Below are 288358 nucleotides of genomic sequence, written 5' to 3' on the forward strand. Positions count from 1 at the left end.
AAAGAATGCATGCATCATTAAGGACCCCCACCACCTGAGGAACCTGCCTTCTTCACATTACTACCATCAGGGAGGAGGTAGGGAGTCTGAAGACACACACTCAACGATTCAGGAACAGCTTCTTCCCCTCTGCCGTCAGATTTCTGAATGGACATTGAACCCATGGACACTACCTCAGTACTTTTGCAATATATTATGTTTTGTAACTGCAGAAATTAATCAAAAAAAAACATGGAAGACCAGAACTAAGTACTCCTGTACTTAGTTTGTTTTTAGTGAAGTGCTCACACATGATGCAGTGGCATCATGATGCATGCCATTCACATACTTTTACATATAACCTGCAATGTGGGCACGTGGCCAAGTGGTTAAGGCATCGGTCTAGTGATCTGAAGGTCGTGAGTTCGAGCCCCAGCAAAGGCAGCGTGTTGTGTCCTTAACCACACATTGCTCTGCGATGACACCGGTGCCAGGCTGTATCGGCCCTAGTGCCCTTCCCTTGGACATCGTTGGTGTCGTGGAGAGGGGAGACTTGCAGCATGGGCAACTGCTGGTCTTCCATACAACCTTGCCCCGGCCTACGCCCTGGAGAGTGAAGACTTTCCAGGTGCAGATCCATCATCTCGCAATGAATTACATAAATAAAGAATGCTTATTCAAACAATATACTTACAACATTTCTCAAATATTACTAAAATATTAAATACATTACATATACAGTACTGTGCATAAGACTATCATTAAGGACCCTCAACACACAGGTCATGCCTTGTTCTCATTGCTACCATCAGGAAGGAGGTACAGGAGCCCGAAGGCACACAATCAACAATTCAGGAACAGCTTCTTCCCCTCTGCCATCAGATTTCTGAATGGACACTGAACCTCACCATTATTTTTATTTCTATTTGTGTACTTCTTATTTAATTCAACTATTTAACTGTTTTTCTCTGTAGATTGCCTTGCACTGCTGCCACAAAGACAACAAATTTCCCAACGTATGCCAGTGATATTAAACTTGATTCTAATTCTGAGGTGTATATATGTAGCTAGGTTGTCTAAGACTTTCACACAGTACTATAGTAATTTTATGTATTGCACTGTACTGCTGCCACAAAAGAAACAAAATTCATGATATATGTCAGTGATAGTAAACCTGACTCTGATTTGGGGTGTTGTAAACGGTCCACACTGCAGCCACAGGACGGTGGTGGGGGTAGGGAATTAGTGTATTGGGTGTTGGATCCAGAGTTATCAAATAGGCTGCTTTGTCCTGGATGGTGCTGGCTCCTTTGTCAAAGCAAATTTACTATCAAAGTACGTAGATTTTACCACAGACTACTTTGAGATTCATTTTCTAACAGGTGTTTACAAGAAAATAAAGAAATACAATAGAATTTATGAAAACAAGACTTAAACTAAGATTGCCAAACAACCAACATGCAAAAGAAGAGAAATGGTACAAATATATATATTAAAAAATACTGAGAACATGAATTGTAAAGAGTCCTTGAAAGTAAGCCTGTAGGTTGTGGAATCAGTTCAGAGTTGAGGTGAGTGAAGTTATCCACACCAGTTCAGGATTGTAGGGTAATAATTGTTCCTGAACCTGGTGACGTGGAACTTAAGGCTCCTTCCTGATGGTAGTAGCAAGAAGCGAGCACAGCATGGACAGCGGGGGCCCTGGATAATGGAGCAACACACACAAAATGCAGGAGGAAAACAGCAGGCCGGGCACCGTCAATGAAGATGAATAAACAGTTGACGTTTCGGGCCGAGACCCTTCTTTAGGACTGGAAAGAAGTGATGGGTGGTGCTTTCCTGTGGTAGTGCTCCTTATAAATGTGCTCAAATTGGCTGTTGGAGTCACGTTCACCCTGGCAAGCCCGGAGTGTTCCATCACTCTTCCAGCAGGTGGACCTCGAGGTGTTCCTCTGGAGCACAGGAAGTCGAGACGTGACTAGATAGAGGAGTACGAGATGCCAAGAGGTATGGATCATGGACAGATGGTGCCTTGCTCCCAGAGCAGAAATGTCTGGTAGAAGAAGGCATAATTTGAACTTGATTGGAGGAAAGTACAGGGGAGAATATGGAAGGTAAGCTTTTTCACACAGAGAGCAGTGGGTGCATGGAATGCACCGTCAATGGTGGTGGTATGTGCAGATACATTAGGGGCATTGAACAGACTCTCAGATAGGTGTGTGGATGAAAGAAAATTGGAGGGCTATGTGGGAGGGAAGGGTTCGATTGATCATGGAGTAGGTTTAAAAAGTTGCCACAACATCGTGGGCCGCGTACAGTAGCAGGCAGGGCCCTTCCCACAACTGGCGTATCTACAGCTGGTGTCTACCACCAAGGACCCCCACCATCCGAGTCACCCCGCCCCCTTGCCCCTCAGCGATCAGTGATAGGTGTGCAATTCCCACCACCATCGGTAACAAGTTCAGAACACAAGTAACCACCTCTGGTACTACCATGAACTTCTCTCCCATCACTTAAAACAAGACATTATTGCAAAAAAAAGTCTCCTTTTTCTGAAGCCCTGTACGTTCTGTGTGTTGTCTGTATCTAGGCACCTGGGATGTCCTCCAAGCCTTATACTGTGCCTGACCTCACTGTCCTTTTGCACGTGACAACAGACCCGACCATCGTCAGGAACCCCACCCTTGGTGAGCACAAATTCAAAAGAAACGAGCAGAGTCTAACCCCTCACCAACCATCTATGCGACCTGTGTGTGTGTTGGGACGGGATGTTGCACTCCAGTGCCTTCACTGGGAAAATTGCCCGTCTGCTCAGAAGAGAAGCTAGGCTGGAGGCTCGATCTGTCCCTGGGGGAGGGGGCTGGGAGAGATCTGCCCCTGGGGGGGGGGGCTGGGAGAGATCTGCCCCTGGGGGGGGGGGCTGGGAGAGATCTGCCCCGGGGGGGGGGGCTGGGAGAGATCTGCCCCGGGGTGAGGGGGCTGGGAGAGATCTGCCCCTGCGGGGGGTGCTGGGAGAGGTCTGCCCCTGGGGGAGGGGGGTGAGTTGGGGGCTGGGAGGAGGCATCTGCCCCTGGGGACGGAACTGGAAGGATGGATCTGCCCCTGGGAGAGGGGGCTGGGAGAGATCTGCCCCTGGGGGGGGGGTGCTGGGAGAGATCTGCCCCCGGGGGAGGGGGCTGGGAGAGATCTGCTCCGGGGAGGGGGGTGAGTTGGGGTCTGGGAGGAGGCATCTGCCCCTGGGGACGGAACTGGAAGGATGGATCTGCCCCTGGGAGAGGAGGAGGAGGCATCTGCCCCTGTGGTGGGGTCCAGACGGGGGCATCTGCTCCTATGGAAGGGGCCGAGCGAGGGATCTAACCCGGGGGAGGGGGCCGGGCGAGGGATCTGCTCTTGGGGGTGTTGTGTGGATGTCTGAGGCAGCGTCCCTGCAGCTAAGGAGCTTTGCGGCTCCCAGCCCGACCTCCCCCGACACCCTGGGATGCTCTGTCCCACCACACTCGACCCTGGTGTACCCCTGGGACAAACACCACCCCCCTCCTCCGGACGTGGTTGCGACATACCGACCACTGCCCCCGCACCCTGGGGTGCCCACCTACTCACATCGTCGAAGAGGGAGCCCACGTTGGCGGTGAGCAACAGCGCGTCCATCGGCCCGCTGGACGCCGACGCCGGTTCCGCTCCGAAACGCCGTGGCCCCTCGGCCGCCACCGACTCAGTTCGAGCTCAGCCTCGCCCCCTACCCATCGGAAGCCCGGCAGCTCTCCGCGGCCTCGGCCGCTCCCCCTCCGGCACGGACTGTTGGCGCGTTGTTTTCCGCCTTCTGCTGACTCCACCCCGGGGACCTGTTCAAACTCTCACACACTTCCTGCTACAAACCGCTCACTCCCCCCACCCCACGCACACTCCCTAAACACACCTCCGAAAACAACACACTCTCCCTTCCCTACCCTGCACATCGCCCATACCAGCTCACCGATCCCAGTAAAATCCTGCCAACAGCTCACTCCCCTCTCCTCCCTCATACCCCTCCCCTCCTCCTCACCCTCTCCGCCTCCTCCGTCCTGCCCCACCCTCCCCTCCTCCCCCTCCCCTCCCCTCCTCCCCTCCGCCTCCTCCCTCCTCCCCACCCTCCCCTCCCCTCCTCCCCTCCCCTCCCCTCCTCCTCCCTCCCCTCCTCTCCTCCCCTCCTCCCCTCCTCCCCTCCCCTCCTTCCCCTCCCCTCCTCCCCCTCCTTCCCCTCCCCTCCCCTCCTCCTTCCCCTCCCCTCCCCTCCTCCTTCCCCTCCCCTCCTCCCCCCTTCCCTCCGCCTCCTCCCCACCCCTCCTCACCCTCCCCTCCTCTTCTCCTCCCTCATACTCCCCCCTCCCCACTCCGCCTCCTCCGTCCTCCCCCACCCCTCCCCTCCCCTCCCCTCCTTCCCCTCTGCCTCCTCCCTCCTCCCCACCCCTCCCCTCCGCCTCCTCCCCACCCGTCCTTGCCCTCCCCTCCTCTTCTCCTCCCTCATACTCCCCCTCCCCACCCCTCCTCCTCACCCCTTCTCCTCCCCCTCCCCTCCCCGAACGCCTCCTCCCCTCCCCTCACTCTTCCCCTCCCCATCTTCTTCTCACTCTCCCCTTCTCCTTCTCACCCCTTTCCCCATCTTCCCCTCTCCTTCCTCTACCCTTCCCCTCCCTCCTCTGTCTCTTTTCTCCTTTCCCCTCTTCTCTCTCCCTTCCCCTCCCCTCCTCCCCTCCCCCTCCTCCTCCTCCCCTCCCCCTCCTCCTCCTCCTCCTCCTCACCCCTTCTCCTCGCCCTCCCCCTCTGCTCCCACCTCTCCCCTCCCTCTCACTGTCCCCTCACTCTTCCCCTCCCCTCCCCTCCCCTCCCCTCCTTCTCATTGTCCCCTTCTCCTTCTCACCCCTCTTTCCCCATCTTCCCCCTCTCCCCCTCTCCTTCCTCTATCCCCTCTCTCTCCCCTCCCTCCCCTTTCTCTCTCCTCCTCTCCCTCCCTCCCCGTCTCTCTCTCACTCTCTTCTCTCTCTCCCTTCCCTCTCCTCTCTCCCTCCTCATCTCCTCCCTCTCCCCTCTCCTCTCTCTCCCTCACCCTCTCTCCCCTCCCTCTCCTTTCTGTCCCTCCCTCCACCCCCTCTCCTTTCTCTCTCCTTCTCTCTCCCTTTCCCTCTTCCCTTCCTCTGTCTCTTTCCCTCTCCCCTCCCTCTCCTCTCTCTCCTCCCCTCTTCTCTTTCTCCTTCCCCCTCTCCCTCTCTCCCCCGCTCTCTATCCCTCTTCCCCCTCTCTCTGTCTCTATCTCTCTTGTCTCTCTCTCTCGACTCAATTTCAGGGAACATCACAGGTTTTTTTCCTTTTGCATATGGGTTGTTTGTCAGTCTTTGTGTCTCGTTTTTCATTGATTCGATTGTATTTCTCTACTGTGAATGCCTGCAAGAAACGAACCTCAAGGTAGTTTATGGTGACGTATATGTATTTCGATAATATATTTACTTTGGATTTAGATTGTGTTTTCCCACCAGCCTTGCTGCCAACCCCACCACCCAACGTTTTTGCAATCCAGAGTTAGATTACTTTCTACACCACTTAAAGAGCTATGGATTGTTGCAAATGTGACATCTCTCCAATCATCCGGCATCACGCATCGATTTTCCATACTATTGGACGTTATTCCCAGGAATATCCCAACACAAACTTCTTAGACGTTACAGAACATGGTGTCTTAGCGGTCAGCGTAACGCTTCGCAGCCCCAGCGATCAGGGTTCAACCCCGCCGTGGTCTGAAGGGCCTTCTCCCCACGACCGCACGGTGCTCCCATTTCCACCCACCTTCCAAACGCGTACCGTGGGCGCGACGACGCTTGCAGGCTGCCGCTACCCCACGTTCTCAGAATGCAAAATGATGCATTTCTCTCACTCCATGTTGCAATGTACGTGTGACAAATAAAGTTAATCTTTATCTTTTTAACCTTCCTCTTTATTCACAGATGCAATGACTTACTTTCAGCAGCATCTTGGGCATCGAGCATCACATGAGCACCACTCACAAGAAAAACAAGTTGGACAGAAGTTATACACAGTTTTTTATATAAGAAAACACATAATTAGAATAAAGACAGTTCATTTCAGCGCAGAGGGATGAAAGTGATCATGGTATGGCTATACTGGGAACACCACCACTTGGAAATCCTCCTCCAAGTCACTCACCATCCTGACTTGGAAACATTTCGCCGTTCTTTCACTGTCGCTGGGTCAAAATCATGGAATTCCCTCCCTAACAGCACCTACACCTCAGGGACTGCAGCAGTTCAAGAAGACAGCTCATCGCCACCTTCTCAAGGGCAACTGGGGATGGACAATAAATTAGCTGGCGATGTCAGCATCCCGTAAATGAATATAAAAAAATTAGGGCTGTGCTGGTCGGTTCAAGAACCAAACAGATGCAGGGAAGTAGCCGTTCTTGAACCTGGTGGTGTGGGACTTCAGGCTTCTGTACCTCCTGCCCAATGGTAGTTGCAAGGTGGCATGGGCCAGACGGTGGAGATCTTCGATAGTCATAGTCATAGTCATACTTTATTGATCCTGAGGGAAACTGGTTTTCGTTACAGTTGCACCTTAAATAATTAGTGATAAAACCACAAATAGTAAAATATTAGTATGTAAATTATGCCAGGAAATAAGTCCAGGTCCAGCCTATTGGCTCAGGGTGTCTGACCCTCCAAGGGAGGAGTTGTAAAGTTTGATGGCCACAGGCAGGAATGACTTCCTATGAGGCTCTGTGTTGCATCTCGGTGGAATGAGTCTCTGGCTGAATGTACTCCTGTGTCCACCCAGTACATTATGTAGTGGATGGGAGACATTGTCCAAGATGGCATGCAACTTAGACAGCATCCTCTTTTCAGACACCATCGTGAGAGAGTCCAGTTCCATCCTCACAACATCACTGGCCTTACGAATGAGTTTGTTGATTCTGTTGGTGTCTGCTACCCTCAGCCTGCTGCCCCAGCACACAACAGCAAACATGATCGCACTGGCCACCACAGACTCGTAGAATATCCTCAGCATCGTCCGGCAGATGTTAAAGGACCTCAGTCTCCTCAGGAAATAGAGACGGCTCTGACCCTTCTTGTAGACAGCCTCAGTGTTCTTTGACCAGTCCAGTTTATTGTTAATTCATATCCCCAGGTATTTGTAATCCTCCACCATGTCCACACTGACCCCCTGGATGGAAACAGGGGTCACCAGTACCTTAGCTCTCCTCAGGTCTACCACCAGCTCCTTAGTCTTTTTCACATTAAGCTGCAGATAATTCTGCTCACACCATGTGACAAAGTTTCCTACCGTAGCCCTGCAGATGTTGCCTTCTTTGGGCGGAGCTTCCCGGTGGCAGGAAGGGATGTGCCTGTGGTGCACGTTCAGATCACCTACCGGACCGTGATGCTGCCAGCCAGGAAGTGCCCGGCTCCCCGGTTCTGTCACCCAGCTGGTCTTCCTGAGTTGGTGCCCATCCCTCTGATGGGCAGCCTCCTTCACGTTGCCCTCCCGTGACAGAGGGCAAGTATGTGGCAACAAGCAATTAGTGGATCGGGCAGCATCTGTGCGAGAGGAGGGGGAGAAACTATCGACGTGCTGGCCCAAGAAGCTTCATCAGGACTGAGAGGGGAGGGGGAGGGGAGGAGGTCGATGTGAGGAGGAGAGCGGAAGGAATGAGACAGGAGCCAGTGGATGACAAATGAACAGGTTACCCCCTGCACGGGAATAGGCCAGTGGTGGTGGTCAGTCTGTGACATGCGGGTTAGTCTAGATCCAACCTTTTTTTTAAGCCATTAAACAATACCATTAAGCAAGGGGGCCGTGGACCCCAGTTTGGGAAGCCCTGGTGTAGATGGACAAGCCAAATTTGTTATCATGCATTTACAAACAACCGTTAACAAATAGGGTTCTCCAAGAAGTCTGTCTCCCTCCCCTGTGTACATACATCTATTGATGCTCCGGACACATCTTCAGTGATGTTCCTGGAATCATCGGGTGTTTCGAGGCTTTCAACATCATACAACCTCCTCCAGGTGACCCAGCCGGGGCTGATCAGACCCCAGCTTGTGTCCAGATGGCTAGCTACTTATGACTCCATGGCTCCCCTCTTTTGAGCCACAGCCATCTTGAGGTCCTCTCTGCCGCATTGGTGGTACTGCAGATGGCTCGCCTCTTCCTCTCTCCCTCGATGCCCAAAATGCTGAAGGCTCTAACTAAAGAATGGGCTAGGAATCCCCTACAACCAACCTCCACTAGGAGACACCTCGCTCTCCATCCAGCCTGCTGACAGTTGCTGACCAGTCCTGCATACTTGGAGAGCTTCCTTTCAAAGGCCTCTTCCAAGCTATCTCCCCATGGGACTGTCAGCTCCAGCAGCACCACTTGCTTAGTTGACTCAGACACTAGGACAATGTCTGGTCGCAGGGTGGTGGCTGCGATATGGCTGGGGAACTTCAGCTGCCGTTCCAGGTCCATGAACAGCTGCCAGTCCCTTGCAGGGGTCAGAATGCCTGCAGATGTTCTTTTGGCGGGTATTGGCTGCTCCCCAGCTCTGACAAAGGCAATGGTCTGCTTGGAGGGTCGGGACCGCTTCGCCCACTCAACTCCTGCGCTGACGGCTTCGGCGATGGTCTCCAAGACCTGTACCGTCCCTCACCAAGTGCCCTTTGCGCAGCCGCTGAGGATGTGCTCCAGGGTTCCCTCAAAAAGAGATTCTGCAGATGCTGGTAGTCTTGTGCAAAACACATAGAATGCCGGAGGAACTCGGCAGGTCAGGCAGCATCTGTGGAGGGGAATAAAGAGTCGGTGTTTCGGGCCGAGAGCCTTTATCAGTCGTGGCCTGTTGGATCCCAGACGATCTGGGTTTGGGATCACTATCGCAGTCTGCGCGCCATCCCGTGCCGGGACGGAACCTCCCGAAGCCAAACCGTTTTGGTGCCTTCTGGTCTGGAGTTAGCACGGGGAAAAGTTAATTTAAATGGGAAATTATAGAATATTTAGCAGTGTCCTGGGGATAATATTTGGGGACGGACAGTGCTCCATTTTGTAATTATCGGCAATGCATTATACTGAAAAGACATAAACTAGGAAACGATCGATTCCCATTAGTACAGCTGATTTTCAACATATCATACAAATGCACAATTAGACCAGGTGAAAAGAATGATTAGTTTTTAAAAGTTCTGCTCTCCAGCACTGACTTTAAAAATAAAATTAGCCATTTTCACCATGGGTACAGCTCTCCTACCTGCCAGGGCATCTACGCCAGGCGATGTCACAGAGGGAAGACATCTATCATCAGGGATACCCACAGTACGGCCATGCCCTCTTCTCAATGCGGCCATTAGGAGCCTGAAACCCCCCCCCCCCCAACTCAACGTCCAGCAACAGCCTCTCCCCCGCTGCTTCGAATCGAACTGAAGGAGCGAGCACGCGTTGGGTGCGGATTTACTGTCAACGTTTCAGAGAAGTTTGGAGAAGTACGTGGATGGAAGGGATATGGAGAGCTACGATCAGCGTGGAGGTCAATGGGACCGACTATACAGACTAACGGCCTGGCATGGACTCGATGGGCTGAAGGGCCTGTTCCTGTGCTGTGCTCTACAAACAGCAACACTACATCGGAATGGGTTCCAAGGTGGCGCTGCCGATACAGGTCGACGTTTTGCTGAGGCTCACGAAGCTTCATCGGTGAGACCTCTCATAAATTGGGGGACCGCCTCGTCAGGCACCTCCGCTCCATCCACCAAGAGCGGAACTTCCCAGCTCCGGCCAAACATTTTAATTCTGCATTCCCATTCCCGTTCCAACGTGTCGGTCCATGGCCTCCTCTTGTGCCAAGATGAGGCCGCCCGCAGGGTGAAGGAGCAACACCTGATACTCCGTCTGGGTCACCAACAACATGTCGGCATGAATATGGATTTCTCCTTCAGCTAAAAAGATGTTTTTCTCTCCCCCTCCCCTCTTCTATTCCCCACTCTGGCCTCTTACCTTTTCTCACCTGCCTGTCACCTCCCCCTGGTGACCCTCTTGCTTCCCATTCTCCTACGATCCGCTCTCCTCTCCCATCAGACTCTTTCTTCTCCAGCCCCTTACCTTTCCCACCCACCCGGCTTCACCCAACACCTTCCAGCCATCCTCCTTCTCCTCCCCCCCCCCACCTTTTTATTCTGGCGTCCTCCCCCTTCCTTTCCAGTCCTGAAGAAGGGTCTCCGGCCCGAAACATCGACTGTTTATCCATTTCCACAGAGGCTGCCTGACCTGCTGAGCGCCTCCAGCATCTTGTGTGCGTCTTCCTAGATAAAGGTCTGCGTAGGATTTCACTGATTCTATTGTATTTCTTTGTTCTACCGTGAATGCCCGCAAGAAGATGAATCTCAGGGTGGTATATAGTGACATATGCACTTTGATAATAAATTTATTTTGAACTTTGACTGTATTTCTTGCATTTGATTTATTTTGTTGTGTAATGTATGTTGGTTTCTATTTACGTTAACTTATGCTGTTGCTTCAAAAAGCTACAAACATTTCCTCACTATTTATACATTGTTTATTCATTGTTGATATATTCTTATTGTAATTTATAGACATTTTATCACCAAAAACACTGGAAAATTTCTACAGATGTACTGCGGAGAGCATTCTAACTGGCTGCATCACCGTCTGGTGTGGGGGTGGGGGGCTACTGCACAGGATCGAAGTAAGCTGCATTAGCTGGCCTCCGTACTATCCAGTACATCTTCAGGGAGCAATGCCTCACAAAGGTGGTGTCCATCATTAAGGACCCCATCACCCAGGACATGCCCTCTTCTCATCGCTACACCGGGGAGGAGGTACAGGAGCCTGAAGGCACACGCTCAACGATTCAGGAACAGCTTCTTCCCTCCGCCATGAGATTTCCGAATGGACATTGAACCCATGAACACTACCTCACTACTTTTTATTTCCATTTTTGCATTACTATTTAACTATTTAGTGTATATATATATATAAACAGTGAATATATATAATCTGTATATATACTGTAATTCACAGATTTTATTATTATGTATTGTAATGTACTGCTGCCACATGACAACACATTTCACTACATATGCCAGTGATATTAAACCTGATTCTGATTCTCATTCATGTTTTCGATACCCTGGGTATCTGACAATAAACTTGAACTTGCATCAGTGGTATCCCAGATTCCCTTTGACCCGTGTTAGCCACAACAGTGAGGCCATTTTTCTAAATTCCATTACCTTCTCACCTCCCCTCCCTCTTTTTCTCCTTTTCCGAGAATGTCATTCCTCAAAGCCTCACAAGGACTGATAAGCTGACCACTATCAACACCCCATGCTACGTCTGAGGAGCCTCCAAACTGATGGCATGAACATTAATTTCTCTAACTTCCAATTATTCCTTTCCCCTCGCCCTTCTCTCTTTGTCCATTCCCCACACATTCCTTCTCTTCTCCTCATCTGCCCGTCACTTCCCTCTGGTTCCGCTACGACTTCCCATTCTCCCATGGTCCACTCTGCTCCCCTGTCAGATTCCTTCTTCAGCCTTTTATCTTTTACACCTATCCCCTCCCAACGTCTCACTTCATCCTCCCTCCCCCACCCACCCACCTTCCTCCTCACCTGCTCTCACTTGCCCTTCGTTTTTCTATCATCCCATGTGCCTATCTAAGAGTTTCTTAAACATCCCTAATGTATCTTCCTGTACCACCAGCCGGGCATTCCACATTGCCACCATTCTCTGTGTAAAAAATGTGCCTCTGACATCCCCCTTAAACTTGACCCCAATCACCATGACATTAAACTCCCCCGTATTAGCCACTTCCAGCCTGGGAAAGGAAAGTCTTTGACTGTCCACTTGATCTATGCCTCTTATCATCTTGTACACCTCTGTCAAGTCAGCTCTCCTCCTCTTCCTCTCCAAAGGGATAAGCCCTAGCTCGCTGAACCTACCCTCATAAGACATGCTGTCTAATGCAGCCAGCCTCCTGATGTATCTGCAACCTTCTGGAGTTGTTTTTTTCCATTACTCAGTCTGAGAGAGTAATTCTGAATTTAAAGCAACAACCAATCTGCAGGAGGAACCGAACAGGCTGACCTGTATCTGTGGGGGGAAAGAAACTGTCAACGTTTTGGGCTGATACTCTGAATCAGCTTGTGTTCCCGTGACATTGTGGGCATGCTATGTTGGCGTCTGAATGGTGGCGCCACTTGTAGTCTGTCCCCAGCTTCGTCCTCGGGTGTGTTGGCTGCTAACACAAAGGATTTCACTGTATGTTTCAATAATTCGATGTACATGTAGCAAGTGCTCAAACGCCATCTATAAATTTGCCGTGACACAACCGCTGTCAGCAGAATCTCTGATGGTGATGAGGAGGCACACAGGAGTGAGACAGATCAGCTGGATGAGTGGTGGCACGCAACATCAGGAAGACCAAAGAATTGATTGTGGACTTCAGGAAGGGGAGGTCGAGGGAGCACACGCCAATCCACATTGAGGGATCAACAGTGGAAAGGATCAGCAGTTACAAGTTCTTGGGTGTCAAGCTCTCTGAAGGTCTATCCTGGGCCAAATATATCCATGCAGTTACGATGAAGGCACTCCAGCAGCTATATTTCATTTGGAGTTTTGGGAGATTTGGTATGTCACCAAAGACTAGCAAATTTCTACAGATTACTGTGCAGAGCATTCTAACTGGTTGCATTACTGTCTGGTATTGAGGGGTTAATGCCCAGGGTTAGAAAAACTGGAGAGGATTGTAAACTCAGTCAGCTCCATCATGGGCAACACGTCTCTCCACCATCTTCAAATGGTAATGCCTCAACAAGATGGCATCCATCATTAAGGACCCTCACAATTCAGGACATGCCTTCAGAGGGGAGCTACAGGAGCCTGAAGACACCCATTCAGTGCTTTAAGAACAGCTTCTTCCCTTCCACCATCAGATTTCTGAACAGTCCATGAGCCCATGAACACTGCCTCGGTGCTTTGCTCTTTTTGTAACATTATTTTTAATATATGTATTTGTAGAGCTGTCTCTATTTCCTGAGGAGACTGAAGTCCTTTAACATCTGTCGGACAATGCTGAGGTTCTACGAGTCTGTGGTGGCCAGTGCGATCATGTTTGCTGTTGTGTGCTGGGGCAGCAGGCTGAGGGTAGCAGACACCAACAGAATCAACAAACTCATTCGTAAGGCCAGTGATGTTGTGGGGATGGAACTGGACTCTCTGACGGTGGTGTCTGAAAAGAGGATGCTGTCCAAGTTGAATGCCATCTTGGACAATGTCTCCCATCCACTACATAATGTACTGGGTGGGCACAGGAGTACATTCAGCCAGAGACTCATTCCACCGAGATGCAACACAGAGTGTCATAGGAAGTCATTCCTGCCTGTGGCCATCAAACTTTACAACTCCTCCCTTGGAGGGTCAGACACCCTGAGCCGATAGGCCAGTCGTGAACTTATTTCCTGGCATAATTTACATATTACTATTTAATTATTTGTGGTTTTATTACTATTTAATTATTTATGGTCCAACTGCAACGAAAATCAATTTCCCCCAGGATCAATAAAGTATGACTATGACTATGACTATTATAATTTACAGTATATTTTATGTATACTATCATGCAAAAGCCCTCCCGACCATTGAGTGCATCTACGTGAAACACTGTCATGGGACTTGGCCTCAACAGCCATCTATGGCAATGAATTCCACAAATTCCTCACCACCTAGCTGAAGAAATTCCTTCTCATCTCTGTTCTAAGTGGACGTCTTTTTACTCTGACGCTGTGCACATCTAGAAAAAACGCTGTCACAGGAAAGCAACATCCATCATCAGGGACCTCCACCACGCAGGACGTGCTGTCTTCTCACTGCTGCCATCAGGTAGAGGGCACAGGAGCCTCAGGACACACATCACCAGGTTCAAGAACAGTTATTGCCCCACAACCATCAGGCTTTTGAACATAATGGGATAACTACACCCACTTACCCTATCCATTGAGATGTTCCCAAAGCCAATGATCTCACTTTAAGAACTCTTTATCTTGTTATTTCATGACCACATTATTTATTGCTATTTATTTATATTTGCATTTGCACAGTTTGTTGTCTTCTGCGCTCTGGTTGATCCTGTTATTGTTACTATTCTATAGATCGCTGAGTGTGCCCGCAGGAAGATGAACCTCGGGGTTGTATATTGTGACATATATGTACATTGATAATAACATCTTTGAACTTTGAACTGCTGCTGCAGAAACAAATTTCCTGGGATATGTCAGTGATTAAGCAGTGGGGTACCAGAGCAGCAGAGCTATTACAGCTCAGTGTATCACAGTTCAGAGTTCAATTCCAGTGCTGTCTGTAAGGAGTTTGAAAGTTCTCACTGTGACTGTGTGGGTCTTTTTCCCTAGTCGAAAGACGTACTGGTTAGTAGGTTAATTGGTCATTGTGAATGGACCTGTCACTAGGCGAGGGTTAGTCGGTGGGTTGCTGGTGAGCAGAAATGGCGCATGGCTCGTTGGGAATGGAAGGGGCTGTTCCACACCGTATGTCTAAATAAATATACAAGGAAACAAACAATTCTGGTTCAAATAAATTAACCTGACTCTGAATCTGAATTCATCCATTTGACACTTCCTCTTCCCAGACAGTTGGTTTTTATTATTGTCACATGTACCGAGGTAGAGTGAAAAACTTGGTTTTGCATGCCATCCACGCATAAATACATTGAGGTAGTACAAAATAACAGAAGGCAGAATCAAGAGTAGAGACATACAGTAGAATTTAGCTTTAAAAGAGCAGAATGATTATAATAGAATTAGAATTAGCCGAGGGCAGCTTGCAACAAGTTACAACATTCCATCACCATCTTACTCAGATGGGGCAGAGCCCACTGAATTCCTCCAGAAGATTCTGTGTTGTTCTAGATTCCATTATCTGTAGTTTCTCGTGTCTCCTTTCTGAACTTAAATCCTGTCTAATCTTCAGACAACGTCCCATTCCTAGGTTCCCCAACCAGCTGAAATGATTCCCCCTCACCACCATAATAGTTCTCTGTTAATATCTTAAAACTGCAATCAAGTAAGCCTTTAGCCTTCTGCTTAACTTATAACTGTTTCAATGACTTTCTGGGTTTTATGTTTTCTGCATGTTTTTTGCAGTTTGTTCCTTTTTTTCCATGTTAAGTGTTAGATGTTTTTCTTTGAACGGGTTCCATGCTATTTCTTTGTTTCGTGGCTGTCTATGAGGAAGGTGAATCTCAGGGCTGAATACTGCATACTTTTTTTTTTAGCCCTTAACTCCGAGTGGAGTCATCAGGACGCCGTCATGACGGCATTTTTTTAATTAGGCTTTCTTATTTTTACGAGGCCGAGTTGCTAGCTCGACGTTCAACCCAGCACGGGTGGGAAGCGTGCAAGGGAGCCGGCTGGATTCGAACTCGGGAGCCTTCGCTCCGAAGTCCGGCGCTGATGCCATTACGCCACCATACGCCGCCATACTGCATACATACTCTGATAATAAACATACTTTGAATCTTTAAATTCTTGATACTGAAATAAACCCCTCTTTCACAACTGGACGTGTGTGTGTGTGTGTGTATGAGTGTGAGTGCATGTGTATATGACTGAGAGTGCGTGTGTGTGTGCACAAGTCTAAAAGTACATCTTGGACAGCGGAGTAACCTAGACCCTCAGCTAAAACCAATCTCTCCCCCAGGTTAAGTCGGGTAGTTTGTCAACACACAAACTGCTGGAGGAACTCAGCAGATCAGGAAGCATCTGTGGAGGGAAACGGACAGTTGACGTTTTGGGCCGAGTCCATTCATCCGGACCCGGATGAGTGCACTGACCCACAGGGTTCTTCCAGCGCCTGGTGTGTTGCTCCTGCAGTCTCCTGTGCCTCCAAGACTGGGTTGCCAGCGTGGTGAGATTTGAGAGTTCAGAAACATGGGACTCTTTAACAATGCTGTCTGCACAAGGCCAACCAGTGACAACATAGCAGTGTAAACAGAGTCTGTTTAACCCCCTTTAAACAAGATTAAAATAAAATGCAAATAAAATTACAGAAATGGAAACTATGACCTGAAAGTTATCTTTAAATCCTTTCTTTTTCCAGCTGGAAGCTTCTCAGTGTGGCACAAAACAGCAGATAATTAATCAGCCATTAAATCTGACGGAAATGAACCTTATGTAGGGCTGGAAGTTATTTCAATGCTTAAGAATTTCCAGTAGTTTCCATTTGGACGAGCTTCCGGTGAGTTATAGTTTATCATGATGGCTCCGTCTCTCACTACGCCTTTCCCATAAGGCAGAGATAGGACAGTGAGATACATTTCTCGTCGAGCATAAATCCTCTTAATTCCATCTCATTCCTTTGAAAAGTTTTGAATCTGTCAGATTCAGGATCTCAGAGGGAATAGCATTATTTCCATTGGAAAAATATCTTCTTACCATAGAGGAGCAGAACCTTGCTCAGTCAGACTTGTTGAGAAAAGAATCGAGGTGCAAAGAAATAATTATTCCTTATTGTTAATCGAACTTCTTTTTTAAAAAAAAGTTTTGTAGAGGAACTAGCGTCCTCAGTGACCTGGATTACAAAGATGTGAAACTATATATAAGGTTCCTGTGTGTGTGTGTGGTGCCTCAGTTCAACACAGGGTTCAGATGCTTTTAAATAATGTTTTCAAAGAGTTGCATTGAGTGCATAATGTTTTCATCCTGAAAGAGAAACAAGAATAAAAATGTCAACAATGAGTGAAACTCACGAGACCAGTGAGTACAGAACTGGCAAAAGTCAAGAAGGTGGTCATGGAGGGCTATTTTTGAACCAGGAGGGGAAACGTGTGGGGTGTCCCTGGGGCTCGGTACTTCCACTTTCGGAGTATGTTATTGACCTGAATTTGGGCCCAAAGAGTTTTTCAGACATGGAAGTCACAGAGAACACCCCAGGGTAGCGATTTCTCCTTAGGTAAATATATTTCTTTCCCCCCCCTCCCCCACCTACCTCTATCCCCACTGACCTTTTACCTCTTCTCACCTGCCTATCATCTCCCCCCGGGTCCCCTCCTCCTTCCCTTTGTCCTATGGTCCACTCTCCGCTCCTATCAGATTCCTCCCTCTCTGGCCCTTGATCTTTCCCACCCACCTGGCTTCACCTGTCACCTTCCAGCCAGCCTCTTCCCTCCCACCCCCACCCCCAACTTTTTTATTCTGGCATCTCCCCCCTTCCCATGCTGAATAACTCTGCACAACTCACAAGACTGATGTGCCACTGACCTTCTGGCAGGTTTCCAGGAATTCTTCAATCGTTACCACTCCATCTTGGTTTCTGTCCATCTTCTGAGGGAGGAGTGAAACATCCTGAGTGCACGGAGTTAGAATCCTAATATCTCACACCACGCTCCTGAGACTCACGAGCCCTCCGTGACAGATAGGCTCCTCATATACTCCTGTTTCTCATCTCCATTCCACAACACCCCCCACCGCCCGCAACCGATTCCCATCTACTTTCCCTGTGCACCATCAGCCCTTTCATTGTTAATCCGGACGTCGGAGGCCCAGTGTCCGGGGCCAGACTGAAGGCCCGGTGTCCGAGACCAGACTGAAGGCCCGGTGTCCGGGGCCAGACTGAAGGCCCGGTGTCCGGGGCCAGACTGAAGGCCCGGTGTCCGGGGCCAGACTGAAGGCCCGGTGTCCGAGGCCAGACTGAAGGCCCGGTGTCCGAGGCCAGACTGAAGGCCCAGTGTCTGAGGCCAGACTGAAGGCCCGGAAGTGGCCTGTCCTGGGGTTGTCAGTGTGTGAGTGAACAGGTGGGTAGGGCATGGACGAGGAGAGTGACTTGTTTTGTTGCTTGTGTTGTGGGGCGGCACGGTAGCATAGTGGTTAGCACAACACTTTACAGTACAGGTGACCAGGGTTCAACTCCCACCGCTGTCTGTAAGGAGTTTGTACGTTCTCCGCGTGACCTCGTGGGTTTCCTCCGGGTGCTCCGGTTTCCTCCCACAGTCCAAAGGTGCACCAGTTAGTAGGTTAATTGATCTTTGTAGATTATCCTGTGATTTTGGCTGGCTGGTGGCGCAATGGCATTAGTGCCGGACTCCGGAGCGAAGGCTCCCGAGTTCGAATTCAAGTTGGGCCACCCCCATCCCCCGAGCACTTTTTCCATCCGTGCCGGGTTGAGCGTCGAGCTAGCCACTCGGCCTCGTAAAAAACAAGGGTCGAGTCAGGAACGTTCATATCGTGACCCGGTTAATCCGAAAGGAGACCAAGCCTGACACCACGCGCCAGACAAGAATGGCTGACTGTCTGGTGTGACACGCTAGGAAGAATCCTGTGATTAGGCTAGGGTTAAATTAGGAGATTGCTGGGCAGCACGACTCAAAGGGCCGAAAGGCCTACTCTGTGCTGTGTCTGAATGAACAAATAAAACAAATTCTCCTGAACATTCTGTATGCTGGTGCTGGAATGCGCAGTGGCACTTGTGTCCTTGGGTGGGGTGGTTGTTAACGCAGGCGGCACATTTCACTGTATGTTTCAATGTAGATGTGAGAAATTAATCTGTGTGAATTGCATTCCAGAGTGTGTGTTCCCCCTCCTCCTCCGCCAATCGTTGCTTCAGTGTGTGTCTCTCACTCCCAGAGAAGAGCCAGTCGAAATGGTTAACACCGCGTTTCTCACACACAGACATTACACCCCCTCTATGACTCCCACCACCCCGTGACCTGCTTGTGTTTCAGATCTCCACAGTACCTGAAAGAACTTTTCCACGTGCTCATATGGGGTGTCTCGGTGTATGACGGGGTATGTGTATCTGCCCATCATGCTGTAGATCGACTGAACAATAACCAGCATCTCCTGAGAGGACAACAAGGGGAGAATGACATGGTAACTTCACTGGCATAAAACATCTTGATGATTCATAGAACAGTACAGCACAGGAACAAGCCACTCAGCCCACAATGCTGTGCTGACCCAGCTAAAAAGCAAACCAAAAACATCCAAACACTAATCCTTCTTACCTGCACCATTGTCCATATCCTCCATCTTCCTCACATCCATGTGCCTATCCAAACAACCCTTAAAAGCCTTTAATATATTTACGCCTACCACCACACCAGGCAACACATTCCAGGCATCCGCTACTCTCCGAGTGAAATACTTACCCCTCACATCCCCTTTGAACTTACCCCCTCTCACCTACAATGCGTACCCTCAGTCCGAGATACTTTACAAAGAGTGACTATTGGGTACTTTAAGGCATGCATTACAATCACTTTCCAGGCATCAGACCTGGCTGTAAACTATTGCAAAATAACTGAAATGACAGCAAAAACATGGTGTCAATTTTTATCAATGTCCCACAGGAAGTATCCTTTCCAGTTGCAGACAGTTTGGGACGGCAACAGCTCTGCCGATGACAAGAAACCGCAGAGAGTTGTGGACAGCTTAGCACATCATGGAAACCAGCCTCCCCTCCGTGGACTCCCGTCTCCACTTCTCACGGCCCCAGTAAAGCAGGCCAGCACAGTCAAAGAGCCCACCCACCCCGGACATTCGCTCTTCTCCCCTCTCCCATTGGGTGGTGTGGTTAGCACAGTACAGGCGATCCAGGTTCAATTCTCACCGCTGCCCGTAGACCGCATGGGTTTCCTCCGGGTGCTCTGGTTTCCTCCCACAGTCCAAAGACGTACCAATTGGTAGATTAATTGCTCATTGTAAATTGTCCCGTGATTAAGCTAGGGTTAAATCGGGGGATTGCTGGCTCAAAGGGCTGGAAATACCTATTCTGTGCTGTATGTCAATAAATAAACAAAGAAACGAACAAAATCCTGGAAGCACATACCAGCAGGCTCAAGGACAGCTTCTACCCCACTTGCAGCAGCCACGTACCTGTTCTCTATCTGAATTGCACTGTGTGTTGTGCGTTTATTACGGTAACTGGTCACGTGAGTGGGGGGGGGCGCGTGCTAAAAGCAAAAGAAATAAGTTACGTTTTCTAGCTTCCTTCACGGCAGCTTGTATCTTGGGACCGGCGGAGGTTGTGTCTTTGCTGACCGCTTCATATTGCTGAATAATGTTTAGTTGTAAGTTTGTTGGTTGCTAATAAAGGATCGAAGTAAAGGATTCGACTCTTTGGAGCAAACATTTCATTGGAGCTGAGGGTGTATCATGCAAGTTTGACAGCCCCGTGGCAGCCGCAGGCGAGTGGCGATTGTCTAGTTTTCATTTTGAATTAGATTTGCCGCAACACCATTGTATCAGACTTTTGAGTGGACAGACCTCTTGTACGACAACGTGGACTCCTGATCTCACAATCTACCTCGATGTGATCTTACACTTCATCATTTGCCTGAATTGCATTTTTTTCTGTAGCTTTATTCTGCATTCTTATTGTTTTACCTTGTTCTACCTCAATACCTCTGGTGTTTAGGGCAGCAATGAAGATCCTCTATCTCTGTCTGTCCATACCATCACACTCAGATGTAGAAGGATTCTTCATTGCTGTTTCCATAACATTTTTTTACTGGTCAGGGTTGTTAGCCCCAATCCGAACCCCCTAAACCCGGAGGACCGGTGGACCACTCTTAGTCTGGCCTCTGCCCTTTGACCTGTTTTGGTATGGGTGACCCTACCAAGAACCAAAGTATAAAGCCCTGACTCCAGCCAACATAGATCTCTGGGTCATCGAGGCACGCAAGCCTCCAAACCCTACGGCAAGGTTGTGGTCCTCTTGGTACATGTGACAATAATAACCCAATTCCAATACCAATACCATTATAGGTGTTATTATTAGTAATTCCAATATCACCTTTACAACAGGGGTTCCCAACTTGGGGTCAATAGACAATAGACAATAGACAATAGGTGCAGGAGTAGGCCATTTGGCCCTTCGAGCCAGCATCGCCATTCACTGTGATCATGGCTGATCAACCACAATCAGTATCCAGTTCCTGCCTTATCCCCATAACCTTTGATTCCACTATCTTTAAGAGCTCTATCCATCTCTTTCTTGAAAGCATCCAGAGACTTGGCCTCCACAGCCTTCTGGGGCAGAGCATTCCACATATCCACCACTCTCTGGGTGAAAAAGTTTTTCCTCAACTCCTTTCTAAATGGCCTATCCCTTATTCTTAAACTGTGGCCTCTGGTTCTGGACTCACCCATCAGCGGGAACATGCTTCCTGTCTCCAGCGTGTCCAATCCCTTAATAATCTTATATGTTTCAATAAGATCCCCTCTCAGCCTTCTAAATTCCAATGTATACAAGCCCAGTCGCTCCAATCTTTCGACATACGACAGTCCCGCCATCCTGGGAATTAACCTTGTGAACCTACGCTGCACTTCCTCATTAGCAAGAATGTTCTTCCTCAAATCTGGAGACCAAACTGCACACAATACTCCAGCTGTGGTCTCACCAGGGCCCTGTACAGTTGCAGAAGGACCTCTTTGCTCTTATACTCAATTCCCCTTGTTATGAAGGCCAGCATGCCATTAGCTTTCTTCACTGCCTGCTGTACTTGCATGCTTGCTTTCAGTGACTGATGTACAAGAACACCTAGATCTCGTTGTACTTCCCCTTTTCCTAACTTGACTCCATTTAGATAATAATCTGCCTTCCCATTCTTACCACCAAAGTGGATAACCTCACATTTATCCACATTAAACTGCATCTGCCCACTCACCCAACCTGTCCAAGTCACCCTGCATTCTCATAACATCCTCCTCACATTTCACACTGCCACCCAGCTTTGTGTCATCGGCAAATTTGCTAATGTTACTTCTAATTCCCTCATCTAAATCATTAATATATATTGTAAACAATATATTGTAAACACGGACCCCTTACTTAATGGTCCACTGCATAAACAAGGTTGGGAACTCCTGCTTTACATCTTCACATACAACATTTAAAATGTACGGTCAATTTTGTGTATACGTTTTGCTCCAGGTAGTGATTTCCTATTGAACGGAAGTATGGACACAATCTTTGTGTGCTGATTGTTTGTTGGGTGCTATGCAGGGGCCTGGGTAGGAGGCAGATACTGGTATTGGCGTATTATTATCACATTGCAACAGGAACCATTTTCCCAGGGCTCATTCCCTCATCATATCCCATGTCGTATGACATGGGCGATCATGGTATTTCCATGACCATGGTTGTTCTTGGTTGATTCTTCTACAGAAGTGGTTTGCCATTGCCTTCTTCTGGGCAGTGCCTTTACAAAACGGGTGACCCCAGCCATTATCAATACTCTTCAGAGATTGTCTGCCTGGTGTCAGTAGTCGCATAACCAGGACTTGTGATATGCACCAGCTGCTCATACCACCATCCACCACCTGCTCCCGTGGCTTCCCGTGACCCTGATCGGGGGCTAAGCAGGTGCTACACCTCGCCCAAGGGTGACCTGCAGGCTAGCGGAGGGAATCAGCATCTTAGACCTCCTTTGGTAGAGATGTAACTCCACACTGCCACCCAGTCTCCCAGGGCAGCAATGGCTAATACAAGAGGGAAACATTTTAAGGGATTGGAGGAGAAAGTACAGGGTGGATGTCAGAGCTAGGTTTTTTTCACACAGGATGGTGAGTGCGCGGAACGCAACTGCCGGGGGTTGTAGTCACTGTTCCCTCTAAGATGTGCAGGTGCACAGCCACGCAGTAACCGAAACGCTCCCACGCACATAGCCTTTGTTGCCGCGCAGGTGGAATCTTTTATATAATGTTAATATTAAACTGCCATGCCATTTTTAGGCCATATAAAAATTTCCTGCTCAGAGCAATAGTTGATTCGTGATGCTGTAAAAAATAAATAGAGGGAATGTTGGTTGTGGTAAAGAAACATGAGGGATATTGAAGAGACTCTTAGATAGGCACATGGGTGATAGAGAAGTGGAGGCTATATGTAAGGGAAGGACTAGATAGATTCTGGAGAGGTTAGAAGGTTGGCACAACATTGTGGGTCAAAGCAGCTGTACTTTGCTATGTTCTTCGTTCTACACAAGATACAGTGAAACGCTTGTCTTTCATATAGATCAAACGTGCATTCAGCTAGAATAACGTAAAGCAAAAACAACGCAGGATGACGTGTAAAAGCTACCGAAACTGTGCAATGTGGGTAAACGATAAAGTGCAATTTCACAACGAGGTCTGTTCAAGAGTCTTGATAGCAGTGGGATATACGCTGTCCTTAAGCCTTGAAATAGAACATAGAAGTCTATAGCACAGTACAGGGCTTACAGCCCAACGATATTGTGCTGACCTTTTAATCTACTCTAAGATCAACATGACCCTTCCCGCTAACATAACCCTCCATTTCTCTATCATCCGTGTGCCTATTTAAGAGGTTCTTAACTGCCCCTCACGTATCTGCCTCTGCCACCACCCATGGCAGGGCGTTCCATGCACCCCCACTCTCCGTGTGAAAAAAACTACCTCTGACATCCCCCCGCCACACTTTCCTCCAATCACCTTAAAATTATCCCCCTAGTATTACCTATTTCTGTCCTGGGAAATTGTCTTTGCCCGTCCACTCTATCTATGCCTCTTATCAATTTGTAAACCTCTGTCAAATCACCTCTTACCCTCCAACACTCCAAAGAGAAAACCCATAGCTTGCTCAACCAATCCTCATAAAATATGCTCTTTCATCCAGGCAGCATCCTGGTAAATCTCCTCTGCACCCTCTCTAAAGCTTCCATATCCTTCCCTTGAGGTGACCGGAACTGAGCACGATACCCAAGAGAGGAAATCTGCAGATGCTGGAAATCTGAGCAACACACACAAAATGCTGGAGGAACTCAGTAGGCCAGGCAGCATCCATGGAAAAGAGTAAACAGTCGGCGTTTCAGGCCAAGACCCTTCATCAGGACCGGAAGATAAGTGTGCCAACCTTCTAACTTACTCTCAGATCAACACGATTCTTCCCGCCCACGTAGCTCACAATACTCCCGAGCTTTATAGATCTGCAACATTACCTCAAGGCTCTTGAACTCAATCCGCTGACTAATGAGGACCAACACATTACGATAGTCATGGGAGATTTCAATATGCAGGTAGATTGGGAAAATCAGGTTGGTGCTGAATCCAAAGAGAGGGAATTTATAGAATGCCTACGAGATGGCTTTTTAAGCAGCTCATGGTTGTGCCTACTTGAGGAAAGACAATTCTGGATTGGGTGTTGTGTAATGAACCAGATTTGATTTTGGAACTTAAGCTAAAGGAATCCTTGATAGAATTCACCCTGCAACTTGAGATGGAGAGGCTAAAATCAGACATATCAGTATTACAGTGGAGCAAAGAGAATTACAAAGGGATGAGAGAAGAGTTGGCCAAAGTTAATTGGAAGGGATCACTAACAAGGATGACAGAAGAACAGTAATGGCTGAAGTTGCAGGAAGCAATTTGGAAGTTGCAGGAGAGATGCAGCCTAAAAGAAGAAGAAGTATTCTAAAGAGAGGATAGGGCAACTGTGGCTGTCAAGGGAAGTCAAAAACAGCATAAAAGCAATAGAGGGGGCCATGTCTTATGGTCTTAACACACCATACGCAGACATGCAGTTGGTCATTCCAGCAATCTGCTTGAGTCCAGGAAAGCAACCTCCATCATCAGAGACCACCCCCCCAACCCAACCAAAAAGGGCAAGCTCTTTTCTCGCTGCTGCCATCAGGAAGAAGATACAAGAGCCTCAGGACCTGCACCACTAGTACTTCAACTCAACCATCAGGTTATCAGGTTCTTGAACCAAAGGGGATAATTTCACTCAAACACGAGGAATTCTGTAGGTGCTGGAAATTCAAGCAACACACATCAAAGTTGCTGGTGAACGCAGCAGGCCAGGCAGCATCTCTAGGAAGAGGTACAGTCAACGTTTCAGGCCGAGACCCTTCATCAGGACTAACTGAAGGAAGAGTGAGTAAGAGATTTGAAAGTTGGAGGTGGAGGGGGAGATCCAAAATGATAGGAGAAGACAGGAGGAGGAGGGATGGAGCCAAGAGCTGGACAGGTGATTGGCAAAAGGGATATGAGAGGATCATGGGACAGGAGGCCCAGGGAGAAAGACAAGGGGGCGGGGGAACCCAGAGGATGGGCAAGGGGTATAGTCAGAGGGACAGAGGGAGAAAAAGGAGAGAGAGAGAAAGAATGTGTGTATGTAAATAAATAATGGATGGGGTACAAGGGGGAGGTGGGGCATTAGCGGAAGTTAGAGAAGTCGATGTTCATGCCATCAGGTTGGAGGCTACCCAGACGGAATATAAGGTGTTGTTCCTCCAACCTGAGTGTGGCTTCATCTTTACAGTGGAGGAGGCCGTGGATGGACATGTCAGAATGGGAATGGGATGTGGAATTAAAGTGTGTGGCCACTGGGAGATTTCACTCAATTTCACCTGCCCCATCACTGAAATGTTCCCACAACCTATGGGTTCACTTTCAGGGGCTCTTCGTCTCAGGTTCTCAATATTTATTGCTCATTTATTTATTTATTTTGTTTTGTTTTTCTCTTTGCGCAGTTTGTGGTCTTTCATTGATTCTGTTATGGTTATTATTCTATAGATTTGTTGAGTATGCCAATAAGAAAGTGAATCTCAGGGTTGTATATGTACTTTGATAATGAATTTACTCTGAACTTTGTTAGGTAGGAGCACAGGACAGGGCAACTGTGACTGACGGCCACTAGAACCGTAATAAAAGCTCTTCACTGATGTTCCCAAAGGACACGCTTCCTTCCCTGGTTCTTCAGTGATGTTACGGATATGGTGATAAATATTCCCTACACAGTTTGTTGCGGACATGGCCCCCCTACCTCCTTCGTGATGTAGCCGTCATTGTTGATATCGTACAGTTTAAAGGCCCAGATCAGCTTCTCGTTCACGGTTCCCCGCAGTAACACCGACAAACCAATGACAAAATCCTGAGAAGTGGAAGAAAGATGATGAGGTTAGAGAGAGAAATCAAGAATCTGTGAAAAAAAGGTATATTTAACTGTCTTACTTACTAAAACACAAATGGAAACCATTTTCACCATTGGGTCCATACTAGCCCTCAAAAGAATAGTCCTATCCATTCCCACTGTCCCCCACTACCATTCCCTCTCTAGTTATTTCTCTGTCTTGCTGCAACTTACACTGAGAGGTCACTTTATTAGGTGCACCTGTACATCTGTTCGTCAACGCTGATATCTAACCAGCCAATTATGTGGCAGCAACTCAATGCATAAAACCATGCAGACGGTCGTTGTTCAGACCAAGCAGCAGAATGGGGAAGAAATGTGATCTAAGTGAGTTTGACCGTGGAATGATTGTTGGTGCCAGACGGGGTGGTTTGAGTATCTCAGAAACTGCTGATCTCCTGGGGTTTCCATGCACAACAGTCTCTAGAGTTTACAGAGAATAGTATGGGCACAGTCTAATAATAGAAGGACGTCCATTTAGAACAGAAATGAGTAGGAATCTCTTTAACCAAAGATCGGTGCATCTAAGGAATCCATTGCTACAGATGTCTGTGGAGGCCAAATCACTGGGTATATTTAAAGTGGAGGTTGATAGGTTCTTGATTAGTAAGAGCATTGATGGTTATGGGGAGAAGGCAGGAAAATGGAATTGAGAGAGCTAATAAATCAGCCACGATTGAATGGCAGAGAAAACTTGATGGGCTGAATGGTCTACTTCTGCTCTTATGTCTTATGGCCTTAAGATTTAAAAGAAAAGAAAATTGTAAGAGTAACGTACATTGAATTGTGGATGTATACTCCAGGTATGGGTCTCCCACACGAATTTATCTTTATGGACATGAGAGTTAGTTACAAAAACCTGAGCAGTCCACCGTTCTCGCTATGCTTTGCAGGTGCACAGCCACACAGAAACCAAAATGATCCTGTGCACATAGTCTTTGTTGCTGTACAGCTAGAATTTTCTTTTATATAATGCTAATTTAATTTTGAAATCTGTGTTAATACAATTGTGAAGTACCCTGTAATTAATTGTGTGTCAATGAATGTGCGTAACAAATTTTCTAAATAATAAATATAACACAACCTTTACTTTGAAACATTTTGGAGTTTCAACATATTTACATTATCAGGGTTCAAAATTACAACACTGTTACCAATCGTAACACTAAACACAGAATGGAAGTCAGTAACTCATTGGTAATAAACCGCTGGCCCACTAAACGCTGGTGCCATCTAATTTTAAAAGTTTATAAAATGTGAAAGATTTTCTTTGTTGTAGTGTATTTCATTATAGCCTTCAATTAGTAAATAAAATTAAAAGTATGTAATTTTCCAATTTTCATTCTGAATATTCAAAGTATGCATATTACCAAAAAACAATTAAAGTGCTGCACAGTTTTCAGGCCGTGTAAAAGTTTCCTGCTCAGAGCAATGGTTAGTCTGTGCAGCTGTAAAAAAATTAGAGGGAGCATTGCTCCTGTCTTGCCTCCCTCAGTATCCTGGCATGGATCCCATCCGATCCTGAGGATTTATCCATTATAATGTTCTTCAAAAGATCCAGCACCTCCTTCTTAATATCAACATCCCCTAGAACATCAACACCTCAAAGAGATGCAGTTGCGTAAGATGTTGGTGAGGCTACATTGAGAATATTGTGTTCAGTTTTGGTTATCCTGTCACAGGAAAGATGCTATTAAGCTGAAAAGAGTAACACACACAAATGCTGGAGGAACTCAGCAGACCAGGCAGCATCTATGGAAAAGAGTGCAGTTGACGTTTCGGGCCGAGACCCTTTGGCAGGATCTTGGTCCGAAATGTCGACTGTACTTTTTTCCATAGATGCTGCCTGGCCTGCTGATTTCCTCCAGCATTTTGTGTGTGTTGCTTGCATTTCCAGCATCTGCGCATTTTCTCTTGTTTGTAAGCTGAAGAGAGTGCAGAGGAGATTTATGAGGATGTTGCTGGGACTTGAGGGTGTCAATATAAATTATAGAGAGAGGCTAAGCAAATTGGAACTTTATTTACTGGCATGTAGGAAAATGACAGGTGATCTCTGTGTATGTAATATTTCAGTGCTATTTGAGTAATCTTGTAAATATATTGCTTGATTAATCATTCTTGTTTGCTTCAATAATTAATTACATGATATATGTAAAAATACATGAATTGCATTTGTCGTTACACTACAAGATGATACGTTTGCGCACCTTGCTTAAGGTAAACACAAAGTTAGACCTGCATTCCCAGACTTCCGCGTCTTCCTTTGAATTAGTTTAATGTTTTGAAGTTACAAAACATAAACATCTTATGGAGGTGCATAAAATTATAAGATGCATAGACAAGGCGAATGTGCACGGTCTTTTACCCAGTGTTGGGGGAAATGAAGGTAAAGATTTAATAAGAACCTGGGGGGGGGGTAACATACACCGTGGGGCAGCACGGTAGTGTAGTGGTTAGCACAACAACGCTTTACAGGACAGGAGATCTGGGTTCAATTCCCACCGCTGCCTGTGAAGAGTTTGTATGTTCTCCCTATGACCGTGTGGGTTTCCTCCAGGTGCCCCGGTTTCCTCTCACAGTCCAAAGATGCACCGGTTAATTGGTCATTGTAAATTGTCCTGTGATTAGGCTAGGATTAAATTGGAGAATTGCTAGGTGGTGCACTTCGGAGGGCAGGAGGGGTCTATTCAGCGCTGTATCTTTAAATAAAATTAATGGGGCTATCTTAGGTAGGAATCTCGGCCGGCATGGACCAATTCAATGCTGGTCATGTGGAGTTTGCACGTTCTCCTTGGGATATGCAGGTTTCCCTCAGGTATTACAGCTTCTCCCACATCCCAAAGACGAGCAGGTTTAGGTTACTGGCCGCTGGAAATTGCCCCTGGTGTTTTGGTGAAGGATAGATTCTGGGGATGGGAAGCTAATGGAAAAATGGGGGGAATAAAATGGGATGAATGCCAGATTAGTGTAAATTACTGGTTGTTGGGAGGTTATACACACGGTGGACACTTTATTAGATACCTCCTGCACCTAATAAAGTGGCCATTGGGTGTGTGTTCATGGTCTGCTGCTGCCGTAGCCCAACCACTTCAATGTCTGACTTGTAGTGCATTCAGAGATGCTCTTCTGCACACCACTGTTGTAACACAACACAACACAACATGACACACAAAATGTTGGTGGAACTCAGCAGGTCAGGGAGCATCTGTGGAATTGAATAGTTAGTCGATGTTTCTTCAAAATGAAGGAAGGGGGAAGATGCCAAAAGCTGTTGTAACATAGAAACAACATGTGGTGATTTGAGTTACAGTCGCCTTCCTGTCAGCTTGAACCAGTCTGGCCGTTCTCCTCTGACCTCTCTCATTATTAACTTACAAAACTGCCACTCACCGGATGTTTTATTTTCTTTTTTACACCATTCTCTGTAAACTCTCCAGATTGTTGTGTGTGAAAATCCCAGGAGATCAGCAGTTTCTAAGTCACTCCACCCACCCCTTCTGACACCAACAATCATTCCAGCGTCAAATTCACTTAGGCCACATTTCTTCCCCATTCTGATATTTGGTCTGTACAACAACTGAACCTCTTGACCATGTCTGCATGCTTTTATGCGTTGAGTTGCTGCCACATGATTAGTTGATTAGATATTTACATTAACAAGTAGGTGTACCTAATAAAGTGGCCACTGAGTATGTCTCACGATGATTCAACATGTAATATTGCCTGTATTCCCCCTGCAGGTCCTGTCTGATATAAACGATCCAATCTCATCGAGAGGGCAGGAACTATTAACCCTCTGATGACTGTCGGGTGCTTCCTACGCACACAAAACCCTATATCCAACGTCCACAAGATTTGGTTGCAAACATCTCCAGTGGTGCAGTGAACTTCTTTACAAACGTGTTTTAACTTGACTTGTTCCCAACCCTCCATTGCATCAGTCGTTCCCACACCGTTCTTCACCTCAAATCGAATCGCTCCGCTCTTGTCTGTGTCGAACGCATTAAACAGAAAATGCGCATATGTTGTAACATCTGGAAGAAGAATGGGAAACATTTCAATGAAGTTTCTGCTCCAGGGACATTAAATTAACTCGGCACTTGTGGGATTTGTGAGTGATGCATGGAAACTGTACTGGGCAGTTCTATAATTCAAAGTTTGGAAGAGAGCGGGTGGTAAGGAATGAGAGGACCCGGCGGAAGGAGAAAGGGTGAGCGGTGGGGGTGCTGAGAGGGATCAGGATTTTGGAAATCGTTGGCAAGTATCTCAGGTTGGAGAGGGTGTGAACGATGTTTTCAGTATCACCCATGACTCAGAATTCATGGGAACAGTCCATGCTTTTGGCTGGTATTCATAGATTGATATACATTTCCTGATTAGAGCACAGACACCAAAATTCAGATTCACTTATTTATCACACGTACATCAAAGGATGCAGTGGACGGTATCGTTTGCATACACAAGCCGCACAACCTAAGGACGCGCTGGGTACGGGTCGCAATCGTTGCCCGCTCATTCAGGCACCAACAAAACAGCAACAGCAGAACTACATTAACAAAACAACAAGAAAACGAGCTTCCCCCTCCCCCCACCACCCCCCTACCCACCCACTCACACACACAAGAAAGCTCCCTAACCCCAGGACAGGCCGTCTCCAGCCCAGGGGACGTGTGTTGTAAACTCAGCCAACACTGTTTTATCTGGTATTTATGCAAATGAAATTCTCACGAATCAGCAAAAAACTTCTAAGAATTTCAAGGGATTCATGTCCTGACGAAGGGTCTCGGCCTGAAACGTGGACTGCGCCTCTTCCTACAGATGCTGCCTGGCCTGCTGCGTTCACCAGCAACTTTGATGTGTGTTGCTTGAATTTCCAGCATCTGCAGAATTCCTGTTGTTTGCAGAAAGATATTCCTAGTTTACACCTACACAAAAAGGCAGTGCAGACGTACGGTATGTAAGATCCTCTTTGACGAGTTGCCACTCTAAACATTAAAGATTAAGTTTATTTTGTCACATGTACATCGAAACTTACAGGGAGATGCGTCGTTTGTGTGCGGATGTGCTGGGGGCAGCCCGCAAATGCCATCATGCTTCCAGCACCAAAATAGCATAACTCACCAACTCACTAACTCATGTGTCATAACTCACTAACTCATGTGTCATAACTCACTAACTCATGTGTCTTTGGAATATGGGAGAAAACCCGAGAACTGGGGATAAACCCATGGGGAGAACATAAAATCTCCTTACAGAGGAACATTCTGTAATGATCAATAAACAAACTGTTTGCAATCAAATGACCCTGCCTGGTGTCTCAGGGCTGGGGTGTGTCTTCACTCATGCCACCCCAAGCCCCTGGCACTCCTCCTCTGCCACCTGTGCCACACCCCTCCCATGGCACTCCACCCTTGCCATTCCCAACGTCCTTTGCTCCCACCAGATATACAAACTTGCTCTCTGTTCTGCATTGACAAATACAGCACTGTGCAATAGTCTTAGACAACCTAGCTATATGTGTGTACCTAAGAGTTTTGTATATGAATATAAAATCAGGAACATAGACAGGTTTGGAGGAGGATTTGGGTATTAGAAAAAACTGAAACTATCATTGCTGCTGTTATATCTGTGGAAGTATTAACCCCAGCATATCATTACAGCCTTCGTCTTTGCCAGTTAGGGCAGAACGATGATGTAGGGGTTAGCATGATGCTATTAAAGTACAGAGATCCGTGTTCCATTCCCGCCAGTCTGTAAGAAGTTTGTACGTTCTCCCTGTGAACGTGTGAGTTGCACCCAGGTGCTCCAGTTTCCAAAGGTATGCCGGTTAAGATTTATAAGTTGTGGGCAGGAGCTTGGTGGCTCCTGCGGGCTGCCCCCCGGCACATCCCCGCACTGTGTTGGTTATCGGCGCAAAGAACACATTTCACCGTTTCAGTGTTTTGATGCACGTGTGACAAATAGAGCTAATCTGAAGCAACACACACACAGAATGCCGGAGGAACTCAGCAGGTCAGGCAGCATCTACGGAAAAGAGTGAAGAGTCAACGTTTCAGGCTGAGACCCTTCATTAGAAAGCTAATGTTAAAATCTTTAATCTTTGCGAGTGGCCTCAGTGGGGTCTGTGTGTCTCCGTCCCTCATGAATAACTTTGATTAATCAATTCCATTCACCATCCATCCACTGCTGGCATTATCACAGTGACCAAACACCCTGCCAAACATCTGAGAAGCATTGTTAGTTTAAGAAATCACAATCCTTCTTATTATATATTAAGGAATTAGTAAAGTCACTTACCTCCCTGTGGGAAGAACTGGCAATAAATTGCTTTAAAAGTTTGTTCATCAACCATGCCACTGGGGCACTCCTGCAAACAGAAAAGCCAATGGTCACAGCTTATCGTTCAACGCTAACGTAGGACTGCAATGGTGTCACAGCAGGTTTCTTATCCTTCCTGTGCCTTGTGGCAGACCAGCCGGCACCCATTCTGTTCTCTAGCATTTGCCTGGTTTTTACGAGGCTGAGCTGCCCGCTCGACTCTCAACCCAGCACGGATGGAAAGCGAGCAAGAAGCTGGTCGGATTGGAACCCGGACCCACTCGCCCCGAATTCCGCTGTGGATGCCACCGCACCACTGCCCAGCTGGCACAGCAGAGGTCGGCGTTCAAAACCGGCACCGCCTGTAAGGACTGTGTACGTTCTCCCTGTGACCGCGTGGGTTTCCTCCGGGTGCTCTGGTTTCCTCCCACAGTCCAAAGACGTACCGGTGGGTAGGTTAATTGGTCATTGTGAATTGTCCTGTGATTAGGCCAGGGTTGAACTGGAGGATTGCTGGGCGATGTGTGGCTGGTTGGGCTGGAAGGGCTGGTTCTGCCTGTATCCCTAAATTAATAATTAAGGTAAAAGTGAGGGTGTGGTGATTGTAGAATGCAAATGATACAATCCTGTCTGAGGTTCTAACTCAGGGAAGAACAACGTAAAGAGAATGCGGCTGACAGCATAATCACAAGAGATTCTGCAGATGCTGGAAATTTTGATGAACACACACAGAATTCTGGAGGAACTCAGGATAACAGGCAGCATCTGCGGAGGGGAATAAACAGTCAACGTTTCGGGCTGGACCCCTTCATCACGACTGGAAAGGAAAGAGGAAGCAGCCAGAATGAGAAGGTGGTGGGGGAAGGAGAGTAGTACAAGGTGGCAGGTGATGGGTGGGACCAGGAGAGGGGGAAGGTGGGTGGGTGAGGTAAGAGGCTGGGAGGTGATGGGTGGGACCAGGAGAGGGGGAAGGTGGGTGGGTGAGGTAAGAGGCTGGGAGGTGATGGGTGGGTGAGGTAAGAGGCTGGGAGGTGATGGGTGGGACCAGGAGAGGGGGAAGGTGGGTGGGTGAGGTAAGAGGCTGGGAGGTGGTAGGTGAGGCCAGGAGAGGGGGAAGGTGGGTGGGTGAGGTAAGAGGCCGGGAGGTGATGGGTGGGACCAGGAGAGGGGGAAGGTGGGTGGGTGAGGTAAGAGGCTGGGCGGTGATGGGTGGGACCAGGAGAGGGGGAAGGTGGGTGGGTGAGGTAAGAGGCTGGGAGGTGATGGGTGGGACCAGGAGAGGGGGAAGGTGGGTGGGTGAGGTAAGAGGCCGGGAGGTGATGGGTGGGACCAGGAGAGGGGGAAGGTGGGTGGGTGAGGTAAGAGGCCAGGAGGTGATGGGTGGGACCAGGAGAGGGGGAAGTTGGGTGGGTGAGGTAAGAGGCCGGGAGGTGATGGGTGGGACCAGGAGAGGGGGAAGGTGGGTGGGTGAGGTAAGAGGCCGGGAGGTGATGGGTGGGACCAGGAGAGGGGGAAGGTGGGTGGGTGAGGTAAGAGGCCAGGAGGTGATGGGTGGGACCAGGAGAGTTAAAGGGCTGAATGAGGCGGATTCTGATAGGAAAGGAGAGTGGACCAGGGAGGGAAAGGAATACGAAGACCTCTCACAACCCCAGCGTGATTCAAACCCAATTAAATGTCTCACCCAAAAGAAACAAGCAGTCAAACTGTGCACGGCAAGATCCCACAAAGACAACTATGATCCTGGCCAGCTTAGAGTCACAAAATAACACAACATGCAAGCAGGTCCTTTGGCCCAACTTGTTCTGTGCTGACCAAGATGCCGAACGAAGCTAGTTCCTCTTGCCCACATTTGGCCTGTTACTTCCTGTATATTCACTCATCCGATGTCTTCTAAATGTTCAAAGTTCAAAGTAAATTTATTATCAAAGTACATATATGTCACCATATACAACTCTGAGATTCGTTTTCCTGTGGGCGTAAACAGTAAATCTATAGATAATGATCAGTGGAAGACCACACCTACCAGGGTGTTTATAGAAGACATCAAACTGTACAAATACAGAAAGAAATATACAGTAATAATGAATAAATATTAAGCTCAACGGCAGATGCCATCTCTCTGGCCCTACATTGCTCCTTAGAACACCTGGAGAATAAAGACGCATACATAAGGCTCCTTTTCATTGACTACAGCTCTGCCTTTAATACCATCATTCCAAATAAACTGATTCCTAAGCTCCGGAACCCGGGCCTTAGCACTCAGATCTGCAGCTGGTTCTTCAACTTCCTCACATACAGGACCCAGGCTGTAAAAATAGGGGACAAGCTCTCCTCTACAATCACTCTGAGCACTGGTGCCCCACAAGGCTGTGTACTCAGCCCCCTGCTGTACTCACTGTACACCCATGATTGTGTAGCCAAGTTTCCATCAAACTCAATATATAAGTTTGCTAATGACACAACAATTGTAGGCCGTATCTCGGGTAATGATGAGTTTGAGTACAGAGAGGAAATTAAGAGCCTGGTGGCATGATGCGAAGACAATAACCTATCCCTCAACGTCAGCAAGACAAAGGAATTGGTTGTTGACTTCAGAAGGAGTAGCGGACCGCACGACCCAATTTATATTGGTGGTGCACAAGTGGAACAGGTCAAAAGCTTTAAGTTCCTCGGAGTCAATATCACAAATGACCTGACTTGGTCCAACCAAGCAGAGTCCACTGCCAAGAAGGCCCACCAGCACCTTTACTTCCTGAGAAAGCTAAAGAAATTTGGCCTGTCCCCTAAAACCCTCACTAATTTTTATAGATGCACCGTGGAAAGCATTCTTCTAGGGTGCATCACAGCCCGGTATGGAAGTTGTCCTGTCCAAGACCGGAAGAAGCTGCAGAAGATTGTGAACACAGCGCAGCACATCACACAAACCAATCTTCTGTCCTTGGACTCACTTTACACCGCACGCTGTCGGAGCAGTGCTGCCAAGATAATCAAGGACACGACCCACCCAGCCAACACACTTTTCGTCTCTCTTTCCTCCGGAAGAAGGCTCAGGAGCTTGAAGACTTGTACGGCCCGATTTGGGAACAGCTTCTTTCCAACTGTGATAAGACTGCTGAACGGATCCTGACCCGGATCTGGGCCGTACTTCCCAAATATCCGGACCTGCCTCTCGGTTTTTTTTGCACTACCTTACTTTCCATTTTTCTATTTTCTATTTATGATTTCTAATTTAAATTTTTAATATTTACTATCGATTTGTAATCCAGGGAGCGGGAAGTGCAGAATCAAATATCGCTATGATGATTGTACGTTCTAGTATGAATTGTTTGGTGACAATAAAGTATAAAGTATGAATAAGCAAGAAGTATCGAGAACATGAAATGAAGAACCTTGAAAGTGGGTCTATTGGTGGTGGGAACAGTTCAATGATGGGGTAAGTGAAATTCAAGAACCTGATAGCTGAGGGGCGGTAATTGTTCCTGAACCTGGCGGTGTGGGTCCTGAGGCTCCTGTACCTTCTTCCTGATGGCAGTAGTGAGTGTCCCTGAAGATGGATGCTGCTTTCCTATAATAGCTTTTTCTGTAGATGTGGTCAATGGCTTTACCAAGGGACTGGGCCAAAATCACTACTTTTTGTAGGATTTTCCATTCAAGGTCATTGGTTTTTCCATACCAGGCTATGATGCAGTCAATCAATATATTCTCCAGTACACAGTTTGTCAAAGTTTGAGATGTCATGCTGTATCTCTGCAAACGATGTATGCGAAGAGCAAGAGAATAAGACGTGAGAGAATAGGACCAATCAAGTGTGACAGTGGAAAAGTGTGTATGGAACCGGAGGAGATAGCAGAGATACTTAATGAATACTTTGCTTCAGTATTCACTACAGAAAAGGACCTTGGTGATTGTAGGGATGACTTACAGCGGACTGAAAAGCTTGTGCATACAGACATTAAGAAAGAGGATGTGCTGGAGCTTTTGGAAAGCATCAAGTTGGATAAGTCTCTGGGATTGGATGAGATGTACCCCAGGCTACTGTGGGAGGTGAGGAAAGAGATTGCTGAGCCTCTGGCAATGATCCTTGCATCATCACTGGGGATGGGAGAGGTTCCGGAGGATTGGAGGGTTGCCAATGTTGTTCCCGTATTCAAGAAAGGGAGTAGAAATAGCTCAGGAAATTATAGACCAGCGAGTCTTACTTCAGTGGTTGGTAAGTTGATGGAAAAGATCCTGAGAGGCAAGATTTATGAACATTTGGAGAGGCGTAATATGATTAGGAATAGATAGCATGACTTTGTCAAAGGCAGGTTGTGCCTTATGATCCTGATTGAATTTTTTGAGGATGTGACTAAACACATTGATGAAGGTAGAGAAGTAGATGTAGTGTATATGGATTTCAGCAAAGCTTTTGATAAGGTACTCCATGTAAGGCTTATTGAGAAAGTAAGGAGGCATGGGATCCAAGGGGACATTGCTTTGTGGATCCAGAATTCGCTTGCCCACAGAAGGCAAAGAGTGGGTGTAGACAGGTCATATTCTGCATGGAGGCCGGTAACCAGTGGTCTGCCTCAGCGATCTGTTCTGGGACCTCTACTCTTTGTGATTTTTATAAATAACCTGGACGAGGAAGTGAAGGAACACACATAAAAAGTTGCTGGTGAACGCAGCAGGCCAGGCAGCATCTATTGGAAGAGGTACAGTCGACGAAGGGTCTCGGCCCGAAACGTCGACTGTACCTCTTCCAATAGATGCTGCCTGGCCTGCTGCGTTCATCAGCAACTTCTATGTGTGTTGCTTGAAATTCCAGCATCTGCAGATTTCCTCGTGTTTGAGTAAGTGGAGGGAGGGGTTAGTAAGTTTGTTGATGAGTATTGTGCTCATTTCTGGTCGCCTCACTACAGGAAGGATGTGGAAACCATAGAAAGGGTGCAAAGGAGACTTACAAGGATGTTGCCTGGATTGGGGAGCATGTCTTATGCGAAAAGGTTGAGTGAATTCGGCCTTTTCTCCTTGGAGCAGCGGAGGATCAGAGGTGACCTGATAGAGGTGTACAAGATAATGAGAGGCATTGACCGTGTGGATAGTCAGAGGCTTTTTCCCAGGGCTGAAATGGCTAACACGAGAGGGCACAGTTTTAAGGTGCTTGGAAGTAGGTACACAGGAGATGTCAGGGGTAAGTTTTTTTACCAAGAGAGTGGTGAGTGTGTGGAATGGGCTGCCGGTGACGGTGGTGGAGGCGGATATGATAGGAACTTTTAAGAGACTCCTGGATAGGTACATGGAGGTTAGAAAAATAGAGGGCTATGGGTAACCCTGGGTAATTTCTAGAGAAAGTACATGTTCGGCACAACATTGTGGGTCGAAGGGCCTGTATTGTGCTGTAGGTTTTCTATGTTTCTATGTTTTCTATGTAAACTCCTAAGGAAGTAGAGGTGCTGCCATGCTTTCTTTGTAATTGCACTTCCGTGCTGGGAGGAGGGCAGGTCCTCGGAAGTGATAAATGCGGCGACTGTCCCGGAATTATCCACTTCCTTCGGCAACTCATTCTCTGTATACACCAGCCTCTGCATGAAGAAGTTGCCCCTTTTAAATCTTTCACCTTTCACCTGAAACCCATGCTTTTGTTCCCCCTTCCTGTGTGTGTTCACCTTTGCTACGCCCCCATGATTTTATAAACTTAAAGAGATTTGCTTTAGCTGTCAAAAGCGCTTCGAAATGTCAAAACATCGAGGGGCTGAGGGGCCTGATTCTACTTCTGTGTCTGATGGTGTGTTGTGCTTGTCTCGTGGTAACGTTCAGGCAGGTGGGAGAGGTGCAGAGCACCAAAAGGACGAGACGTACAGTGAAATGCATAGTCTTGCATCAACGACCAACACGGTCCGTGGATTGTATCTCCATAGTACCAGCGCCAACATAGCGTGCCCGTAATTAACTAACCCTAAACTGTATGTCTTTGGACTGTGGGAGGAAACTGGAGAGCAGGAGGTAATCCATGTGGCCACAGGGAGAAGGTACAAACTGCTTACAGAATCGAACCCCGGTCAGTGATAACTGTAAAGCATTTGCACTAACCGCTATACTACAGGACAGAACAGACCTCACTCCTTTGTAACATTACTCCTCTGCATCCTGCATTCAAAGGAATAAAGTCCCAGCCTGCCCACCTCTCCCTACAACTCAGGCCCTCACTCCCTGGTCAATCTTCTCTGCCCTTTTCCAGCTCAATGAGCCCATCTGTATTTTTGTGACACAGATTGTGGGATAAGTATTCTGTTGCTTTGTGAATAACGTCCAAGTGTTATTCCAGACACACCTGCCTACAGGAAAGATCGCAATAAGATTAAAATAATACAGGGGAAATTTACAAGGATGTTGCAGGGACTTGGTTATGCAACCACTGACGCCAGGCACAGAATCTCTGAAGAGTATTGATAATGGCTGGGGTCACCCATCTTTTAAAGACACTGCCCAGAAGAAGGCAATGTCAAACCACTTCTGTAGAAATATTTGCCAAGAGCAATCATGGCCACGGAAAGACCACGATCGCCTGCATCACACAACAGGGCACATAACGAGCGAATGATACAAAATTATGAGGGGTACAGATAGGGTAAATGCAAGCAGACTTTTTCCACTGAGTTTGGATGAGTCTAGAACTGGAGATCACAGGTTAAGGGTGAAAGGTGAAATACTTAAGGGGAACCTGAGGGGGAACTTCTTCACTCAGAGAGGGTGGTGCGAATGTGGAACGAGCTGCCAGTGGAACTGGGAGATGCGGTTTGGATTTCAGTGTTTAGGAGAAGCCTGGATAAGTACATGGATTGGGGGGGGGGCGTGGGGGGAGGAGGGTGCAGGTTGATGGGAGAAGGCAGAATAAAATTTCAGCCCAGACTAGAGCTGAACAGACTGTTTATACGCTGTTGTGCTCGATGAGTCTGTCACGAGCCCGGAATCCCAGAGTGCTCTCCCATCTGCGTTACCTGAGTTATCTAAATCAGATGTGGGGGATATTTATAGAAGGAGAAATGATACCTGCATCATCTGGATGGGTTATTGAAACCACAGTTAACAGACGTGCCAGAAACGTCATTCAAAGATCCCTTCTCAAAGCCAGCTTAATGAATTATATCTTTAGCTACTTTACCATTGCCCATAAAGTCTTTACAGATGTGTTTATTTGTTTTAAATAATGCAGAAACATCAACATTGCATGCAGGTGAATTTTAGAGTGGTTTTAAGAGCAGAATTCTTCTTTTAATGCTGCCTTGCTTGGCAATGCAGAGTTGGGGAATGGAAGAGGTGAACCGTTCCCCATAATTCAACTCCAATCTGTTCCCTCACTTTACCCCTTTTTAAACACTCAGAGGCCACTTTATGAGCTGACTCCTGTACCTAATAAAGTGGTCACTAAGTGTACGTTTCAGTCTTCTGCTGCTGTAGCCCATCCACTTCAAGGCTCAACGTGTTGTGCATTAAGAGATGCTCTTCTGCACATCACTGTTGTAATGTGTGGTTATTAGAGTTACTCGGGTGGTGGGGTAGAGATGCGTCTCTACCAAAGGAGGTGTAAGATGCTCCTTCCCTCCGCTAGCCTGCAGGTCACCCTTGGGCAAGGTGTAGCACTTGCTTAACCCCCGATCAGGGTCACACAAAGCCATGGGAGCAGGTGGTGGATGGATGTATGAGCAGCTGGTGCAGATCACAAGTCCTGGTTATGAGACCACTGACGCCAGGCAGACAATCTCTGAAGAGTATTGATAATGGCTGGGGTCACCCATCCTGTAAAGACACTGCCCAGAAGAAGGCAATGGCAAACCACCTCTATAGAAAAATTTGCCAAGAGCAATGATAGTTACAAGAGCACGATCGCCTGTGTCATACGACACGCACATAATGATGATGATGTTTCTTTGAGTTACTGTCACCTTTCTGTCAGCTTGAACGAGTCTGGCCATTCTCCTCCAACCTCTCTCATTAATAAGTCGTTTTCACCCACAGAACTGCTGCTCACTGGATATTTATTCTGTTCTTCGCAACATTCTCTGTAAAGTGTAGACACTGTTGAGTGTGAAGATTCCAGGAAATCAGCAGTTTCTGAGTTACTCAAACCACCCCATCTGGCACCAACGATCGTTCTACAGTCAATGTCACTTAGGTCACATTTCTTCCCCATTCTGATGTTCGGTTTGAACAACTGAACCTCTTGACCATGTCTGCGTGCTTTTATGCATTCAGTTGCTGTCAAATGATTGGCTGATTAGATAGCAACCATAACAGAATCAATGAAAGACCACCCAACTTGGGCGTTCAACCAGACTGCAGAAGACAAAAAACTGTGCAAATACAAAAAGAAAGAAATAATAATAATAAATAAATAAGCAATAAATATTGAGAAGATGTGCGGAAGAGTCCATTGGTTATGGGAACAGTTCAATGATGGGGCAAGTGAAGTTGAGTAGTTATCCCCTTTGGTTCAAGAGCCTGATGTTTGAGGGGTAGCAACTGTTCCTGAACCTGGTGATGTGTGTCCTGAGGTACCTGTACCTTCTACCTGATGGCAGCAGTGAGAAGAGAGCATGTCCTGGGTGGTGGAGGTCCCTGATGATGGATGCTGCTTTGCTGCAACAGCGTTTCTTGTAGATGTGCACAGCGTCAGAATAAAAAGACACCCATTTAAAACAGAGATGGGGATATTCCTTTACCTAGATGGTGATGGATTTGTGGAATTCATTGCCATAGATGGCTGTCGAGGCCAAGTCATTGAGTACATTTAAAGTAGAGGTTGAGGGTAAGGATGTCAGCGGTTACAGCATATTCGGTGATAACAAACCCGACTCAGGCTCTGATTCTGGAAACGTTAAAGTAACGAGCTGGGTAGGTAACACAGACTGGACGCTTGTGCAGTGTGCCGTATCCACAGCAGATCCTTCCAACTCTCACTTCTTGGCAGCAGCTACTTACAGCCAGGACTGGGGAAATGGAGAAGGGTTTTAACATATCCTAATCGTGACCTTTTCCTGGCAATTTTTTAAAATAGAAAACCAGGGAACTGAATACAATGAGGAACAGACACAGAGGAGAAGTCGAAACCAGGGGCAGTTCAGCTATGAACTTATCGAATGGTGGCGCCGTCTTGATGGGCCAAGTGTTCTGCTTATTATCTTACACTGGTGTGTTTTGAGAAATGCATCTGGCGCAGCTCTTAATGATGCGTTCAAGATTTAAACTTTAAGATTCAAGAATATTTAATGTTACTTCCAGTAATGGAGGACAAAATAATTGTTACTTTGGATCTGATGCACCACAAAAAAGAAACACAATAAGATTAAAAACACAATAAATATAAATACTTAAAGTAGCTTATATCTTCATCATCATGTGCTGTGTTGTATGACATAGACGATCATATAGTCTTCTGATCATGATTGTCCTTGGCAAATTTTCCTACAGAAGTGGTTTGCCATTGCCTACTTCTGGCCAGTGTCTTTACAAGACGGGTGACCCAGCCATTATCAATATTCTTCAGAGATTGTCTGCCTGGTGTCAGTGGTCACATAACCAGGACTTGTGATATGCACCAGCTGCTCGTACGACCATCCACCTCCTGCTCCCATGGCTTCATCCTGATTGGGGAGGCTAAGCAGGTGCTACACCTTGCCCAAGGGTGACCTGCAGGCTAGTGGAGGGAAGGAGCACCTTACACCTCCTTTGGTAGAGACGTATCTCCAGCCTGCCACCCTATAGTGTATACACATACTGTCATCATCATCATCAGGCGCCATGCCCAATTTGAGCTTTGGCTGCCATGGCCCACACACTCAAGTTTTGGGTCAAGTGGATCAATTCATTGGTATTCATTTCCAGTTCTCTGGCTGCTGTCTCCATCATCATTTGTGTTTGACTTCCTCTTGCTTTCTTCCCTTCAATCTTTTCCATAATTACCGTGCATTCTAACTCCCCTTTCCTAATCACATGTCCAATGAAGTTACGTTGCCTTTTCATGATCTCATACATTATTTCTCTTTTTGTGTTTGCTCTGTTCATGACATCCTCGTTAGATATTCGTTTCGTCCATGATATTCTTTGCATCCTCCTCAAAACCACATCTCTGCTGCTTCAATTCGTTTCCTCATGTTACTAGATATAGTCCAACATTCTGAGCCATATAACATAACTGGATAAACGCAACATTTCAGTACTCTGAGGCAGGTTGTCATGCCTAGTTTAGTATTGGTCATTATACTCTTCATTCTCATAAAGGTGTCTTTTGCCATCCTTATTCTTCTTTTGATGTCCAAGTCGCACCTGCCATCTGATGTCACCCAGCTCCTAAGTAGCAAAAGTTCTGTACTTGTTTTATGTCTTCCCCATTTATTCTCAGCCTGCAGATAGGATTCTCCTTCTTTTTGGATATGATGATATATTCTGTCTTTTTGCAATTGATAGACCCATTTTTACACTTTCTTCAACAATGATCAATTAAGGTTTGTAGTTCTTCCTCCGTACTTGCAATTAACACAGTGTCATCTGCATATCTGAAATTATTGATGTTTTCACCGCCAACTTTGATTCTCAAGATGTCTCTTATTTTTTGTAATATTGTTTCACTGTACACATTAAATAAATCACGGGAGAAAACACGCCCTTGTCTAATGCCTCTCTTGATTTTTGTAAACTGACTCAATTCTCCATCTATTCTTACAGCGACTGTTTGTTCCCGGTACAGATTTCCGATTAGGCAGAGGTCTTTTGAATCTAGATCGAGTTTTCTGTAATATTTCAAATAACTTATTGTGCTTCACTTTATCAAATGCTTTTGTGTAGTTGATAAAACAAACAAATCTTTTTGCACTTGAATAGCTCGTTCTGATAGTATCCTTAACATCAATATTACATTTCTTGTACCTTTGTCTTTCACAAAGCCATATTGTTCTTTACCTAAGCAACACACATCAAAGTTGCTGGTGAACGCAGCAGGCCAGGCAGCGTCTCTAGGAAGAGGTACAGTTGACGTTTCGGGCTGAGACCCTTCGAAGGGTCTCGGCCTGAAACGTCGACTATACCTCTTCCTAGAGATGCTGCCTGACCTGCTGCGTTCACCAGCAACTTTGATGTATGTTGCTTGAATTTCCAGCATCTGCAGAATTCCTCGTGTTTTGTTCTTTACCTATTTCAGCTTTTATCTTACTTTTAACTCTTGTCATCAAAATTCTTAGAAGTATCTTGGTGATATGACTCATTAAACTTATGGTCCTATGTAATTCACATTCTATTGCTCCAGGTTTCTTAGGAAGAGTGATAAATACTGATTTTTTCATCTCTTCTGGTATTAATCCAGTCTCATAAATGTCATTGATTAAATCGGTAAGTTTTTCAATTCCATAATCTTCAAGGGCGATAATTTGTTCTATTACTAATTCATCAGGACCTGCTGCCTTTCCTTTCTTCATCTTATTTATTGCATTACGAACTTCAGATTTTAAATACTGTAGACTGATTATATGTCCATATACTGTCGTGATTCACAGCAGTGTCTGTACATATGGTGACTGACGGGAAATGATAAAGTAGTGGTGTTTGGGATGGAGCAATAGCCCTTCTAGGTCACTTTGAAATAATTGCAGGTTAAATATTTAGTGTACTGTACATGTTCCAGTGAGGTACATGTACAATGATGAACTTGCTTGGAGAGGAATCACAGGTAGCTAGATACAGACAATACACAATATAACAGGCAAGAAATACAAAAGTATGGAGGAACATAATATAAATTATACTTAAATAATAAAAAAAGAGAAAAAATAATAAAAAGTGTGAAACAAGACCTTTGAACATAGAACATTACAGAACAGTACAGACCCTTTGGCCCACAGTGATGTGCCAACCTTTTGACCTACTCTAAGTTCAATCTAACCCTTCCCTCCTGCATAGCCCTCCATTTTTCTATCAGCCCAGGTGTCTATCTAAGAGATTCTTCAATGTTCCTAATGCATCTGCCTCTACCACAACCCCTGACAGCACGTTCTACATACCCACCACACTCTGTGTAAAAAACGTATCTCTGACATGCCCCCCAATCACCTTAAAATTATGTCCCCCTAGCATTTCTGTCCTGGGAAAGTCTCTGGTTGTCCACTTGATCTCTGTCTCTTTTCATCTCAAACACCTTTGTCAAGCCACCTCTCATCTTCCTCTACTCCTCAGAAAAAAGCCCTAGCTCATTCAACCGAATCTCATAAGACACGCTCTCTGGTAAATGCAAAGTTCTGGTAAATCTCCTCTGCACCCTCTTGAAAATTTCCACATCCTTCCTATAATGAGGCGACCAGAACTGAACAGAGTATTCCCAATGTGGTCTAATCACAGTTTTATAGAGCTGCAACATTACTCCTGACTTTTGAACTCGATCTTCTGACCAAAGGCGGCCAACACAACCCCACTATTGTCATTATTTGCTGTGTCATATGACGTGGGTGATCATGGTCTTCCATCTGTTTTTATTGCCTATGGGGAAGACTTCTTACATGCTGTTGTTTTTATTCTTTTCTATTTCTATGATCATGATTATCCTTGGCAGTTTTTTCTACAGAAGTGGTTTGCCATTGACTTCTTCTGGGCAGTGCTTTTACAAGATGGGTGGCCCCAGCCATCTTGTTTGTCAGGTCACTCGTCTGAGTGCTACTGGTACCATGTAACCCAGTCCTACCTGTTGCATGGTCGGGTGGTCGGCGACTAAACCGGCTCCCCTCACCAGGCTTGCCTGGTGAGGAGGGTGGCTAGACACCCTGCAGGACGATAAACAAGACCTGTCAAAGGGCGGATGATCCCTCTCGTAGGGTCAACAGCCATCTAGCAAACACGCGCCGTGAAGTGCGGAAAGGGTATCCCTTGCATCGAAGCTCGGTCTGTCCATTCACTGCAACAGAACCTCCCCCAGCCGTCTTGGACCCCACCATGCCACTGGATCCGGGAGGGGATGTCGAGAGGGTGGGTCTGGACCTGTGCAACCCCCCGCTCACCTAAAATCCACTCACGTACATGCTGTTCCTTTCTGCTGAAAGGAACCATCATCATCCTATGGGACGGATAGCCAGAAAGAGAGAGAGAGAGACAGAGACCCCAGCCATTATCAATACTCTTCAGAGATTGTCTGCCTGTCAGTGGTCACATAACCAGGACTTGTGATATACACCAGCTGCTCGTACAACCATCCACCACCTGCTCCCATGGCTTCACTATACCCTGACTGGGGGACTAACCAGGTGCTACACCTCGCCCAAGGGTGACCTGCAGACTAGCAGAGGGAAGGAGCACCTTACACCTCCTTTGGCAGAGACGTATCTCCACCCTGCCACCCAACAGCACACTACATCATTTCTTAACAAACCGATGAACTTAAGTGAACTTTGAGGGGTCTATGGACATGGATCCCAAGATCCCACTGTTGCTCCTTGTTGCTAAAAATGTTACCATTATCTGCCTTCTCAAGGCAGTGCCTCCTGTAGACAGTCAGTAGCTGGAGGACTATGCCCCGGTAATGTCCACCACTCTTCACAGCTTCTTGTGTTCCTTGTATTTGGTGTTAGAATTACCAGGCCACGGTGCAACCAGTCAGGATAGTTTCAACTGTTGAAGTTTGCTAGAATACTTGGCGATGTACCAAATCTCCTTCACGCTTCTAAGAAAGTAAGAAAGCTGACACACCCTCACGAGGATTGCTTCGACGTGCTGGCCCCAGGACATCCAAGACATTAACACCCAGAAATCTGATGCTGCTTCTACTGGTATCGTCTCCTGCAATTCATGTGTAGCCTTGGCATGTTTAACTTGCAACAGAGCAGGCAACAACCCAGTCTAAAGAGCAGCACTACAAATGAGTTAGCTACAGAGCGTCCTCTGGACTTCTGTGCTCAGGAGCTGGACTTGAACCCACAAGATCCTCAAAGCAACAGAGAACTCACCCCAGCCTCACAAAGACCGACAAGCTGACCACTATCAACGCCCCATATTCTGACTGGGGAGCCTCCAACCTGATGGCACGAACATCGATTTCTCGAACTTCCAATAATTTCTACCCCCTCCCCCTTCTCTCTTGCTCAGGATAGCTTCAAGTCCAACATGGGAGAGCCGGTCTCGGGCTCGTCCCAAAAGCTCCTCAATGGCACAAGGCAACATCAGTGCAGAGGAGACGGCTCGTGGTGGAGGAGGTGAGAAGACAGGAGGAGGCAGAGCGACACGCCAGGGCCGTCTCAATGGCCAAGCAGGGCCAATGAATGAATTGGGAGAGCCTGGAAAAGAGGAAACTTAGCTGGCGTGACATCTGGGAGATGGAAGGATCTTACTTTTAGCTCTTGTCATCAAAATTCTTAGAAGTATCTTGGTGATATGACTTATTAAACTTATGGTCCTATGTAATTCACATTCTATTGCTCCAGGTTTCTTAGGAAGAGTGATAAATACCGATTTTTTTCCATCTCTTCTGGTATTATTCCAGTCTCATAAATGTCATTGATTAAATCAGTAAGGTTTTCAATTCCATAATCTTCAAGGGCGATATTTTGTTCTATGAACTTAAGTGAACTTTGAGGTGTCTATGGACATGGATCCCAAGATCCCACTGTTCTTCCTCATTGCTAAAAACGTTACTATTATCTGCCTTCTCAAGGCAGTGCCTCCTGTAGACAGTCAGTAGCGGGAGGACTATGCCCTTGATGGACCCGGTAATGTTCACCACTCTTCACAGCTTCTTGTCTCCCTTGTTCCATTTCCCTCTCAGCCCTTTTCTTCTCCTCCCCTGCCCATCACCTCCCCCTGGGTCCACTCCTCCTTCCCTTTCTCCCATGGTCCACTCTCCTCTCCAATCAGATTCCTTCTTCTTCAGCCCTTTACCTCTTCCACCTATCACGTCCCAGCTTCTCACCTCATCCACTTTTCCCCTCTCCTGGTCTCACCTATCACCTGCCACCTTATACTTCTTCCCCTTCTCCCCCTTCTCATTCTGGCTTCTGCCCTCTTCCTTTCCTGTCCTGAAGCCAGAAACCCCCAGCTTATAGTTCAAGGTCCAAAGAGGCAAAGTTTCGGCAAAAACAAACAGGAAAAACTTCTTAAACGGTACAGATTCTGCAAATGCTGGAAATCCAGAGCAACGCACACAAAACGCTGGAGGAACTTAGCAGGCCAGGCAGCATCTATGGAGAGGAATAATCCTGCCACCTTGTACTCCTTCCTTTCCCCCCACACCCCTCTCTACCTTCTTCCCCCTTCCTCTCCAAGTCCTGGTGAAAGGTTCGCAGTCTGAAACATCGACTGTTTATTCTGCTCATTGACGTTTTCCCTGACTTGCTGGGTTCCTCCAGCACTTCCTGTGTGTCCCTCCATTATCACATCGCTATGTGTGGGATCTTGCTGTGTACAGATTGGCAGCCTGTCTTCAAACACTTTTCATTGGCTTTGGGACTCACTAAGATCTGAGGGGTCCATTGGAACATAACTCTTGATTTACCAAGTTTGATATTCAGATCCACCTCAGAACAAGCAGTGACCTGACAAATAATCTGACCACAATTCATCAGATATTTTCCCAGGCTGAGAGGTGGGGAGGAACTGAAGGCACGGAGTTGAGGCATACTGATAACGATTACCTGTGACCACTACATAGCTTAACCCCCTTTGCAACAGGCACGGATCAGCTTCTGGGTGGAAACGTAGCAATATTTTGAGGGATCCCACCCATCCTGCTCCTGGACGGTTCGGCCCACTCTCATCAGGGAAGAGGCCACGCAGTGTCTACACCAGGACCACCAGACTCGAAGATTCAAGGTACATTTATTATCAAAGCATGTTTGTAGTATGCAACCTGAGATTTGTCTTCCCCACTGACAGCCACAAAACAACGAAAAGAAAACCATGTTCAGACCATGTTCAAAGAAAAACGTCAACCCCCACCCCTCAAGCGTGAGAAAAAAAAACAAATTGTGCAAATGGCAACCAAAAAATGAGTGAAAGACACAGAATATTAAACACAAAAATCGAAAGTGTCCAGGCATATTCAGTTCTGCTCGGAGTTTGAAATCACCCAAAGTAGCAATTAAAAAAAAGGAGGGAGAGGGAGAAGGAGAGGGGGAGAGAGGGGGAGGCAGAGAGCGAGAGAGGGAGAGGGAGGGGGGAGAGATGGGGAGAGAGAGAGGGAGAGAAAGAGGTGAAGAGCTGAAGAAGGTGGAGTCTGTTAGGAGAGGAGAGTGGGCTGTGGGGGAAAGGGATTTTTTTGCGAGTGACAAGGCGTGAAGAGTTATGTTTCAAAAGGACTGAATTAAGAGATGAGGGGAGGCCTGAAGTATTGACTGTTTATTCTCCTCCATAGATTTCATAAATTATTTATTCCTCTCCATAGTTTGTCAGTCCTTGTTGTATATAGTTTTTCATAAATTCTGTTGTATTTCTGAATGTACTTCGATAATAAATTTACTTTGACTTTGACTTAGAAGCTCCCTGAGTTGCTGAGTTCCTCCAGTATATTCTGTGTTGTTCTGGAAAAGCTTCCTTATTTTTACTGGGATACAGTGTGGATTAGGCCCTTCTGACCCCCAGTTTAACCCTAGCCTAATCACAGGATAATTTACAATGACCAATTAACCCACCAACTGGCAGGTCTTTGGACTGAGGGAGGAAACTGAAGCACCAGAAACAAACCCACACATTCATGGGGAGAACATACAAACTCCTTGCACACTGTGTGGGAATTGAACCCGGGTCACTGGTAGTGTAAAACACTGTGCTGACCACTCCACTACCGTGCCTGTAGAGAGAAGTTTGGATATGTTGAAGTAATGGCACCAGAATTAATCAGGACTGTCTAAAGGAACACACATAAAAGTTGCTGGTGAACGCAGCAGTCCAGGCAGCATCTCTAGGAAGAGGTACAGTCGACATTTTGGGCCAAGACCCTTCGTCAGGACTAACTGAAAGAAGAGCTAGTAAGATACCCCCTGCCCATCCTCTGGGTTTCCCCCCTCCCCCCTTTCCTTCTCCCTGGGCCTCCTGTCCCATGATCCTCTCATATCCCTTTTGCCAATCACCTGTCCAGCTCTCGGCTCCATCCCTCCCCCTCCTGTCTTCTCCTATCATTTTGGATCTCCCCCTCCCCCTCCCACTTTCAAATCTCTTACTAGCTCTTCCTTCAGTTAGTCCTGACGAAGGGTCTCAGCCTGAAACGTCGACTGTACCTCTTCCTATAGATGCTGCCTGGCCTGCTGCGTTCACCAGCAAATTTTATGTGTGTTGCTTGAAATTCCAGCATCTGCAGATTTCCTCGTGTGTGCTGTCTAAAGGAACCTGGAAAGGTGTTTGAGGGAGAATAATGTGCAGAGTTACAGAAAGAGAGAATGGGGTTGTTGGGACTGGCACAGATTCAATGGGCTGGGAACAATTACGTACCATAGGAATTCTCCCAACCTCCCCAGACAGCAAGGTCAGGAAATTTACTCAATATACCAGTCACCTTCAGTCATGAGCCACACAACTCAGATTTAAAATGCTGCTATCATGTTGCAGCAGGCATTTCAGACCATCTCAGTGTGTTCAAACATTGATTATGTCGATTTACATATAGTGTGTGTGTGAGTGTCTTTATCTACTCTGTGTGTGTGTGTGTGTGTGTAGAAGTATGTGTGTGGGTGTGTAGATGTGTGTATAAGGTGTGTGTGTAGAGAGAGAGAGTGTGTGTGTAAATGTGTGTGTCTGTATGTACTGTCAGTGTAGGTGTATGGTACCGTCACAGCCTAGTGTAAAAACACCAATGCTCTTGAACAGAAAAGTCTACAAAAAGTAGTGGATACGGTCCAGTCCATCTCAGGTAAAGCCCTCCCCACATTGAGCACATCTACATGGAGCACTATCGCAAGAAAGCAGCATCCATCATCAAGGACCTCACCATCCTGCTCATGCTCTCTTCTTATTGCTGCCATCAGGAAGAAAGTACAGGAGCCATAGGTCCCACACCACCAGGTTCAGGAACAGTTATTACCCCTACAACCACCAGTTCCCACACCACCAGGTTCAGGAACAGTTATTACCCTACAACCATCAGGTCCCACACCACCAGGTTCAGGAACAGTTATTACCCCTACAACCACCAGTTCCCACACCACCAGGTTCAGGAACAGTTATTACCCTACAACCATCAGGTCCCACACCACCAGGTTCAGGAACAGTTATTACCCCTCAACCATCAGGTCCCACAACACCAGGTTCAGGAACAGTTATCACCCCTCAACCATCAGGTCCCACACCACCAGGTTCAGGAACAGTTATGACCCCTCAACCATCAGGTCCCACACCACCAGGTTCAGGAACAGTTATTACCCCTCAACCATCAGGTCCCACACCACCAGGTTCAGGAACAGTTATTACCCCTCAACCATCAGGTCCCACACCACCAGGTTCAGGAACAGTTATTACCCCTCAACCATCACATCTCACACCATCAGGTTCAGGAACAGTTATTACTCCTCAACCATCAGGTACCACACCACCAGGTTCACGAACAGTTATTACCCCTCAACCATCAGGTCCCACACCACCAGGTTCAGGAACAGTTATTACCCCTCAACCATCAGGTCCCACACCACTAGGTTCAGGAACAGTTATTACCCCTCAACCATCAGGTCCCACACCACCAGGTTCAGGAACAGTTATTACCCGTCAACCATCAGGTCCCACACCACCAGGTTCAGGAACAGTTATTACCCCTCAACCATCAGGTCCCACACCACCAGGTTCAGGAACAGTTATTACCCCTCAACCATCAGGTCCCACACCACCAGGTTCAGGAACAGTTATTACCCGTCAACCATCAGGTCCCACACCACCAGGTTCAGGAACAGTTATGACCCCTCAACCATCAGGTCCCACACCACTAGGTTCAGGGACAGTTATTACCCCTCAACCATCAGGTCCCACACCACCAGGTTCAGGAACAGTTATTACCCTCAACCATCAGGACCTACACCACCAGGTTCAGGAACAGTTATTACCCCTCAACCATCAGGCTCCTGAACCAGAGTGGATAACTTCACTCAGCTCAGCATTGAACTGATTCCACAACCTACAGGCTCACTTTCAAGGGTTCTACAACTCATGTGCTCAGTATTATTTATTTGTTGTTTTTGGCGTTTGCACACTTTGTCTTCGTTTTGCACATTGGTTGCTTTTTTGCGTGCAGTTTTTTAATGATTCCGTTGGATTTCTCTGTTCCACTGTGAATGCCTGCAAGAAAGTGAATCTCAGGGTAGAAAGAGGAAGAGGGTGAAAAGAGACAGAGATAAGTTTCTCAAACAAGATGAAGTGAAGTCTTCAATGGAAATGGATTAGTTAACAGAACCTGACTGAAACAAAACTGCACAATTGTTCACTATTCCTTTTTAAATGGATTGATTCTGGCAGTTTAATATTTCCATTTTAGCTTCCTCCATCTATACATGTAATGGAAACTGCCTGTGTGTGAGCCACACTGTAATTACAAACTCGGACCGGTGTGTTACTGCAGCCGCGTTGCCATGGGAGGGTCCAATCTAACCATGGTGGTTGACTTTGGGAATTCCCTCTGAAAGGCTGCTGATAGAGGGGGAGACAGCGAGAAATGCAGAGGGAGTTGTAATACAATGGGACAATGCAGTGTACTGAAGCACAACCGATACTTGGCATGTTAACAAACCTGGCAGGTTCTGTAAGTGAACAGTAGACCAGAGATCTTACAGGAAATAATGTTCCAAGTCAATTTATTATCAAAATAATGTGCAAAAGTCTTAGGCACATATGCGGCAGCATGTAGTGTAGTGGTTAGCGCAACCCTTTCCCCAGTAACCCCGGATCAATTCCAGCAGCTGTCTGTAAGAAATTTGTTCATTCTCCCCGTGACCACGTGGGTTTCCTCTGGGTGCTCCAGTTTCCTCCCGCAGTCCCAAGACCTACCAGTGGGTAGGTTAATTGGTCATTGTAAATTGTCCTGTGATTAGGCTAGGCTTAAATCGGGGTTTGCTGGGCAGCACGGCTCGAAGGGCCAGAACGGCCTGTTCCACGCTGTATCTCAATAAGTAATGTAAATATAGCTCGTACACCTTGGAGTCTTGCACAGCACTGTATTTGTCAATGTGGAGCGGAGAACGAGTTTGTACATCTGGCAAGAGAAAAGGATGTTGGGAATGGCGAGAATGGAGCGCTATGCGAGGGGTGTGGGACGGGTGGCAGAGAAGGAATGCCAGGAGCTGGGGGTGGGGGTGGGGGTCATCTGATTCCAAACAATTGGTTTATTGATCATTACAGAATGTCTCTCTGGTGCTTCCCGCTCCCTCTCCCTCCCTTCCCCTTTTCCCAACCATGATTCCCCTCTTCCTGCCCCTTCCCACTCTCAGTCCACAATAGAGACCCAGATCAGAATCAGATTTATCATCACTCACATATGTCATGAAATTTGTTTTTTTTGCAGCAGCAGTACAGGGCAATATATAAAATTACTACAGTACTGAGCAAAATTCTTAGGCACCCTAGCTATGTATACAGTATGTGCCTAAGATTTTTACACAAAACTCTATGTTACAATATGCTACCCTGAGGTTCATTTCCTTGCAGGAATTCACAGTAAGTACAGAGAAACACAATAGTATCAGTGAAAAACTGTACACAACAAGAACGACAAACTATCAATTTGCAAAGGTTGACAAAATGAACAAGTACAGATGTAAAGTAATAAATATCGAGAACTTGAGATGAAGAGTCCTTGAAAGTGAGTCCACAGGTTGTGGGAGCAGATCAGTGCGGAGCAATATTCAAAGTTCAATGTACGTTTGTTGCCAGAGTACACACATGTCACCGCATACTATCCCGAGGCTCATTTTCTTGCGGGCATTTACAGCAAAGACAAGAAACACAATAGATCAAACGAAAAACTGCGGGCAAGCAAAGACAAACAATCAATGTTCAAAGGGCACCAAATTATGCGAATCCAAAAAAAGAATAAAACACAATAACACATAAGTATTGAGATAGCAATAGAGTTGACGTGGATAGGCTTTTTCCATTGAGAGTGGGGAAGATTCAAACAAGAGGACATGAGGTGAGAGTTAAAGGAAAGAAGTTTAAGGGTAACATGAGGGGGAACTCCTTTACTCAGAGAGTGGTAGCTGTGTGGAACGAGCTTCCAGCAGAAGTGGTCGAGACAGGTTCGATGTTGTCGTTTTAAGTTAAATTGGATAGATATATGGACAGGAAAGGAATGGAGGGTTATGGGCTGAGTGCAGGTGGGTGGGACTAGGCGAGAGTAAGAGTTTGGCACGGACTAGAAGGGCCAAGGTGGCCTGTTTCCATGCTGTAATTGTTATATGGTTATATGGTTATACGGCAGATGTTCCAGACAAAAATATAGGGAAACAGATCTTATTAAGTTCAATGTAAACTGTTCACATTGAACATCAAATCTGCAGCACAGTACAAGTCCTTCAGCCCAAGATGTGCCCACTGAGGATCAATCTAACCCTCCCCTCCCACATAGCCCCCCGTTTCTCTATCATCCAGGTGCCTATCTAAGAGTCTCTTAAATGTCCCTAATATATCTGCCTCTACCACCACCCCGGCAGCGCGTTCCATGTACCCCCCACTCTCCGTGTAAAATAAACCTACCTCTCATTACACCTCCCCCATACTTTCCTCAAAATAACTCCCCTCAGAGTAGCCATTTTTCCCTGTGAGAAAAAGTCTCTGGCAGTCCGCTCTATCTCTGCCTCATCATCTGGCACACCTCTATCAAGTCAGCTCTCCCATCCACCCACCTTGCCCCTCACCTGGTCTCACCTTTCACCTGCCAGCTTGCACTCCTCCTCGCTCCCCCCACCTTCCTATTCTGGCTTCCTCCCCCCTCCTCTCCAGCCCTGATGAAGGGTCTCAGTCCAAAACTGATTTGGAACGGAGGAAGGTCTTTCAAAAAGGGACAACACAATTAGATCCTTCACACAGATAATCCATTCAGAGCTTACGCACGTTCTTGAAGCCCCTGTACAGAGACTGGAGTTCTTTCCTGGAGAACTTGGTTCGTGCCTGTAGTTCGTCAAGACCCTCCGGCTGATGACGCACCGTTGACAGTTCGTCCTCGATGTCACTGTCGTCTGCAAAGAAAGACTAGAATTGAGTCTGGTGTGACCCCTCACTGCTCCAAGTCTCACAAACAGCCTCGTAGCCCGACAGAGCAGCACTTTCCTCTCAGCCGAGAAGCCGCTCCAGTAAATATCGCTACATGCGTTAAAGAGGTGCCAATTGATTGGACAGAGAGGCCAAGCGTCCAGTCAATCGGTACGTAGGTAAATTGGATTACTTTAAAGAAAGATAAGCTTTATTCGTCATGTGTACGTCGCAATGTACAGCGAAATGCGTCGTTTGCATTAACGACCAACCAAGGACAGGCCGCAAGGGTTGCCACCGCTTCTGATGCCAACATCGCATGCTCACATCTTCAAAGTTGCTGGTGAACGCAGCAGGCCAGGCAGCATCTCTAGGAAGAGGTACAGTCGACGTTTCGGGCCGAGACCCTTCGTCAGGACAGAGATGCTGCCTGGCCTGCTGCGTCCACCAGCAACAATTTCCAGCATCTGCAGAATTCCTCGTACTCACATCTTACTACCCGTTCCTCTTTCAAATCTGGAGCACCCAGGGGAAACCCACCCAGTGACAGGGTTCAACGTTCAAAGTACATTTTTTGTCAAAGTTCGGATACTATTTACAACCTTGAAATTCATCTCTTTACCGGCAGCCAGAAAACAAAGAAACACAATAGAACCCATTTAAAAAAAAGACCATCAAACACTTAATGCACAGAAAATAAAACAAACCGTGCTACCATTAAGAGTAAGCAAATAACATTCAGGGGCCAGTCTTCGCTGCAGCCGATCCAGTAGCCTGTTAGGTTGCAGGCCATAGCTTCAGTTCAGCGGCGATACAGGTAAACCTCGCGGAAAGGGCAAACTCTGATTGCCGGAGCTGGGAAGTGTTACACTAACCACTACACCACACTGCCGCCCGGATTACTGTCACATGTACCCAGGTACAGTGGTTTTGCATCCCATCCATAGAAATCACTTCACTGCATCAGTACACTGAGGTTGTACAGATGTAAACAGTAACAGAATACAGAACGTAGTGTTACAGTTACAGATGAAGTGCACTGCAGGTAGACAATAAAGTGCAAGGCCATAGTGAGGTAAAATGTGAGGTCTAGGGTCCGACTCAGAGTCGGACTGTGGTTGGGCATGGCAGGGAGAGTTTCCTTCCTTCTCCCTTCTGCGTGAGATGTGGGACTTTCGAGAGACTTTGAACTTTTGTTACTGTGCCCGTGGCCTGTTCTACATCAAGTTATGGTATTGTTGCACTCTTGTAACTATATGTTATAATTATGTGGTTTTTGTTAGTTTTTCAGTCTTGGTCTGTCCTGTGTTTCTGTGATATCACACCGGAGGAATATTGTATCATTTCTTAATGCATGCATTACTAAATGACAATAAAAGAGGACTGCATGTCCTCATAATCTAATCTAATCTAATGTAACCTTATTGTAGTAGGGGAAGTAGGGGATTATTGAATAGTCTAATTGAAATTCAAAGTTCAAAGTACATTTATTATCTGATTTGAGTGTATTTCTGTTACATTGACTGTTCTATTTATTATAACTTACTATGATTGCACATTGCACATTTAGATGGAGACGTAACGTAAAGATTTTTACTCCTCATGTATGTGAAGGATGTAAGAAATAAAGTCAATTCAATTCAATTATCAAAGTTTGTATAATATATGCAAACTTGAGATTTGTCTCGTTACAGGCGGACACAAAACAAAGAAACCCAATAGAACCCATTAGAAAAGGCAGGCCACAAATAAAAGTTGCTGGTGAACGCAGCAGGCCAGGCAGCATCTCTAGGAAGAGGTACAGTTGACATTTCAGGCTGAGACCCTTCGTCGGGACTAACTGAAAGAATGTCCTGACGAAGGGTCTCGGCCCGAAACGTCGACTGTACCTCTTCCTAGAGATCCTGCCTGGCCTGCTGCGTTCACCAGCAACTTTGATGTGTGTTGCTTGAAATTCCAGCATCTGCAGATTTCCTCGTGTTTGCGATAAAAAGAAAGCCCATCGATCATCCAATGTGCAGAGAAAGAGAGAGAAAAAAACAAATCATGCAAACAATAAAAGTAAGCAAATAACATTTAGAATGAAAGTGGGTCCATAAACATGAAGCCCAGAGCAGATGGAGCAGGCCACAGCCACAGACGCAGAGTGGAGAGCAGAAATCTTGCCTCCGGTCCCGGCACCTTGCCTTTTCAATCTATCTCATAAGCTATCAGATCACCTGCACGATCGGAATCCGATTTATTATTACCCTGATGTGAAACCTGTTGCTCGACGGCACCCGTACAGTGCAAAGACATAAAATTATTATAAACTACAAAAATAAATAAAGGAAACAATGAGGTGGTGTTCACAGGTTCACAGATGATTCAGAAATCTGATGGTGGAAGGATGGAGGCTGTTCCTGAATCGTTGAGTATCATTTAGTTACATATTTAGATTCAGAATTAGGTTAATTTATTGTCATGGATACACCAAGGTGCAACAAAATTCCATGCTCGTGTGAAGTTCCCAGAGTAGTTGGTTTGTTAGGGCATATTCTGGAGTTATAGTATATAACAAATATTAATTTCAACAGCAACCAGTCTTCTGATCTGAACGTGGATTGTAGATTGAACTTAAAATGCAGCTCAGTACAATGGTCTTCCTGGAGCTGCAGACTGGGGTCGACTGCAAAACAGGAAACGCCCCATTGACCTGAGATGTCTGCATATGCATGAATGCAGCTCAGAGGCAGTGGTGGTTAACAGTCATTTTGGAAGTCTGGAGTGTTGATGTGAAGATCTAGGTGTTTGAAAATTATATGTAACTCAAAGGAAGCATTACGAATGCATTGTAACTATAGAAATTGCCCTGCTGTTACCTTTGATCTTTAGCATATAAAAATGTGATGTAATGTTGGGTCAGGAAGCCTCTCTCCAGAGTGACTCAAAATACTGTCAGCTCATGTGTGTGTCGAATAAAGACTTTTACCAGCTGTGTGTCTCTCCTGTGGCTCTCACTGATCGTCACAACAGGTGTACATGTTAATTGTTAATATGATAGTAACTATATCACTGAGCACAAAATGGAAAGGTGCTGCTGGATAAAGATGTAGGAGTGTTATTTCCTTGTGGTTTAACACCACTATGCTTGCTTGTTTGGGTGGTGGGGTAACATTTGTGGGGTGATCCTCACTGATTTGTTGTGAATGACACTTTTCTCTGTATATTTTTATTTATTGTTCAGATACAGCACGGAATAGGCCTCTTTGGCCCTACGAGTCGCGCCTCCCAGCAACCCCTCGATTTCCTGCTCGCCTAATCACGGAACAATTTACAGTGAGCAATTAACCTACCAACCTTTACGTTTTCGGACTGTGGGAGGAAACTGGAGCACCCGGAGGAAACCCACGTGGTCACGGGGAGAACGTACAAACTCCTTACAAACAGTGGCAGTGACCATACCCTACCCTGATCTTACAGATGGCATGTTGTAAAGCGTCACGATAACCCCTACACTTCCGTGCTGGCCACCGACAAATGTTGTGAAATGTGTGCTTTTGCCTGTATCCGACCTCTGGCTCACTCACTGGTCTGGACTGTGGGTGGGTATGGCCAGTGTCTTGGTGTCCGGTGTGAGAGTCACAAACAGAAGGCTGAAGGCCTTTAATCCTGGTGAGAGTTCAACTTTGATTCCTTCTAAGGTCCCAACAAGACAGTCAGTTTGATTCAACTCACATGACATCAAGAAATATCTGATAGCACTAGTTACAAGACAGGGTGTGGGATGAGACAGTGTCCTGGCTGATTCTGTGGGGCCACACAGTGTCCTGACTGAGGGACCAGACAGCATCCTGGCTGAGGGACCAGACAGTGTCCTGCTGACTCCTGAGGACCTGCACTCCAGCCAAGGAGCTTCAGTTTAGTTACCACACTGGCATCTAACCAGGAATGAGCTGTCAGCAGAATGGGGACGATTTTCTTAAATCATCGAACTATAAAGCACAGTGCAGGCCATTCAGTCTGAGATGTTGTGCCAACCTTTTAACCTACTCTAAGATCAATCCAACCTGTCCTTCCTATATAGCCCTCCATTTTTCTATCATCCATGTGCCTATCTAAGAGTTTTTTAAATGCCCCCAATGTATCCACCTCAACTACTCCTGGCAGGACATTCCACACACCCACCACTCGCTGGGTAAAGAACATATCTCTAACACTCCCCCAGTACATTCCTCCAGTCACCTCACATTTATAATTATGCCTCTGTGTATTAGCCACTTCTGCCCTGGGGAAATAAAATCTCTGGCTCTCCACTCCATCCATGTCTTTTATCATCTTATACACCTCTGTCAGGTCACCACTGTTACTTCTTTGCACCAAAGAGTAAGGAGCATAAGACCATAAGACATAGGAGTAGAACTAGGCCATTCAGTCCATCGAGTCCTCTCTGTCATTCCAACAAGGTTGATATGTTTGCTGACATCTTCAACTGCTCCTTGGTTCAGTCTAAGATCCCCTCGTGTTTTAAGAAGGCAACGATAATCCCAGTGCCGAAGAAGAGCAAGGTGGCATGCCTGTGGCTCTGACATCAATTGCTATGAAGTGCTTTGAGCAATTGGTTATGGCACACATCAACCACAGCCTACCGGTCAACCTCAACGCTTTGCAATTCGCCTACCGGAGCGAAAGGTCAATGGCAGATGCCATCGCTCTGGCCCTACATTCCTCCTTAGAACACATGGAGAATAAAGACGCATATGTAAGGCTCCTTTTCATTGACTACAGCTCTGCCTTTAATACCATCATTCCAAATAAACTGATTCCTAAGCTCCGGAACCTGGGCCTTAGCACTCAGATCTGCAGCTGGATTTTCAACTTCCTCACAGACAGGATCCAGGCTGTAAAAATAGGGGACAAGCTCTCCTCTACAATCACTCTGAGCACCGGTGCCCCACAAGGCTGTGTACCCAGCCCCCTGCTGTACTCACTGTACACCCATGATTGTGCAGCCAAGTTTCCATCGAACTCAATATATAAGTTTGCTGATGACACAACAATTGTGGGCCGTATCTCGGGTGATGATGAGTTTGAGTACAGAGAGGAAATTAAGAACCTGGTGGCATGGTGCGAAGGCAATAACCTATCCCTCAATGTCAGCAAGATGAAGGAATTGGTTGTTGACTTCACAAGGAGTAGCGGACCGCACGACCCAATTTACATCGGTGGTGCGCAAGTGGAACAGGTCAAAAGCTTTAAGTTCCTCGGGGTCAATATCACAAATGACCTGACTTGGTCCAACCAAGCAGAGTTCACTGCCAAGAAGGCCCACCAGCACCTTTACTTCCTGAGAAAGCTAAAGAAATTTGGCCTGTCCCCTAAAACCCTCACTAATTTTTATAGATGCACCGTGGAAAGCATTCTTTTAGGGTGCATCACGACCTGGTATGGAAGTTGTCCTGTCCAAGACCGGAAGAAGCTGCAGAAGATTGTGAACACAGCCCAGCACATCACACAAACCAATCTTCCGTCCTTGGACTCACTTTACACCGCACGCTGTCGGAGCAGTGCTGCCAGGATAATCAAGGACACGACCCACCCAGCCAACACACTTTTCATCCCTCTTCCCTCCAGGAGAAGGCTCAGGAGCTTGAAGACTCGTACAGCCCGATTTGGGAACAGCTTCTTTCCAACTGTGATAAGACTGCTGAACGGATCCTGACCCGGATCTGGGCCGTACCCTCCAAATATCCGGACCTGCCTCTCGGTTTTTTTGCACTACGTTACTTTCCATTTTTATATTTTCTATTTATGATTTATAATTTAAATTTTTAATATTTACTATCGATTTGTACTCCAGGGAGTGCAAAGCGCAGAATAAAATATCGCTGTGATGATTGTACGTTCTAGTATCAATTGTTTGGTGACAACAAAGTAAAGTAAGTATATTATCTGTCCCAATCCCATCCTCTTGCCTTCTTCCCTTAGCCTTTGACATCCTGGCTAATCAAGGGCCAAAGGTCCTGTTTCTGTGCTCTGTGACTCTATAAGCTGTCGCTAATGTATATGGGAATGTAGGGGACAAAAGAAGTCAGATTAGTGTCGGTGGCTGAAGGCTGGAATGGACTCAATGGGCTGGAGGGCATGTTTCTATGCTAAATGGTTCTGTGATACTGTCCATTGGGTGGTGAGGTGGGGATTCATCTCTACCAAAGGAGGTGTAAGGTGCTCCTTCCCTCTGCTAGCCTGCAGGTCACCCTTGGGCAAGGTGTAGCACCTGCTTAGCCCCCGATCAGGGTCATGTGAAGCCATGGGAGCAGGTTGTGGATGGTCGTATGAGCAGCTGGTGCAGATCACAAATCCTGGTTATGTGACCACTGACGCCAGGCAGATAATCTCTGAAGAGTATTGATAATGGCTGGGGTCACCCGTCTTGTAAAGACACTGCCCAGAAGAAGGCAATAGTAAACAGCTTCTGTAGAAAAATATGCCAAGAGCAATCATGGCCATGATCGCTCACGTCATACAACACGGCACATAATGAACGAACCAACAAAAGATACTGTCAGCATTGAGACTTTTCAGGGCATGCAGAGACTTCTTAAAGTTACAGTGAAGATGAAATACCACGTGAAGTGCTGGGAGCGGGTGGTGGATGGTCGTATGAGCAGCTGGTGCAGGGGCTCGTCCCTCGTAACATTAAGGGTAAACCGTTTCCAGTCAGTAAGGATAATAATCTCCGGATTGTCACCTGAGCCACGTGTAAATTGGTTCAGGGTTAATACAACCAGAGAGTTAAATGCATGGATCAAGGATTAGTGTGGGAGAAAATGGTTTTCTATTCATGGGACATGCAGTATTGAGGAAAGTGGGAGCTGTTCCAATGGGATGGGCCCCACTTGAGCTATGGGAGGACTAGGGTCCTGGTGAATCACATAACTAGGGCTGTGCATAGGGTTTTAAACCAAATGTTGGGGAGGGAGGGTCAGCAAATTGGAAAAGCACGATAAGCAACGTAAACAAAATACTGGAGAAACTCAGCAAGTCAGGCAGCATCAATGGAAATTAATAAACAGCCGACGTTTTGGGCCGAGACGCTTCTTCAGGACTGGAAAGGAATGGGGAAGAGGCCGGGATAAAAGAGGTGGGGGAGGAGAACGAGGATAGCTGGAGGATGATAGGTGAAGCCAAGTGGGTGGGAAAGGTAAAGGGCTGGAGAGAATGGAATCGGATAGGAGAGGAGAGTGGACCATGGGAGAAAGGGAAGGGGGAGGGGACCCAGGGGGAGGTGATAGGCAGCTGAGAAGAGGTCAGAGGCCAGAGTGGGGAATGGAAGATAAGGGAAAGGAGGGGAAAATATTTCACAGAAGGGGAGCAATATGAGAGGGTCTGAATGGATAAAGTAAAAGGGCAGGAGGGGTTACAGAAATTTGAGATTAGAAAGAGATAAGAATTTAACTTCAGGCAACATGGAGACAAAATTGAAAAGAAGGTGGTGAATTCAGAACTGAAGGTGTTATATTTGAATACACACAGCATACTATAAAGTAGATGATCTTGTAGCACAGTTAGAGATTACAGGTATGACATTGTGGGCATCTCTGAGTCATGGTTGAAAGAAGATCACAACTGGGAGCTAAATCTCCAAGGATACACCTTGTATCGAAAGGGCAGTCAGGTAGGCAGAGGGGCTGGTTTTATAACATCATAAGACCACAAGATATAGGGACAGAATTAGGCCATTTGGCCCATCAAGTCTGCTCCATCATTTCATCACAGCTGTCTTTCTGTCTGCCTTTAATTTCTCCCTTTCCCAACTTAAACTTTGAAATTTTAACTTTATTCGGGCCGATCTTTCAAAGTGATAATTATAGTTATGGCTACCTTGAGAAGCACTAAAAGGAATCCCGATACAGGTAATGGTAAATCTAAAAAAACTGTCCCAGAGCCATCAAGTGCTCCTCATATAATAAGCCTCTTGTTGGCTTTGTTGGTAAAAAATAAAAATCAGATCATTAGAAAGTAGTGACATAGAATTAGAAGGTGTAAAACCCCTGGGCTGGAGTTAAGAAAATGCAAGGGTAAAAAGACTCCAACGGGATTTATATACAGACCTCTGAACAGAAGCCAGGATCTGAGAGATAGAAGAAAGAATGTAAAAATGGAACATTATGATGGTTGTGTGGGATTTCATTATCAAGTTCATTGTCATCTTGATATTTCATCTTTGTTTATTTTTATCGATGATTTGAAGTTGCATTGTACACATATACAACCAATATGCAGGTAGGTTGGGGAAATTAGGTTGGTGCTGGATCCCAAGAGATGGAATTTGTAAAATGCCCACAAAATGGCTTTTTAAAGCAGCTTGCCATTGAGCCCACTAGGGAAAAGGCAATTCAGAATTGGGTGTTGAGTATGTGAAACTGATTTGATTAGGAAGCTTAAGGTAAAGGAACCCTTAGGAGAAAATGATCATACGATGATATAATTCGCATTTCAGTTTTATAGGGAGAAGCTAAAATTGGATATATCAGTATTACAGTGGAGTAGTACAGAGGCATGACAGGAAATGACGCTGCCAACATTTATTGGAAGGGGACACTAGCAAGGATGACGACAGAACAGCAGTTGCTGTCATTTCTGGGAATAATTCAGAAGATGCAGATTAGTTCATCCCAAAGAAGAAGGATAAGGCAACCATAGCTGACAAGGGAAGTCAAAGACAGCATAAAAGCGAAAAAAAAGGGATGCATTATAGCAAAAATTAGTGGGAAGCTGGAGAATTGGGAGGGTTTTGAAAACTAATAATGTAACTAAAAACACAATAAGGAGAGAAAAAGATTAAATGTGAAAGTTATCTAGCCAAAAATGTAAACGAGGACACCAAAAGTTTCTTCAGTTATATAAACAGAAGCAAGGGTGGCTATTGGGCTGCTGGACAATGATGTTGGGGAGGTAGTGAGTCTGCATAAGGACTTAGACAGATTAGGGAACGGGCAAAGAAGTGGCAGATCGAATACAATGCCAGGAAGTGGATGGTCATACATTTTGGTTGAAGGAATAAAGGCATAGTTTATTTTCTAAATGGGGAGCAAATCAGGAAATCAGAACTGCAAAGGGACATGGAAGTCCCAGTGCATGATTCCCTAAAGGTTAACTTGCCAGTTGACACAATAGTGAGGAAGGCAAATGAAATGTTAGCATGTCATTTCCAAAAAATAAAATGACAGAATCTACTCCTGAACTTACAAAGTTGACTCTCAAATTTCTGTTGATCCCATAAGACCATAAGACATAGGAGCAGAATTAGGCCATACAGCCCATCGAGTCTGCCCCACCATTCCATCATTGCTGATTTACCATCCCTCCCAATCCCATTTTGTTGCCTTCTCCCCATGACCTTTGATGCCCTGAGTAATCAATAATCTGTCAAACTCCACTTTAAATATATCCAATGACTTGGCTTCCACAGCCCCCTGTGATAATGAATTTCACAGATTCAACACCCTCTAGCTAAAGAAAGTCCCCCACATCTCTGTTCCAAAGAGACATCTTTGTATTCTGGGGCTGTGCCCTCTAGTCCTAGACTCCCCCACTGTAAGAAACATCTGCTCCACATCCATTCTATCTAGGCTTTTCAATCCCCCCCCATTCTTCTAACCTCCAGTGAGAGCAGGCCCAGAGCAGTCAAACGCATCTCGTATGTTAACTCTTTTGCTCCTGGGATCAGTCTCATAAACCTCCTCTGGACCTGTGTTTAACTAGCTTGAAATACGAAATAATTTAGCTTGACAACAGAAGGTCAAAGAACAATTATGGCTTCAGGAGTGGAGTCTCCCTGAAGTCAAGGCTCTTCCCTCCATTATATTAGCCTGCATGTTATCCAGAAAAGTGATAATGATGATGTTTCTCAAACATGTTTTTCTTCTTCTGCCATGATGAGGCCACTCTCAGGTTTGAGGAGCAACACCTCATATTCCGTCCATGTCGCCTTCAACCTGAAGGCATGAATGTCAATTTCTCTGACTTCAGGTAATTTCTCCCCCCTCCTCCTTCTCTCTTTTTCCATTCCCCATTCTGGTTCCCCCACCCCTTGCCCCTTCCTTTCCTCATCTACCCACCACCTCCTTCTGGCGCCCCTCCTCCTTCCCTTTCTCCCATGGTCCACTCTCCACTCCAATCAGATTTCTTCTTCTTCTGCCCTTAATCTCTTCCACCTATCACCCCCCAGCTTCTTACTTCATCACTCCCTACCCCACCCACCCACCCACCTCCTCCCTCATTTGGTTTCACCTGACACCTTCCAGCTTGTACTCCTTCATCTCCCAACACCTTCTTATCCTGGTTTCTTCCCCCTTTCTTCCCTGTCCTGATGAAAGGTCTCAGCATGAAATGTTGATTGTTTATTCATCTCTATAGATGCTGCCTGAACTACTCAGTTCCTCCAACAGTCTGTGTGTGTGTTGCTCTGGATTTCCAGCATCTGCAGAGTCTCATGTTTATATTTTTTTCCTCCTCCCTGCTCCTGCTGCGTTAGTGCTGGTAATCTAATCCCTGCCTTGTTTTGACCTTGTGAGATATGGACTTGTAATGCTTCCTAACTCCAAAACATAAAACTAATTGAAAGAAAAAGAAGGGAGCCTGGAAGAACGTGCACCTTTTGTTTTTAATCTTAGTGAGACATGCTCATATGATGTGGTGGCATGCTGACGTGTGCCATTCACATACTTTTACACACAACCCATAATGAATTATGTACACAACAAAGAATGCTTAATTAAACAATATATTTACAGTACTATGCAAAAGTCTTAGGCACATATATATATATATATATATATATATATATATATACAGTAGCTAGGGTACCCAAGACTTTTGCACAGAACTGAATTTGTCAGCATGGAGCAGAGAACGCATTTGTCAATCTGGCAGGAACAAAGGATGTTGGGAATGGTGGGGTTGGAGTGCTGTGGGAGGGGCATGGGACAGGTGGCAGAGAAGGTGTGCTGGGGTACAGGGTGGTGTGGGTGCAGACATACCCAGCCCTGAGTCACCAGACAAGGTCATTTGATTCCAAACAATCGGTTTATTGATCATTACGGAATGTCTCTCTGGTGCTTCCTGCTCCCTCCCCTCTCCCTTCCCCTTTCCCAACCAAGATTCCTCTCTCCCTGTTCCCCTTCCCACTCTCAGTCCACAATGGAGACTTGTATCAGAATCAGGTTTATCACCACTCACATATGTCATGAAATTTGTTTTTCTTTGCGGCAGCAGTACAGTGCAAGACATAAAATTACTGTGGTGCCGTGCAAAATTCTTAGGTATCCTAGCTATATATATGTGCCTATGATTTTTACACAGTACTGAACAATACCACTCAGATATTATATAGGCATCCGTTAGTCTCGTGAGACCATGGATTTGCACCTTGGAAGGTTTCCAGGGCGCAGGCCTGGGCAAGGTTGTATGGAAGACCGGCAGTTGCCCATGCTGCAAGTCTCCCCTCTCCACGACACCAACGTTATCCAAGGGAAGGGCACTACGGCCGATTCAGCTTGGCACCGATGTCGTCGCAGAGCAATGTATGGTTAAGTGCCTTGCTCAAAGACACAACACGCTGCCTCAGCTGAGGCTCGAACTAGCGATCTTCAGATCGCTAGACGAACACCTTAACCACTTGGCCACGCGCCAACTCAAATATTACTGTAACATTAAATACACAACAAGACTCACTACGTGGCTTCTCTTGCGGACGAAGTGAAGAAGGGCTGAGCACCTGCTGGGGCAGATCATTCACAATTCGAAGTCACCGTGTCAGCCTCTGAACCACAACACCATGGAACCGGCCTAGTACTGATCGGGTCACAGAGTGATACAGCGGGTTAAAGGGGTGGGTGAAAACAGATTGCATTTTGGTGTGCTGTTGGGCCAGGCAGGAGGAGGAAGATGGGACTCAGTGGACAGTGCACAGACAGCACGGTAGTGTAACTGCTTGTGTGCCATTTTCATAGTAAGCAGGGTTCGATTCCTATCGGTGTCTTCAAGTGTGCATAAAACCATAAGACACAGGATCAGAATTAGGCCATTCAGCCCATTGAGTCTGCTCTGCCATTCTGTCATGGCTGATTTATTATTCCTCTCAACCCCATTCTCCCGCCATCTCCCTGTAAACTTCTGTCACCCGACTAAGCAAGAACCCATCAGCCTCCATGTTTAATATTCCCAATGATGCAGCCTCCGCAGATTCAGCACCCTCTGGCCAAACGAAGCTTTTCCTCATCTAGAAATGGGTCCTCAGACTTGAAAGCATTGTTTAAATATCCACTGCACCACTGACACAAAAATGATTTCAGTTGAGCTCTGCACAAGAATCCACCAACACTTAGAACATAGAACACAGGAACAGGCCATTCAGCCCATAATGTTGTGCTGAAACAGTGAAAAACCAGACCAAAAACACCCCAACACTAATGCCTCCTACCTGCACCATGTCCGTATCCCTCCATCTTCCTCACACCCATGTGCTTATCCGAAGGTCTCTGTTCATTCTATCTGTGCCTTTCACAATTTTGTAACCCTGTATCAGATTTCCCCTCCACTCCAGAGAAAACAACCCAAGTTTATCCAGCCTCTTGTGACAGCACATACACTTATACCATCTGATAACTTTCAATGGACAAAGGGTCTGGGCTATATACATGTATATTTTGTGTGGTTGTATTTTTGACTGATATTCTATATGGGCTTGTTATCTTATATATGTGAGGACTGGGCCTCAAGCTGTGGTATCGCTGTTGGGGGGGGGGACATCGGGGCTGTTGCACTCCACTGGGGGGGGTATTGTGGTTGACAGAATATTTCGATAGGTATTTAGAGTGGTTGTATCTTTCTCTCTGATATTCTGCATGGGCTCTCAGACATGTGTGTGTGGACTGGGCCTCAAGCCGCAGTGCCTTTAGGGAGTGGTGAAGTGCAGCGGGGAGCAGTGTTCGGGCTGGAGGAGTCGGGCTCTATCATAGTCAACTGCGAATCGATGGTGCGAGCTTTTTTGCCACTCTTTTATTGTGTGATTGTGATACTATTCTTTTGTGTGTATCTAACGCGTGCTTTTGCTGTATGTGACTGTGCTGTGGTTTGTAACTTGACCCTGTAGTAACAGTGTCTCTTTTGGCTGTATTCATGAGTATTCATGTAGTCTTAAAATGACAATTAGACTTGAATTGAAAAGGCATCTTCTAACATACAGTAGCTTTCTAATGTGCAGTGAAATGCCTCAAATCTGTCTTAAGCAACTAATGGAGATAGCTAAAAAAAAGGACATATACATTTGGTTGAGTGCAGGCCCCTGCACTAAATTGCATTATTTATATTAATTTAATGCCTGAAAAGATGGCATAATGAATAACACTTTTTGAGGGTGGGTAGGAGGGAGGGAAAGGATTTATTGTGCTTTTATTTTGTTGCTGTTCTTATTACTTGTGTCATTTTGCCAAACACGGTGTTAAACCATTCGACCATAAGATATAGGAGCAGAATTAGGCCACTTGCCCCATCAATCTGCTCCACCATTTCATCATGGCTGTTCCAATTTTTCTCTCAGCACCAATCTCTTGTCTTCTTCCCGTATCCCTTCATGCCCTGACCAATCAAGAATCTATCGACCTCTGCTTTAAATATACCCAGTGACTTGGCCTCCACAGCTGCCCGTGGCAACGAATTCCACAGATTCACCACTCTCTGGCTAAAGAAATTCCTCTCACCTCTGTTCTAAAAGGACACCCCTGTATTCTGAGGCAGTGTCCTCTGGTCATAGACTCCCCACCATTGGAAACATCCTCTCCACATCCACTCTATAAAGGCCTTTCCACATTCGATAGGTTTCAATGAGGTCACCCTTCATTCTTCTGAATTCCGGTGAATACAGGCCGAGGGCCGTCAAACACTCCTCATATGACAAGCCTTTCAATCCTGGAATAATTTTTGTGACCTCCTCTGAACCATCTCCAACATCAGCACAACCTTTCTTAGATAAGGGGCCCAAAACTGTTCACAATACTCCAAGCGAGGCCTCACTGTTACTTTATAAATCCTCAACATTACATCCTTGCTTTTATATTCTATTCTTAACACCCGGACATGAGGAGGCACTTGCGGGCTGCCCCCAGTACATCCTTGGGCATGTTGGTTGTTAATGCAAATGACACATTTCACTGCATGTTTCGATACACATGTGATCAATAAGTGAATCTGAACTTGAATTTGTGTTTGTATGTTCTCCCCATGCCCCAGGTGGGTTGATATAAGGTCTCAGCCTGAAACGTCAACTATTTATTCATCCCCACAGATGCTGAGTTCCTCCAGCATTTTGCCTTCTTCCGGGTGCTCTGGTTTCCTCCCACACTTGAAAGATGTACAGGTTAGGGTTAATAAGTTGTGGGCATGTTATGTTGGGGACACTTGTGGGCAGCCCCCAGCACATCCTCGGACTGTGTCTGCCATTAACGCAAACAATGCATTTTCACTGTGTGTTTCGATGTACATGTGACTAATCTTCTTGAGTCCTGAAGAAGGGTCTTGGCCTGAAACGTTGACTGTTTACTCTTTTCCGTAGATGCTGCCTGCCCTGCTGAGTTTTGTGTGAGAATCCTCTTTATTGCTTGGCTCCCTGCAGGACAGCTCTGCGTTCGGGCAGAAACTCCCTTGTGATGGGAGTCAGCGGTGGGCTCTGGGACGGGAGTGGGGTGACCGTCCAAGTCCCAGCAGGGCTTTGGTGGGTGGAACTGGACCATTGGCAGGTGCCAACCTGCCTCTGGACCTGAGCTGCCTGGTGCAGGGGTGGGGGTGACGAAAGGTGACTGGGAAACATCCCTTGAGGCAGGAGCAAGAGACAGAGCCTGTGTAATTTCGGCCTCTGCCTTCTGTTTGAAGGTGGATCTCACACCACGCCAAATGAGATAGATGTGAGGAGCAGAGGACTGCATCAAATTGATTTCTTCTTTGGAGTCACAGAGCCACACAGCACCAAGCTAGGCCATTCAGCCCCACATTCCCATGCCCATTTGCTCACATTAGAGTCATAGAGAAGCACGGCAAAGATGCGGGCCCTTTTAGCTCATCTAATCTGTTATTCTGCACCACTTCACTGACCCATAGCCCACAATACCCCTTCCATCCATGTACCTGTCCAAATTTCTTTCAAACGTTGCAACCAAACCCCCATCCACCACTTCCACTGGCAGATCGTTCCACACTCTCACCACCCTCTGAGTGAAGAAGTTCCTCCTCATCTTTCTTTTAATTATTTCACCTTTCACCCTTAACCCATGACCTTACCCAACCTTAGTGGAAAAAGCCTGCCTGCATTTACCCTATCTATATCCCTCATAATTTTGTATACCCCTATCAAATCTCCCCTCATTCTCCCACGCTCCAGGGAATGAAATCCTAACCTATTCAACCTTTCCTTATAACTCAGGTCCTCCAAGTCCTGGCAACATCCTTGTAAATTTTCTCTGCACGCTTTCAAATTTATTGATATCTTTCCTGTAGGCAGGTGACCAAAATCGCACACAATACTCCAAATTTGGCATCACCAACTTCTTATACAACTTCATCATAACATTCCAACTGCTGTACTCAATACATTGATTTCTGAAGGCCATAACCTTCATAAATCAGAGTGTTGAGTACGGGAGTTAGGGACATTGTTAGATCCATGACCTTCCATGCCTTGCCTATTGAAGTGTCTGACTAAATGTCTCTTACAAGCAGCGTCTGCTTCTGGTTCCACCGCATTCTCTGGCAGCAAGCCCCAGATATTAACCATTCTCTGTGAAAAAAACCTCATCCCTTGTACCCCCTTCCTCTCAACGTAAAACCTATGCTATACCTTTTTGTTTTTTAAGCCCTTACCACAGGAAAATTATCACCTATCTACTCCGAGCCATACAGACATTGAGCAGTGCTGCACAGAAACAGGCCCTTCGGCCCATCAAGTCTGTGCCTAACCATTATTCTGCCTAGTGCCATTGACCCACACCTGGACCATACCCCTCCCATCCATGTGCTTATCCAAACTTCTCATAAATGTTTAATTTAAACCCACTTCTACCACTTCCACTGGCCACCTGTTCTACACTCACACTACTCTCTGGGTGAAGAAGATCTCCCTCAGGTTAAATGTTTCACCTTTCACCTCTGACCTCTCATTGTAGTCTACCCCAACCACAGTGGAAAAAATCTCCTTGCATTTATCCTATTACGATTTAATTTACCTCATAACAAGTACATCCCTTCAGCATTTTATTCGTCCCTCAGAAAACAAACCCAGTCTACCCAAGTTTTTCTTATGATTAAAGTCCTTCAATCCAGGCAACAATCCAGTGAAACTCCTCTTAACTCTGCCCAGTGCAGTCACATCCTCCTTACAGTGTGAGGACCAGAATTGTGCACAATACTCCGGGTGTAGTGTAAGCAGTGTGTTGGATTTCACTGTAAAATTGTTATTTTATTTGCAGTTTAACTTTCTTATGCCCGCTCAGATTTTCTACAATTACCCATGTGTAGACAATTGTTCAGCGTGCCCCCTAGTGGCTACAGTTCTTTGTATTATTCTGGAAGCTTCTTGGGTAGTACATTATTTGAACGGGGGCTATTTGATGAGTTAACTCTTATCTACAAATTTGATTGGAATGTCTGCCATTCTATGGTATAAGGAAAGCAGAAGACGTTGGCTTGAGAGATTTTCTTCTCCCTGCTTTGTGCTTTTTTTTCTCCTCTCCACTAAAGTTCTATTTGCGCATAATAAAATGATTGGGAAGCAGCAAGATTTATGATCCTGACTTCTGAGCAAACCTTGGATTAAAAACATCATAACCCAACAAGTGCTTTGTAATGCTGTAACATTACATTACGTCCCAATCTTGACAATCTCTACATTCTGTGCCCTGACCTTTGAAGACAAAGATGCCATGTGGCTTCATCACCACCCTCTGTCCCTGTGGTCTGACTTTCATGATATTATCTACTTAAACCCCGAGGTCTGTCTGTTCATTAACATTCCTACGTGCTCTCAGTGACTCCTTTATTATGTACACCAGTACTCCTGCTCAATGATGCATAAATCTAATCAACTGTTGGAAACCACTTTTTAAAATAATACTTTATATAAGATTTGTACTTTTTAACAAACTCATGTATTTTTCACAGTCACCGGCAGAAAGTGGTATAGCAGCTAAACTAACGGTTTATTATCTTTCTTATTTTTCATTGGCGCATTACTCACGTGGTGTAATTGTTTTAATTATGTAGCCTACTAATTCATTCACTCCATTCTAAGGAATTTTATCTTATCTATAAAAGTGTTCGTTTTTTAGAAGTGCCATTTTGGCATTCTTTTATTCTTTTGTCTTACAAATCTTAGCATCACTTCTCAGCTGTTTATTTAGTTTGCTTAGTATTTGTATGTTTGCTTGTACTCCAAAAATAAACCGAAATCTTGGAATTAAGATTACTTGTCATTCCTGACTCCCCGAAGAACCCTAAGGATCAGAAATTAATCAGAGATCAAAACACAGCCAATCACATGGCAGCAGCTCAATGCAGAAAAGCATGCAGACATGGTCAAGAGGTTCAGTTTTTGTTCAGGGCAAACATCAGAATGGGGAAGTGACTTTGACCAGGGAATGATTGTTGGTGCTAGATGGAGTGGTTTGAGTATCTCAGAAACTGTTGATCTCCTGGGATTTTCACACACAACAGTCTCTGAAGCAGGGGTTCCCAACCTTTTTAATGCCATGGACCCCTACCATTAACCGAGGAGGTCCACGTACCACAGGTTGGAAACTCCTGTTCTAGAGTTCATAGAGAATGGTGCAAGAAACAAAAAGCATCCAGTGGGTGTCAGTTCTGTGGGTGAAAACACCTTGTTAATGAGAGAGGTCAGAGGAGAACAGTCAGACTGGTTCAAGCTGACAGGAAGGTGATGGTAACTCAAATAACCACACGTTACAACAGTGATGTGCAGAAGAGCATCTCTGAAAGCACAACACATCAAACTCTGAAGTGAATGGGCTTCAGCAGTAGAAGACCATGAACATACACTCAGTGGCCATTTTATTAAGTACAAGAGGAGCATAACAGTGGCCACTGAGCATATTCCAACCCCTTTCTGACTTCCCAAAATCTCACATTTGTCAGAGTGAAGTCCCATCTTCTAATACTCTGCTCAGCCTTCCTCCTGATCTATAACCTCCTGTATCCTCAGAGAATCCTGCACTCTGCCCACACCATCACCGATTTTTATATCATCTGCAGACTTGTTAATCGTCCCTCCAGCTCACTAATGTACATCATAAGCGATTAGCCCATCGCTGTACAGCACCCAGCTGTAAGATGGAGGTTCAAATCCCGCCACCGTCTATAAGGAGTTTGTATGTCTTCCCCATGACCGCGTGTGTTTGCTCCTATGTTCCAAAGACGTACGGGTTAGGGTTAGTGAGTTGTGGATGTGCTATGTTGAGGCACAGTTACACTTATGGCTCCCCTCAGCACAGCCTCAGACCGTGTTGGTTGTTGATGTAAACGGCACTTTTCACTGTGTGCTTCCAAGTCTCAATGTTTACGTGACAGATAAAGCTAATCTACATTAATGCTTAGTCACAAATAACAAGGATCCCAGAACTGATCCCTGTGGGACACCACTGGTCATAGACTTCCAATCAGACAAGCATCCTTCCATCACGAGCCAACTTCGGATCCAATTAGCTGGCTCCCCTTGGATTCTGGACAACTTCACCTTCTGGACCATCGTGCCATGTGGACCTTTGTCAAATACCTTACCAATGTACATAAGGGTGAGGTCTACCACCCTGCCCTCGTCAACCTTCTTAATCACCTTCTCAAGAATCTTCATCCCTATGAAAGCTTCTCCAAAAAATCCTGACCACAGAGCTGTTGTTACTATCAAATACCAACCCAAGAATATCAGTAGCAGCAGGCCATTCAGTCCTTCTATATCATTGTGGTTGATTGTCCAAATTCAATGCCCTGTTCTACCTCCTTCCCCATGTCCCTTGACCGATCTAGTGCTAGATGCAGTGGGAGGAAAGACTATGCGCACTGTATGATGGGGCCTTGTTGTACGCAATGTTCAGTGCCACAGGAGTCTGAGATTTCAAAGCCCCGCGTGCTCCAGTTTCCACCCACGTTCCAAATATGGGGTGCTAGGTAAACTGGGCACTACAAGTGATGTCCAGCAGAGGTGCGGTGGTGGAATCTGGTGTGTGTTGGTGGAAATAAGGGAGAAGGTAATGGGCCAAGATTCAACATTCAAGTTTATCCATCCAAACCTACAGCACGAGGCCACGCATTCCGGCACCCACAAAACTTCTCAGAACAACACAGAACACAACAAGCAACGAAACAACAACAGCAAAACAAGCCTCACTCCATCCTGTGCACATGTACAGTCCTCTAAACCTAGGACAGACTCTCTTCTTCAACAACAACAGAACAACAGCATCTCTGGCCTTTTGTCCCATTCACCTGTCACCTCCCAGCCTCCGTCACCATCCCTATTCTCCCCTCCTCCATCTGCCTATCACCCTTCTTCAACTGGATCCACCTATCACCTTCCAGCCTCTGTTACTACACCCTCTCTCCCCTCCTCCAACTACCTATCACTCCTCCCTCACCTGGATCCACCTATCATCTGCGGGCTCTTGCCCCTCCCCTTCCCCCTCCCCTTCCCCCCCCCTTGTTCCTGCTCTCTCTCCTCCAAGTGCAAATCAAGGACCTCGATTGGAGACGTCAACTATCCATTTCCCTCCACAGATGCTGCCTGACCCATCGAGCTCCTCCAGTAGTTTGAGTCTTTTGCTCCCTCTGTCTTTATTTGCTTCCCCTAGCGATGAGTAATATTGTCAGCACTTCTCAGGATTGTATATGGTGACAACCAGTACATGACCTTTAATAATAAATTCACTTTGAACTTTTCAATTACTTGCATATGAATTTTTATGAATTATACACTCGTACACACAGTTCCTTCTTCATGTCCGTTCTGACAATAACCTTCATTTTTTTATATGTTCTAATTGTGTTCTTTCTTGCACAATTTTGTAAAATTTATCCTTAATTCGTGTTCAACATGCTTAATACATCACCGTGTGGCATGGGAGGCCGGGGGGCGGGGGGGGATACTGCACAGAGTCGAAGTAAGCCACAGAGAGTTGCAGGTTCAGTCAGTTGTAAGTTGAGAGTTGTAAGTTCAGTCAGTTCCATCAAGGGCACTAGTACCCTGGACATCAAGGAGCAATGTCTCAAAAGGGTGACGTCCATCATTAAAGACCCACATCACTCAGGACAGGCCCTCTTCTCATTGCCACCATCGGGGAGGAGGTACAGGAGCCTGAAGACACACACTCAACGATTCAGGAACAGCTTCTTCCCCTCTGCCATCGGATTTCTGAATGGACATCGAATCCATGAACACTCCCTCATTACTTTTTAATTTCAATTTTTGCACTACTTATTTAACTATTTAATATCTATATACTGCCACAGTTTTTTCTGTTATTATGTACCGCAAAGTTAACAAATTTGATGGCATATACCAATGATATTAAACATGATTGATTCTGATCCTGATGTTTTCCTTGTGAAAGTTGTGTCTCTTGGTGCTCTGTTCAGCCCAGTCCATCACAGGTAAAGTCTTCCTCTCCAATGACGACATCATAAAACTGTCATAGTCTGGTCCGTGAGGTCCGTGTTCCGGTTCACGGTCCGGTCCATGGTTCCTTGTTCCGGGGTTTCTGGTTTTCCCCAGTTTCTGTTATGGGCATGTTTCTTGTTTTGGGTCTGAGACATAAATATCTCTGCAAACCAGGGTTTCGCTGCTGGACTGTCCTGTTCCCCTCCCTGTCTTTCCCCCTCTCGCCTGACTCTCTGCCTGCTCACCTAGCCTGGATACCCCGCCTGTATCACTGAAGTCTTACCGCTGGAGCAAGACAGGAGCCTGGTTAGGTCTAGATAAGGAACTGTCTTTTCTTGTGTGGAATTGTATCTCTGTGTCCACGCCTCTGCTAGGTGGGTCTGGCTGTTTGCCGCCACCTTGTGTTGAGATCCGTCTCTTCACATTTAGTGTCTGCGTCTTGCATTTGGGTCCATTCCCAACGCCCCCATTGTGACAAAAACTCTGTCACAGGAAAGCAGCGTCCATCATCAGGGATGCCCGCCACCCTGCACATGCTCTTTTCTCACTGCTGCCAACAGGAAGAAGGTACGGGAGCCTCAAGTCTCATGCCACCAGGTCAGGAAGTTATCACCCCTCACCATCAGGCTCTTGAACCAGTGGAGATAACTTCACTCAACTTCACTGGCCCCATCACTGAACTGTACCCACAACCCATGGATTCACTTTCAAGGACTCTTCATCTCATGTTCTCGATATTTAAGCTTATTTATTTATTTATTTATTTATGTATTTATTATTTTTGTACTTTCTTTTTGTATTTGCACTGTTAGTTGTCTTTTGCACTCCGGTTGAACACCCAAGTTGGGTGGTCTTTCATTGATTCTGTTATGGTTATTATTCTATAGATTTATTGAGAATGTCCACAAGAAAATGAATCTCATGGTTGTATCCAGTGACATATATGTACTTTGATAATAATTTTACTTTGAAGTTTTATAACCTTATACACCTCTAACAAATCCCTCCTCATCCTCCTCCTCTCCAGAGAGAAAAGCCTGGGCTTGCTCAACCTATCATCATGAGGCATGCTCTTGAATCCAGGCAGCACCCTGGTGAATCCCCTCTGCACCATCTCTACAGCTTCCACATCCATCCTATAATGAATTGACCCTAGAATAGAACACAATACTACAAGTGTAGTCTAACCAGAGGCTTATAGAGCTGTAATTTTCAACTTGACATTCAACATTTCTGCAATTTCTCAATGTCTGTATGATATTGTAAGTTTGCTTTTCTTGATAAAAAAAAAGGACAATTTCACATCTTGCCATCTACAGATCTTTACCCACTTACTTACTCTATGTACACTGAGTGGCTACTTTATTAGGTAGACCTATAGACTTGCTCATTAATGCAGATATCTAATCAGCCAATCATGTGGCAGTAACTCAATGCATAAAAGCATGCAGACATGATCAAGAGGTTCAGTTGTTGTTCAGACCAAACATTAGAATGGGGGAATAAATGTGATCTGAGTGAGTTTGACTGTGGAATGATTGTTGGTGCCAGATGGGGTGGTTTGAGTATTTCAGAAACTGCTGATCTCCTGGGGTTTTCACACACAACAGTCTCTCGAGCAGGGGTTCCCAACCTTTTCTGATGCTATGGGCCAATACCATTAAGCAAGGGGTCCGTGGATCCCAGGGTGGGAAAACTTGCTCTAGAGCTTACAGAGAATAGTGCGAGACAGAAAGAAAATCCAGTGCAACACGCACAACATGCTGGAGGAACTGAGACCCTTCAGTTGACTGTTCGTTTCCACGGATGCTGCCTGACCTGCTGAATTCCTCCAGCATGTTGTGTGTGTTGCTTTGATCCCAGCATCTGTAGAGTATTTTGTGTTTAACAAAATCCAGTGAGCAGCAGTTCTGTGGGCAAAATTGCTTGGTTAATGAGAGAAGTCAGAGGAGAAAGGCCAGACTGATTCAAGCTGACAGGAAGGCGACAGGAATTCAAATAACCATGCGATACAACAGCGATGTGCAGAAGAGCATCTCTGAATGGACAACACATGAAACCTTGAAGTGGATGGGCTACAGCAGCAGGAGACCACAAGCATACACTCAGTGACTACTTTATTAGGTCCAGTAGGTCCCTAATCTCGTGGCCATTGAATATATATCCCTTTGGCAGCTCAGCTCTTCTCCATAACTTACTTCCCTACCTCCCATCAGCGATGGATGTTTCATTATTGGGAACGAAATGCTCTGTTGTTTCCCCTTCGCTCTGCTCAAGCTATGGGGCTTCGGCCCACCTTGGGCTCAGGACAAAGGCACGAAATCAGTCACTACCCGAGCTACTACAGAGCTGAGGCAGCCAATGAGATCAGTTCTGTGCTCCGATGGCTAAAACGCTCAGAAAACACACAGTTTAATTGATTTTTGATATGATTTCCATCTCGATGCATTCTCATCCTCTCGAATTTCACTTACAATTCAGACATGCTATTTTTAATCCAGTCTTTACTGTAAATAGAACAAACCTGCATCAAATACGCTCTTCTGTGAGCTCATCAATAGTCGTGCTGTAAGTAACGGAGGAACACGATCCCTGCTTTACGTGGGTTCAGATGTTCCGCAAGAGAACAGTAACCTTGCACCCAGTGAGAATGCCGATGGCGGTGGAGCGGGGAGCGGGAACCCGTGTGGGGGGAGGGAGCCTCTGCGGGAACGTGTCTGGAAGCTCCTGTGCTAGGGACGGGGTGGGAGGAGGGTGCCTCGGAACAGGAAGGTGAAGTGAAAGTGTGTGCGCCTGTGTGAGTGTGTATGTGCATGAGTGTGTTTTGTGTGTGTGTGTGTGTGTGTGTGTGTGTGTGTCTGTATGTGTGTCTGTGTGTGTTGGAGAGATCGCAGGAGGAGAGGGTGTTAGGGACACTTCAGAAGAGCCTACCGGCCAGTTTGCAAGCAACAGAGTCTTCTCCCTCCCTGTAACTCTCAGCCCAATTGACCCTGCGGTGTGTAAAGCGGATACGTACAGCTCTGGAAATACTCGGTAGGTCAGGAAGCAGCTGTGGGAAGAGAATCCGAGTCAGCCGGGCCTCTCCCCACAGACACTGTCTGACCTGCTGAGTACTTCCAGCACCTGCAGGTTTCGTTTTTGGATTCCTGTAACGGACAGAAAGCTGCTGGAACTCCCTGGGTCAGGCAGCATCCGCGGAGGGACGTCTCCTTCATCTGGATAATTCCCAGGTCCGGAGGAAGAGTCTGGACCTGAAATGTCGTCTGTCCATTTCCCTCCACAGATGCTGCCTGGCCCACTGAGTTCCTCCTGTTTTAAGTGTGTTACACCAGATTCCAGAATCTGCAGACTCTTGTCTCCAACTGGTAATGGGTTTATTAGACCAGACGATCATAAGACATGGGAGCAGAATTGGGCCATTTGGCCCATCAAGTCTAACCAATTTAACCAATTTCCCCCAGGATCAATAAAGTATGACTATGACTATCACTGCTACTAAGTCTGCTCTGCTATTTCATCATGGCTGTTCCATTATCCATCTCAGGCTCATTCACCTGCCTTCTCCCTATAACCTCTGACGCCCTTTCTAACCAAGAACCTATCACCCTGCACCTCAAATTTACACAACTACTTGGCCTCCACGGCAATGAGTTCCACAAGAGACCTAATTCTGCTCCTACGTCTTATGATCTTATAGACAAATGTGGTGCAAGGGTCGATGATGAGATAGATTGCGAAAGATTATCACTATAGAGCCATGACATAATACAGAACGGAAACAGGCCTTCTGGCCCAACTGGTCTATGCTGGCCACAGCATCTTCGCTGCTAGTCCCAGCTATGCACATTCGGCCCATAACCCTGAAAGCCCTTCCCCTCCATGTACCAATCCAAATGCCCCCGAAATGTTGCTATTGTACCCACATTGACCACTCTCTCTGGCAGCCCATTCTAGGCACTCACTACCCTCTGGGTAAAGAAGTTACCACTCAGGTGTCTTTCAAATCTCTCCCCCCCCACCAGTTACTTTGCATCTGTACACTTTAGTTTCTGACTCCACAACCCTGCGGGAAAAGACTCTGACTATCCACTTTGTCCATACCCCTCAGGATTTTATAGACTTCCATGAGGTCACCTCTTATTCTCCCGCACTCCAAGGAGTAAAGATCTGTGTAGCCAACCTCTCCCTATAACCCAGGCTCTCCATTCCGGGCACCATCCTCGTAAATCTCTTCTGCACCCACTCTAGCTAGACAATGTCTTTCCTGTAACAGCTGAGCAAAACTCTAAACAATATTGTGTTGGTTGAGTCACAGGGTGTAGTACTAGACAAGTTGTGACAGGTTCTTGTTAGCAATACTTCAAATTGTTTTCAGGAAAAGAAAATAAAATCCTTATAAGATATTTTTTGAGTCTGTCTTGCTGGACAGTTTCCTGACTCTTGCGTTAAAATTCCAACTACTTTTTCCTGCTCCAAAACAGCAGTTCAAAGGTTCAAAGTAACTTTTATTATCAAAGTACATATTTGTCACCACATACAACCCTGAGATTCTTTTTCCTGTGGGCATACTCAGCAAATCTGTAGAATAGTAACTATAACAGGATCAACGAAAGATCAACCAGAGTGCAGGAGACAACAAACTGTGCAAATACAGGTATAAATAAATAGCAATAAATAACGAGAACATGAGATAATGAGATAGAGAGTCCTTAAAGTGAGATCATTGGTTGTGGGAACATCTCAATAGATGGGCAAGTGAGTGTAGTTATCCCCTTTTGTTCAAGAGCCTGATGGTTGAGGGGTAGTAACTGTTCTTGAACCTGGTGGTGCGAGTCCTGAAGCTCTTGTACCTTCTACCTGACGGCAGCAGCGAGAAACGAGCATGGCCTGGGTGGTGAGGATCTCTGGTGACGGATGATGCTTTCCTACGACAGCATTGTATGTAGGGAAGGGGAACGTTGACTCAGACCATGAGAGGCCTGCGTCGGGCATTTTCATGCCTTACAAGGTGCAGATTGGAAGGCTGTGTGGGGCGCCACTCCTCGCACAGACTAGAGCAATGTGTGATTAAGTGCCTTGCTCAAGGACACAAACACGCTGCCACAGCTGAGGTTCGAACCAGCGACCTTGAGATCACTAGACAAACGCTTTAACCACTTGGCCACGTGCCCAACATGTAGATGTGCTCAATGGTTGGGGAGCTTTACCTGTGATGTACCAAGATGTCAGGAGTGCAAAATCCATAAAAGTGGTAAAATTCTTGTCCCTTTCCAACATACAAGAGGTACGTTCAGGAATTTTACAAAACCTTGCCTTCAACACCTTTCACAAATCTGTAATCTTGAATTAGTACATGGTGCTGCCTAAATTCTGACAACCCAGGATTGCCTGTGGAGGCCAAGTCATTGGGTATATTTAATGCAGAGGTTGATAGGTTCTTGATTAGTAAGATTGGCAAAGGTTAAGGAGAGAAGGCAGGAGAATAGAGTTGAGAGGGAAAATAAATCAGCCATGATAGAATGGTGGAGCAGACTCGATAGGCCTAATGGCCTAATACTGCTCCCATGGCTCATGGCCTTGTGGACTGCAGGCTTGGTATATGTGTCCTTCAGCACGATGCTGATCTATTCTTATCTGCACAGACAGCAGAGCCAGGAAGCTGAGCCTGTATGAAGCGAGTTGTATAATTAATGAGCAGTCCTCAACGGTGCAACGTTCAGCTGGGAGAAGGCACAACCTTGCTGACCTGATGCAGAGGGACTGCTCCTGCTTTCAATACTGGTGAACGGCTCTTGGGCCACGAGGAGCGTTCAAACAACCAGACCTGTCTCACCAATACTCTAAAGGAGGAGATCCCAGCCGGGGTCCACGGACCCCTCGGTCAACGGTAGGGGCCCATGCTGTTTCAAAGGTTAGGAACCCCTGCTCTAGAGTAACACACATACATGTGGTGCTTCCAGCACCTGCAGAGTCTCCTGTGTGTTAACAAATACTCGTGCTGCAAGAAGCTGGTCCCCACAGTCTAGGAAGCTTTGGAGAGGGTGCAAAGAAGATTGACCAGGATGCTGCCTGGATGTCTTCTGAGGAAAGGCTGAGCGAGTTAGGGCTTTTCTCTTTGGAGAGATGGGGGATGAGATGTGGCTTGATAGAAATGTACAAGATGACAGGAGGCATAGATGGAGTAGACGTTATCCCAGGGAGGAAATGGCTTATATGAGGGGGCAAAACTTTAAGCTGATTGGAAGAAAGATTAGAGGAGATGTCAGAGATAGGTTATCTTACACAGAGAGTGGTGGGTGTGTAGAACACACGGCTGGGGTGGTGGTAGAGGCAGATACGTTAGGGACATTTAAGAGACTCTTAAGCCTATGAATGAAAGAAAAATGGAGGGCTATGTGGGAGGGAAAGGGATAGATTGATCTTGGAATAGGTTAAAAGGTTGCCACAACATCGTGGGCCAAAGGCCCTGTACTGTACTGTTCTATGTTCTATGCTTTAAGAACAGGTCAGAGGCTGGGGATCATTCAGCAACAACTTCCAAGGCTTCTCCCTGGTCTGCAAGGTTCAGGTCAGGAGTGTGATGTAATTTTCTCCAGAAGCCTGGGTAAGTGAAGCCCTGTCTACTATTCTCACTGCCTCAGTAAAGCAGCCAGCAAAATCAAAGACCCCACCCTGCCCGGACATTCTCCCTTTCCCCCCTCCAGGGGTTACAAAAGCCTGAAAGCACGTACGACCAGGCTCAAGGACAGCGTCTACCCCACTGCTACCAGACTCTAGAATGGACACACCTCTTGTACAATAAGATGGACTCTTGGCCTCACAATGTACCTCACTATGATCTTGCACTTTATCATTTACCTGCACTGTATACTTTTGGGAGCATTTACACTTTGTTCTGATTGTTACTGTTTTACGTTTTTCTAGCTCAGTGCACTGTGTAATGATTTGATCTGTACCAGCAGTCTGCACATGTTTCTTGGTACATGTGACGATGACAAATCAATTTCAATACCAACAACACTTGGGAAGTTCAGCACCATGCAGGACAAGGCATCAGGCTTGATTGGCATCTCTCCGCCTTCCTTCGTGTTCACTCCCTCTACCCCAGGTGCACACAACACCATCTACAAAACACACTGTAATTACTCATCCGCCAACGTCTCCCAAACCCGCCACCTATACCAGCAAGAGGCACAGGGCCAGCAGTTGTGGAGACAACGCCCCCTAAAGGTCCCTCTGCAAGCTGCATGCCATTAGAGTCAGAGTCATGGCACATGTCACCATAGAAACACCCTTCAGCCCATCGAGTCCATGCTAAACTATTATTCTGCCTGGCCCCATCGAACTGCACCAGGACCGGGACCAGACCCTTCCCCACCCTTCCCATCCATGTACTTATCCAATCTTGTCTTAAATCCTGCAATCAAACCCACATCCACTGGCATCTCGTTCCACACTGACCGAACCTCCCACTCAGGTTCCCCTTAAACATTTCACCTTTCACCCTTAACCCATGACCTCTAATCAGATACTTAACGAAAATACCTCTATACTCAGCAGAAGAAATTCACCAGGATGTTACCTGGATGGACGTGAGCTGTGGGGAGAGATCAGCCTATGTATATAACTGTTATACTTTCACCTTTAACCTATGACCTTTAGTTCTACCCAACCTCAGTGGAAAAAGCCTGCTTGCATTTACCCTATCCCTACTCCTCATAATTTTGAATACCTCCGTCAAACCTCCTGTCAATCTCCTACACTCCTGTGAATAAGCCCTAACCTGTTCAACCTTTCCCTATGCCTCAGGTTCTCAAGACCTAGCAACATCCTAGTAAATCTTCTCTCTATTCTTTCAATCTTATTGATATTTCCTGCAAGTAGCACGCACGCCAGAACTGCACACAACACTCCCAATTTGGCCTCACCAACATCTTCCACAGCTTCCACATTACATCTTAACCCCTGTATTCAATGTTCTGAATTACGTCCTGACGAAGGTTCTTGGCCCAAAATGTCGACTGTGCTTTCTCCTAGAGATGCTGCCTGGCCTGCTGCGTTCCACCAGCATTTTGTGTGTGTTGCTTGAATTTCCAGCATCTGCAGATTTCCTCGTGTTTGCGCTCTGAGTTATGAAGGCCATTCTGACTGGGAATCATAATCTTTTGTCAACACTGGATCCAAGCACAGCTGCTCTCTGAGAGGAGTCTGTATGTTCTCCCGATGACCACACGGGCTTCCTCTGGATGCTCTGGTTTCCTCCCACAGGCCAAAGGGTAGCGGTTGGTAGGCTAACTGGTCGATGTAAGCTATCCCGAGATTAGGCTAAGGTTTATTAGGGGTTGTTGACTGGCACGGTTTGAAGGGCCAGAAGGGCCTGTTCCACACTGTATTTCACTAAATAAAAATAAATAAACAAACCACTCCAAATGCTTGTTAGGGGCACTGTCACCAGTAGGACTGTGTGGTTCTAGATACCTGCTCAACACCAACTTGGTCGCTAGGTACAGCTAATGAATGCTGGCTTAACCAATGGCAATTCAAGACTATTGAACGATTCTCTACTGTGTCAAGATGGACTCTTGATTTCACTGCCTACCTCAATGTGACCTTTCCTGCAGTACACTTTCTCTATACTAGAACCTTGAACACAGAACAGTACAGCACAGTATGGTCCCTTAGGTCCATGATATTGTGCTGACCTTTTAACCTTCTCCAAAACCAATCCAACCCTTCCATAGCTGACAACCTTTCATTTCTCATTCATTCATCTGCTTATCTAAGAGTCTGTCAGATGTTCTGAAAGTTTCCGCATCAAAATGAGTAACAGGTTCACCTTGTTCTAGCTCAGTGCACTGTGTAATGGTTGATTTGTATAGACAGAATGCAAGACAAGCTTTTCACTATTTCTTGACAATAATAAACTAATATACCAGTCTAAATATCCAACCCCCAGATGAATAGACAAGTCCATTGGATGCCAAGTCAATGTCTCCATCAGCTTAATGACATTTCTGTCTTCAACATGCACAGTCTGTAGAATTGGCCTGTAGCTTCTATCCACCATTAGCATCTCCAGAGACTACAGGCACTACACACAGCTCCCATGTGTTTCCGGCAAAGCCCATAGATTCGCCCACTTTGTGGAATGCTGAGTCTTCCTGATGGTTCATCTTCAGATCACTGCTCTTTTTCCGTGCATCTCCACAGGAGATGCTGCAGGGCACAAGGCCGTCCTCCAACAGAAGGACCCACGACATTAGTGGATGGCCATGGGAAGACTCTCATGAAAGCTCTCCAAATGGGGGAATTCTCATTTACAGTATTCCCTAGGCACTTTCCAAACATCTCCATCTGTCAGCACCCTTCTACTATTTTGTAGTTTGGGCAGGGACGGGGGGAATGCAGTAACGATTCATCAAAACAGACTCCTGAAGGGATGCGACATACACTCAGTGGCCTCTTTATTAGGTAAAGGAGTGGGGCCAGGTGAGGTCTTCTGCTGCTGTAGCCCATCCACTTCAAGGTTTGATGTGTTGTGCATTCAAAGACGCTCTTCTGCACACCACTGTTGTAATGTGTGGTTATTTGAGTTATTGTCACCTTCCTGTCAGCTTGAACTATTCTCCTCTGACCTCTCTCATTAACGAGGTGTTCTCACCCATGAGACTGCCACTCACTGGATATTTTGTTTGGTTTTCACACCATTGTCTGTAAACTCCAGAGATTATGTGTGAAAATACTGGGAGATCAGCAGTTTCTGAGATACTCAAACTACCCTATCTGGCACCAACAATCATTCCATAGTCAAAGTCTCTTAGATCACATTTCTTCCCTATTCTGATGCTTGGTCTGAACAACAACTGAACCTCTTGCCCATGTCAGCATGCTTTTATGCATTGAGTTTCTGCCACATGATTGGCTGATTAGATATCTGCATTAATGAGAAGGTGTACAGGTGTACCCAATAAAGTATCCACAGAGCAATTTACTCTACAAGGCTGGCAAAGTGTAGCTTTCTCTTCCAGAATGGGAAAATGTCACAAAGAATCATGCAAAGCTTTGCACAAAGAGAGAGGGAAATATGTTTGTGGTATCTGAACAACACCAAAGACCAAAGGAACACACACAAAATACTGGAGGAACTCAGCAGGTCAACAAGGGGAGTAAACAGTTGACTTCCATTTATTCCTCTCCATAGATGCTGCCTGGCTTGCTGAGTTTCTCCAGCATTTCATGTGTGTTGCTCTGAATTTCCAGCACCTGCAGAATTTGTGTTTACAAAGGATTAAAGCCTCATGAATATAAATCTTAATGAAAGGAAAGACAGGGGAGGGTCGGGTGCTGTTAGCTATTGTCTTTAGTCAATGGACTAGTGAGGACAATTAAATACAGAAAAAAACACAAATGAAAATGAAGGAATACAGACACAGAGCATCAACTAGTACCCAGTTTCAATGGAGGAACAGTGGTGCTAAGGATGTGACTGTAACCCTTTAGTCCTTTTGTCTTCCCAATATTCTGTCCCCTTTGATTTCTGAAATTTAAGGAGCCCACAGTTTTCTGTCTGGGCTCAAACTGTGGAATTCCCTCTCAGAACCTATCTCCTGAAAGATGTAGCTTGAAAATAACTTGTCTCCTGGTCTTGCCTGAAGTTTGCAGGGTGCGAGAACTAACTTCCACCATGAGCTCTGATAGATCACCTGAGCCTCAGGGGTGATCCGTCCAATACAAGGATGGTACCTCCATTAAACACCTTCTGAAGTTCCCTCACCGCTATAGGAAGTACAGTAATCTAATATATACACAACAAAATCACAAAGCTGCAACCAAACCGGCAATGGGATTTAGTGATGGTGGCGAGGGTTAGACACAGTCTGGGTATCAGGGAAACCTGCCCTGCTCTTCCTCGAGTGGGGTTGAGGGACTTCAGATATCTGGCCAGTGGGGAGCCTGGTCAAGTATGGTGAGGGTCAGGTTACTTTGGGATTCCTCTTTGAATCTGCACCATTTCTAACAGGAGAACCATTCCTGGCAGTAGTCTAGAAGGCCCACTCCTCCTATCTCCTACTTCCATCTCCTCCTCCCTCTGACCTATCTCCTACCTCCATCTCCTCCCCTCCCACCTACCACACACCGTCTTCACCTCCATTCCTTACGCTCTCCCACCTACCTCCATCTCCACCTCCATCCCCTCAATCTTCTCACCTACCTCACACCTCCATCTTCACTTCCATCCCCTCAACCCTCCATCTTACCTCCTTCCTCCATCCTTCCACCTTCCCACTTATCTCCTACCTCCATCTTCACATACATCCCCTCAACTCTCCCATCACCTTCTTCCATCTCCATCTCCTCCACCTTCCCACCTATCTCCTATCTCCATCTTCATGCCCATCCCCTCAACCCACTTACCTCCTATCTCCATCTTAACTTCCATCCACGCAACCATCCCACCTACCTCCTACCTCCATTCCTCCATCTTCCCACCTACCTCCATCTCCAGCTCCTTTCCTCCACCTTCCCACCTCTCCTACCTCTGTCCCTCCACCTTCCTATTTACCTCCTACATCCATCTCCACAAACACCTTTCCACCCTCTCACCCTACCTCCATCCCTCCATCTTCTACCTTTATCTTCACCCCAACCCCTCAACCCTTCTATCTACCACCTATCTCTATCCCTCCACCTTCCCACCTACCACCAACCTCTACCCCTCCACCTTCCCACTTACCTCCTGCCTCCATCTCCACATCCAACCATCCGCCCTCCCACCTACCTCCATCCCTCCAATCTACCTCCCACTTCCAACTCCATCTGCATCCTCAACCTCCCAATACCACCTACACCGAATAGCACCGATATAGGAGTAGAATTCGGCCATTTGGCCCACTGAGTCTGCTTCTCCCATTTCACCATGGCTGATCCATTTTCCCCCTCAGCCCCAATCTCCTGCCTTCTCCCCGTATCCCTTCGTGCCCTGACCAATCAAGAACCTATCAACCTCTGATTTACATATACATAAAGATTTGGCCTCCCCAACTGTTTGTGGCAATGAATTCCACAGATTCACCAGTCTCTGGCTAAAGAAACTCCTCATCTCCATTCTAAGAGGACACCCTTCTATTCTGAGGCTGTGTCCTCTGGTCTTAGACACCCCCATCATAGGAAATATACTCTCCACTTCCACTCTATCGAGGCCTTTCAACATTCGATAGGGTTCAACGACATCCCCCTCTTTCTTCTGAATTCCATTGAATACAGGCACAGAGCCATCAAACGCTTCCCATATGATAAGCCTTTCAATCTTGGAATCATTTTTGTGAACCTCCTCTGAACTCTCTCCACTGCCAGCTCATCCTTCCTTAGATCCTAGAGTCCTCCCAGACAAAGGGCGAGGTAGGGCCAGGATGCAGGAGGGCAGGGTACAATGAAATGGGGCGGGTTAGGTTTGGGTTGTTGCAGAGCCAGTGGGGTGGGTACCGTTGGGGGAAGGGTTGGGCTAGGGTCAGTTATAGTTCCAGTGTACGGCATGGCCGATAGTGAAAACTGAAGCCCAACGGTTGATCGGAAGTCCAGAGTTCATAGCCCGGTGCAAAAGCCTGGAGGACCAGAGGTGCGGAGACTCAGAGACCTGGAGTCCTGTCCTGTCCTGGAATTGGAGTACTGTCCGTGTGTGGGGAGGGGGCGGGGTTGGAAGAAGGAACGGTGCCTGTTTTGCTATTGTTGTCTTTTTGCTCGTCCCGCTCTGTGTTGTTCTGCCGAGCGCTGTGGGCATGCTAGGTTGTGGCCGGAATGCGTGCCGACACTCGTGGGCTGCCCCCAGCACATCCTTACATTAACGCAAACCACACATTTCACCGTATGTTTTGATGTACAGTACAGTGGAAAAGTCCTTGGCACGTCTATTTAGCTAGGACGTCTAAGACTTTTGCACAGAACTGTATATTATAGATACGATAGAGGCAGGAAAGTTGTTTCCACTGGTAGGTGAGACTCGAACTAGGGGACATAGCCTCAAGATTCAATGGAGTAGATTTAGGACGGAGATGAGAAGGAACTGCTTCTCCCAAAGAGTGGTGAATCTGTGGAATTCACTGCCCAATGAAGCAGTAAATATATTTAAGACAAGGTTGGTTAGATTTTTGCATAGTAGGGGAATTAAGGTTTTATGGGGAAAAGGCAGGTAGGTGGAGATGAGTCCATGGCCAGACCCGCCATGATCTTATTGAATGGCGGAGGAGGCTCGACAGGCCAGATGGCCAACTCCTGCTCCTGTTTCTAATGTTCTTATGTCTTTCTAGTTACCACATACTGGAAATACGTCTGAGATACTACAAAGCGAAATTCTCTTATTTCTGTTTCCCACCCACCTTCCTATCTTAACCAATATTTACTTATTTATTGAGCTACAGTGCGGAATAGTCCCTCCAGCCCTTTGAGCCTCGCCGTCCAGCAAAATTTCCGATTTAATCCCAGGCTAATCACTGGACAATTTACAATGACCAATTAACCCACCCAGTGGTACATCTTTGGACTGTGGGAGGAAACCAGAGCACCCAGAGGAAAACCCACTTGGTCACGGAGAGAACGTACAAACTCCTTACAGACAGCAGCGGATACAATAGTTTAGCTATATATACGTGCCTAAGACTTTTAGACAGTGTGGTACGTGTAATAACGAAATGTAAAATCCCAATCAGATTCATGTCTGACTGGTTATGGATTCGATGGGGGTAAGAGGATGGGGTAGTGTGAGGGTAGAACAGTTTTAAGGCAGGGTTAAGTTACACGCTCTGTAGGTTAAGGACACTACAGCCAAGAACAAGACAGGATTAGGGGCTGTAATGAAGGGGTAGAGAACTTTTGAATTGGGGTAAGGATTAGGACGGGTTATGGGTATGGAGGGTAAGGTACCAGAATAATAGAATGATGGAATTATAGAAAACAGCAGCTCAGAAACGGGCCCTTCAGCCCATCTAGACTGTGCGTAACAGTTTATTCTGCATAGTCCCGTTGATCGGTACCCGGACCATAGCCCTTCATAACCCTCCGATCCATGAATTTATCCAAACTTCTGTTGTAATCCAACCCGCATCCGCCACTTCCACTGGCAACTTGTTCCACACTCTCGCCACCCTCTGAGTGGCTGCCCCCGCCTCTCGCCAGCTCCAGACCCAGACGTCCCCCCTGGCCGTACGGGAAAGGGGATGTCCCGCTGTGGGTCGCCGACCGACCGCCCGCACCACATCCCATTCCTTCCGACCTCTTGCACACGGTTACATCTCATCCCTGTGCCGGGAAGAGATTCCTCCCCGCGGGTCTCTGGAGAGAAGCAGTGGGCAGCCGTAGAGATCCATTCAGCTTTGGCGCAGGACGGCCGCGCCTTGGCTTGGTGCGCGCACACACACACACACACACATATCTGGATGCCCTGGGTTTCCAGTTCACCCCCTCAGGCAGGGGGAAGTTCCCCGGAGCAAACTCCGGCGGCAGCGTCGGGGAATGGGTGAGGCTGCGGCAGAACCCTTCAATGTCCCGTCTCCCGGTGCGCCAGGAACCCAATTCAAGGCGATCTCCGCCGGTCCCATCGTCTCCCGTCCCGCCGGCTTCCCCAAACTTGCTCCCTCCCTCGCCCCCCTACACCCGTCCCGGGAGCTGTGGATACCCACCGGCTGCTCTCCAGATCCACAATCTACAGAAGGGCCCAAAGTGAAAGTGAAAGTAGGCGGACCGCTGGCTGGTAAGTTATTGTGACCTATCGGCCCCTCACGCCTATACTAGCCCATCGCAGATTTCACGTAATCCTATTGTTTTCGGGGCGCATATTCGGCAGATCCGAATTGGGGGAATCGAGGTGATGACGGCTGAACGTGGGAAGGGTTTCTGCCCCAATAGATGAGACCCTCCAAGCCACCCCCTCCCACCACCGCCACCGCCCCTCGTCCTACCTCACCTCCTACGATATGGACCAGCCTCAGCTGGCCTGTTCCTGGCGGCCTGGATGGAGAGCCCCAGAGCTCCGAGTTTTACTGTTGGGGTGCTGTCAATAATAAATCCCAAGCGGGGGTTTCCCCCCTGCGTCTCACACGCCCCCAGCTCCAATTCTTATCAAAGTACCTTCCATAGACATAGGCTCCAGAATCCCAAACTGCTTGAGAACTCCGATGAAGAGGACGATCACCACCGCCACCGCGATTAACTCCATGGTGTGGCGAGCGGAGGGAGTCTCGAACTCGCCACTCGCTGCGGCCCGGCTGATGTGGGGTGTGTGGGTGGGGTGTGTGTGTCTGCGGGAGGTCCCAGGGACCAGGCTCCTGCGGGATGCGGTCAGCGGAGAGCAGCGAGAGAGGGGCCGAGAGGTTGCCACATCGTGCTCTCTCTGCCGTCGGCTGGAGGGAGAGCCTCTGGCATCAGTCCGCAGGGGAGGGAGCACTGGAAAGTGGGTGTAGGTCCCAGCCCCTGCGCGCCATGGCGAGCCTCCGCATTGATTTTGGTAATGGAATTGCCATGGCGACCTGAAGGGTGTCCAGAGGGTTACCTCAGCTCCTCTGCTGGGACCGAGGTCGCTCCTCTCTCAATCTTCCTCTCGGAGTTTCACTTTAACCGCCGAGAAGCAGCGATGAAAAACGCCGGTGGGGCTTTACTGGAGAATCGCTACAGCGACACCGCGGCACAGACACACTGGCGGGATGATTCAATATAAATAAACACACAAACACACAGATCAACACAGAACTAAACAGAAACACACACTCACACTCACACACTCACACTCGCACATAAACACGCAGATTAACAGAGAACTAAACAGAAACCCACACTCACACTCACACTTGCACACAAACACACACACCGACACAGAACTAAACAGAAACACACACATGCATACAGACACAGGTAGACACACAAACACACAGAAACACACACACACTAACGCACACTCACAAAGACAGAGGACACAGCTTGGTACACACACATGCACCTACACACCTGTATACATACATACAGGCACACACACACACACACACACGCAGACACCTCCCTCCACACACACATACAAAACACTCTCACACACACATGTACACATGTGCACGTACACACACATACACATTCACACACATATAAACTCACACACATACACTCACACATATAGACACACACACATACACACACACACACACACACACACACACACACACACACACACACACACACACACACACACGCCTGTCAGAGACACTTTAACGATTCCCCACATTTACAAACTATTTGTGACTCTGAAGTAGTTGCTACTTTAAGGATATAGGGATGTGGATCTGGTGTTGGCCATTCAGCCCCTCAGTGCTGTCCCATGATGCAAGGCCACAGCTGGTCCAATGTGACTCCCCTTCACTAAGTTTACTAACTGATTGCTCAACTCCACTTTTAACGAGATTTTCTCAACAATCTCCAAAAACAAAATCCCGAGAAATGTGAGGTGATGTGCCTTGCAAGCAAGACAAGTGAGACAAGCAAAGAAGGCTGGCACAGACACAGTGAATGGTGGGACCCTGGGCAATACGAGGAACAGAGAGACCTCAGTCTACGTACATGCCAAGGGTCCCCAGTGGCAGGAACATGGAGACCATGTACACACATGCAGAGTATACCATGTTTGTGCAGGAATGTATGGTGTCCCCTGCACATCCTCAGCTTGTGTTGCTTGTTAATGCAAACAATGGTTTCACTGTATGCTTCAATTTACTTGTGATAAATAAATCTGAATCTGAATATGAATCAGATGTCAGCATCTTGTGAAATCCAGATGTGCAAAGTTCGAAGTTTAAAGTGCAAAGTAAATTTAATATCAAAGTACATATATGTCTCCATATACAACCCTGAGATTCCTTTCATTGCAGGTGTTCACAGTAAATACAAGGAAATCCAGATGTTTGCTCCTGCCCTCTGCTCATTGGGTCTCTGACCAGTGGAACTATTTCATCCTTACTAACTTTCGTCTTTTGTTAAAGATTGCTTAATATCATTTCCAACACACAGATGGAAAGGAGAATGAAATAATTGTTACTCTGGGTCCGATGCAGCACAAAAAAGCCTGGATAAAACAAAGAACACAATAATAAAAATCACAATAAATATAAATTCATAAGGTAGATCGATTGTATATCTATAAAGTGACACTAGATACTGGAGTGTCGGTAAAGAAGATGACTCAGAGAGGAAATGATAAAGTAGTGGTGATTGCAATGCAGAGGGGTGGGTTAGTGGGTGGAACTTTAAACTCTTGGGTGTTCCTATTTCAGAGGATCTGTCCTGGACCCAGTATGTAAGTATAATTGTGAAGAAAGCACAGCAGAACCTTGACTTCCTTACGAATCCGCCGAGATTCGTCATGACATCTAAAACTTGGAAAAACTTCTGTAGAGGTGTAGTGGAGAGTGTATTGACTGGCTGCATCTTGGAATGGTATGAAAACACTAATGTCTTTGAACGGAAAATCCTACAAAATATAGTGGATTTGGCCCTGTACATCACAGGTAAAGCCCTCCCAACCACTGAGCACATCTACATGAAACGCTGTCGTAGGAAAGCAGCGTCCATCATCAGAGATCCTCACCACCCAGGTCAAGCTCTCGTCTCTCTGCTGCCATCAGAGAGAAGGTACAAGAGCCTCAGGACTCACACCACCAGGTTCAATAACAGTTACCACCCCTCAACCATCTGGGTCTTGAATAAAAGGAAATAACTACACTCATTTGTCCATGCATTGAGATGTTTTCCACAATCAATTATCTCACTCTAAGGACTCTTTATCTCATTATTATCTTGTTACTTTGAACTTTGAATTTTGAGGTGTTGAACAGCCTTGCTGCTTGGGAAAAGTAACGGTTTTTTGAGTCTGGTGGTCCTGACATGATGCTACGTAGCCCCCTCCCTGATGGGAGTGGGACGAACAATCCATGAGCAGGGTGTTACTGGCCCTTCATGATGTTACTGGCACTTTTCCAGCCCCTTTTTGTATATACAGTGCCTATAATAGTATTACTCCCCCCCCCCCGGAAGTTTTCATGTTTTATTGTTTTACAGCATTGAATCACAGTGGATTTAATTTGGCTTTTTTGACATTGATCAACAGAAAAAGACTCAACACCTTCAAGTCACTTCTAGAGATGTACCGTAGAGAGCATTCTGACAGGCTGCATCACTGTCTGGTATGGAGGGCTACTGCACAGGACCAAAAGAAGCTGCAGAAGGCTGCAAATCTAGTCAGCTCCATCTTGGGTACTAGCCTACAAAGTACCCAGGACATCTTTAGGGAGTGGTGTCTCAGAAAGGCAACGTCCATTATTAAGGACCTTCAGCACCCAGGGCATGCCCTTTTCTCACTGTTACCATCAGGAAGGAGATACAGAAGCCTGAAGGCACACACTCAGTGATTCAGAAACAGCTTCTTCCCCTCTGCCATCCGATTCCTAAATGGACATTGAACCCTTGGACACTACCTCACTTTTTTAATGTACAGTATTTCTGTTTGTTGCACATGTAAAACAATCTTTTCAATATATGTATACTGTAATTGCTTTATATATTTATTATTATTATTATTATTTTATTTATTGTTTTTTATTCTCTTCTATATTATGTATTGCATTAAACTGCTGCTGCTATTAACAAATTTCATATCACATGCCAGTGATAATAAACCTGATTCTGATTCTTAGTAGATGCACCTTTGGCAGCAATTACAGCTTGAGTCTGTGTGGATAGGTCTCTAGCAGCTTTGCACATCCAGACACTGCAACTTTTCCCCATTCTTCTTTACAAAACTGCTCAAGCTCTGTCAGATTGCATGGGGATCGTGAGTGAACAGCCCTTTTCAAGTCCAGCCACAGATTCTCAATTGGATTGAGGTCTGGACTCTGACTTGGCCACTCCAGGATATTAACTTTGTTGTTTTCAAGCCATTCCTGTGTGGCTTTGGCTTTATGCTTGGGGTCATTGTCTTGCTGGAAAACAGATCTCCCAATTCGCAGTTCTCTTCCAGACTGCATCAGGTTTTCCTCCAGGATTTCCCTGTATTTTTCTGCATTCATTTTCCCCTCTACCTTCACAAGTCTTCCTGGGCCTGCTGCAGTGAACTATCCCCACAGGATGATGCAGCCACCACCATGCCCACAGTAGAGGTGGTGTGTTTTTGATGATGTGCAGTGTTTGGCTTACACCAGACATAACGTTTAGTCTGATGACCAAAAATCTCCATTTTGGTTCATTCAGATCATAGAAACCTCTTCCATATGACTCCAGAATCTCTAACATGTCTTCTGGCAAATTCGAGCTGAGATTTCATGTGAGTTTTTTTCTATGGTGGTTCTCTCTTTGCTACCCTCTCATTAAGATATGACTGGTGAAGCACCCAAATATCAGTTATTGGATGCACAGTCTCTCCATCTCAGTCAGTGAAGCTTGTAACTCCTCCAGAATTGTCATAGGTCTCTTAGTGGCCTCCCTCACTAGACCCCTTCTTGCACGGTCACTCAGTTTGTGAGGATGGCCTCCTGTAGGCAGATTTACAGCTGTGCCATATTCTTTCCATTTCTTGATGATTGAACTGTACTCCAAGAGATATTCAGTGACTTGGAAACTTTCTTGAATCCATCTCCTGACTTGTGCTTTTCAATAGCAACAAGCCAGCGAGCACTGTGAGGGTCATGTTTTTTGACTTCTCCAGTGCGTTCAACACCATCCACCCTGCTCTGCTGGGGGAGAAGCTGACAGCGATGCAGGTGGATGCTTCCCTGGTGTCATGGATTCTTGATTACCTGACTGGCAGACCACAGTACGTGTGCTTGCAACACTGTGTGTCCGACAGAGTGATCAGCAGCACTGGGGCTCCACAGGGGACTGTCTTGTCTCCCTTTCTCTTCACCATTTACACCTCGGACTTCAACTACTGCACAGAGTCTTGTCATATTCAGAAGTTTTCTGATGACTGTGCTATAGTTGGATGCATCAGCAAGGGAGATGAGGCTGAGTACAGGGCTACGGTAGGAAACTTTGTCACACAGTGTGAGCAGAATTATCTGCAGCTTAATGTGAAAAAGACTAAGGAGCTGGTGGTAGACCTGAGGAGAGCTAAGGTACCGGTGACCCCTGTTTCCATCCAGGGGGTCAGTGTGGTCATGGTGGAGGATTACAAATACCTGGGGATACGAATTGACAATAAACTGGACTGGAACACTGAGGCTGTCTACAAGAAGGGTCAGAGCCGTCTCTATTTCCTGAGGAGACTGAGGTCCTTTAACATCTGCCGGACGATGCTGAGGATGTTCTACGAGTCTGTGGTGGTCAGTGCTATCATGTTTGCTGTTGTGTGCTGGGGCAGCAGGCTGAGGATAGCAGACACCAACAGAATCAACAAACTCATTCGTAAGGCCAGTGATGTTGTGGGGATGGAACTGGACTCTCTGACGGTGGTGACTGAAAAGAGGATGCTGTCTAAGTTGCATGCCATCTTGGTCAATGTCTCCCATCCACTACATAACATACTGGTTGGGCACAGGAGTACATTCAGCCGGAGACTCATTCCACCGAGATGCAACATAAAGTGTCATAGGAAGTCATTCCTGCCTGTGGCCATCAAACTTTACAACTCCTCCCTTGGAGGGTCAGACACCCTCAGTCAATAGGTTGGTCCTGGACTTATTTCATAATTTACTGGCATAATTTACATATTACTATCTAACTATTTATGGTTTTATTACTATTTAATTATTTATGGTGCAACTGTAACGAAAACCAATTTCCCCCGGGATCAATAAAGTATGACTATGACTATGACTATAATCGTTTCATGGAGTTGCTTGTGGTGTTCATGATGTAGTTTTCGCCAGGATACTGACTCAACAGCAGTGGGACCTTCCAGATACAGATGTATTTTTACTACAATCAATTGAAACACCTTGACTGTACACAGGTCTCCTAAAATAGATCTCCAATTAACTAATTATGTGACTTCTAAACCAAACTGGCTGCACCAGTGATGACTTGGTGTGTCATATTAAGGGGGGCAAATACTTGTGCAATCAATTATTTTGTGTTTTATATTTGTAATTAATTTAGATCACCTTTTAGAGATCTGTTTTCACTTTGACACAAAAAAGATTTTTTTGTTGATCAGTGTGAAAAAGCCAAATTACATCCACTGTGATTCAATGTTGTAAAACAATAAAACATGAAAACTTTTGGTGGGGGTGGTGAATATTTTTTATAGGTACTGTATGTCTTTGACAGCACATAGACTGGTGCTAATATTGTTGTTGCTGCTTGTGCGTTCTGCTGGACCTGGTGGGCATGGTATGTTGGCATCAGAGTGTGTGGCATCAGAGTGTGTGGTAACACCTGTGGGTAGCCCCCAGCACAACCTGAACACAAACAACACATTTCACTTCATGATTTGATTTACTTATGATAAATAAATGTACCTGAATCTGAACCAGCTAATATCCCAACAGAGGTGCCAACATCTGTCTCCTGAGGGGATTCCTGATGCCAGCCTCACAAACGACCACCACACTGGCACGTACATGGATTCTGACAAATTCCCACGTTCAGCTCAGTTAACCCCTCGCTTAGTCTCAAACCCGTTCATACAGAAGGTTAAAATTCTCCCATCAGCCCAAGGCCCAGCAAGTACACAAGACCAGGAGATTTCCCTCCTGCATTACGCACAGAAAGCTCACAGTGAGTATGGAGGCTTTTAGCAAAGATTCAAACCAACCTCATAGACACTCAGAAATTGGACACTGTCCCCCACAATCCCTGTGTTCACTGCAAGACGGAGCAGATGGGAAGAAGGAGACAGCACAAAGAAATATTTCCTCCTGCACAAGAAGTTGCTGAAAAGAGGCTTTGTTCGGCAGTGGATCCTTCTGTGATACCATCCAAGTGTTAGAGAGGAGTGTAGAGGGTGTTTTAACTCTGGCAGTCAGGAGATTCTGCAGACACTGGAAATCCAGAGAAACACACACAAAATGCAGGAGGAGCTCAGCAGGTCAGGCAGCATCTGTGGAGGGGAATAAACAGTTGACGTTTCGGGACGGGACCCCTCGTCACAACTGGAAAGGAAGGGGAAGGAAGCCAGAGTAAGAAGGTGGGCAGTGGGGGAGGAGTACAAGTGAGAAGGTGACAGGTAAAAGCAGGTGAGGGGGAAGACGGGCCGGTGGGAGAGGAGGGTGAAGAGAGAAGCTGAGAGGTGATAGGTGGAAGAGGTAAAGGGCTGAAGAAGAAGAAATCTGATGGACCATGCGAGAAAGGGAAAAATGAGGACCACCAGAGGCAGATGCTGGACAGGTGAGGAGAAGGAAAAGGGTGGGAGAGGAGCCAGAATGGGGAATGGGAAAAGAGAGAGAAGGGGGAAGGGGGGAAAAATTATGGGAAGTTAGAGAAGTTAATGTTCATGCCATCAGGTTGAAGGCTATTGAGACGGAATATGAGGTTTTGCCCCTCCAGTCAGAGGGAGGCCTCATTGTGGCAGGAGAGGAGACCATAGACCGACATGTGAGAATGGGAATGAGAAGTAGAATTGAAATGGGTGGTCACCGGGAAAGCCTGCCTTTTGTGGCGGATGACCTTTCTTCATGACTGGAAAAGGAAGGGGAAAGACGCCCGGAAAAAAAGGTGGGGGGAGGGGAAGGAAGATAGCAAAAGGTGATAGGTGAAGCCAGGTGAGTGGGAAAGGTAAAGGGCTGGAGAGGAAGGAATCTGATAGGAGAGGAGAATGGACCATAGGAGAGAGGGAAGGAGGAGGGGACCCGAGAGGAGGTGATAGGCAGATGAGAAGAGGTAAGAGGCCAATGTGGGGAATAGAAGAAGAGGGGAGGGGGAGGAAAAATATTTTTTACCGGAATGAGAAATTGATATTCATGTCTTCAGGTTGGAGGCTACCCAAATGGAATATAAGATGTTGTTCCTCAACCCTGAGGGTGGTCTCATCTTGGCACAAGAGGCCATGCCTCAACATGTTGGAATGGGAATGGGAATGGGAATGGGAATGGGCATTAAAATGTTTGGCCCCCGGGATGTTCCACTTTTGGCAGATGGTGTGGAAGTGCTGGACAGATCAGCCCCCCAATTTACAACTGGTCTTGCCAATGTAGAGGAGGCCGCATTGACACAATAGACGACCCCGGCAGATTCGCGTCAGGAGCACTGTTCCCTAGCATGATAAGATGGACCCTCATTGTTCGTCTGCATTGCGCGTCCTCTGTAGCTGTTGTACTTTACTGGACAGCAGGGCTGTACTTTGCTGTTGTCCTTCGTTACTGGTTTTCACTGTTCTGCTTCAATTATTTATTCAGAGATACAGCACGGTGACAGGCCCTTCCGGCCCAAGGGAGATACAGCACGGTGACAGGCCCTTCCGGCCCAACGAGCCAGCACTGCCCAGTCACACTCAGGTGACCAATACACCGACTAACCTGTCCGTCTTCGGGATGTGGGAGGAAACCGCAGCACCTGGCGGAAACCCTCAGGGTCACAGGGAGAGCGTACACGTTCCTTACAGACAGTGGCGGAAACTGAACCTGGGTCACTGGGGCTGTATAGCATTACATGCCGGATGAGCAGTTTGCAAGGTGTGATTGTCACGGTATCGTGGTACATGTGACAACAATAAACCAATTGCAATCTCAAATCATAGGCACACAGGTCCTTTGGCTTATCACATCCATGTTGACTGCTTCTCCTATACACGCTAACCCCATTAGACCATGCCATGCCTATTTAACAGCTGGCTGGGTATCTGTTAAATGTAGTGACTGCATCTGACTCCACTGCCTTATCTGTCAGTGAGTTCTGGATATCAACCACTCTCTCTACATGACACTGTCTCCTTACATCGTCCACTCACCTTAACCCTAGGCCCTTTCGCTTTAGGTTTCCAGACTACCATGGATTAAAATGTTTGACCAGCTACTCTATCTGTGCCACCATAATATTACATACAGGTCACACCTCTCTACTCTGCTCCGGGGAAAATAGGTCCAGTCTATCCCATCTCAAGATTCGAGATTCAAGGTTGTTTATTGCCGTTCTTCAGAACACGAAGATAAAGGAGAACAAAATGATTGTTCCTCTGGGTCCAGTACAGTTTAAAACACACAATAAGCATAAAGAGTGCAATGACTATAAATATAAAAACAATCCTATAAAACACAATTTCAGAATCAGGTTTAATATCACTGGCATATGTTATGAAACTCGCTTTTATGCAGCAGCTGTACATTGTAATACTTAATAATAGAGAAAAAAATGTGACTTAAAGTAAGAATATGTATATAATGACTTAAAGTGTGTATATATATATATATATATATATATATATATATATATATAGTTAAATTAAATAAGCAGTACAAAAATAGAAGTAAACAAGTAGTGAGGTAATGTTCATGGGTTTAATGTCCATTCAGAGATTGGGTGACAGAGGGGAAGAAGCTATTCCTGAATCACTGAGGGTGTGTCTTCAGGTTCCTGTGCCTCCTTCCTGATGGTAACAATGAGAACAAGACACTTCCTGGGTGATGGGGGTTCTTACTGTTGGATGCCAACTTCTTGACGCATCACTCCTCGATGTTGGGGAGGCCAGTACCCATGATGGATCTGACTGAGTGACTGAGTTCACAACTTCCTGCAGCTCATTTCGATCCTGTGCAGTAACTGCCCCCCCCCCCTCCCCATACCAGACCATGACGCATCCAGTTAGAATACTCTCTACCGGACATCTGTAGGAATTTGCGAGGGTTTTAGGTGACATACCAAATCTCCTCAAACTCCTAATGAGATGTAGCTGCTGTTGTGCCTTCTTTGTAGGTACATCAATGTGTTGGATCCAGGGTAGATCCTCAGAGATGTGATGTACAAGTAACTGTTATATCGATAGGTTGACCTCTCTCCATAACTAAAGTCCACCAATCCAGGCAACCCTCTGGCGAATTTCCTTTGCCAACTATAGATGGGTTAAAGGTGAAAGGTGAAGTATTTAAGGGGAACATGAGGGGGAACTTCTTCGCTCAGGGTCTGTTGAGAGTGTGAAAGGAGCTCCCAGCAGAAGTGGTGAATTCAGCTTCACTTGTAGCATTTCAAAAAAGTTTGGACAGGTACGTGGATGGGAGGGGTAGGGACGGAATGGGACTAGGCAAAATAATAGTTCAGCATGGACTAGATGGGCTGAAGGGCCTGTTTCTGTGCTGTAGTGTTCTATCACTCTATAATCTGTTGGCGGAATATTTGGTAGGAAAACGTAGAGGATACTTAATGCTGTTTTTAACTTGTTTAATGGGAAAACTTTACTTTCTACTGGATCCACTTCAGGCTGAGGCTGCTGTGTTTAACGGGACAGTGGAGAGAGATCTCTGCAGTGGCGCTGGTTTGTAAATATTTCAAGGGGATATCAGTTTGATTCCAATGGAGAAACCTGCTTACGGTGACAGATGCTGAATCATCAACATTTGGGTTTCCAAGTGAAACCACACATGCCCGGTGTCAGTTTCACAGTAGAATGTCAGTAACAGTCAGCAACTTTGCAATCTGTACAACCACAAATCCCAGGATGTTATCCTATCTCTGGTACACCTCCCCAGCACGGGATAGAATATTACTTTGTGGTCATGCACTTGCCTTGGGTGTCTTTGTGCGGAGCGATCATGGGAGAGGGGGACGCTTCTTACTTAATTAAGCCCCACCGCCCCTGCTGGGGCGTAGGCCACCGACAGTCGCTCACCAGAGTCTTCTGTCCCAGGACAGTCTTTCACAATGTCTCCAGGGGTAGCTCATCTTCTTGGTATCTCCTTCCTCTCCCAGGGATGAGGTCTTTGGAGGTTCTGTTGGCGTTTCTCTATCTCTGGGTTTTTACGAGATGGGGTTGCTAGTCCCATACCCGACCATCCTCCTTTTGCAGCTGGGCTTGGGACAGTCCATGGTGGAGTTAAGGTGGGGGGGGGGCATTTACATTTTTATAGATAATAGTGCTGATAGTGACTGATAGAACCACATAGAGAGAGTCTATTCACTATCTAGTCCCTGATAGTCCGCTAAAGGAGATGATGCCTCAAAAAGGCCATGTCTATCATCAAAGATCTCCAACATCCAGGCCATGCTGTCTTCTTGCAGCTACCATCAGGCAGGAGGTATAGAAGTCTGAAGTTCAACACCACCAGGTTTAAAAACAACTTCAAGCCTTCAACCATTCAGTTCTTGAACCAACCCTCAACGACAGCACGACCAAGGAACTGACCGTAGACCTCAGCAGAGGGAAACCAAAGGTCCATGGGTCAGTCCTCATCGGAGGATCAGAGGTGGGGACAGGTAGCAACTTTAAATTCCTGGGTGTTACTATTTCAGGGGATCTGTCCTGATAAATGCGCCAGCGAGGAAAGCGCGGCAGTGCCTCTACTTCCTTCGGATTTTGTGGAGATTCAGCACGGCATCTAAAACTTTGACAAACTTCCATAGGTTGTAGTGGAGAGTATATTGACTGGTTGCATCACAGCCTGGTGTAGAAACAGGAAATCCTACAAACAGTAGAAGATTCGGCCCAGTACATCATAGGTAAGTCCCACCCAACCATTGAGCACATCTACATGAAGCACTGTCGTAGAAAAGCAGATCCATCATCAGGGATCCCCATCACCCAGGTCATGCTCTCTTCTCGCTGCTGCCATCAGGTAGAAGGTACAAGAGCCTCAGGACTCGCACCACCAGGTCCAAGAACAGTTACTACCCCTCAGCCATCAGGCTCTTGAACAAAAGAGGATAACTTCAATCATCTTCGCTTAACCCATCATTGAAATCTTCCCACTTTCACTCACTTTCAAGGACTCTTCATCTCATGCTCTCGATATTTATTGTTTATTTATTTATATTTGTATTTGTATAGTTTATTGTCTTCTGCATCCTGGTTTAACGCCCTGGTTGGGTGATCTTTCATTGATCCTGTTATAGTTACTTTTTCATAGATTTGCTGAATATGCCCCCAGGAAAATGAATCTCAGGTTTGTAAGTGGTAACATATATGTGCTTTAATAATAAAATTATTTTGACTTTGAATCGAAGTTTAGCAACACTATGGCCACTTTGATCACATGCTACAGCAGACTACCTTTTGTTCTAACTCTGAATTTTTCTCTTGTGTATAATTTGTTTGATTTATGTTTTCTTGTGAGTGCTGTTTATCCGATGCTGTGACGTTGCTGCAAGTTTTTCACTGCACCTGTCCACACACGGACTTGTGAACATGACAATAAACTCAACTTTGACTTGGAAATGGTGCCTTGGCTTTGCTTAATGAGAGACAGGGAGTAAAGGAGATTGATCCTGCATTCGGCCAGCTTTGAGAAAGTTCATGGGAAAACACAGAGTGCTTTAGTTATCCTAGAACTGTCCGTTCAAAGTCAAAGGCAATGCAAAGTTTATGATTGAAGTACACATATGGCACCATAAACAACCCCGAGATTCATTTTCCTGTACAGGAAAATAAAGAAATACTGTAGTATTTATGAAAAACTATACATAAAGACTGACAAACAACTGATGTGCAAAAGAAGACAAACCGTGAAAAATATGTATATATTCATACTGCATATTACATATATTTATATTATATATTTTATATTATAAAATTTAAAAGATGTGCAACTATTACATATTGCAAAATATAATATTAGTATATCAATATCAGTATTTTATATATACAGTGGATTCCGGTTAATCAGGCCATCAGTTAATCAGGTCAGCCACTGTTTTGGGACAATTCTTAAAGAACAGAAATGATTCAAGAAAAAAACCTGGATTCCCTTCATTTATTTGAGACACTGTACTGCTTAATTGGGGCAGTGGATGCTGCCAGATAGATTTTAAATAGCATCAGCTGAGTGCATTTGAGTTCAAAGAGCACTGATTCTTGTCACTGATAGTTGATGAGAAGTAAGCAGTAGGACAATTTGCACCTGGTTTGCTCATTGTGGTTTCAAGCATTCCGGCTTGGAGATGCCAGAAATGGCCAGGAGTGAGCACTGAATGATTTTCACTACTTCAACAAGTCAGAAACCACAAAGAATTTAAAGGCATCAACAATCATCTTGAATGTTACAATGAAAACAAAGATTTGGAGGATGCAATCATCATTAGAATTGTATGAAGGCAGTTCATTATCCACACTAGATGTCTGTACTGATTTTGTTCATTTATAGTCAATCAAACGAATGCGTACACTGGATTAATTCCTACATCGATAGCTATTAGGAATTAATACACAGTTTTATAGTATTGTAGTAGTATTGATAGTGTTCCAATTTCTTCTGTATTTCATTTAAATATATAATTTTTTACTCAGTTAAACAACAGTTCGTTTTTTTTTGTACATTTTTTAACCATTTCCATGAAACTTCAACTCATTGGAACAGCTGCTTAATTGGGCCAAAATGTACCAGTCCCAATGTATCCAAATTAATTGAAATCCACTGTATATATTTATATACTGTATGTGTGTATATGTAGAGTCCTTGAAAGTGAGTCAGTAGTTTGTGAAGTTAGTTCAGAGTTGAGGAGAGTCAAGTTAACCACACTGGTTCAGGAGCTTGATGGTTGTAGGGTAATAACTGTTCCTAAACCTGGTGGTGTGGGACCTGATGGTTGAGGGGTAATAACTGTTCCTGAACCTGGTGATGTGGGACGTGATGGTGTAGGGTAATAACTGTTCCTGAACCTGGTGGTGTGGGACCTGATGGTTGTAGGGTAATAACTGTTCCTGAACCTGGTGGTGTGGGACCTGATGGTTGAGGGGTAATAACTGTTCCTGAACCTGGTGGTGTGGGACCTGATGGTTGAGGGGTAATAACTGTTCCTGAACCTGGAGGTGTGGGACCTGATGGTTGAGGGGTAATAACTGTTCCTGAACCTGGTGATGTGGGACGTGATGGTGTAGGGTAATAACTGTTCCTGAACCTGGTGGTGTGGGACCTGATGGTTGTAGGGTAATAACTGTTCCTGAACCTGGTGGTGTGGGACCTGATGGTTGAGGGGTAATAACTGTTCCTGAACCTGGTGGTGTGGGACCTGATGGTTGAGGGGTAATAACTGTTCCTGAACCTGGTGGTGTGGGACCTGATGGTTGTAGGGTAATAACTGTTCCTGAACCTGGTGGTGTGGGACCTGATGGTTGAGGGGTAATAACTGTTCCTGAACCTGGTGGTGTGGGACCTGATGGTTGAGGGGTAATAACTGTTCCTGAACCTGGTGGTGTGGGACCTGATGGTTGAGGGGTAATAACTGTTCCTGAACCTGGTGGTGTGGGACATGATGGTTGAGGGGTAATAACTGTTCCTGAGCCTGGTGAAGTGGGACCTGATGGTTGAGGGGTAATAACTGTTCTTGAACCTGGTGATGTGGGACCTGATGGTTGTAGGGTAATAACTGTTCCTGAACCTGGTGGTGTGGGACCTGATGGTTGTAGGGTAATAACTGTTCCTGAACCTGGTGGTGTGGGACCTGATGGTTGAGGGGTAATAACTGTTCCTGAACCTGGTGATGTGGGACCTGATGGTTGTAGGGTAATAACTGTTCCTGAACCTGGTGGTGTGGGACCTGATGGTTGAGGGGTAATAACTGTTCCTGAACCTGGTGGTGTGGGACCTGATGGTTGAGGGGTAATAACTGTTCCTGAACCTGGTGGTGTGGGACCTGATGGTTGAGGGGTAATAACTGTTCCTGAACCTGGTGATGTGGGACCTGATGGTTGAGGGGTAATAACTGTTCCTGAACCTGGTGGTGTGGGACCTGATGGTTGAGGGGTAATAACTGTTCCTGAACCTGGTGGTGTGGGAACTGATGGTTGAGGGGTAATAACTGTTCTTGAACCTGGTGATGTGGGACCTGATGGTTGTAGGGTAATAACTGTTCCTGAACCTGGAGGTGTGGGACCTGATGGTTGTAGGGTAATAACTGTTCCTGAACCTGGTGATGTGGGACCTGATGGTTGTAGGGTAATAACTGTTCCTGAACCTGGAGGTGTGGGACCTGATGGTTGAAGGGTAATAACTGTTCCTGAACCTGGTGGTGTGGGACCTGATGGTTGAAGGGTAATAACTGTTCCTGAACCTGGTGAAGTGGGACCTGATGGTTGAGGGGTAATAACTGTTCTTGAACCTGGTGGTGTGGGACCTGATGGTTGTAGGGTAATAAGTGTTCCTGAACCTGGAGGTGTGGGACCTGATGGTTGAGGGGTAATAACTGTTCCTGAACCTGGTGGTGTGGGAACTGATGGTTGAGGGGTAATAACTGTTCCTGAACCTGGTGGTGTGGGACCTAATGGCTGTAGGGTAATAACTGTTCCTAAACCTGGTGGTGTGGGACCTGATGGTTGTAGGGTAATAACTGTTCCTGAACCTGGTGATGTGGGACCTGATGGTTGTAGGGTAATAACTGTTCCTGAACCTGGAGGTGTGGGACCTGATGGTTGAAGGGTAATAACTGTTCCTGAACCTGGTGGTGTGGGACCTGATGGTTGAGGGGTAATAACTGTTCCTGAACCTGGTGGTGTGGGACCTGATGGTTGAGGGGTAATAACTGTTCCTGAACCTGGTGGTGTGGGAACTGATGGTTGAGGGGTAATAACTGTTCCTGAACCTGGTGGTGTGGGACCTAATGGCTGTAGGGTAATAACTGTTCCTAAACCTGGTGGTGTGGGACCTGATGGTTGTAGGGTAATAACTGTTCCTGAACCTGGTGGTGTGGGACCTGATGGTTGAGGGGTAATAACTGTTCCTGAACCTGGTGGTGTGGGACCTGATGGTTGAGGGGTAATAACTGTTCCTGAACCTGGTGGTGTGGGACCTGATGGTTGAGGGGTAATAACTGTTCCTGAACCTGGTGGTGTGGGACCTGATGGTTGAGGGGTAATAACTGTTCCTGAACCTGGTGGTGTGGGACCTGATGGTTGAGGGGTAATAACTGTTCCTGAACCTGGTGGTGTGGTTTCTCAGGCTCCTGTGCCACTTGCCTGATTCTATCTGATTAGATTAGATTTGCTTTATTTGTCACAAGTACATCGAAGCATACAGAGAAATGCGTCGTTTGCACCAAGTCAGTGAGGATTGTGCTGCCGCGTTTCCGGAGCCAACGTTCCACGCCCCCGACTTATTGACCCTAACTGGATGTCTTTGGAATATGGGAGGAAACTGGAGAACATGGAGGAATCCCACACGTCACTGGGAGAATGTACAAACCCTGGGGCTGTAAAGCTATCCACTATGCTGCCATGCCGCCCAGAGTATAGGTGAAGTTTTACTCCGCGGCAGTATCAGTGCTTCCCTTCCTGGTAAAGTCAAATGGGGTGACGCAGGGGAGATTGATTCTGCATTTTGTTTCCGTTCTATATTCAATGGGAATATGTGACGGGGCAGTACAGATGGAACCCTTCTACATGTCCCCTACCCCCTGTGTGTGCTTAATGGGTAAAGTCAGAAACGGAATCATTTGTCGTGAAATTTGCTTTCCGCCAGCAGTACAGTGCAACACATAAAATATACTGTAAGAAAAGAGAGCAAAATTAGTGAGGTCGTGTTCATGGGTTCATTGTCCAGTGATCTGATGGCGGAGGGGAAGAAGCTGTTCCGGAAACGTTTAGTGTGTGTCTTTGTACCCAGCAAAGAGTCTCTTAAATATTTCTAATGTATCTGCCTCTATCAGCACCCCCGGCAGTGCGTACCACACACTCATCATTCCCTCTGTGAAAAAATCTACCTCTGACATCACCCTACAATCACCTTAAAGTTATGCCCCCTCCCATTAGCAATTTCCACCCTGGGGAGAAGTCTCTGTCTGTCCACTCGATCTCTGCATCTTATCATCTTGTACACCTCTATCAAGTCACCTTTCATCCTCCTTTGCTCCAAAGGGAAAAGCTGCTTGCGGGTAAGACAAATCTCAGGTTGTATACTGCACAGATACGTTGATAATGAATGTACTTTTGACTTTGAATCTTGGAACCGTGACGCGGGCGCTGAGGTTGAAGACTGGTCCTGGGTTGGAAGTCCGTGCAGGTGGTGAGAACTGGCTATTTATGGGAGTCGCAAGGGCAGGTGGCCCCCCTCCTCACCCCAGTCGCCAAGGTCAGAGGTCAGCACAATTCCAGAATAGAGGTCCAAATTCAGGCACGCCAGGAGTCACACTCACGTCCCCATCTACATCAACGGAGCTGTAGTGGAGCGCGTATCAAGCTTCAAATTCCTTGGTGTCCACATTTCCGAGGATCTCACCTGGTCCCTGAACTCCTCCATCCTGATCAAAAAGGCGCAACAGCGCCTTTATTTCCTGCGAAGCATGAAGAAAGCTCACCTCTGTCCCAGGATACTGACGGACTTTTACCGCTGTACCATTGAGAGCATACTCACCAACTGCATCTCAGTGTGAAATGGCAACTGTCCAGTATTGGACCACAAAGCACTCCAGCGTGTGGTGAAAACTGCCCAGCGGATTATCGGCACCCAGTTGCCCACCATTGAGAACATCTACCATAAACGCTGCCTGGGCAGGGCGAAAAGCATTATTAAGGATGCATCTCACCCTAACCATGGACTTTTTACTCTCCTCCCACCTTGTAGGCACTACAGGAGCCTCCGCTCCCGCACCAGCAGGCACAGGAAGAGCTTCTTCCCTGAGGCTGTGACACTGCTGAACCTCACATCACAGCGCTAAGCAGAATTGCATCTGTATTGTACTGTCTCAGTACTTTTATATTTGTGTGCTTTCTTTCTTTTTAAATCTTTTTACTAAATTAGTACACACAGGATCAAACATATAGCAACCAATACATTGTTACGATATAGATATACAAGAAATATTAATACAAAAAAAAACAATGAAAACAACATAGGTTAGTTAAAAAAAACAAGGTAATATAATTGTATACTAGATTTCCATATAACGGTGGAGAGAAAAAAACCCAGAAGAAACCCGCCCCCCCCAAAAAAAACTACCGTGCCACTAAACTACAAAGCAAAGCAATGGGCTAGCTAGGTAAATAGTAAACATAACCAGATTAAACAATCACGTCCTCGAACCCAACCTCCATTAATAGCAGATAAAATCCACGAAGGGAGTATTTATATTTGTGTGCTTTAGCACTTACTTTTTATTTGCAGTTATTTTGTAAATAACACTATTCTTTGCATTTCTGGTCAGATGCTAAATGCATTTCATTGGCTTTGTATCTGTACTCGGCACAATGACAATAAAGTTGAATCTAATCTAATCTAATCTAATCAAGGTAGTCACAAGGGTCCAAAGGTGCCACGAGGGGCAAAGTTCACCTGGGTCGGAAGCCCTGTGAGCTTGGAAGTTAAGGCTTGAAAGTCAAACGAGTGTTCAGTGTCCCGGGGTGAAGTCTGAAGTTGAAAGCGAGTCTGTGAATACGGGGTGAAGGATGGGAGGCTTGGAGGTGGCCTGTTCTGGAGCTGGAGACCTGTCGGGGTGTGTGGGAGGGATGGGGAAGGGGCTTGTTTTGTTGTTGCTGCTTGTGTTCTTCTGCTGAGGGTTGTGGGCGTGCAATGTTGGTGCCGGAATGTGTGGTGACAATTCCGGGCCACGCCCCACGCGTCCTTGGGTGTACCGGTTGTTAACACATTTCACTCTACCTCTCGTTGTACATGTGATAAATAAATCTCAATCTGAATCTGAATCCGGATCAGAATCTGGAGTTTGGCCTGTTCTGTAAGTGGGTGCCAAATACAGTCTGCACTGGTATCCAACTTCCTCAGGCTAGAGAGCTGTCCGTCCTGGCAGTCACCACAACCCTGTGTTCATTGACAGGTTGAAGTGGTTAAGGAGCTGCGCTCTTGGAGGATTGTGAGCAGTTCTACGAAAGGATGTGCTGGTATTAGAGAGGGTCCAGAGAAGGTTCATGAGGATGAACCCAGGAAGGAAAGGGTTAACGTATGAGGAGCGCTTGAAGGCTCCAGGCCTGTACTCACTGGAGTTTAGAAGAACGAGAGGGAAGCTCACCGACACCTATCAAATATGGAAAGGCCCAGAGTGAGTGGATGCGGAGAGGATGTTATAGTGGGGTGGGGGAAGTCAAGGGGAAGAGGGCATAGCCTCAGTACACAAGGCTGTCCCTTCAGAGCAGAGGTGAGGAGGGATTTCCTTAGCCAGAGGATAATGAATCTGCAGAATTCATTGCCACAGACGGCTTTAGTGGCCACATCACTGGGTATATTTAAAGTGGGGGTTGATAGTTTCTTGACTAGTCAGAGCGTCAAAGGCGTGAGGAAGATGGCAGGAGAATGGGATTGATAAATCGTGACGGAATGGCAGCGCAGGCTCGATGGGCCAAATGGCCCAATTCTGCTCCTGTTTCTTGTGGTCGCATAGTCTCTCCGCCAACGCCGCTTCTGGGACTGAATGGAGAGCTGGTGCCGGTAGTGGGAACTTCTCTCCGCAGGCTGCTCCAGGATGAGCTTAGTAACACCAGATGTGTGGGCCCCAGTTCCCATTAAGCATGGTCAATATTTACCTACCTTGACTAATGCAGGATCAGAGAACGCTAAAACCTCCTATTGATCCAGCAATGTTTAATATTTCAGAATAAAGGCATGAGTCAATGCAACAGTCATAATGAGTTTGTAAAACTTTAAAAGGCCATTATTGGGACAATGCTGAGTGCAGCGATATTACAGAGGAATTGACCTTGGGTGGCCAAGGCTGTGATTTAATAAGGTTCAGATTTATAGCGTTTTAACATTCCTATAAATTGCTAGATTTGAATTTGTGAATCTCCATGGATTATCATTAATAGGAAAGGGAGAGTCCTGGGATCATTTTGTGGAAGTGAGCAGAGCGGAGGGTATTTGAATACAATTACAGGATTGGGCAGAGTCAGCATTGAGTTACGAAAGGGGAAATCATCATTGACTAATATATTGTATCTGGCAAAATTGATAAGGATAAAATGGCTAATATGGTGCTTTCCACCTTTCAGAAGGCCTTCAATAAGGTGCCACACAAGATATTATTAAACAAAATTAACATACACAATGGCCACTTTGTTATGTACTCCCTGTACTGAGTGTATGTTCATGGTCTTCTGCTGCTGTAGCCCATCCACTTCAAGGTTCAACGTGCGTGTTCAGAGATGTTCTTCTGCACACCACTGTTGTAATGCGTGGCTAGTTAAGTTACTGTTGCCTTCCTGTCAGCTTGAATCAGTCTGGCCATTCTCCTCTGAGCTTTCTCATTTTTGTCCACAGAACTGCAGCTCACTGGATTTTTTTTTGTTTTTTGCTCCATCTCTGTAAACTCTAGATACTGTTATGAGTGAAAATCCCAGGAGACCAACAGTTTCTGAGATACTCAAACCACCCTGTCTGGCACCATTCCACAGTCAACGTCACTTAGATCACATTTGTTCCCCATTCCGATGGTTGGTCTGAACAACAACTGAACCTCTTGACCATGTCGGCATGCTTTTGTGCATTTGAGTTGATGCTGCATGATTGACTGATTAGATATTTGCATTAACAAGTGGCTACAGAGTGTGCAGGCGAGGACTGTTAAATGGACAGAGAAGGGAACAGGCATGTCGGTGATGTTATTGAGGGCGCAGAAAAGATTTACAAGGATGCTGCTGGGACTTGAGGGATTGAGTTATAGGGAGAGGTTGGATAGATTAGGAGTTTATTCCTTGGAGCACAGGAGACTGGAGTATGATCTTGAGCAGCACATCACAGCAAATCCCGATTACATGTAAATGTATATAGTCATAGTCATAATCATAATCATACTTTATTGATCCTGGGGGAAATTGGTTTTCGTTACAGTTGCACCATAAATAATAAATAGTAATAGAACCATAAATAGTTAAATAGTAATATGTAAATTATGCCAGTAAATTATGAAATAAGTCCAGGACCAGCCTATCGGCTCAGGGTGTCTGACCCTCCAAGGGAGGAGTTGTAAAGTTTGATGGCCACAGGCAGGAATGACTTCCTATGATGCTCTGTGTTGCATCTCGGTGGAATGAGTCTCTGGCTGAATGTACTCCTGTGTCCACCCAGTACATTATGTAGTGGATGGGAGACATTGTCCAAGATGGCATGCAACTTGAACAGCATCCTCTTTTCAGACACCACCGTGAGAGAGTCCAGTTCCATCCCCACAACATCACTGGCCTTACGAATGAGTTTGTTGATTCTGTTGGTGTCTGCTACCCTCAACCTGCTGCCCCAGTACACAACAGCAAACATGATAGCACTGGCCACCACAAACTCATAGAACATCCTCAGCATCGTCCGGCAGATGTTAAAGGACCTCTTGTCTGACCCTTCTTGTAGACAGCCTCAGTGTTCTTAGACCAGTCCAGTTTATTGTCAATTCGTATCCCCAGGTATTTGTAATCCTCCACCATGTCCACACTGACCCCCTGGATGGAAACAGGGGTCACCGGTAACTTAGCTCTCCTCAGGTCTACCACCAGCTCCTTAGTCTTTTTCACATTAAGCTGCAGATAATTCTGCTCACACCATGTGACAAAGTTTCCTACCGTAGCCCTGTACTCAGCCTCATCTCCCTTGCTGATGCATCCAACTATGGCAGAGTCATCCGAAAACTTCTGAAGATGACAAGACTCTGTGCAGTAGTTGAAGTCCGAGGTGTAAGTGGTGAAGAGAAAGGGAGACAAGACAGTCTGCCATGGAGCCCCTGTGCTGCTGATCACTCTGTCGGACACACAGTGTTGCAAGCACATGTACTGTGGTCTGCCAGTCAGGTAATCAAGAATCCATGACACCAGGAAAGCATCCACCTGCATCGCTGTCAGCTTCTCCCCCAGCAGAGCAGGGCAGTCGGTGTTGAACGCACTGGAGAAGTCAAAAAACATGACCCTCACAGTGCTCGCTGGCTTGTCCAGGTGGGTGTAGACACGGTTCAGCAGATAGACGATGGCATCCTCAACTCCTAGTCGGGGCTGGTAAGCGAACTGGAGGGGATCTAAGTGTGGCCTGACCATAGGCCGGAGCAGCTCCAGAACAAGTCTCTCCAGGGTCTTCATGATGTGGGAGGTCAATGCCACCGGTCTGTAGTCATTGAGGCCGCTGGGGCGCGGCGTCTTCGGCACAGGGACAAGGCAGGACGTCTTCCACAGCACAGGAACCCTCCGGAGCCTCAGGCTCAGGTTGAATACATGGTGAAGTACTCCACATAGCTGAGGGGCACAGGCTTTGAGCACCCTGGTACTGACACCATCCGGTCCTGCAGCCTTGCTTGGGTTGAGATGTTTCAGCTGTCTTCTCACCTGTTCAGCTGTGAAGCCCACCGTGGTGGTTTCGTGTCGGGAAGAGGTATAGTCATGAGAGCAGGGTGGGGGACTGTGAGGAGGGGTAGGAGGGGAGAGTGGAATATGTGTTGGCTGGGGGCCGACAACAGATGGCTCATGTGGGGGATGGGCAGGGGCCACAATGTCAAATCTGTTAAAGAACAGGTTAAGTTTGTTGGCCCTGTCCACATGGCCTTCAGCTCCTCTGTTGCTAGTTGCCAAAACCCAGTGATGGTCCTCATCCCACTCCAGACCTCTCTCATGTTGTTCTGCTGGAGTTTCCACGCAAGCTTCCTCCTGTACCTGTCTTTAGCCTCCCTGATCCTGGCTTTCAGGTCCCTCTGTATTGCCCTCAGCTCCTCCCTATTTCCATCTCTAAACGCCCTCTTTTTAGCGATCAGGATGTCCTTAATGTCCTTTGTCACCCATGGCTTGTTATTTGAATAACAAAGGACAGTTCTTGTATAGTGAATAAAATTGGTTCTTGACCCTTGAACCTTGACCCTTATAAAAAACCATAGTGACTCCTGACAGGCAGAGGCGGGAATTGGACCCTGATCTTACAGCTGAACTGTAAAGCGATGCACAACCTGCGACACTACTGGTGCCTTGGGAGGTTAGAAGCCGCGGGATACCACAGCGATCAGTCCCACGGCATACTTCATCGATAGACAAGAGGAGATCAATACCAATCCATTGAGGTGTGCTGATAGTACGTAGCTGGCTGGGCTACGAGGAAGACCCAGGGAGGCTTCAGGGGGAGATACAGACAGGCTAAGTGACAGGGCAAAGTCCTGGCAGATGGAATGCAGCATGGAAAATAGAAGATTGTTCACTTTGAATGCGGCAGCGCTGCAGGGTAGCGGTTAGTGTCCCGCCAGTAACTGGGGAGCAATGCCCACCAGCACCTGTAAGGAGTCAGTACGTTCCCCCCATGACTGTGTGGGTTTCCTCCACGTGCTCCAGTTTCCTCCCGAAGACGTAGGGGTTAGTAAGTTGCAGGCATGCTATGTATGTGCAGGAAGCCCGAGAGAGAGCAACGGTAACCGGCCTAAATGATTGCTGGCCAGTGGCACTGACCTCAAAAATCATGAAGTGCATTGAGCATCTGGTAATGGCTCGTATAAAATTCCATCTTCCAACCTCAACACATTGGAGCCTTTCCAGTTGGCCTACCACTCAAACTGATGATGCCATAACCTTGGCCCTCCACTCTGTCCTGTCCCACCTAGAAAATAATGCCTCATGAGCCAGGACATTGTTCATCAATTTCAGTTCATCGCCCAGAGGCTGGAGGGTAAACTGTCCTCACTGGGAGTCAACACCCAACCCTCTCTAACTAGATACTTCATACTTTTTACTTTATTGTCGCCAAACAATTGGTACTAGAACGTACAATCATCACAGTGATATTTGATTCTGCGCTTCACACTCCCTGGATTACAAATATTAAATATTGAAGATGTTAAAAATAGTAAAAATTAGTAAATATTAAAAATTTAAATTATAAATCATAAATAGAAAATAGAAAAATGGGAAGTAAGGTAGTGCAAAAAAACCGAGAGGCAGGTCTGGATTTGAAAGGTACGGCCTAGATCCGGGTCAGGATCCGTTCAGCAGTCTTATCACAGTTAGAAAGAAGCTGTTCCCAAATCTGGCCATACGAGTCTTCAAGCTCCTGAACCTTCTGCCGGAGGGAAGAGGGACGAAAAGTGTGCTGGCTGGGTGGGTCGTGTCCTTGATTATCCTGGCAGCACTGCTCCGACAGCGTGCAGTGTAAAGTGAGTCCACGGACGGAAGGTTGGTTTGTGTGATGTGCTGTGCCGTGTTCACGATCTTCTGCAGCTTCTTCCGGTCTTGGACAGGACAACTTCCATACCAGGTTGTGATGCACAGAATCTTGGGCTTCTTGACAGAAAGACCCCAGTCAGTCCAAGTTGGCAACAAAATCTCAAGCTCCATCATTCTGAACCCCCAGGGCTGTGTGCTGAGTCACTGCTGTTCATGCTGTTGACTCCCGACTGCACTGCCAGACCCAGCTCAAACCGTATCAAGTTCGCTGGTGATACAACCATTATGGGCCTCATTAGCAATACTGATGAGTCGGCATACAGAGGGGAGGTAGAGAGGCTTGTCAAATGGTGTGAGAATAACAACCTGAGTCTCAACGGGGACAAGACAAAAGAGATTATTGTGGGCTTCAGACAAGCACAGGTTGGCCGCTGTCCATTGCACATCAATGGCTCTACCACGGAGAGTGAAGAGTACAAAGTTCCTTGGTGTGCACATAATGGACCATCTAACCTGGATCCACAACACCTCCTCGTTAGTCCCCTCCACGGATGCTGCCTGACCTACAGAGCTCCTCCAGAACTTTGCGTCTTGTTTTGTGTGTGTTGCTCAAGACCTCCAGCATCTGCAGAATCTCTTGTGCCTTAAAAATACCTCACCTTACCTAAAGCAACACACACAGAACAAGACTCTTTATTCCTCTCCCTAGATGCTGCCTGTCCTGCTGAGTTCCTCCAGCATTTCAAGGGTGTTACTCTGGAGAATCCCTTGATTTTAAAGGCCTGTGTAAAAGCTCCTGTGATATATAAACTGTTTATTTAGAGAGCCAAGACTACCAGGTGGGCAGCCGTGCAGCAGAGCACGATAACTTTACAGTCTCCATCTGCACCAACTCAATTTCATGAATCAATGACACTTGCTCATGGCCAGAATGGAGATGAATGGGTTGTTGTCCCATCACTTGCTACGAGGGACAGGGATTCATATCAAGAACAGTACATGTGTTGATCAATTATGTTCCACGCATTAATCTGTGATATTCATAGGTGTATTCAATTTTTAAATCAGGAAACTGTTCCTGAGTTAGCAATTGAGATTTCCTGTAAGTAGATTCTGCGGACTGTTTGCTATAGCATACTAGAACATAGAACAGTACAGCACAGGAACAGGCCATTCGGTCCATAATATTGTGCTGACCTAGCTAAAAAGCAAATCAAAAACACCCAAACACTAATCCCTCTTACCTACCCCATGTCCATATCCCTCCGTCTCTTAAAAGCCTCTAATGTATTTGCCTCTACCACCATACCAGGCATCCACCTCTCTGAGTGAAAAACTTACCCCTCACATGCTCCTTGAACCTACCCCCATCTAAAAAAAAATAATTAAAACAATATCTTTTTTCTGTGGGCTTACTCAGCAAATTACACCACTCAGCTGACAAACTAGACCTTTTCAGTAAAACAGGGGTTCCCAACCCTTTTAATGCCATGGACCCCTACCATTGCCTGAGGGGTCAGTGGGCCCCAGTTTGGGAACCCCTGCAGTAAAATATGTTTCATTACTCGACACAAGGGTCAAATCAGAGGCCCAGGAGTTGAGGCCTTTAGGCTGGAGGCCGGGGCCTGCAGGTCTTTGAGGGCCCACTGAGGTAGTCGAAGGTCCAATGTCTGAATGTCTGGGTCTGAATCTGCATCTGCTGGAAGAATACGGACTGTCTTGCAGTTAGAGGACAGCGTGTGTGCGTGGGTGGGAGGCAGGAACGGGGGCTTGCTTTTGCTGCTGTTGTTTCGTTGCCTTGTGTTCTGTGTCGTTCTGCCGAGCATTGTGGGAATGCTATGTTGCGCCCCTTCCTCCCCCTTGGGTGTGCTGATTTCTGTGCATTGTTTATACAAGGGTGTCAATAAACTTAGAAAAAATATTTTCAGAGTCAGAATCAGGTTTAATATCACCGGCACATGGCGTGAAATTTGTTAACTTTACAGTGGCAGTACAATGCAATGCATAATAATGGAAAAAGTAACTATATATATTAAATAGTTAAATTAAATAAGTAGGGCAAAAATGGAAATAAAAAGTAGTGACGTCATGATTAAGGGTTCAATGTCCATTCAGAAATCAGATGGCAGAGGGGAAGAAGCTGTCCCTGAGTCACTAAGTGTGTGCCTTAAGGCTCCTGTACCTCCTTCCTGATGGTAGCAATGAGAAGAGAGCATGTCCTGGGTGATGGGGGTCCTTAACTGTGGACACCATCTTTCAGAGGCACTGCTCCTTGAGGATGTCCTGGATGCTACGGAGGCTGGTGCCCCTGATGGAGCTGACTAATTTTACAACTCTCTGCAGCTTACTTTGATCCTGTGCAGTCATACCCCTCCACCAGACGGTGATGCAGCCAGTTAGAATGCTCTCTAAGGTACATCTGTAGAAATTTTTGAGTGTTTTTGGTGACATACCAAATCTTCTCAAACCCTTAATGAGATATAGCTGCTGTCGTGCTTTCTTTGTAGCTGCATCGATATGATCTCTTCTCATGAATTATATCTGGACTCCGTGCCAAAGGACAGTGTTCACAAATGGAATCCTTGGCTATTTAATAATAGATTTGAGCTCAACTTACTGCTCCTCTCAGAGAGTCTATTGCAAGTACTGTCATTGGCTCATACAACAGGGAGCTGGCCATTCAGTCCATCACATTTGTGCCAACTATACTATCTCATTTCCTTGCATTGGGTGCGCAGCTTTCTCTGCCTTGTCTCAAACATCCTGGGAGATCCTGACATCCCTCCCTGTCAGGCAGTGCGTTCCAGTGGAAGAGAAGATTGGGAGCTCAGGTTGGCCGCTTGTTTTGTCGGGTACTTTGTCAAGCCTGGAGGTTAGGCCGCAAACGGTTCATCGTCAGTCAAGGTGGCATCATCAGTGTGTAATTGAGTGTTGTTTCTGCCGAGTGTTTGCATTGATATTGGTCAGACTCATTGTTCCGATTGGTTGGCTGTCATGCTGTTTGCTAGTCTCCTCAGTGCCCTGGCCAACTGAAAGTTGGTGGTGTCTGCTGGCTCGTAACCCTGGTTATTGGTCGTTGTGAGTATTGGCTCATCGGGTAGGCAAGGTTCACTCTTTGATCCAGATCCCGCAGATGCATAGGATCGTAAATCACATCCAGTTCAATATGCTTGTTAATAGAGCCTTCCGTCGAGAACCAAGCTTCTGAGCGTACAGTGCAGAGTATGAGCTGCCGTGCTGGCCGCTAGCCTCCACTGGGTCACGACCGAACGGACCGCTGAGTGACATCCACTAGCCCGTATTCCTGGTTATCAGTGGTTGTGAGCGTTGGTTCTTCGAGTGTCCACAGCTCACCCCTCAGCCCGGATCACGTGGGTTCCAATGCCAACTACCAGCCGGATGAAAAAACAATCCCTCTCACGTCCAGCTTCAGGATGGCATTGTGGTATAACAGCTAGCGTGATGTACTACCGCTCCAGAAACCTAGGTTCCGTTCTGCCGCAGTCTGTAAGGAGCTTGTACGTTCTCCCCATGACTACATGGGTTTCCTCTAATATCCCAAAGACCTACGAGTTAGTGGATCAACATATCACATGGGTATAATTGGGCTCGTCAGGCTAGGAGAACCTGTTACCGTGCTGTATCTCTAAATATAAAAGATTAAAATCTAAACCTTCTCACTGCTGCCATCAGGGAGGAGGTACAGGAGCCTGAAGACACACACTCAACGATTCAGGAACAGCTTCTTCCCCTCTGCCATCAGATTTCTGAATGGACATTCAACTCATGAACACTACCTCACTACTTTTTTCACTTTTTGCTCAAACTATTTAATTTAACTTGATATATACACTCTTATTGTGATTTATGGTTTTTATTATTCTATTGCAAGGTGCTGCTGTCGTATAACAACATATTTCACAACATATGCCAGTGATATTTAACCTGATTCGGATTCTACCTCTCACCTCAAACTCATACCAGAAAAAAGAAGATTCTTATGGTATTTCTTGTTCTCTCCCGTATCTTGCCTCACACAGAGGGCCAGCCAAGAAAGCAAGCATTTGTCTTTGCAGACAGATGCCTTACGTGCACGTTGATGTGTTTTATTTTGTTTACCTGTCTTATGAGGATAGGTTGAGCAAGCTGGGTCTTTTAACCATATAACAATCACAGCACGGAAACAGGCCATCTCGGCCCTTGTAGTCTGTGCCGAACTCTTACTCTCACCTAGTCCCACTGACCTGCACTCAGCCCATAACCCTCCATTCCTTTCCTGTCCATATATCTGTCCAATTTAACTTCAAACAACAACATCGAACCTGCCTCAACCACTTCTGCCAGAAGCTCGTTCCACACAGCTACCACTCTCTGAGTAAAGAAATTCCCCCTCATGTTACCCCTAAACTTTTGCCCTTTAACTCTCAACTCATGTCCTCTTGTTTGAATCTCCCCCACTCTCAATGGAAAAAGCCTATCCACGTCAACTCTATCAATCCCCCTCATAATTTTAAATAACTCTATCAAGTCCCCCCTCAACCTTCTACGCTCCAAAGAATAAAGACCCAACTCGTTCAACCTTCCTCTGTAACTTCAGAGATGAAACCCAGGTAACATTCTAGTAAATCTTCTCTGTACTCTCTCAATTTTGTTGACATCTTTCCTATAATTCGGTGACCAGAACTGTACACAATACTCCAAATTTGGCCTTACCAATGCCTTGTACAATTTCAACATTACATCCTTTTACATACTTTTCTCTTTGGAGCAAAGGGGTACGAGAGGCAACTTGTAGAGCTGTACGAGATGGTAGGAGGCATAGACTGAGTGATAGACAGTTCCTTTTCCCCAGGGAGACAATAGCTAATAACAGGAGACATCCCTTACGGGGGCTCCCAATCTCCTTATGCAGAAACTGGCATAAGCACCAGCCTGATGGGCCACAATGGCTCGAGATGACTTTGACTTTGAATCTTTTTATGCCAAGGATCCTGACCATTAACCAAGAGGTCTGTGGACCCCAAGCTGGGAACCCCTGCAAGGTGATTGGAGGCAAGTATAAGGGGAAGTCAGAGGTAGATTTTTCTTTACACATGAGTGTGATGAGAATCTGAGATGCACTAGAAGGTGTGGTGGTGGAGGCAGATACATTAGGGACGTTTAAGAAACCCTGAGAAAGGCACATGGATGACAGAAAAAGTGGAAGGCTATGGGCAGGTTGATCTTGGAGTGAGTTAAAGGTGTCGGCAGGATTAGAGAACACACACTGGGGTCCTTATCTCCACAGCTGTTTGTGGGATCTTGCTGTGCAGATGACAGGACTGATGATGCTGTAAGGGGGTTTGAGATGTCAGAAGACGGGCTTCAGATTCTTACTTCAATGGAACGGTGTGGTAAGGGAACCCTAGAGACTGAGGAACCGTGGTCTGTTTGAAAAGAATAACAAGGTGGGCTGGTTGCATGGCTCCTTACTCCGATATTCCCATGGACAGCATGGCATTCCTCACGGTCCAGAGGATGATTACCAAACCGATCCCAGGAGTGAAAGGGTTAATGTACAAGGAGCATTTGATGGCTCTGGGGCTGGACTTGCTGGAGTTTAGAAGAATGGGGAGGGGGATCTTATTCAATCCTACTGAATATTGGAACCTCTGTCTCGTTAGTAACAGAGACGAGGAGGAATTTCTTTAGCCCAACAATGGTGGGGTGTCTTCTCATAATGGCTGCTGCTTTCTTGTGGCAGTATTCATCGTAAAGCCCCCCCACCGAAAGGCCTAGATAGAGTGGACGTTTCCATTAGTGGGAGAGCCTAGGGCCAGAGGGTACAGTTTAAGATTAGGAAAAATGTCCCTTTAGAACAGGGATGAGGAGAAATTTCTTCAAGCAGAAGGTGGTGAATCTGTGGAATTCATGGCCACCAACAGCTGTGGAGGCCAAGTCATTGGGAATATTTGAAATAGAAATTGATAAGTCCTTGATTAATAAGGGTATCAAAGGTTACGGGCAGAAGGGGAATGAGAGGGAAAGAAAGTCAGCCATGAAGGAATGGTGGAGCAGACTCGATGGGCTGAATGGCCTAATTCTGTTCCTGTGTTTTATGGTCTTATGGACATTATATTCACACTCATCCAACAACAGAATGTTTACAACCCGATTTTGCAAACCACGAGTAGCTGGGTAATATTAGCCTGGCAGTCAAGTGCAATTAGACCAATTCTGACCACATTTTCTCTTGTATTTTATCTGCAAAGATGCATTTTCAGCCTGTTAATGAGGAAATTACCATGTAACCGGAGCATTGTTTGGCTGTACTGCCTTGACAATATGGTCTGAGAGAAGGTTATTTAATTGAAATAATATTGACCTTGTGATTTAATTGCAGCTTACGATGGCTAGGAATATTATTTCCAGCTGTAATTGACTGCATAATTGCTTTCTTTGATAGACTACACCTGAGTTAATTATTGAAGAGAAGCAGCATCCTATATTGTCTGACTTGGCAGTTTGCAGAAACATACCGCATGGCAGGAGCATCTGGATTACGGTGGTGTCCATTGTATGGGCTGATTCAGCCAAGAACAAGGCATGTTTGACAAGGTGCAGCATCTTGGTTGAACGTGAATGGAGTTGGAATTGGAAAACAGAAGAAAAAGAAGGCCACTCTGCCCCTCAAACCTGCCCTACCATTCATTGTGATCATGGCTGACCTGCCACTTCTGTTATCTCCTCTTAATAAATAAGCAAGAGATTCTGCAGATGCTGGAATCCACACACACGCAATGCTGAAGGAACTCTGCTGGTCAGGCAGCATCCAGGGAGAGGAATAAAACAGTCAATATTTTGGGCCGAGATCCTTCTTCAGGGGGCTCAGCCTAAATCATCAATTGATAGCCAGCATCTGCAGAGTATCTTGTGCTAAAGAGCTTTTGACACATTGGCCTTCATAAATCAATGAATTGAGTATAGAAGCTGGGATGTTATGTTGAAGTTGTGTAAGATATTGGTGAGGCCTAATTTGGAGTGTTGTGTGCAGTTCTGAAGACCTACCTACAGGAAAGGTATCAGTCAGCTCGAAAGAGTGCAGAGGAGATTCACATGGATGTTGCCAGGACTTGAGGATCTGAGTTATAGGCAGTTATAGTTATAGGGAAAGCTTGAGTTTTGCTGTTATGCTGCTGGCTTTTAGGACAACAATGAAGGTCCTCCATCTCTGGTGATGTTCAGGGCTTCCTTCATCGTGTCAGTAGCTTCCTCTCAGTTTTCCCTATTGTCAATCATGCTTCCAAAATGGAGTCTCATGAATACCATCACACTCAGATACAGAACGATTCTTCATTGCTGTTTCCATAGCAGTTTTGTTTGACCATTCAGGGTCGTTAGCCCTGCGCTGAACCTCTGAACCTGGAGGACCGGTGGACCACTCTTAGTCTGGCCTCTACCCTTTGACCTGTTTGGCATGGGTGACCCTACCAAGAGCCAAAGCATAAAGCCTTGACCCAGCCAACGTAGCTCTCCGGGTCATTGAGGCATGAAAGCCTCCAAACCCAATGACAAAGTGTCCTCTTGGAGGAAAGGTTAAATTTTATTGGTTAGTATTTTATTGCCCTGAGTGATTGACAATAAATTGGACTGGTCAAAGAACACTGAGGCTGTCTACAAGAAGGGTCAGAGCCGTCTCTATTTCCTGAGGAGACTGAGGTCCTTTAACATCTGCCGGACAATGCTGAGGATGTTCTACGAGTCTGTGGTGGCCAGTGCTATCATGTTTGCTGTTGTGTGCTGGGGCAGCAGGCTGAGGGTAGCAGACACCAACAGAATCAACAAACTCATTCGTAAGGCCAGTGATGTTGTGGGGATGGAACTGGACTCTCTGACGGTGGTGTCTGAAAAGAGGATGCTGTCCAAGTTGCATGCCATCTTGGACAATGTCTCCCATCCACTACATAATGTACTGGTTGGGCACAGGAGTACATTCAGCCAGAGACTCATTCCACTGAGATGCAGCACAGAGCGTCATAGGAAGTCATTCCTGCCTGTGGCCATCAAACTTTACAACTCCTCCCTTGGAGGGTCAGACACCCTGAGCCAATAGGCTGGTCCTGGACTTATTTCCTGGCATAATTTACATATTACTATTTAACTATTTATGGTTTTATTACTATTTATTATTTATGGTGCAACTGTAACGAAAACCAATTTCCCCCGGGATCAATAAAGTATGACTAGGAGATTTTGACCTGAAACATTGACTGCTTATTCCTCTGCAGAGGTGCTGCCTGACCTGCTGAACTCCTCCAGATTTGGTGTGTGTTATCTTATCTTCTGGGGCACTTCTCCATAGTCCTCAATTCCTGAACTGCTTCTGAAGCATCCCCAGTGATTCATCCTCTGGGACAAAGAATTCCAGACACTCACTTGCCTTCTACAAGATTGACATTACACCAATGAGTTGGTGAAGTTTTCTTTAGAATGATGTGAACCAGTCGGTCCTGAGTATCATAGTCATAGTGTATCACAGCACAGAAACAAGCCCTTTGGTCCGTCTTGTCTATGTGAAACTGTCGTTCTGCCCAGTTCCATCTACTCACACCCTCCATACCCCTCCCATCCATGTACTTATCCAAACTTCTCTTAAATGTTACGATCAAACTCACATCCACTACTTCTACTTCCACAATCGCACCACCCTCTGTGTGAAGAGATTACCCCTGAAATTCTCTTTAAGTATTTCACCTTTCACCCTTAACCCACGACCTCCATTTCTTGTCTCACCCAACCTCAATGGAAAAAGCCTGCTTGCATTTACCCTATCAGTACCCCTCATAATTTTGTATATTTCATCAAATCTCCCCTCATTCGCCTACGCTCCAGGGGCAAAGCCCTAACCTATTCAACCTTTCCCTATAACTCAGCAACATCCTTGTAAATTTTCTCTGCGCTCTTTCAGGCTTATTAATACCTTTCCAGTAGGTTGGTGACCACAACTGCACACAATACTCCAAATTAGACATTATACAACTTCAACAGTTGTATTGGTTACATGATTGCTTTTTTTGTTGTTGGTTAATGCTTTATTTCAAGTCTCTTGACTTTTAGAGTGACTTCTATGATCGGCTGTTGACCTGAGAGGATGAGTGAGCTTGTCCCAAGCCAACTTTCCAAGTGGATGGATAAGAAGGGAAATGTATAAGGACTTTTGGGATGGGGTGGTGGGGGGGCTGGATCTCTGTGGGAACAATACACGGCAAATCCACTCAGTACTAACCTTTGGAAACAACTTGTTAGAAAACATTATATTGGGCTGAGTTACCCACAGCAACACGCCAAGGCATGTCCAAGACTCCGAAAATCACAAGAAATAGGGAAACTGTGGAGCCAAACATTAATCCAAATTAACCCCTTAGGAACAGAAGAGTAGTGATAAAATTGCGATTCACCTTGTGAGATGCACTGTAAGGGGAGAGTTAACAGTGTGGATTCATATTGCAGTTTCAGAGATTCAAAGTACAGTTATTATCAAAGGATGCATGTAGTATACAACCGAGATTCGTCTTCACCATAGACAGCCACAAAACAAAGAAAACCATGGAACCTGCCAGAGAAATAAATCCCCCAATGCGCAAAATAAAAACAAATTGCACAAATGCCAAAAAAATAGCATCAAACCACAAAGTCATTGAGACAGGCCAGGAACGTTCAGTTCAGTTCAGTTCAGTCTAACGCTGTGTTGCTCGTTGACCGCAGACGGCAGAGCCAGTCCGGCCCCGAACAAAATCACACGGAGAAAGGAGCAATCGGAAACCAGAAACACATCATAACGTGAAATTTAGAGCCCAGTCCGCAAACCACGGCGATTAAACCTTTCCCAGCACCCAGGACTCTGGCACCATCCCCCACAACATTGAGTGAGAGGGAGAGAGAGACCGATCGAACGCTGGCGTCTTCCTTAGGGAGCAGTGAGAGAGAGAGAGAGTAACATTGGGTTTAAGTTATTAAAACACTGGATTCAAGGAGTAAAATGAGATTCTGATGAAGCGCCTTTCACCTAAAATATTAATCTGTTCCTCTTTACAGAAATCCCAGTGTTTCCAGTCTTAATGAAGGGTCTCGGCCCAAAACATCAACTGTTTATTCCCCTCCATAGATGCTGCCGGACTTACTGAGTTCCTCCAGAATATTGTGTGTGTTGTTGAATGTTTCCAGAACATTTTAAAAACATTATTATATTTAAAATAACATCAGTAACCCCTGGACAATATTAGTCTTAATTTATCAGAGTTATTCCCTTTGCTTTCCATTCCCCTTCCCCCCCCCGCAATCTCTCCGTAACTTTCAACTAACCTGTTCTCTAATTCTTCAGATTCCTTCAACCTGAAAGTTAAACACAATTCTTTTCTCCACAGATGCTACCTGACCTGTTGAGTGTTTCCTGCATTTTCTGTTTTGATTTTAGCATCTTCAGTTTTTTGGGTTCAGTTATATTAAACGTCCCTGAGACAGAAATCTGCCTGTGGCCCACTTACAATTACTAGAAAATCCTCACCAGATTCTGGGTTCCAATGGTCAGATGGATATTGGGTTAGTTATCCAGGTGACTACAGGCCAGTGAGCCTTATATCGGAGTTAAGGAAATTACTGGAGAGAATTCGAAGGGAGAATACTTGTTAAAGCAGGGGCTGATCGGGAAGATTTGGCATGGCTTTGTACAGGAAAAGTCCTGTTCGTTAATTCAGTTTATCGAGGATGTAATTATGAACACTGATGAAGAAAGAGTGGTAAACCTTGTGGCTTTGTGCTTGACCAGGGTGGCACTGCAGCATAACGCTGAGTGCAATCACTTTATAGTGCCAGCGACCCAGGTTCAATTCCCGCCCCTGTCTGTAAGGAGTGTGTACGCTCTCCCCGTGACCACATGGGCTTCCGCCAGGCACCAGGTTTCCTCCCACAGTCCAAATATATATGGGTTAATTGTTCACGTGGGTGTAATGAAGCATTGTGGGCTTGTTGGCCCAGAAGGGCCTGTTACTGTACAGTATCTCTACATAAGTATACAATAAATAAAATAAAGAAATCCAGAAGACACATGGAATTCAAGGGGAGCTAATCAGATTTGAAGCAACACTCACAACACGCTGGAGGAACTCGGCAGGTCAGGCAGCATCCGTGGAAAAGATCGGTCGATGTTTCAGGCCGGAACCTGACGAAGGGTTCCGGCCCGAAACGTCGAACCGATTTTTTCCACGGATGCTGCCCAACCTGCTGAGTTCCTCCAGCGTGTTGTGAGTGTTGCTGTGACCCCAGCATCTGCAGATTGTTTTGTGAGTCAGGTTTGAAATTGGCTTGGTCATAGGAGGCAGAGGGTAGGGATAAAGGAGCACTTTCTGATTCGAAATCTATGACTAGTGATGTACCACGGGGATCAGAATCAGAGCCTGGTTTAATATCACTGGCGTATGTGGTGAAATTTGTTGTTATGAAGCCACAGTACATTACAATACATTATAACAAAAGCTGTAAATTACGGTAAATATATATATTTAAAAAGTTAGGTTAAGTAAGTAGTGCTAAAAGAGAAATAAAAAGTAGTGAGGTAGTGAGCAAGGGTTCAATGTCCATTCAGAGATCAGATGGCAGAGGGGAAGAAGCTGTTCTGAATCACTGAGTGGTTGGTGATGGGACCTTTGCTGTTTGTGATGTACACGATGACAGATGTGAATATAGGAGCTATGATTTGTAAGTCTGTGGTCAGCTCAAACGATGATATTGTGGTAGTGATGAAGGCTATAGCCACAAGTGGACCAGATACATGCTCTCACAATCACTAAGGTTCTCCAACACACGAGATTCTGCAGATGCCGGAAATCCAGAACAACACACACAAAATGCTGGAGGAACTCAGCAGGCCAGGCAGCGTCTATGGAGAGCAAAATACAGTTTTATAGATGCTGCCTGATCTGCTGAGCCCATCCTGAATCTTGTGTGTGTTTCTCTGAAGTTCTCCAATCGAGTTAATGTCCATGAAAAGTTGGATGGCACATTTCCAGAGTAGATTGTGTTCTGTCCCGGCTTGTACTCAGATGTGTTTGTTGTTAACAGAAACAACACATGTCACTGTACATTTTGATGCTCATGTGATAAACAAATCTGAATCTGAATGTGAATCTTGAGTTCCAACAAGAGCAAGGTGATGCATTTTAGGAAATCAAACAGAGGCGGGAGATGCATCGTTTGCGTTAGCAACCAACACATGCAGGTAGAGGGATTAGTGTAGTTTGACATAATTAGTTTGGCCAAGCTTTGTTCCTGTGCTCTGATATTCTACGTATTGCTCAGATTGCACTTGGACTATTGTGAGCACTTTTCAAAGTTTCAAAGTGCATTTATTATCAAAGTGTGTGTATAGAATTCATCCCACCGTAGACGGCCATTAACAAAGTCAAGTCACTTTTTATTGTCATTTCGACCATAACTGCTGACACAGTACACAGTAAAAACGAGACAACGTTTAACACTATGGAACCTGGTCAACGGCCTCTTATCTAAGAACAGCTGTGCTGGTATTGGGGAGGGCCCAGAGGAGGTTCACAAGAATGATTCCAGGAATTAAAGGGTTATCATATGAGGAGCTTTTGATGGCTTTGGGCCTGTATGGAGCGTAGAAGAATGAGGAGAGATCTCATTGAAACCTATCGAATGTTGAAAGGCTTAGAGAGTGGATGTGGAGATGATCTTTCCTATAAGGGGAAATCTAGGACAAGATGGCACAGCCTCAGAATAGAAGGATGTCCCTTTGGAACTGAAACGAAGAGGAATTTCTCCAGACAGAGGATGGTGAATCCGTGGAATTCATTGCTGCAGATGGCAGTAAATTCCACAAATTCACCACTCTTTGTCTACTTGGCCTTCGCTGGCTGTGGGGACCAAGTTATTGGGTATATTTAAAGCAGAGCTTGATACAGTGCCTATAAAAAGTATTCAGCCTTCTTAGAAGTTTTCATGTTTTACTGTTTTGCAACATTGAATCACAATGGATTTAATTTGGCTTTTTTGACACTGATCAACAGAAAAAAGACTCTTTTAATTACAAATATAAAACACAAAATAATTGATTGCATAACTATTCATTCCCCCCCCCCCCCCCCACTTCAATATAACACACCAAATCATCACTGGTGCAGCTAATTGGTTTTAGAGATCACATCATTAGTTAAATGGAGATCACCTGTGTGCAGTCAAGGTGTTTCAATTCATTGTGGTAAAAATACACCTGTATCTGGAAGGTCCAACTGCTGGTGAGTCAGTATCCTGGCAAAAACTACACCATGAACACTCCAAGCTCCATGAAAAGGTTATTGAAAGCACAAGCCAGACGTGGCTAGAAGAAAATCTCCAAGTCACTGAGCATCCTTTGGAGCACAGTTAAGTCAGTCATCAAGAATGGAAAGATTATGGCATGACCTTAAGTCTGCCTGGAGCAGGTTTTCCTCAAAACTGAGTGACTATGCAAGAAGGGGACTGGTGAGGGAGGCCACCAAGAGACCTATGACAGCTCTAGAGGTTACAGGCTTCAGTGGCTGAGATGGGAGAGACTGCACATACAACAACTGTTGTCCGGGTGCTTCACCAGTCACAGCTTTATGGGAGGGTGGCAAAGAGAAAGCCACTGATGAAGAAAACTCACATGAAATCTTGGCTAGAGTTTACTTGATGCCATGTGGGAGACTCTGTAATCAACTGAAATAAGGTTCTATGGTCTGATGAAACCAAAATGTTGAGCTTTTTGGCCAACAGACTAAATGCTATGTTTGGCATAAGCACATCATCAAAAGCACACCATCCCTACCGTGAACGTACATCATGCTGTGGGGATGCTTCACTGGAGCAGGCCCTGGAAGGCTTCTGAAGGTAGAGGGTAAAGTGAATGCAGCAAAATACAGGGAGATCCTGGAGGAAAACCTGATGCAGTCTGCAAGAGAACTGTGAGCGGGGAGAAGATTTGTTTTCCAGCAAGCCAATGACCCCAAGCAGAAAGCCAAAGCTGCACAGGAATAGCTTAAAAACAACAAAGTTAAAGTCCTGGAGTGGTCAAATCAGAGTCCACATCCCAATCCAATTGAGAATTTGCAGCTGGACTTGAAAAGGGCTGTTCACTCACGATCCCCATGCAATCTGACAGAGCTTGAGCAGTATGTAAAGTATGGGGAAAAATTGCAGTGTCCAGATGTGCAAAGCTGATAGAGATCTATCCACACAGACTCAAGGCTGTAATTGCTGCCAAAGGTGCATCTACTAAATACTGAGTTAAAGAGAGTAAATAATTATGCAATCAATTATTTTGTAATTAATTTGGATCATTTTGTAGAGATCTGCTTTCACTGTGACACGAATGAGTCTTTTTCTGTAGATCAGTGTCAAAAAAGCCAAATTAAATCCACTGTGGATTCAATGTTGTAAAACAATAAAACATGTAAACTTCTGGGGGGATGGGTGAGTACTTTTTACAGGCACTGTAGGTTCTTGATTAGTAAGAGCGTCAAAGGTTATGGGGAGAAGGCAGGAGCACCGGATTAAGAGGAAGAACAAATCAGCCATGAAGGAATGGAGGAACAGACTGAATGGGCCGAATGGCCAAACTCTGCTCCTGTGACTTATGGCGTTATGTATCCCCTCCACACGCACAAACTCTCAAACTGCAGAAGACACAGAAATTTGAAAGTGTCCCCCTGCCCGGCGGTGGTCCTGTGCTGTTGACATTGCAGCACTGGCGGCTGGGACCATGGAAGAAACTTGAAGGATGGTTTCCGGAGAAAGCTGGTGCAACAGTCTGTAATCCTTGCTTAATTATCAACCATGGCCATCACCGCAAGTCAGAGAGTGGAAGGCATCAGCTAATTGTATCACAGGGCTTAGTGTGCAGAATTAATGTCTCTCTTACATTCACTTAGGAGACCAGGTCAATAATCTCCTTCCTGCATTGTGTCCAAATCAGCAGTATGTTACTCCAGGCTTGATACCGATGGGCACATCCATAGCCCGAGTTGCTGCCTTCCCTGTACCATGCAAACCACCCCTGCCCTACTCCACCTGAACCTGCCTCCCTATGCCCTGACAGAAAATGCCTCTCCACCCTCCCACCTGTTGAATGGTAGACAATACGGTTAGTGTAACACCGTTACAGTGCCAGCAACCCAGGTTCAAATCCCACTGATGTCGGTGAGAAGTCCCTCTCTTCTCCTTCTGACCATGCGGGTTTCCTCAGGGTGCTCTGGTTTCCCCCCACATTCCAAAGATGTACCGGTTGGTGGGTTAATTGGTCACATGGTGTAATTGGGCAGCGTGGGCTGGTTGGGTAGGAAGAGTTTGCTACTGCGTTGTACATCTAAAAAAGTTGAAGTCAAAGTAAATTAATTACCTAAGTATAGTAATGTCACCATATATTACCCTAAGGTTCATTTTCTTGTGGGCATCTACAGGAAAGTAAAGAAAAACGATAGAATTTATGAAAAACAACACATTAACAAAGACTGACACAGAGGGGAGGGAAGAGGGTCGACACACAACCAATGTGCAAAAGAAGTCAAACTGAGCAAAAACAAATAAATAAATAATAAACAAGTAAACATTGATAGATAAACAAACAAATAAATAGATAAATAATTGAAGAGAAACTGTAGATAAATAGTTACAAAAATACTGAGACAATGAGTTATAGAATCCTTGAAAGTGACTTCAGGTAAATGAAGTTATCTACGCCAGTCAAGAGCCTGATGGTCGACGGGTAATAACTGTTCCTGAACCTGGTGGTGTGGGACCTGATGGTTGAGGGGTAATAACTGTTCCTGAACCTGGTGGTGTGGGACCTGATGGTTGAGGGGTAATAACTGTTCCTGAACCTGGTGGTGTGGGACCTGATGGTTGAGGGGTAATAACTGTTCCTGAACCTGGTGGTGTGGGACCTGATGGTTGAGGGGTAATAACTGTTCCTGAACCTGGTTGTGTGGGACCTGATGGTTGTAGGGTAATAACTGTTCCTGAACATGGTGGTGTGGGACCTGATGGTTGAGGGGTAATAACTGTTCCTGAACCTGGTGCAGTGGGACCTGATGGTTGTGGGGTAATAACTGTTCCTGAACCTGGTGGTGTGGGACCTGATGGTCGACGTGTAATAACTGTTCCTGAAATGCTGGTGTGGGACCTGATGGTTGTGGGGTAATACCTGTTCCTGAACCTGGTGGTGTGGGACCTGATGGTTGAGGGGTAATAACTGTTCCTGAGCCTGGTGAAGTGGGACCTGATGGTCGATGGGTAATAACTGTTCCTGAACCTGGTTGTGTGGGACCTGATGGTTGTAGGGTAATAACTGTTCCTGAACATGGTGGTGTGGGACCTGATGGTTGTGGGGTAATAACTGTTCCTGAACCTGGTGGTGTGGGACCTGATGGTCGATGGGTAATAACTGTTCCTGAAATGCTGGTGTGGGACCTGATGGTTGTGGGGTAATACCTGTTCCTGAACCTGGTGGTGTGGGACCTGATGGTTGAGGGGTAATAACTGTTCCTGAAGCTGGTGGTGTGGGACCTGATGGTTGAGGGGTAATAAGTGTTCCTGAACCTGGTGGTGTGGGACCTGATGGTTGAGGGGTAATAACTGTTCCTGAACCTGGTGCAGTGGGACCTGATGGTTGTGGGATAATAACTGTTCCTGAACCTGGTGGTGTGGGACCTGATGGTCGACGTGTAATAACTGTTCCTGAAATGCTGGTGTGGGACCTGATGGTTGTGGGGTAATACCTGTTCCTGAACCTGGTGGTGTGGGACCTGATGGTTGAGGGGTAATAACTGTTCCTGAAATGCTGGTGTGGGACCTGATGGTTGAGGGGTAATAACTGTTCTTGAACCTGGTGATGTGGGACCTGATGGTTGTAGGGTAATAACTGTTCCTGAACCTGGTGGTGTGGGAACTGATGGTTGAGGGGTAATAACTGTTCTTGAACCTGGTGATGTGGGACCTGATGGTTGTAGGGTAATAACTGTTCCTGAACCTGGTGATGTGGGACCTGATGGTTGTAGGGTAATAACTGTTCCTGAACCTGGAGGTGTGGGACCTGATGGTTGAAGGGTAATAACTGTTCCTGAACCTGGTGGTGTGGGACCTGATGGTTGAGGGGTAATAACTGTTCCTGAACCTGGTAGTGTGGGACCTGATGGTTGAGGGGTAATAACTGTTCCTGAACCTGGTGGTGTGGGACCTGATGGTCGATGGGTAATAACTGTTCCTGAAATGCTGGTGTGGGACCTGATGGTTGTGGGGTAATACCTGTTCCTGAACCTGATGGTATGGGACCTGATGGTTGAGGGGTAATAACTGTTCCTGAACCTGGTGAAGTGGGACCTGATGGTTGTGGGGTAATAACTGTTCCTGAACCTGGTGGTGTGGGACCTGATGGTCGACGGGTAATAACTGTTCCTGAAATGCTGGTGTGGGACCTGATGGTTGTGGGGTAATACCTGTTCCTGAACCTGGTGGTGTGGGACCTGATGGTTGAGGGGTAATAACTGTTCCTGAAGCTGGTGGTGTGGGACCTGATGGTTGTGGGGTAATACCTGTTCCTGAACCTGGTGGTGTGGGACCTGATGGTTGAGGGGTAATAACTGTTCCTGAGCCTGGTGAAGTGGGACCTGATGGTCGATGGGTAATAACTGTTCCTGAACCTGGTTGTGTGGGACCTGATGGTTGTAGGGTAATAACTGTTCCTGAACATGGTGGTGTGGGACCTGATGGTTGTGGGGTAATAACTGTTCCTGAACCTGGTGGTGTGGGACCTGATGGTCGATGGGTAATAACTGTTCCTGAAATGCTGGTGTGGGACCTGATGGTTGTGGGGTAATACCTGTTCCTGAACCTGGTGGTGTGGGACCTGATGGTTGAGGGGTAATAACTGTTCCTGAAGCTGGTGAAGTGGGACCTGATGGTTGTGGGGTAATAACTGTTCCTGAACCTGGTGGTGTGGGACCTGATGGTCGACGGGTAATAACTGTTCCTGAAATGCTGGTGTGGGACCTGATGGTTGTGGGGTAATACCTGTTCCTGAACCTGGTGGTGTGGGACCTGATGGTTGAGGGGTAATAACTGTTCCTGAAGCTGGTGGTGTGGGACCTGATGGTTGTGGGGTAATACCTGTTCCTGAACCTGGTGGTGTGGGACCTGATGGTTGAGGGGTAATAACTGTTCCTGAGCCTGGTGAAGTGGGACCTGATGGTCGATGGGTAATAACTGTTCCTGAACCTGGTTGTGTGGGACCTGATGGTTGTAGGGTAATAACTGTTCCTGAACATGGTGGTGTGGGACCTGATGGTTGTGGGGTAATAACTGTTCCTGAACCTGGTGGTGTGGGACCTGATGGTCGATGGGTAATAACTGTTCCTGAAATGCTGGTGTGGGACCTGATGGTTGTGGGGTAATACCTGTTCCTGAACCTGGTGGTGTGGGACCTGATGGTTGAGGGGTAATAACTGTTCCTGAAGCTGGTGGTGTGGGACCTGATGGTTGAGGGGTAATAAGTGTTCCTGAACCTGGTGGTGTGGGACCTGATGGTTGAGGGGTAATAACTGTTCCTGAACCTGGTTGTGTGGGACCTGATGGTTGTAGGGTAATAACTGTTCCTGAACATGGTGGTGTGGGACCTGATGGTTGAGGGTAATAACTGTTCCTGAACCTGGTGCAGTGGGACCTGATGGTTGTGGGATAATAACTGTTCCTGAACCTGGTGGTGTGGGACCTGATGGTCGACGTGTAATAACTGTTCCTGAAATGCTGGTGTGGGACCTGATGGTTGTGGGGTAATACCTGTTCCTGAACCTGGTGGTGTGGGACCTGATGGTTGAGGGGTAATAACTGTTCCTGAAATGCTGGTGTGGGACCTGATGGTTGAGGGGTAATAACTGTTCTTGAACCTGGTGATGTGGGACCTGATGGTTGTAGGGTAATAACTGTTCCTGAACCTGGTGGTGTGGGAACTGATGGTTGAGGGGTAATAACTGTTCTTGAACCTGGTGATGTGGGACCTGATGGTTGTAGGGTAATAACTGTTCCTGAACCTGGTGATGTGGGACCTGATGGTTGTAGGGTAATAACTGTTCCTGAACCTGGAGGTGTGGGACCTGATGGTTGAAGGGTAATAACTGTTCCTGAACCTGGTGGTGTGGGACCTGATGGTTGAGGGGTAATAACTGTTCCTGAACCTGGTGGTGTGGGACCTGATGGTTGAGGGGTAATAACTGTTCCTGAACCTGGTGGTGTGGGACCTGATGGTCGATGGGTAATAACTGTTCCTGAAATGCTGGTGTGGGACCTGATGGTTGTGGGGTAATACCTGTTCCTGAACCTGATGGTATGGGACCTGATGGTTGAGGGGTAATAACTGTTCCTGAACCTGGTGAAGTGGGACCTGATGGTTGTGGGGTAATAACTGTTCCTGAACCTGGTGGTGTGGGACCTGATGGTTGAGGGGTAATAACTGTTCCTGAAGCTGGTGGTGTGGGACCTGATGGTTGAGGGGTAATAACTGTTCCTGAACCTGGTGGTGTTGGACCTGATGGTTGAGGGGTAATAACTATTCCTGAACCTGGTGGTGTGGGACCTGATGGTTGTTGGGTAATAACTGTTCCTGAACCTGGTGGTGTGGGACCTGATGGTTGAGGGGTAATAACTGTTCCTGAACCTGGTGGTGTGGGACCTGATGGTTGAGGGGTAATAACTGTTCCTGAACCTGGTGGTGTGGGACCTGATGGTTGAGAGATAATAACTGTTCCTGAAGCTGGTGGTGTTGGACCTGATGGTTGAGGGATAATAACTGTTCCTGAACCTGGTGGTGTGGGACCTGATGGTTGAGGGGTAATAACTATCCGTAAGGACTTTGTATGTTTTCCCTGTGACCACATGGGTTTCTTTCGGGTGCCCACATGTGTTCCCACATTCCGAAAGTGTACAGGTCAGTAGGTTGCGAACACGCTATGTTGGTGCTGGAACCACGGCAATGCTTGCAGGCTGCCCCCCTCGGACTGTGTTGCTCATTGACGCAAATGCAGCCAAGGAAACCGAGGGTTTCATACTTGTGTTTCAATGTACACAGGGACAAATAAAGCTAATCTCATCTAATTAATCCTAACCCTGCCACTCCTATCCCAGACCTGCTGCATTTGTCCGGTAGGTATTTACGGAATGGATAATATTTCCTCTGATTCAGGTTCGGATTTGCATTCAGATTCAGAATCTGAATCTGAACTCCATTCCTTTAAATATTATCCCATGGGCAACATGCTCCCTACGACCAGCACAACGAAGATCGGGGCTGTTTTAGATGGACAAGCTCAGTGTTTTTCGAGAAAAGCTGCACCCATTGGTAGGTTGTTAAAGGGTCATAGGGTTTGAAATTTTGGAGTAGGAATTTGTAGGGAGGTGGAGATGAGTGGAACTCGTTCTTTGCTCAGAGGCTGGTTATGGTCGTGGACTTTGAGGAGGAATGGGGGTCAGAAACGGACTCAGTAGGGGCATTCAGAAGGATAGACATTGGAGGGGGAGTGTAATTTCCAGGAGAAGCGGGAATGGGGCCCAGCAGATTACTCCTCTGGGAGCCAGCATAGGGTCAGTGAACAGGGCGGTACAGTAGCGTAGCGCTATCACAGCTCGGGGTGTCGGAGTTCAGAAGTCAGTCCCGGTGCTGTCTGTACCGAGTTTGCACATTCACCCCATGACTGCCGGGTGCTCCGGTACCCTCCCTCATTCTGAAGGCATACCGGTTGGTAGGTTAACGGGTCATTGTAAACTGTCCCGTGATCAGGCTGGGGTTAGTTTGCTGGGCAGTGTGGCCCGCTGAGCCAGGAGGGCCTGTCCCACACTGTATCGCCAAATAAATAAATAAATAAACAACACTATTAACAAATCCAAGGTACCCATTCATCTTTAAAGCCTTCTCAATCGATCCCTCCAAGCTCAAGGACTATGTACAGTCACCCCAGTTGGCTGGACTTCTCCAATCCCCTTGAAGTCGTCTTCAGTTCCATTAGCTCTCCTTCAACTTCCGTCAAACTCATTTCAGAAACACATCCATCAATACATCGAGCCCTATGCCTTCTTAGTCATCCTATCAACTTTAAAAATGAATGGGTACCTTGGATTTATTAATAGCGTTTATTTATTTATTTGGTGATACAGTGTGGGACAGGCCCTCCTGACTCCACGGTTGACGTTTTGGGCTGAGACCCTTCATCAGGACGATGGCATGCTTGTCGTTAGTAGTCAGGGCATTGAGTTCAAAAGTCAGGAAGTTACGCTGCAACTTTATAAAGCTCTGGTGAAGCTGCTCCAGGAGTACTACGTCCAATTCTGGTTGCCCTATTACAGGATAAATGCAGAGACTGTGGAGAGGCTGCAGAAGAGGTTCACCGGGATGCTGCCTGGTTTAGAGAGCACGTGCTATGAGGAGAGGCTGATCAAACCCGCGTTGTTTTCTCTGGAGTGGCAGAGAATGAGGGGAGAGCCGAAAGAAGTTATAAAATTATGAAAGACACGGGTAGACAACCACCCAACAAGACTCTGAAGGAACTCGGCAGGTGCTGATGAAGGGTCTCAGCCTGAAACGCCAACTCTTTATTCCTTTCCGTAGATTCTGCCTGACCTGCTGAGTTCCTCCAGAATTTTGTGTGTGTGGCTCTGGATTTCTACAACTGCAGAGTCTGTTGTGTTTACAGATAGACATCGGTATCTTTTTACCAGGATAGAGATGTCTAATAGCAGAGTGCACGATTTTGTGGTGAGACAGAGAGAGATCAAAGGAGATATATGGTACAAGCATTTTGTGATGCAGAGATGTGGGTGACCCCTACAGAGTAGTTTCTTATATAGAGTAGAACACAGTGTAGGGAGTGGAGGTGAAGGTAGGTTCGATAGTGACGTTTAAGAGGCTCTTAGGCACCAGGATATTCGGGGAAGGGAGGAGATATGGACCATTGCAGGCAGAAGAGATTGGGTCTCATAGGTTCATTAGGTGAGCTGAACATCATGGATCAAAGAGTTTGTTCCTGTGCCTACGCCCGCCTCTTTATCCATGCTAACGCCACTCTCGTCTTCCAGCCAAGATGAAACGTCTCAACCTAAGAAGCTGATTGTCCATGGCCTCCTCTGGGTGGAGGAGCAACACTTTATGTCCCGTCTGGGTAGCCTCCAACCTGATGGCACGAATATCGATTTCTCCTTCCTGTAAAAAAAAATTTACTCTCCACCTCCCCTCTTCTCCTAATCCTCTCTCTGGCCTCTTACCTCTTCTCACCTGCCCATGACCTGCCCCTGGGTCCCCTCCTCCTTCACTTTCTCTCATGGTCCACTCTCCTCTCCTATCAGATTCCTTCCTCTCCAGCCCTTGACCTTTCCCACCCACCTGGCCTCACCTATCACCTGCCAGCTACCCTCCCCTCCCTCCCCCCACCTTTATATTCTGGTGTTTCCCTCCTTCCTTTCCATTCCTGATGAAGGGTCTCGGCCTGAAACATCGACTGTTTACTCATTTCCACAGACGCTGCCTGACCTGCCGAGTTCCTCCAGCATTTTGTGTGTGTTGCTCTGGATTTCCAGTGTCTGCAGAGTTCCTCATGTTTACCGACCGTGCATTTCCCTCCACGGAGGCTGTCTGACCTACTGAGTTCCTCCAGCACTGGCCTGCTGTTCCTATGCTGTGGTGTCCGACGTTCTACAAACCCAGGTTTACACCATTATGAAGACAAGAGATTCTGCTGATCCAGAGTAACGCACACAAAATGGTGGAACTCTGCGGGTCAGGCAGCATCTGTGGAGAGGAATAAAGAGTCAACAATTCGGGCTGAGACCCTTCCCCAGGACTGGAAATGAAGCAGGCAGAAGCCAGAATAAGGAGTTAGGATGAGGGGAAGGAGTACAGACTAGAAGGTGATAGGTGAGACCTCGTGAGGGGAAGGTTGGGGGAGGAGGTGGGGGAAGATTGGGAGAGGGGAGTGAGGGGAGTGAAGTAAGAAACTGGGACATACCCCCTTCCTCTCCAGCCCTGATGAAGAGTTGCGGGCTGAAACGTTGTGTCCATTTCTCTCCAGAGATGCTGCCTGACCTGTTGAGTTCCTCCAGCTTTTAGTGTGCGTTGTTCCTCCTGCGCAAAGTCAACAGTATTCAGATTTCAGCAGATGAAGTGTCTCAGACCCAAGGCGTAAACTGTTTCTCTCTCCACAGATGCTGCTTGACTGGCTGAGTTCCTCCAGTGCTTTGCCTGTGCGACTGTAGCTCTACGAGCCGGTCTCTCTGTGACCTGCACCACTCCGGTCCTCACGCACGGAATTCCAGGGTCTTCCCGTCCCATCAAAGTTCAAAGTACATTTACTATCACAGTGCCTATAAAATTACTCACCCTCTCCTTCAGAGGTTTTCATGTTTTATTGTTTTACAACACTGAATTACAGTGGATTTAATGTAGCTTGATGTCTCCACCACTATTCTTCATGGTAGGGTTGGTACGTTATTGATGGTGTGTAGTGTTTGGTTGACACCAAACATAGCGTTTCGTCTGATGGCCAAAAATCTCAGTTTTGGTTTCATCAGACCATAGAACCTTCTTGCAGCTGACTTCAGAGTCTCCCACATAGCTGAGATTTCATGTGAGTTTTTTTTCAACAGTGGCTTTCTCTTTGCCACTCTCCCATAAAGCTGTGACTGGTGAAGCACCCGGGCAACAGTTGTTGTATGTGTAGTCTCTCCCATCTCAGCCACTGAAGCTTGTAACTCCTCCAGAGTTGTCATGGGTCTCTTAGTGGCCTCCCTCACCAGTCCCCTTCTTGCACGGTCACTCAGTTTGTGAGGACAGTCTGCTCTGGGCAGATTTACAGCTGTGTCATATTCTTTCCATTTCTTGATGATTGACTTAACTGTACTCCAAGGGATATTCAGTGACTTGGAAATGTTCTTGTATCCACCTCCTGACTTGTGCTTTACAATAACCTTTTTGCAGAGTTGTTTGGAGTGTTCTTTTGTCTTCATGGTGTAGTTTTTGCCAGGATACTGACTCACCAGCAGTTGGACCTTCCAGATACAGGTGTATTTTTAATGCAATGAATTGAAACACCTTGACTGCACACAGGTGATCTCCATTTAACTAATTCTGTGATCTCTAAAACCAATTGGCTGCACCAGTGATGATTTGGTGTGTCATATTAAAGAGGGTGAACACTTATGCAATGTATTATTTTGTGTTTTATATTTGTTATTAATTTAGATGGCTTTGTAGAGATCTGTTTCCCCTCTGACATGAAAGAGTCTTTTTCTGTTGATCAGTGTCAAAAAAGCCAAATTAAATCCCCTGTGATTCAACGTTGCAAAACAAAAAAACATGAAAACTTCTGGGGGGGGGGGGAATTGGAGAAATACTTTTTTTTTGCACTGTGTATGAATATATTATAGATTCTTGAGATTCATCTCCTTACAGACAGCCACAAAACAAAGAAACCCAATTGAACCCATTGAAAAGAAGGCTGTCAAACTCCCAATGTGCAGAACCAAAACTAAACTATGCAAACAATAAAAGTAAGTAAGTAACATTTGGAACTGAAGTTCTCGAAAGTGAGTCCACTGCCACGAAGCTGGTCATCACTGCAGCCAAGTCAGAAGCCCCGTAGTTGCAGACCGCAGCCTCAGTTCAGCGCAGAGTTGAGTAAACCTGGCAGAGTAGTGAGCTGAACCGACTCGTCCCCCGCCTCCAGCTCCGACACCCTGACCTTCTCAATCTGGCCCAGCGTTTCAGTCGGTCTGCCACATTGAATCACCTCCAAGTCTGCTCCAGCATTGGCTCATTCCCCACCTCTCGGTCCCGGGCCCCTGCAACTCGATTCGGCCCGAACTCACCATGCCATAAACCACCTTGCACATTCATGAGGGTAAAGTGCCAACTGCAATCCCGCCTCCCCAGGGGTGATGCTCCGGCTGCATTTACTCTGCAGGGGCCAGCTGCTTCCATTGTCCAGCTTCCCCGAAACTCCCAAAGTGCAGTGTCAGTGGGTCCTGCTCCTTCCCTGCTTGCTGACTCAACACCCTCCTCCCTTCCCTCCGGCTGCTGAAATTTCACTCCGTGCTATTTTTATCCCAGATTCCACAGTGGCGATGCTCAGCTATTGATTCCTGAGGCAGTACACACTCCAATAATTCCTCTGGAACTGCAGCGGTAGGCTTCGGCATTCCTCTGCCATAGCAACTAGAACCGGAGACAATTAGTCAGGCACAGGCACGGCGGGGGGAGGCAGGGATCTACCCCGCATGCCGGCAGGCACGGTGAGTCTGGATCCACCCCGCGTGCCGGCAGGCACGGTGAGTCTGGATCTACCCCGCGTGCCGGCAGGCACGGTGAGTCTGGATCTATCCCGTGTGCTGGCAGAATCCCGCGTGCCAGCAGACACGATGAGTCTGGATCTATCCCGCGTGCCAGCAGACATGGTGAGTCTGGATCTACCCCGCGTGCCGGCAGGCACGGTGAGTTTGGATCTACCCGGCGTGCTGGCAGGCACGATGAGTCTGGATCTATCCCGTGTGCCGGCAGGCACGGTGAGTCTGGATCTACCCCGCGTGCCGGCAGGCATGGTGAGTCTGGATCTATTCCGCGTGGCGGCAGACACGGTTAGTCTGGATCTATCCCGCATGCCGGCAGACACGATTAGTCTGGATCTATCCCCCGTGCCGGCAGAGAGTCTGGATCTATCCCGCGTGCTGGCAGAATCCTCTATCCCGCGTGCCGGCAGGCAAGGTGAGTCTGGATCTATCCCGCGTGCCGGCAGACACAATTAGTCTGGATCTATCCCGCGTGCCAGCATAGAAGCAGGAGGCCAAGGGCCTGTTCTTGTGCTGTTATGCGGTCCGGCCCTCAGTTGTGGCCATGGCAAGAATGTCTGCTAAGCACAGTGGGAGACCGGGCTGTAGTTTTTTCTGTGCTCAGACTTGTCTATAAATCAGCCCATTCAATAGGAACACTCAGTGGCCACTTTATTAGGTACAGGGATGGAACCCGGAGTAGTCTTCTGCTGCTGTAGCCCATCCACTTCAAGGTTCGATCTGTTGTGCGTTCAGAGATGCTCTTCTGCACACCACTATTGTAACGCCTGGATATCTGAGTTACTGTCACCTTCCTGTCAGCTTGAACCAGTCTGGCCATTCTCCTCTGACCTCTCTCATTAAAAGAGCATTTTTGCACGCAGAACTGCCGATCACTGGATGTTTTGTTTTGTTTTTTCACACCATTCTCTGTAAACTCCAGAGACTGTTGTGCACGAAAATCCTAGGAGGTCAGTAGTTTCTGAGATACTCAAACCACCCTGTCTGGCACCAGCAATTATTACACAGTCAAAGTCACTTAGATCACATTTCTTCCCCATTCTCATGTTCAGTCTTGACAACAACTGAACCTCGTGACCATGTCTGCATGCTTTTATGCTCTGTGTTGCTGCCACCTGATTGGCTGATTAGATATTTGCGTTAAGAAGCAGGTGAACCTAATAAAGTGGCCACTGAGTGAATAACCAGGACACACATTTCTACTTGGAAGCATCTTAGTTTGGAACTCAGAAGTCGGGGGTTTGAGGACGCTGGGAATAACATGCTAGGAACTGTGAGGGACAGAGAGGGGGAAGAGAGGGAGAAAGGGGTGAGCGAGAGAGGGGGAGAGGAGGGTGAGTGAGGGAGGGAGAGAGGAAGAGAGAGATAGGGAGTGAGGGACAGAGAGAGGGAGAGGAGAGGGGGAGTAGGAGGGGGAAGAGGAAAGGAGACAAAGGCATAAGGGAAGGGAGAGGGAAAGGGAGAGAAGGAGGAGAGGAAAGGGGTAGAGGGGTAAGAGGCAGAAGGGGGAGAGGAGGTAGAGGGGAGGGGAGAGGGGGATGAGGAGAGAGAGGGATCGGGAGAGAGACCCCTGTATGTAGGACCACCCTCCTGACCTGTATCTTACCGAACTGTCCTCCCCACTACCTCAGGAGTTACGTCTCTCTCTCCTGCGGCAGCCACGGTGAATGCTTCTGCAGTGAGGAAAGTGCTTTTAAGGTTGCACCCTGTTCAGAGTGGTGAACAGTGGTCTGGCGGCCCCCAGTGCTGTCCGTGTTAAGTCGACACTCTCTCTCTCTGACTTTGTGGGTTCCCTCCTACACCCCAAAGGCGAGTGGTTAGTAGGGCAGACGGCCTGAAGGGCCTTTCTTTGTGCTGTATGACTCTATGGGGAGTATTCAGATGTCATGGCAATTCTCTATTATGGGATGTCTGTAAAGGGGCTCAACAGGCCATTTGTCTACTCCCCTTCCATAAGGTAAAGGAAGAGAAACAGGCCATTCAGCCCATCAAGTTTGCTCCACCATTCAATAATGCTTGATTTTTTTTCTAACCCATTCCTACCTTCTCCCTGTAATTCTAAACCTCCGTACCAATCACAAATCTATCAATCCCTAACTTAAATATACCCAATGACCTGGCCTCCACGCCTTCTGTGGCAACGAATTCCACAGATTCATCCCCACTCACTGAAGAAATTCCCCTTCATCCCAGTTCTAAAGAGATGTCCTTTTATTGTGAGGCTGTGCCCTCAGATCCTAGACTGTCCTGCTAATGGAAACATCATCTCCATGTTCACCCTACACAGGCTTTCCAATATCTGGTATGTGATATGAGATTCCTTCTCTTTCTTCAGAACTCCATCGAGTGCAGACCCAATGACATCAAACACTCCTGATATGTGAAGCTCTTCATTCCTGGGGTTGACTTGTGTGAACTTCCCCTGGACGTTTTCCATCTTTCCTTAGATCATCATTGCCATTATGTGCCGTGCTGTATGACGTGGGTGAACATGATTTCTATCTGTCCATAATCAGCTTATTTTCTCTCTCCATGACCATGATTGTTCTTGGCAAATTTTTCTACAGAAGTCATTTGCCATTGCCTTCTTCTGGGCAGTGTCTTTGCAAGACGGGTGACCCCAGCCATTATCAATACTCTTCAGAGATTGTTTGGCTCGTGTCAGTGGTCACATAACCAGGACTTGTGATCTGCACCGGCTGATCATACAACCATCCACCACCTGATCCCACGGCTTCACGTGACCCTGATGGATACACCTTGCCCAAGGGTGAATGCAGTCTAGCAGAGGGAAGGAGCACCTTACACCTCCTTTGGTAGAGATGTATCTCCACCCTGTCACCCAGTTTTCATAGATATGTGGCCAAAAACTGCAAAGAATTTTCCAAACACTGGGCCCCCCTATCACCTGGCAGCTTTTGTACCTCCCCGTCCCCTCACCTCACCTCTCCCTCATCTAATTCTCCATCCAGATGAAGTGTCTTGAAATAATGACTGTCCATTTCTCTCCGTTGTGTATTTAATGTTTCGGTAATATTAAAGTACAATTGTAAATACGGTGTATTGTTTGATTAAGCATTCTTCATTGTTTACGTCATTCATTACCGCTCGGCATAGGGTAAAGAGCTGTTCGACTCGAATTCCCAGCTCCGTCTTTATCTTGCAATTGGTACAGGCGACCCAGGTTCACTTCCTGCCACTGCCTGTAAGGACGTTCTCACTGTGACTGCATGTGTTGTGTTTTGCAACTTCAAAACTTGAAACTAATTCAAAGTAAGACGTGAGAGTTCGGGAATATTGGTATGTGTTCATGCGTGCTCATATCATGTGGTACTGTGATGATGTATGCAATTCATATATTTATATATATAACCCATAATGAGGTATTTAAATGAACAGGAATACAGGATTACTCAAATATAACTGAAATATTACGTGTGTTTCCACTGGGTGCTCTGGTTTCTTCCCACAGTCCAAAGGTGTACTGGTTGGTAGGTTAATTGATCATTGTAAATTGTCCAGTGATTAGACGAGGGTTAAATAGACCAGTTGCTGGGTGGTGTGGCTTGGAGTGCTCAAAGGGTCTGTACCTCAGTAGTTGACTTGCTGAGTTCAGATTCAGATTTATTTATCACATATACACCGAAACATCCAAGTGAAGTGCATCGTTTCCGTTGACAACCAATACCCCGACGAGGTGCTGTGGGCAAGTGTCACCACATATTCCAACGCCAACATAGCATGCCCACAATGCTCAGCGGAACAACACAACAAAAATATTCTTCCAGCTTCGTGATATTTCTTCCTCTTTTGCCCGTTTACGCCGCTGAGATGGTCCGCCATCTGTGGCAGCGTTCACGACTTTCTTCATCGCGCCAGTAGCTTCCTCTTGGTTTTCACTACTGTCAGTCATACAAATCTCCTGAGGAGACTCAGGAATACCGTCACACTCAGACGTAGAAGGGTTCTTCACTGCTGTTTCCATAACAATTATGTCCAGTTTATTAACCCTGAGCTGAACCCCCGAGCCTGGAGACTCTTAGTCTGGGCTCTGCCCTTTGACCTGTTTGGCATTTGTGACCCTACCAAGAGCCAAAGTCCTGACTCCAGCCAGCACAGCTCCCTGGGTCATTGAAGCACGCAAGCCTCCAAACCCTACCACAAGCTTGCGGTTCTCTTAGAGGGTCACGATATTTGCTGCCTTTAATTGCACAGGTTCACTGAAAATTTATTTTGCTGTTCTGAAACATAAAAGTGTGACTTAGATGGGATGCTATGTAGAGGTTGTATAAGACATTGGTGATGCCTAATTTGGAGTATTGCGTGCAGTTTTGGTCACCTACCTACAGGAAAGATGTAAATAGGTTGAAAGAATGCAGAGAAAATTTGCAAGGAAGTTGCTGGGTCTGGAGGACCTGTGTTTTAAAGAAAGATTCAGTAAATTAAGACTTTATTCCTTGGAACTTAGAAGATTTAGGGGAGGTTTGATAGAGGTATACAGAATTAAGAGGGGTATAGACAGGGTAACTGCAAGCAGGATTTTTCACTCGGGTTAGGTGGGACTACAACCAGAGGTCATGGGTTAAGGGTGAAAGGTGAAAAGCTTAAGGGGAACGTGAGGGGGAACTTCTTCACTCAGAAGGTCAGGAGAGTGTGGAAAGAGCTGCCAACTGAAGTGATGGATGTGAGCTCAATTTCACCATTTAAGAGAATTTTGGTTTGGTACGTGGATAGTAGGGGTATGGAGGGATATGGTCTGGAGCAGGTCAATGGGACTAGGCAGTTTAAATGGTTTGGCATGAACTAGATGGGCCGAAGGGCCTGTTTCTGTGCTGTATTTCTCTATGACTCGACTCTATTATGGAGTAACATCCAAACATCTGGAACATCTGTCAGGCCAGCAGCACCGAAATCCTGAGGGTGCTAAATAATGGGAGTTTTTCTGTGTTGTAGTGCCTCCTTTGGGCCCAGGTTCCCGTTGTTTCCGAAAGCCCAGGCTGAGCAGTCAGCAAGGTGCAGAGTGTGCTACCCGTCAACGATGGTGAGGCCCTGCGATCAGTGAGTCCGGGGGTTGAGGCCTGAGGTTTAAACTATGATCAGTGAGGCCCAAGGGTTAAATCTGTGATCATCAAGCCTGGGGGCGAGGCCTGAGTGTTAAACCTGTGATCAGCAAGTATGGAGGTTGATATCCAGAAGATGACAAAGTCTGAAGTTGGAGGCTTGATATCTGCGAGTTCGAGGCTAAGGGCTGGAGGCCTGGAGGTGGTCTGTCCCTGGGGCTGGTTGCCTACCTGAATGTCTTACTTTATGTATTGAGATAGAGTGCAGAGTAGACCCTCCTGGCCCTTCGAGCCTTTCTGCCCAGCAACCCCCAATTTAATCCTAGACTAATCCTGGCTGAAAATTCACAACGACCAATTAACCTACTAACTGTTATGTCTTTGGGCCATGGGAGCACCCGGAGGAAACCCACACGGTCACGGGGAGATCATACAAACTCCTTACAGGCAGTGGTGGGAATTGAACCCTGGTCACTGGTAGTCTGAAGTGTTGTGCTGACAGTGTGTAACTGGGTGTGATGAGACAGGGGCTTGTTTTCCTGTTCTCTTGATATGTTGTTGTTTACTTGCGGGCTGCTCCCCCAGCACATCCTTGCGTGCGCTGGTTGTTAGCGCAGATGCCACATTTCACTGTACGTTTCGACGCGCAGGCGACAAAAAAAGATTTGAATCGGGATGTACGCTCTGCTTGGCCTGGCTGGGCTCTGCCAATGGGCCGCCTGGCTCGCTCGCCCCATCTACTGGTGTATCTGTGCAGTGCAGCCTCAGGGGAGTCAGCTGCCGCCCAGTTCCACCGGATGGCAGTGATGATGTACTGGGACACCCCAATGGGTCGCGCTGCACCCATTCCCAGGGATCGGAATATCGACATCCCAGGACCAGCAAATCATAAACACAAGGATACCGGAGATTCAAAGCAACACGCACAGAACGCTGGAGGAACTCAGCAGGCCAGACGGCGTCTATGGAAGAAGAGTAAACAGTCGATGTTTCGGGCCAAGACCCTTCATCAGGACTCTTTATTTACCAGGACTATTTACTTATTTAGAGATACAGCACGTAACAGGCCTTTCTGGCCCCGTGAGCCCGTGCTGACCCAGTTACATCCAATTACCCCGTACGTCTTCGGAATTCGGGAAGAATCTGGAGCACCCATGGGGAGGATGTACAGATTCCTTGTAGACAGCAGCAGAACTGACACTGTAATGGCATTACGCCACCGTGCCGCCCCAGAAGGACATCATTACTGTTTATTGATGTCTTTGCAATAGCAGGGGCAACCAAAACGGTACACAAGGCAACGACTCACCAGCAGTCTTTCCCACGATTTTGATGGACTGTCATTTTTGATGGACTCCGGATCATGTGGGGGCCTTGGTTTTGCTCACAAAATAGGTGGTTGGGGGGGGGGGTTGATGCTTTTTGCTGCTGCTTGTGCGCGGAGGGCGGGGCTTTGAGGTTCTAGTGTTTTCTGTCATTCATTCTTTGGGTTTTTCTTCTGTTTCCTGGATGTCTGTGAAGAGTAAGAATTTCAGGCTGTATACTGTACGCATTCCCTGATGGTAAATGGGAACCATCGAACCATTTGGCGAACCTGTCATTGATTGCCACGTTCACCGAGTGAGAGCTGGAGATCCCACCTGACGCTTGAGTTGCGAAACACGCCTTTAAATGGCACCATGTTGCCAGGAGACAGAGGTCATCCCCGGCAACACTGAAGGGTACGGAATTGGGGCTCTGTGACCTCTATTGGTGTAACAGGCAGAGGATATAAAAGCGAGGATGTAATGCTGAGGCTTTATAAGGCTTTGGTCAGGCTGCATAGGATGCATTCAGTATTGGGTGAATAGCTTAGTTCATGGGGGAGCTGCGGAGCAGACTCGATGGGCCGAATGGCCTACTTCTGCTCCTTTGTCTTGTGATCTTGTGATCTTGTATTGTGATCAGTTTTGGGCCCCTTGTCTAAGAAAGGATGTGTTGGGATCGGAGAGGGTCCAGAGGAAGTTGACAAGAAATATCCCGGGAATAAAAGGGCTAATATATAAAAAGTGTTTAATGGCTCTGGGCCTGTACTCACTGGAGTTTAGAAGAATGAGAGGGAATCTCTTTGAAAGCTATCAAATGTTGAAAGGCAAACAACAGGAATTCTGCAGATGCTGGAAATTCAAGCAACACACATCAAAGTTGCTGGTGAACGCAGCAGGCCAGGCAGCATCTATAGGAAGAGGTACAGTCGACGTTTCAGGCTGAGACCCTTCGTCAGGACTAACTGAAGGAAGAGTGAGTAAGGGATTTGAAAGCTGGAGGGGGAGGGGGAGATCCAAAATGATAGAAGAAGACAGGAGGGGGAGGGATAGAGCCAAGAGCTGGACAGGTGATAGGCAAAAGGGGATATGAGAGGATCGTGGGACAGGAGGTCCGGGAAGAAAGACAAGGAGGTGGGGGGGACCCAGAGGATGGGCAAGAGGTATATTCAGAGGGACAGAGGGAGAAAAAGGAGAGTGAGAGAAAGAATGTGTGCATAAAAATGAGTAACAGATGGGGTACGAGGGGGAGGTGGGGCATGGAGAGTTTGTTTCCAATAGTGGGGAATCTAGGACTGGGCGGTACAGCCTCAGAACAGAGAGATGTCCCTTTAGAACAGAGAAGAGAGGGAATTTCTTTACCCAGAGAGTGGTGAATGCGTGGAATTCATTGCCACAGATGGCAGTGGAAGCCAAATCATTGGGCATATTTAAAGCAGAGGTTGATAGGTCCTCGATTAGTAAGTGCGCCAAAGATTATGAGGCAAGGACAGGAGAATGGGGTTGAGGGGGAAAGTAGATCAGCCATGATCGAATAGCAGAGGGTATTTGATGGGCTGAATGGCCTAATTTGTTTCTATGTCTTATGGTCTTATTTATGGCTTCTGCTCCAATGTTAGAGATAAATTACTGTGCAGTTCCCTTCACAACCTCTGGAGGTCACTGGGTGCTCTGCAATCTCTGAAGGGCACGAGAAGTGTTGCTGGCTGTGTACGCAGTAACATCTACACCTGCGATCTGAAGCGAACCCCCTCCGGGAAGAACAGCTGGTTATCTGCCGACCAGCCTCGGAATTTCACACACTGCCTTTCTTAAATAGTGGGATCATATTCACTCCTCCCCCTCACTTTTCACATGCCTTTCCCATTGATGAAGCCACGCTTTTGAACCATTAACTCCCCCTCTCGCCTAGCATTCGGGGTCCCGTCATCTGTGAGTCTGGAGCTCAAGGCTTGGTGTTCGGTGGTCGGCGGGTCCTGTCGTTGATGCCGAAGGTTGAGGCCTGGGGGTTGAATTGGAAATCGAGGCCCATTTGCCCCAGGTCTGTGGCTCTCTGTGCGTCTGCGGGGACTGTCAAAGGTCCAGTGTCTGCGGATCCAGCCTGAGCCCAAGCCCGAATCTGAGTCCGAGTCCAAGTCCGAGTCTGCTTGAAGCTGAAGAAGACAGTCTGTCTTGGGGTTAGAGGACTGTATGTACGTGTGAGGGAGGGTGGGAGGAAAGTGTCTTGTGTTAAACACAAGAACGTCTGCAGATGCCGGAGATCCAAAATGCTGAGGGGATCTCAGCAGGTCGGGCAGCATCTATGGGAGTGAATAAACAGTCGACGTTTCGGGCCGAGACCCTTCTTCTGGACAGAAGAGGGAGGGGGTGAGATGCCAGAATGAAAAGGTATGGGGAGGGGAAGAAGGTGAGAGGTGAAGCCAGGTGGGTGGGAAAGGTAAAGGGCAGGAGAGGAAAGAATCTGATTGGAGAGGAGAGTGGACCGTAGGAGAAAGGGAAGGAGGAGGGGAAAGGGGGAGGTGATAGGCAGGTAAGAAGAGGTAAGACACCAGAGTAGGGAACAGAGTAAGAGGGGATGGGGAGGGAATTTTTTTTTAACCAGAAGGAGAAATTGATATTCATGCCATCAAGTTGGAGGCTTCCCATAGGGAATATAAGATGCTGCTTCTCCACCCTGAGGTGGCCTCATCATGGCAACTGTTATCGGAGTCTTGGATGGACCCCAGTACAATAAGATGGACTGTTGACCTCATAATTTACCTCGTTGTGATCTTGCACTTTATTGTTTACCTGCACTGTACTTCCTCTGTGGCCTTGACACTTCATTCTGCATTGTTATCAGTTTACCTTGGTCTACCTGAATAACTTGTCGGGGTGGAGATACGTCTCTACTAAAGGAGGTGTAAGGCACTCCTTCCCTCCGCTAGCCTGCAGGTCACCCTTGTGCAAGGTGCAGCACCTGCTTAGCCCCCCAATCAGGGTCATGTGAAGCCAAGGGAGTAGGTGGTGGATGGTCGTACGAGCAGCCGGTGCAGATCACAAGTCCTGGTTATGTGACCACTGACACCAGGCAGACAATCTCTGAAGAGTATTGATAATGGCTGGGGTCACCCGTCTTGTAAAGACACTGCCCAGAAGACGACAATGGCAAACCAGTTCTGTAGAAAAATTTGTCAGGAATAATCAAGGTCAAGATCATGATCGCCCACGTCATATGACACGGCATATAATGATGACAATGACCTCAATGCAGTGTGTAATGATCTGATCTGCAGGAACAGTGTGCAAGGCAAGCTTTTCACTGTATCTCGGTACATGTGACAATAATGAACCAAATTCTCTGTAACTGTATCACTCCATTCTGCATTTGTTATTGCATTTCCCTTCGTACAACTTCAATGTACTTGAACATGTCATTACCCTGTTTGGATGGCATGCAATACAAAGCTTTTCATTGTATCCTGCTATAGGTGAGAATAACAAGACAATCATAATTATAAGCATAATTATAATATCTGTTTGCGAATGCTCTGTATTCCTTTAATCCCTGCTTGTTCTGGAAGTTTGGTGTGAAATGGGATCTCTGCTTCCACCATAACCCCTGGCAGCGTGCCCCAGGCATCCACCACTCTCTGTGTGAAATACATCTCCTTTAAACTTAACCCTCTCACTAGAGCTTTGCTCTCGAGTATTTGACATTGCCACTCTGGGGAGGAGGATTTGGACTGCCTACTACGTCCACGCCTTCTCCTGTACAGCACATTAAAGGCTTTAGCGTCCTGCTCAAGGCAGTTAGTGCAGTCACTTTAAGCCGATAGTGGATTGTCTGTAAGGAGTTTGTATGTTCTTTCTCCTGGTGACCTGATGGGTTTCCTTTGGGCGTCCTGGAATTCCTCCAACATCCCGGATGTACGGGTCGGGGTGAGTGAGCAGTGGGTCTGCTATGTTAGCGCTGGAAGCATGGCCACAGTTGGGGTTGGTGTAATTGGGGACGTGGGTGTAATTGGGGACGTGGGTGTTGTTGGGGACGTGGGTGTAATTGGGGACGTGGGTGTTGTTGGGGCCGTGGGTGTAATTGGGGCCGTGGGTGTAATTGGGGATGTGGGTGTAATTGGGGACGTGGGTGTTGTTGGGGATGTGGGTGTAATTGGGGACGTGGGTGTTGTTGGGAACGTGGGTGTAATTGGGGACGTGGGTGTTGTTGGGGACGTGGGTGTAATTGGGGATGTGGGTGTAATTGGGGACGTGGGTGTTGTTGGGGACGTGGGTGTAATTGGGGACGTGAGTGTTGTTGGGGACGTGGGTGTATTTGGGGATATGGGTGTAATTGGGGACGGTGTAATTGGGGACGTGGGTGTAATTGGGGACGTGGGTGTTGTTGGGGACGTGGGTGTTGTTGGGGACATGGGTGTAATTGGGGACGTGGGTGTAATTGGGGACGTGGGTGTTGTTGGGGACATGGGTGTAATTGGGGACATGGGTGTAATTGGGGACGTGGGTGTAATTGGGGACGTGGGTGTTGTTGGGGACATGGATGTAATTGGGGACGTCGGTGTAATTGGGGATGTGGGTGTTGTTGGGGACATGGGTGTAATTGGGGACGTGGGTGTAATTGGGGACGTGGGTGTTGTTGGGAACGTGGGTGTTGTTGGGGACGTGGGTGTAATTGGGGACGTGGGTGTAATTGGGGACGTGGGTGTTGTTGGGGACGTGGGTGTAATTGGGGACGTGAGTGTTGTTGGGGACGTGGGTGTATTTGGGGATATGGGTGTAATTGGGGACGGTGTAATTGGGGACGTGGGTGTAATTGGGGACGTGGGTGTTGTTGGGGACGTGGGTGTTGTTGGGGACATGGGTGTAATTGGGGACGTGGGTGTAATTGGGGACGTGGGTGTTGTTGGGGACATGGGTGTAATTGGGGACATGGGTGTAATTGGGGACGTGGGTGTAATTGGGGACGTGGGTGTTGTTGGGGACATGGGTGTAATTGGGGACATGGGTGTAATTGGGGACGTGGGTGTAATTGGGGACGTGGGTGTTGTTGGGGACATGGATGTAATTGGGGACGTCGGTGTAATTGGGGATGTGGGTGTTGTTGGGGACATGGGTGTAATTGGGGACGTGGGTGTAATTGGGGACGTGGGTGTTGTTGGGAACGTGGGTGTAATTGGGGACGTGGGTGTTGTTGGGGACGTGGGTGTAATTGGGGATGTGGGTGTAATTGGGGACGTGGGTGTTGTTGGGGACGTGGGTGTAATTGGGGACGTGAGTGTTGTTGGGGACGTGGGTGTATTTGGGGATATGGGTGTAATTGGGGACGGTGTAATTGGGGACGTGGGTGTAATTGGGGACGTGGGTGTTGCTGGGGACGTGGGTGTTGTTGGGGACATGGGTGTAATTGGGGACGTGGGTGTAATTGGGGACGTGGGTGTTGTTGGGGACATGGGTGTAATTGGGGACATGGGTGTAATTGGGGACGTGGGTGTAATTGGGGACGTGGGTGTTGTTGGGGACATGGATGTAATTGGGGACGTCGGTGTAATTGGGGACGTGGGTGTTGTTGGGGACATGGGTGTAATTGGGGACGTGGGTGTAATTGGGGACGTGGGTGTTGTTGGGGATATGGGTGTTGTTGGAGACGTGGGTGTTGTTGGAGACGTGGGTGTAATTGGGGACGTGGGTGTAATTGGGGACGTGGGTGTATTTGGGGACGTGGGTGTTGTTGGGGACGTGGGTGTTGTTGGGGACGTGGGTGTAATTGGGGACGTGGGTGTTGTTGGGGCCGTGGGTGTAATTGGGGACGTGGGTGTAACTGGGGACGTGGGTGTTGTTGGGGATGTGGGTGTAATTGGGGACGTGGGTGTTGTTGGGAACGTGGGTGTAATTGGGGACGTGGGTGTTGTTGGGGACGTGGGTGTAATTGGGGATGTGGGTGTAATTGGGGACGTGGGTGTTGTTGGGGACGTGGGTGTAATTGGGGACGTGAGTGTTGTTGGGGACGTGGGTGTATTTGGGGATATGGGTGTAATTGGGGACGTGGGTGTTGTTGGGGACATGGGTGTAATTGGGGACGTGGGTGTATTTGGGGACGTGGGTGTTGTTGGGGACGTGGGTGTTGTTGGGGACGTGGGTGTAATTGGGGACGTGGGTGTTGTTGGGGACATGGGTGTAATTGGGGACGTGGGTGTATTTGGGGACGTGGGTGTAATTGGGGACGTGGGTGTTGTTGGGGACATGGGTGTAATTGGGGATGTGGGTGTAATTGGGGACGTGGGTGTTGTTGGGGACGTGGGTGTTGTTGGGGACATGGGTGTACTTGGGGACGTGGGTGCAATTTGGGACGTGGGTGTAATTGGGGACGTGGGTGTAATTGGGGATGTGGGTGTTGTTGGGGACGTGGGTGTAATTGGGGATGGTGTAATTGGGGACGTGGGTGTTGTTGGGGACGTGGGTGTAGTTGGGGACGTGGGTGTAATTGGGGACGTGGGTGTTGTTGGGGACGTGGATGTAATTGGGGACGTGGGTGTTGTTGGGGATGTGGGTGTTGTTGGGGACATGGGTGTTGTTGGGGACATGGGTGTAATTGGGGACGTGGGTGTAATTGGGGATGTGGGTGTTGTTGTGGACGGTGTAATTGGGGACACGGGTGTACTTGGGGACGTGGTGTAATTGGGCTCGTTGGGCTGGGGGGCCTGTTATCGCGCTGAATTTAAAAAAAACTGCCAGCATAATTAAAGACCCCTCCCGTCCTGGACATTCTCCCCACCCTCCTCCCATCAGGCCGTAGATACAGATGTCTGAAAGCAATTGCCACCTATCCCAAGGGTAGCTTAGAGTCACAGAGGAGTACAGCATGGAAACAGGCCCTTCAGCCCATCTAGTCCATGCTGAACCATTTAAACTGCCTAGTCACCTCGACCTGCACCTGGACCATAGCCCTCCAGGTCCATGGGAGTCGGCAGTTTAAATGGTTCAGCACGGGCTAGATGGGCTGAAGGGCCAGTTTCTGTGCTGTACTTCTCTGTGATCTGATTACTCTATACCCCTGCAGTCTAATCTTTAATCTATTTAAATTTACCCCTTTCACCTTAAAGCTTTGCTCTCTAATATTTGAATTTCCTCCCAGTGCCTTTCCACCACCAAACACTGATGCAAAAAAATCCATTTAGGACCTCCCACAGCTCTTTTGGCTCCACACATGGATTGCCATTCCGATCTCCCAGGGGACCAATTTTGTCCTTTGCAATCCTCTAGCGCTTAACGTATCTGTAGAATCTCTTAGGATTCTCCTTCACCTTGTCTGCTAGCTAGGGAAACCTCGTGCCTTCTTTTAGCCCTCCTGATTTCTTTCCTAAGTATTCTCTTCCATTTTGTATAGGTACCTCATTTATTCCTACTTGCCTGTATCTGTTATGCATCTCCTTTTTTTTTTCTTAACCAGGGCCTCAACATCTCTCGAAAACCTGTTGTGGCAGCCAGACCAAACCAAGACCAAAACCAAAACAATTGCCGCTGCTGGTGATCCTACAGGGTTGTTATACTTGCAGGACGCACTCTCACTCCAATAATGGCTGCAAACATCAAAGATATGTACTTGATCCTTTATTAGCAATTAGCAAATGTACAATCTTGAAGCGATGAAACTTAAGCCTACCCAAGTGTAACTGAGAGTTATAGAGCAGTTAGCAAAAGAGATGACATCCTCCTGTCCCCAGCTACTGCACAGAACTAAGCATGAAGATGTGACTTATTCCCTTTGCTTTTTCCAAGCCTCCACTCGCGGGACTCGTTACCATAACAAACAGGTAATGCACAGTCCAATGCAGATAGAAAGCAGATGCGTGGCTCCTACACCTGTTATCTTTCCCTTTTATCCTGACAGGCACATACAGGCTTTGTACGCTCAAAACTTTACCCCAAACATCAGATTCTGCAGATGCCGGAAACCCAGTGTTATAAGATGATTGAATTAGTGTAACACTCTATTACATAACCCTCTTATGCAATACGATTAGATTATGAGAACACTCAGTCCTCTTTTATTGTCATTTAGAAATGCATACATGCATTAAGAAATGATACAATGTTCCTCCAGAGTGATATCACAGAAAACAGGACAAACCAAAGACTAACACTGACAGAACCACATAATTATAACATATAGTTACAGCAGTGCAAAGCAATACCATAATTTGATGAAGAACAAACCATGGGCACAGTAAATAAAGTCTCAAAAGTCCCCGAGTCGATCGACTCCTGAGTCCCCAATAGCAGGCGGCAAAAGGGAGAGACTCCCTGCCATAAACCTCCAGGCACCATCAACTTGCCGATGCCTTGGAAGCAGCCGACCACAGCCAACACTGAGTCCATCCGTCCGAAAACTTCGAGCCTCCGACCAGCCCCTCCGATACAGCCTCCCGAGCGCCATCCTCTGCCGAGCGCCTTCGACCTCGCCCCGGCCGCTGAAACAGGCAAAGCCGAGGATTTCAGGGCCTTCTGCTCCGGAGATTCCGGTTTCCACACAGTAGCAGCGGCAGCGAAGCGGGCATTTCAGAAGTTTTCCAGATGTTCCTCCGTACTCTCATGTCTGTCTCCATCAAATCAGAATTGTGCACGGTACCCTACTTGACAGATTACAGATATCATTCGCCGGAGAGGCCGCGCGTGCTGTCGTCGCGCCGCCATCTTCTCCCCCTCCGCTTGACCTCACAATCTGCTTTGCCGCAGACCTTGCACCTTGGTGTCTGTCTGCACTGTACATGGTCTGTAGTTGTCCCACTTCATTCTGCATCCTGCTATGTCTTCCTTTCTACCACCTCCCTGCACAGTTGTGCTGTAATGATCTGCGTACAAAACAAGGTGTTTCACTTTTCCTCTGTGCACGTGACAATAATAAACAATTACCAATTACAATCCCTGGCTGCCTTGTCAACCTTGCCTAGAGCAACATTCCTGACTTCAGCCACATCACCAGCTCCCCCGTCCTCAGCAACACACACAAAATGCTGAAGGAACTCAGCTGGTCAGGTAGCGTCTATGGTGGGGAATAAGCAGTTGACATTTCGGGCCGAGACCCACCATCAGGACTGGAATTGAAGAGAGCAGAAGCCAGAACAAAGTGAAGTCATGGGAGCAGGTGGTGGATGGTCGTATGAGCAGCTGGTGCAGATCACAAGTCCTGGTTACGTGACCACTCACACCAGGCAGACAATCTCTGAAGAGTATTGATAATGTCTGGGGTCACCCGTCTTGTAAAGACACTGCCCAGAAGAAGGGAATAGCAAACCACTTCTGTAGAAAATTTGCCAAGAACAATCATGATCAAAGACCATGATCACCCACGTCATACGCAACGGCACATAATGATGATGTCATACAACACAGCGCACAATGATGATGATGATGATGAATCACAGGACAATTTAACTTACTAACTGGTACGGCTTTGGACTGTGGGAGGAAACCAGAGCACCCAGAAGAAACCCACGCAGGCACGGGGAGAGCATACAAACGTCTTACAGACAGTGGTGGGAATTGATCTTCAAACTCTGGAATGTTTCGAGCTGTAATAGTGTCGCGCTAATGACTACGTTACCATGGCATTGCGAGTTTGCTGGTTCCATGGTCAAATGCTCACCTTTAACCCCTAACCTCTGACCTCTAACCTTTGCTCAGTCCCCAACTTCTCCTGAGTGAAGGTTGCCATGGCACCACTGATGTCCTTCATGTGAGTTTCTCCTTTTACCTACAAACTCAAAGCATAACATGGTTGGTGTGAAAACAAACACCAGCTCATGTTTAATACACAGCTTGTGGCCTGACATCACCCGGCAAGCATCGATAATGCAAATACAAACACGCCTAGAGCCAGCCTCACAACCGAATGCAAAAGGCCAAGGATACCAGTGGAAATGGTTTATTGTCTCTGTGCCATGACTCTTTAAAGGACACAGTCATATCCTCCCCTTTCCTTTCCAGTCCTGATGAAGGGGCCTTGGCCCAGAACGTCTACTGTTTATTCCTCTCCGTTTATTCTCCCTGACCTGCTGACTTCCTCCAGCGTCTGCAGAATCTCGTTTGTTTACGTGGCACGTCCATATGGAACGTTGGAGGCTGTGGGGTGACTTTACAGACAAGGGGCTCCCAATCTTTTTCATGCCGTGGACCAATGCCACTGAACAAGGGATCCATGGACCCCAGACTGGGAACCCGTATTACAGAGACCTATAAAACTATGAGGGTCATATACTGTACTGTACTCTCAGTGGGACCTCCTGTACCTAATAAAGTGGTCACTGAGTGTCTGCTCACGGTCGTCTGCTGCTGTCGTCTATCCACTTCAAGGTTTGACGTGCTGTGCGTTCAGAGATGCTCTTCTGCACACCACAGTTGCAATGCGTGGTTATTTTTGAGTTACTATCACCTTCCTGTCAGCTTGAACCAGTCTGGCCATTCTCCTCTGACCTCTCTCATTAACGAGGCGTTCCCCCTCCCCCCAGAACTGCCGCTCTTTTTGGTTTTCGTGCCATTCTCTGCAAACTCTCAACACTCACAGGGGTTCCCAACCTGGATGCCACGGGCCTGTCTAATGGTATTGTCTATATCATAAATAAGTTTGGGAACCCCTCATCTCGAGACTGTTGTGCATGAAGATCCCAGGAGATTAGCAGTTTCCGAGATACTCAAACCTCCCCCGTCTGGCACCAACAATCATTCCACAGTCAAAGTCACTTAGATCCCATTTCAATCCCCAATTCTGATGTTTCATCTTAACAGTGACTGAACCTCTTGTGCAACTCACACAAAATGCTGGAGGAACCCAGCAGGCCAGGCAGCGCCTAGGAAAAGAGCACAGTCGACGTTTCGGGCTGAAACTCTTCGGCAGGACTGGAGGGTTTCCTCTTTACCGTGCCGGCATGCTGTTATGCATCGAGTTGCTGCCACATGACTGGCTGATGAGATAGTTGTATTAACGAGCTCGTGCGCGGGTGTACCTAATAAAGTGGCCACTGAGTGTAGAGGACACATAGTCACTTTCTCAGGGCGGGGAAATCTAGAATTAAAAAGCACAGCTTTATTGTGAGGAGGAAAGAAAGTCAAAGGAGATCTGAGGTGTAAGATTTTTGCACGGAGGATGGTGCTTATCTGGAACAAGCTGCCAGAGGAGGTGGTAGAAGCAGATTCAGTTAAGTTAATTCCAAAGGTACTTGGACAGGTACTTAGGAATGGTGTATAGAGACACAGGTTTAATTCAGGAAAATCTCAGAGCCGTTGACAGGCATCAGTGTCGGTACGGGTGTGGCGTAGCACGGTAGTGTAGCAGCTAGCATGACACTTTACGGTGTCACAGATCAGGGGTCAGTTCCCGCTGCTGTCGGTAAGGAGTTTGTACGCCCTCCCCGTGACTGCGTGGGTTTCCTCCACAGTCCAAAGACGTACGGGCTTGGGCGCGTGCGTGGTGCACATGCGATGTCAGCACCTGAAGCGTGGCGACGATTGTGGCACGTCCTTGGACTGTGGTTTCAGGGCTTCGAGGCAGTGCTTTGCTACAAGTGGGAAATGAGGAACGTACATGCGACAAATAGAGCCGACCTAATCTCAGCTGGGCGAGAATTGTCCATTTCTGTAACACGGGAGACTCTGCGGATGCTGGAAATCTTGAGCAACTCACGCAAGATGCCGGAGAAACTCAGCAAATCGGGCAACGTCTCCACCGGACTAAAATGTTTCCTCTGGTACCCCTCCTCCTTCCCTTTCTCCACGCCCACTCTCCTCTCCGATCTGATTCCTTGTTCTTCAGCATTTTACCTCTTCCACCTGTCACCTCCCGCTTCTTGCTTCACCCCACCCACCTGGTTTCACCTATCACCTGCAGCTCACATTCCTTCCCCTCCTCCCCCACTTCTTATCCTAGCTTCCTCCCCCTTCCTCCTCAGCCCCGGCCTGAAACGTCGATTCCAATGATGCTGCCTGACCTGCTGAGTGCCCTGTGTTTAATATTTCAGTACTATTCTAAATATGCTGTTGTTGAAGCATTCTTGTTTGTTTAAATAATTCACTACAGGTTATACGTAAAAATACGTGAATTGCATACACCTTGACCCACATGATACGAAACCCCATGTCTTCCTTTGAATTCATTTAATGTTCTGAAGTCACAAAACGTACCATTGTGTTCATTCAGCATGTTGTGTGTGGGGCCATTCCTGTGCTGCTCGGTTCTATGATTTCTTTAGCCAAAATAAACTTTATTTACAAAAATAACCTACTCAGTGCCTTTTCATTCCATTCATAGACATTGTGTTAAATTCCATTTTCTCCTTTTCTGTTAGTATTATTTCCTTTTATGTTATTGCATTGTACTGCAGCCGTAAAGTTAGCAAACTTTATGATGTAACACACATCAAAGTGCTGGTGAACGCAGCAGGCCAGGCAGCATCTCTACGAAGCGGTACAGTTGACGTTTCATAGAAAACATAGAAACATAGAAAATAGGTGCAGGAGTAGGCCATTCGGCCCTTCGAGCCTGCACCGCCATTTATTATGATCATGGCTGATCATCCAACTCAGAACCCTGCCCCAGTCTTCCCTCCATACCCCCTGACCCCCATAGCCACAAGGGCCATATCTAACTCCCTCTTAAACATAGCCAATGAACTGGCCTCAACAGTTTCCTGTGGCAGAGAATTCCACAGATTCACCACTCTCTGTGTGAAGAAGTTTTTCCTAATCTCAGTCCTAAAAGGCTTCCCCTCTATCCTCAAACTGTGGCCCCTCGTTCTGAACTTCCCCAACATCGGGAACAATCTTCCTGCATCTAGCCTGTCCAATCCCTTTAGGATCTTATACGTTTCAATCAGATCTCCCCTCAATCTTCTAAATTCCAATGAGTATAAGCCTAGTCGATCCAGTCTTTCATCATATGAAAGTCCTGCCATCCCAGGAATCAATCTGGTGAACCTTCTTTGTACTCCCTCTATGGCAAGGATGTCTTTCCTCAGATTAGGGGACCAAAACTGCACACAATACTCCAGGTGTGGTCTCACCAAGGCCTTGTACAACTGCAGTAGTACCTCCCTGCTCCTGTACTCGAATCCTCTCGCTATAAATGCCAGCATACCATTCGCCTTTTTCACCGCCTGCTGTACCTGCATGCCCACTTTCAATGACTGGTGTATAATGACACCCAGGTCTCGTTGCACCTCCCCTTTTCCTAATCGGCCACCATTCAGATAATAATCTGTTTTCCTATTTTTGCCACCAGGTTTCAGGCCGAGACTCTTCGTGCCGAAGATGACGTGCCGGTGATATTAAACCTGATTCTGGTTCATAAAACCAATAGGACAGCTGCACTCATGTGCCCCTAACCGCCCCCTCCCCGGGTAGGTCACTACTACAGTAATTGAGGGGTTTCCTCCCTCCAGTTCTATAGCCAATCTCCCTCGATACTGCTGGAGGATGGCGCCGGAGTCCTGGGTCTTGGGAAAAGTTTAATCGCCGTGGCTTGTGGTTGGACTCTGTAGTTCACGTTATGATGTGTTTCTGGTTTCTGGCCGCTCCTCTTTTTGTTGCTTGTTTGGGTGAATTTGAACAGGATGGCTGTAGATAATAACCACTGAGCTGAACTGAATATGCCCGGACTCTCTTGATTTTCTGTTTTATATCCTGTGTTTTTTGCTCTTTTTTTTTGTTGTTGTTTGCATGTTTTTTTTTGCACGTGGAGGTATTTTTAGTGTTGATTCTTTTTTAATTATTTATTTTTATTTTTATTTTTATTCATTACAAAAAAAACACAAAAAAAGAAGCACATGCACAAAAACCACAACCATAACAAAATCAAATTAAATATTGAGCAGCAAAAGGGAGAAAAATATAAAGGCAAAAGTAAACATACACAGCAGAAGTGCGCTGCATCAAAAAACCTCAGTCCTTACCCCGTGAGAAAGTCCAATACAGGGCCCCATATCCTTTCAAAATTGTCCCCTCTGTCCTCATTACATAGTCTCAGTCTCTCCAAATGCAAAGTATTTGCCAGTTCTCTCAGCCACAGATCGTACGTAGGCACAGAGTCCATTTTCCACATTTGCAGGATTAACTTCTCAGCAATCACCATGCTAAACAATACAGCCACTTTTTCATACATATTGGCTGAAGATAGGGGCTGGTTGCTCCAAGAATGGGTATGAGTGGGTCTGGTTCCCACCGCTTCCCAAAAGCCTCAGAGAAACAGTGAAAAATACTTTTCCAGTATGCATAAAGCTTACAACATGACCAGAATGAATGTGACAAGTTACTGTTCACAGATTTACATCTATTACAAACTGGAGAAACATCAGGGTAGAAACTGTGCAACTTTTCTTTGGAATAATGGATAGTGTTTATTCTTTGAATGGGACCTGTGTGGTTTCTTTGTTTTGTGCCCGTCTGTGAGGAATATGAATCTCAGGGTTGTTTACTGTATACATACTTTGCTAATAAATGTACTTTGAATCTTTGGAGTGTAGTCAGCCCACTGAGACCTGACAGAGAGATTGATAAGACTGCACTACTACTACTACGTCGACTCAGGCCTAGGGGGCCGGTGTCGGGCACGATGACTGCAGGGTGTGTCCAATACCTTGTCTTACACTGAAGGAGAGGTAAAGGTTTTTCAGAGAATTATTCTTGGTTTTATTTATTGAGAGATCCAGCCCGGCGTCCTGTGCCACTCAGCAACCCACCGGGCCTAATCACAGGACCACTTACAGTGAACAACTAACCTTTTAACAGGTGTGTGTGTGTGTTTACTGCAGGAGGAAGCTGGAGCATGCGGAGGAAACCCACACCTTCCACGTTCAAACTCCTTCCAAGTGGCACCGGAGTTGAAGTCGGAACTCCAGCATGCCCCGAGCTGGAATAGAACTGCGCTGGCCACTACGCTGCCGTGTTTCATCCAGGGGTGAGGAATTGCAGCTGGGAGTATTGATCAGAGAAGCTGGAACTACCGTCCTGAGGGAAGGGGAAGTTTGCACGAGGTTTGAAAATTGTGACGAGTTTTGTGAGAATAATTAGAGGTTTTGGTGGTTAAACTGAGGACACACACGGTTTTACACCAGTCATCAAGGCCAGCGGTGACAGCAGAGAGGCAGCAGAAGAAAAGTTAGAACAACACACACAAAATGCTGGGGGAACTCAGCAGGCCAGGCAGTATCCAAGGAGGGGAATAAACATTCGACATTTCGGGCCGAGACCCATCATCAGGACTGGGAAGGAAGGGGGAAGAAGGCGGAATTAGAAGACTGGCAGGAGAGGGGAGGCATACCAGCTGGCAGGTGAGAGGTGAGACCAGGTTAGTGGGGTGATGGACTGAGAAGATGGGTGGTGATAGGCGGAAAAGAGAAGGGATGAAGAAGAATCTGATGCTTAGACTTTTACTGTGACTCCGAGCAACAAGGTTTCCCCAGTCATTATTGTCAGATCCTGAGGGAGACTCAGAGGCTATGCAAGCTCACATGAATGACATGGCAATCTTCAATAACATACGCCCAGCCTACACAGACGCTACAACATTAACAACAAAGAATACGCAAGAGACCTCAGATATTTTTTTAAAGTTAAATATTTGTTTTACCTGTCAGGGTCGTTAGCCCTGAGCTGAACCTCTGAACCTGGAAAACCGGTGGATCACTCTTAGTCTGACCTCTACCCTTTGACCTGTTTGGCATGGTTGACCCTACCAAGAGCCAAAGCACAAAGCCCTGACTCCAGCCAACACAGCTCTTCGGGTCACTGAGGCACACAAGCCTCCAAACCCTACGGCAAGGTTGTGTCCGCTTAGAGGATCATGGTACATGTATGTTTGAGACTTGTTTTCTCGCGGGCATACACAGTAGATCAAGAAACACAATAGAATCAATGAAAGACCGCTCCCAACAGGACGGACAAACAACCAATGTGTAAAAGACCACAAACTGTGCAAATATAAAAAGAATAATGAATAAATAAATAAGCAATAAATATCGAGAACATGAGACAAAGAGTCCTTGAGAGTGAGTGCATGGGTTGTGGGAAGAGTTCGGTGATGGAGCGAGTGAAGTTGAGTGAAGTTATCCCCTCCGGTTCAGGAGCCTGATGGCTGAGGGGTCATAACTGCTCCTGAAACTGATGGTGTGGGACCTAAAGCTCCTGTACCTCCCGCCTGAGGTTAGCGAGAATTGTGAACGTCATGTAACGCAACAGAGCAAGTGGGTTGGCACCGTAGTGTAGTGGTTAACGCACCCGCTTCTGACAGTGCCAGCTGTAAGATGGAGGTTCGATTCCTGCCGCTGACCGTGAGGAATATGTACGTGAAATCCTCGTGACCGCGTGGGTTTTGTCTGGGTGCTGCTGTTTCCTGCCACGTTCCAAAGTCGTACGGGTTAGAGTTAGTACGTTGTGGACGTGCTATGTTGATGTTGGAAGTGTGGGTGCACCCAGCGCAATTCTTGCTGATTTGATTTGACACAAATGATGGATTTCACTGTATAGTTTGATGTACTTGCAACAAGTTCAGCTAATCCCTCTTTAAAATTTCACGACACACATTGGCGATAATCAACCTGATCTTGATTCTCATTAAATCCTCCCCCTACTCTCCCATGATCACGGTCGCCTACATCATACAACACGCCACATAATGCTGATGACAGACAGCCTGCCCTATGACTTCCACACCACCTCTCAACTGTCCCTGGTGGCAGACAATATAAGCACTGGGGCATCACACATCTGCATTTGGTGGCGCGGCATGTAAGGAGTTTGTACGTTCTCCCCGTGACTGTGTGATTCCTCCAGGTGCTCCAGTTTCCTCCCACAGTCCAAAGGCGTGCCAGTTGATGGGTTAATTGGTCATTGTAAATCGCCCTGTGACTAGGCTAGGGTTAAAATGGGGGATTGCTGGGTGTCTCGAAGGGCCAGAAGGACATGTCCTGTGCTGTATCTCAATGAAATCTCCTACCTGTTCCGTGTGGAATTGCCCGACTGAGGATCCACTTCACCAGGCAACACTCCATCACAGCTTTCCTGGCGACTTCAGGCCTTTGCCAGGCTGCGGGGTTTTTCTTCAGTACGGGTTCTTCCATTGTGGTAGAGTGTCCAAGATGGCTGCCTTCAGGGTGCCCTTTGACCTGCGATTGGCAGCACAAACAGTCCGTGTTAATGCAACCTAATGCCACCCTTATCTGCTTTTAATTAAACACCTGAATTAAAATAGGTGGCCACGGGTAAATCCTGCCAGCTGTGGCGGACAGAGCGAAGGTGCTCGATGAAATGGTGCTCTAATCTACTGATGTAGAGGAAGCAGCCCCAGGAGTACTGGATGACCCTGGCAGACTCAGGGTGAAGTGTCGCCTCACCTGGATGGACTGTTTGGGCACTGAGCGGTGGCAAGGGAGGAGGTGAAGGGGCAGGTTTTGCCCTTGCTCCAATTGCAGAGATTAGCCCCAGGAGGGAGAGTGCTCCCGTCCACTCTCTCAGTCCTGATTCAGGATCCTGGCCCGAAGCTTTGATTGGAGGGAAATGGGCGTTTGATGCTTAGGGCAGACTGGAATGGACCTCTCTCCACAGGGGCTGCCTGACCCACTGGGTACCTCCTCCAGTTTGTTGTTTTCTTTTTCACTCGGGATTTCAGCATCTGCAGTCTCTTGAGCCACGGGGGTTCAGATCGAGTTCCTGAGTCCTAAAAGCAGAACCTGCTCTGGATGGTTACAGAGCCCTCCATTTCAAATCACCCTACCTTTCCCCATCCCCTTCAATCCCACAAACCCCCACCCCGTCCAATTGCTCCCCTTACTTGCTGCCACAAAGAATAAAATTCCACACCTCAGAAGTGATCATGAATCTGCTTCTGAAGTTCACTATAAGACTGCTCCAGCGCTGGGGAGTGAGGCCTAGTGCCCAGGGCCTGAGAGTTCTCCGCCCCACCTCCCCTTCCCCTTTCAACGCTCACCTGTGGCTGGGTGTCTGATGTCGGCCGGTCACTGCTGGGGAGGTGGGGGACCAGTGTGTTACTCTGGGTAAGACGCCGGGCGGACAGGAAGAGTAACACTAGAGGGGGAGAGAGGCAGGCTTGAGAGGGCACAGAGAGTTCTGAGGCAGAGAGGGTGAAGAGAGTGAAGGGGGGAAGGGCGGCAGAGTAAGAAGAGAATTGAGGGGGAAGGGATGAGAGGGAGAGGGAGATGGGAGAAAGAGAGGGGTTGAGAGAGGGGGAGAGCAGGGCACGAGGAAGGGAGAGAGAGAGGGAGGGAGAGAGTGTGGGGGAGGGGGGAGAGGGAGAGAGTGACAGAGAGAGAGGCAAAGATAGAGAGATAGAGGCAGAGAAAGATAGAGAGAGGCAAAGACGGACAGAGGCAGAGAGAGAGGCAAAGATAGAGAGACAGGGGCAGAGAGAGAGAGAGAGAGAGAGAGAGAGAGAGCGAGGCAAAGACAAAGATACAGAGACAGATAAAATGCTGTTGGGAGGGAGGACTAATTCTGCGTCACAGCCATTTAAATTCCGGAGGACGGGATAGAAGGGACTGGAGGATTCTTCATGAACACCACAGGCAGGAGCTTCTCCCATTGGGAATAAACCTATATTTAGAACAGAGGTCTTGCTGCTCTGTCAGGCTGGAAACGTGGACGGCCTGTGAAGCAGGAAGCCGGCGACACTGACATAATCGGACAGATATTTCTCCGCAGGAAGGGGGTAATGTTGAACGAACGGTGATGTTGTACAGCACGAGGGCTGTCCCAACCGGTCACGATTGAGTGGTAATTCTTACCCGGCGATGAGTCCTGAGTTCTGCTTCACACCAGTCCCCAGAGAGCAGCCTCAGCATACCTGATGCCAGCCACCGCCTGTGACTCTCTGGGTCACCGGTCTGCATCACGGTGTCAGTCAGCTGTAACAGGGGGCAGTCAGAAGCTCGAAAAAAAAGGAGGCCATTCAGTCCAACGTGCCAGTGATAGCCCTGAGGAAGTGTTGCCCGCGTATTCTCAATGCAAAACAAAAGACCCTGAAAATGACCTCAAACAAATTGACGGAGGAACTCGGTGGCATCCGTGGAGGCAGAGGGATGGTTGTTGTTTCGGGTGGAGACCCAGCATCAGGCCTGAGGGTCGAGAGTGAAAGTGGGGTGGTGGTGTTGAGAAGTGAGGGGGTCGGGTTGAGGTGAGAGATAGGTGGATCCAGGTGGGCAGAGAGAGAGAGAGAGAGAGTGCGTGTCAGAGAGAGGGAAAGATAGACGGAGAGGGAGAGGGCGAGAGAGAGGGACAGAGGGAAGGAGAGAGTGACAGAGTGTAAGAGAGAGAAAGGGAGGAAGAGAGGAAGAGAGAGAGGAAAGGTTTTTTTAAGGATGGTGGTGGCAAAGACTTTCACTACATTTAAGAAGTACTGAAGAAGTATGTACTTGAATCACCGAGGTGTAGAAGGCCATGGGCCTATCGCAGTTAAGTGGAGTTAGAGTAGGTAGGTACAGTATGTGCAGGACAGGCTAAAAGGCCTAATTCTATGCTGTGCAACTCTATAGGCAGCATCGCTCGGGGTGTCGGAGTTCAGAGTTCAATCCCAACATCAGCTGTGATGAGTTTGTACGTTCTCCCCATGACCACGTAGGTTTCCTCCGGGTGCTCGGGTTTCCTCCCACAGTCCAAAGACGTACTGTTAGTATGTTAATTGGTCATTGTAAATCGTCCTTTGATTAGGTGGGCAATCTCTAAATAAAATAATACAGATGACTAAGTGGTAATGGGACATTTAGGGAATTATGCTTTGTATTGTGTTTGTAACTCACAAAATGGGTGGGGGGGATCAACTGGTGGGGTGTATTTTGGACTCCAAGACAGTCATAGAATATGCCTGGACTCTTTTGATTTTGTGTGTTGTGTTGAGACAGTCTCTTCAAGGTGATTATCAGCCGGGTACTGCATACTGTGCAGTATCCCCTGCCATGAATAGAAGATATTTTTGAATCTTTGGCAGGCTGAGAGGGGTTTTCAAAGTTTGACTCATCACAAACCTATCTTCAAATGGAGATTGAGGAGTCAAGTGGGAAGTCCCTCACGATCAGCACTCACAAGGGACTGTTCCAGTATAATTGCCTCACCTTTGGTGTCACATCATCTCCAGCAACTTGGCACAGAGCAATGGGCCAAGTGCTCCCAGATATCCCAGGAACACAATGTCACCTTGATGGCATCATTGTGACTGGTGAGAATGTTGAAGAGCACCTCCAGAACCTTGGTAAAGTGCTTACCAGGCTGAGTGACTGTGGTCTGTGCACAAAGAGAAAGAAATGTGAGTTTTTCAACAATGAAATCTCATATCGTGGACACGTCATTGACAAGCAGGGCTTACATAAGCCACGAGAGAAGACTGAAGCAGTGCTACAGGCGCCCACACCAGAAACTGTGTCACAACTCAGGTCATACTTGGGCCCCGTAAACTACTGCCACCAGTTCCTCCCAAACATTGCTGCAGTGCTGCATCATTGAACGACTGTCACAGACAGGAGCAAAGTGGGAATGGTCAGAAAGATGTGGAAGAACATTCAAGGAAACAAAGAGACTAATAACATCCAGTGGGCTGCTCACCCGTTATGACCCATCGCTGCCCATCAGACTGGCGTGTGATGCGTCTCCTGACGCCATTGGAGCCGTTTTGTAACACATTATGAAAGATGGATCTGAATGCCCAGTAATACTTGCTTCAAGGTCACTGACGAGTGCAGAACGCAACTATGCACAGATCGACCGTAGGATCCTTAGTCTAGTATGGAGAATAAAAAGTTCCACCACTACCTCAGCGGTTTATGCTAGTGACAGATCACCACTTTGAATTCCAGGAAGGGAACTTCAGTGATGACTGCTACCCAGTTACAACATTGGGCACTATTCCTAGGAGCCCACTCTTATGACATAGAGTTCAAGGGTACCGAACAACACAGCAAAGCTGATGGCTTGTCACGTCTTCCACTATTGGCAACTGAAGAAGAAAAGTCTTCATTCTGTGACCCAGCAGAAGTGTTCCACACCGCATTGGTGGACCGGTTGCTGGTAACAAATTCCGAAGTACAAAGGGAAACAAGGAATGACCCAACATTGTCAAAAGTCTATGAAATCACCGTGCAAGGATGGCCAGCTCACAGTAACCTATGTTTCCAGAGTTCTCAGTGAGACAAGACCGACTGTCAGTATGTCACAGAATGTTGATGAACAAGGATCTCGTGTTGCGTTTCCACCTAAACTGCGCACCACACAGTTAGAAAATCTGCATGAAGGACACCTGGGTTTAGATTTAGGTTTAGATTATGAGGACACGCAGTCCTCTTTTATTGTCATTTAGTAATGCATGCATCAAGAAATGATACAATATTCCTCCGGTGTGATATCACAAAAACACAGGACAGACCAAGACTGGAAAAACTAACGAAACCACATAATTATAACATATAGTTACAACAGTGCAACAATACCATAACTTGATGAAGAACAGTTCATGGCACAGTAAAAAGTTCAAAGTCTCTCGAATGTCCCACATCTCACGCAGACGGGAGAAGGAAGGAAACGCTCCCTGTCATGCCCGACCACAGTCCAACTCTGAGTCGTCCGAAAACTTCGAGCCTCCGATCAGCCCTCCGACACCGAGTACCGAGCACCATCTCTGTCCGAACGATTCGACCTCAGCCTCGGTCGCCAGCAGCAGGCAAAGCCGCGGATTTTGGGGCCTTCCCTCTGGAAGATTCTCGATCGCACATTAACAACAGCAGCAAACCGGCATTTCAGAAATTTCTCCAGATGTTCCTCTGTGCTTTCACGTCTGTCTCCATCAAATCAGAATTGTCCACGGCCCCTATTTAACAGAAATGATATCATTTTCACCAGAGAGCTGCGCGCGCGCATCATGCTGCTATCTTCTCCTCTGCCTAAATCAAAATGATTTACAGTCAAAATGAAGAGTCTCGCCCAGAGCTGCGTGTAGTGGTAGGATTTCTGCACATCTGTGTGCAAAGGCCGAGATTCCAAGCAGGTTTCAGGATCCTGCAGCCAGGCACTGGAGTCCTGGGGGAATTCAGAACGGGAGGCTGGATTGAGGGCGTCTAAAACAAAAATCACTGCCTGGGGAAGAGACTTCCTATTAAAAAAAACTTTTATTGAGCTTAGAGATCAGCTTTATTTATCACATGTACATTGAACCATCGAACGATTCAGTGAAATTCCTCGTTTGCATCAACAACCAACACACTGTTCCCTCTAAGGCAGCCTTTCTCAACTTTTTTGCCCTGGAGGAACCCTCGAAATAATTTTCAGGTCTCAGGGAACCTCTGCATAAAAATTATTATATCTACAGCTCACAGTACCTCAGTGTGATCAGTATGTTGTAGATATAATAGTCCAAAAAATAATTGTCAATGCTCTTTTGAGTAGAGATTGAATTTTTAGCTCACCTTTCTTGAAATTAATCTCTTTCTTTCCCTTTCATAAACTTTAAAAACTCATAAGACAAACATAGTAAATTTCTCAATTCTGGGTCAAACTTGAGATAAGCACACACAGATTTCACCTTCAACTGAAATGAGACAATTTCTATCCTTGCTCTTGATGCTTGTTAAACAAGAAAAAGCTTGCTCACACATGTAAGAAGTTGAAAACTACAGCAAAATGTTCATTGCTTTCCCATGAATGGCAGGATGCTCTTCTTTCACAGAAATCCAGAACTTGCCCAGGGGCAGGTAGGTAAATCATATCTTGAGTGCATGATTGGAGAGCAGCTCCCAAAGTTCTTCCTCTCAAAGTCAAGTTCTCAAGCTGAGCAGAAGATTCAGAGAAACTGCTGCACTGAAAGCCCATGAGGTCAGGGACATGCAGCTACGAGAACTATGTACAATACAGAAAATGGTGTTACCTGTGTGTATTGTTGCGATGCAAAAGCTGCTGGAGAATCTGCTAGTGGGGAAAAGTGGAGTGATACTTGGAAACTTGACTTTTTAAAGCATCATTTAGCAAGAAAATCACATATGGGTAGTATGCAAAAGCTCCTGCAAGAAAATTCTTCATTGCCCGGTACAGGTATCCTTTGTGAGAAGTGCAGATGAATGAGAGCAAAAATAAACAAAACCTAGAGAACATCGAAGTTACTATTGATAGGGTTTTGCTAGTTGTTAAAACGAACACCTCTATATATAAAATCCAGTTGCCACTGGGCAAAAAATTGTACAACACAAGATTTTTATGCACACAGGTCATTACAAATTAGAGGGAACGTTCACTGGGGGCAGGTTGCACGTATCAGCATGGTTCCGGTGCCCAGAACTTAAATAACCCATAGGTTTTTGAAATGTGGGAGGAAAGCGGAGCACCCGGCGGAAACCCACACGGGCACAGGGTGAACGTGGTTAAATCTATATTCTTTTAATTCTTTTCAAGAAGTTATAAAAATGATTTCCAATGATCTTGTTCACTTACCTTTTAAGTGTTCAAAATTGTTTTAAATTCTAAACATTTTTTTCAGGGTGCTTATAAATAGTGTTTATAAACGATTGCATCTTGGCCTGGGAGGAATGCTGTTTTATTTGGCTGCATCATGGGTATTCATGTACGGTTGAATGACAATTAAAGTTGAACTTGAACTATTGTTTGTTTTAGTGATGTGGAATGCTGCTGATATTGCTGGAACTTTTACTTGCTTTCAACAGATGCAGTTAAGATGAGTTAATTTCTTGAGATTTATTTTGAGGGTGGGGTCACGTTTAAATCACCGTCTGCTATGCCCTGACAAGGATTATGTCCGCAGCTGTAAGCGGTATAGCCAGGAGGCTGGGCTGCTTCTCACCGGGAAGGTTATTAAAGATAATGTTGGCTTTCACGCCCTGGGTCATAGTTGAACAGACAGAGATACGTGACCTGAAGGAGCAAAATCAGTTCCCGGTTCTTCTTTGAGCCTAATGGTCCTGGGTGGAGAATTTGCACGTTCTTCCTACAACCACATGGACTTCCCCCGGGTGCTCTGGTTTCTTTCCACATCCCTGAGGCCTGCAGGTTCTCAAGCACCCATTGGTGCAGAATTGGGCCATTCAGCCCATTGAGTTTGCTCCTGCATTCCATCATAGCTGAGTTATTATCCCTCTCCATCCTATTTTCCTGCCTTCTCTCCATATTCTTTGACGTCCTGACTAGCCTATCAACCTCCCCTTTAAATATACCCAATAGCTGGCCTCCACAGCAGTCTAATGAATTCCACAGATTCACCACCATCTGGCTAAAGAAATTCTTCCTCATCTCATCCAAAGGAATGCTCTTCTATTCTGAGGCTGTACCCTCTGGTCCTAGACTCTCCAACTATAGGAATCATCCTTTCCATGTCCACTCTGTCCAGGCCTTTCAATATTTTGAAGACTTCAATGAGATCCATCATTCTTCTAGTCTCTAGCGAGTACAGGCCCAGAGCCATCAAACACTCCTCATACGTTAACCAGTTCATTCGTGGGATCGTTCCCGAGAACCTCCTCTGGTCCCTCGCCAATGCCAGCACATCCTTTCTTAACCACCAGAGATCCTGCAGAAATACAGAGGAACACACACAAAATGCAGGGGAGCTCAGCAGGTCAGGCAAAGTTCAAAGTTCAAAGTACATTCATGATCAAGGTATGTACACTATATACAGTCTTGAGATTTGTCTCCTTACAGGCAGCCATGGAACAAGGAAACCCGAAAGAACCCATTAAGAAGAAGAAGACCGTCAAACACTCAATGTGCAGAGAAAAACAGGAGTAGGCAGATAATATTCAGAACTGAAGTTCACGAAAGTGAGTCCAGAGCTGCGAAGCCGGTCACCACTGTAGCCGGCCACAGCCCCAGAGTAGCACAGAGACGAGTAAAACTCACAGGGTGGTGAGCTGAACCAACCAGTCCGTGACACCCTGACCTTTTCAATCTCGCTTGGCACCTAAACTTCCAAACCGCGGGCTGTTCCTTGTCATCAGACATGAGCCCTGCTTTCAGAAACCAGCATCCATGGAGAGGAATGAACAGTTGACATTGCGGGCCCAAAGCTGCTCACGGTATTCCAAACGCAGTCTGGCCAATGCCTTACAGAGCACCATTAGCATCGCAACTGCAGTATTAATTATGGCTCCACAGGCAGTGTTTGTCCACAGTAACAGGGTGGTGGGGCAACGGTTATGACCAGCAAACTATCAGAAGTGAGTTCCAATCCTGTCACAGTGGTAGCTGAAGTAGTTATATTAAATAAGCAAGTAAGTGATTAATTAAATATATCTGAGAATAGAAATACTTTAAGGTTACATCTTGTTCTCTGTAACCCTCCAGGAAAGGAGATCTGCTATCTGGTCCATATGAGACCCCAGACTCTGTGTGGTCAAATCTTCAGTTCCGAAGGGCATTGAACGCCACTGACCTCTGCGTGTTGTGACATTTAGGAATTTAAGGGCTGGCTCAGTAGCACTGGGGGTTAGCATAACTCTTCACAGCAGCAGCAGAGATTGGGGTTCAGTTCCCCGTCGCCGTCCGTGAGGTTTTTAAGTTCTCCCTGTGACCGTGTGGGTTTTCTCCTACCTTCCAAAGACGGACGGGTTAGTGTTAGTAAGTTACGGGCACGCTATGCTGGTGCCGGCTGCGTGGAGACGCTTGCGGGCTGCCCCCAGCGCATCCTTGGACTGTGTTGGTCGTTGACGCAAACGATGCATTTCGCTGTATGTTTCAATGTTATGCACATGTGACAGATAAACCTTATCTTTAATAAAGCTTTGTCTTTATACCAGCCGTCCTTATCTTCGTTTCAGGCTCAAGTGTACAATCCTTAACTTGACTCTAGGACACTTAGTAGTTTCATAAGCCGTACTGATCATCGCTAGGAGGAAGGAGAATTCAGAAGAATGGGGATGAGAAGATGAAGAAATCAGCCCAGATTGAATGATGGAGAAGTCCAATTCTGCCAATGTGGAGTGGAGAGCAAGCTTATAAATCTGGCAGGAGCAAAGGATGTTGGAATGGCGAGGGTGGTGCGCTGTGGGAGGGGTGACAGAGAATAAGTGCCTTGGGTGGGGGCTGGCACAGGTGTAGACACACCTAACCCTGAGGCACCAGGTAAGGTCACTTGATTCCAAACAATTGGTTTATTGATCATTATTAATGTCTGGTGCTTCCCGCTGCCTCCCCTCTCCCTTCCCCTTTTCCTAACCATGATTCCCCTCTCCCTGACTCCTTCCCACTCTCAGTCCACAATAGAGACCCATATCAGAATCAGGTTTATCATCACTCACATCTGTCATGAAATTTGTCTTCTGTTGGTGGCAGCAGTACAGTGTAATACATAAAATTACTACAGAGCTGTGCAAAAGTCTTAAACATCTTAGCTATATACGTGTGCCTAAGATTTTTGCACAAACAGAACTTGTATGTCATGTGGGCTTACGGTCAAATTAGTGAATAAAGGCATACAGATCAAGAGTGAATTGGCCCGTCTCTCACTGATTGCTGCTACATTTGGGGACTTCTGAAAGCAGACTGATGAAGAATGGAGTTCCAGCTGAATTTTTTTTTCTCCAAAAGAAAGATGTGTACCAGGAGCAGGAGGTGAGATACTAGGGGCAGGAAGGGGAGCGAGAGACCATCTCAAAGAGTCCGCAGGTGTGAGCAAGAAATGAGGTTAGTTCAAGGCATAAGACATAGGAGCAGAATCAAGTCATTACGCCCATCGAGTCTTTTCCACCATTCCATCAAGGCTGATTTATTTTCCTTCTCAACCCTGTTTTCCCTTGATCCCACCCTCCCCCCACCTTCTTTACAGGGCCTCTGCCCCTTCCCTCTTCAGTCCTGACGAAGGGTTCCGGCCTGAAACGTGGACCGATCTTTTCCACGGATGCTGCCCGACCTGCTGAGTTCCTCCAGCGTGTTGTGAGTGTTGCTGTGACCCCAGCATCTGCAGATTATTTTGTGTTTATAATATGACATGTACGTGCTTCGATCATAAATTTACTTTGAACTTAACCATCCTTAGAGCGGATTACCCCAAAAAGCAAAACACAAGGTGTGAACTCAGCTCAGGCATTTTATTTTCCCTTGGCAGACCAAGTGATGAACTAAAAGAAACCATAATTCATCTCTAAATCTCTGTCAGGCTGCTTGTTTTATAATGATAGTGTCAGTAACATTATACGGTCTTACATAAACATTCACCTCCCACCTCACGGCAAACTGTCAATCTTCAGGCTATACCACTAAGGAATTTCTGCAAATACTATTTTGTGCTGGATTGTAACATACCCTCAGTGGCCACTTTATTAGGTAACGCAAATATCTAATCAGCCAATCATGTGGCAGCAACTCAATGCATAAAAGCATGCAGACATGGTCAAGAGGTTCAGTTGTTGTTCAGACCAAACATCAGAATGGGGAAGAAATGTGACCGAAGTGACTTTGACCGTGGAATGATTGTTGGTGCCAGACAGGGTGGTTTGAGTATCTCAGAAACTGCTAATATCCTGCAGTTTTCACACACAGCAGTCTCTAGAGTTTATAGAGAATGATTTGAAAAACAAAAGAACATCCAATGAGCGGCAGTTCTGCGGGTGAAAGTGCCTTGTTGATGAAAGGGGTCAGGGAGGACGGCCAGACTGGTTCAAGCCTACAGGAAGGCGACAGTTACCCAGATAACTTCAAGTTACAACAGCAGTGTGCTGGAGAGCTTCTCTGAGTGCACAACATGTTGAATCTTGAAGTGGATAGGCTACAGCAGCAGAAGACCATGAACATACACTCAATGGCCACTTTATTGGATACGTACTGAGTATGTACTGTGTTTTGCAACTTGGCTCCAGAGGCATGAAGGTTCATTTAGCTGTATACATATGTATGTTTGGATGACAATAAATTTGAATTTGATCTTGAACTAAAGACATGCACTTGTGTTTTCTTCCTCAGCTGTTGAATTCTTCCCTCGATGTTTGCGATGTGGTCCCGGAGTGTCGCCACCATTCACTGCGCAAGGACAGCGAAAGGGATCCCAGGGTGGCTGGGGCGGAAGGCAGTGGAGATGGAGGATAATAGTCAAACAATGGGAGCTCGGTGCCCTGTACGAGAGACCAGTGTCAGCAGGCTAGAATGGGATGTTCCCACAGAAATGTGAAGAAACTGAGCAGAAAATCAATGGAATAAATCCCAGCAAAACGGAAGAACTTCCAAGGGAAGGTTTCCAATCCAATGCTCCAGGGAAATACTGCTCAGCAATTTGAGTGACTTTCCAACTTCACTTGTCTCATCATTGAAATGCCCCTCAACCAATGGACTCAATTTAAGGACTCTTCATCTCATGTTCTTAATATTTATATTTATTTATTTATTCTTATTTCTTTCTCTTTGTCTTTGCTGTCTTTTGCACCCTGGTTGAATGCCCAAGTTGGCGCAGTCTTTCATCAATTCCATCATGGTTATTATTTTATTATGGATTTATTAAGTATGCCTGTAACAAAATGAATCTCAGGGTTGTATCTGGGGACATATACATACTTTGATAATAAAATTTACTTTGAACTTTAAACATCTTTTCCCACTAGGAATGCTGGTTGAAAGAGCCATGCATCTTGTTACGTCTGTAGACACAAGGTAGACAGGACACAGATTCTGGCCAAGTACCCTTTATTCATGGCAATCGACATCTGGCTAACAAGAGACTGATACATCACCAGCCAAATCACATGCCATGTACATTTTTTTAAGATTTCCTTTGGTGCAATAAATGGAAAGAACATTTACAGGAAAATAAATAGAATACTGACTGGGGCAGCAGAATCCACTAAACTTGGGAGCAGGGCAGTCAACTCCAAGTATCAATTGCAAACTTGGATTGTGATACAGGAACCTGGTGATACGACAGGAATTTACATTGTGGCCACTTTATTAGGTACACCTTCTCGTTAGTGCAAATATCTAATCAGCCAATCTTGTGACAGCAACTCAATCCATAAAAGCATACATACACAGTCAGGAGGTTCAGTTGTTGTTCAGACCAAATATCAGAATGAAGAGTAACTGTGATCTAAGTGGCTTTATGGAATGATTGCAACACACACAAAATGCTGGAGGAACTCAGCAGGTCAGACAGCCTCTCTGGAAAAGAGTGAACAGTCAACATTATGGGCCAGGACTCTTCAGTCCTGAAAAAGGGTCTAGGTCTGAAATGTTGACTGTTCACTCTTTCCATAGATTCTGCCTGACCTGCTGAGTTCCTCCAGTGTTTTGTGTGTGTTGCTTTGGATTTCCAGCATCTGCAAGACTTTCTCAAGTTTGTGTAATGATTGTTGGTGCCAGATGGGGTGGGTTGAGTATCTCAGAAACTGTTGATCTCCTGGGTTCTCTCACACAACAGTCGCTAGAGCAGGGGTTCCCAAACTAGAGTCCACGGACCCTTCAGTTAATCGTAGGGGTCCGTGGCATAAAAAAGGTTGGGAACCTCTGCTCTGGAGTTTGCAAAAAACAGGAAACATCCAGTGAGTGTCAGTTCTGTGGGTGAAAACACCTTGTTAATGAGAGAGGTCAGAGGAGAATGGCCAGACTAGTCCAAGCTGACAGGAAGGTGACAGTAACTCAGATAACCACACATTATAACAGTGGTGTGCAGAGGAGCATCTCTGAATGCACAACACATTGAACCCTGAAGCAGCAGAGGGCCACAAACATACACTCAGTGGCCACTTTATTAGGTACATGAGGTACTGACTGTTCAAGTGGGAATGTGGCAGTAATTCCCAAGGATCAAGAAGAACTATAATGGCAATTCTGAGGCACCAGTGGGGTTTCTGGATATTGACAGCAATTCCAAATAGGATCTCCATTGATGGTGAAGTGCAAGTACCGATACGACCCCAGCGATGGAAATTCCCAAATCCCAACAAATGTGACAGTTGTTCCCAGGAATTGATCGGGGAACGTGACAGAAATTGCCAATGGAATCCCAGGAACTTGGCAGCACTCCTAATTCAAAATGGGAACCGGGGTGAGTGAAAGAAAGTAATAATCTTGAATGGGAAGCCCAGGAGAACATTTCCCAAGTATCAATAGGATTCCCAGGACTCTCATAAGTAATTCCCAAATGTCAGTGGGAAACCAGCACTATGAAAGACACACTGCATCTAAATCATGAAACTGAATCAAATTTGGGTTTGTTTTTCCGGCCGTGGACGAGGCTGAGCGGCAGAGGTGGGGACGGGGGTGACCTGACAAGATTACGAGGGACATTGACAGGGCAGATAGTAAGAATCATTTTCCCAGGTGAGTTCTCCAAAACAAGAAGATATAGGTAAAAGCATGAGCTGCAGATCAACCACACACACAAAATGCTGCAGGAACTCAGTAGGTCAGAAAGCATCAATGGAAAAGAGGGAAAAATCAATGATTCGGGCCAAGGCCCTTCATCAGGCCATGAGGGGTCTTGGCCCAAAGCCTCGACTGTTGACTTGTTTTCCATAGGTCCTGCTGAGTTCCTCCATCATCTTGTGTGTATTACTTTGGATTTCCAGCACCTGCAGAACCTCTCCTGTAAGGGAATAAGCGGTCGACGTTTTAAGCCAAAACCTTTCTTCAAGACATACTCAACATTTTAGGAAAAGCTTCTTCCTCACCACTATCAGATTTCCGAATGGACAACTCATAGACACTACCTCACTGCTTTTTCATTCTCTTTTTGCACTACTTGTTAATTTAATTCTAATATATATTTCTTTCTCATTGCAATTTGTAATATTTGATTAAATATTGCAATGAAATGCTACCACAAAACAACATTTTTCACAACATATGCCACCTGTATTAAACCTGATTCCGGTATAGATACAGGACTGAGGTATAAGGTGAGGCCCAACCATAGACTGTTTATTCCTCTCCATAGACGCTGTCTGACGTCCTGAGTTCCTTCAGCATTTTGTGTGTTATTCTGGATTTCCAGCATCTGCAGAATCTCTTGTGTTTGTGGGTATAAGGTGGGAGGTAATCGGTGATCTGAGGGGGAGTTTTTCCCACTCAGAGTATGGTCAGAATGTGGAATACTGTGCCTGGGGTGGTGGAGACAGACACTTTCACATCATTTAAAAAGCATCTTGTGTTTGAATCATCAAGTTATAGAAGGCTATGGACCAAATTCAGATAAATGGGACAAGTACAGGTAAGTACAATGGTCACCATGAAGATGGTGGGCCAAACAGGTGCTGTGTGACTTTTATTGGGTGAAGATACGACTCTACCAAAGGAGGTGTAAGGCACTCCTTCCCTCTGCTAGCCTGCAGGTCACTCTTGGGCAAGTTTAGCCCCCCGATCAGGGTCACGTGAGGCCGCGGGAGCAGGTGGTGGACGGTCGTATGAGCAGCTGGTGCAGATCACAAGTCCTGGTTATGCGACCACTGACACCAGGCAGACAATCTGTGAAGAGTATTGATAATGTCTGGGGTCACCCGTCTTGTAAAGACACTGCCCAGAAGGCGGCAATGGCAAACCACTTCTGTAGAAAAATTTATCAAGAACAATCATGGTCATGGAAAAACAGTGATCACCAACATCATACAACATGACACATAATGATGATGTCATACCACACGGCACATAATGATGATGATGATGTGACCTTCATGAGAAATCAAAGTCTAGCAATGAGGCCTTGGTGCTTGGTGTCAATGCATCCTGGGCACAGAGATTCGGTACATGTTAGCAGAGGCAATAAACTGTTTGGAAAATGGCAAAACCGTAGAAAAAGCACAGTCACTGATGAACCTCTGGCAGAGAGAGTAACGTCATTCTTGTAGGAAGGATGGCGTTCAGAGTCCAGCTGGGAGTCAGTTGGTTGAAACAGTAGGTGCACTGGATCTGTGTTTAGAACAGGGAGGCAGAGAGTGAAATTAGTCATGGAATACAGACCCACCTCATCCACACCAAACATCCATTGAAACCAATCCCATTTTGTTCCCAATGTTACTCCTTCAAATCTGCCTTTCTCTACAAAGCTAGGGGCAATTTACTGCGGCCAATTAATATGCGTATAAGGATCTCAGCAGGTCAGGCAGCAACTATGGAGAGGAATAAAGAGTCAATTTTTCAGGTCGAGACTCTTCATCAGGACTGGTTTAGACAGTCCTGTGAGGGGGTTTGCACCAAAACAACAATCTTTATTCCTTCCTATAAATCTCACTGGAGGATCAGAGGTGGCATTATGAAGAAAGCACGGCAGTGCCTCTACTTCCTTCGGAACTTGCCAAGTTTTGGCATGACTTCTGAAACTTTGACAAATTTCACTAGATGTGAAGGGGAGAGTATACTGACTGGCTGCATCACAGCCTGGTATGGAAACACCAATGCTTTTGAACGGAAAATCCTACCAATCCCACCACTCCAGTAGTGGATATGGTTCAGTCCATCGCGTGTAAAGCCATCCCCAGCACTGGGTACATCTACACAAAACGCTGTTACAGGAAAGCTACATCCACCAGCAAGGATCCCCACCACCCAGCACAGACTCTGTTCTCACTGCTGCCATCAAGAAGGTACAGGAGCCTCAGGGCTCACACCATCAGGCTCAGGAACAGTTAATACCCCTCAACCAACAGGCTCTTGAACCAAAGGGGATAACTTCACTTGCCCCATCATTGAAATGTTCCCATAATCAATGGACTCACTTTCAAGGAAACATAATTTTATATGTTTCTATAAGATATCCTCTCACTCTTCTGAATCCCAGCGAGTATAGTCCCAGGTGACTCAATCTGTCCTCATAGTCTAACCAGTTATCAAATAGACTAATCAAATAAGATATTTATTCCTTATTTGTTTTAATTATTATTATTATTTCTTTCTTTTTGTACTTGTACAGTTTGTTATCTTTTGTACACTGGGTGAAGACCCAAGTTTGTGTGGTCTTTCATTGATTCTATTCTGGTTATTACTCTATTAGGGATTTATTGAGTACACCCACAGGAAAATGAATCTCAGGGATGTATATGGTGGCATATATGCTCCTTGATAATAAATGAGTTCCTCCACACTCTTTGTGTGTTACTCTGGATTTTCGGCATCTGCAGAATCTCTTGCGGCCAACTAACATATGAGGCCACACCTCTTTGAGACGTTGGAGTTATCTGGAACATCAGAGGAACACATGGAGAACGTGAAAACTCCACACAGACAGCACTGGAGTTCAGGACTGAATCATGAACCAGCGGCTTGAACATCTGTACCACTGTGAACACTGTGAACCTTTGTTGGTACAGCCTCTCCCAGCATTTCAATCTCCCCGAGACTGAAACCCCTCCAAGAGGACCACAACCTTGTCGTAGGGTTTGGAGGCTTGTGTGCCTCAATGATCCGGAGAGCTACGTTGGCTGGAGTCAGGGCTTTATGCTTTGGGTCTTGGTAGGGTCACCCATACCAAACAGGTCAAAGGGCAGAGGCCAGACTAAGAGCAGCCCACCAGTCCTTCAGGTTTGGGGGGGTGGATCAGCTCAGGGCTAACAACCCTGAGTGGTAAAATAAAACTGTTCCAGAGACAGCAATGAAGAGTCCTTCTACACTTAAGTGTGATAGCATTCCTGTGTGATCATCTGGGACTTGTGCAACAGACAGTAGTGAAAACCAAGAGGAAACTACTAATATGATGAACACTGCCAGAGATAGAGGCCCCTCATTGCTGCGATTTTGCATGAACCTCAATACCCTACTCCGGAGAGACGGAAGTTACAAAACAGAACAGAACCAATTGTACTTACAGTGGGGGATCATACGTGCCCGTAGCGCGAGGAAATTTAAACTGCATCATTTCTGAAAACTCAGGACTGTAAACAAAAAAAAAGCAGAAGGGCGTATGTTATTTTGTTGACAGCTTGTTACTTACACTGGAGGTCTTGTTACAGGTGCCTGAAAAATCACAGATCCATTATCACATGGAACAGTCGAGCGAGAAGGGGGGGGAAGAGGGGGGGGGAAGGGGGGTATGGGGGAGAGAGGGGGGAGAGAGGGGGAAGGGGGAAGAGAGGGGGAAATGGGGAGAAGAGAGAGAGGATAGGGGAGAACGAGAGGGGGAGAGGGGGGAAGAGGGGGGAGGGGAAGGGGGAGTGGGAGAGGGGGAAGAGAGGGAAGAGAGGGGTAAGAGAGGGGGAAAATGGGGAGAAAAATTAAGGGGAGAAAGGAGAGGAGAGAGAGAGGATGGGGAGAATGAGAGGGGGAGAGAGGGGGGAGAGAGAGAGGGGGAGAAAGGGGGAGGGGGGGAGAGAGGGGGGAGGGGGGAGAGGGGGGAGAGGGGGAGAGGGGGGAGAGGGGGGAGAGGGGGGAGAGGGGGAGAGGGGGAGAGGGGGAGAGGGGGAGAGGGGGAGAGGGGGAGAGGGGAGAGGGGAGAGGGGGAGAGGGGGAGAGGGAGAGGGGGAGAGGGGAGAGGGAGAGGGAGAGGGGAGAGGGAGAGGGGGAGAGGGGGAGAGGGGGAGAGGGGGAGAGGGGGAGAGGGGGAGAGGGGAGAGGGAGAGGGGAGAGGGAGAGGGGAGAGGGAGAGGGGAGAGGGAGAGGGGAGAGGGAGAGGGGAGAGGGAGAGGGGAGAGGGAGGGAGAGGGGGAGAGAGGGGGAGGGGGGAGAGAGGGGGAGAGAGGGGGAGAGGAGGGAGAGGAGGGAGAGGAGGGAGAGGAGGGAGAGGAGGGAGAGGAGGGAGAGGAGGGAGAGGAGGGAGAGGAGGGAGAGGAGGGAGAGGAGGGGAGAGGAGGGGAGAGGAGGGGAGAGAGGGGGAGAAATTGAAGTGGGGGAAGAGGGGGGAAGAGGGGGGAAATGGGGAGAAAAATTAAGGGGAGAAAGGAGAGGAGAGAGGATGGGGAGAATGAGAGGGGGGAGGGGGAGAGGGGGAGAGAGGGGGAGGGGGAGAGAGAGGGGGAGAGAGAGGGGGAGAGAGAGAGGTGAGGAGAGAAAAGAAAGAGAAGGAGGACAGAGGAAAATAAGGAGGGAAAGACTCAAGTGGAGAGAGAAGAGAGAGGGGAGGTCACGCTAAATCCATTCACCCAGTGCCTTCCTGCAAGGTTCTGTTGAGGTTTACCTTTTGTCTGCATTCTTGATTGACCTGTAATGCTTTGCAGTCTTCACTGCGAAGATGATGCTGGGGATGAGGAAGAGGGTACACCAGCCCAGGCAGAACCAGAAGGCATTCTGTGGGAGCAGGCAGTAAGAGGCAAAATCACTGGTGGTGCTGAGTCAAGCCATTAATGACTCTGTTAATTTAAATTAGTTCAGAATTATTCCAACAAAGTTACATCTATTTATTGGCAAACGGGAACGAGAAAACTAGAAGCAATGGGCCAATTTTTGCTCTCCTTTTGCATGGAGATTGGGAAGCGTGCAGGAAGACAGGAAATCATGGCTGGAAAAAGGGGAAGGGAGAGGGGAGAGAGCGGGAAGCACTAGAGAGACATTCTGTAATGATCAATAAACCAGTTGTTTGGAATCAGATCACCTTGCCCGGTGTCTCAGGGCCGGGTGTGTCTGCATCCATGCCATCCTCTGGCAAACTTTTCCTGCCACCTCTCCCACACCCTTCCTATGGTGCTCCACCCCTGTCATTCCCAACATCCTTCGCTCCCGCCAGAGTTACAAACTGGCTCTCCACTCCACATTGACATTACAGTACTGTGCAAAAGTCTTGGCACATTAGTGTGTGTGTGTAAGACTATTGTACAGTACTTTAACTTCAAGATATCATTGGCTGTCTGCTCAAAGTAACACCTCTATTGTGAATGGTAACTGATCTTGTGACTAAGGAATTCAAAAGTATACAATTTATCATTATCACTATCCATAAATGATAAGCCAATTCTGTATAAAAATGGCAATTTCCTGTTCAGGCTTCAGAAAAGTGTGGGTGACAGGGGTCATGATGTTCTCTTTGTGCACAAGTGAAATATAAAATATACTTGAGTCGTAAGAGTGCATGCGTACTGGGCCCAGTTACTTTAGTTATCTTAGTGATGATGGTTACTTTGACATCTTCGCCAGTCAGGACGTGCCCTTTTCTCATGCTACCATCAGGGAGGAGGCACACACACAGCATTTTAGGAACAGCTTTTTCCCCTCCACCGATAGACTTCTGAATGATCCACAGACCCATGAACACAACCTCAATATTCTGCTCGTCTTTTGCACTACTTGGTTAATTTTCACACATATATTTCAGATTACAATTTGTAGCATTTTACGTATTGCAGTCTACTGCCGCTGCTGTACTGCAACGCATTTCACATGATAATTAAACCGGATTCTGGGATACGGGGACAAGGCAGGAGATTGGTGCTGAGAGGGAAAACGAATCGGCCATGATGAAACGACAGAACAGACTCAATGGGCCAAATGGCCTGATTGTGCTGCTTTATCTTACGGTCTTACAGTCTCTCCCCAGGGATCTTACCCAGGGCTCTGTGATGTAGTCACAAAGTATGACGCGGACATTGTTGACCAAGATCCAGGCTGGCTGGCAGGAAAGCAAGTTGTCCATGACCTGTAAAAACAAATCCTCAATAAACCAAAATGTTTTGTTTCTGGATGAGACAGAGACACAGAGAGACAGAGAGACAGAGAGACACAGAGACACAGAGACACAGAGAGACAGAGAGGGACAAAGACACAGAGACACAGAGACACAGAGAGACAGAGAGGGACAAAGACACAGGGAGGGAGACACAGAGAGATAGAGAGACACAGATAGAGACAGAGACAGACAGAGAGAGACGGAGAGAGACAGAGACACAGAGAGAGAGAGACACACACACACAGACAGAGAGACAGAGAGACAGAGAGAGACAGAGACACAGAGAGACAGATAGAAACAGAGAGAGATAGAGAGAGAGAGAGACAGAGACACAGAGAGAGAGAGACACACACACAGAGACAGAGAGACAGAGAGACACAGAGACACAGAGAGACAGAGAGACACAGAGACACAGAGACACAGAGACAGATAGAAACAGAGAGACAGAGACACAGAGAGACAGAGAGACAGAGACACAGAGAGACAGATAGAAACAGACAGAGATAGAGAGAGAGACAGAGAGAGACAGAGAGAGAGAGAGAGACAGAGACACAGAGACACAGAGAGACAGATAGAAACAGACAGAGATAGAGAGAGAGACAGAGAGAGACAGACAGAGAGAGAGAGAGACAGAGACACAGAGAGACAGATAGAAACAGAGAGATAGAGAGAAAGAGAGAGAGAGACAGAGACACAGAGAGACAGAGAGAGAGATGTGCTGCCCTACAGACAAAGTATGGCCAGTGACTGGGGTTGGATTCTTGCCACTGTCTGTAAGGAGTTTGTATGTTCTCTCCGTGACTGCATGTATTTGCTTCAGGTGCTCCCTCAGTCCAAAGGTGTACTGGTTGGTAGGTGAATTGTAAATTGACTAGATTAGGATTAAATTGGGGTATTGCTGGGCGGCCAAGTTATATTGGCGCCAGAAGCACAGTGAACTTGCGGACTGCTCTCGGATTGTGTTGGTTGTTGATCAAATGACGCATTTCACTGTATATTTCAATGTGCATGTGACAAATTATGCTAATTTCACTGATACTCACCGTGGTTCGGACCCACTGAAGATACTGAGTGATGTATCTGAGTTGCTTGGTAACGAGGCAGTCCCTGACCTGAAATTAAAATGGACCGGTCATATTCATCACAGAGCACAGTTGCTGCTGTTTCTCTCCCGGAGCGCTCGTGTTTATATAGACCCCTGTTCACTTGCCTTGGTCCTGATTGGCTACTCTTTCAGTTGACCTTTGATGTGAACGGGGTGGGGAGGGGGCTATATAAACACGAGCTGTCCCAGAGAGAAACATCAACAATTGCGCGCTGAGGACGTCACCTCGACTGGTGACAAAGCGTCTGCAAGCTAATTGCCAAGCTCGGCAAACACCACAACATCAAACACCTCAACCCGAGATAATAATATTCACCACCCTGACTGTATCATTCTACATCCCTCCACCTATGTCCCCAGATTGCCCTGTCCCCCTTCCATAGTCACCTCCCTCCTCTTATCTGTCAAAGTCAAGTTTATTGTCATGTTCACAAGTCCACGTTTCACAGGTGCAATGAAAAACTTACTTGCAGCAGCGTCACGGGCTCAGAGCATCTGATACGCAGCATTCGCAAGAAAAACAAACAGAAATTATGGACAATTTATACAAGAAGGAACACAGTGAAAACAAGGTCCACTTCAATGCAAAGCTATCATAGTGCTGCTAAGCTGCAGTGATTAGGGCTGTGCCAGTTGGTTCTAGGACCAAACTGTTGAGAACATCTTTACATCAAAGTTGCTGGTGAACGCAGCAGGCCAGGCAGCATCTCTAGGAAGAGGTACAGTCGACGTTTCGGGCCAAGACCCTTCGTCGGGACTGTGCGTTGCTTGAATTTCCAGCATCTGCAGAATTCCTCCTGAGAACATTTTCATCCAAGTTTTCACAACTCACCTTCTCAATTTCTGATTTAGTGGTTACAGTAATCATCTCCTGGGCTGTGTCAATGCTCTCAATGGTGTTATTAATGAGACTCTGAAACAAAAAGTTAAATTAATTATTTAAAATAAGATAATATTATAATTTTCTTCAGCTTTATCATCCAACTGCAGGGTGCAACATGCGAGGTAATGTTGCAGTTCTATAAAACTCTGATTATACAGAGTTAACTAGAATTCTGCACAAGATTTAACCATAGAGTTATGTGAAACTCTTTGTCCTTCTTACCTTCATATTGCTCCCCCTGGTCCCCTCCTCCTTCCCTTTCTCCTGTTGTCCACTCCATAAGAAGGCAAGACAACGACTATATTTCATTAGGAATTTGAAGAGATTTGGTATGTCACCAAAAACACTGGCAGATTTCTACAGAAGTGCTGTGGAGAGCACTCTAACTAGCTGATTCACTGTCTGGTATGGAGTTGGGTGGGCTGGCGGCTACTCTACAGGGTTGAAACAAGCTGTAGAGAGTTGTGAACTTAGTCATGGTTATCAGCCTCCCCAGCACCAGGACATCTTCAAGGAGCGATGCCTCAAAAAGGAGACGTCCATCATTAAGCGCCCCATCACCCAGGACATGCCCTCTTCTCATTGCTACCATCAGGGAGGAGGTACAGAGCCTGAAGACACACACTCAGCGATTCAGGAACAGCTTCTTCCCCTCTGCCATCCGATTCCTGAATGGACTGAACCCATTAACACTACCTCACTACTTTTTTATTTCTAATTAGCACTACTTATGTAATTTAACTATTTAAGATAAATAGATGCATAGTTTTTTTTCTCTCTGTTATTATGTATTGTGTTGTATTGCTGCCATCAAAAAGCTGGATCCATCCTTGGCTACAACCCAGACTCTTCTAAGTTAGTGGTGGAGAGGAGGTCATGAAACAAACTATTATCGATCATGGACAATCGAGCACATCCTCTCCATGACCTACTGAATCAGCAGCAGAGCCCCCTTTCGAACAGGTTCATTCAGCTCCGCAGTCGCAAGGATCGTTACGGAAAATCTTTCCTACCAAATGCAAGAAGCAAATACAACAGTTCATCTCTGTGTGACAGGAGAACACACATCACAGTACAATAGTCTCTGTTTTATTATTTTGTACATTATTATTGCACATCGGTAAATTATTATAGTGTATAATATTATACTGTACTTTATTATTAGTTAAGTTTGCACACCAACAGAATCAACAATCTCATCCGTAAGGCCAGTGATGTTGTGGGGATGGAACTGGACTCTCTGACGGTGGTGTCTGAAAAGAGGATGCTGTCTAAGTTGCATGCCATCTTGGACAATGTCTCCCATCCACTACATAATGTACTGGTTGGGCACAGGAGTACATTCAGCCAGAGACTCATTCCACTGAGATGCAGCACAGAGCGTCATAGGAAGTCATTCCTGCCTGTGGCCATCAAACTTTACAACTCCTCCCTTGGAGGGTCAGACACCCTGAGCCAGTAGACTGGTCCTGGACTTATTTCATAATTTACTGGCACAATTTACATATTACTATTTAACTATTTATGGTTCTATTACTATTTATTATTTATGGTGCAACTGTAACGAAAACCAATTTCCCCCAGGATCAATAAAGTATGACTATGACTATGACTATGACACTGCTAAGTGTGTTTTTAAACATTGCTGCTGTAACGAAAGAATTTCCCACTCAGGATCAATAAAATATTTATTATTATTATTATTCTTCTTCCAAGGTTCACAAATTTCACAACATATGCCAGTGATAATAATTTTCATTCTGATTCTTTCCTCTCCTGTCAGATTTTTTCTTCTCCAGTCCTCGATCTTTCTCACCCACCTAGCTGCACCTATCCTCCTTCCCCTACCTCACCCTTTTATTCTGGCGTCTTTCCCCTTCCTTCTCAGCCCTGAAGGTGGTTCTCGGCCCGAAATGTTGACTGTTTATTCATTTTCATAGATGTTGTCTGACCTGCTGAATTGTGTGTGTGTTGCTCTGTATAACCAGAGAGATTTTATAGAGTATTGTGCTCAGTTTTGGTCACCTCGTTATAGGAAGGACGTGGAAGCTTTAGAGAGGGTGCCAAGGAGACTGACCAGTGTCTTATGAGGAAAGGCTGAGTGATCTTGAAGTTTTCTCTTTGGAATGAAGGAGAATGAGAGGTGGCTCGATAGAGGTGTAGAAGGTGATGAGGTGTGGGTCGAGTCGACAACCAGTGCCTTTCTCGCTGGGCAGAAATGGCTAATACGAGGGGATAATTTTAAGGTGATTGGAGGGAAGTGTAGTGGAGATGTCAGAGGTAGTTTTTTTTACATAGAGGATTAGTGGGTGCGTGGAACGTGCTGCCAAGGTTGGGTGGTAGAGGCAGATACATTAAGGACGTTTAAGTCACTCTTGGATAGGCAGATGGGTGATAGAGAAATGGAGGACTGTGCAGATTAGATTAATCTTGGAGTAGATTAAAAGACTGGCACAACACTGTGGTTGAAGGGCCTGTACTGTGCTGTAATGTTCTATGTTCTATGCTCTAACCTCCTCTACGGAGAGGGTTCAAAGGAGGTTCACGAAAATGACTCTGGGATTGAAAGGCTTGTCATACGAGGAATGTTTGAAGGGCCTGGGCCTGTATCCACTGGAATTCAGAAGAATAAGGAGGGGATTCCACGAAATCTATTGAATGTTGGAAGGCCTCGATAGGATGGACGTGAAGGGAATGTTTCCTATAGCAGAGGAGTCCCGGACCAGTGGACTCAGCCTCAGAATAGAGGGGCATTCATTTAGAATGGAGATGAGGAGGAATTTCGTTAGCCAGAGGGTGGCGAATCTGTGGAATTTGTTACCACAGGTGGCTGTAGGTGCCAAGTCTTTGGGTACGTTTAAGGCAAAGGTTGACAGGTTCTAGATTTGTCAGGGCATGAAGAGATACAGAGAGAGGCAGGATATTGGGGCAGAGAGGGAAAGTAGGTCAGCCATGATGAAATTGCGGAGCAGACTCGATGGGCCAAATGGCCTAATTCTGTTCCTATACTTTATGATCTTATGGTCTTGCCTTACTTCTGTGGTTGTTAACTTCATTCTATCCATTCCAAATATCATCCTTCTGCAAATCTCTCTCAGGGTGGAATCTGCGCCTCTGCTCTTACTGTCAGACCATTTCAAATCAGCATTCTCAACTTTGCAAAGACAGGCACAGGCCATTCAGCCCATCAAATGTGCTAATCCACAGAAAGCTGTCTCCGCCAATCTTGATGCTTCTATGAGCAGAGAGCACAGAGCAGCAGAAGACAGAAGCAGCCCCCTCAGCCCACAATGCTCTGCCAAGCTCATTCAGCTAATGACACCCAATGAAGGTAAAGCTTTAGAAAATAAAAGGGGCACAGCTGATTGGTGGCTGGTATTACGTTTTACAGTTCAATCACGGACTTCCTCCTCACGCCTCCCCCAGGTATTTTGGGTTTCATAGCCTGCCTCTCTCCCTTAATGGGAGAAAAATTATCACCTCCTTTTCTAATCAAAGTTGTGTTTCAGCTTACCTTCCATCTTCACACTTCTCTCCCCACCCCAACTCGCTCCTTCTGTCTCTTTAAAAACGCAAACACGAGGAAATCTGCAGATGCTGGAATTTCAAGCAACACACAGCAAAGTTGCTGGTGAACGCAGCAGGCCAGGCAGCACCTATAGGAAGAGGTACAGTCGACGTTTCAGGCCGAGACCCTTCGTCAGGACCCGAAACGTCGACTATACCTCTTCCTATGATGCTGCCTGGCCTGCTGCGTTCACCAGCAACTTTTATGTGTGTTCCTTCTGTCTCTTCCTGTGCTTCCATCACCTGCCACTACCTCCCAACTCCACCCACCACATCCCTCCCCTCCCCTCCCCTCCCAGCGACGTCTTACGCCCCTCCTCAGTCCACCAAGAAACTTAGACTCCTGTTTCACCACTCCGTCCCTCCCCCCATACCAACCATCTGCCCTCAGTCAGTCCTGATGCAGGATTTCAATCCAAAACGTCAACAGTTCCTCCTCCCCCCCACAACCCCGCTCACCCCACATGTGCTGCTTGTACTGCTGAGTTCCTGCAGCAGTCTGTGTGCTGTGAGGCGCGTGGTTGGTGCAGGGAAGAGACCATAAACGTAGGAGCAGCACGGAGACTGCTCCACCGTTCCAGCATGGCTGATTTATTATCCCTCTCAACCCATTCCGCCTGCCTTCACCCCGTAACCTTTCACACCCTGCCTAATCAAGAACCCGTCAAACTCTGCTTTAAGTATAACTGAATTGAATTGACTTTATTTCTTACATCCTTCGCATACACGAGGAGTAAAAATCTTTACGTTACACCTCTGTCTATACCCAATGATTTGGCCTCCACAGCCATCTGTGGCAGTGAATTCCACAGACTCACTAATCTCTGGTGAAGGAAATTCCTCCTCATCTCTGTTCTAAAGGGACGTCCCTCTATTCTGAGGCTGTGCCCTCTGGTCCTAGATTCCCCCACTACGGGAAGCATCCTCTCCATGTCCACTCCAAGTCGGCCAGGAGATGAGGTAGCTGATAGTCCAGGATGGAAGGGCTGAGTGGCCTGTCACTTATGCCCTGTGCCAAGAAGGAGTGAGGCCACATAATAACCTCACTCAGGCAGAACGGGCAGGGGGACTGCAGGAAAACAATGACCCAAAGAGCCAGTCATAAATCAAGGGTCCTTAATTTAACGGAAGACGGGAATGGGATGTCGATGCTGCCTCGATGTTCTGATTCCACCGGGAACAATGTGCGACATTACCAGCTGTGACTGACTTTCTACATCGCTGTAAACTTGAACTTGAGTTTGAGATTGGGCCTGGTGTGGTGAGATCACACAGCAGAAAACGCTCTTGTCCCACTAACCCCAGCCACATCTGAGGCGTTTTCTCTCTCTGTGAAATACATACCGGCACCCCGGGAGCAAAGGTTGCCAAATACTGGAAGCTTGCATTTAGCTGCGCCTGCAAAGGAAAGCAGAGTGTGTGAGACCTTTACCCAACAGTTTAGTTTACATAAACCGCCATAATCCGCTCTCTGACAATTCAAATGTATCAATGGTCCAGCACCTGTCTCAGAAATTTCCCACGTTCACTCTAAACTCACTGAGACCCCGGTACCCACGTTCACTCTAAACCCACCAAGACCCCAAATCCCACATTAACTCTAAACCCACCGAGACCCCGATACCCACGTTCACTCTAAACCCACCGAGAGCCCAATTCCCACGTTCACTCTAAACCCACCGAGATCCCAATACCCAGGTTCACTCTAAACCCACCGAGACCCCGGTACCCATGTTCACTCTAAACCCACCAAGACCCCAAATCCCACATTAACTCTAAACCCACCGAGACCCCGATACCCACATTCACTCTAAACTCACTGAGACCCCAATACCCATGTTCACTCTAAACCCACCAAGACCCCTGTACCCACGTTCACTCTAAACCCACCGAGACCCCGATACCCACATTCACTCTAAACCCACCAAGACCCCAATACCCACGTTCACTCTAAACTCACCGAGACCCCAATACCCATGTTCACTCTAAACCCACCGAGACCCTGGTACCCACGTTCACTCTAAACCCACCGAGACCCCAATACCCATGTTCACTCTAAACCCACCGAGACCCCGGTACCCACGTTCACTCTAAACCCACTGAGACCCCGATACCCACATTCACTCTAAACCCACCAAGACCCCAATACCCACGTTCACTCTAAACCCACCGAGACCCCGATACCCACGTTCACTCTAAACCCACCGAGACCCCGGTACCCATGTTCACTCTAAACCCACCAAGACCCCAAATCCCACATTAACTCTAAACCCACCGAGACCCCGATACCCACATTCACTCTAAACTCACTGAGACCCCAATACCCATGTTCACTCTAAACCCACCAAGACCCCTGTACCCACGTTCACTCTAAACCCACCGAGACCCCGATACCCACATTCACTCTAAACCCACCAAGACCCCAATACCCACGTTCACTCTAAACTCACCGAGACCCCAATACCCATGTTCACTCTAAACCCACCGAGACCCTGGTACCCACGTTCACTCTAAACCCACCGAGACCCCAATACCCATGTTCACTCTAAACCCACCGAGACCCCGGTACCCACGTTCACTCTAAACCCACTGAGACCCCGATACCCACATTCACTCTAAACCCACCAAGACCCCAATACCCACGTTCACTCTAAACCCACCGAGACCCCGATACCCACATTCACTCTAAACCCACCGAGACCCCAATACCCACATTCACTCTACACTCACCGAGACCCCAATACCCATGTTCACTCTAAACCCACCGAGACCCCGATACCCACGTTCACTCTAAACTCACCGAGACCCCAATACCCACGTTCACTCTAAACCTACCGAGACCCCGATACCCACATTCACTCTAAACCCACCGAGACCCCAATACCCACATTCACTCTACACTCACCGAGACCCCAATACCCATGTTCACTCTAAACCCACCGAGACCCCGATACCCACGTTCACTCTAAACTCACCGAGACCCCAATACCCACGTTCACTCTAAACCTACCGAGACCCCGATACCCACATTCACTCTAAACCCACCGAGACCCCAATACCCACGTTCACTCTAAACCCACCGAGACCCCAATACCCACGTTCACTCTAAACCCACCGAGACCCCAATACCCACGTTCACTCTAAACTCACCGAGACCCCAATTCCCACGTTCACTCTAAACTCACCGAGACCCCGGTACCCACGTTCACTCTAAACCAACCGAGACCCCAATACCCACGTTCACTCTAAACCCACCGAGACCCCGATACCCACGTTCACTCTAAACCCACCGAGACCCCAATACCTACATTCACTCTAAACTCACCGAGACCCCGGTACCCACGTTCACTCTAAACCCACCGAGACCCCGATACCCACGTTCACTCTAAACCCACCGAGACCCCGGTACCCACGTTAACTCTAAACTCACCGAGACCCCGGTACACACATTCCCTCCTCACTCAGAGGGAAAGGGAATAGGATGTCAGTACAGAGTGGTCCTGTGGCTATTGTCCTTAGTAATCAGTACTTCACTCTGGATACCGTGTGGGGTTGACCTCCCCGGGGGCAAGCCACAGCTCAGTGTGGCTCCACTTCCTACACTCCCTCTAAACCCACCGAAATTCTGCGGATGCTGCAAATCTTGAGCAACACACACAAAGTACCGGAGGAACTCAGTAGATCAGCATCTATGGAGGGAAATGGGCGGTCTGTATCCTGGGCTGAGATGACCCCTTCCTTTCCAGTCCCGACGATCGGTCTTGAACTGAAACATTTCTCTCTCCGTGGATGCTGCCTGACCTGCAAATTTTTCCTCAGTTCTCCTCGCCCTATTTCTCCAGTTTTAGATACCCCTGCAAAGGGACGACCTTTATCACCCTATCCAAGCCCCTTGTCATTTTGTGTGCTTATATCAGATTACCCTCCTTCCTACCCCTCAGCCTCCTCTGTTCCAAATAGACAAACCCAGGTGATTCAGTCTGAAGCACTCCATCAGCAAGCAATCTGGCTTTTCAGCATTACCAATCCATGCCCACTAAGATTACTAGGCCTTCTGCCCTATATCATTCGAAACCTTTTCTGTGTACCTGTCCGAGTCCCCTTTCAGTCTTGTTATAGGGAAATCTTAATCAGGACTCTGCACAAAACCCCAGTGAAACTCTTCTGTTCCACTCTGATGCATTCAAGCTCTTCCCATAATCATTGTGAAATAAAAAATCCACGGTGTGGCTACATATTTTCATGATTTGAAAGCAGAAGGCCATGAACATATATTCAGTGGCCTCAGAAGGTTCCTGATGTGTTACTGGGAGATGGGAACTGGGGTCCTGGTGTGTTACTGGGAGATGGGAACTGGTTTCCTGGTGTGTTACTGGGAGATGGGAACTGGGGTCCTGATGTGTTACTGGGAGATGGGAACTGGGGTCCTGGTGTGTTACTGGGAGATGGGGACTGGTTTCCTGGTGTGTTAATGAGAGATGGAAACTGGTTTCCTGGTGTGTTACTGGGAGATGGGAACTGGTTTCCTGATGTGTTACTGGGAGATGGGAACTGGGGTCCTGGTGTGTTACTGGGAGATGGGAACTGGTTTCCTGGTGTGTTACTGGGAGATGGGAACTGGGTTCCTGGTGTGTTACTGGGAGATGGGAACTGGTTTCCTGGTGTGTTACTGGGAGATGGGAACTGGGGTCCTGGTGTGTTACTGGGAGATGGGAACTGGTTTCCTGGTGTGTTACTGGGAGATGGGAACTGGGGTCCTGGTGTGTTACTGGGAGATGGGAACTGGTTTCCTGGTGTGTTACTGGGAGATGGGAACTGGTTTCCTGGTGTGTCACTGGGAGATGGGAACTGGTTTCCTGATGTGTTACTGGGAGATGGGAACTGGTTTCCTGATGTGTTACTGGGAGATGGGAACTGGGGTCCTGGTGTGTTACTGGGAGATGGGAACTGGTTTCCTGGTGTGTTACTGGGAGATGGGAACTGGGGTCCTGGTGTGTTACTGGGAGATGGGAACTGGTTTCCTGGTGTGTTACTGGGAGATGGGAACTGGTTTCCTGGTGTGTTACTGGGAGATGGGAACTGGTTTCCTGGTGTGTTACTGAGAGATGGGAACTGGTTTCCTGGTGTGTTACTGGGAGACGGGAGCTGGTTTCCTGGTGTGTTACTGGGAGATGGGAACTGGTTTCCTGGTGTGTTACTGGGAGATGGGGATTGGTTTCCTGATGTGTCACTGGGAGATGGGAACTGGGGTCCTGGTGTGTTACTGGGAGATGGGAACTGGTTTCCTAGTGTGTTACTGGGAGATGGGAACTGGGGCCCTGGTGTGTTACTGAGAGATGGGAAGTGGGTTCCTGGTGTGTTACTGGAAGATGGGAACCGGTTTCCTGATGTGTTACTGGGAGATGGGAACTGGTTTCCTGATGTGCTACTGAGAGAAGGGAACTGGGTTCCTGGTGTGTTAATAGGAGTGGGGGTAATTAACATCCAGTGAATGAGGTGCCAAACATGCAGGAATTCCAAATAACCGAACCTCTCCTCTGCTCAGTGTTCAGAGTCACGTATGGACTCATGTTTGTAATGTCAACAGGCTTGCTTTTTTATAGGACATCAGATTTTTATTGAAAATCTGGTCACAACTTGTTAGGAATCTCCTGTAGATAATAAAGTGGTCACTGAGTGTATGTTCATGGTTTTCTGCTGCTGTAGCCCAGCCACTTCTAGTTTCAATGTGTTATGCATTCAGAGATGCTCTTCTGCACACCACTGTTGTAATGTGTGGTTATTAGAGTTACTGTTGTCTTCCTGTCAGCTTGAACCTGTTTGGCCGTTTTCCTCTGTCCTCTCTCATTAACAAAGCATTTTCACCCACAGAACTGCTGATCACTGGATGTTTTTTGCTTTCTGCACAATACTCTGTAAACTCCAGAGACTGTCGTGCATGAAAATCCCAGAAGATCAGCAGTTTCTGAAATACTCTAACCACCCTGTCTGGCACCAAAAATCATTCCACAGTGAAAGTCAGTTATATCACATTTCTTCCCCATTCTGATGTTTGGTCTGAACAACACTTGACCGTGCCTGCAGGCTTTCATGGTGCCACGTGATTGACTGATTAGATATGTGCATTAGTGCACAGGTGTATCTAGTAAAGTGGACACAGAATACAGCTTCAAAGTAATTATAAACAGAAAACAAAACATTGATAAGTTAGAATCTGAATGAGGTCAGTACAGTAACAGAGAAAGCTGAGGAGCTTGAGAACCATTGCGTGCCCATTCACCCCGTCCACAACTGTGAGATGCCCACCTGGTCCTGTTTTATTCTGTTCACAAGCGTGATCTCTAATGCTCGCAGTTTCTGAACGTGCTCAGTCAGATTATTTTTAATATTCATATCGTTCTGCAGGGAGAAACAAACAAGAACCTAATTCAGTTGCTGCAAAGAATCCGGGATAGAGCGATATCTTCTAAAGATGTATGGGTTAGTCCGTGAATTGGTCACAGAGTCCAGAGAGGGGAGGTTAACTTTATTTGCCATACGTACATCAAAAAATACAGTGAAATGCATAATTTTCATCAACGACCGACACAGTCCGAGGATGTGCTGGGGCAGCCCGCAAGTGTCATCATGTATGTCCACAGCTTACCATACATCTTTGGACTGTGGGAGGAAACCTGGGAACCCGGAGGAAACCCGTGCTGTCACGGATAAAACATACAAACGCCTTACGGACAGCGATAGAACTGATCCCCGACCACTGGTGCTGTCAAGCGATGTGCCAACCACTGCATATGTTGTTCTCCCTGAGGTCCGTGACCTCCTTTCCCTTTAACTACTTTGGAAACAGAGATTGGGTTCACGGCCACGTTCGTTTCTCTTTGCCTCAGGACCATTCCAGGCCGTCGCTGCTGCTTGCTGTGGCCTGGAGGGTGTTGTCCAAGCTCTGACTCACGGACAGAGCACACAGTGTCCACTGAGTGTTCACAAAGACTAGTTCCCACTCAAGGGTGAGAGCTACTTGGATGCCTCACAGGTACAGCTGAGTTGTCAACATTGCCAGTTGGAAGTCTACCTGAATGGTAGACCACAGTTTGTGTGGCTTCAGAGCTGTGTGTCAGACATGGCTATACGCAGCACTGGGGCCCTACAGGGGATTGTATTGGCTCCCTTCCTGTTTACCCTGTATACCTCGGACTTCAGATACAACACTGAGTCATGTCATCTGCAGAAATAACTCAGCAATAGTTGGGTGTATAAAGGAAGGATGGGAGGATGAATACAGGGCCCTGGTGGAGGACTTTGTCAAATGGTGCAAGCTGAATCATCTGCAGCTCAGCATCAGTAAGACAAAGGAGATGGTGATGGACTTTAGGAAGACTAAACTTGCTCCCTGTTACCACTGACGGTGAGGACCTACAAGTAGCTGGGGATGCACCTGGAAGACAGACTTGAGTGGAGCACCAACACAGAGGCTGTGTATAAGAAGGGCCAGAGTCCCCTCCACTTCCTGAGGAGACTGAGGTCCTTTGGAGTATGCAGGCCTCTCCCTCACGTGTTCTACCAGTCTGTTGTTGCCAGTATACTCTTCTATGTGGTGGTGTGCTGGGGCAATGGCATCAACTTGGGTGATGCCAACAGGTTCAATAAACTGATTAGAAAGGCTGGCTCTGTAATAGGAGTCAAACTGGACACACTGGAGGTTCTGGTAGAACAAAGGACCCTACGGAAAATCCTGGCAATTCTGGACAATGGTTCTCACCCTCAACATGCCACCTTAGCTGAACAGAGCAGCACTTTCAGTAATAGACTAAGACAACTGTCTTGCTCCAAAGATGCTGTATGAGGTAATTCTTACCCTCGTCCATTAGGCTCTGTAATGAGCCAACCTGTAGCCGGAGAAGTGATGACCCCCCTCATATTAGACAGTTTGAGGTAACTTATTTTATACTCTTTCTACTTCTCTTCCAATATTTATATCTGTGCACTTGTAATGCTACTGTGACACTGTCATTTAATTTGGCATCAATAAACATCTATCTATCTATCTATCTATCTCTACATCTCTTCAATTTAGTGAGTCCACCCTGACCAACAACCATCTATCCTACCCTTATCCCACTTTACCCTCTCTCCTGTCAGCCTCACTCCCCAGTATGCTGGAGGCCATTTACAGCTGCCAATGAACTTACCAATGGCATCCGGTTCTGGAAGGACGGAGAAGCTTTAGAGAGGGGGTGCAGAGGAGATGCTGCCTGGATTGGAGAGTATGCCTCATTGGGAGAGGTTGAGTGAGATAAGGCTTTTCTCTCTGGAGAGGAGGAGGATGAGAGGTGGCTTGACAGAGGTGTGCAAGATGATAAGGGGCATAGATCGAGTGGGTGGCCAGAGACTTGTTATCCAGGGAAGATATAGTTAATACAAGGGGGCATAATTTTAAGGTGACTGGAAGAAAGTGTAGGGGGAAATGTCAGAGGTAGGTGTTTTACACAGAGAGTAGAACTCCTTGCCTGGGGTAATAGAAGAGGCAGATACATTAGAGACTCTCAGACAGACACATAGATGAAATAAAAATGGAGGCTATGTGGGAGGGAAGGGTTAGATTGATCTTACGGTAGGTTAAAGGGTCGGCACAACATCGTGGGCTGAAGGGCCTGTACTTTGATGTGTTCTATGTACGAACCCGCACACCTTGGGACAGGGGAGGAAACCAGAGCACCTGGGGGTGCCAGTCCGGAGATCGAAGCCCAGAGACCAGAGGCTTGATGTCTGCAAGTCCAGGGACCGCAGTTTGGAGTTCAGAGGCCTGCCTGGGGACTGAAGGCCCACCTTGTGCGTGGGTGGTGGGAAAGATGTTCACTTTGCTGTTGTCGCGGGTCATACGTTGTCTGTGTGTTGTTCTGTCGAGCATTGCGGGAATGGTACGCTGGCGTCAGAACGTGTTGGGACACTTATGGGCTGTCCTCAGCACACCCTCAGATGGCGTGGGTTGTCAACGCAAAGGATGCATTTCCCAGCATGTTGTGACGCACAGCACATGCGGCGTATAAATAAATCTAATCTAATCTGAGGTTCAGACGGAAGACCCTGATGAAGGGATGCCTCCTGAACTTGAACTGCTGAGTGTTTCTCGTTCTGCGGCGTGACCTGCTGTTTTACACCGATCAGCAATGCTTTGCTGCGGCTTGTGCGACGGGAGATGTGGGGAGGGGCTTCGATGTTTCTATCGTTCTACGGGGGGGTTTTGTTTCGTGGGTGTCTGTGAAGAGGACGAATTTCAGGTTGTGTACTGGATATTAAGTTAATTCTGAAACCTTTGAGTATAGGATGATCAAAAGATTAGTATTAGGCATAAGCAATGGTATGTCACGAGAATCACAGAGAGACCGCCGTCAACCTATGGAGGGCTGGCTGATGGATTTAAGAGTGTGTTTAGAATCCCGTTCAGATTCATTTATCATACGCACACACAGGGAAACGCGTCTTTAACAACCTAAGGATGTGGTGGAGGGACAGACTGGAAGTGCCACCACACATTCCGGTGCCAACATAGCGTGCCCATAGTGCAGAGCAGGACAACGAAACAACAACACAAACAACAACAGCAAACCAGGACAGGCCTTCTCCAAGCCTTCAGCTCCCAGTGGACTCACAGGCCTAGGACTTCGGCCATCAGCCCTTGGCTTCCAGTCTCAGTGGCCTTAGGCTCAGACTTTGGGCTTTGACCCCAGGACTCACCAATGTCAGGACACAAACTTCGGAGTCACCAGCCCTTGTACCTCCTGCCCGCAGGGACCTCCGATCCTCGGACCCAGCACCCTCCATGGTGGTGTGTGAGTCCCTGCCTGGGACCGTCTCTGCTGCAACTGTTGACGAGTACAATACTCACCTGGTTTTCGCTTAAATTTTCCAGCTTGGCAGTGAAATTCAGCAGCTCTGTTGTTGACATTTTATTATTTATCTGTAAGATATCAGCAGTAAACCAGAGTTTGTCTCAGAAGAGAAAAACTAGCAGTCAAAATCTACTGCAACAAAATATTTTCAGATAAAAGCCCTTTAGTCCATACCAATGCTACAAAATCCTACAGAAAGCAGTGGCCCAGTCCATCACGAATAAAGCCCTCCTCACCACTGACCACATTTATATGGAACTTTGTCGCGGAAAAGCAACATCCATCATCAGGGACCCCCACCACCCAGGTCATGCTCTCTTCTCACTGCTTCTATCAGGCTGGAGGTACAGGAGCCTCAGGACTCCCTCCACCAGGTTCAGGAACAGTTATCACCCCTCAACCATCAGGTCCCACACCACCAGCTTCAGGAACAGTTATTACCCCTCAAACATCAGGTCCCACACCACCAGGTTCAGGAACAGTTATTACCCCTCAACCATCAGGTCCCACACCACCAGGTTCAGGAACAGTTATTACCCTACAACCATCAGGTCCCACACCACCAGGTTCAGGAACAGTTACCACCCCTGAACCATCAGGTCCCACATCATCAGGTTCAGGAACAGTTATTACCCCTCAACCATCAGGTCCCACACCACCAGGTTCAGGAACAGTTATTACCCCTCAACCATCAGGTCCCACACCGCCAGGTTCAGGAACAGTTATTACCCCTCAACCATCAGGTCCCCCACCACCAGGTTCAGGAACAGTTATTACCCCTCAACCATCAGGTCCCACACCACCAGGTTCAGGAACAGTTATTACCCTACAACCATCAGGTCCCACACCACCAGGTTCAGGAACAGTTATTACCCTACAACCATCAGGTCCCACACCACCAGGTTCAGGAACAGTTATTACCCCTCAACCATCAGGTCCCACACCACCAGGTTCAGGAACAGTTATTACCCCTCAAACATCAGGTCCCACACCATCAGGTTCAGGAACAGTTATTACCCTACAACCATCAGGTCCCACACCACCAGGTTCAGGAACAGTTATTACCCCTCAAACATCAGGTCCCACACCATCAGGTTCAGGAACAGTTATTACCCTACAACCATCAGGTCCCACACCACCAGGTTCAGGAACAGTTATTACCCCTCAACCATCAGGTCCCACACCACCAGGTTCAGGAACAGTTATTACCCCACAACCATCAGGCTCTTGAACCAGTGGGGATAACTTCACTCGCCCCATCATTGAAATGTTCCCACAATCTATGGACTCACCCTCAAGGGCTCTTCATCTCATGCTCTCGATATTTATTGCTTATTTAATATTATTACTATTTCTTTCTTTTTGTATCTGTAGTTTGTTGTCTTTTGCACATTGGTCAAACGCCCAAGTTGGTGCAGCCTTTCATTGATTCTGCTGTGGTTTAATTCTAATTATGATTAATTCTAATTCTAATTAATTCTATTATGAATTTATTGATTATGCCCAAGAGAAAATGAATCTCAGGGTTGTATATGGTGACGTAAATGTACTTGGATAATAAACTTACTGTGAACTTTGAATTACCTGCAGTGTTTGAAGAGTTAGGAACTACGGACAAACTGAAAGGAGAAGGAGAAGGAGAAGGCAGCAAAGGAAGGAGAAACTTTACTGTGCTTTACAAATGGAGACACAGATTCTGTAAATGCTGGAGACCCAGAGTAACACACACTCAAAGTTTCAGGCTGGGTCCCTTCTTTGGGACTGGGTCTGATGAAGGGCCCCGGCCCAGAATATCAACTGTCCAATTCACTGCACAGATGCTGCCTGACCCACTGAGTTCATCCAGCATCTCGCGCGTGTGTTACTCTTACCAAATGGCCAGCATTCCGAAATCACTGCCTGATTCAGGATGCTGATTGTGGCCTTCCAAAGGGATTCAATAAACACTGTATGAGAGCATAAGACATAGGAGAAGAATTAGGTCTTTCGGCCCATCAACTCTGCTCCACAATTCCATCATGGCTGATTTATTATCCGTCTCAACCCCATTCTCCCGCCTTCTCCCCGTAACCTTTGACGCCCTGACTAATCAAGCTAACAACCTCTGCTTTAAATATACCTGATGACTTGGCCTCCACAGCCGTCTGTGGCAATGAATTCCACAGATTCACCACCCTCAGGTGAAAGAAATTCCTCCTCACCTCTGTTCTAAAGGAACATCCTTCTGTTCGGAGGCTGTGCCCCCCAGACCTGACTCCCCCACTATTGGAAACATCCTCTTTACATGTGCGCTTTCTGGGCCTTGCAGTATTAGACAGGTTTCAATGAGATCCCCCTCCCTTCATTCTTCAAAATTCCAGTGAGTACGGGACGAGGGCCTTCAAACACATTAACCCTTTCATTCCCAGAAAACGCCTCTGGACCCCCCACAGTGCCAGCATATCTGTTCTTGGATGTGGGACCCCAAAACAGCTCACAGTAATCCAAATGTGGCGTGATCAATGTCTCATAAAGCCTCAGCTTTATACACCAGTCCTCTGGTAACATTGCATTTGCCTTGCTCACCACCGTGAGGAATTTGTGAGGTTCAAAGTCCAAAGTACATTTATTATCAAAGCATGTACACTATATACAACTTTGAGATTTGTCTCCTTACAGGCAGCCACGAAACAAAGAAACCCAAAGGAACCCATTAAAACAAAAGACCATGAAACACTCAGTAAAGTTGAGAGGGGGTAGGTTCAAAGGGATGTGACGGGTTCAGTTTTTTACTCCGAGAGAGGAGGATGCCTGGAATGTTCTGCCTGGTGTGGTGGTAGAGGCAAATACATTGGAAGCTCTTAAGGGACGTTTGGATAGGCTCATGGATGTGAGGAAGATGGAGGGATATGGACATGGTGTAGGTCAGAGGGATTGGCTTGTGTGGGGCTTTGATTTACTTTTTAGCTGCTTGGCACGACATTGTGGGCCAGAGGTCCTGTTCCTGTTCCTGTGCCGTTCCGTGTTCTATCCAGTGTGCAGAGAGAAAATAAACAAAATGTGCAAACACGGGAAGTAAGCAAGCAGCATTCGGAGCTGGTCAGTAACGCCACTGGGCCAGCACTGAGCTCGTCCACAAGGAGCACTGCCACAGGAAAGCAGCATCTATCGTGAAGGAGCCCACCATTCAGGCCTGGCTCTCCTTTCACTGTTGCCATCGGGAATGGGGTACAGGTGAGATGATTAAAAGGAAACTCCACGATGCGGAGAAAGAGCAGCAAAATGGGGTTGATTCATGATTCTGTGAAAGGGCCAGCATGGACTTGATGGCCGAATGGCCTCTTCCTGTTCAAGTGTTGGATGATGTTTAACTTTATAAATATTGATACTAAGTTTTATGTACGGCAGTGAATAGAGTTATGGAGTCATACTGCAAAGAAACAGGCCATTCGGCCCAACTGATCCATGCTAACCATGACTGCAATCTACTCTACTCCCATTTGCCATTGTTTGATCCAGATACCCCAAAACCTTTCCTATCTGACGCTGTCCAAGTGTCTTTAAATATGTTTTATGTCCGGTATCTACTGCAAAGACTTTTGTTGCCAGCTCATTCCATATCCAGACCACTATCAAGGTGAAAATTATTGTTAGCTCAGGTTGAGGCGTTTGATGTGGTGTTCGCCGAGCTTGGCAATTCACTGCAGATGTTTCGTCACCAGTCGAGGTGATATCCTTAGTGCACAGTCGTTGGTGTTACTCTCTGGGAGGGCTAGTGTTTATTTAACGCCCCGGCCCCCACACCACCACCACCCTGTTCGCTAGCCTCAGTCCCGATTAGCCACCCCTTCAGCTGAACTTTCAGTTAACAAGATTTTTGCACTATTTAACTATTCAATATATAAATACTGACTGTAATTCACTTTTTCCCCCTATTATTATGTATTGCAATGTACTGCTGCCACAAAGTTAACAAATTTCATGCCACGTGCCAGTCATATTAAACCTGCTTCTGAACTACGTTGGCCAGACAGGACGTAAACTCTCAACTCGTTTACGGGAACACAGACTGGCGGTGCGGAGATGTGATTCACTGTCTCTGATCTTGGTACATGAAGACCGAGAAGGACACCACTTCAACTGGGACACCGTGCAGGTTCTGGCGCGGGCAGACACGAAGCACGCACGAGAATTCCTGTTTAGAAGCGTGGTTCTCTTCTGATAACTCTGTGAACAAACATATCGAACTGGATTCCTATCTACGAACTCCTAAGAGCCAAAGAAACGCGAGCCAATAGAATTCAAATGTCAGCTGAAGGGGTGCCAATCAGGACTAAGGCTAGCGAAGTGGGGGGGGGCACTATACAAATGCAAGCCCTCCCAGGGAGAAATGCTATCAACTGCACGCAGAGGATATCACCCTGACTGGTGATGAGATGTCTGCAAGCTAATTGCAAAGCTTGGCGGACACCGCGGCATAGATAGATAGATAGATAGTTAGATAGATAGATATACTTTATTAATCCTGAGGGAAATTTGGCATGTTTTATACATTATGGAAGTGTTCAGTCGGAAACCGAAAGCAAAAGGAATCCCACTGCAATTGTCACATACCAACTGGATGATATTGGTGAAGTTGACTTTATCAATCCCACTGTTAGCAAATTCCATCAGGTTACTCCTCCCGTCGCTGTCCAGTAGCACAATTCCGCTTAAGTCCACATTCTGCTGCTTGGAATTCTGAATGACGTCTCCTGTATACTGTTGTAAAAAAAACAGATTCAATCCCATGAGAGCTGGTCCATACCTCCCAGGAAACAAAAGGTTTAGTGTGATGCTATTACCCCACCATTGAGCACACCTACAGGGATATTGCCACAGGAATGCAGCGTCTCTCACCAAGGACTGACCCCCAACCATTCAGATCACCTTCTCTTCTCACTGCTGCCGTCCGGAACGAGGTGCAGGAACCTTAGGTCCCACACTACTAAAGTTTAAAGTACAAAGTACATTTATTATCAAAGTACACATTTGTAACCATATACAGCCATGAGATTCATTTTCAGGTGGGCACAGTCATTAGATCCATAGAATAATAACCATAACAGAATCAATGAAAGACCACCCAATTTGGGCGTTCGACCGGTGTGCGACAGACAACAAACTGTGCAGATACAACAAGAAAGAAATAATAATACATAAATAAGCTATAAATATCGAGAACATGAGATGAAGAGTCCTTAAGAGTAAATCCACTGGTTGTGGGAACACTTCAATGATGGGCCAAGTGAAGTTATCCTCTCTGGTTCAAGAGCCTGATAGTTAAGAGATAATAATCGTTCGTGAGCCTGGTGGTGAGAGTCCTGAGGCTCCTGTACCTTCTTCCTGATGGTAGCAGTGAGAAGAAGGTGGTTCAGGAACGATTATTACCTTACAACTATCAGATGGATAGTGTCACTCACCTCAACACTGAACTGATTCCACAAACTGTGGGCTCACTTTCAAGGACTCTAGAACTCATCATGTTCTCAGTATTATTTATTTTTTTGTACTTGCAGAGTGGCTTCTTTTATCAAAAGTTCATTTTAACATCAGAGAATCTAGACAGTATACAGCCTGAAATTCTTACTCTTCACAGACATCCACAAAACAAGAAACCCCAAAGAGTGAATGAAAGAAGCATGAAAGCCCAGAAGCCTCCCCCTCCTCCCTCCCTCTGCACAAGCAGCAGCAGGAGCACCAACTCTCTCCCCCTCCCTCCCCACCTCTTGTTCCAACCCCGCACCCTTCCCCAACCATGCAAGCAACATTTTGCACACTGGTTGTGTGGCAGTCTTTGTTCGTGTGTAATTTTTTCATTGACTCAATTGTATTTCTTTGTTCTACTGTAAATGCCTGCAAGAAAATGAATCTCAGGGTAGTGTACAGTGACATATAAACTTTGATAATAAATTTACTTTGAACTTTGATTACAGTCCCAGCGACCCCGGTTCAAATCCCCCACCGTCTGTAAGGAGTTTGTACGCTCTCCTTGTGAATGTGTGGGTTTCCTCTGGGTGCTCTGGTTTCCTCCCACAGTCCAACAATGTACAGTTTAGTCGGTTGATTGATCACGTGGGTATAATTTGGTGGGTGAGGTGGGCAGGAGGAGACTGTCACCGTGCTGTATCTCTAACTAAAACAAGGACTTGTTTCACACTTAATTGCTATTCACATTGGAGAATGTTTGCCGTGACACTTTGCTCCTTGTGCTGTGTAGTTTAGCTTGACTGACCATGCCGGCTATCTGCAGTGATCTGAAATCACTCCCCTTTACCTTGGGAACAACACCCACTCATTATGGTCAGAACATCCGTGTGTACTGCATCCTGCACAGTCACCACTCGTTCATCACAAAGGGTGCCCCAGCCTGCACAGAAACTGTGACCATTCTCAAGCTGTCTGCGGTCCCCAGTGGCTAATAGAAATTCAAGAGATCCTGCAGATGCGGGAAATCCAGAGTAGCACACACCCGATATGGGAGGAACTCGGCAGGTCAGGCAGCGTCTACAGAGGGGAATTTTCCTGGGTGCCCGAGTCCTAGTGCTAGGAGCCTTTCACAGCAGCGGAGCCTGGGTCCTAGTGCGAGGTACGGTTCACTCTTCAGACAATTTAAACATCGGCCCTGAACGGAGGCCAGAGCCAATTTCACTCGCTCGCCGCGATCTTCACTCCTCTCTCCGGGGCGCTGGAGCCTTTCGCTGTTCCACCGTTGGTCAGTTTAAATGTCAGCCCAGATAGACTGGTCGGCCGGGATGTGAGGCGAGAGCCAATTTCACTCACTCTCCGCTGTGTTTTTGTATATTGTGAGAGGATGTTGCTCCACCGAGGTCAGAGCTTAGGGTGACGGCACCTAACGGCGTCTCCTTGGCTTGCATCTTCAGAAACAACTCTATTTCTTTCATATCTCTTTTTTCCCTTTTAAGGATTCTTTTGAAGACCCTGACTGGGAGTTACACGCTGACTTCGGTTCTCTGTGGAAATGGGACCCACTCTTGGGGCCTCACGACCGGCCGCTTTTCGATATGCCAAGGACGCGGCCTGGAAGACTAGCGCACCTTTAGGGTGCCGGATTTTCATGGCTCTGGAGGCGGGCGGATTCGCGGCCGGTGTCGCCGCCTGACGTGTCGTGGGAGTACACTGAAGATCGAAAGCAGCGAGCTGGCTGCTGGCTGTGAGCCCAGAGACCCGAGTTATTTGGGCACAGAGCTAGGAAAAAGCAACGCAACAGACTTTAACACCATAAATCAGTGACTTGTTTTGTTATGTCTTCCCTCTTGTTGTGAAATGGGGTCACCTCTTTCTCCCTTATTAGGGAGAGAGAGAGCCTGTGGTTTGTCGAACGAGTAGTCTTTGGGGTACTGCAAGTCTGTGTCTTTATTGATGCTTTGCTGCACGCTTGAGTGCTCGGTGAGGGGGTGCAGCGGGTGGGGGGGGTCATCGCTTTGCTGCTGTTTGTGCATGGAAGGGGGAGCTGGGGGGGCTTTGGGGTTCTAACATTCATTCTTTGGGGCACTCCACTGTTTTCATGGATGTTTGCGAAGAAAAAGAATTTCAGGATGTGTATGGTATACATTTATTGAACATTAAATGTACCTGTTGAAACCAACCCGGACAGTAATGTCTGACTTGAGAATGCTCTCTATGATGGCAGTGTAGAATTACACCAGGGTGTCTTAGGGAAGATGGAATTTTACCAGCTGACATAGGAAGTACATCACTTTAATGAGCACTTGGGTGGGCTGATTAGAACATTTACGGAATTGATGAGGGAGCTTGGGGGGCCTCATGGCAATGAACTGATCAGCTTTGTCCACCATAAAGATTTACCTGGATTATGAATTTGCAGGTAAGGCCCTTCCAGCCACCGAGCACATCTACATGAAACGCTGTACGCTTCATCAGAGACCCCCATCATGCTCAAATAAGGAAAGAAACCAAATGTGAAAAGATAGAAGCTCTCGTCTGAAAATACGTACAGTAGACACATTTAGATACTCCTCCAGTTTCGAGATCTGGTTCTGTGGTAGGACAAACCAGAGAGACCTGCCTTCTTCACAGTGTCTGGACAAAGAGGGAAAAAGAGATGGTGACAATTCATTGATGGCTCCGTGGAACGTATTGCAGATGCAAAGGGAACTGGGGTAGGTAGGAGGCTGCTCAGCCCCTCAGGCCCCTTCCTGCTCCCTACACCATGGAGCATCTTCACCCCATCCGCCTCAAAAAGCAAATTTTCATGGTGGCTACCCAATTCAATTTGACCCCATTCCAACATGTCAGTCCATGGCCTCCTCTACTGCCACGATAAGGCCAAACTCAGGCTGGAGGAGCAACACCTCCTTTTCCATCCGGGTAGCCTCCAACCTGATGGATAGACTTCGTTTTCTCCAGCTTCTCTCACCTTCTCCCTTCTCTCTTTTTCCATTTCCAGTTCTGGTCCCTCTCTTACCCCCTCTCCTCTTCTCATCTACCACTTCTCCCCACCTCCTCCCCTTTCTTCCATAGCCCACTGTTCTCTCCCATCAGATTCCTTTGTCTTCAGCCCTTTGCAACTTCTGCCTATCACCTCCCCAGGTGCGGCTCTACAAAACCCCAGCTAGACCACACCTGGAGTACTGTGTTCGTTTCTGGTCACCTCATTATAGGAAGAATGTGAGCGCTTTAGAGAGGGTGCAGAGGAGAATTTTCAGGATTATGATGGTAGGTCGAGTGAGCGAGGGCTTTTCTCTTTGGAGCGAAGGTGGATGAGAGGTGACTTGGTAGAGATGGACAAGACGATGAGGCATATTGCCCAGGGTGGAAATAACTGATACCAGGGGGCATAATTTGAAGGTGATTGGAGGAAGGTGGGGGGGGGGTGGGATGTCAGAGGTAGGGTTATTAGAGAGAGAATGGTAGGTAAGTGGAATATGCTGCCAGAGATGGTGGTAGAAATAGATACAATGGGGGCATTTAAGAAACTTGTAGGTAGGCATATGGATGATAGAAAAATGGAGGGCAATGCAGGAGGGGAGAGTGAGATTGATCTTGGAGTGGGTTAAAAGGTTGACACAACATTGTGGGCCGAAGGGCCTGTACTGTGCTGTAGTGTTCTGTGTTCTATTTTCATACAGCTTTCTGTTTCCTAACTGAAGCTAGTATAGACAGAAGCTGGGGTCTGAGAACATAGAACATAACAAGGTCTCAATGTGTGAGGCAGCACCATCTCCCAGCCAGTGTTTCATTAGCTCCTGCTGACCCGGCCAAGTACAAGCTCCTACGTTTCACTGGCACCTTGCGCTCTTCTTCCTCTGCACAGAGCGCCTCTGCCCTCTGCCGCTCTCACAGCACCAGGGTTATGCCACCCGCCCCTGGTGACCACTATTTCCTGAGGCACACTGAGGACACACGGGACAGCAGCAGACAATCTGCTGGAGGATCTCAGCAGGTTAGAGAGCCGTAGAGCTCTTCAGCATGCAAACAGGCCCTTTGGTCCGTCTAATCTGTACCGAACTGTTATTCTGCCAAATCCCACCAACCCGTACCTGGACCATAGCCTGTCTCATTCATATACGACCAAACCTCTCTTTAATGTCACAAACAAACCCCCATCCACCGGTCTGCTGGCAGCTCAGTCCGTGCTCATCCCGCCCTCTGAGTGAAGACATTCCCCCTAAATGTTTCACCTTCAACCCTTAACCCATGACCTCTAGTTCTAGTCCCACCCAACTTCAGTGGAAAAGGCCTGCTTGCATTTACCCTGTCTAAACCCCTTATAATTTTGTATGTATCTATCAAATCTCCCCTCATTCCCCTCATTCCAAGGAATAAGGTCCTAACCTATTGAACCTTTCCCAATACATCAGGTCCTCAAGTCCTGGCAAGATTTTCTCTGCACTCTTTCAACTCAGTTGATATCTTTCCTGTAGGTAGGTGACCAAAACTGAGCACTAATTAGGCCTCATCAATATCTTATACAATTTCAACATAACACCCCATCTCTTGTACTCAATACTTCAACTGATGCTGGCCAATGTACTAAAAGCTCTCTTTACGATCCTATCAATCCGTGACGCTACTTTTAAGGAAATAATGATCTATATTGGGGTGGAATGGCAGCATAGTTGTTATCACAACACTTTACAGTATCAACGACCTCAGCTCAATTCCTGCCACTGCCTGTAAGGAGTTTGTACTTTCTCCCCGTGACCGCGTGGGTTTCCTCTGGGTGCTCCGGTTTCCTCTCACAGTCCAGAAACATACTGGTTGGTTAGTTAATTGGTTATTGTAAATTGCCCCATGATTAGGCTAGGATTAAATCAGGGGATTGTTGAAGGGTTTATTTCACACTGCATCTAAATAAATTTTAAAAATAAATATTCCCAATCTTTTTGTTCTACTGAACTCCTCAGTGCCCCAGTGTTCACTGTGTAAGTCCTATTTTGTGTTGGTGCAAAGTTTTGACCCAAACCATTAAAATTCCTTCCCCACCACTGGGTTGGCTCGGGGCTTGGTCAGCAGATTGTGCGTTGTTCTTGAGGTACGAGGTGTGGTTGGTGTGTAAGAGCTAATCACTAACCTGTAGAGTGCAGAGTAGGAGAATGATTGTTTGAAGTAATCGCTGATGTTGAAAATGTTGTTCTGTTGTGCGAGATCATCAGCTACCTGCAGAAAATAATCACAGCACATTCAGTCCTTGTTCATCCAACCTTTTCAGTTTTGCTGAAGAACCAAGTTCAGGAACAGTTATTATCATACAATCATCAGGTTCCTGAACTGATTCCACAACCCACAGACTCAATCTCAAAGACTCGACAACTCATGTTGGCAGTGTTACTTATTTTTCTGTCTATCTATCTATTTATTTAGGTACTTTTGATAAAGTTGTCTTCTTTCGCACATTGGCTGTCTGTCAGTCTTTGTTTACATATAGTTTTTCATAAATTCTATTGTATTCCTTTGTTTTCCTTTAAGTGCAAGGAAATAATCTCAAGATAGTATATGGTGACGTATAGATATTTGATAATAAATTTACATTGAAATTTGAGGAGTCTAGAATGGGTTACCAGTGTTAGAGTTAGTGATGGAATCAGTCAGTTTGGTGGAGCTTAAAAGGGTTTTAAATAGACAATGAATTTTATTCTGAACTTTAGTGCACCTTAGTATGTGGATACGGCAGCCACATTTCTTTTCTTTGTGTGGCTCCTTTCCTCCACTGAGTAACTACTGTCCAGAACAATTATATTCACTGTGATGAAATGGTTTGAGAGGCCATGATTTGTCTCACTGCTACCATCAGGCAGGGGGGACAGGAGCCCTAGGTCCCACACTAACCAGGGTCAGGAACAGTTATTACCCCTCGATCATCAGGCTCCTGAACCAGCATGGGTAACTTCACTCCACTCACCTCAACTCTGATCTGATTCTATAACCTACAGGCTCACTTTCAAAGACCCTACAACTCATATTCTCAGTATAATTTATTAATTATATATATCTTAGTATTCTTTATTCATTGTTATATATAAATATATGTTATACACTCAGGCTACTTTATTAGGTACACCTGTACACCTGCTCATTAATGCAAATATCTAATCAGCCAATCATGTGACAGCAACTCAATGCATAAAAGCATGCAGACATGGACAATAGGTTCAGTTGTTGTTCAGACCAAACATCAGAACGGGGAATAAATGTGACCTAAGTGACTTTGACTGTGGAATGATTGTTGGTGCCAGACAGGGTGGTTAGAGTATCTCAGAAATTACTGATCTCCTGGGATTTTCACACACAACTGTCTCTAGAGTTTACAGAGGCTGATGTGAAAAACAAACAAAAAACATCCAGTGATGGAAATGCCTTGTCAGAGAGAGAGGTCAGAGGAGAATGGCCAGACTGGTTCAAGCTGACAGGAAAGCGGTGGTAATTCTAATAACCACACATTACAGCACTGGCGTGCAGGAGAGCTTCTCTGAATGCACAACACATCGAACCTTGAAGTGGATGGGCTACAGCAGCAGAAGACCATGAACATACACCCAGTGACCACTTTATTATCTACAGGAGATTCCTAACAGAGAGGACACCGAGTGTAGATATGTTGCCAACACTGATATGAGGGGTGAGGCAGATTGAGCAGGTGGAGGGGTCACTTCCTGCCCTGACAACTGGCAGTGTGGGTATTTGATCCTGATTTTGAATCCCACCAGGATGGCTGGGGCATTTAAATTCAAGTAAATGGACAAATCCACTGTTAAAAAGCTACTTGAGTAGTTGTGACCAGATTTTCAATAAAAATCTGATGTCCTATAAAAAAGCAAGCCTGTTGACATTACAAACATGAGTCCATACGTGACTCTGAACACTGAGCAGAGGAGAGGTTCGGTTATTTGGAATTCCTGCATGTTTGGCATCTCATTCACTGGATGTTAATTACCCCCACTCCTATTAACACACCAGGAAACCAGTTCCCATCTCCCAGTAACACACCAGGAACCCAGTTCCCATCTCCCAGTAACACACCAGGAACCCAGTTCCCATCTCCCAGTAACACACCAGGAAACCAGTTCCCATCTCCCAGTAACACACCAGGAAACCAGTTCCCATCTCCCAGTAACACACCAGGAAACCAGTTCCCATCCTAGTAACACACCAGGAAACCAGTTCCCATCTCCCAGTAACACACCAGGAACCCAGTTCCCATCTCCCAGTAACACACCAGGAAACCAGTTCCCATCCTAGTAACACACCAGGAACCCAGTTCCCATCTCCCAGCAACACACCAGGAACCCAGTTCCCATCTCCTAGTAACACACCAGGAACCCAGTTCCCATCTCCCAGTAACACACCAGGAAACCAGTTCCCATCCTAGTAACACACCAGGAACCCAGTTCCCATCTCCCAGCAACACACCAGGAACCCAGTTCCCATCTCCTAGTAACACACCAGGAACCCAGTTCCCATCTCCCAGTAACACACCAGGAAACCAGTTCCCATCCTAGTAACACACCAGGAACCCAGTTCCCATCTCCCAGCAACACACCAGGAACCCAGTTCCCATCTCCCAGTAACACACCAGGAACCCAGTTCCCATCTCCCAGTAACACACCAGGAACCCAGTTCCCATCTCCCAGCAACACACCAGGAACCCAGTTCTCATCTCCTAGTAACACACCAGGAACCCAATTCCCATCTCCCAGCAACACACCAGGAACCCAGTTCCCATCTCCCAGTAACACACCAGGAACCCAGTTCCCATCTCCCAGTAACACACCAGGAACCCAGTTCCCATCTCCCAGTAACACACTAAGGGCACAGTTCCCATCTCATTAACACACCAGATATCCAATTCTCATCTCTCAATAACAGAAGAGACCCAGTGCTATCTTCCATTAACACACATCGTCCCTTTTTGTTTCATGGAAAATGTCCCAAGACAATCTCTTAGACCACATTTGAAACATTATGTTCATTTCTGCTTGTTTTATTTCAGGACCGATGTGGAAGATTTAGAGAGGGATTTACCAGGATGCGGCCTGGATGAGAGAACATGATCTATGTGGATAGGTTGAGTGAGCTAGGCCTTTTCTCTTTGCAGTGAAGGAGGATCAAAGGTAACTTGATAGAGGTGTACAAGATGATAAGAGACATAGATAGTGTAGATAGTCAGAGACTTTTTCTCAAGGCTCAACTGACTAATACAAGGGGGCCTAATTTTAAGGTGATTGGTGGAAAGTATAGGGGGGACTTCAGAGGTATGGTGGAGGCAGATACTTTAGGGATATTTAAGAAACTCTCAGAGGGATGATAGAGAAAACAGAGGCCTATGTAGGAGGGATGGGTTTTATTGATCTTAGGATAGGTTCTAAAATCAACACAGCATTGTAGGCCGAAGGGCCTTTATTGTGCAGTACTGTTCCATGTCCTATGGTGCATGCTGGATGGCCCCGAAGATCTTTGCCTCTTTGTCGGGTCAATGTTGTAATAAGCCGTTGGGTCACTGCTGGGAATGTGGAACTCCAATTGGCTTTCTGACTGTTCGGTCCATCAGCAGATGGATGTCTTGGTTCCTTAGCAACCCTCAGAAAAAAAGAGCAGTTCTGAACACACCTACCTTATAGATCTCTCCAGTTTTCCAAGGTTTACAGACCAATGTCTGAACATTTCCTCCAACGAAAAAGGTGACGAAAACAAGGAGAATGAGCAGCGAGGAGAAAATAAAGCTGAACCCAACACCCCTGCAGGAGAGTAAAACAGGGAACAATTGGCAGAGTGGAGCTGTTGACAGGCACAAGATTGCCACAGGACCGATACATCAGCCTTTGCCAGCACTACCTGGCACTCACTTACAGGCAGCGAACGTCCCAAAGCAAGCACAAGCCTATGTGGATACGTTCCACAATCTGTGCAGGGACACTTGGCAATAGGCATTGGGTACATTGGGCGATAGGTTTATAGACACTAGGCGATGGGTGTAGTGATACTGGCTTGTTGGTGTAGGGACACTGGGTGATGGGTGAGGGGTCACTGGGTGATTAGTGAGGGGTCACTGGACGATGGATGTAGGGTCACTGGGCAACTGGTGTTGAGACACTTGGTGATGGGTGAAGGGTCACTGGGTGATGGGTGTAGGGACACTGGGTGATGGGTATGGGGTCACTGGGTGATGGGTGTGGGGTCACTGGGTGATGGGTGTGGGGTCATTGGGTGATGGGTGTGGGGACACTGGACGATGGGTGTAGGGTCACTGGGCAACTGATGTCGAGACACTTGGTGATGGGTGAAGGGTCACTGGGTGATGGGTGGGGGGGTCACTGGGTGATGGGTGTAGGGACACTGGGTGATGGGTGTGGGGTCACTGGGTGATGGGTGTGGGGTCACTGGGCAATTGGTGAGGGGTCACTGGACGATGGGTGTAGGGACACTGGGTGATTGGTGGAGGGTCATTGGGCAACTGGTGTCGAGACACTGGGCGATGGGTGAGGGGTCACTGGGTGATGGGTGTGGGGTCACTGGGCAATTGGTGAGGGGTCACTGGGTGATGGGTGTGGCGTCACTGGGCAATTGGTGAGGGGTCACTGGGTGATGGGTGTGGGGTCACTGGGTGATGGGTGTAGGGACACTGGGTGATTGGTGTAGGGTCATTGGGCAACTGGTGTCGAGACACTGGGCAATGGGTGAGGGGTCACTGAGTGATGGGTGTGGGGTCACTGAGTGATGGGTGTGGGGTCACTGGGCAATTGGTGAGGGGTCACTGGGCGATGGGTGAGGGGTCACTGGGCGATGCGTGGGGGGGTCACTGGGTGATGGGTGGGGGGGGGGTCACTGGGTGAAGGGTGTGGGGACATTCCTGAACATACACTAAACATTTTAGGAACAGCTTCTTCTCCTCGGCCATCAAATTTCTAAACGGACTATGAACCGATAAATTGCCTCAGTGTTTTTGTTCTCTATTTTGCACTACCTACCATTACACATACCGTACAGTGCAACCGTCTCAGGCCCACACTGTTTACATCACTAGGGTGCCTAAGACCTTTGCGCAGTGCTGTACTTGTCAACGTGGAGCGGAGAGTGAGTCTGTAAATCCGGCGGGAGCAAGGTACATTGGGAATGGTGAGGGTGGAGCGCCGCGGGAGGGGTGTGGGACAGGTGGCAGAGAAGGAGTGCCAAGGCGGGGTGGGGCAATGGGGGTGCAGACACACCCAGCCCTCAGACCCAGGCAAGGACATTTGATTCCAAACAATTGGTTTATCGATCATTACAGAATGTCTCCCTGGTGTTTTCTGCTCCCTCCCCTCTCCCTTCCCCTTTTCCCAACCATGACTCCCCTCTCCCTGTCCCCTTCCCACTCTCAGTCCACAATAGAGACCCAGATCAGAATCAGGTTTATCATCACTCACATATGTCATGGAATTTGTTGCTTTTTTTGTTGCAGCAGTACAGGGCAATATTTCAACTTGAAATTTGATAAGGAGAAAGTAAAGTCTGATATAGCAGTATTTCAGTGGAGTAAGGGAAATTACAGTGGTATGAGAGAGGAGTTGGCCAAAGTAAACTGGAAGGAGCTGCTGGCAGGGATGTCAGCAGAGCAGCAAAGGTGTGCGTTTCTGGGAAAAATGAGGAAGGTGCAGGACATGTCTATTCCAAAAATAAGAAAAACTCAAATGGCCAAATAGTACAACCGTAGCTGACATGGGAAGTCAAAGTTAATATAAAAACAAAAGAGGGGGCATACAACAAAGCAAAAATTAGTAGGAAAATAGAGGATTGGGAAGTTCTTAAAAAACCTACAGAGAGCAACTAAAAGAATCATTAGGAGGGAAAAGATGAAATATGAAAGCAAGCTAGCAAACAATGTCAAAGTGGATAGTAAAAGCTTTTTCATGTAAGTAAAAAATAAAAGAGAGATGAGAGTGGATATAACACCACTAGAAAATGAGGCTGAAGAAATAATAGCAGGGGACAAGGAGATGGCAGATGAACTAAATAAGTATTTTGCACCAGTCTTCACTGTGGAAAACACTAGCAGTGTGCCAGGTGTGAAGGAAGAGAAGTGGGTGCAGTTACCATTACAAGGGAGAAGGTGCTCAAAAAGCTGAAAGATCTAAAGGTACATAAGTCACCCAGACCAGATGAACTGCACCCTAGGGTTCTGAAAGAGGTAGCGTTAGAGATTGTGGGGGCATTAGAAATGATCTTTCAAAAATCATTGGATGCTGGCATGGTGCCAGAGGACTGGAAAATTGCAAATATCACTCCATTCTTTAAGAAAGGAGGAAGGCAGCAGAAAGGAAATTATAGACCAGTTAACCTGACCTCAGCGGTTGGGAAAATACTGGAGTCAATTGTTGAAGATAAGGTGATAGGGTACTTGGTGACACAGGACAAGATAGTACAAAGTCAGCATGGTTTCCTTCAGGAAAAATCCTGCCTGACAAACCTGTTGGAATTATTTGAGGAGATTACAAGTAGGATAGATAAAGAGGATGCAGTAGATGTTGTATATTTGGACTTTCAGAAGGCCTTTGACAAGATGCCACACATGAGGCTGCTTACCAATTTAAGAGCCCGTGGTATTACAGGAAAATTGCTAACATGGTTAGAGCATTGGCTGATTGGCGGGAGGCAATGAGTGGGAATAAAAAGATCCTTGTATGGTTGGCTGCCAGTGACTAGTGGTGTTCCGCAGGGATCAGTGTTGGGACCGCTTCTTTTTATGTTATATATATATGATTTAGATGATGAAATGGATGGCTTTGTTGCAAGTTTGCATATAATATGAAGATTGGTAGAGGGGCAGGTGGTGTTGAGGAAACCAATAGGCTACAAAAGGATTTAGACAGATAAGGAGAATGGGCAAGAAAGTGGCAAATGAAATACAATGTTGGAAAATGCATGGTCATGCACTTTGGGAGTAGAAATAAATGTGCGGACTATTTTCTAAACAGGGAGAAAATCCAAAAATCCGAGATGCAAAGGGACTTGGGAGCCTTTGTGCGGAATACCCTGAAGGTTCCAGTTTTTGCCAGTTGTTGCCAGCTTTTATCCTGGCAAAAACTACACCACGAAGACAAAAGAACACTCCAAGCTCTGCGAAAAAGTTATTGAAAAGCACAAGTCAGGAGATGGATACAAGAAAATGTCCAAATCACTGAATATCCCTTGGAGTGCAGCTAAGTCAATCATCAAGAAACACACATCAAAGTTGCTGGTGAACGCAGCAGGCCAAGCAGCATCTATAGGAAGAGGCGCAGTCAACGTTTCAGGCCGAGACCCTTCGTCAAGAAATGGAAAGAATATGACACAGCCGTAAATCTGCCTAGAGCAGGCCATCCTCAAGAACTGAATGACAGTGCAAGAAGGGGTCAAGTGATGGAGACCACCAAGAGACCCATGACAGCTCTGGAGGAGTTACAAGCTTCAGTGGCTGAGATGGGAGAGACTGTGTATACAACAACTGTTGCCCGGGGGCTTCACCAGTCACAGCTTTCTGGGAGAGTGGCAAAGAGAAAGCCACTGTTGAAAAAACTCACATGAAATCTCGGCTAGAGTTTGCCAGAAGGCATGTGGGAGACTCTGAAGTCAGCTGGAAGAAGGTTCTATGTTCTGATGAAACCAAAATTGAGCTTTTTGGCCATCAGACTAAATGCTATGTTTGACATAAACCAAACACCACACATCATCAAAAACACACCATCCCTACTGTGAAGCACAGCGATGGGTGCATCATGCTGTGGGGATGCTTCTCTGCAGCAGGCCCTGGAAGGCTTGTGAAGGTAGAGGGGAAAATGAATGCAGAAAAGTACAGGGAAATCCTGGAGGAAAACCTGATGCAGTCTGGAAGAGAACTGCGAATTGGGGGATCTGTTCTCCAGCAAGACAATGACCCCAAGCATAAAACCAAAGCTACACAGGAATAGCTTAAAAACAACAAAGTTAATGTCCTGGAGTGGCCAAGTCAGAGTCCAGACCTCAATCCAATTTAGAATTTGTGGCTGGGCTTGAAAAGAACTGTTCACTCACGATCCCCACACAATCTGATAGAGCTTGAGCAGTATGTAAAGTATGGGGAAAAATTGCAGCGTCCAGATGTGCAAAGCTGATAGAGACCTATCCACACAAACTCAAGGCTGTAATTGCTGCCAAAGGTGCATCTACTAAATACTGACTTGAAGTGGGGAATACTTCTGTAATCAATTATTTGTGTTTTATATTTGAAATTAATTTAGATCACTTTGTAGAGATCTATTTTCACTTTGACTTGAAAGAGCCTTTTTCTGTTGATCGGTGTCAAAAAAGCCAAATTAAATCCACTGTAAATCAATGTTGTAAAACAATAAAACATGAAAACTTCTGTGGGGAGCGGTGAATACTTTTATAAGCACTGTATTTATGTGCTATATATTCCGTATTGTAAATTATAGTATATTTTATATATTGCACTGCACTGCTGCCACAAAACAACAAATCTTACATCCTATATCAGTGATAATAAACCTGATTCTGATTCTGACTGGTGGGACTTGGGACACAAGCAGGCAGAGATTCGAATCAAGCCCCATCACCACCCACACCCCGACACAAACTCACGCCATCAGGAAGTTGGCGCCCGATTTTGAGCAGGTGTTGCCTCTGTAGACGTCGTCCCTGGTTGCGATTCCCGCCGTTCCCAGGCAGAGCCCCAGCGCATTGCAGGCGACGACTAAGAGAATGATGCAGCACAAGACTATACCGACCACCCACCTACAACAGAAAGTACCTGCATTTACATTGCAGCTTTCACCTTCTTTGCATGTTCTCACGTTCAAAGTCAATTTACCAGCCCGGTACATAAATGTCACCAAGTACCACCCCGAGATTTGTTTTCTTGCAGGCATTCACAGTAAATACTAAGCAACACAATAAAATCAATAAAAGATCACATACAGTACAGACAGACAACTAGTGTCAAAAGACAACAAACTGTGCAAATACTAAAAGAAAAAAAAAATAATTGAGTGGGCCTCCAACTAGAGTCATGGGTTAAAGGTGAAAGGTGAAAAGTTTAAGGGGAACATGAGGGGAAACTTCTTCACAGAGGGTTTTGAGCATGTGGAACGAGCTCCCAATGCAAGTGGAGCATGTGAGCTCAATTTCAATGATCACGAGAAGTTTGGATGGTCCATGGATAATAGGGGTTTAGAGGGCTATGGTCCTGGTGCAGGTCAATGGGATAGGCAGCTTAAATGGTATGGTGCAGACTAGATGGGCCGAAGAGCCTGTGTCTGTGCTGTACTTTTCTGTGAGTCTCTAACACCTCGTTTGGCAGCAACAAACATTCCAGCATTTAAATTGGGATCCAGGGAAGTTTGGCCAGCTGGATTCAGAATTGGCTTGCCTGCAGAAGGCAGAGGGTGGTGGTGGAGGGAGTACATTCGGATTGGAGGGCTGTGACTAGTGGTGTCCCACAAGGATCTGTTCTGGGACCTCTACTTTTCATGATTTTTATTAACGACCTGGATGTGGGGGTAGAAGGGTGGGTTGGCAAGTTTGCAGATGACACAAAGGTTGGTAGGGTTGTAGATAGTGTAGAGGATTGTTGAAGATTGCAGAGAGACATTGATAGGATGCAGAAGTGGGCTGAGAAGTGGCAGATGGAGTTCAACCCGGAGAAGTATGAGGTGGTACACTTTGGAAGGACAAACTCCAAGGCAGAGTACAAAGTAAATGGCAGGATACTTGGTAGTGTGGAGGAGCAGAGGGATCTGGAGGTACATGTCCACAGATCCCTGAAAGTTGCCTCACGGGTGGATAGGGTAGTTACGGAAGCTTATGGGGTGTTAGCTTTCATAAGGGATAGAGTTTAACAGTCACGATGTAATGATGCAGCTCTATAAAACTCCAGTTAGGCCACACTTGGAGTATTGTGTCCAGTTCTGGTCGCCTCACTATAGGAAGGATGTGGAAGCATTGGAAAGGGTACAGAGAAGATTTACCAGGATGCTGCCTGGTTTAGAGAGTATGCATTATGATCAGAGATTAAGGGAGCTAGGATTTTACTCTTTGAAGAGAAGGAGGATAAGAGGAGACATGATAGAGGTGTACAAGATAATAAGAGGAATAGATAGAGTGGACAGCCAGCGCTTCTTCCCCAGGGCACCACTGCTTAATACAAGAGGACATGGCTTTAAGGTAAGGCGTGGGAAGTTCAGGGGGGATATTAGAGGAAGGTTTTTTACTCAGAGAGTGGTTGGTGCATGGAATGCACTGCCTGAGTCAGTGGTGGAGGCAGATACACTAGTGAAGTTTAAGAGATTACTAGACAGGTATATGGAGGAATTTAAGGTGGGGGCTTATATGGGAGTCAGGGTTTGAGGGTCGGCACAACATTGTGGGCCGAAGGGCCTGTACTGTGCTGTACTATTCTATGTTCTATGTTCTATGTTCTATGTTCTAAATCACTTAGATCACATTTCTTCCCCATTCTGATGTTTGGTCAATACAACAATTTAACCTCTTGACCTTGTCTGCATGCTTTTATGCATTGAGTTGCTGCCACGTGATTGGCTGATTAGATATTTGCGTTAATGAGGTGTACAGGTGTACGTAATTAAGTGGCCACTGAGTGTGTGTACCCCATGTAAAGGCAAGCAGATCTTCAGCCTGTGAAGTTGTCTTGTGATCAGGCTTGGATTAAATTGGAGGTCGCTGAGAGCCGTGGACTCCAAGCTGTTTCTCAATAAATAAATATCGAGAACGTGAGATGAAGAGTCCTTGAAAGTGAGTCGGTAGGTTGTGGGAACATTTCAGTGATGGGGTGAGTGAATTTGAGTGATTTTGGGGGGGGGGGGATAACTGTTCCCTGTACTTCATTTCTAAGTGTTTCATTTCTGTACAAATAGAAACAACAAAATCTATAAGAAAGCAGTGATCGCATCGTCTGTTTAATTTAACTGCTGGGAGGGAACGTTGTCCAGGTTTCTGGGAGAGCTTTGACCCGGGAGGCTGCCAGTGCTGGAATCTGGAGCAACACACATAAGCTGGAAGAACTCGATGGCAGCATCTGTGGCAGGAAATGAAGAGTTAAAATTGTGGGTTGGGATCCTTAACTTGGACTGATCGCTCATCCCTCCAGTGTGAGGCCCTAAGGCAGCAGTACAGTGAATGTAGTGTCACAGAACAGTACAGGCCCTTCGGCCCACAGTGTTGTGGCTGTGCACTCTTATCTGTCCCTCTTTCCATTTTACACTCCTCTATTAAGTCACCTCTCATCCTCCTTCACTCCGGAGAGTAATGTCCTGGCTTGCTCAACCTTTCCTCATGAGATAAGCTGTCTATTTGATTCTCCCCACATTCTTCAGCCTCTCCCCGAATCCTACCCCTCACCTACACACTAGGGGCAATGTGGCCCATCAGCCTAGCAAACCGCTTTTGAACCAGAGGGGATAACCCACTCAGCCTCACTCACCCAATCACTGAACTGTTCCCATAAACCATGGACTCGATCTCAAGGACTCCTCATCTCATGCTCTCGATATTTATTGCTTTTTTGCTCATTTTCTATTTGCATAGTTTATTGTCTTTTACACATTGGTTGTTGTTTGTCTTGTTGTGTGAGTCTTTTCATTGATTCTATTGAGTTTCTTTGTATTTACTGTGAATGCCCACAAGAAAATATATCTCAGGGTAGTATATGGTGACATACTATAAAGTTGGATGGCAGGGTGGAGATACGTCTCTACCAAAGGAGGTGTGAGGCTCTCCTTCCCTCCGCTAGCCTGCAGGTCACCCTTGGGCAAGATGTAGCACCTGCTTAGCCCCCCGATCAGGGTCACGTAAAGCCGTGGGATCAGGTGGTGGATGGTCGTATGAGCAGCTGGTGCAGATCACAAGTCCTGGTTATGTGACCACTGACACCAGGCAGACAATCTCTGAAGAGTATTGATAATGGTTGAGGTCACCCATCTTGTAAAGACACTGCCCAGAAGAAGGGAATAGCAAACCACTTCTGTAGAAAAATTTGCCAAGAACAATCATGGTCATGAGAAGACTATAACTGCCCACATCATAAAAAATGAACTTGGATATTAAACTTACTTTTAACTCTGAACTTGGAAGAAACAAGAGCACGCAGGGGAAACCCAAGCGTCACAGGAAGATCATGCAAACTCCGTACAGACAGCATCAGAGGTCAGGATTGAATTCCTCGCATTGGTGCTGCTAGTCGGTGACACGGTTGCGTAGTTAGTGTAACAGCACCGAACGTCAGCTGAAAGATCAGGGTTCACTTCCCACCGCTGTCCGTAATGAGTTGTATGTCATGTCCATGGCCACGTAGCTTTCCTCTGGGTGCTCTGGTTTCCTCCAACATCCCAAAGGCATACAGGTTGAGGTCAGTAAGCTGTGTGTGTGCTATGCTGGCACTGGAAGCAAGAACTATACCGAAATATACCTTTAGATTTTGTGTTTTTATATTCTGTGCTTTTGCTCTTTTTTTTTGTGATCATTTCCATGGGGGGAGGAGGGGTGTGATGTTTGATGTTTCTCTTTGGGCAGGTTGGTTCAATGGCTTTCCCCTGTTCTGTGACCGTCTGTGGGGAAGACTAATCTCAGGGTTACTATACTGCATACTGTATATACTTTGTTAATAAATGTACTTCGAACTTTGAGCAGTTGTGGACTGCCCCCAGCGCATCCTCAACGCAAGCGGTGTGTTTCGATGTTTCAATGTATGGGTGACAAGCAAAGCTATTCTTTATCCCTAGCGTGATACCACATTCAAGTTCAAAGTAAATTTATTATCAGAGTACATACTTGTCACCACACACAACCCGGAGGTTCATTTTCCTGCGGGCACGCTCAGCGATCTACAGAATAGTAACTCTAACAGGATCAACCAGAGCGCAGAAGACAACAAACTAAATAAATAGCAACAAATAATGAGAACATGAAATAACAAGATAGAGTCCTTAAAGTGAGTTGGTTGTGGGAACATCTCAATGGATGGGCAAGTGAGTGTAGTTATCCCCTTTGTTCAAGAGCCTGATGGTTGTGGGGTAATAACTGTTCCTGAACCTGGTGGTGTGGAACCTGATGGTTGTAGGGTAATAACTGTTCCTGAACCTGGTGGTGTGGAACCTGATGGTTGTAGGGTAATAACTGTTCCTGAACCTGGTGGTGTGGGTTGTGGGGTAATAACTATTCCTGAACCTGGTGGTGTGGGACCTGATGGTTGTAGGGTAATAACTATTCCTGAACCTGGTGGTGTGGGACCTGATGGTTGAGGGGTAATAACTGTTCCTGAACCTGGTGGTGTGGGACCTGATGGTTGTAGGGTAATAACTGTTCCTGAACCTGGTGGTGTGGGACCTGATGGTTGTAGGGTAATAACTGTTCCTGAACCTGGTGGTGTGGGTTGTGGGGTAATAACTATTCCTGAACCTGGTGGTGTGGGACCTGATGGTTGTAGGGTAATAACTATTCCTGAACCTGGTGGTGTGGGACCTGATGGTTGAGGGGTAATAACTGTTCCTGAACCTGGTGGTGTGGGACCTGATGGTTGAGGGGTAATAACTGTTCCTGAACCTGGTGGTGTGGGACTTGATGGTTGAGGGGTAATAACTGTTCCTGAACCTGGTGGTATGGGACCTGATGGTTGAGGGGTAATAACTGTTCCTGAACCTGGTGGTGTGTGACCTGATGGTTGAGGGGTAATAACTGTTCCTGAACCTGGTAGTGTGGGACCTGATGGTTGAGGGGTAATAACTGTTCCTGAACCTGGTGGTGTGGGACCTGATGGTTGAGGGGTAATAACTGTTCCTGAACCTGGTGCTGTGGGACCTGATGGTTGAGGGGTAATAACTGTTCCTGAACCTGGTGGTGTGGGACCTGATGGTTGAGGGGTAATAACTGTTCCTGAACCTGGTGGTGTGGGACCTGATGGTTGAGGGGTAATAACTGCTCCTGAACCTGGTGGTGCGAGTCCTGATGGCGGCTGTGAGAAGAGAGTGTGACCTGACCTGGGTGGTGAAGATCTCTTATGATGGATGCTACTCTCCTACGACAACGCTCCACGTAGATGTGCTCAGTGGTTGGGAGATCTTTACCCGTGAGGTACTGGGCTGAATACACTACCTTTTGTAGGATTTTCCGCTCAAAGGCAGGTTTTGAGAGTCAAGCTTGTCGGTGATAAAAGGGAAGCAATTCCACACAGAAAGGCCTCACTCTTCCATTTGAAAGCATTTACGCACCTGTAGTAATCGTATCTTATCACCTCATCTGAGATCCTTGTCACCTCGGAGGAATTCTCAAAGTTCAGATTCTGCAGGGATTCTGGAAATTGCACAGTCTCAACAGTGGAGGAGAGGTTTCCTTCAATGTCATTAATAATTGTCTTGATGTCTGCAGAAGAAGAGAGTTGTAAAGCTGAAAGGAACTTTCAAACAAGGCATGGTATCTGTCTAACAAGCAACGTTTCAGAGAGGACAATAAAAGGATAAACTCAAGAGATTCTGCAGATGCTGAAAATGCAGAGCAACACACACAAAATGCTGGAGGAACTTGGGGTTTGTATATTCTCCCCATGACTGTGTGGGTTTTCTCCGGGTGCTCTGGTTTCCTCCCACAGTCCAAAGACGTACCGGTTGGTAGGTTAATTGTTCATTGTAAATTGTTCAGTGATTAGGCTAGAGTTACACTGGGGGATTGCTGGGAGGCGTGGCTCAAAGGGGCCGAAAGGTTATATCTCAATAAATAAATAAATGAATAAAAACTCAACAGGCTCTGGAGAGGAGTAAATAGCCGAGACCATTCGTCAGGACCATTTCTCTTCCTCCCACCTTTTTATTTTGGCTTCTCCCCCTTCCTTTCCAGTCCTCATGAGTCTCAGCCTAAAACATCGACTATTTTTCCTTCTCCATAGATGCTGCCTGACCTGCAGAGTTCCTCCAGCACTGTGTTTGTGTTACAATAAAAGGACACCCCCCCCCTCCCGGAACCCCAGCTGTAATCACCTGTAAAAATCTGCGAAGCCCGACCGGTCACAGTGGCAGGAGTTTCATTAAAGGTGCGGGATGCCTGGGGAGACAGAACAGGTATTGTTCCTCTGGCAAAGACTCAGATTTTTGGAGTTGATAATTAATATTAAATGTGGGTTGATTACCTGTTCCAATGAGTTATTCAGTGATGTTAGAGAGAAGTTCATGACCTCGTTGAACACAACCTGGTCTTCGGCCGGCTAAAGGGAGTGGAGACATGTTATTGGTAGAGGACAATCAGAAATAACCCTGTTTTGTCACAGAACATAGAACAGTACAGCACACAGCAGGCCCGCCATCTTTAACCTTTAACCTACTCTAAGATCAATCTAACCCTTCTCTCCCACACAGCCCTCCATTTTTCTCCATCAGCCATGTGACTTTAAGAGTTTCATGTCACTTGCTGCTGTATCAGCCTCTGCTGCCACCCCTGGCAGAGTGGTCCACGCACCCACCACTCTCTGAGTGGGGAAAAAACTATCTCTGATGACTCCATTATCCTTTCCTCCAGTCACCTTATAAATTAGCGTTCATTTGTTCGCAATGTGCCGTGGGTGATCATGGTCTATCTACGACCATGACTGACAGAAGTGGTTTGCCATTGCTGCCATCTGGGCAGTGTCTTTACAAGATGGGTGACCCTCAGCCATTATCAATACTCTTCAGGGATCTTCTGCCTGGTGTCAGTGGTCACATAACCAGGACTTGTGATCTGCACCGGCTGCTCGTACGACCATCCACCACCTGCTCCCCATGGTTTCACATGACCCTGATCGGGGGGATAAGCAGGTGGTTGGTGAGGACAAGGGGAGCCCTCTCCCCGGTGGGTGGTAGGTGAGTGGAATCCTATCCCCAGCGGGTGGTGGGTGAGGGGAACCCTATAACCGGTGGGTGGTAGGTCAGGTGAACCCTATCCCCGGTGGGTGGTAGGTGAGGGGAATCCTATCCCCGGTGGGTGGTGGGTGAGGACAAGGGGAGCCCTATCCCCGGTGGGTGGTAGGTGAGGGAACCCTACAGGTGCTACACCTTGCCCAAGGGTGACCTGCAGGCTAGCGGAGGGAAGGAGCACCTCACACCTCCTTTGGTAGAGATGAATCCCCACCTCACTACCCATCATATTAGACATTTCTGCCCTGGGAATAGTCTCTGTCTGTCCACTTGATCTATACTTCTTATCATCTTGTACTCCTTTATCAGGTCATCTCTCATCCTCCCTTGCTCCAAAGAGAAAAGCCACAGCTCACTCTGCCTATCTTCATAAGACATTCTCCCCTGGCAGCATGCTGGTAAATCTCCTCTGCACTTGGGGGTCCACGGACCCCTTGCTTAATCACATTAGTCCATGGCATAAGAAAGGTTGGGAACTTTTCCTCTAAAGGTTCCAAGTCCTTCTTATAATGAGGTGACCAGAATGGACACTGTTATCAGCCGGACTTTCCCCAGAGACAGCTTGGGATAAAACTCCCTAATCTCAGTAACCGAGAGGATGAAGTAAAGAATGGACGGAGACACAAGACACTGGAGGTACTGGAATCTGGAGCAATGCACAATCCGCTGAAGGAACTCAGTGGCTCGAGCAGCATCCCTGGGAGGAAAAGAACTGTTGATGCTTCAGATCCAAACTTCACTTCCTCACAGGCGGCCACAAAACAAAGAAACTCAAAAGAATCTATTTTTAAAAAAGATTGTTGAACACCCAATGCATGGGGGGGGGAGAGAGAGAGAGAGAGAGAAATTGTGCAAACAATAAAAGTAAGCAAATAGCATTCATAGCTGAAGTTTTATGAAAGGCGTGACGCCAGACGGCGCTGCAGACGAAGCAAGCCGTGCCCCCAGTTCAGCGCAGAGCTGAGTAAACGCCGCAGAGCAGCGAACAGGACTGGCCCCTCCCTCGCCTCCGGTCCTGACACCCTGATCTTTTTAATTTGGCCCGGCGGTTAAGTGGTAGGGTAGTGAGCAGCCAGCTTGTGGCTTGAAAAGTAGCGGCGGGCCTGGTCTGCTGCTCGAGGCGTAGGATGGAGAAGATGTCTCCATCACTAGGCGGGTACAGTATCAGAGGTCACAGCTTTACCTGTCACACGCACATCAAAACATCAAAGCGTACAGTGAAATGAGTTGTGTCAGTGACCAACATAGTGAAAATGGTATCGCATAATGTAAATGTATATGGTGAATAAAATCAATCCTTGGTACGGGGATATGCTGGGGGCGGCCTGCAAGTGTCAGCGTGCTTCTGGCATAAACATAGCGTGCCCACAGCTTACTAACAATAACCCGTTTGTCTTTGGAATGTGGGAAAAAGCGAAGCAGCCGCGGGAAACCAACCCAGTCACTGGCAGAATGGACAAACTCCTTACGGGACAGTGGCAGGGTTGCTGACAATGGAATAGCATTACCCTCACCCCTACACCATGTAGCATCACCCTCATACCTACACCATGTAGAATCACCCTCACCCCTACACCATGGAGCATTACCCTCACCCCTACAACATGGAGCATCACCCTCACCCCTACACCATAGAGCATCACCCTAACCCCTACACCATGTAGCATCACCCTCACCCCTACAACATGGAGCATCACCCTCACCCCTACACCATGTAGCATCACCCTCACCCCTACACCATAGAGCATCACCCTCACCCCTACACCATGTAGCATCACCCTCACCCCTACACCATAGAGCATCACCCTCACCCCTACACCATGTAGCATCACCCTCACCCCTACGCCATAGAGCATCACCCTCACCCCTACACCATGTAGCATCACCCTCACCCCTACCCCATGGAGCATTACCCTCACCCCTACAACATGGAGCATCACCCTCACCCCTACACCATAGAGCATCACCCTCACCCCTACCCCATGGAGCACTACCCTCACCCCTACGCCATAGAGCATCACCCTCACCCCTACACCATGTAGCATCACCCTCACCCCTACCCCATGGAGCATTACCCTCACCCCTACACCATAGAGCATCACCCTCACCCCTACAACATGGAGCATCACCCTCACCCCTACACCATAGAGCATCACCCTAACCCCTACACCATGTAGCATCACCCTCACCCCTACAACATGGAGCATCACCCTCACCCCTACGCCATAGAGCATCACCCTCACCCCTACACCATAGGGCATCACCCTCACCCCTACACCATAGAGCATCACCCTCACCCCTACACCATGTAGCATCACCCTCACCCCTACGCCATAGAGCATCACCCTCACCCCTACACCATGTAGCATCACCCTCACCCCTACACCATAGAGCATTACCCTCACCCCTACGCCATGGAGCATCACCCTCACCCCTACACCATGTAGAATCACCCTCACCCCTACGCCATAGAGCATCACCCTCACCCCTACACCATGTAGCATCACCCTCACCCCTACACCATAGAGCATCACCCTCACCCCTACACCATGTAGCATCACCCTCACCCCTACGCCATAGAGCATCACCCTCACCCCTACACCATGTAGCATCACCCTCACCCCTACACCATAGAGCATTACCCTCACCCCTACGCCATGGAGCATCACCCTCACCCCTACCCCATGGAGCATTACCCTCACCCCTACAACATGGAGCATCACCCTCACCCCTACACCATAGAGCATCACCCTAACCCCTACACCATGTAGCATCACCCTCACCCCTACAACATGGAGCATCACCCTCACCCCTACGCCATAGAGCATCACCCTCACCCCTACACCATGTAGCATCACCCTCACCCCTACACCATGTAGCATTACCCTCACCCCTACACCATGTAGAATCACCCTCACCCCTACACCATAGAGCATCACCCTCACCCCTACGCCATAGAGCATCACCCTCACCCCTACGCCATAGAGCATCACCCTCACCCCTACACCATAGAGCATTACCCTCACCCCTACACCATGTAGCATCACCCTCACCCCTACACCATGTAGCATCACCCTCACCCCTACGCCATAGAGCATCACCCTCACCCCTACACCATGTAGCATTACCCTCACCCCTACGCTATTTTGCCACCTGAAATATGGTCAAGGTTCAAGATACGTTGATTATCAAAGTATGTATGCAGTGTAAATCCTTGAGTTTCATTTTTTCCAGACAGCCACAAAAGAAAGAAAACCATGGGAGCTGCTCAAAGAAAAACATCAACCTCCTCCACCAACGCACAAAAAAAACAAATCACGCAAATGGCAGCAAGTACATCAACCATGTGTTAAAACAAAAGGTGTATTAAGGGCTTTCAGGTGGGTTCAAAACCCTGACAGTAGTGGGGGAAGAAGCTGTTGTTGAACTCTGAGATGTGTGTCTTTAGGCTCCTGGACCTCTTGTCTGAAGGCATCATCGAGAAGAGGGCATGGCCCAGATGGTGAGGATGTTAAAGTGGAGATCTATATGACTAATGTTCTTTACAGTACTGGAAAAATCAGGCATAGCAAGAGAGAAGAGATTTAAGGCTGACCTTTGGGGCACTTAGATACAGGATTACAATGCTTACCAATGTGTATGTAGGATCCACCTCCAGGTTATTGGCATCTCCCACAGCACTAGAACATCCTTGGCAACCTGATTCATTCAAGATGTTAACAATTTGACCCTTCAGCTTGCTCATCTCAATCGACAACTCCATCTGTATCTTTGCCAGGGAATTGTTCGCAGATTTGATATTGTCCAAGTGTCCCCTCATGGTGTTGAAGTCTACGATGAAACAGATGCATATGAATACAATTGTCTTCCCAGCAAATGGGAACTGAAAACTAAAGGGCAGAGGTAAAACTCCAACAGAAAATCGACAGTATTCAACTCCAGGACGGGCCTGGCCTCTGGGGCCTCCAGTCTCCACACTTCTGCCATTGGGCTTTCGGCTTCCGAACGACCTTCGGCGCTTCGATTTGCGATATTGAGTCCCCAGACTAACTGATGACAGGTCCCCAAGTTCCAGGCTCAAACTCTGAGTTGGCCAGCTGACCGCCTCCTGTGCCACCTGATGGCATGGACGTGACACATTTTAACCAGTCCCTACTCATTCTGCCTTGGGGTGTATGGGGTGTCCAGGGAGGGGGTAGCACCTCTGGTGAAGGGGCTTGTCGTGCCCATTCCAGGACAGCTCACTCATCTTTGGTCCCCACCAGACACTCAGCTCTCACCTGTGTCTCCAAGTAGCTGTTTGCACACCCCGGTACACCGCTTTGACAGGTGAGGGTAGCTGGAGGGTCTCATACCCCGGTGAGATAGGGACATGCCTGTCCTACCACGCAAAGCCTGCTCTGGTTGACTGGGCGGATGAGATCTACAATGAGATCCAGTGGCCAGGAATGAGGTTCAGCAACACTCCGTGAAGAGCGAAGACACAGAAGATATCATGGTCATCCACTGCAACCGGGGAAGACCCCACTTTGTGACACTTGTTCATACTACTGGACCTGGACTTTGGACGTTGAGAGAGTGGAACTGCCCCAGTACAATGCCTTTTGTTGCACTTTAAAAACTCTCCCGCACAGGTTTCCTGACATCGTCAGGCACGATGGATGACCAACACATTTGCCATCTTGAAGGAGGACAAGCTTATATATTTCCTCACAGAGGAGACTGAGTCTGCGCCAACACTGAGAGCTTTCCTGTATCTCCGTAAGTTTCCTGTAATCCATTCATTCATTTGCCCACATTCCCACGAGCTTCCTCCCCCTTAGATTCTACATTGGAAGCATTTTCACATCTTTCTCCCATTTATTTGGGATGTGGGAGCATCGGATAACCACAGGAAGAGCGTGCAAACTCCACATGGTGCCCAAGGTCAGGTTTGGAGTGAGTCTCTGGCCCTGAGAGGCAGTGCCACAGTTTGACCATACAATCATAAGGCATAGGAGTAGAAATAGGCCATTCGGCCCATCAAGTCTGCTGTGCCACTCCATCATGGCTGATTTATTTTCCCTCTGAACCCCATTCCCCTGCCTTCTTCCCGTAACCTTTGACACCCTGATTAATCAAGAACCTATCAACCTCTGCTTTAGATATACCCAGTGATCTGGCCTGCACAGTTGCCTGTGGCAATGAATTCTACAGATTCACCAGCCTCTGCCTGAAGCTGGTTTGGACCTACAGATACTGTGAGCAACGGTCCCTCTGATTATTTTTATGACTGCACAGACCAATCATCGATCTGAGCAGGAAATGTTTACGTGGCCTGAAAACTGCGCAGCCCTTTACTTTATGGATTATATTAATTAACACATATTTAATTACAGGGTATTTCACAATAATATTAAAAGAGATTTCAAAATTACAGTAACATTATATTATGAATTCCAGCTGCGTGGCAACAAAGACTATGTGTGTGGGGGCATTTCAGTTACTGCTTGGCCACACACCAGCACAATTTAATGGAAACAGTGTTGCCCGGGGCGACTGAGGAGAACCCAAGTGCAGGATACCAGCACATCAACTGAGTTGGGGATGCTGGCATAGACGTAGATGTAAAACAGCAACCCAGAGGAATCTTGACAAGGAGACGAGATTTACAGGGACTACCTGGAAACTAGAGCTGAACTTGGAACTAAAGTTAGAGCTAACGGTTCTAATCGGACAAGAGAACGAAGTATTGGACGAGAATGCACCAACAAACTGGCAGCCTGTGTAGTGAAGCCATCGTACGTATTTCACAGTCTCTGATGCAAACCAGGTGTACTGTTATTAAGTAAACTAGCAGCAATTGGAAACCTAATGGCTGAAATTAGGGCATAATCAGGGAGAAAGGAGCGTTAAAGGGGAACAGCCAAATGGAACCATGACAAACAGTGTGTGTGAGTTTCTTATGTCCTTAATTCTATTCTTAATCTCAGCTTCCACCTATCTGTTATAAGATTCCTGAATGGTCCTCTAGTATGATAAGAAGACTCCAGACCTCACAATCTACCTCGCTATAACCTTGCACCCATCCACCAGAAGCGGAACTTCCTGGTGGCCAAGCATTTTAATTCCCTTTCCCAGTCCCATTCTGACATGTCAGTCCATAAACACGAGGAAATCTGCAGATGCTGGAAATCGAAAGCTTCACACACAAAATACTGGAGGAACTCAGCAGGTCAGGCAGCATCTATGCAAATGCATAAGCAGTCGACGTTTTGGGCCAAGACCCTTCTTCAGGACAGAGAAGGAAGGGGGAAGACACCAGAAAAAAAAAGATTGGGGGAAAGGAAGGAGGATAGCAGGAAGGTGAAGGTAAAGGGCTGGAGAGGAAAGAATCTGATAAGAGAGGAGAGTGAACCATCGGCGAAAGGAAGGAGGAGGGCACCGGGGGAAATGATAGGCAGATGAGGAGAAGAGGTTAGAGGCCAGAGTGGGGAATAGCAGAAGTTGATATTCATGCCATCAGGTTGGAGGATGCCCAGACAAAATACAAAGTGTTGCTCCTCCACCCTAAGGGTGGCCTCACCTTGGCACAAGAGGAGGCCGTGGATTGACACATTGGAATGGGAATGGGAATGGAACTTAAAATGTTTGGCCACTAGGAAGTCTCGCTTGTGATGAATAGGCGCAGAGATGCTCGATGAAGCAGTCCCCCAAATCCATGGCCTCCTCTTGTGCCAAGATGAGGCTATCCTCCGGGTGGAGGATGAACACCTTATATTCCGTCTGGGTAGCCTCCAACCTGATGGCATGAATATCGATTTCTCCTTCCAGTAAAAAAAAACAATTTCCAACCCCCTCCTTTCTTTTGTTCCCCACTCTGTCTGGCCTCTTACCTCTTCTCACCTGCCTATCATCTCCCCCTGGTGCCTCTCCTCCTTCCCTTTCTCCTATGGTCCACTCTCCTCTCCTATCAGATACCTTCCTCTCCAGTCCTTTATATTTCCCACCCACTTGACTTCACTTATCACCTTCCAGCTAACCTCCTCCTCCCCCCCACCTTTTTATTCTGGCAACTTCCCCCTTCCTTGCCAGTCCTGAAGAAGGCTCTTGGCTCGAAACATTGACTGTTGATTCATTTCCATAGACTCTGCCTGATCTGCTGAGTTCCTCCAGCATTTTGTGTGTGCTACCTTATTGACTGTCTGCACTGTATTTCCTCTGTATACTGGAAGACTTTATACAGCATTCTGCTTTTGTTTTACGTCGTACTGTCTCATTGCTCTGTTGTAATGACATGATCTGTATAGGTGGCTTGCAAATCATGACTTTTTCTTGGTATCACACTACATGTGAAAATGGACAGCACAGAGCATCATAGGAAGTCATTCCTGCCTGTGGCCATCAAACTTTACAACTCCTCCCTTGGAGGGTCAGACACCCTGAGCCAATAGGCTGGCCCTGGACTTATTTCATAATTTACTGGCATAATTTACATATTACTATTTAACTATTTATGGAGCAACTGTAATGAAAACCAATTTCCCCCGGGATCAATAAAGTATGACTATGACTATGACTACCAATTTAAAACAATTTACCCATCATCTGCACCTTAGTTGTCTAACCATTGCAATTTTCCTGGAAATGTAGCTTCATTATTCTGAGTTCTGTTATTGTTTTTATTTCCTATTGTACTACTCGAGCAGATGTTCAATGCTGTCTGCCTGTGTTTGACCAATCCTAGTGTAGTACATGGCCGTTGTGGGTTCTTCATGCTGGATGTTGGGGTCCTGGGAGACCCAGTCTCCCTGGGAACTACATCCGCGTGAAGTGCATCCGGCTGCAGCTCCTTGAAGACCGTGTTAGGGATCTGGAGCAGCAGCTGGATGACCTTCGGCTTGTACGGGAGAGTGAGGAGATCATCAATCAGAGTTACAGGGAAGTAGTCGCCCCGAAGTTGCAGGAGGTGAGTAGCTGGGCGACAGTCAGGAGAAATGGAAATGTGAAGAGGCAGTTACTGTAGGGCACCCCTGTGGCCTTTCACCTCAAAGAAAAGTATACCGCTTTAGATACTGTCATGGGGGATGACCTCCCGGGGAAATACCACGGAGACCGGGTTTCTGGCACTGAGCATGGGTCCATGGTGCAGAAGGGAAAGAGGGAGAAGGGAGGAGCGGTGGTGATAGGGGACTCAATAGTCAGGGGAACAGACAGGAGGTTCTGTGGATGTGAACGGGACGCCCAAATGGTATGTTGCCTCTCAGGTGCCAGGGTCAGGGGCGTCTTAGTTTGCGTCCACAGCCTTTTGGATGGGGAGGACATATGTATTCCAAAAATGACGAAATACTCAAAAGGCACGATAGTACAACCGTGGCTGACAAGGGAAGTCAAAGCTAATGTGAAAGCAAAAGAGAGGGTATACAACAAAGCAAAAATTAGTGGAAAGACAGGTGATTAGGAAACTTTAAAAAATCTACAGAGAGCAACTGTTTTTTTAAGCGTGTCGCACCAGACAGTCAGCCATTCTTGTCTGGCGCGTGGTGTCAGGATTGGTCTCCTTTCAGATTAACCGGGTCACGATATGAACGTTCCTGACTCGACCCTTTTTTTTTACGGGGCCGAGTGGCTAGCTCGACGCTCAACCCGGCGCGGATGGAAAGAGTGCTCGGGGGGGTGGCCCGACTTGGATTTGAACTCGGGAACCTTCGCTCCGAAGTCCGGCGCTGATGCCATTGCGCCACCAGCCGGCCAAGAGAGCAACTAAAAGAATCATTAGGAGGGAAAAGATGAAATATGAAAGCAAGCTAGCAAATAATATGAAATTGGATATTAAAAGCTTTTTCGAGCATGAATAAAATAAAACAGAGCTAACAGTGGATATAGGACCGCTAGAAAATAAGGCTAGAGAAATAATCACGGGGGACAAGGAGATGGCAGATGAACTAAATGAGTATTTTGCATCAGTATTCACTGTGGAAGACACTGTGCCTGATGATGAAGGGAGCAAGGGAGAGAAGTGAGTGCAGTTACTGTTACAAGGGAGAAGGTGCTCAAAAAACTGAAAGACCTAAAGGTACATAAGTCACCCGGACCAGAGGAACTGTACCCTAGGGTTTTGAAAGAGAAAGCGTTTGATATTGTGGAGGCATTAGTAATGATCTTTCAAGAATCATTGGACTCTGGCATGATGCTAGAGCACTGGAAAATTGCAAATGTCACTCCATCCTTTAAGAAGGAAGGGAGGCAGCAGAAAGTAAAATTACAGACCAGCTTGATCTCAGTGGTTGAGAAGATGTTGGAGTCAATTGTTAATGATGAGGTGATGGAGTACGTGGTGACACAGGACAAGATAGAACAAAGTCAGTATGGTTTCCTTAAGGGAAAACTTTGCCTGGTGAACCTGATGAAATTCTTTGAGGAGATTACAAGTAGGATAGATCAAGGGGATGCAGTGGATGTTGTATATTTGGACTTTCAGAAGGCCTTTGACAAGGTGCCACACATGAGGCTGCTTACTAAGTTAAGAGCCCATGGTATTACAGGACAGTTACTGGCATGCTTAGAGCATTGGCTGATTGGTAGGAAGCAGCGAGTGGGAATAAATGGATCCTTTTCTGGTTGGCTGCCAGTGACTAGTAGTGCTCCACAAGAGTTAGTGTTGGGATGACTTCATTTTGTTGTATCACGTCCTGGTATCGGAACACACAGGAATGGATAGGATTACAGAAAATGGTGGACATAGCTCAGTCCAACACAGGCAAAGCCCTCCCTCCATCGAGCACATTTAAGACCATAAGACATAGGAGCAGAATTTGACCCATCCAGTCTGCTCCTCCATTCTATCATGGCTGACTTACTTTTCCTCTCAACCCCATTCTCCTCCCTTCTTCCTCTAAATTTTGATGCCTCCACGAATCAAGAACCTATCATCCTCAGATTTAAATATACCTAATGACTTGGTCTCCATGGCTACCTATGGCAATGAATTACACAGATTCATAATCCTCTGGCTAAAGAAATTGCTTCTCATCTCTGTTTTAAACAAAGTCCTTTTATCCTGAGTCTCTGCCCATTGGTCCTAGACTCGTCCACTATAGGAAACATCCATTCCATATCCGCTCTATCCAGGCCTTTCAATGGAGGGCATTACAAAGAGCACTGTCACAAGAAAGCAGCATCCATCATCAAAAGGTCCCCACCATCCTGCTCATGCTCCCTTCTCCTTGCTGCCATCAGGAAGAAGGTACAGGAGCCTTAGGTCCCACACCACCAGGTTCAGGAACAGTTATTACCCCTCAACCATCAGGTCCCACACCACCAAGTTCAGGAGCAGTTATTACCCCTCAACCATCAGGTCCCACACCACCAGGTTCAAGAACGGTTATTACCCCACAACCATCAGGTCCCACACCACCAGGTTCAGGAACAGTTATTACCCCTCAACCATCAGGTCCCACACCACCAGGTTCAAGAACGGTTATTACCCCACAACCATCAGGTCCCACACCACCAGGTTCAGGAACAGTTATTACCCCACAAGCATCAGGTCCCACACCACTAGGTTCAGGAACAGTTATTACCCCTCAACCATCAGATCCCACACCACCAGGTTCAGGAACAGTTATTACCCCTCAACCATCAGGTCCCACACCAACAGGTTCAGGAACAGTTATTACCCCTCAACCATCAGGTCCCACACCACCAGGTTCAGGAACAGTTATTATCCCTCAACCATCAGGTCCCACACCAACAGGTTCAGGAACAGTTATTACCCCTCAACCATCAGGTCCCACACCACCAGGTTCAGGAACAGTTATTACCCCTCAACCATCAGGTCCCACACCACCAGGTTCAGGAACAGTTATTACCCCTTAACCATCAGATCCCACACCACCAGGTTCAGGAACAGTTATTACCCCTTAACCATCAGGTCCCACACCACCAGGTTCCGGAACAGTTATTACCCCTTAACCATCAGATCCCACACCACCAGGTTCAGGGACTTGTTACCCCTCAACCATCAGGTCCCACACCACCAGGTTCAGGAACAGTTATTACCCCTCAACCATCAGGTCCCACACCACCAGGTTCAGGAACAGTTATTACCCCTCAACCATCAGGTCCCACACCATCAGGTTCAGGAACAGTTATTACCCCTTAACCATCAGATCCCACACCACCAGGTTCAGGAACAGTTATTACCCCTCAACCATCAGGTCCCACACCACTAGGTTCAGGAACAGTTATTACCCCTCAACCATCAGGTCCCACACCACCAGGTTCAGGGACAGTTATTACCCCTCAACCATCAGGTCCCACACCACCACGTTCAGTAACAGTTATTACCCCTCAACCATCAGGTCCCACACCACCAGGTTCAGGGACAGTTATGACCCCTCAACCATCAGGTCCCACACCACCAGGTTCAGGAACAGTTATTACCCCTTAACCATCAGATCCCACACCACCAGGTTCAGGGACTTATTACCCCTCAACCATCAGGTCCCACACCACCAGGTTCAGGAACAGTTATTACCCCTCAACCATCAGGTCCCACACCACCAGGTTCAGGAACAGTTATTACCCCTCAACCATCAGGTCCCACACCACCAGGTTCAGGAACAGTTATTACCCCTTAACCATCAGATCCCACACCACCAGGTTCAGGAACAGTTATTACCCCTCAACCATCAGGTCCCACACCACTAGGTTCAGGAACAGTTATTACCCCTCAACCATCAGGTCCCACACCACCAGGTTCAGGAACAGTTATTACCCCTCAACCATCAGGTCCCACACCACCAGGTTCAGGAACAGTTATTACCCCTCAACCATCAGGTCCCACACCACCAGGTTCAGGGACAGTTATTACCCCTCAACCATCAGGTCCCACACCACCACGTTCAGGAACAGTTATTACCCCTTAACCATCAGGTCCCACACCACCAGGTTCAGGAACAGTTATGACCCCTCAACCATCAGGTCCCACACCACCAGGTTCAGGAACAGTTATTACCCCTTAACCATCAGATCCCACACCACCAGGTTCAGGAACAGTTATTACCCCTCAACCATCAGGTCCCACACCACCAGGTTCAGGAACAGTTATTACCCCTTAACCATCAGATCCCACACCACCAGGTTCAGGAACAGTTATTACCCCTCAACCATCAGGTCCCACACCACTAGGTTCAGGAACAGTTATTACCCCTCAACCATCAGGTCCCACACCACCAGGTTCAGGAACAGTTATTACCCCTCAACCATCAGGTCCCACACCACCAGGTTCAGGAACAGTTATTACCCCTCAACCATCAGGTCCCACACCACCAGGTTCAGGAACAGTTATTACCCCTCAACCATCAGGTCCCACACCACCAGGTTCAGGAACAGTTATTACCCGTCAACCATCAGGTCCCACTCCACCAGGTTCAGGAACAGTTATTACCCGTCAACCATTAGGTCCCACACCACCAGGTTCAGGAACAGTTATTACCCTCAACCATCAGGGATGGATAACTTCACTCACCTCAACTCTGAACTGATTCCACAACCTACAGACTCACTTTCAAGGTCTCTTTACAACTCATGTTCTCAGTATTACTTTCTATTTCCACTTGCCTTCTTCTTCACATTGACTGTCAATCTTTGATAAGGTATAGCCTTTTGTAAATTCTATTGTACTTTATTCTCCTGTAGATGACTACACAAAATGAATCTCAAGGTAGTATATAGTCACATATACGTACTTTTCATCATTAATTTTACTTTGAATTTTGTTGAGTATGTAATATTTCATTAACATTTGTATAATATGGTGTACATATATATTGGCTAATTAAGCATTCTTGTTCATTTAAATAATTAATTATGGGTTATATTTATAAATTTGTGGTTACGTACGTTATCACACTACCACTTGATACATGTGCGCCTCACTTACAGTGAAACACAAAACTAGGCTCACATTTCAGACTCCCGTGTCTTCCTTTGAAGTTACAAAGCATAACACCTTAGACCAGGGGTTCCTAACCTGGGGTCCATCGGCCCCTTTGCTTAATGCATTGGTCCATGGCATATTGAAGTTTTGGAAGCTCAGCTTTAGACCCTGGAAGTAATGAGGGTTGGAGGATCGCAAACCAGGAGGTCAGAGCTCGGCCATTACCTTTTAGTCGTGCAGACACCATCTCCAGCACTGGAAAAACGATTGGATTCAATGCACCCTTGAGGGTAAAGCCAAGGCTGTTTCTGACAACTGCAAAAATCACCCAGAAAGATCAAGAAAAGTGAGGTGAGAAGTGAATTTAGTGCATTTTTGATGTAGTAACACAGAGCATTAACAAAGCACAATCGGTGTATGCAGAGAGTGCAAACCCCACCTTCCCACCCCACGCCACCACTCAGAATGTACTGTGCTTCGTACAGAACATAGACGTAGAACACAGTACCATACAGGAACAGGCCCACCAGCCTACAAAGTCTGACAAATCGATTAAACAAGTAATTAAATCCCCTCCAAGAGAATCACAATCTTGTGGTAGGGTTTGGAGGCTTGTGTGCCTCAATGAGCTGGAGATTTATGTTGGCTAGAGCCAGCATTTTATGCTTTGGCTCTTGGTAGGGCCACCCATACCAAACAGGTCAAAGGGTAGAGGTCAGACTAAGAGTGGTCCACCGGTCCTCCAGGTTCAGGGGTTCAGCTCAGGGCTAACAACCCTGACTGGTAAAACAAAATGGTTACGGAAACAGAAATGAGGAATCCTTCTGCATCTGAGTGTGATGGAACGGACAGACAGAGATGGAGGATCTTATTTGCTGCCCTATAGGCCGGCAGTGTAACAGGCAGTAAATAAATAAAGTAAATCCTTCTCTCCACACAGTGGACATATCCCTCCATTCTCTGCACATTCACGTACCTCTTTAACGCCTCTATCAGATGTACATCAAAACACAGTCAAATGCGTTGTTTGCATCAATGACCAATACAATCCGAGGATGTGCTGTGGGACAGCCCACAAGTGTCACCCATTTCCAGCACCAACAGAGCGTGCCCACAGCTTACGAACCCTAACCCATACGTCTTCGGAATGTTGCAGGAAAATGGAGTGCCCGAGGGAAACCCACGCAGTCACAGGGAGAACATACAAACTCCTATAGACAGCGGGGGACTTGTCCCACCGGGAGAATATACAGAACTAACTCCTTCTCGACAGCAACGGAATTGTCCCACCGGGAGAATATACAGAACAAACTCCTGTAGACAGCAGCGGAGTCTGTTATTTGTCAAGTAGGGTGCCGTGCACTATCCTGATTTGATGGAGACAGATGTGAGAGCACGGAGGAACATCTGGTGAAACTTCTGAAATGCCTGCTTCGCTGCTGCTGCTACTGTGTGGTCCAGAATCTCCGAAGGAGAAGGCCCCGAGTCCTCGGCTTTGCCTGTTGCTCAGCGGCTGGGGCGGGGTCGAAGCGCTCGGCAGAGGATGGTGCTCGGAGAGGCTGTGTCAGAAGGGCTGGTCGGAGGCTCGAAGATTTCAGATGGATTCAGAGCCCGCTGCGATCGGGTGCTTCCAATGGTGCTGCATCGGCAAGTTGGCAGCGCTTGGAGGTTCATGGCGGGGAGAGTTTCTCCCTTCTGCTGCCTGCGTGGGATGATGAGACTTTTGGGATTTTGAGACTTTTTTTTTACCGTGCCCATGCTCTGCTCTTTATCAAATTAAGGTATTAGAAAGGAAATTCTTTTGATAAGAACTGTCTCTGAAACAATGAGGAAGTTTGATTTGCACGGAGGTGATGCAGGCTGAAATAAATAAATTATAAAAACCTACTGAACCAGCTCTGCCACAAATTACTGAAAACCCCTCAACTTTCCAGACAAACTGGATATGCAAGCTTATAAGTAACTTTAAACTACCTGAAGATTGTTATATCACTGGCATGTTTTCTAACATTTCTTGTTCTACAGTAGCAGTACAGCACAAACATAATAAAAACTCTAAATTATAATACAAAATAGTTATTTTTATATATATATATATATATATACATATATATATATATATACACACAAACAGTATATATATATGTGTGTTTCAGAGGTTCATTTATTATGAAAACATGTCTCCATTTACAACTCTGAAATTTGTCTTCTCCAGATAGCCACGAAACGAAGAAAGAACATGAAAGTCATTCAGAGCGAAACATCAAACCTGCCCTAATCCCATACAAAAAAGAATGGTATTCTGATCAACTCCCCCCCAAAATACTCCATACTCACTGCACAAAACAGATCAGGAACATTGACCCCCCACAAAACCCCTCCCCACACAAAAAACTAACAGAACACTAACAGAACACCAACCCTCAATACCCTCCCCTCACACAACAAAACAGAAAAGGAACAGGCGATTTAAAAAAATACAGAATATAAAAACCTTAAGTCTGAAAAAAAATTATCCTGATCATCAAACCCCCAAAACCAACCCCCAGACAAAACATATATATGTGGCCCAATTAAGCAGCTGCCCCCAACTAGCTGAGACAAACTGAGTAACAAATCATGTGTTTAAATGAAATACAGAACAAATTCAAACATTTACTAACACTCTTTCACCTCAGACAGTTGAGGAAGTTTGGTATGGGCCCTCCAAATCCCAAGAACCTTCTACAGGGGCACAATTGAGAGCATCCTGACTGGCTGCATCACTGCCTGGTATGGGAACTGTACCTCCCTTAATCACAGCTCTCTGCAGAGAGTGGTGTGGACAGCCCAGAGCATCTGTAGTTGTGAACTTCCCATGATTCAGGATATTTACAAGGACAGGTGTGTAAAAAGGGCCCATAGGATCACTGGGGACCCAAGTCATCCCAACCACAATCTGTTCCAGCTGCTACAATCCGGGAAACGGTACCGCAGCATAAAAGCCAGGACCAACAGGCTCTGGGACAGCTTCTTCCACCAGGCCATCAGACTGATGAACTCACTCTGATTTGAGTGTACTTTATATTACACTGACTGTTCTATTTATTATAAATTATTATGATTGCACATGGCACATTTAGATGGAGATGTAATGTACAGATTTTTACTCCTCATGTATGTGAAGGATGTAAGAGATAAAGTCAATTCAATTCAATTCAATACTGCTGCAGTACCATAAAATGGTGTATTAGTTCCCAATATTTATCGATGGAGGGATTCATCTGCACCACATTCTTTTGACCATAAATGAACAAATTCAGTGTAGTCACCCAGTACCATATACTGGACTTCCTCCATAGAATGCTATCATTGATGGCATCCTTGAAATCTTCATTTTCATTGTAACACTCATGATGTTATGACACCTATGTCAGGATGCTGTTCATTGAACATAGCTCAACGTTTAACACTATCATTTCCACAATCCTGATCGGTAAGTTACAGAACCTGGGCCTCTGTACCTCCATCTTCAATTGGATCCTCAGCTTCCTAACCAGAAGACCACAATCTGTGCGGTTTGGAAATAATATTCCCTCCTCGCTGACGATCAACACTGGTACACCTCAAGGATGTGTGCTTAGCCCACTGCTCTACTCTCTCTACACCTATGACTGTGTGGCTACGTATAGCTCAAATACCATCTATAAAGATGAAGATTAGGAGAGACATTGGCACTTAACGGCGACTCCTTTGCTCGCATCTTCGGAAACAGTTCTATTTCTATCTTTAATATCTTTATTTTTCCCTTTCACGGTTCTTTTGAAGACTCTGACCTGGAGTTACACAGAGGCTTGGGTTCTTTGCAGGAATGGGACCTGTTCTCAGGGTTCCACGACTGGCCGCTATTCGACATGCCAAGGGTTTGGCCTGAGAGTCTCGCTCGTGTTCGGAAGCCTAAGATCTCGGGGCTCTGGAGACGGGCGGATCGAGGGTCGGTGTTACAGCAGGAGACACGTGTGCTGTCGGGGAGGCTGGAAAATCTTTCGCTGTGGGCTGGAAGACTCGATGTCTTTGTGACCTTCGGACACAGAGCTCAAAAAAAGCAACAAAACAGACTTTTAACATCATTAACCAGCAGGTTGTTGTTATGTCTCCCGGTCGCTGTGAAAATGGGGGTCACCTCCCTCTCCCTTGCCAGGGAGAGAGAGCACCTGTGGTTTGTCGAATGTCGGATGAAATGCGAAGCCTTTGGGGTAACTTTGGTCTGTGTCTTTGCTATTGCTTAGTTCACGCTTGGGCTCGGTGATAGTACCGATGCTCTTTTTTATAGCTGGTGGGGGGAGGGGGATCGTTGCTTGCTGCCGCTTACACGTGGGAAGGGGGAGCTGGGGGGACTTTGGGGTTCTCACATTTAACTGTCGTTCATTCTTTGGGGCACTTCTCTGTTTTCATGGACGTTTGCGAAGAAAAAGCATTTCAGGATGTACATTGTAAACATTTCTCTGACATTAAATTCAACCTTTGAACTGTTGAATTTGCTGATGATACAACCATTGTTGGTAGAGTCTCAGATGGAGTTGAGAGGGCGAGATATACCAGCTCGTTGAGTGATGTCACTGCAACAACCTTGCACTTAATGTCTGTAAGATGAAAGAGCTGATTGTGGACTTCAGGAAGGTAAGACAAGGGAACATGAACCAATCCTCGTAGACGGATCAAAAGTGGAGAGAGTGAGCAATTTCAAGATCCTGGGTGTCAAAATCTCTGAGGATCTAACCTGGTCCCAACATATCAATGCAGCTATAAAGAAAGCATTGGCTATATTTCATTAGGAGTTTGCAGGGATTTGGTTTGTCACCTAAAATGCTGGAAAACTTCTATAGATGTACCATGGAGAGCATTCTGACTGGCTGCATCACTGTCTGGTATGGAGCAGGGGATGGTGCTACTTCACAGCACCAAAAGAAACTACAGAAAGTTGTAAAATTAGTCAGCTCCATCTTGGGTACTAGCCTCTGTTGCATCCAAGACATCTTCAAGGAGCAGTGTTTCAGAAAGGTGGTATCCATTACTAAAGATCCCCATCACCTGGGACATGCCCTCTTCTCATTGTTACCATCAGGGAGGAGATACAAAAGCCTGAAGGCACACACTCAGTGATACAGGAACAGCTTCTTCCCCTCTGCCATCCGATTCCTAAATGAACATTGAACCCATGAACACTACCTCACTTTCTTTTCAATATATTATTTCTGTTTTGCACTATTTTTAATCTAACTATTTAACATGCATATATACTTACTGTAATTGATTTACTTATTTATTTTTTCTTTGTATACTATCATGTATTGAACAGCTGCCACTAAGTTAACACATTTCACGACACATGCCAGTGATAATAAACCTGATTCTGATTCTGATTCTGCTGTTACCTTCAAAGTAGAAACTATGGAGAATTCGCTGCCTTCAAATTCTTTGTAATTTCTAACTTCATGAAGTAGTGAAATGGTTTCATTTTCACTTCTGGCTGTTTCTGGCATCTGCAAGCCAGAACACTTGAAAGTGCAGTGAACAAAACAGTTCCGAATTGTCTTATTGCTTATTGCTTATTTCTCACCAACTATTAGTGACAAGAATTGCAGCTGACACTAGTTAGAAACTGTACTCCGTGCGGGTGTGAGTGTGTGTGTGTGAGTGTGTGTGTGTTTGTGTGTGAGTGTGAGTGTGTGTGTTTGTGTGTGTATGTGTGAGTGTGTGAGTGTGTGTGTGTTTGTGTGTGAGTGTGTGTGTTTGTGTGTGTGAGTGTGCGTGTGTGTTTGTGTGTGTGTGTGTGTTTGAGTGTGAGTGTGTGTTTGTGTGTGCGTGTGTTTGTGTGTGAGTGTGTGTGTGTGTGTGTGTGTGTGTTTGTGTGTGAGTGTGTGTACATAAAGTAAGTAGTGTAAGAAGAGAGCCAAACAATAGTGAGGTAGTGTTCATAGGTCGGTTCATTGTCCATTCAGAAATCTGATGGTGGAGGAGAAGAAGCTGTTCCTAAAACATCGAATGATAATTTAGACCCTAATCCAACATAGGTTACCGCTCAGTTCCTTTCTTTCAGCCATCCAATATCTCCCCATAACTAAATTTAATACTGCCACTTAATATTCTACCATTCAGTAATTTCACAACTATTCAAATTATTACCAAAACTCCACTCACCCAATCGTCCCTTCTCATTGAGCTAAACCTCAGCAGATAAAAGCCTGCTCTGCCCAGGATTTCCGCAATGGACAACCCGCCCATTCCGAGTTTAAGTCTTGTAAGCATTGTCACGACTGTTCCCAATGCTTCCTGTCAAGATGGTGCTGAACATCAAGGTCGTGGACCAGACTCAGTCATTTTTCAAGTTCAAAGGGGTGTTTTGGGGGACAGCGTGGGGAGTTTAGAGTCAAGCTAGGATTCCAGGACAGGGGTGAGGGGTGTTAAAGGTTTAGAGCAAGAGTTCAAGTCCAGATCTTTCCTTCTTACTCTCTTTACATGTACAGCAGGCGGTGAAAAAGGCGAACGGTATGCTGGCATTTATAGCGAGAGGATTCGAGTACAGGAGCAGGGAGGTACTACTGCAGTTGTACAAGGCCTTGGTGAGACCACACCTGGAGTATTGTGTGCAGTTTTGGTCCCCTAATCTGAGGAAAGACATCTTTGCCATAGAGGGAGTACAAAGAAGGTTCACCAGATTGATTCCTGGGATGGCAGGTCTTTCATATGAAGAAAGACTGGATGAACTGGGCTTGTACTCGTTGGAATTTAGAAGATTGAGGGGGGATCTGATTGAAACGTATAAGATCCTAAAGGGATTGGACAGGCTAGATGCGGGAAGATTGTTCCCGATGTTGGGGAGGTCTAGAACGAGGGGTCACAGTTTGAGGATAGAGGGGAAGCCTTTTAGGACCGAGGTTAGGAAAAACTTCTTCACACAGAGAGTGGTGAATCTGTGGAATTCTCTGCCACAGCAAACTGTTGAGGCCAGTTCATTAGCTATGTTTAAAAGGAAGTTAGATATGGCCCTTGTGGCTACAGGGGTCAGGGGGTATGGAGGGAAGGCTGGGTTCTGAGTTGGATGATCAGCCATGATCATAATAAATGGCGGTGCAGGCTCGAAGGGCCGAATGACCTACTCCTGCACCTATTTTCTATGTTTCTATGTTTCTATATCGTTCAGTATTTTAGATAGTTCACTGTCTAGGTCTATAAGAATCAGCCAGTTAAAATTAGTAGCACTGACTCAGCATTCCTCTCATCTACGATGCGGTGTAATTGCACCTTCTCATGTAACTGGACCTCCTTGAGCAATTGAACTTCCTCGTGCATTTGCACCTACTCACGCAAATGGACTTTCCCGTGCAAATGGGCCTCACCGTGCAATTGGGCCTACTCGTGCAATTGGACCTCTGTGTAATTGGACCTCTGTGTAATTGGATGTCCTCATACAATTTGATCCCCTCGTGCAATGGGACCTTGTGCAATTGGACCTCCTCGTGCAATTGGATCTTCTTGTACAACCATATCCTCAATTTCTTCACTTACAGATCCCAGTCAGTTCAGATTGGCAACAACATCTCCTTCACAATCTCCATCAGCACAGGTGCACGAGGAGTGTGTCCAGCTCCCTGCTCTACTCACTGTTGACTTAAGACTGAGAGGCTAAGCACAGCTCCAATGCCAGATTTAAGTTTGCTGATGAAACCACCATCATTTGCCAAATCAAAGGTTATGAAAAATCACCATATTAGGAGGGAGAATGAAAATCTGGCTGAGTGATGCCACAACAACAACCTCTCACTCAATGTCAGCAAGACCAAGGAGCCGATCATTGACATCAGGAGAGGGAAACCGGAGGTCCTTGAGCCAGTCCTCATCGGGGAATGGAAAGTGGTGAGGGCCAGCAAATCTAAATTTCTCGTTGTTATTCCTTCAGAGGATCTGTCGTGGGTCTACCATGTGAATCCCATTACGAAGAAAGTACAGCAGTGCCTAAACTTTCTTAGGAGTTTGCACAGGTTCTCATGTTATCGATATTTATTGCTTTTTTTTCTTTCATATTTGCACATTTTGTTGTCTTTAGCACATTGGTTGTTGTCCTGCTGGGTGTGGTCTTTCACTGACTCTGTAGCATTTCTTGCATTTACTGTGTATGCACAAGAAAACGAATCTTGGGGTTTTATACAGTGACATATATGTAGTTTGATAATAAATTTACTTTGAACTTTGGACTGAGCTGCTCAGAATATTCTACATTCTGGCCTACATTTCACAGCTTTTACGTGTCGTTCTTGTTTGCTTCTTTCAACGTTTCAATGCACATCTGAAAAATAAAGCTAAGGTCCTGAGGAAGGGTCTTGGCAAAACGTCAACTCTTTATTCCTCTCCGTAGACGTGGCCTGGCCTGCTGAGTTCCTCCAGCATTTTGTGTGTGTTTACCCTGGATTTCCAGCATCTGCAGACTTTGTCGTGTTTAATCCTTTAATCTCTTTTCTCGCTCCATCTCACCACTGTCAGCAACTTATCATAGGTCATCGCCATGGTAATGCTGGCCACAGCCTGTCAGAGATAATCCGTTTAATCTTCCCATGCTCTCTGCAATTTGATGGAAGATCTCTGCCCAAATTGACAACCATCCATTCTCCTCCATAGATGCTGCCTGACCTGCTGAGTTCCTCCAGCATTTTGTGTGTGTTACTCTAGATTTCCAGCATCTGCAGAATCGTTTGCATTTAACACTCTTTTCTCTCTTTCCCAATTCTAATGAATAGCTAAAACATTTGATTTGTTTTCATATTCTCACAGAGGCTGTGGGAATCTCTCACATTTCACTGCTTTTACATGTTGTTCTTCTGCTTTTTTTGATGTTCGACATAGACGTGACAAAAAAAGAATTATGTCTATTGTCTGACAATCTTTTAATCTCTTTCTCTGTTTCTTCATTCTCCATCTCACCACCGTCATTAACTTGTCATAACTCATCATGGTAATTCTGGCCACACTCTATCTGAGATAATCCATTTACTCTCACCATCCCTCCCCACACTCTCGGCAACTTAAAACTAACTCTTCGCTCTTTCCTAACGTACAGCTGCCCCAGAACATCAAATCTCACGACATTCGCCAGATGTTCGGCCTGATTCTGATTCTGACTGTCGGCTTATTTGGACGAGTGCGGTTCCAATAACAATCAAGAGGCCTAGCACCACACGGGTTGAAAAAAACCCTCATGTACAGCACAAAACATCCACTCTCTCCACCACAGACACTGGTTCATAATGTATCACAGTGACGCTCAAAATGTCTTGGGACAACGGGTATTTTGCCTGCTGCACCAAGGGGGGTCATTAGTGATAGATATCTTGTGCACTAAACCCTACCTCTGTTTGCCTGCTTCAAAAGGCCACAAAGTACATCATTCAATGGACCAAGCATAGGGTATCAGACCAATTTGGGTGGAGTCCATGGATTGAGATCTGGCATGACTTCTTTACACTCCTTGAATCATTGGATGATCATTCTCAAATCCCATCTCACACTGAATCTCCAGAATTCCTTAGAGATCTCACACTGAATCTCCAGGGTACCTTAGGAATCTCACATTGAATCTCCAGAATTCCTCGGGAATCTCACACTGAATCTCCAGATTTCCTTGGGTATCTCACACTGAGACTCCATAATTCCTTGGGAATCTCACACTGAATCTCCAGGGTACCTTGGGAATCTCACACTGAATCTCCAAAATTCCTTAGAGATCTCACACTGAATCTCTAGGGTACCTTAGGAATCTCACACTGAATCTCCAAAGTTCCTCATGATCTCACACTGAATCTCCAGATTTCCTTAGAGATCTCACACTGAATCTCCAGGGTACCTTAGGAATCTCACACTGAATCTCCAAACTTCCTCAGGATCTCACACTGAATCTCCAGATTTCCTTGGGTATCTCACACTGAGACTCCATAATTCCTTGGGAATCTCACACTGAATCTTCAGAATTCCTCGGGGATCTCACACTGAATCTCCAGAATTCCTCAGGGATCTCACACTGAATCTCCAGGGTACCTTAGGAATCTCACATTGAATCTCCAGAATTCCTCGGGAATCTCACACTGAATCTTCATAATTCCTTGGGAATCTCACACTGAATCTCCAGAATTCCTCGGGGATCTCACACTGAATCTCCAGAATTCCTCGGGGATCTCACACTGAATCTCCAGAATTCCTCGGGGATCTCACACTGAATCTCCAGAATTCCTCGGGGATCTCATACTAAGACTCCAACAAGCTGTGACAGAATTTGGGGAAACATGGTGGTGTAACGGTTAATATAATGCCTTACAATGCCAGCGCCCCAGGATCATTTCCGCCGCTGTCTGTAAGGAGTTTGTACTTTCTCCCTATGACCACGAGGGTTTCCTCCCACATTCCAAAGATGTATGGGTTAGGGTTAGTATAGTGAGGTCATGCCATGTTGGTACCGGAAGCATGGTAACACTTGTGGGCTGACCAGCATATCCTTGGACTACGTTGGTTGTTGACACAACTGTTGTATTTCACTGTATATTTTGATGTTTTGATGATATATGACAAATAAAGCTAATATTTCTTTCTTTCTTTACAATCTTCATTGATGGTACATCTTCTTTTCCCTCCTTGAATCCTTGGATGATGATTCTCAAATACCATCTCACAGTCACACACTGAGAATGAAACAATCCCTCAGGGATATCAGGCTCAGACTCCAGAATTCCTCAGGGATCACACACCGAGATTCCAACAATCCCTCAGCGATCTCACACTGAGCTTCCGACAATCCCTCAGCGATCTCACACTGAATCTCCAGGATTCCTCAGGAATCTCACACAGAGCCTCCAAAGTTCCTTGAGCATCTCATACTGAGAGACTAGTTCATTAAAGATCTCCAGATTTTGTTAATGATCACCAAAGAAACAGTCCACACGTTATCTACTCCATTTGGATTTTAGTTTGCACCACTATTGCTTCAAAGTGTGGACATTAAATTATTTCATACTTACGGTCAAGTTCTGAGAATATCTTGTTTCTTGGAACTGAAAACTGTGCAGTAATTTTAGGTATGGCCTGAAATTTAAAAATAAAAGTCATACGTTTCAGAAATTTTGACATGAAGTACAGAGGAAGTTTACAGGGATATTGCTGACACTGGAGGACCTGAGTTATATGGAAAGATCGAACAGGTAAGGACTTTGGTTTTAGTGACTGAGGCACTTGCAGTGATGGAGAAAATCGATGGAAGAAAGAGTCATGGTCAACATTCATGAGTTACGCCAAGGGATGGACAGGGAAGTGTTTTGAAGAGCTTATTTACAACTTGTCAGATTAAAGAAAGATAGAAGACCATAGTTGTCCGTGTAATACGACATGGCACGTAATGATGATGTCATATGACGCAGCGCATAATGATGTTGACATACGACACGGCACATCATGATGACGATGATAATGATGACTGAGTCGACATCATAAAATGGATTTGAAACTTGGTTGAAGAATTAGAGCTTGCAGCTCAGGACAGCTATAAACACGAGCCAGTCCTGAACAGTCACCCAGCGCCAGGGGTTATAAGTAACGATCAAGTTCTTACCTCAGGGATATTGTTAATGTAAGAGGTCACATCCGCAAGCATTTTCTGGAAGGTAGTCACACTTGGCTTCATTGCGTCAGTTACCTTTTGATTGGCTGTAAATGCGCAGGCGACTCCTGCCCTAAATATCAACAATGGGGAGGCATCAGAAGGGCAGAAACAAGGCACCTTTCCTGGGAAAGCACATGCACAAACATCACACCCATCCTGTTCTATAAGACCATAAGACAGTGGAGCAGAATTATGCCATTCGATCTATCGAGTCTTCTCTGCCATTCAATCAAGGCTGATTTATTATCCCTCTCAACCCCACTCTCCTGTCTTCCCCCAATCACCTTTGACGCCCTTACTAATCAAGTACCTGTCAAACGACTGCTTTAAATACAGTGGATTCCATTTAATTGGGCTATCGGTTAATTAGAGCATCGCTTACTTAGAACGACTCTTAAAGAACAAAAACTAATTGAGAAAATAGCCAAGATTCCCTTTGTTTGTTCGGGACATTAGGCTGTTTATTGACCAGCAGTCTGTTGCCGAAAAGTTTCTTACTAGTGTTAGTCGTATGAACTTGTGTGGCCAATAGACACTACACTGTGTTTAGAGTGAACAGTTTTGAAATAGCTTGAGTTCAAAAAGCAGCAATTTTTGTCACTGAAATAAACAGTAAGACAATTCAGAACTGTTTTGCTCACTGCACTTTTAAGCCTTTGGTCTTAGAGATGCCAAAAATGGCCAGAAGGTATCAAATTCTTCATAGTTTCTACTTTGAAGGTAACATGTTGAATGTTAGAATGAAAATGGAGATTTGGAGGATGCAATTGTCGATAGCATTGTATGAAGGCAGCCCACTATCTACACTAGGTGTCTGCGTGGACTTTGATCATGTGCAGTCAAGAGAATGCAGCACGGATGAATTCCTTCGTCAATAAATATTAGGAACCAATACAAAGTTTTATAGTATAGAAGTAATATTGGTAGTGTTCTAATTTGTTCTCTATTTTATTTAATACATAATTTGTTACTCAGTTTGTCACTTTATATTTTTTTAACTATTTTCAATAAACTTGGGCTAATTGGAACAGCTATTTAATCGGGCCAAAATGTATTGGTCCCAGTGTGTCCCAATTAACCAGAATCCATAGTATACCCAATGATGTGGCCCCCAAAGCCATCTATGGCAATGAGTTCCACAGATTCACCACCTTCTGGCCAAAGAAATTCCTCCATTCCTCTGTCTCCTCTCTGTGTACACTATTCTCACACAGACCCTGCTCTCTACACACACACAGTTTGGTCACACACTCTCTGTTCAAAGTCTACTGGCTTGCACACTCAAACTCGCGCACACCCTGTTCTCTGTCATCTCCCTGGTTACGCACTTACACTCATTTCCTACGCCAGGTTCTCTGTCCACTCTACAGTTACACACACTCTGTTCTCTACCTACATGTCTACAGTTGCAAGCACACCGTCCTTTGTCCATTCTCTATGCAGGCTCACTATGGTCACACACACCCTGTTCTCAGTCCACAGTCTTGCACACTCACATTGTTCCCAGACACACCCTGTTCTCTATCTACATTTGCACACTCACACCATTCCCTCACACACCATTCCTCCATCTATATTTTCACACACACACACACACACACCCTGTTCTCCATTGACCATAAAACCATAAGACATGGGCTATTCAGTCCATGGAGTCTGCTCCGCCATTTCCTCATGTCTGATCCATTTTCCTCTCAGCCCCAGTATCCGGCCCTCTCCGCGTATCCCTTCACGCCCTGACCAATCAAGAATCTATCAAACTCCACCTTAAATATAACCAATGACTTGGCCTCCATAGCTGCCTGTGGCAACAAGTTCCACAATTAACCTATAAAATGGCCAGATTCAAGTGGCATTACACTTACTACAGAAAACTAAGAAGATTCTAGAAAGATACAGAAGTAACCGTACCATAATTAGTGAAAAATTCCCTGAACAATTACATATATATAAAATCATTTACAGTATATAATCACCTACTGTAGGTGATTGTATAAAAATACAAGCAGGCATAAGAAAATTAAACTACAAGGAAAATAACGATTCTACATCCTAATCCAACACTGCTCAAAGGGAAATCTCATGTTCACCCACTGAAACTGTCAGAGGTTTAGATTTGAGTCAGTTTATTTCCATATTTTATGTTTAGTCTGCTACTGTTCCTCATCAGGCAACTCGCCAAGACAAGAATTATGTGACCCTTCACCTCCAATGCAATTAAGGAGACTGTAAATGCAAGTATTCCTTCAGAAGCCGTCTCTCCAAAGATTCAATACTCCAGATAGTTTATTGTCGTTCTTCGGCACACCGGTGTAAAGATTGTTACTCCAGATCTGACGCAGCATAAAATAAACACAATAAGCAGAACAAACAATAAAAATAGACATAATAGCGTAAACACAAGAGATTCTGCAAATGGAGGAAATCCAAGCAACACACACAAAATGCAGGAGGAACTCAGCAGTTGAGGCAGCATCTATGGAGAGGAGTAAGTGGAGGTTTCGGGCTGAGACCCTTCATCAGGACTAAATATAAAAGCACTCCTATAAACCACTATGTACCAGTAAGGGTAATACAGACAGATGGATAATATGGCCATGAAGAGATGCTAGGTGATGTGGTGGTTGGGTTGGTGGAGTGGGCTAATGGGTTGAGGTGTTGATCAGAGCGTCAGCCTGGGGGAAGTAACTGTTTTTGAGTCTGGTGGTCCTGGCGTGGATGCTGCGTAGCTTCTTCCTAATGGGAGTGAGACAAACAGTCCAAGATCAGGGTCCGTGGGATTCATCATGATATTACTGGCCTTTTCTCGGCACCTTTCTGTGTGTATGCCCTTGAAGGCAAGCAGGCTGGTGCCGGTGATGTGTTGGGTAGTTTTAATTACACATGGCAGAGTCTTCCTGTCCGCCGCAGTACAGTTTCCATACCACGCAGAGATCCAGCATGTTAGAACTCTCTCTACTGTACATAATGAATATTAACCAGCATAGACCTGCTCTCTCAGCCTCTTCAGGAAGTAGAGGCATGGTGAGCTTTCTTAGAGTCATAGAAAAGTACGGCACAGAAACAGGCCCTTCGGCCCATCAAGTCCATGCTAATCCATTGACCTGCACCAGGACCATAGCCCTCCATACCCCTACCATCCATGTACCTATCCAAACTTCTCTTAAACATTGAAATCGAGTTTGCACTGGCAGCTCACAACTCTCTGAGTGAAGAAGTTTCCTCTCATGCTCCCCTTAAACTTTTCACCTTTCACCCTTAACCCATGACCTTTGGTTATAGTCCCACCTAACCTCAGTGGAAAAAGCCTGCTTGCATTTACCCTGTCTATACCCCTCATAATTTTGTATACCTCTATCAAATCTCCTCTCAATCTTCTACATTCCAAGGAATAAAGTCCTAACCTATTTAATGCTACCTTATAACTCAGGTCCCCCAGGCCCGGCAACTTCTTTGTAAATTTTCTCTGCACTCTTTCAACCTTATTTTCATCTTTTCTGTAGGTAGGTGACCAAAACTGCATACAATATTCCAAATTAGGCCTCAACAACATCTTGTACAACTTGAATGTAACATCAAATCTCCTGTACTCAATACATTGATTTATGAAGGCCAACGTGCCAAAAGCTTTCTTTACAACCTTATCTACCTGTAACATCACTTTCAATGAATTACGGACCTGTATTCCCAGAACCCGTTTTTCTACCACCCTGCCAATCACTGTGTACGCCCTACCCTGGTTGGTTCTACTGAAGAGCAACACCTTACACTTGTCTGCATTAAATTCCATCTGCCATTCTTTGCCTATTTTTCCGGCTGGCCCAGATCCCCCTGCAAGTCATGATAATATTCCTTGCTGTCCATTACACCCCCAGTCTTGGTGTCATCTACAGATTTGCTGATCCAGTTAACCACATTATCATCCAAATCATTGAGATAGGTGACAGACAACAATGGACCCAGCACCGATCCCTGTGGCACTTCACTAGTCACAGGCCTCCTGTCAGAGAGGCAACCCTCTACTACCACTCTCTGACTTCTCCCACAAAACCAATGTCAAATCCAATTTACTATCTCATCCTGAATGCCAAGTGACCGAACCTTTTTGACCAACCTCCCATGTGCTACCTTGTCAAAATGCCTTACTAAAGTCCATGTGGACAACATCTGCTGCCTTGCCTTCATCCACTTTCCTGGTAACTTCCTCGAAAAGCTCTGTAAGATTGGTTAGAGACGACCTTCCACACACAAATCCATGCTGACTATCCTTAATCAGTTCATGTCTACCCAAATGCTCATATATCTGGTCCCTAAGAACACTTTCAGATTATTTCCCACCACTGATGTCAGGCTCACTGGCCTATACTTCCCTGGTTTATTTTTAGAGCCTTTTTAAAACAGTGGAACAACATTGGCTATGCGCCAGTCCTCTGGAATCTCGTTTCGCTAAGCATGGTTTAAATTTTTCTGCTAAGGTACCTGCAATTTTTGCACTTGCCTCCCACAGATTCTGAGGCACACCTTGTCAGGCCCTGGGGGTTGATCTACCCTAATTTGCCTCAAGACAAAAAACACCTCCTTCTCTGTAACACTCACAACATGCTGGAGGAATTCAGCAGGTCGGGCAGCATCCGTGGAAACGATCAGTCAACGTTTCGGGCCGGAACCCTTCGTCAGGACTTTTGGTGTTCCGGCCCGAAACGTTGACTCATCGTTTCCACGGATGCTGCCCAACCTGCTGAGTTCCTCCAGCGTGTTGTGAGTGTTGCTTTGACCCCAGCATCTGCAGAGTATTTTGTGTTTACCTCCTCCTCTGTAATCTGTATAGGGCCCATGAAGTTGATGCCACTTTGCCTCACTTCTGTAGACTCTGTGTCTGTCTTCTGACTAAATACAAATCCAAACATTCACTTTAAGATCTCCCCCATCTCTTTTGGTTCCACGCATCAATTACCATTCTGATCTTCCAGAAGACCAATTTTGTCCCTTGTGATCCTTTTGCTCTGAACATATCTGTTCAGAGAACCCTTAGGATTCTCCTTCACCTTGTCTGCTAGGGAACCTCATGCCTTCTTTTAGCCTTCCCAATTTCTTTGTTAAGTGTTCTCTTGCATTTCTTATAAGCACCTCACTTGTTCCTACTTGCCTATACCTGTTATGCATCTCCTTTTTTTCTTAACCAGGGCCACAATATCTCTTAAAGACCAAGGTTCCTACATACTGGTATCTTTACCTTTTATTCTGACAGGCGCATACAAGCTTTGTACTCTCAACATTTCATTTTTGAAGGCCTCCCGTTTGCCAAGTACACCCTTGCCAGGAAACAACTTGTCCCAATCCACACTTGTCTGATCATTTGTGATATCATTAAATTTGGACTTTCTCCAATTTAGAATCTCAAACCCATGGACCAGAATCATCTTTTTGCATATTTGCTTTGAAATCACTGGCATTGTGATCACTAGATCACAAACTCCCCCCAACAAATTCCTGTCACCTGCTCTGTCTCATTCCCCAATAGCAGATGTACACTCTTGTTGGGACTTCTATGTACTGATAAAGAAAACATTCCTGAACACATTTGACAAGCTCTGCCCCATCTAGTCCTTTAATAGTATGGGCGTCCCAGTCGATATATGGAAAGTTAAAATCACCTGCTATAACAGCCTTATGTTTCTTGCAACAGCCTGCGATCTCTCTACAAATTTGTTCCTCTAAATCCCTTGGACTGTGGGATGGTCTGCAATATAGCCCCATTAACGTGATCATACTTCTCTCATTCCTCAGTTCTATCCACAACAGCTCAGTAGTCAAGTTCTCCAGCCTGTCCTGACTGAGCACTGCTGTGGTACTTTCCTTGACTAGTAACGCCACCCCTCCCACTCTAAAGCAATGGAACCCTGGAATATTGAGCTGCCAGACCTGCCCCTCCTACAGCCAAGTTTCACAAAGGGCTATAATATCACAATTCCATGCCCTGAGCTCATCTGCCTTTTCTACAATACTTCTTCCATTGAAGTATAGGCAGCTCAGGATACCAGTCACACCATGCTCAGCCACTTGATACCTGACTTTGTCTGAGATCTTAACAGCATCTGTCTCCACAACCCCTCCACTATCTGTTCTGGCTCTCTGGCTCCCATTCCCCTGCAACTCTCATCTTCAGAAGTTTTCGGATGACTCTGCCATAGTTGGATGCATCAGCAAGGGAGATGAGGCTGAGTACAGGGCTACGGTAGGAAACTTTGTCACATGGTGTGAGCAGAATTATCTGCAGCTTAATGTGAAAAAGACTAAGGAGCTGGTGGTAGACCTGAGGAGAGCTAAGGTACCGGTGACCCCTGTTTCCATCCAGGGGGTCAGTGCGGACATGGTGGAGGATTACAAATACCTGGGGATACGAATTGACAATAAACTGGACTGGTCAAAGAACACTGAGGCTGTCTACAAGAAGGGTCAGAGCCGTCTCTATTTCCTGAGGAGACTGAGGTCCTTTAACATCTGCCGGACGATGCTGAGGATGTTCTATGAGTCTGTGGTGGCCAGTGCTATCATGTTTGCTGTTGTGTGCTGGGGCAGCAGGCTGAGGGTAGCAGACACCAAAAGAATCAACAAACTCATTCGTAAGGCCAGTGATGTTGTGGGGATGGAACTGGACTCTCTCACGGTGGTGTCTGAAAAGAGGACGCTGTCCAAGTTGCATGCCATCTTGGTCAATGTCTCCCATCCACTACATAATGTACTGGTTGGGCACAGGAGTACATTCAGCCAGAGACTCATTCCACTGAGATGCAGCACAGAGCGTCATAGGAAGTCATTCCTGCCTGTGGCCATCAAACTTTACAACTCCTCCCTTGGAGGGTCAGACACCCTGAGCCAATAGGCTGGTCCTGGACTTATTTCCTGCATAAATAATTTACATATTACTATTTAACTATTTATGGTTTTATTACTATTCATTATTTATGGTGCAACTGTAACGAAAACCAATTTCCCCCAGGATCAGTAAAGTATGACTATGACTATGACTAGTTAAAACCCTAGTTCTTGACTGTGGAGGATGGGTTCTGGGATCATGGGAGATTCTGCAAGGTGTGCAGCCCCAGCAGCTGAAGCACATTTTATGCTCGCCAATGTCCAATCAGTTCGTCTACTGTAAGGTTCACAACATGCTACCCAATCAAGCCCACACACAAACTCTCCCCCATCACCAAACCAGCCAGCTTGCCCTCAGGTTTATTGCTCCCTTCCTTTCCAGTCCTGAAGAAGGGTCTCGGCCCAAGATATTTACTGTTTGCTCATTTCCACAGAGGTTGCCTGTCCTGCTGAGTTCCTCCAGCGTTTTGTGCGCGTTGCTTTGGACCTGCAGACTCTCTGGCATCTATAGCTCGTCCCCAGCCCCCACCGCCTTCGGCGGACTCACAGTATAATGATGGTCGTCATCAGAAGGAACGTGGCAAAGGTGCGACGCCTGCAGTCGGTGTATTTCGTCCGGTCCTTCACCTGCCCTCCACACTTCCCACACACACGGCAGCAACAGAAGAAAAATCCCACCAGGGGCATGAAGATGAAGAAGAGCACGCTGAGGATGAGACTGACAATGTAGCCCGCCTCGTAACGCAGGACCTAGAGCAATAGAGTCAGAATGAGGCTACAGACCAATGCAATCTCTCACAAGTGAGCCTCCATACAAGAGCTGGGGCTGTTAACAGGAGTTGATGGAGGTGTTGTGATTGGTGGAAGGCTACACACGGTGTGATCACTGACCAATCAATGGACTTCCGCTGAAGATGCTATCTCACACTGGCTCAGGGATGGATCTGTAGCAGAGAGGGACCTGGGGCGAAGGGAAAAACCAGAACACAAGACAGCACAAAACAGTCTGCTGGAGGACCTCAGCCAGTCAAGCAGCATCCCTGGAAGGAAAAGGATTGTCCACGTTCCACCTGAAAGGCCGACCGTTCCTTTCCTCGCACAGGCACGGCTCGACCTGCTGAGTGCCTGCAGCAGATTGTTGGCTGCTCCAGATGCCATCATTCTGTGATCCACAGAATGAGAGAAAACAAAGGTTGGAGAGAAAAAAAAAAGAATCTTATGAGGGTAGATTGAATGAGCGAGGGATTCTTCTCTGGAGTGAAGGATGCTGAGAGGTGACTTGATAGAGGTGTGCGAGATGATATAAAACATAGTCTAGACAGCCAGAGGCTTTTTCCCGGGGCAAAACTGACCAATGCGAGGGGGCATAGCTTTACGTGGATTGGCGGAAAGTATAGAGGAGCTGGCCATGAGTATGTTATTTTACACCGAGGGTAGTGGGTGTGTAGAATGCCCAGCAAGGGGTGGTGGAACAGACGGATACATTGGAGCATCTAAGAAACCATTAGATAAGACCATACGAACATAAGACACAGGAACAGAATTAGGCCATTCATCCCACCAAGTCCGCTCCATGATTCCATCACGGCTGATTTATTATCCCCCTCAACCCCATTCTCCTGCCTTCTCCACATAATCTTTGACACCATTTCTAATCAAGAACCTATCAACGCCCACTTTAAATGTACCCAATGGCTTGGCCTCGAAGTCTTGTGGCAATAAATTCTGCAGATTCATCACCTTCAGGCTAAAGCAGTTCCTCCTCATCTCTTTTCTAGAGGGACATTCTTCTATTCAGAAGCTGTACCCTCTGGTCCTAGACTTCCCCAACTATCCTCTCTACATCCACTCTTTCTGGACATTATGGAGGGTGTTGTGGGAGGGAAGGGTTGGATTGATCTCAGAGTTGGTTAAGAGGTCAGCACACCATCGTGGGCCGAAGGGCCTGTACTGCGCTGTGGTCAATGTTCTAAAGCCTAGCAGAGGGGGAATCTCAAGGGACGGAGGTGAAAGAAAGAATGTGCCTTTCCACAGAAGCTTCCCTCAGCTGCGAATGGTCACAGATGCTGAAAGACCATAAAGAATGTGTAAAAAGGGTCGATTTTGTAATGTAGGAAACATGGCAGCCAGTCTGTGCACTGTGAAGTTTCACGAGCATTTTCATTCAGCGACACAGCAAGGTAACAGGCCTTTCCTGCACACCGATAGCATAGCAGTCACAGTCCCAGCGGCCTGGGTTCAATTCCCACCACTGCCTGTAAGGAGTTTATACGTTCTCCCCATGATTGCATGGGTTTCCTCTGGGTGCTCCGGTTTCCTATCACAGTCCAAAGATGTAGGTTAATTGGCCATTGTAAATTGTCCTGTGATTAGGCTAGAATTACATCTGTGGGTTGCTGGGCATCATGGCTCGAAGGGCCGGAAGGGCCTATTCTGCAGTGTATCTCAATGAAATATAAATCTGTGCCACCTAACTAAATCTATGTGACCAATCAACCTACCAACCGGCACGTCTTTGGACAGTAGGAGGGAACCAGGGCACCCGGAGGAAACCCACGCAGTTGTGGGGAGAACGTACAAACTCCTTACAGACAGGTTGGGGTGAGTATTGAACCGGGAGCCGCATCTCAGTCCAGGGTGAAAACGGTGAAAAGATTTGCCTTAACGATGTGGTTTCACGCTCCTCCCGGGGGAACGTTGGCCCTTCATCAAATATCCTATTGGATTTTTACGCCCAGGTGTGAGAAGAGGAAGATGCCTGCTTTTATTTCAGTGCCTGAACGATACCACACTCCCAGAGTGCAACACTTTCTCGGCCCTGCACCAAAATATTACCCCAGACTCAGTGTGAGTGAGAGTGCTGAGGTCCCACATGACTCTGATGCCTAACTGACTAACGGTGGAGACATCTGGAGATAGAGAAATCCAGGAATTTGAGTGTTTTATCTTGAGAATGTCCAGGAGCAGAAAGTTCAGTATTCTACCATACCTTGTGCATCCTTATGTTAGGGCATATTCTGGAGTTATGGAATATAGAAAATATGTATTTCAATAGCAGTCAGACTTCAAATCTGAATGTGGATTGTATCTTGAATTTTAAACGTGGGTCATAACAATGGTCTTCCTGAGCTAAATTGTTTGCAAGGGCCAAATTAGGGGGTCCAGGGGCCCCTTGCTTAATGGTATTGGTAACTGGAATAAAAAAGGTTGGGAACCCCTTGGGCTAAATCATTTGACCTCAGAGACAGCAACGATTCGTTTTGGGTGTCTGGAGTGTTGGTGTGAAGATCTAGGTGTTTGAAAATTATATGTAACTCATAGGAAGCAGTGTAGATACATTGTAACAATAGAAATTGCCCCGCTGTTACCTTTGATCTTTAGCATATAAAAATATGATGTAACGTTGGGTCAGGAAGCCTCCCTCCAGAGTGACTCAAAATACTGTCAGCTCATGTGTGCACCGAATAAAGACCTTTATACTACCAGCTGAGTGTCTCTCCTGTGGCTCTCAATGACAGACACAATACTTACAGCAATGGGGGGGCCATTCAGCCCATCAACTCTATGACAGCTCTCAGAACATTTCTAATCTCCCCCACTAATTGTTCTCTAATCTATTCCCTCTCATGTGCCCTGAATTCTGGCAGCATCCATCTATACAGGGGGTAATTTTCTGGGCAATTAACCTATTAATCTGCTCCTCGTTGAGATGTGGGAAGAAACCAGAGCACACCAGGGGAATCTCATGAAGCCACAGTGACAGTGTGCAGATGGGATGCAGGGAGAACGTGCAGGCTCCACACAGGCAGCACCAGAGCTTCAGACTGAACCCAGACCGTTCGAGCTGTCAAGTAGCTGCACTATGCATGGCGCTGCCCCGTAGAGACCATTCTGAATTCTCACCTTCTGATAGTTCTTTGTTATATATCCTGAGTCCTTGATTAATTCCTGGAGAATATCTGCAAACATATCAGAGGAGAAAATAAAGACAAGGCATTCTACCTTCACCCATCACAGAAAGGTTACTTCTTGCGCTAACTAAGAATCAGGATCAGAATCAGGTTTAATATCACCGGTGTATGCATGAAATTCGTTAACTTTGCAGCAGCAGTACTCTGCAATATGTAATAATAGAAAAAAACTGTGAATGACAGTGAGGTCGTGTTCACGGGTTCAATGTCCATTCAGAAATCTGACGGCGGAGGGGAAGAAGGTGCTCCTGAATTGTCTTCAGGCTTCTGTACCTCCTTCCTGATGGTAACAGTGAGAAGAGGGCATGTCCTGGGTGATGGGGGTCCTTAATGATGGATGCCACCTTTCTGACACACCGTTCCTTGAAGATTTCTTGGATACTACGGAGACTAGTGCCCATGATGGAGCTGACTAATTTTACAACTCTCTGCAGCTTACTTCCATCCTGTGCTGTAGCCCCACCTCCCATATTAAAGGAGAAAATAAAGATGAAATCTTCTACCTTCACCTGTCACAGAGGGGTTACTACATGTGTTTTAAAACTCATCTTTTAAATTTAAGTAGAATTCTAGTAATATTAATTATCAATCTACTGCATCAGTGAGCTAGGGCTTTCCTCGCTGAAGCGAAGGAAGATGAGAGGAGACGACAGAGGTGTTAGAGATGATAAGATCTTCATCATTATATGCCATGTTGTATGATGTGGGTGATCAAGGTCTTCCCATTATCATGATTGTTCTTGGCAAATTTTTCTACGGAAGAGGTTTACCATTGTCTTCTTCTGGGCAGTGACTTTACAAGACGGGTGACCCCACCCATAATAAGAATATAAGACCATAGGATATAGGAACAGAATTAGGCCATTCGGCCCATTGAGTCTGTTCCACCATTTCATCATGGCTGATCCATTTTCCCTCTCAGCCCCAATCTCCTGCCTTCCCCCTGTATCCCTTCATGCCCTGACTAATCAAGAATCGATCAACTTCTGCCTTAAATATACCCAATGACTTGGCTTCCACAGCTGCCTGTGGCAACAAATTGCACAGATTCACCACTGTCTGGCTAAAGAAATTCCTCCTCATCTCTGTCCTAAAAGACACCCCCTATTCTGAGGCTGTGTCCTCTGGTCTCAGACTCTCCCACCATAGGAAACATCCTCTCCACATCCACTCTATCAAGGCCTTTTACCATTCAATAGGTTTCAATTAGGTCACCCCTTATTCTTCCGGATTTCATGAGTACAGGCCCAGAGCTATCAAACACTCCTCATATGACAAGCTCCCAAGTGCTTTTGCACCTCAGATTTATGAATTTTCTCTCCATTTACAAAATAGTCAACTCTTTTATTTCTTCTACTAAAGTGCATGACCGTACACTCCCCGACACTGTATTCCATCTGACACTGAGAATCACCCATTCTCTTAATCTGTCTAAGTCCTTCTGTAGCTGCTCTATCTCCTCAAAACTGTCTGCCCCTCCACCTGTCTTTGTATCATCCACAAACTATGCCAAAAAGCCATCAATTCCATCGACTGTCATTGACATATAATGTAAAAAGAACTGGGGTCAAAAAAAAGCCCCCTGTGGAACATCACCAGTCACCACAAAAGGCACCTTTATTCCCATTCTTTGCTTCCTGCCAATCAACCACTGCTTTAGCCACTTTAGTAGCTTTCCTGTAATACAATGGGCTCTTAGTTTGTTAAGCAGCTTCATATGTGCTACCTTCTCAAAGTCCTTTTGAAAATCCTAGTATGCAACATTCACTGATTCTCTTTTGTCTCTCCTTATTATTTCTTCAGAGAATTCCAACAGATTTGTCAGGCAAGATTTTCCATTAAGGAAACCATGCTGACTATGACTTATTTTATCATATGCCACCCCAAAAACCACATCCTTAGTAAACGATCCCAACAGCTTCCCAACCACTGACCTACAATTTCCTTTCTTCTGCCTCTCTCCCTTCTTGAAGAGTGGAGTGACATTTGCAATTTTCCGTTCCTCTGGAATCATGCTGGAATCAATTGATTCTTGAAAGATCATTACTAATACCCCCACAATCTCTTCAGCCATCTCTTTCAGAACCCTTGAACTTCCACCATACTGCTAGTGTCTTCCACAGTGAAGGATAGTGCAAAATACTTATTCAGTTCATTTGTCATTTCCTTATCCCCCATTACTCCCTCTCCAGCATAGTTTTCCAGCGGTACAATATCTACTCTTGCCTTTCTTTTGCAATTTATGTATCAAAAGAAACTTTTGGTATCCTCTTTAATATTACTGGCTAGCTTACTTTCATATTCCATCTTTTCCCTCTTAATAACTTTTTTAGTTGCCTTCTGCTGGTTTTTAAAAGCTCCCCAGTCCTCTAACTTCCCACTAATTTGTGCTCTATTCTATGCCTTCTCTTTGGCTTTTACTCTTCAGAGATTGTCTGCCTGGCGTCAGTGGTCACATAACCAGGACTTGTGATCTGCACCGGCTGCTCGTACGACCATCCACCACCTGCTCCCATGGCTTCACATGACCCTGATCGGGGGCTAAGCAGATGCTCCACCTTGCCCAAGGGTGACCTGCAGGCTAGCAGAGGGAAGGAACATCTTACACCTCCTTTGGTAGAGACATATCTCCGTCCCACCATCCCCATGATAAAATCAGGCAATGTTGGGGAAGAAGCCAGAATAAGGTGGGGGGAGGTAAAGGAGTATAATCTGGCAGGTGATCGGTACCTTATAAAAGTGTATCCTTTCCTATTGTTCCCCTGTAGTCTTGATGAGATTAGAAACACAAGAGATTCTGCAGATGCTGGACATCCAGAGCAACTTGCAAAATGCTGGAGGAGCTCAGCAGGTCAGGCAGCATCCATGGAGAGGAATAAACAATCAGCCTTTCAGGCCGGGACCCTTCTTCAGGACGGGAAAGGAAGGGAGCAGAGGCCAGAATAAGAAGGTGTGGCGAGGGGGAGGAGTGCAAGCTGGCGGGTGGTAAGTCTTAATCTGACTTCTCCCCTTCCTTTCCAGCCCTCGTGAAGAGCCTCGGCCCGAGGTTCACCTGAACGATTCTGGGACTGCAAGGGTTAACATATGAGGGGGCATTTGAGTTCTGGGCCTGTATTCACTTGAGTTTAGAAGAATGAGGGGAAACCTATCAAATATTGAAAAGAGTGGACGTGGAGAGTATATTTTCAATAGTGGGAGAGTCCGGGACCAGAGGACACAGCCTCACAATAGAAGGATGTCCCTTTAGATCAGAGGTGAGGAGGAATTTCTTCAGTCAGACAGTGCTGAGTCTGTGGAATTCATTACCACAGATGGCTATGGAGGCCAAGTCATTTTGTATATTTAAAGTAGAGTTTGATAGGTTCTTGATTAATCAAGACATCTAAGATTACAGGGAGAAGGCAGGAGAATGGGGTTGAGAGGGGTAATAACGGTGACATAGTGGTTAGCACAATGCTTTATAGTACCAGTGACCCAGGTTCAGTTCCCACTCCTGCCTGTAAGGAGTTTGTATGTTCTCCCCGTGACCGCGTGGGGGTCCTCCCACAGTGGGTTAATTTTGTTCATTGTATACCGATTAGGCGAGGATTGCCTGGCAGTGCGGCTCAAAAGGCCTTTTCCATGCTGTATCTCCATAAATGAGTGGATCGATAGAGAAAGGAATTACGGATTTGTATTCCCAGATCCCTCTTTTCTGCCGCTCTCCTTAGTGGTCTATCATTCACCGTGACCCTTTCAACATTTCCTCCAGCCAGGGACAATGTGTAACACACAACACCTGCAATAGCCCGTGTCAGGCATGAGGGTTTGCATAACATTTACCCCGTCAGAGGGAAACCTCTGAAAAGCTCAAGGATCAAGGATCAACTTTATTCTACACATACATCCCATTCCCATTCCCATTCCCATTCCCATGCATTGGTTAGGACACTATGCCCAACAACAACAGTTAATAACTATAAAGAATAAAGAATTATACTCATTGGTCACAATATTATTTACAATCTGCACCTCATAAAGTGGCCACTGAGTGTATGTTTGTGGTCTTCTGCTGCTGTAGCCCATCCTCTTCAAGGTTCAACATGTTGTGCATTCAGAGATGCTCTTCTGCACACCACTGTTGTATTTGTGGTTATTTGAGTTACTGCCACCTTCCCGTCAGCTTGAACCAGTCTGGCCCTTCTCCTCTGACCTCTCTCATTAACAAGGTGTTTTCACCCACAGAACTGCTGCTCACTGGATGTTTCTTATTTTCACACCATTTTCTGTAAACTGTTGTGCATGAAAATCCCAGGAGATGAGCAGTTTCTGAGATACTCAAACCACCCCATCTGGCACCAACAATCACTCCGCAGTCAAAGCCACTTAGATCACATTTCGTTCCCCATTCTGATGTTTGGTCTGAACAACAACTGAACCCCTTGACCATGTCTGCATGCTTTTATGCATTGAGTTGCTGCCACGTGATTGGATGATTAGATACAATGAGCAGGTGTACAGGTGTAGCTAATAAAGTGGCCACTCAGTGTATGTCAGTGATAATAATTCTGCAAGACCCAGGAGTCTATTGTTCTGTGACCTATTTAGTACTTAACCCAAGAGATTCTACAGAGGAAGACACAAAGCAGTGGCTGCATCAAGTCTCACCTGTTGGAAATTCATTTGGCTGCACTGCATCCAAGTATAGATTCACCATGTTATACAAAGGCTCGATTGTGCCAGCATCTCTGTCCAGTCTGTTGAAGTTGAGTTGCGACAGGTTTGAAAACAGAAGAGTGTTTGCCACACAGTCCTGGGAGGCAATTGGATGAGGACTGAGGAAAATCGCAGCCATGATGATGAGGAGGAAGTCCATTCTCCTTCTGTGGAGTCCCATAAGATCTGCCCTTCAGTTCAACCTTGGAGTAATGCGCCTGCTGTGATCCTTGGAAACAAGCAAGTTCAAATTAATTCCTCATCAAGCCGACTGTTAGTCATAAACTTACTTTTATAGCCACCGAGCTCAGAACTGTATGACTCAGCTCACAATTTATAAATTATAAGTATATTTTATAGAAATATAAACTCAGTGGCCACTTTATTAGATACATCTGCACGCCTACTTACTAATGCAAATAACTAATTAGCCAATGAAGTGGCAGCAAGTCAGAGCATAAAAATATGCAGGCATGGTTCAGAAGTTCAGTTGATGTTCAAATCAAACATCAGAATGGGGGAAGAAATGTGATCTAAGTGACTTTAGCAATGAAATAGTTGGTGCCAGACAGGGTGGATTGAGTATCTCAGAAACTGCTGATCTCCTGGGGTTTTCACACACAACAGTCTCTAGAGATTACACAATATGGTGTGAAAAACAAACAAAAACATCCAGTGAGTGTCAGTTCTGAGAGTGAAAATACCTTGTTAATGAGAGAGGTCAGAGGAGAATGGCCAGCAAGAGAAATTCTGCAGATGCTGGAAATCCGAGCAAAACACACAAAATGCTGGAGGACCTCAGCAGGACAGGCAGCATCTATGGAAAAGAGTACAGTCGACGTTTTGGGCTGACTGGTTCAAGCTGACAGGAAGGTGACAGTAACTGAAATAACAACACGTTACAACAGTGGTGTGCAGAAGAGCATCTCTGAACACACAACATGTTGAACCTTGAAGTGGGTGGGCTACAGCCACGGAAGAACACATGGGGTCTCACTCTTGTAATAAATGAAGTGCCACTGCATGTATTTTTTATTTACATAAAATATAGATATCTTGCATTTCTTTGTAACTTTTAGTCATTTTTTATATATTGCACTGTACTGCTGTTCCAAAAACAAAACAAAAATTCATAACATAAGTCAGTGACAATACACACAAGATGTCTCTCGGACAAGGGAGGAAGCTGGCACATCTGAGAGAATCCCACGCGGGCACGAGGAAAACATACAGACACCACACAGACAGAACCCGAGACAAGGGTTCAACCCGGGTCACTGGAACTGGGACGCGGTGATTCTGTTAACCATAAGGGAGGGAGGGAGGGAGGGGAGGGAACGTCGACTCAGACCATGAGAGGCCTGCGACGGCCATTTTCATGCCTTACAAGGCATAAGACCATCAGATATAGGAGCAGAAGTATGCCATTTGGCCCATCGAGTCTGCTCCACCATTCGATCATGGACTGATCCAATTCTTCCAGTCATCCCCACTCCCCTGTCTTCTCCCCATACCCTAGAATCTACCTATCTCTGCCTTAAATACACCCAATGACTTGGCCTCCACAGCCACTCGTGGCAACAAATTACATAGATTTACCGCCCTCTCACTAAAGTAATTTCTCAACATCTCTGTTCTAAATGGACGTCCTTCAATCCTGAAGTCATGCCCTCTTGTTCTAGACTCCCCTACCATGGGAAATAACTTCGCCATATTTAACCTGTTTAGGCCTTTTAACACTCAGAATGTTTCTATGAGATCTCTCCTTATTCTCCTGAACTCCAGGGAATACAGCCCAAAAGCTTCCAGACGTTCTTCATACAGTAACCCTTTCATTCCTGGAATCATTCTCGTGAATCTTCTCTGAACGATCTCCAATGTCAGTATATCCTTTCTAAAATAAGGAGCCCAAAACTGCACACAATACTCCAAGTGTGGTCTCACGAGTGCCTTATAGAGCCTCAACATCACATCCCTGTTCTTGTATTCTATACTGCAGAAATGAATGCCAACATTACATTTGCCTTCTTCACAACTGACTCAACCTGGAGGTTAACCTTTAGGGTGTCTTGCACAAAGACTCCCAAGTCCCTTTGCATCTCTGCATTTTGAATTCTCACCCCATCTAAATAATAGTCTGCCCATTTATTTTTTCCACCAAAGTGCATGACCATACACTTTCCAACATTGTATTTCATTTGGCACTTCTTTGCCCATTCCCCTAAACTTTCTAAGTCTCTCTGCAGGCTCTCTGTTTCCTCAACACTACCGGCCCCTCCACCTATCTTCGTATCATCGGCAAACTTAGCTACAAATCCATTAATCCCATAGTCCAAATCATTGATATACATCGTAAAAAAGCAGCGGTCCCAACACCGACCCCTGTGGAACTCCACTGGTAACCGGCAGCCAGTCAGAATAGGATCCCTTTATTTCCACTCTCTGTTTTCTGCCAATCAGCCAATGCTCCACCCACGCTGGTAACTTCCCCGTAATTCCATGGGCTCTTATCTTGCTAAGCAGCCTCATGTGTGGTACCTTGTCAAAGGCCTTCTGAAAATCCAAGTACACCACATCTACTGCATCTCCTTTGTCTATTCTGCTTGTAATTTCCTCAAAAAATTGCAGTAGGTTAGTCAGGAAGGAATTTCCTTTCAGGAAACCATGCTGGCTTTGGCTATCCTGTCATGTGCCTCCAGGTACTCTGTAATCTCAGCCTTAATAATCAATTCCAACGACCTCCCAACCACTGATGTCAGGCTAACAGGACTATAGTTTCCTATCTGCTGCCTCCCACCCTTCTTAAATGGGGGAGTAACATTTGCAATTTTCCAGTCATCCAGTACAATGCCAGAATCTATCAATTCTTGAAAGATCATTGTTAATGCCTCCGCAATCTCTCCAGCTACTTCCTTCAGAACCCGAGGGTGCATTCCATCGGATCCAGGAGATTTATCCACCCTCAGACCATTAAGCTTCCTGAGCACCTTCTCAGTCGTAATTTTTACTGCACATACTTCACTTCTCTGACACTCCTGAATGTCCGGTATACTGCAGATGTCTTCCACTGTGAAGACCGATGCAAGATACACATTCAGTTCCTCTGCCATCTCTGCATCTCTCATTACAATATCTCCAGCGTCACTTTCTACTGGTCCTATACCTATCCTCAACTCTCTTTTATCCTTTATATACTGTATTTAAAAAAGTTTTTAATATCTTCTTTGATATTAATCGCCAATTTCCTTTCATAATTCATCTTTTCCTTCCTAATCACCTTCATAGTCTCCTTCTGCAAGTTTTTAAAAGCTTTCCAATCCTCTAACTTCCCACTGGCTTTAGCTTCCTTGTATGCCCTCTCTTTTGCTTTTACTTTGGCTCTGACTTCATTTATCAGCCACAGTAGTGTCCTTCTTCCATTCGAAAATTTCTTCTTATTTGGAATATATAGTATCTGTCTTGCACTTCCCTCATTTTTCACAGAAACTCCAGCCATTGCTGCTCTGCTGTTCTTCCTGCTAGTGTCACTTTCCAGTCAACTTTTGCCAGTTCCCCTCTCATGCCATTGTAATTTCCTTTATTCCACTGAAATACCGACACAATGGAATTTAGTTTCTCCTTCTCAAATTTCAAAATGAACTCGATCATATAGTGATCACTGTTCGCTAAGGGTTCCTTAACCTTAAGCTCTCTTACCTCCGGATCATTGGACAACACCCAATCCAGTACAGCCGATCCCCTTGTGGGCTCAATAACAAGCTGTTCTAAAAAACCATCCCTTAGACATTCTACAAATTCTCTCTCTTGAGGCCCAGTACTGGCCTGGTTTTCCCAATCCACTTTCATGTTAAAACCCCAATGATTACCATGACATTACCCTTCTGACAGGCCTTTTCTATCTCCTGCTGTAATTTGTAATCCACTTCCCAGCTGCTGTTTGGAGGCCTGTATACAACTGCCATTAGTGTCCTTTTACCCTTACCATTTCTTAACTCAACCCATAGAGACTCTACACCTTCCAATCCTATGTCATCCCTTTCTAATGATTTAATATTATTTCTTATACACAGGGCCACACCACCCCCTCTGCCTCCTAACCTATCTTTCCGATACACCATATATCCTTGGACGTTCAGCTCCCAATGGCAGCCATCCTTTAGCCAAATTTCAGAGATGGCCACAACGCCATACTTGCCAATCTGTAGCTGAGTTTCAAGATCGCCCATTTTATTTCTTATGCTGCATGCACTCAAATATAACACTTTCAGTCCAGTATTTGTTGCTTTCTGTTTCAACTGTACCATGCCTTTATTGCCCTGTAACTCATCCCACTGGCTGTGATTATGCCTCATCTCCTGCCTGTCCTTCCTATCATCTCTGATTCTATCATCTCCTCCTCATCTCTGTTCTATTCTGAGGCTGTGCCCTCTGGTCCTAGACTTCCCCACTGTAGGAAACATCCTCTCCATGTCTACTCTGTCTAGTCCCTTCAATAATCAATAGGTTTCCATGAGATGACCCGTCATTATTTTAAACTCCAGCGAGTAGAGGCCCAGAGCCATCCTCGTACATTAACCCTTTCATTCCCAGGATGATTCTCACAAATCTCCTCTGGACCCTCTACAATGTGTCACTAAGCCGCCCCACAGTAGGGGTGACGTCAACCCAATTTCAAATCTTAGTTAGAGAACACATGGACGATTCGTGCTGCTATACTATATAAAAGGAAATGGAGACAATGGATAAGGTTGTAAGGACAATTTACAAGAACTATATTAAAAACAGATTCAGAAAGCTCTTTTCCCTCAAGAAATGAAGGCTGAGGACTAACTTAAAGAAGTATTTCAATTTAAAAATGTTTTTGAATAACATCCAACAGAAAGTGTTTACTCCCATGGCGAAGGGTGTAACTGAGCCTTGTCACTGTCAGGTTGAGCAGGGAACTGAGCGGCAGCTGCTTCAGTCAAACAGCAGTGAGTGTCTGAAAGGCACTTCTATAGGGAGGGGCTGAGATGAATAGCATTTGCAAGGCAGAAGAAATTAGTGTGAAATGCTGGAGGAACTCAGCAGATCTACAGATGTACGGAGAGGAATGAGGAGTTCACGTTTCTGCCGAGACCCTTCATCGGGGCTTGTTCAGAAGGAAATAGACGATTTTACGTTGAGTGATTTAATGTCATACGACACCGTAACAAACGCCTGAGCTCACACGTCAAAGCTCCGCGTCCACCACCCAGAATCCCACAGTAACCACCTTTTTTATTCCTTCCAAAGTTAGACGAGGGAAGAAGATTAAAAGCTTGCATAAAACAGGCTGAATGTCTGGGAGGAAAAGTCCTGCATAAACATACAAGTTAGCAAATGCAGAATTCCAGACTGACAGATAATAGATTGAATATTCCCAAGAATTTCATGGACAGAATCCAGAAAATTGATGATTCAGAATCAGATTTATTATCACTAACATATGTGTGAATTTTTTCTGGCAGTAATACAGTGTAATACATTAAAATTACTATAAATTATACTGAGAAATATCTACAGTGTGCGCATACACACACACATACACACACACACACACACACACACACACACACACACACACACGTGTATGGTTGTATATGGTTCCTTGAGGTTGTTAAAGCTGGTGCTGGTAACGGAGTCAAGCTCCCACTACCTATTAAATGCTCCCAATGGCGTGCGTCTCAAATAGCCTCTGGCAACCAAGTCCAGCTCCTGGCCTTCACGTGTGGCTTAGCTACTAAGCCCAGTGGAGTTATTTCCACTGACAGGAGAAGGGGCAAAGGCCGGTTACTGGCCCCCGAAAACCAGTCGTTTCGGACAGATGGGGCTCGTCAGCCGTGGTTGGCAGTTTATCTAGGAGAAGGAAAACTCTAATCTCAAACCTCCGCTGCCTTGCGGCTCTACCCGCTCATGGGGAAGGCTGCCAGAGTAAACCTTGAGGGAAAGAGGCAGTCCTCCATTGAGTTCAATGCTGACTGGCAACTCTTGTGACGCCGCTGGTACCGAGCTGTTTCGGTCTCTACCACTCCTTTGGGCTCGTCAGATGCGTGGCGAGGGGGAGCTTGCTGCGTGGGCAACGGCTCGCTCGCCACATCGTACTACCCTGGCTTGTGTATCTCGACAGCTAGGACACAACATCCACGGTCAACTCTAACCAACGGAGGCTCTCACACAGATATGTGTATATATTCACATATTTACATACACACACACATATATATACATATACATAGGCACATACTGTATATATAAAATCATCTATCTGCATATACATATAATATATAAGATAATTAAGTTAATAGTGTAAAAAGAGAACAAAAAATAATGTGGTAGTGTTCATTGTCCATTCAGAAATCTGATGGCAGAGCGGAAAAAGCTGTTCCTAGGATGTTTTCAGAACCCTGTACCTACTCTCTGATGGTAGCAATGAGAAGAGGGCATTCCTGACTTGGGGGGGGGGGGCCTTAATGATGGATGCTGCTCTCTGGAGACATCGCCTTTTGAAGATATCCTTGCCGCTGTGGAGGCTAATGCTCATGAATGAGCTGGCTAAATTTGCCTCCCTCTGCAGAGTCCCCTCCACACCACCCAGAGATGCAATCAGTCGTGCATTTCTAGAAATTTGGTCTCATACCAAAGCACAGACGCTCACTGTTTAAGATCACTCTGTGCCCCATCTCACAGCACCCACGCCTTCCTATGTACACAGACTGGGGCAGTAAACTGACCGCACTCTTAAACAGTAATCACAGAAGCATTAAGAAAATACGAAATCCCATGAAAGGCAAGGGCCGTTATTACCTGACTGATGTTTTGAAGCAGTCTCGACTCAAGGTTTAGCTGCCTCTGCCGATCGCTGTTAATAACAGCTTCCTGGCCCGGAGAGAGCTGAGAAATATCAGCGCAGGATAGCAGAAACCTGTCGGACAGGTTCACGTTGTGTTTCAAGGTGGGACAAGTTCGGATAGAAACAAAGTACATCAAGAAAAGTTTTAAATAAGGATGCGGTCACCTGTTCTATTAACATCACCGTCCGAAGGGTGCGGTTTTGTCGTTCTTTAATTTTTGTGCCATTTACTGTTTAGTCATAATCCTGGAAACTGTTTCTAACTTGTCTGCAACATGACTTCAGGCAGTAATACAAGCCTTAAAATGCAGAGCCAATTGAGAACAGAGAGCTACTGAAACAACAATATCATACCATTCAAATCAACTTCAATTAAACTCAGCTACTTCTTATATCACTTGCAACCTTCTCTCCACCGTAACCTGTGTGTTGGCACCATAAGATGCAGGAACAAATTATAAATACAGGATTATTATCTTCTGATTTATAAGATCGTTTATGACTTTATTCCACGGAGTGTAGGAGAATGAGGGAGATTTGATAAAGGTGCAGTATACAAAATTATGAGAGGTGCAATGCAAGCAGGCTTTTTCCACTGAGGATGAATGAGACTAGAAGTTATGGGTGAAATGTTTAAATGGGCACCTTCTTCACCCAGAGGTGGTGAGAGTGTGGAACAAGCTGCCCGTGGTAGCTGCAGGGTCAATTTCAACATTTAAGAGAATTTGGGGTAAGTACATGGACGGGAGGGGTATGGAGGGCTGTGGTCCAGGTGCGGGTCGATGGGACAAGGCAGAATAATAGTTTGGCAAAGACTAGATGGGCCAAAGGGCCTGTTTTTGTGCTGTTGTTCTCTAGGACTAAGTGATTCTGCAGATGCTGGAAACCCTGAGCAACCCACATGGAAGTGTTGGAGGGACTGAACAGATCAGGCAGCATCTGTGGAAACAAATAAGCAGTCGACAAGCATAATTAGGCCATTCGGCCCATCAAATCCACTCTGCTGTTCTATCATGGCTGATTTATTTTCCTGTTCTACCCCATTCTCTTGCTTTCTCCTTGTAACCTCCAATGCCCTTACCAGTCAAGAATCTATCAACCTCCACTTTAAATGTACCCAATGATTTGGCCTCCACCACCTTCTGGGGCATGAATTCCAGATTCTCTATCTCCTTGCTAGTTAAATTGAGAGTACTGACTCTGGTGTGATTCAAACCCCCAACCTTTGAAATACCTATTTATCAGTGGAAGTCCACTATGTTACAGATCCCACAATTCACCTCTTAAGCCCATTTTCGCATCTTCAACCAGAAACGTCCACAATTCCTCTCCTCCCACAGACGTGGCTCGATCCTTCCTGCAGAATGGGATTGCTTCGAGTCGGTGGACTGGGCCTTGTTCAAGGACTCACCAGAGGATCTAAATGAATATGCCATAGTTGTCATGTTTTTATAAAGACACTTGTGGATGAGTGCATCCCCACAAAAGCATTCGGAGTCTTCCCCAACCAGAAGCCCAAGATGAACCAAGAAATCCTCAAGCTGCTGACGACCAGATTGGTGGCAACACAAGAGGCCCAGGAACAAACTCTGGAAAGTCTCTCACATACCAAGTAGCGATTCCGGACCAAGCTTGAATCACGGAAGGACGCTCAACACCCCTGGCAGGGTTTGAATACCGTCACCTCCTATAAAGCAAAACCAAGCAACAGATACGACAACAAGGTTTCACTCCAAGATGAGGTCAGTGCTTCCTATGCCCGCATTGACCGACAGAACATGGAGGTACCTTCACGCATCCTCACAGCTCCCACCAACCCTGTGATTCCAGTCTCTGAGGCTGTTATGAGAGCCTCCTTCAGGAGGGTGAACCTACGGAATGCACCTGGCCCAGGTGGCCAACCCAGACGAGTTTTGTGCCATCGAAGACTATCCTATGACCGTTATGAATGTCGTGTTCTGCTACTGCCAACTTCCCTGGGTAACCCCATTGGATACACCTCCTGTGCTCGTTAATCCGGATTTCCATCGTGATCCCCCATCCGGCCAATTTACGCTGCTCCATATTCACACAGAATACCATAAACACTAGACATCCTGAGTCCCGCTCATCTTTGACTCCCATAAACTAGGATTTGAACTTCCTTATGTGTTTGCAGATAGTATTAATCTGGTATTTCTTCAAGACCCTGGCAATCCTTCCAGAAACTGTGGAGATCTCCCCACCACTGAACACATCTACAACAATGCTGCCACAAGAAAGCAAGATCCATCATCAAGGACCCCACCATCCAGGCCCTACTCTCTCCTTGTACCACCATTAGGCAGGAGATACCCTACAACCATCAGGTCCCACACCACCAGGTTCAGGAATAGTTATTATCCTTCAACCATCAGGTCCCACACCACCAGGTTCAGGAACAGTTATTACCCCTCAAACATCAGGTCTCACACCACCAGGTTCAGGAACAGTAATTACCCCTCAACCATCAGGTCCCACACCACCAGGTTCAGGAACAGTTATTACCCCTCAACCATCAGGTCCCACACCACCAGGTTCAGGAACAGTTATTATCCCTCAACCATCAGGTCCCACACCACCAGGTTCAGGAACAGTTATTACCCTACAACCATCAGGTCCCACACCACCAGGTTCAGGAACAGTTATTACCCCTCAAACATCAGGTCTCACACCACCAGGTTCAGGAACAGTAATTACCCCTCAACCATCAGGTCCCACACCACCAGGTTCAGGAACAGTTATTACCCCTCAACCATCAGGTCCCACACCACCAGGTTCAGGAACAGTTATTACCCCTCAACCTAGTTTAATCCTAGTTCAGCAACCCCTGATTTAATCCTAGTTCAGCAGCCCCTGATTTAATCCTAGTTCAGCAACCCCTGATTAATCCAAGCCCAGCAACCCCTGATTTAATCCTAGTCCAGCAATCTCTGATTTAATCCTAGTTCAGCAACCCCTGATTTAATCCTAGTCCAGCAATCTCTGATTTAATCCGAGCCCAGAAACCCCTGATTTAATCCTAGTTCAGCAACCCCTGATTTAATCCAAGCCCAGCAACCCCTGATTTAATCCTAGTCCAGCAATCTCTGATTTAATCCTAGTCCAGCGAGCGCTGATTTAACCCTAGCCCAGCAAACACTGATTTAATCCTATCCCAGAAACCCCTGATTTAATCCTAGTCCAGCAACCCTGATTAATCCTAGTCCAGCAAAACCTGATTTAATCCTAGTCCAGCAACCCTGATTTAATCCAAGTCCAGTAACCCCTGATTTAATCCAAGTTCAGCAACCCCTAATTTAATCCTAGTCCAGCAAACCCAGATTTAATCCTAGTCTATCACCCCCTGTTTTAATCCTAGCCCAGCAACCCCTGATTTAATCCTAGTCCAGAAAGCCCTGATTTAATCCTAGTCTAGCAACCCCTGATTTAATCCTAGCCCAGCAGCCCCTGATTTAATTTTAGTCCAGCAAACCCCTGATTTAATCCTAGTCCAGCAAACCCAGATTTAATCCTAGTCCAGCAACACCTGAGTTAATCCTAGCCCAGCAACCCCTGATTTAATCTTAGTCCAGCAACCCCTGATTTAATCCTAGTCCAGCAACCCCTGATTTAATCCTAGTCCAGCAAACCCCTGATTTAATCCTAGTCTAGCAACCCCTGATTTAATCCTAGCCCAGCAGCCCCTGATTTAATCTTAGTCCAGCAACCCCTGATTTAATCCTAGTCCAGCAACCCCTGATTTAATCCTAGTCCAGCAACCCCTGGTTTAATTCTAGTCCAGCAACCCCTGATTTAATCCTAGCCCAGTAATCCCTGATTTAATCCTAGTCCAGTAACCCTGATTTAATCCTAGTGCAGCAACCCCTGATTTAATCCTACTCCAGCAACCCCTGATTTAATCCTAGTCCAGCAACCCCTGATTTAATCCTAGTCCAGCAACCCTGATTTAATTCTAGCGCCGCAACCTCTGATTTAATCCAAGCCCAGCATCCCACGAATTAATCCTAGTCCAGCAACCCCTCATTTAATTCTATCCCAGCAACCCCTGATTTAATCCTAGTCCAGCAACCCCTGATTTAATCCTAGTAAAGCAACCCCTGATTTAATCCTAGCCCAGTAACCCCTGATTTAATCCTAGTCCAGTAACCCCTGATTTAATCCTAGTCCAGCAACGCCTGATTTATCCTAGCCCAGCAACCCCTGATTTAATCCTAGTCCAGCAACCCCTGATTTAATCCTAGTCCAGCAAACCCAGATTTAATCCTAGTCCAGCAAACCCTGATTTAATTCTAGCCCAGCAACCCCTGATTTAATCCTAGTTCGGCAACCCCTAATTTAATTTTAGTCCAACAAACCCAGATTTAATCCTAGTCTAGCAACCCCTGATTTAATCCTAGTCCAGCAAGCCCAGATTTAATCCTAGTCCATCAAACCCTGATTTAATCCCAGCTCAGTAACCCCAGATTTAACCCTAGTCCAGTAACCCCTGATTTAATCCCAGTCCAGCAACCCTGATTTAGTTCTAGCCCAGCATCCTCTGATTTAATCCTAGTCCATCAACCCCTGATTTAATCCTAGCCCAGCATCCCCCGTGTTGATCCTAGTTCAGCAACCCCTGATTCAATTCTAGCCCAGCAACCACTGATTTAATCCTAGTTCAGCAACCCCAATTTAATCCTAGTCCAGCAAACCCAGATTTAATCCTAGTCTATCACCCTCTGATTTAATCCTAGCCCAGCAACCCCTGATTTAATCCTAGTCCAGAAACCCCTGATTTAATCCTAGTCCAGCAACACCTGATTTAATCCTAGTCCAGCAACCCCTGATTTAATCCTAGTCCAGCAAACCTAGATTTAATCCTAGTCCAGCAAACCCTTATTTAATTCTAGCCCAGCAACCCCTGATTTGATCCTAGTTCAGCAACCCCTAATTTAATTTTAGTCCAACAAACCCAGATTTCATCCTAGTCTAGCACCCTGATTTCATCCCAGCCCAGCAACCCCCGATTTAATCCTAGTCCAGAAACCTCTGATTTAATTCTAGTCCAGCAACCCCTGATTTAATCCTAGTCCAGCAACCCCTGATTTAATCCTAGCACAGTAACCCCTGATTTAATCCTAGTCCAGTAACCCCTGATTTAATCCCAGTCCAGCAACCCTGATTTAATTCTAGCCCAGCATCCTCTGATTTAATCCTAGTCCATCAACCCCTGATTTAATCCTAGCCCAGCATCCCCCGTATTGATCCTAGTTCAGCAACCCCTGATTTAATTCTAGCTCAGCAACCCCTGATTTAATCCGAGTTCAGCAACCCCTAATTTAATCCTAGTCCAGCAAACCCAGACTTAATCCTAGTCTAGCACCCCGATTTAATCCTAGCCCAGCAACCCCTGATTTAATCCTAGTCCAGAAACCCCTGATTTAATCCTAGTCTAGCAACCCATGATTTAATCCTAGCCCAGCATTCACAGTGTTGATCCTATTTCAGCAACCCCTGATTTAATTCTAGCCCAGCAACCCATGATTTAATCCTAGTCCAGCAACCCCTGATTTAATCCTAGTCCAGCAAACCCAGATTTAATCCTCGTCCAGCAACCCCTCATTTAATTCTAGACCAGCAAACCCTGATTTAATCCCAGTTCAGCAACATCTAATTTAATCCTAGTCCAACAAACCCAGATTTAATCCTAGTCTAGCATCCCCTGATTTCATCCCAGCCAGCAACCCCTGATTTAATCCTAGTCCAGAAACCTCTGATTTAATTCTAGTCTAGCAACCCCTGATTTAATCCTAGCCCAGCAACCCCTGATTTAATCTTAGTCCAGCAACCCCTGATTTAATCCTAGTCCAGCAGACCCAGATTTAATCCTAGCCCAGTAACCCCTGATTTAATCCTAGTCCAGCAACCCCTGATTTAATCCTAGCCCAGTAACCCCTGATTTAATGCTAGCTCAGCAACCCCTGATTTAATCCGAGTTCAGCAACCCCTAATTTAATCCTAGTCCAGCAAACCCAGATTTAATCCTAGTCTAGCACCCCGATTTAATCCTAGCCCAGCAACCCCTGATTTAATCCTAGTCCAGAAACCCCTGATTTAATCCTAGTCTAGCAACCCATGATTTAATCCTAGCCCAGCATTCACATTGTTGATCCTATTTCAGCAACCCCTGATTTAATTCTAGCCCAGCAACCCATGATTTAATCCTAGTCCAGCAACCCCTGATTTAATCCTAGTCCAGCAAACCCAGATTTAATCCTCGTCCAGCAACCCCTCATTTAATTCTAGACCAGCAAACCCTGATTTAATCGCAGTTCAGCAACATCTAATTTAATCCTAGTCCAACAAACCCAGATTTAATCCTAGTCTAGCATCCCCTGATTTCATCCCAGCCAGCAACCCCTGATTTAATCCTAGTCCAGAAACCTCTGATTTAATTCTAGTCTAGCAACCCCTGATTTAATCCTAGCCCAGCAACCCCTGATTTAATCTTAGTCCAGCAACCCCTGATTTAATCCTAGTCCAGCAGACCCAGATTTAATCCTAGCCCAGTAACCCCTGATTTAATCCTAGTCCAGCAACCCCTGATTTAATCCTAGCCCAGTAACCCCTGATTTAATGCTAGTCCAGCAACCCCTGATTTAATTCGAGTCCAGTAACCCCTGATTTAATCCCAGTCCAGCAACCCTGATTTAATTCTAGCCCAGCATCCTCTGATTTAATCCTAGTCCATCAACCCCTGATTTAATCCTAGCCCAGCATCCCCCGTATTGATCCTAGTTCAGCAACCCCTGATTTAATTCTAGCTCAGCAACCCCTGATTTAATCCGAGTTCAGCAACCCCTAATTTAATCCTAGTCCAGCAAACCCAGATTTAATCCTAGTCTAGCACCCCGATTTAATCCTAGCCCAGCAACCCCTGATTTAATCCTAGTCCAGAAACCCCTGATTTAATCCTAGTCTAGCAACCCATGATTTAATCCTAGCCCAGCATTCACAGTGTTGATCCTATTTCAGCAACCCCTGATTTAATTCTAGCCCAGCAACCCATGATTTAATCCTAGTCCAGCAACCCCTGATTTAATCCTAGTCCAGCAAACCCAGATTTAATCCTCGTCCAGCAACCCCTCATTTAATTCTAGACCAGCAAACCCTGATTTAATCGCAGTTCAGCAACATCTAATTTAATCCTAGTCCAACAAACCCAGATTTAATCCTAGTCTAGCATCCCCTGATTTCATCCCAGCCAGCAACCCCTGATTTAATCCTAGTCCAGAAACCTCTGATTTAATTCTAGTCTAGCAACCCCTGATTTAATCCTAGCCCAGCAACCCCTGATTTAATCTTAGTCCAGCAACCCCTGATTTAATCCTAGTCCAGCAGACCCAGATTTAATCCTAGCCCAGTAACCCCTGATTTAATCCTAGTCCAGCAACCCCTGATTTAATCCTAGCCCAGTAACCCCTGATTTAATGCTAGTCCAGCAACCCCTGATTTAATTCGAGTCCAGTAACCTCTGGTTTAATAATAGTCCAGCAACCCTGATTTAATCCTAGTCCAGCAACCCCTGATTTAATCCCTGTCCAGCAACCCCTGATTTAATCCTAGTCCATCAGACCCAGATTTATCCTAGTCCAGCAACCCCTGATTTAATCCTAGTCCAGCAACGCCTGATTTAATCCTAGTCCAGCAAACCCAGATTTAATCCTAGTCCATCAAACCCTGATTTAATTCTGGCCCAGCAACCCCTGATTTAATCCTAGTCCAGCAACCCCTGATTTAATCCTAGCCCAGTAACCCCTGATTCAATCCTAGTCCAGTAACCCCTGATTTAATCTTAGTCCATCAACCCCTGATTTAATCCTAGCCCAGCATCCCCCGCGTTGATCCTAGTCCAGCAACCCCTGAATTAATTCTAGCCCAGCAACCCCTGATTTAATCCTAGTCTAGAATCATCTGATTTAATCCTAGCCCAGCAACCCCTGATTTAATCCTAGTCCAGAAACCCCTGATTTAATCCTAGTCCAGCAACACCTGATTTAATCCTAGTCTAGCAACCCATGATTTAATCCTAGCCCAGCATTCACAGTGTTGATCCTATTTCAGCAACCCCTGATTTAATTCTAGCCCAGCAACCCATGATTTAATCCTAGTCCAGCAACCCCTGATTTAATCCTAGTCCATCAACCCCTGATTTAATCCTAGCCCAGCAAACCCAGATTTAATCCTAGTCCATCAAACCCTGATTTAATTCTAGCCCAGCAACCCCTGATTTAATCCTAGTTCAGCAACCCCTAATTTAATTTTAGTCCAACAAACCCAGATTTCATCATAGTCTAGCACCCTGATTTCATCCCAGCCCAGCAATCCCTGATTTAATCCTAGTCCAGAAACCTCTGATTTAATTCTAGTCCAGCAACCCCTGATTTAATCCTAGTCCAGCAACCCCTGATTTAATCCTAGCCCAGTAACCCCTGATTTAATCCTAGTCCAGCAACCCCTGATTTAATCTGAGTCCAGCAACTCTGGTTTAATATTAGTCCAGCAACCCTGATTTAATCCTAGTCCAGCAACCTTGATTTAATCCTAGTCCAGCAACCCCTGATTTAATCCTAGTCCAGCAGACCCAGATTTATCCTAGTCCAGCAACCCCTGATTTAATCCTAGTCCAGCAACCCCTGATTTAATCCTAGTCCAGCAACCCCTGATTTAATCCTAGTCCATCAAACCCTGATTTAATCCTAGTCCAGCAACCGCTGATTTAATCCTAGTCCAGCAAACCCAGATTTAATCCTAGTCCATCAAACCCTGATTTAATTCTAGCCCAGCAACCCCTGATTTAATCCTAGTCCAGAAACCTCTGATTTAATTCTAGTCCAGCAACCCCTGATTTAATCCAAGTCCAGCAACCCCTGATTTAATCCTAGCCCAGTAACCCCTGATTTAATCTTAGTCCAGTAACCCCTGATTTAATCCCAGTCCAGCAACCCTGATTTAATTCTAGCCCAGCATCCTCTGATTTAATCCTAATCCATCAACCCCTGATTTAATCCTAGCCCAGCATCCCCCGTGTTGATCCTAGTTCAGCAACCCCTGATTTAATTCTAGCCCAGCAACCGCTGGTTTAATCCTAGTTCAGCAACCCCTAATTTAATCCTAGTCCAGCAAACCCAGATTTAATCCTAGTCTATCACCCTCTGATTTAAATCTAGCCCAGGAACCCCTGATTTAATTCCAGTCCAGAAACCCTTGATTTAATTCTAGCCCAGCAACCCCTGATTTAATCCTAGCCCAGTAACCCCTGATTTAATCCTAGTCCAGCAACCCCTGATTTAATCCGAGTCCAGCAACCCCTGATTTAATACTAGTCCAGCAAACCCTGATTTAATCCTAGTCCTGTAACCCCTGATTTAATCCCAGTCCAGCAACCCTGATTTAATTCTAGCCCAGCATCCTCTGATTTAATCCTAGTCCATCAACCCCTGATTTAATCCTAGCCCAGCAACCCCTGATTTAATTCTAGTCCAGAAACCCCTGATTTAACTCTAGCCCAGCAACCCCTGATTTAATCCTAGTTCAGCAACCTCTAATTTAATCCTAGTCCAGCAAACTCAGATTTAATCCTAGTTCTAGCACCCTCTGATTTAATCCTAGCCCAGCAACCCTTGATTTAATCCTAGCCCAGCAGCCCCTGATTCAATCTTAGTCCAGCAAACCCTGATTTAATCCTAGTTTAGCAACATCTAATTTAATCCTAGTCCAACAAACCCAGATTTAATCCAAGTCCAGTAACCCCTGATTTAATCCAAGTTCAGCAACCCCTAATTTAATCCTAGTCCAGCAAACCCAGATTTAATCCTAGTCTAGCACCCCCTGATTTAATCCTAGCCCAGCAACCCCTGATTTAATCCTAGTCCAGAAAGCCCTGATTTAATCCTAGTCTAGCAACCCCTGATTTAATCCTAGCCCAGCAGCCCCTGATTTAATTTTAGTCCAGCAAACCCCTGATTTAATCCTAGTCCAGTAACCCCTGATTTAATGCTAGTCCAGCAACCCCTGATTTAATTCGAGTCCAGTAACCTCTGGTTTAATAATAGTCCAGCAACCCTGATTTAATCCTAGTCCAGCAACCCCTGATTTAATCCCTGTCCAGCAACCCCTGATTTAATCCTAGTCCAGCAACCCCTGATTTAATCCTAGCCCAGTAACCCCTGATTTAATCCTAGTCCAGTAACCCCTGATTTAATCCCAGTCCAGCAACCCTGATTTAATTCTAGCCCAGCATCCTCTGATTTAATCCTAGTCCATCAACCCCTGATTTAATCCTAGCCCAGCATCCCCCGTATTGATCCTAGTTCAGCAACCCCTGATTTAATTCTAGCTCAGCAACCCCTGATTTAATCCGAGTTCAGCAACCCCTAATTTAATCCTAGTCCAGCAAACCCAGATTTAATCCTAGTCTAGCACCCCGATTTAATCCTAGCCCAGCAACCCCTGATTTAATCCTAGTCCAGAAACCCCTGATTTAATCCTAGTCTAGCAACCCATGATTTAATCCTAGCCCAGCATTCACAGTGTTGATCCTATTTCAGCAACCCCTGATTTAATTCTAGCCCAGCAACCCATGATTTAATCCTAGTCCAGCAACCCCTGATTTAATCCTAGTCCAGCAAACCCAGATTTAATCCTCGTCCAGCAACCCCTCATTTAATTCTAGACCAGCAAACCCTGATTTAATCCCAGTTCAGCAACATCTAATTTAATCCTAGTCCAACAAACCCAGATTTAATCCTAGTCTAGCACCCCCTGATTTCATCCCAGCCAGCAACCCCTGATTTAATCCTAGTCCAGAAACCTCTGATTTAATTCTAGTCTAGCAACCCCTGATTTAATCCTAGCCCAGCAACCCCTGATTTAATCTTAGTCCAGCAACCCCTGATTTAATCCTAGTCCAGCAGACCCAGATTTAATCCTAGCCCAGTAACCCCTGATTTAATCCTAGTCCAGCAACCCCTGATTTAATCCTAGCCCAGTAACCCCTGATTTAATGCTAGTCCAGCAACCCCTGATTTAATTCGAGTCCAGTAACCTCTGGTTTAATATTAGTCCAGCAACCCTGATTTAATCCTAGTCCAGCAACCCTGATTTAATCCTAGTCCAGCAACCCCTGATTTAATCCTAGTCCAGCAGACCCAGATTTATCCTAGTCCAGCAACCCCTGATTTAATCCTAGTCCAGCAACCCCTGATTTAATCCTAGTCCAGCAACCCCTGATTTAATCCTAGTCCATCAAACCCTGATTTAATCCTAGTCCAGCAACCGCTGATTTAATCCTAGTCCAGCAAACCCAGATTTAATCCTAGTCCATCAAACCCTGATTTAATTCTAGCCCAGCAACCCCTGATTTAATCCTAGTCCAGAAACCTCTGATTTAATTCTAGTCCAGCAACCCCTGATTTAATCCAAGTCCAGCAACCCCTGATTTAATCCTAGCCCAGTAACCCCTGATTTAATCTTAGTCCAGTAACCCCTGATTTAATCCCAGTCCAGCAACCCTGATTTAATTCTAGCCCAGCATCCTCTGATTTAATCCTAATCCATCAACCCCTGATTTAATCCTAGCCCAGCATCCCCCGTGTTGATCCTAGTTCAGCAACCCCTGATTTAATTCTAGCCCAGCAACCGCTGGTTTAATCCTAGTTCAGCAACCCCTAATTTAATCCCAGTCCAGCAACCCTGATTTAATTCTAGCCCAGCATCCTCTGATTTAATCCTAGCCCAGCAACCACTGATTTAATTCTAGTCCAGAAACCCCTGATTTAATCCTAGTTCAGCAACCTCTAATTTAATCCTAGTCCAGCAAACTCAGATTTAATCCTAGTTCTAGCACCCTCTGATTTAATCCTAGCCCAGCAACCCTTGATTTAATCCTAGCCCCCTGATTTAATCCTAGTCAGCCACCTGATTCAATCTTAGTCCAGCAACCCCTGATTTAATCCTAGTTTAGCAACATCTAGATTTAATCCTAGTCCAACAAACCCAGATTTAATCCAAGTCCAGCAACCCCTGATTTAATCCAAGTTCAGCAACCCCTAATTTAATCCTAGTCCAACAAACCCAGATTTAATCCTAGTCTAGCACCCCCTGATTTAATCCTAGCCCAGCAACCCCTGATTTAATCCTAGTCCAGAAAGCCTCTGATTTAATCCTAGTCTAGCAACCCCTGATTTAATCCTAGCCCAGCAGCCCCTGATTTAATTTTAGTCCAGCAAACCCCTGATTTAATCCTAGTCCAGCAAACCCAGATTTAATCCTAGTCCAGCAACACCTGAGTTAATCCTAGCCCAGCAACCCCTGATTTAATCCTAGTCCATCAACCCCTGATTTAATCCTAGCCCAGCATCCCCCGTATTGATCCTAGTTCAGCAACCCCTAATTTAATCCTAGTCCAGCAAACCCAGATTTAATCCTAGTCTAGCACCCCCTGATTTCATCCCCAGCCAGCAACCCGATTTAATCCTAGTCCAGAAACCTCTGATTTAATTCTAGTCTAGCAACCCCTGATTTAATCCTAGTCCAGAAACCCCTGATTTAATCCTAGTCTAGCAACCCATGATTTAATCCTAGCCCAGCATTCACAGTGTTGATCCTATTTCAGCAACCCCTGATTTAATTCTAGCCCAGCAACCCATGATTTAATCCTAGTCCAGCAACCCCTGATTTAATCCTAGTCCATCAACCCCTGATTTAATCCTAGCCCAGCAACCCCTGATTTAATCCTAGTCCAGCAGACCCAGATTTAATCCTAGCCCAGTAACCCCTGATTTAATCCTAGTCCAGCAACCCCTGATTTAATCCTAGCCCAGTAACCCCTGATTTAATGCTAGTCCAGCAACCCCTGATTTAATTCGAGTCCAGCAACCTCTGGTTTAATAATAGTCCAGCAACCCTGATTTAATCCTAGTCCAGCAACCCCTGATTTAATTCTTGTCCAGCAACCCCTGATTTAATCCTAGTCCAGCAGACCCAGATTTATCCTAGTCCAGCAACCCCTGATTTAATCCTAGTCCAGCAACCCCTGATTTAATCCTAGTCCAGCAAACCCAGATTTAATCCTAGTCCATCAAACCCTGATTTAATTCTAGCCCAGCAACCCCGATTTAATCCTAGCCCAGCAGCCCCTGATTCAATCTTAGTCCAGCAACCCCTGATTTAATCCTAGTTCAGCAACATCTAATTTAATCCTAGTCCAACAAACCCAGATTTAACCCTAGTCTAGCACCCCCTGATTTCATCCCAGCCCAGCAACCCCTGATTTAATCCTAGTCCAGAAACCTCTGATTTAATTCTAGTCTAGCAACCCCTGATTTAATCCTAGCCCAGCAACCCCTGGTTTAATCTTAGTCCAGCAACCCCTGATTTAATCCTAGCCCAGTAACTCCTGATTTAATCCTAGTCCAGCAACCCCTGATTTAATTCGAGTCCAGCAACCTCTGGTTTAATATTAGTCCAGCAACCCCTGATTTAATCCTAGTCCAGCAGACCCAGTTATCCTAGTCCAGCAACCTCTGATTTAATTCTAGTCTAGCAACCCCTGATTTAATCCTAGCCCAGCATCCTCTGATTTAATCCTAGTCCATCAACCCCTGATTTAATCCTAGCCCAGCATCCCCCGTGTTGATCCTAGTTCAGCAACCCCTGATTCAATTCTAGCCCAGCAACCACTGATTTAATCCTAGTTCAGCAACCCCAATTTAATCCTAGTCCATAAAACCCAGATTTAATCCTAGTCTATCACCCTCTGATTTAATCCTAGCCCAGCAACCCCTGATTTAATCCTAGTCTAGAAACCCCTGATTTAATCCTAGTCCAGCAACACCTGATTTAATCCTAGTCCAGCAACCCCTGATTTAATCCTAGTCCATCAAACCTAGATTTAATCCTAGTCCATCAAACCCTGATTTAATTCTAGCCCAGCAACCCCTGATTTAATCCTAGTTCAGCAACCCCTAATTTAATTTTAGTCCAACAAACCCAGATTTCATCCTAGTCTAGCACCCTGATTTCATCCCAGCCCAACAACCCCCGATTTAATCCTAGTCCAGAAACCTCTGATTTAATTCTAGTCCAGCAACCCCTGATTTAATCCTAGCCCCAGAAACCCCTGATTTAATCCTAGTCCAGTAACCCCTGATTTAATCCCAGTCCAGCAACCCTGATTTAATTCTAGCCCAGCATCCTCTGATTTAATCCTAGTCCATCAACCCCTGATTTAATCCTAGCCCAGCATCCCCCGTATTGATCCTAGTTCAGCAACCCCTGATTTAATTCTAGCTCAGCAACCCCTGATTTAATCCGAGTTCAGCAACCCCTTATTTAATCCTAGTCCAGCAAACCCAGATTTAATCCTAGCCCAGCAACCCCTGATTTAATCCTAGTCCAGAAACCCCTGATTTAATCCTAGTCTAGCAACCCATGATTTAATCCTAGCCCAGCATTCACAGTGTTGATCCTATTTCAGCAACCCCTGATTTAATTCTAGCCCAGCAAACCCAGATTTAATCCTCGTCCAGCAACCCCTCATTTAATTCTAGACCAGCAAACCCTGATTTAATCCCAGTTCAGCAACATCTAATTTAATCCTAGTCCAGCAACCCCAATTTAATCCTAGTCCATAAAACCCAGATTTAATCCTAGTCTATCACCCTCTGATTTAATCCTAGCCCAGCAACCCCTGATTTAATCCTAGTCTAGAAACCCCTGATTTAATCCTAGTCCAGCAACACCTGATTTAATCCTAGTCCAGCAACCCCTGATTTAATCCTAGTCCATCAAACCTAGATTTAATCCTAGTCCATCAAACCCTGATTTAATTCTAGCCCAGCAACCCCTGATTTAATCCTAGTTCAGCAACCCCTAATTTAATTTTAGTCCAACAAACCCAGATTTCATCCTAGTCTAGCACCCTGATTTCATCCCAGCCCAACAACCCCCGATTTAATCCTAGTCCAGAAACCTCTGATTTAATTCTAGTCCAGCAACCCCTGATTTAATCCTAGCCCAGTAACCCCTGATTTAATCCTAGTCCAGTAACCCCTGATTTAATCCCAGTCCAGCAACCCTGATTTAATTCTAGCCCAGCATCCTCTGATTTAATCCTAGTCCATCAACCCCTGATTTAATCCTAGCCCAGCATCCCCCGTATTGATCCTAGTTCAGCAACCCCTGATTTAATTCTAGCTCAGCAACCCCTGATTTAATCCGAGTTCAGCAACCCCTTATTTAATCCTAGTCCAGCAAACCCAGATTTAATCCTAGCCCAGCAACCCCTGATTTAATCCTAGTCCAGAAACCCCTGATTTAATCCTAGTCTAGCAACCCATGATTTAATCCTAGCCCAGCATTCACAGTGTTGATCCTATTTCAGCAACCCCTGATTTAATTCTAGCCCAGCAAACCCAGATTTAATCCTCGTCCAGCAACCCCTCATTTAATTCTAGACCAGCAAACCCTGATTTAATCCCAGTTCAGCAACATCTAATTTAATCCTAGTCCAACAAACCCAGATTTAATCCTAGTCTAGCACCCCCTGATTTCATCCCAGCCAGCAACCCGATTTAATCCTAGTCCAGAAACCTCTGATTTAATTCTAGTCTAGCAACCCCTGATTTAATCCTAGCCCAGCAACCCCTGATTTAATCTTAGTCCAGCAACCCCTGATTTAATCCTAGTCCAGCAGACCCAGATTTAATCCTAGCCCAGTAACCCCTGATTTAATCCTAGTCCAGCAACCCCTGATTTAATCCTAGCCCAGTAACCCCTGATTTAATGCTAGTCCAGCAACCCCTGATTTAATTCGAGTCCAGCAACCTCTGGTTTAATAATAGTCCAGCAACCCTGATTTAATCCTAGTCCAGCAACCCCTGATTTAATTCTTGTCCAGCAACCCTTGATTTAATCCTAGTCCAGCAGACCCAGATTTATCCTAGTCCAGCAACCCCTGATTTAATCCTAGTCCAGCAACCCCTGATTTAATCCTAGTCCAGCAAACCCGGATTTAATCCTAGTCCATCAAACCCTGATTTAATTCTAGCCCAGCAACTCCGATTTAATCCTAGCCCAGCAGCCCCTGATTCAATCTTAGTCCAGCAACCCCTGATTTAATCCTAGTTCAGCAACATCTAATTTAATCCTAGTCCAACAAACCCAGATTTAATCCTAGTCTAGCACCCCCTGATTTCATCCCAGCCCAGCAACCCCTGATTTAATCCTAGTCCAGAAACCTCTGATTTAATTCTAGTCTAGCAACCCCTGATTTAATCCTAGCCCAGCAACCCCTGGTTTAATCTTAGTCCAGCAACCCCTGATTTAATCCTAGCCCAGTAACTCCTGATTTAATCCTAGTCCAGCAACCCCTGATTTAATTCGAGTCCAGCAACCTCTGGTTTAATATTAGTCCAGCAACCCCTGATTTAATCCTAGTCCAGCAGACCCAGTTATCCTAGTCCAGCAACCCCTGATTTAATTCTAGCCCAGCAACCCCGATTTAATCCTAGCCCAGCAGCCCCTGATTCAATCTTAGTCCAGCAACCCCTGATTTAATCCTAGTTCAGCAACATCTAATTTAATCCTAGTCCAACAAACCCAGATTTAATCCTAGTCTAGCACCCCCTGATTTCATCCCAGCCCAGCAACCCCTGATTTAATCCTAGTCCAGAAACCTCTGATTTAATTCTAGTCTAGCAACCCCTGATTTAATCCTAGCCCAGCAACCCCTGGTTTAATCTTAGTCCAGCAACCCCTGATTTAATCCTAGCCCAGTAACTCCTGATTTAATCCTAGTCCAGCAACCCCTGATTTAATTCGAGTCCAGCAACCTCTG

At 46.4% G+C, this 288358-nt stretch overlaps 4 protein-coding genes across 7 annotated transcripts in view; all 4 read right to left on the bottom strand.

Moving 5' to 3' along the window:
• LOC134351094 (inositol polyphosphate-5-phosphatase A-like) overlaps nucleotides 1-3899 on the bottom strand; it is a 66766-nt gene extending 62867 nt beyond the window's left edge. Inside the window, exon 1 of the mRNA XM_063057156.1 lies at nucleotides 3580-3899. Coding sequence (XP_062913226.1) covers nucleotides 3580-3627 — 48 coding nt within the window. The 5' untranslated portion in view covers nucleotides 3628-3899. The remainder of the gene's footprint in view (nucleotides 1-3579) is intronic.
• Nucleotides 3900-14660: 10761 nt separating this feature from the next.
• Nucleotides 14661-90539, bottom strand: LOC134351097 (calsenilin-like). Its single transcript, XM_063057167.1, has 8 exons — nucleotides 90260-90539; nucleotides 54304-54428; nucleotides 32254-32323; nucleotides 29920-29990; nucleotides 25810-25917; nucleotides 18762-18866; nucleotides 17289-17351; nucleotides 14661-16730 (listed from the first exon to the last, which is right to left on the bottom strand). The coding sequence occupies exons 1-8, from the start codon at nucleotides 90345-90347 to the stop codon at nucleotides 16683-16685; spliced, it is 678 nt and encodes a 225-aa protein (XP_062913237.1). The 5' UTR covers nucleotides 90348-90539; the 3' UTR covers nucleotides 14661-16682.
• Nucleotides 90540-92058: 1519 nt separating this feature from the next.
• On the bottom strand, nucleotides 92059-164896 carry LOC134351098 (calsenilin-like). 3 transcript variants are annotated; one of them, XM_063057169.1, is made up of 3 exons: nucleotides 164829-164896; nucleotides 163025-163193; nucleotides 92059-92234 (listed from the first exon to the last, which is right to left on the bottom strand). In XM_063057169.1, the coding sequence occupies exons 1-3, from the start codon at nucleotides 164883-164885 to the stop codon at nucleotides 92146-92148; spliced, it is 315 nt and encodes a 104-aa protein (XP_062913239.1). In that variant the 5' UTR covers nucleotides 164886-164896; the 3' UTR covers nucleotides 92059-92145. The 3 variants fall into 3 exon arrangements, with proteins under 3 accessions (XP_062913239.1, XP_062913240.1, XP_062913238.1); XM_063057170.1 differs by lacking the exon at nucleotides 92059-92234 and adding an exon at nucleotides 97069-97202; XM_063057168.1 differs by lacking the exon at nucleotides 92059-92234 and adding an exon at nucleotides 153771-154892.
• A 9637-nt stretch (nucleotides 164897-174533) lies between these two features.
• Nucleotides 174534-271554, bottom strand: LOC134350299 (prominin-2-like). Of its 2 annotated transcripts, none has more exons than XM_063055339.1 (25): nucleotides 271413-271554; nucleotides 264540-264816; nucleotides 259825-259880; nucleotides 256469-256671; nucleotides 248995-249115; nucleotides 248408-248471; nucleotides 237591-237680; nucleotides 228075-228274; nucleotides 223681-223755; nucleotides 223532-223595; nucleotides 222770-222920; nucleotides 217131-217283; nucleotides 212148-212275; nucleotides 208615-208696; nucleotides 206036-206120; nucleotides 202632-202778; nucleotides 198035-198106; nucleotides 194455-194547; nucleotides 189493-189546; nucleotides 184531-184611; nucleotides 183637-183705; nucleotides 182474-182563; nucleotides 181112-181221; nucleotides 179808-179873; nucleotides 174534-177915 (listed from the first exon to the last, which is right to left on the bottom strand). In XM_063055339.1, the coding sequence occupies exons 2-25, from the start codon at nucleotides 264766-264768 to the stop codon at nucleotides 177885-177887; spliced, it is 2514 nt and encodes an 837-aa protein (XP_062911409.1). In that variant the 5' UTR covers nucleotides 264769-264816; nucleotides 271413-271554; the 3' UTR covers nucleotides 174534-177884. The 2 variants fall into 2 exon arrangements, with proteins under 2 accessions (XP_062911409.1, XP_062911410.1); XM_063055340.1 differs by having other exon boundaries at nucleotides 264540-264808; nucleotides 271413-271431.
• Between the last annotated feature and the right edge of the window lie 16804 nt (nucleotides 271555-288358).

This window comes from Mobula hypostoma, chromosome 8 (genome assembly GCF_963921235.1).
Source record: "Mobula hypostoma chromosome 8, sMobHyp1.1, whole genome shotgun sequence".
Classification (NCBI taxonomy): domain Eukaryota; kingdom Metazoa; phylum Chordata; class Chondrichthyes; order Myliobatiformes; family Myliobatidae; genus Mobula; species Mobula hypostoma.

Coding starts and splice junctions, on each gene's coding strand:
- LOC134351097 (XM_063057167.1), bottom strand. CDS start 90,347: ATGGAGTTAATCGCGGTGGCGGTGGTGATCGTCCTCTTCATCGGAGTT. Junction 54,429..90,259: donor GGAGCCTATGTCTATGGAAG/GTACTTTGATAA, acceptor CTTTCTTTGCAG/ACGACAGTGACATCGAGGAC. Junction 18,867..25,809: donor ACGGCTACATCACGAAGGAG/GTAGGGGGGCCA, acceptor TTGTCCTCTCAG/GAGATGCTGGTTATTGTTCA.
- LOC134350299 (XM_063055339.1), bottom strand. CDS start 264,768: ATGGGACTCCACAGAAGGAGAATGGACTTCCTCCTCATCATCATGGCT. Junction 249,116..256,468: donor ATGACGACCATCATTATACT/GTGAGTCCGCCG, acceptor GTTGATATTTAG/GGCAGGAGTCGCCTGCGCAT. Junction 237,681..248,407: donor GATATTCTCAGAACTTGACC/GTAAGTATGAAA, acceptor TGATTTTTGCAG/TTGTCAGAAACAGCCTTGGC.
- LOC134351098 (XM_063057168.1), bottom strand. CDS start 164,885: ATGCTGAGGCTGCTCTCTGGGGACTGGTGTGAAGCAGAACTCAGGACT. Junction 163,194..164,828: donor AACTCAGGACTCATCGCCGG/GTAAGAATTACC, acceptor TGCCAATCGCAG/GTCAAAGGGCACCCTGAAGG. Junction 154,893..163,024: donor GGCAATTCCACACGGAACAG/GTAGGAGATTTC, acceptor TTTTGTACGCAG/ATCATTACAGCACAACTGTG.